We start from the raw sequence: 286,203 nt of genomic DNA on the forward strand, positions 1-286,203 counted from the left end.
TAATGTCAACACATAGGGCCTTTCCCACCCAGAATATTGATTTGGGTTTGATATTGTTTTGAATGTTAAGGTGTTCTTCCTTATTTTTGCTGTGTTCGCTGCTAGTAGCACCGGAGTCGGAGGCACAACAGTGGCCCATCATGTGGGTTCCATTTATCGCTACCCCTGCACCTTGCAGAAATACATTTCTCTGGGGACCTACTGCTTTCAAGGCTGCTGAAGTTTAGGGCTGCACACAGTATGTGCCTGAAGCCTTAGACTTACTGGGATTCCAAAACCTGAAGAGTTTTGGCTTCCTGGGCTTTAAAAAGGCAAAAGCTGGGCCGCATTAGTTAATGTAGAGTCCATATTGCTGTATCTTTCACTGGGAAGTATAACGGTTTGTGCAATGTCCTCACCCACCAGCTTTCCCTTTTTACCTTCTATTGCCTTTCAACTTAGGCAGTTGAATGTTGGAGGAGATTGGCATTTCTACAGATACTTACTTTGGAAAGTTACTGGGTGATCTGAAATTTTGAAATAGTATCTTGTGGCTTCTGTAGAGTTAAAATATTTTGAAGCTTGAATACATGCTTTTTACTTTTTTGCAGATCCAGTCTTGCTTATGGAATTGTTGAAGATCTGAGATCAATGAAGAAATATTTTTGCATGCAAAAATGGATCATTTTGTTTTATCTGTTTTAAAATCATCAAGTGTGGCACTTGATGACTCATCTACAAGATTTCATCACTGACGTCTGAAGAATAAAGTGCTTTTCCACCTGTACTTCTGTAGCACTATGACTAACTGTAAAGGCAGATCTACCATCTCCAAAACGAATAGCAAAGTTTATGACAGAGAAGGTTTTGTAAACTGGACCATAAATCTTAATACAATTCAGTCTGATAAATTTTTGAGACTACTTTTGAGTATGGTTCCTGTTGTTTACCAAATAAACCAGGATGAAAGACACAAAAAGGTGAATGGTGTCTGGCAAGATGGATTACAACCAGCAGGACACAATTTCAATGTTAGGTCTGAACAGCACACAGAGTACCATCACTTCTCAGAACCAAGTTTTCACGGTAGCAATGGACACAGCCCATCTAGCTGTAGCCCTAAATATGATGATTTTACCAGTTATAATTACTGTGATGGAATGGACACGTCAGAAACAGATGCAATGTTGCAGCAAGACAACCTATCTAGTGACAGTAATGAAGATGTCATTGTGGAAGGAAGTAGAAAACAACCCAAAGAATCTAGTAGTATTATGGCGTTGCAGATACTAGTACCTTTTCTGCTAGCAGGATTTGGAACTGTTTCTGCTGGCATGGTTTTGGATATTGTACAGGTTGGTATTTGCTTTGAAAGTTTTCTTTCAGCAGGTAGTCAGAATTACAGTCGGGGGTGGGAACAGGGCTGCAAAGTCACATCCACCTTGAAATATAATTGTATTACATCCAGAGAAGTCAGATTAACATGGTTTGTGGTAGCAGATTTAACTGATACTACTTATTCAGGAATAAGGTAAACAGAACTTTCTCTGAATGTTAAGACTTACATTTAGTAATATTTTTTAAAACCCATTTTGGAGTATTATATTGCTAGGAACCTACCAATACAGAACATTTTTAGGACTGGTTTCTAGCTTAACACAGTTGTAGATATCAGCAGTATTTCTGTGGAGTTAAAAGTAACAGCTGCCTATGAAATACTTCTTTGTATAGTGATATTTGAAGAAAATTCTGGAGAAAGTAACAGTTAAGAAAGGCTACTGGACTAGCTTATTTTCTTGCCTTCTCTTTGCATTTTGCAGGCTATATTGAGATTTATTTCCTGCCTAATGTACAGGGGGGGGTTGTTGTTGTTGTTGGTTGGTTGTTGATTTTTTTTAAAAAGGAAAATTCTTGTAAGTACAAAACTCATGGATTTGCTCTTCTTGTATGAGTAGACTCACAAAAAATATTCAAAAATATGAAATAACCACAATATTCAAACTGAAAGACAGTTGAGAAATTAATATGCTTGGGTTTGTTTTGGGGTTTTATTGTTGTTTTGTTTTTGTTTTGTTTCGTTCTGCTTTAGGGTTTTCGTTAGGTACACTTAAGGGTTTACAAAGTTAATTTAAAGAGGAGTAAGAGTTGACTATCTTTGTCACTCAAAATCTTGGGAGTGTAAATGAAGTTTGGACTTCAATCAATTGCAATGAAAAGACACTTTTATAAAGATAAAGGAAAATAAGAATTGACATGCAAACTGTACTGCTTCCTTGCACTGTTTTACACCAATCTTGTGCTTTGTTCAGTTGCATCTTACCAATTTATTCTTCACACAGATGCTTTGTTTATACACTGTTAATATATAATTTACTTAATGATACAGCATAATGATCAGATAAAAGAGGCAGTTGTGCCTCCTGCCACTACTGGCTTCCAGCCAAATGTTTCACCTTGCCTTCCTTTCCTAAAGGGAATGTAAGTGTTTGTATAGCTGGGTTTTGAGCTGGACTGAGATACATCTTGATTTTTCCTTCTATGTTACTTTTAATCTTGATGGGTTTCTCAGTCTATCTCACCGTGAATGAGATAGATGTGACACAAAGGCAAAAAAAAATAGCTAGTGCCAGTACTACCTTTTTTAACCTTAAACTAAGCATTAAATTGTGATATCAATAAAGCAAGATTTTGACATGTGGCAGAACATGTTTTGAAAATGAAAATTTTAAGACAACAAAGCATTCTGAGTTTGTTTTTTACAAACCATTTAATGGCTATTCTTTCCCAGTCGTATATACATATGTAACTTCACATGTAGGAAACTCTCATATCTTATTTATTTTTGAGAATTGAATCTTTTAATTAAAATAATAATTTTAATGATTACAAATCCATGAATGCAAACACAATTTACAGTTTTGTTAGTTTATCTAAAGTTGGTAAATGATTACAAATTAAATACATGGATTGACAAAGATATAAACTAGCATAGAATTTCTGTACTGAGAACTAAGCACACAAAAAATTAAAGGAGAGTTTGTCTTTGTTCGCTTTATAAAATCCAGGGTTTGGAAGACTGTACATTTTGAAAATTCACACTTAGAAGTAAAAGAATAAAGAGAAGCTTTTTTCACTTACAGGCTCTGGTCATTTCACAACTAGTTCTTTGCTGTTTTTATGTGGGGTTTTTACACAGCTGGAAGAGAAAAGATGAAAATATTATTATCAATTAAGAGCAGTCGTAGCACCTGGTACTATCTTAAAGTAATGAAAAAAAGACTTCAAATTAATGACATCTTTTTTTAACTAGGTTTGTTTTAAGGCCAAGTTTTGTAGCTTACTTTGGGTATTCTCATCTTTGAAGTAGTAACATGCCATCATAAATCTATTTTATCTAGATAGATATCAGTTCTGGTTTTAGACTTTTAGATCTAGTACAAAAAGAATGGGATTTTTTTTTTAGAGGCTTAATTTATTAGTTACAGATTTTTTTTTTTAATATCTATTTTGTGGATGGTCTAAAGATAATTTTTCAACTGAATGTTTCTCACTGTATCCTTTATATAGCACTGGGATGTGTTCAAGAATGTTACTGAAGTTTTTATCTTGGTTCCCGCACTTCTTGGTCTCAAAGGAAATTTGGAAATGACCTTGGCATCCCGTCTGTCAACCGCTGTAAGTAACTTTCTCTCCCCCTTTGCTCATCAGATATATGTTGTAAATATTTCAAAAGGAAACCAAATCTTTGGAACACAAGTGGTTTATGTTCACGGCTTAATGTGACGGTTACAGGGGCTCTTTAAATCTGTTATTAAATTGCCGAAGTTAAAAATATGACCCTCTTCTAATCTCTGCAGACCAAAATTTCATTTCTTTGGTCTCTTCTAAATCATCATTCAGAACAGATAAAGTAGATTTTTCAGATTACGTGTGTATTCCGTAAAGTCAACAGATCTCTTTGGCCTTGATGTGGTTTGAACAGGCTAACAAAATGTATACATTTTGAACATGTTTTTCTGAAGACCACTTGCTTGGCACAAAAACAAAGCATTGCTAACATTGCTACTCCACATCTTTGTTGATCAAACTGTTAGAAACTCTTTTGTAGCTTTCTGGGTAAATAATTTTATTCCCTTTCTGTTGTGGGGTTTTTTGGGGTGTCTGCTTGTTTTTGTGTGTGTGTCAACACTGTAACATGGCATAACTGTTTTTTCTGTGTCTTCTTTCTTACATGTTTGTCATAGCCCTTTTCTGTATCTGAGGGGATGTTCCATTCCTTCCTTATTCTAGGCAAAGCAAGCCAGATTGCCTTGCCATATAGCTTTTTTTTTGGTGTGTGTGTGAATAACTATAGCGAACAGAATGTTCCAATAATGTGATCAAACTATTTCTGGTACCTGAATTTGGTATCCCTGTAAGACACTGCCTAATGCAGTGTTTCTCCTTTGTAAGATAATTTTTCCATTTTCCAGCAAGACTCCCACTCTCTACCTGTTCCTACTGGAATGATTCTTCCTAGAAAATGTTTGGTCAAAGGTGTATATAACTCCAGATGAGACCTTCCTATGGCTTTGTAGAATAGCACTTCCCTATTTCTCTGAAATATTGGTATTGAAACTTTCTAGGTTTATATATATTTATTTTCCTAGCAGTGTCAGATTTAGACCTCACAGTCACTTTGTGATCAATGACTCTGCCCTAATATTTCTCCTTTTGTGTTATTTTCAGCTGTCACTCCCATCTTCTGGCAGAAATATTATTAGTCCATAAGTGCGTGACCATGCATTTCTATTGTTGATTTTTACCTGTTTTCATTATTGTAGTCCTCAAGGTCATCCAGTTTTTGTATGGTAGTACAATGCCTTGTACTGAAAAGGTCTCCCAGTTTTCTGTCATTAATAAATTCCATTGCCACTTTATATTGAGTTTTCGACCCAGTGCACGCTGTGCTGGACATAGCCTTAGCCATCCTATGAAGGTTTGCTTGTGTCATGCCCATTATAGAAATCAATTACTTTTGCCCCGTATCCGTTCTTTCATACATGAGAATTGACATGTTTTGTTTTCTCTATCAGTGGCAGCCTTAGCTATTCAGTCTGGTTTTCTGCTTGATCTTAATGCTCTTACTTTCCTGAGTATTCTTACTGTTTCTTAACACTATTTTGTGTTTAAACCTTACTGCCTTTACTGTCAGGCATGAATACTTTTGTCTTTTACCTTATTTTTTTTGTGTTCTCCTGTTGCTTAATGTGTTCCTAACTGATAGTTCATGGCCTGAGGACTGGAAGTGCTTATATTGCATAGTGAAAAATACACCAGGTCCAAGTCCTACCAAGTGCCTTACTGAAGGCTTAAAAAAAGTGTCAGAATCAGCTCCACCACTTCTACTTCAGTTAACGGGATCTTTAATTCTTTATCTCAATTGAACTTATGACCTTTATGAGATCATGAGTCCAGAACTTCTTCTCTAGGCCAGTCGATGGCTGATTTCCCCATCCTCACCAATGTTATCTTGTTTGTCAACCTTGCAGCTCACAGGAGACATTTGGAAAAGGGTCATTCAGACCCTTTTTCTGCTCTGGGAATCTTGACCTCTGTTCATATTTTCCATCAGTTGTCACCAAAAGTCAAGGAGTTGTTCTCTCTCTCACGCACATAGAAAAAGGGTGCTGGAATTTCCACAACACTAAAGTTGGCATCATGAGGTTCAGACCACTTCCCCTCAGCCCGAAATGGCATGCTTAAAAGTATCCCAAAAAAAAAAGTATTCCTAACCAACCAGAGAGTTTAATAAAATATCCTGCAACTAGACCTGCAATTTATGTGCCAGTTCTCTCAGACCTCTATAAAAGAGGTGATTCTGACCTTTGCACTCTTCACATTGATTTAATTCTCTCTTGAGCCATCCGATCTTTAGGCCTGTCATCCTCATCCGAAGTGAAAACTGAAGGTCATCATATCTAAACTGTTATTTGGGTTCGGTTGTGTGATTAATCTTCCTTTCTCTGGGCTAAATTTTCAGCAGTTGTCTTCCTACCATATACTGTCTTTACAGTAAATGCAAGACTGTGTCATGTGAATAGCTTTACCTTTACAGAGAAAATTTCTAACATGAGTTCAGCATTAGAGCTAATTCATACTCCTCTTGCTTTGTGAGCTTAAAATTGCATCTGAATTTGTAGATATCTGTGGTCTTGGGGCTGTAAAATAATCATCTTTACTCCATTGTAATTATGTAGACAGCCAAAAAGCAATGTCTTGGTTAGCAAGTTTCAGCTATCTGCAATATATCTGGTTTCAAGTTTTGCATGATCACCTTCATTTATCTTGTTGCCCAAATTCCTATTTTGGCTGTTTGTTTCTGGTCACTTCAGTCATTTCACTAAACCTGTCTTAAGACTGTATTTTTAATCTACCTCATGGCATAGCTTGTTCTTCTCTTTGGTCAGTGTTACTGGAAACCCTTCTCCCTCCCCCCACTGCTGTGCTGTGGGAACTGTGTCAGGTGTACTTAAGTCAGCTGCCTATTCATTGCCAATATTTATATTGTGTGATTTGTATTCTTGAGCTTTTTTCTGTTGAGTCACTCTCATTGTCTCGGTTACACTGTTGCCTTTTCACCCTATATTTTTTTTTAAGAGGAAGTAAAAGAGAAAGAAACAAACCAAAACAACAAAAAAACCCACAACACCAAAACAATACTCATTTAGTCATCCTTGTAAACTTATGCAGACTCTTGTTTTCACTGTGTTATCAGGGTTAGGCATTAGCAATGTGACTCTACAAACTTTTTGTTTAGGCCCATCTTTTCCACAGTATTACAATAAACTTCATCTTACTTTATGGAAATCTGCAGCTAAAGGGAGTCATCCTGCTCTTTTTCTCCCTTCCAAAGCTTAAGAGCATTTGTGCCTGGTTACATGGTTGCATGTGATGAATCAGATCATTTTGTAGAAGACAACCCCGTTTTGCTATCTGAAAAAAAGCATTTTCCATCAAACCAGCAAGTAAATTTGTTACCATGAAATCACTTGTGGAGTTGGTAGATCTGAAGAAAGAAAAGGTGAACATGTAGTTGATAGTAAGGAAGATAAGAACTATGCCATTTGGCAGCAGCTCACTTTTAGGCTGGATCAAGCATTTTTCAACATTACTGATTAAATAGGGATTTTCTGGATACTTTTCAAAAACTTCTCAAAGGAAAAAAAGAGTGAAGCTCTCCATAGCCTGCCATTTTGTTCATTGAGCCTATATATTTAAGAAGGATGCAAAGGAGATTCTTATCTGCACTTCCTTAAATATTGTTGTAATATCTAAACTTAATGCATGTGTTTGCGGAGCTTTGACTGCACTTCGAACACTATGAAATACTTATAGTGTAGATTGAGATAAAGTGTCTTATTGTATTTTTAAGTTTTAAAGTTAGCATTTCTTTTAATATTTGTTCCTTGCAAACTACTATCACAAAATGAAAAAAGTGGATAAGAAATGGAAGTAAAACCAATTGGAAAGACATTATCAAAAGAGGAAAAAATATATTAAGACTTTATCTGGTTTGAGAAGCATGTTGTCTTAAAGATTAGTACTCTATGGGAAAAAAATACAATAAAATTTATGCTCCACATTTTAGAAATTGTTCAGTTAGCTCAAAAGGGAAATTATTTTAAATATATACTGCAGTGGTATGTACTGTTATTCAGATCTTGTCCTCCAACTCAAAAAAATAAGTAGGAAATACATTACAGAAGAATATGTATGTACTTTTTAATTTCTTACAATAATTTATTTGCTGTCTTGCCAGATATTGCCTTAGGACTGGACTTAGATCATTTGCAGCATCATAAGTCTCTAGCTGTATTGTAGAAATGAGAAGTTAGACTACTAAACAGTATTAGATGTAGTTTCTGATCTTCGTTATGCACTTGGAGTTTCTCTATGCAAGTAGTGTCGTTGCAGTCAATGAACACACTTACAGGAGAGTGTGTGTGTGTCCACGTACACTTGCATCTACACATTTTTCTATTGGCTCATAGAATTTAAGGCCCATAGATACAAGTTCAGTCTAAAGTGACTGAACACTGAGAAGTTTCCCTTCCAGTCACTGATCTAATCACTGATGGTGCTTGGACATTCCTGGAATGGAACGTGGCTTGTATATCTTGCACAGTAAACTGCGCTACGTGCAGTAAACTGCATCACGTTTAACTACTTCGGGATTGCTGGTGTAAGTACAATCTAAAATGAACAGCAATACTTGACTTGAAAAGAAGTATAGTTTGGTTTTAACTTGCTTTCAAAATGTCTCTTTTTTTGTATGAGTTGTATTATTTGTGAGTTTCTGCCTTGTTAGTGTGTTTCCAAGTAACACAATTTTAATTACAAAATATGAAATGCCTGAAATTATTTTGTAATTTTGACAGGTAAATGTTGGAAAAATGGATTCTCCCATTGAGAAGTGGAATCTAATAATTGGCAATTTGGCCTTAAAACAGGTAAATATAATGGGCTTATTTGATTTACTCTTGGAAGTGAGTGAAGTTATTGAGAAAATCCACCAGAAGTATTGGTAGGTATGGAGATGGACAGTGTTATTGGGAAACTAGTTCTACTACACTGTCTTATACTTGACATAAAATATTTGCATGACTGATTTTTTTTTTTGAGCAGTGTAGTTCTTCTCTAAACCAATACGAGCTTATATTTATCAGAAAAAGAGGTAAAGTATTATTTGTGACTGTACCAAGTGTATTTGCATTTTAATTTTTCTGAGAGAGAATCTGAGGATGATTAGCAAAAAATTTCAGATTTGGCAAAACACTTTACATTTGACCTCTCAAATATTTTCAGTACTGTGTTTGCATTGGATTCAATGTTTAAAGGAAATATGTGATAGAGCTTTTGAATAATAATCAATATTTTAAATAGCTGGGTCATTTGAGGAAAGGAGTGTTTGTTCTCCAGTGCAACTCTTTCTTATGATTCATAACTATTTCATGTTCATATGTTATAATACAAGATGCTCAAATAATAGGGGAAATGTTTATGCTGTGACTTTGCTCTTTTAAGTGGCTTAGGAGCCTCTTTAGGCATTTCAGCTTTGGGTCCTGACAAATCCTCAGCTCTTTTCCCTGATTTTACATCTATTATTCTTGAGTCACTGAAATGCTGGTAAAGCCTTTTCTGCTGGCATAAGATTTTTGCTTGATCATCCAAGATTATCATCATGTCTACAAAATGGGTGAGCATGCTCTCTTTACTCCTTGAAAATAAATGTAGATAGGAGGAAGGAATAACAGAAAATGGTTTTGTAGTCCTCCTAAATCTATCTGGTTTAAGAATTGTTCGCCTTCTCTTTCTTTTCCAGGTTCAGGCAACAGTAGTTGGTTTTCTGGCAGCAGTGGCAGCAGTTATATTGGGCTGGATTCCAGAGGGCAAATACAGCTTTGACCATTCAATCCTTCTGTGCTCTAGTAGCGTAGCAACTGCCTTCATAGCTTCCCTTTTACAAGGTAAAAGGAATATGTTACTTTTAACAGTAATTTAGTTTTCTGTGAATGCTCAATATATGTCATGTTGCTATTCCTTAAAAATTTAAATCCAGCAAGGTATAGTACACATGAAACATAGCTGAGGATAGGATGCCCTTTGGCAGTTTCCATGTAGGCTTGCATATTGCATGACCCTCCTGAGCATATCTAAAACAAAAGGTATGGGGTTTTTTAGGTTTTACCTGATATGATGGAGAACTTTTCTCCACTGCTTTCTATATTCATTAATGTACAAAATATATTCTTAGTACTAAATGGGTAGAACTTATTTGTAATTAAGCTCGAGTGAGCCCGGACGATAGCTCAGCTGAATCCAAACTTCATGGAGGCCCATACTGCTTATTTGTTAGTTTGTGCTCTGCTTTGTATCTGAAGTGAACTAATTGGCTTGTTATGTGAAGGGTTTGGGCCAGGTTCAAGTCCCCCTCTACAAACAGTGCCAATGTCTGTCTGGAGCCATATAGCATGATGAATTTAATCTTCCCAATTGTCAGGAAACATTTAAGCATAAAAGGTGGTACTTAATTAACATGAGGGGGGAAAAAGATGCCTCTAATTGTGACTTATTCTTGATAAAAATACATAGTTGGTAGTCAGGTAAAATGTTTAACTTCCTTTTTTTTTTTTTTACTAATTTGATATGCTTACTTATGTGAAAATTACAAAATTGTTAAAAGTTTTGTATGAAATTAAGAGCACACTTATTTTTTAGTGACTACAGAGCCATTGAGTTTGATCATGCGTATAATAAAGAGCAGCAAGAGAACTGAGGAACATGAATGCATTTTTTCTGCTTCTCAAGTATAATTTGGACATGAAGAGAAACTTTTGTTTTTATCTGGTGATGGGCCAGCACAGGAAATTACTTTCTAAGCTTTATCCTCCTACACATGAAACAGGTGCTTATGAAATACTGTGATCCTACAGGATCATTTAATTTCTTTGTTTTGAAAATTTAATGGAGTGTAACTCTTTAGGCAGTTTCTCTGAAAGTGAAATCCTAATGTAGCCTAAAATACATGAAAGTTATAATAACCAATTTTTCAAAAATTCTTTAAAATAGTGGTATACACTGTGGTATACACAGTTGAAACACTTATGTATATTATATGATAAGAGGGAAATTACTTCAGTTATGCCAAAGGAGATTGTTAATAACATTGTGTATTTTAGTTTTAGTAGCTACTTACATTCTGCAGGGAAATGCCTCTTACAAAGTTAGTGTTGCTGTTTATGGGGAAAAAAAAAAAGTAGAAACCAACATCCTAAATTTAAAATGTTTTAACTCCATAGCAAGTAACATTCCTATATGTTGGTATAGTGTCTTGACTTTCGGTGGTAAGTCCATGACTGGAAATCTTGCGCAATATCCGATGTTGAAATATTTAATCTTATGTTGTTTTCAGCCTAGTGTAATTTAAATTTCAGTCAGCTAAACTTAATAGTGTGTAGAAATAATACACTGCGTATTTTTTTCTTCAGGAAATGGCTCATTTAAAATTTCACTAGTGCTAATTCTAATCAGAGATGAAATAGTTCATTGTACAGATGTTTCTTGATTTTGTGTGTGTGTGTTTTATTTTTATTAATATATAACCTAGTTTTAAAAGATGGCTAAAACTTAAAAATATAGACATCAGTCAGGTGGAAAGAAGAACCATCCTGGGGCAAAAGCACTTACTTCTTATTTACCACGTCTGAAAGTGTCATTAGCTTGGAATTTTCTGTGGAGTTACAACAGTAGATATGGTTACTGTACTGTCTTTATTGATTCTAGGAATAATAATGGTTGGAGTTATTGTTGGGTCAAAGAAGACTGGTATTAATCCTGACAATGTCGCCACTCCTATAGCAGCAAGTTTTGGAGATCTTATCACTCTTGCTATACTAGCATGGATAAGTCAGGGTCTTTATACTTGCCTTGGTAAGTATGTTTCTTAATGTATATGTCTCCATAGAAATCTCTTTTAGGTTAGGAGGGTGGGGAGATGGCAAGGAGGGAGAAGTTTAGAAAACCTTTTAGTCTGACTGACTTTTTTTGTCAACATTTATACTGTCGAATGATGAATCTTAGGTTACAACATTATGCCATGATCTTTTTTAGGATGATAGAAGTCACTAACCGTAATCTTGGCACAATTTACTAATATCTGAAAGACCCTTACAGTGTCACAGTCAGTCTAAATGTGAATTAGAAACTGGAGTTGCTGAATTTATTCTGCCTTCTGGGAGGGGAGGGAAGCTGTCTCCATCCAAGTTTCGAATGCCCACTCTAAATCAAATATTTGCTTCCCAGAGCCCTTTTGAATTGTTCTCCCCTTGCACTAAGGAGAAGGAGTTAAATTTGCTATCCTGATCAGCTACTCAGAGAGGAGCTCTGCTTTGAGAATTTTTTTGGTCAGGGTGTGGTTTTAGGCAACATTCAAATATATCTTGAGCTACAGCCATGCCCAGAAATCAAAATAACAGTAATTTAAGTACTTAAACTAACAAAAGCAAGTTTACAACTTGTATTCAAAGAAGTGAAGGCTTATTTTAGATTATTTGTGCTTTGTGATTGCTATGACTAAATGATTTATGCAAAGACTATTGTGAGCTTCCTTCTGATTCCTTCCAAGTGCCTTCCAGCTCCCATTGCAATACCTTGTTTCCTCATCTTCGCTACTCCAGCTTCCAGTGCCAGTTTCCTCAGCTATTTTCTATCTCTTCTTTCCCTCCCAGTGTGGGAATTCCATGTCTACCTACTGTTTCCTGTGCTTGATTTTACCAGCATTTCCTTCTGCTTTTTAGTAAATGAAATAACCATTTCCAGCTTCTCCAAATAATGGCCCTACTCTCTTCTGTTGCCTTTGTTTTGTTTTGTCTTATAAATATGGTGACTGTATTTCAAACATAAATCTGCTAATTTAGCTATAGCTTTCTTCAGAACAGCACTTTCTGCCACAAAAGATGAAAAAAGGTATAACCACTCTGAACAGCTGAACAGCAAAGGGGAGGCCTTCTGACTACTGACTGCAGAGGCCAAAGATCTAATCCTACTTCATGTGTGAATTCTGTCTGGCTTCTTGAGGACAGTTTTTGGCTGTTTGTTTATTTTCCCACTAATAGCTATGAACAGGTGAATTACACATAAACAGCTCCAAACTAATTTTCTTATGAATGACTTTATTTTTCAGTCTGCAGTCCGTCTCTTCTACTAGTTATTTGCATGTTTCTATCATCCCTTTGAAACTGTTTTTCTGATTTCTAGGATCCATACTGTCTAAATCCTATTCTCTTAAAGGAGCAGAGCACTGAACAAGGTTCATCATCACGATGTCTGCTAAAAATGAATATGCCTATGGTTATTATTATTGGAAGCGTGCTTAGATAGTAGCTGATGCAATGAAATGCTTGATTGTCACAAAGGAGATGTGAGCTTGGAAAATGGGAACGAGGAGCTCAAAAACCAATCTTTTTCTTCCTATTTCTTCATCTCTCTCATGAAGAAACAAAAAGTGTGAAAACATTTTCTCACAGGAGGGAATGTTGAGAACAATATTTAAATTTAAATTATTGGTGCAACCGACTCCCTCCAAAGAAACTGTTTAAAGTATGTTATGTTTTAAAAGACACAACTGTGGACAATTACAGCATAGTATACCACAGGCCAAATTTTGTATTGTCCATGATCATATTACCGAGCATGTAGATATCACCGCGTATATTCTTTACGTCTGTGCTCATTGTTCAAACCTTTTTATGTAAAAATTCGAGCTGTTCTGTGTAAGTATTATGATATCAGTCAGAAAAGGCTTCTAATAAGACTCAAGCTACCTTGGTGTCACTTGCTGTTTCGTTTCTTAGTTTTCAACTGATGATTTTATAATTTCAGTATTTGATTTTTCATATTAAGAAAGTTTTGATGTGATGTCAGCGTAAATGTGGCAGTGTGCAATACAGACTTCTAAAATATTTTCTATATTTTTGTTAAAACTTAAATGGTATTGCTTATTTCATAACTATAATTAAATACTTTATATTATATTTTAATAACTTATTTCTCAACACATCCTTTAGATACTTCTTTTAAGGAAGTTTATAGACTTACAGTGAAAAAGACATTAGTAAAGTTTTTTTTAACTTCTTTCTTTTCTCCTGATGAGAAGAACAGAGAGAAAGTGTCTGTTCTCATGGAATTTGATGTTTCTAGCTAATGCTAGGAATGGGATAATAATTAGAGTTTAGCTCATTAGAGACTGTTTATCTAGATTTATTGCTACACTCAGAAATCTTAAAAGACTAGAACACTGAGTTATTCTACTTACAATAGATTTCAGGTCCCAACAATTTATATGTTTGATTGGAATTCAGTTCAGAATTAGGGTTTATGCTAGTCTGGGTAGGTGTGCAGCTGGAAGAGGTTGCCCAATTTGGGTTAACACTGAGCTAGGGTTATGATTAAAATTTATTCTAGTCAGGACTGTGTCTGATTTAAAATAATTAATGCTAGACTTCAGGCTTTAAATGTTAACTAGTCAGTATTTTAAACGAAGTTTCTAAGGAACTTATGCCCTATAGTTCAAACTTCATTTTGGTTTTAAAAATTTTGCTTCGTAAACTACATTGTAATGAATACACAATTTTTTTTTTCATTTGTTTCCTAATGCTTTTCCCTACAAATAGTAGTTTCTTATGTATTTGCATTGTAATGTTCTCTATAGAATTGCCTGTGTTGAACCCATATGACTCAAACCCAGTAAATCATTAGTACTGAGTCTGACTGTTTTTCAACAGCACCCTCTACTCCTTTCCACTTTCTTTGAATTGTGGTCATGGGCAAAACTTATTTACATGTACTGGTATTTTAATAGTAGCTGGATTTTAATAGTAGCCACATTTGTCATTTGTAAGTAAACAATATATATTATTTTGTGAATATTTCTAGTGCTGCTTCCTATGCTGTATACAAATTAGAGATAATTTGTTTTTTTTAAAGGAGTAACTAATTACTGGTAATACTTCAGTTTCTACTCAAACATGCCTTTTTGTTTGTTTGTTTTTACTTTTAAAAAAATCATCTAAAACAAACCAAAAACAATTAAAAAAAACACTAAGCCCCAAAAAGAAGACAGGGGAGGAAACCTGGACTTATATCTTCCTTTCACACATTTCCAGAAATTTACGCATCTAGTTACAGGTGGCCTAATATATCTCAGAGGAAGAAAAAATGAAGCAGGGCCAGTTTGAACTGATTCTTTGTGACTTTCACAGCTGTCACAGCCACTCACATTTTACTCAGCCATTGCAGTTGAAAAGCAAATCCCGCACACATGTAGGGGGAGTGATTCGTGCGCTCGAGTTCACTTCCAAGCGTTACTTCCAGTTTTCTTTCTATGTGGTCTTCTGGAAATACTTATCTTTTGGTGATAAAATGGCTGCTTCTGCCTTTTATATTTTTTTCGACATCTTTGTATTTCTTTCTCTTAGGAAACAGAGAGTCTTTGCAAAGTAAGAACGTACCACCAAGCCCTTGGAAATGTGTGGTTTCCACGATGCACATATTTGAACTATGAAATTGTAAAAAGGAATAAAAGTATGGCGTAGCTTCAGCTCAGGAGAGGTGTACAAAACTGTGAATGGCAGAGGAGTAGCATTCATAGAACAATTAGGCAGCAGGTTACAAAAATAATTAAAGAAACCTTTTTACACAATATGTGATTGGGATGTGGAACTTCCTGCCATAATGTATTAAGAGGACCAAAGTGATTTTAGAAAATCTTTCAATAAGTTAATCAGTGAAGAATCCATTAAGGAGTATTGAGCAGACGGATGCAGACAGAAATTTGAGTGATGAAATCCCTGAGGCAAACAGCAGCAGAAACTGGCAGAGCACACAGGAAGCAGCGTCACTCTAAACTTGTCATTTTCTTCTTTCCACAAGCCTGAACTGCTGGCCATAGTCAGACACAGGATACTGGACTAGACGAGACCTTTGGCTTCACTCAGCACAGATGTCCTTATGTTCTTTCTGTCCTTTCTCAATGCTAGAATAACAAACACAATGGAAATGTTGCAAATAAACCCACAGTTTATGGGCTAGTAATGAAGCAGGTGGGATTCACCTCTGCACTGTATTCTGAATTAACTGTTTCCCGCTATGATTTATTAGCCTAACGGCTCAAATGTACTTAAACAGGAGTGTAAGTTTCCAGCTGCTCTCTACGGGGGAAGAGTTTTTTTTCAGATTACAAGACTGGAAGTGGGGAAATGATTTATGTACAAGCTTTATGCTTGTCTGTAACAGAGCTGTACAGCTGTGCTCAGCCTCTGGTTTGATATGGTGCTTTGTGGCACACCCAGAAGAGGCATGCAAAAAGGACTGTAGCGTTTTTACCTAGGCTAAGGCCAAATGAAACACCTTGTCTGGCCGCCATCATATATATCATTTCTTAAAAGTTCATCCGAGTGTTTAAAAAATAATGGCAAAGCCATCAAACACAGCAATTTGAATAGCAAAAGGTTAACAGTTCTTTCTGCGTTAACAACTTCAAAAGAACCATCTCTGTGGATGGTTGTTACACAGCTGAGGAAAGCACTAGAGGGCTCCCTGGGACCGTCACTGGGACTTGGCTGCGGTTCCTCCATCAGAAAACGGGGGATGATTGCGAATAGAAAGACCCAGTGTATTAAGTGTGGGGGTCCGTGTTGCTTGTCATTTGTCAGTAATGATCCAAAGACTTTGCTTAAAGCTTTCCTTTTTTTTTTTTCTTCTCATAGAATGTGGCTGAAATATATAAATTTGTCTCCCATGCATGTTAGATCTGGGTTGATAAGCCAAATTGTGTGATTCACATTATTATTTTCAGGTTCCTATCAGTTGCTTTGAAGTAGTAAGTTTCCAATTTACCTCTGATTCCTACTGGAGCTTGCATTGTTTTCAGTGGGACTGCACTGAACAGTATGTCACAATAGATAACCCCGTGCAAGGAGTAAAACTTTAAGCATCTGAGTTCTCTGAACTAGAAGATTAATTTATATCACTGTTTACTAAAAGGACAAGGGCTTAAACTATGATAAATGAAGATCGGTAAGGACTCAGTTGAGATCCTTGTCTCTTTCCTCTTCCCTCCTTTTTTTAATTTAAGGTCACAGTCAGAAGTTCATCGAAGAGTTGATTGCTCTTAGGAGTTGATCTTCCACTGTGGGATGGTACAAATTCTATAATACAGCCAGACTGAGAGAGATTCCTTTCACCGTGTAAGCTACCTGCTATAAATCTATCAAAAATGGAGTGAAGTGAGCCCTAAAAGACAAGTCATTTATTCCCTCTTCCCATTCTCCAGCTATTGCAGTATACATTTTCTTCTTCTGTGATTTGAATATGAAAAGGAAGATGGCCCACCCTTCCTTAAAAGATGCATCTCAAGTTTAACGTCTTTTTATATTCTTATAATGAGGTGTTCTGTAAGGAGAGTCACCCATAGCTAAACACAGTCCTGCACTCTGTTGCCAAGAGTTAGACTGGAGCTGAGTAGTTTCACTGGTCCTGTAGGTAGCTGGAATCTATCATTACTCACTTGTGACAGATTCTGTAATGTAATTGTAAACTATTAATTGCTGCTATGGTTCTGGTTTTAATTAAACTTAATTGACAGGCAGTAGAATTTGAAGTTCTGGTAGGGAGCAGCTGCCTTGCCTTAATTTTTACATCGTTTTTGCCTTAAAAAACCTGGACAGGATTAATTTCAGTTATCTGGTCTAAAATTTGTGAACAGATTAATACATATACCTGATTTCCTCCTCCTTTAGCAGTGTGGGAATGATTGGTGGCCTATTTATTTATAATTTTCTTTAGCACTTTAGAACAGAGAATCTCAATAAAGTGCTGGTATATTATCATAGGAGAAATTTTTAAAAAAATAAATTCTAAGCTCTAGCAGTGTTCTGTCCTTGGAGATTCCCCACTCCTAAGATCCATTCCTGGCTTTTGTTCTTGTCAAGAAGAAACTTAGGACAATACTGCAACGATGAAGTAGCTTTTATAATCCAGTTTGTTACCAACTCAATTTAAAGAACTCAGGAATTAAATGTATTTTGTAAATTTTCTCTGTACTTTTCTCCATGGTGAAATTAAGACATTTATACATACTAAAGTGTTGAACAATAAGGCCAAAAAAATTAACTCCTCTCAGTTGCTGTTGACTCAAAGGAACAAAGCTCAGCTATTGCTGAGCAGTCTTGGAAGTCCTGTCTTAGTGGGTAAAACAAAACAAAACAAACAAACCACAAAAAACTACCACATCGGTTGCATTTTGTTTCATGTCATTGTCTTTTATATCACTATTCACTTTGCTTTTATTGCTATAAAACACATATTTACCTTCTGGAAAGTTCATCTAACTTTTGCTTTGTTTGTTGCAAATATGACAGCTTATATTGTTTTATAGATGCATATTTGCTTTTTTTCCTGTAGCTGCTGTTAACTAACTTAAAATATGTTGAATTCAAGTAGTGAAAGGTTTGATAATCAGCCACGGGTGAGTCATGTTTTCTAAGGTTTGTAAAGCTACCCTTGCTTCTGGCTGCCTCCTGACCTCTCAAATGGTCCTGTTGCACTGCAGATATAAATTACATTTATTTTTGTTACAATTCATGAATCACTGTACACTAGCAAGATGTCTTCTTATTTTTTTTCATTTTTTTTTTAAACTTACAAAGCATTTCTGTGGCAGGATGACATGTGTATGTATATTCTATATTTTACATAGTTATTATTTATTTAAAAGTTACCTATTAAATAATTCTTGGATAGTATTCTTTGTTCATTTGCTGGACTGATTTCAGTTTCATCTATGTGTACTTTTTCTGTGTGTGTGTTCTTTGTAATTCTTGGACTACATTCCTGGACTAGGTCTCCAAGCTTGGTGCTGGTAGTTAAATACTCTTCCTTTTTTCATCAACACATTCTAACAAGTTCTTTGAGTTGTTGGGGGGGTTAAAAAAAGAAATTATTGTGAAAGGCATACTATTTTGAACTTTCCTGTGTTGGTAGAAGTCCTGTAATGAGTAGTACAGTGGGGTAATTGTTGATGTACAAGCGAAAGAATTTCAAAAATTAGTGATTAAGTAGGATAATGCTCACCATTGCGTCTGTATTTTGCTGTTCAATGTTAAGTTTGCAACAGAGGATCTTTGCTGACTAGCAGACTTTATATTTTAATAAAATTGGCGACCTCTTCAAAAATGTGGCAAAGAATTTATTTTGTGACCTTTTATCTTTTACTAAATATACTACATTAAAGCTCTTCTCTCATTCTAACCTTTAAATCAGTTATTTGGCATCTGGTAGATAGTAATGCCTCACCTTGTTTCCATGTGACAACAACAGACAGAGAAGGAGGAAAAAAAAGTAGCAGGAATACAGTATGAGTTATGTCTTGGGGAAAACAAAAAAAAGAGAGGAGAAAAGGAGGGAAGTTTCAAAATTTTAAATAAATAGATGTGGAATGAATTATGCCTTTCCATGTGACCAATTTTAGTGCATACAGGGATCTTTCTTCATTGCAAGTTTAGGGAAGATTGTCTTTACCCAGGCAGTAAGTAGCTAAAGAACTTTGTATCAGTACATTTTTGTCTTTTTTATTGAGTTTGATAAAACAAAGCTGTAATTATCAAATACAGGAATCACATATTTTGTGTAGTCTTTTGAGAAAGAACTCCTTACATTAGGCCCACCTTAGTTCACAGAAAGAGGAGAAAGGAGGAAAAAAGGCACTAAAGAGGAAGAAGGAGATAATATACTGTGAAATAGTTAAAAAAGAAGGGAAAAAATTACTTCTCTTTTGGGCTTTGTCTCGTTTTCATTCTAATAGCTTTCTACTTTAAGCTTACACAGTGCAAGTTATCTTACTATCTCTTCTGCTGGCTCTGCTGCAGAGGTTGTTATCAGTCAATGCAGAAGGATGGTAACTTCTAAAAACTCTACAGCAATTCTTCCAGGAGTAATTTTAGCTCCACCAAGATAACATCAAAGTAGTTATTGCTTGAATTTGCAGCCTTTGTAGTAAGCCATAATACAGGGGTGATAATACTTTTTTATATACTAAATATTAGACTTTGGTAAAGTGTTCATGTGTTCTGCATTAACTTCTTCAACCTGTTAATTTGAAATATATTTTGCATTAAGACTTGTCCTAATTTTGAAAGTTTAGGAAAACAAAGCGTTTAACATAAAATACATAATCACATTTCTCATAAAACTAAATATCTATAAAAGTGGAATGTTTGCCTAATTTATATACATATATTTGCTATTAGGATAAATTTTCCATTATTTACCTCACTGTTGAGTTAGGCAGTCTTAGATCACTGTAATAGCTTCTGTGTGGATGGGATTATAAAACCAAGTAATCAAAAAACAAAATAGTATTCTTTCTGTGGAGGCAGCCATTTGCCTTCGTAGCTCAGCTTTATGATGGTACTGACTGCTGTTGGCAGTTGTGTTCCTGTGAAACATGATGCAGCTCTGATGGGTAGGTGCAAGAAGCAGAATTGCGGCTGTGAATTTTCAGACTCAGATTGGTTATAGAACAACTGAACTACCGATATAAATGGCTCAATATCACATATTGTGCTCGTGTCACTTTAGGTATGCTATTTCTGGAAGGATTACCATATTATGTGTGCTTCAGAAAGAAGGAGGTGTACATATGCTGTGAATTTGTGTATAAACAAAATGCATTTTCAACATATTGTTTATTTTTTTTTGGTAGATGTGTTGCAAAATAATGTTTTATATTCCACATACTTATGGCATTTTTATCATAAAGCATAATATAACAGTCCTCTTCAAAATTCCTACTTTGAACAGATAGTTCTGTCCTTGAGACGATGGGAGACAGTGATCACAGATGGCAGAAATAAACCATGTTGTTTAGTGCAGTACTTGAATCTTTAGGTACAGTAGTGATAAAGACTTAGAATTCCTCAGCTGTGTGATGTTGATTGTAATTTAGAGTTCTAAATTAGGAAAAACTTATAGGAATGTCTTGAAAGTAAACCAGTTTTGTTTTGTTTTTCTATGTTATTATTTTAGAGACATATTACTATGTATCTCCTTTGGTTGGTGCCTTTTTTTTGGCTCTGACTCCGATGGGGATTGTCATAGCTGCCAAACACCCAGCTACCAGAACTGTTCTCCATTCAGGATGGGAGCCTGTTATAACTGCCATGGTTATAAGCAGGTGAGTCCATTTGTCTCGCTTCATCGTGATAGTCACCCTATGCCTCTATATATCTTATTTAACACCTGATTGTACTTAAAAGAAGCATTTAAGGAGCCTCTAGAGCGTCAATCAACTTTAATATTCTCAAAGCGAGGCAGTTACAAAGTTAAGTCCCAGGTGGGAATGAGGCAAGGGGGCAGCAGTAGCCTGTGGCAAGGACTGAGCAGAATCCTGCTGGATCAAATGAAAGAAATGCTGAGCTATTCATCTCCCACAGTTTCCAGTCAAGATTACACACAGATCTAAGAGATTATTTAGTCATATGAAAACCATGAATCTTAAAAAGTGGAGTGATTGGCTGAAATTCTATAGTCATTGTTACCCTGTTTCCCCAAATATAAGACAAGGTCTTATATTAATTTTTGCTCTAAAACGTATTACATTTTACATGTTTAGCTACATGGACACTATTTAAATTGACTTTTTAATTAACTGTAACTAGGGCTTATTTTTGGAGTAGGGCTTATATTTTGAGAATCCTCAAAAATAATGAAAAATCATGCTAGGGCTTATTTCCAGGGTAAGGCTTATTTTCAGGGAAACAGAATATATAATAAGTCATTTTTAATATATAAATAACTATAGCAATATTAGTCTGTAGCTGAGAACAAGGTAGCACTGGCGGGGAAGATGAATTGAGAAGGAAACTGTGGCTTGGAGGTGTTCTAAGACAGATTGCTAAAAAGGTTTTGAAATACTAATTAATGTAGCTGCCTTATTCTAAATATTGTACTTTGTTTTTCAGTATTGGTGGCCTTATTCTGGACACAACTGTATCTGATCCCAACTTAGTTGGAATTGTTGTTTATACCCCAGTAATTAATGGTAAGTCTGACAAGATTATGTGTTACTACATATCAATTGATACACTTTAGTTTGAGAAAAGTCTATTCCAGTAATTTTCTGTTATGCTGATTAGTATCTGGTTTATTACTTTCAAGTTTTGATGTTAACCATTGCTTATTTGAACACCTAAGGAGTGGTTTCTGATCTTATTTACTACAACCATTAAAACATGACAGGGAATGTGAGTAGGAACCTGAAGTGTGCATTAAGAAACTGAAAGTGTAAATATGAAAGTAGTATATTAAAATATTAAATGAACAAATATTATATTGAAATTATTATTGCTGAGGAAAATGTAGATAAAATTTTATTTCAAAGGATTTTCTTATGAGGATCCAAACCCAAATTTTCAAAACCTTAGTTTATTATTTACATGTAATGTACATAGATATAAGAACTAATAGGGATGCTACAGGCAAGTAAGTAGATTTCTCAAGAACAATGCGTGTTGTTTTCCATGACTGGTATGTACTTTCCAGGTGTGTAAGAATGTATTCTTGAAAATTTGGTCCTTAAGTGTTCCATCTTCTAACAATAACAAGGCAAATTTTGTAAGAACAGTTAATATCTAATTAGACTGATGCGCCTTGAAAATGCATTGTTTTCCCTATAGTATCACAGAGTTGATAAATATTTAGTTTACAATAATTATAACCACCAGATCTGTTTCCACTGTACTGCTGCCCAGCTTTTCTTTTCCCCTTCTGTATTTTTCCTTTTGATTTCTTACATTATTTTGCACTTTTATGTATTGTTGATTTTTAAACATTTCTCCATGTACCAAGATGATTCTGACTTATAATTTTGGGCTTACAAAGTGCTTGGCCTTTGCAAATTCCATATGGGCATATTCTATTCTGTTTTCTAAGCTGTCAGTTAGATGAATTGTGACCACTTGTTTTCCGCCTTGACAATAAAATGTTAATATGGACGCTGAGTTTTAGTTTTGAACAATATCAGCCTGATATAATTTATTTTCCAGAGGTTGCTAATGGAAATGTAGCATGAGATAGCACCCAAACATTTTGATGAGCTTTACTACAGTTGTGAGTTAGTGTATCTATTGCTGCAACCATTAAGCAAGCTGTTCAGTTAGAGGAGGAAATAATTTTGTTTCGCCAGAAGCATGGTCTTGGCAAATTTGTGTTAGCTCTTGTTTTACAGCTTTCATATCTTCTAGACCCTTATAAATTGCCTTTTTAATAGTTTGTTCTAACACAGATGTAGGAATATAAATTTCACTGATATATAGACTCCCTGTGTCATCCTTTTTGGCCCTTTTAAAGATGTATTTTCTGGTTTCCCCATTACAGCCCTATGCTATTCTCTAACCTCCAAGATAATCAGTTTGCAAAAATGATCACTGATAATTAATGGATTGTTCATCTAGCTCTCTAAGGATGCACTAAATTTAACTTACCCTCAGGCCCTACAGACTTAATACATATCAGTTTGTGATCAGATATCACCATTTTTATGAAGGCAGTAGACAAAAGGAACTCAGTATTTGAATCTTCCATAGAGCATGGTTTTTGTTCTTCTTTCCCACTAAGGTCCTACATTTCCTTTCTTCTTTTAACATGAAGCATTTCTGTGTTGTCACTTGTGTTCCTTGCTAACTGTAATTTTTACACTTCAGCATTTATGCTTCTTTGCCTGTGCCTTGCCTTTATTTCAATTTGAAATTGCAAGTACTTGCAACTACCTTTTGTGTGTTTCCATTTTGATTTCCAGACACCTGAAGAGAAGGGCAGACATGTTGATTGTCAGCTTTTTTCTGCTTTACATATGTAACTTTGCTTGTAATAGTCCTTTTTTTCTAACCCCCTAGACTTGCTGTCTAAGAAAAGAGGATTGTTTTTTTCTTTTTAGGCATGTGTACTCAAACCACTACTCTTACTAGTGATTCTGCTTTCCTAGATGACATCCCTGGATTACAAAAACCAACAGGTGTCTGGTGACTGTTTCTTACTGTTTCCCCATAGGCTTCTATTTCTACTCCAGTATAGTACCAAAATACTTCTGGATTTTCTATATAGACTCACTTCTTCTAGATTGCTACCTACAACAGATACAGGTCTCATGGATGCACACCTTTCTCAAGGCCTCTTGCTCCTTCCAGATGTTGCAATTATGACAGTCTTTTACCCAGTAGCAGTTAGGGGCTGCTCTTGTGAGTGGAACTGTGCATCCTATTCAAGGTCATTTTCTTTCACAGAAATTGACTGTGAAACCTGGATTGCCTGCATGTTGACATTTTACCTTTTTAATATTTTTACCTAATGGTTTGACTGAAGTAAATAATTTTAATTGCTAAGAATGACATCTTACTGTAAACATGCCTCTAGAGAAAAGGGTAAATATACCCTTTTGTTTCTTATTTTTTCATAAGTTTGTCAATGAAATTAAAGGAATGTGCATACATTCTTTTGAACTATCTTTAGAGAAAAAGAACTAGTCAAAAATTATACATAGCCCTGGATGATTAGCTGGCAGGTTAAAAGCTCCTTGAAGAATTAGGCAGGTGGAAGAGAGGGAAAGCTAGGGCTGTTGGAGCAGGCAAGGAAAGAGCCCTTCAAGAAGGCAAGTTCAGCAGGAGGCACACTTGTCACTTGTCACTGTGACAGTCCCACAGTGGTCCTGTGGTGATGACTCCTGTGATGATCCTACCATTCACATTCAGAATGTTGCTTTTTCATAAGAAGTTCATTATTTCTAGACTGTTCTTAGCCTTTGTCATCTGCCCCCTGGACTACTATTATTTTCCAAGACACAGCAAGTCCCTTACTCCATTGTTCATCTGGATTTTTCCTGCTGAGCTCCTTCTTTTCTTTTATGTGTAAAGCAGTCTTCTCCTAGCTCTCAAAGTTTAAACTTTTCCAGAGTCTAGTAGTGGACCATCAGCAAGTTGTTTATAGCCCTGTGTCTGTATTTTCAAGACTTTTGCTGTTATCTCAAATTTGAACTCTACATTGTGAGAAACCTCACACCAAGCTCCATTTTGGAGTCAACAACAAGCTTACAACAAGCCTAATAAGCCAAGACTAGAGTCTTGCAACATAAGGTGAAGTTAGCCTAAGGCCCGTGGCCTGTCGTTAGCAACAGCAATGCTGCTTTTGTGCCACCGCTGGGCCACAACAGCAGCACTAAGGAATTCTGGTTTTCTCTCATCCACAAAAGAGCAGAGTAATGTGGAAGTGCTGTATGGGTGTGTGCTAACCCCCCCAGCCCTAGCCCTCACAATTCTAAGAATAGAGGCATTTCTATTGGAAAATATAAAGAAAATATGTTCTGGGTAGAGGATGCAGAGTCTGCTTGGTTTATGGTACGCCTCCTGAAAAAGGAAATTGTAGGCTGGTGATTTTTTTGGTTGCTGTTAGATTAGCCTCTCCTGAGTTCCATAATTCTGCTGGCACCTTTTGATATTGCCTAGTCAGTGTAGTGTAGTAAACTGGAGTTTAGGAAATCTTTCAGTTAAAAAAGTTGGTCTGTTGACATTCATTTACTAACATAAAAGGTGTGCTAGGCCACTTGACAGATGCCTTTTTTAAATATTACCGTTGCAGAAAGCTTTCTCTTCAAGTGCTTTCCAGGCCTTGGAATACTCATTGTAAGCCTAAGTAGCAAAAGGAGTTGAGGGTTTTCCCCTCAAAACAATTTTGAGATGCTTTTTCCTTCCACTTACCTTAAAGTTTGTTGCTCCTATGACACAGGAAGTGCAAAAGAAACCAGTGAAACATGAAAGAAATATTGTAACCTATTGGGATTGTGTCCAGCCAAAATTTGAGGAGTGTGAATTTGTCCAGGATTTCAAGCTGTCACTGTTTTTCTTCAGTGCCAGTTGCCATATCATGAAATCCTGAACAGTATGCACTGCAATGTTGTCAGGTATCAGGCTTCTTGCGTACGCCACTAAGTGGCTTTCAACCTGGTCCTGTTGAGATGGTTTGCATGTTCTTAGATACGAGACAAGTTACTTGCATCATACATGTTACAGTGTGGAGCTGTAAATCTTTTGGTTTAAGAAACATTGGTCTGGAATTTAGGCAGCCTCAAAGGTTCCTACCCCTATTAACAATAACTGCAAATATTTGCCAAGAGCATTAAAACAGTTCTTAAGCAGACAGGCATTTATAGTCGGCTTTACTGCGGGTGGCCAGAAGTCTTTCACAACTGCTTTTCCATTTTTCCCCCGTTAAATACATGTCTTGAGATGAATAATTATTTTTAATTCTATGGTTGGTTTGGTTAAATTGTAACTATGATTTTGAAAATAAATAATTTTGTGGTTTCAGCCACCGTGGTACTTACAAACTACTTGAGATTTAGATGTTTGTGTTTGATGTTCTGAATAAAATAGCTAGGCCTAAGTGTGGCTGCGCTTCAGCCTAGATAATCAAGTTGATTGTTATGTTTTCTAATAGATGAGATGGTTAAAATTTGCAAATCTTCTTACAGCATCGCAGCGTGTTGAATTTGGCTCAGAAATTACAATTTGCAACTAACTGAGTTCCTTTTGTGCAGAAAAAAGATAATGCCTGAAACAATTACATGCTTCTGAATGTGCAGCTGAAATGAACTAAGGTGCGGTTACCAGATAGAGCCATTTTTGATGTATACTTAAACAAAATATTGTGAGATATCTTCTAAGTATTTGCATTTCGGCAATTACTGCATAATAACAAACACGTTGGTAGACCTTTCCCCATTTTTATGCATTTTGTAGAACGGAGGTTCTGCAAATCAGTTCTGAAAACATCTGAAAAATCAGAAATGCTTTGCAGGCTTAATGTAGAAAAATTTGCCTTTACAGATGGTTTGAAGCAATACTCTTTAAGGGTAACATAAAACTGTTGTAGTATTTTTTACTCTTTGGCTGTACATATTGTGAGATTATTTGAGATCTGGAGGGAATAAATGTAGATCAAGGAATATGAGAAACACATATGAGGAAACCTAACACAAAACTTACTGAATGTCTGTTGTCTGGGAGATGAAAGTTAAACTTACATAGTATATTCCCCAAACCATACCTTTTTTATCTATTAGTAGGATAAATTGAACGACAAACTTTCAGATTATTCAGAGAACTTTCACTGTAAATTGTGTGCTTTGGAGAATATGGAAAGAAAATACCCAGAAAACATTTGTCCTCAAAAAACAAAATGCGTTTTTGAGTAACTTCATATATTTTAATATTTTATAGCCTAGTTGTACTCTCAGCTTTCACACGACAGAGATGTGCAGGGTTGGAAGACAAACATTGTCTCGGACAGCTGAGCATCTGAAATTTGCCTCTGTAAATTACAAGGGAAAGCATTAATGTACCTGTGTGGTAGTAGAGCAATTCGGCTGGGTAGTAAATATTTTTTTCTGCATCCTGAATTGGAAAGAATGTGATAGTCTCAGAAGGCACCTATACTATGTGAGAACTTTATAACTGAGTCTTTATTTTGACATGAAAAAGGAGGGGGGTTTTGATTCTGGATATTTTATTCTGATGCATTGTTGGGTGATAGTTTTACTACTTTTTAGTTGCTAGACTGTACATGTAAATATGCATATTCTATGCTATTAGAAACGTGTTCTTTCTTTTATGTCTTACTTGCAAATTTTTTACAAGATTTCATTATTAGTTTTCATGTCAAAATTATATCCAGAATACTTTCATTCATTGACAATCAAGGAACAATTTTTAATTAGGCATGAGAAAGAAATTATTTAAAAGCCAAATGAGACATAAACTATGTAATAGTTTGCATATGTAATATTGTCTCAAAGACCTCTCTTAAAAGACATTCCTAGAGGAAAAGCTAATAATTTCCAACTGTTCCCCCCTACCCCCCCATTAGGATAAATGCTACAAAGTGCAAAATGAGATAGAAGAAATGTGGATGATAAAAACAACATTTAAAGTACCTAGATAAGCTAGGCTTGTATTCAAAGTATTTCACTTGCATAAAACCTGTTTTTTGAAATTAGTGATAGAGAGGTCAGAGCAAGATCCTGAATTTCTGAAAGATAATCTGATTATTCAAAACTTTAGAGTGTTTGGTCACTATTGTAACCAAGATTCCTTTCCTTCCTTTTCGTTTCATTTTTGTAATACGAATGATATCAAAGAACAAGTTGTTGTTCAGCTGCAGAAAGACTAATTGACACAACTATTTTGAATTATGGATTGTATGCAGGAGCGCACAAAAGTGAGAATGTTCTTGCCTTCCTGCTCTTGACAGATATACAAGAAAAATCAATCTGGGAATTTTGTTGGCCTGATTCTCCTCTTGTGTGGGTATTAATTGATTTTTGTCCCATTGCACAAGTTCTATTGTAGATAATTGGGAAACAACATGGTATTCTGTCGTTGGTTAATCTCTCTTCATAGAACTGGATTGCTGAAAATCTTTAATCTTAATGAATTCATTTGCATATAGTTTGCCATTTCTACACAGATATTTGTGTGCCCCATCATGCAACTGTTCTTTATTGGTCTTACCAACCGTTATGGCTCTGGTCATTAAAGCTGAGTATGTAGGCTTTATCTTGTCCCAGTGCTTTCACAGTAGGTGGTTTTCTTCAGGAACCTTCAAGAAAAAGAAAAAAAGAAGAATAAGATGAGAACCTTGAGGAGACAAAGGGACTTTATAAATAGGGTAGCTGAATACTGCTTTGGAAAATTGCTCTTACCTATCCTCTGGTTCCCCCGTGGTGCTGAACAAGTAATTTAAATCAGATTTTTTATTAATTAGTAATAACGTAATTATTTTTTTTCTGGAATTCATGATTGCAAATTCTGGAACTGACCCATAGAAATACTAAACATTTATTGGTACAAATGAAACATTTTAGAGTCTGCTTTAAATACTGAAACATTTTGGAAAAAAATGAAGGCCTTAAATATTTTACATGAGACATCCAAAACTGAAAAATGCTCTTTGCAGAGAGTACAAAAATATCACTTCACAGGTACATTTTTAAAATAAATGCAATAATGTTTGTAAAGGACTCAGATTTATAGTGACAAGCACCACTGAAAAGCAGAATGGAAACTAGTAAGTCTCTTCAGTCCAAGCTTTGAATAGTACATAGTAAATAAGACTATCAGGTATTCATTATATGCTAAGGATAAAGCAAATTATCAAAGTGATGTTTAGTTAGGCTATACTTAGTGGTGTTAAATTAGAGGTCTGAGAGGGAGAATAGTAGTTGTATTATTTGATTGCATCATAATTTATACCAATTCTACCCATGGAGCATTTACACACAGATCAGAGGGCTGCATCTACAATGAACTTTGGCTCTGGAACACTTTGATTCTGGGGGCCTGGCCTTCTACAGATAAACTAAAACCCTGAGCAAGGGGCTCACGGTGTTTTCTGAAAGTTGGTGAGCTACCTTGGACAAATCACAGGAGGACATTTTCCTTCTCTACTCAAGATTCAAAATTTAGAGTCCTTTTCTAAGGTTCGGTCAATAGATCTGTTCTTCAAAATCAGTAAGTAGTGCTTGCCCTGCTCATTTGAAATGTGACCGAAATAAAGTTGGGAGGAAAAGGTGGCTGTATTTATTTTTTTATGAAATCACAGAATCATTTAGGTTGGAAGAGACCTTTTGAGATCTAGTCCAACTCCCTGCTCAAGCAGCGTCCACTAGAGCAGATTATCCAATACTGTGTCCAGTAGAGTTTTGAATATCTCCATAGATGGAGACTTCACAATCTCTTTGGGCAACCTGTTCCAGTGTTTGACCACCCTCACTGTAAAAAAGAGTGTGGTTTTTGGTTTGGTTTTTTTTTTTTTGCATTCAGATGGAATATCTTGTGTATCAGCTTTTTGCTCATGGCCTCTTGTCCTGTCAGTGGGTACTAATGAGAAGAACCTGACTCCCTTTTCTTCATAACTCTCCTCAGGTATTTATATAACGTGATAAGATCTCCCTGAGCCTTCTCTTCTCCAGGCTGAACAGGTGCAGGACTTTGAGTTTCCTATTGTTGAACTTCATGAGATTCCTATCAATCCAATTCTCCAGCCTAACCAGTACCCTCTGAATCATAGTACAGTGGTTTATCAGTCACTCCCTCAGTTTTCCGTGGAAAATGTTACCCTGTTTATCAAAACATGCAGTACAAGATCTGAGGGGAAAAAAACCAGCCCAGTGTGTTACCCAGAGCACTGGATGGTCTCTGACTAGTCTGCGTCAGCAACACCCATTCAGCTTCCCTTAACTTCTGTTTTTATACCTGTAACGAGGGTTGAGACATGGATTTGCTTTGAAATATTCTTTATGATGCATTGATGTGAAGTACTTTTAATGTGATTTTCAGAATAGCGTGATTACTTCTATTATTAGAAAAAAGTCCTTTTTCCAGATAATGATTAATAGGATCACGCTCGTAGGCCTATTTGCAAATACGTGACATGGTTTTGGCTCTACTTTGGTTTTCTGTGCTTGTTATGCAAAAAAGAACTGTGATAACAATTTTCAGAAGTATTTATTCTTTCTTAGCCCTTAGCTGGCTCGATTAAATGATGAGGTTTTCAATTTTCTTTTCACGTTGTAAGTCAGCGTGACATCCGTCACAGTTTAGCGGACAGTGTCTCTCCTGCTTATTGACAAAGTAACACTCTCATACTGAAGTTAAACACATCTGCTGTTCTGAGAGGAATGCAGTAACAGTTGCAGGATTTTACTTTTGAAAGAAATAATTTCCCTTTGTGTTGTAGTTCTCATGAGAATGAAAAGAAGCTAACAACGTTAATCTTTATTATAAAGTATTTGCCATGATACCGCAATACTGTTTTCCAGGAAAAAAAAGATTCTGACTTAAATGTTCATGGAAATAGTCTTCATATCTGTCTATAGAGATTTTCATAATAGGAGCAGCTACTGAGCACGTGACCATTTTATGCATTCAGAAGCCGCTGAGAAGCTATCAATTTTGTGTATTGACATCTTGTCAACCTACGCAGTTTTATCTGTTTTCTGCTTCTTGCAGGGATCTGATTAATCTGATACTGCTGAGATAATGTCACAGGAACAGCAACTGCTGTTACCAAACAAACAGAATATCTCTGTACATATTGAAGTGATTCATTCAATGCAAGCACAGCTTTATATACAAGTCATTCTATAACCAGCAGAACAATGAAACCTGATTCCGTGCTGATTTGTTTTCATAGCAGTAGGTAGCCCTTTCAACCCCGAGTGTTCCCTGTGGCCTCGTGTCCCTGCAATACCTGCTGCTCACAACATCCTGTCCCTTCTCTCCCTGCTTTCCACATCATCGTTCCTCTTCTGTATCATTGAACTACTCGCTGAGCAAGCGGCATCATGCCTATTACTAAGCTAGGTGCTGACTGGCTGGATGGCGTGCTCATAGTGCTACCTACTCAGCTCATATTACTGCTTTTGTCTCTACTGAGGGCATGGGTTTGAATCTTTATTTCCCCAGCCACTGTTTCCTTTATGTTAGGTTGGTTAATCCTGCTTGGAGGTAGGTAGTATCTTTATCCTTGTGTCTGATGTGGTTGAAATTGGCCTAAACATTCAAAAATAAATAGAAGGAAGAATTGGTAGATGAATGGACAGAACTAAAAGTGTGACTGCTGCTGTCCATCACCACACATTGTCAGCTGGTCGAGGCTGAGCAGAATGTATGGATTCTAGAAGCTTTTTACACTTCTTATACCTGCTTATCTTCTATGAGTTAAAAATATGCCACTGAGATTATTGAGACTCAGACCAAATGAAAATTAAAATAATTTTGCTTAACATGAATATTGTGTTTCCAGCTAGCTAAAATAGATTGTAGCTGTGATTAAAATAGAAAAGAGAATATTACATCTCTCAAAATCATGCTCCACACTGATTGTTTCGGTTGGCATGTCAGCTTCCTTTGCAGAATAGGTATCACCTCCTTTTACCAGTGTCCCATGGCTGCCCAGTTTGTTTTAGAATCACTTTTAATATTTTTCAATAATTTTTCTTGTTATTTACACACACAACAGGCCTTGGGACATAGTTTCTCTAAACAATGGTTATAAAAGTTTTAAAAAAATATATGATTAATAGCTACCCATCAAAGGACTGACAACCAATCTCATACCTTCTTTCACAGACTTGTCCATGTCTCTGTTGCCCAGACGGGTTTTCTAATTGCCATTTCAAATGGGCTAATTTCTATCTTCCTTAATTGTTTTCTTGCACTCGGTTTCCCTTGTTATTAATTCGGGAAAGAGGTCCAGATCATCTATCATATTTCTGATTGCCTGAATTTGTTGAAGCAGATAATTATCAGTCACAAGAGGAAATTGCATGCATCCTAGGAAATACTTGAAATCTGTGCTTTTTTTGTGCCAACATGGTTTGTGGTTGCAGTCCTACAAACCTCAAAGCATACCTTGAAAAATAGCCCTATTTACTTCTATCTTTTATTTCTTATCGTAGTGCTATAATAGACATGGGTGGTGAGAGAAGAGCTTACTGATTTTTTCTTTTAATATTGTTTTGAATATATCAGTTATTGCCATGTTAGCCTACTTGTAGTTACCCAGGTTGCTTTTATCCCCTCTTTTTAAGCAGAAACTGTTTCATATTTTCTAGTCATATGGCACCATCGTCAGCTTTGTAGCTTTATTAAGAAGCATTTTTACATAACAGCTTTTTCATAATTCAGTCACAGAAATTATCTGATCCCCATCCAAATATAGTGCAGTGATCCTTAGTTTTATCTCTGCTTCCCTTTCCATACCTTATTCTCATCTTTCAGAAGTATCAAAATTATTGTTCTCAATCAAAAGACAGACATTAGACCCTACTTAGATTGGTTTTAGTTCTTTAAAGCCCTTTTGTAGGTTATATAAGTACCTTCTTGTATATCTGATCCTGTGGTTTGTCTGAAAAAGCTGCTGTTATTTTAATTTTCTTTCCAAAGAGTGACTCAACCTTTTGGTAGTTCATATTTTGTCCCTCTATCTCCTGACCGGCAAGATGCAGGTAAGGTTCATAAATAGTCCTTTCTGCCAACTCCATGATTTTTTCTACCTTATTTCATGATTTAGATTTAAAACCGTTTGCTTAGAAGTCCTCTTCCTTTGTTAGGCTCTGCCATTAATTGTCTAGGAAGTGGTGAGACAGGAAAACTTCAAGTTCTCCATAGTAAATGTTTGTCCTAACCACTCCGTTGTCCTCAAAAGAATTTGACAAATACTGTGTTGTGGTGACCACAGACATTTGTTCTGCAGCCAAACAAGACCCTAAGCATCAGGTAAACAAACCAGTTCAACGACAGTAAACAAGGGCTTTCTCCTTCTGAAGTGAGGGCAAGATCTGTGCTACTTCTGCCTAATCATATCTTCTCAGAGCAGCCCATTGATATGTAAAGCATCTGGGGGAAAAAGAAGCATATGCTTGATATGCAAGTAGACAACTCTAGAGTATAACAGCAGTAGGATGCCACTGCATTCTGTAATGTAGATATAACAAATTCATGTAGTTTTCTGTTCACTGAAGTAAAAATTCATAGAACAGCCCAGGTTGGAAGGGACCTCGAAAGATCATCTTGTCCCACCGTTTATGGGGAAGGGAGTCTAGATGAGATTATCTAGCACCCTGTCCAGTTGCATCTTGAAAGCCTCCAGTGGTGGGAACTCCACCACGTCCTTGAGGAGATTGTTCCAGTGAATGATTGTTCTCACTGTAAAAAATGTCTTTCTTACATTAAGATGAAACTTCTTTCTGGTGCAACTTGTACCCATTGCCCATTGTCCTCTCCATGTGTCTCCTTGTGAAGAGAGAACCTCAGTCCTCTTTGTAGCCACCCTTGAAGTATTGGAAAACTGTGATGAGATCTCCTATGAGCCTTAATTTCTCCAGGGAGAAAAAACCTTACTCCTTCAGTCTTTCCTTATACGGCATGTTCTCCAGACCTTTCGTCATCTTCATGGCGCTCCTTTTGACCTTCTCGAATCTGTCCATGTCCTTCTTGAATTGTGAGGACCAAGACTGGACACAGTACACCAGGTGTGGCCTGACAAGCACTGAGTAGAGTCAGGTGATCATGTCCCTATCTTTGCACGTAGAGACAGATGCAGCCCAGGACCTGATTTGCCTTCAGTGCTGCATGGCTGACTCATGTTCATCTCATCCACTGGGAGCACCATGTGCCTTTCAGCAAGGCTGCTCCCGAGCCAGTGTGGAGCCCGATACCAATCCCTGGGGGACCCCACTTGTGACAGGCTGCCAGACAAAGTAAAACCCACTGGTCGCCATCCTCTGATAGTGACCTGTTAGCCTATTTCCTACTCTCAGACTACCCACCCAGTTTGTCTAGGAGGAAGCTGTGGGAAGCTGTCAACTGCTTTGCTGAAGATGGGTGTGATACTTGTCTTCCTCCAGCCATCAGAGATATCCCCCGATCTCCACAACTTTTCAAAGATTATAGACAGTGGCCTTGTAACAATACCAGCTATTTCTCTTTGCATCCTAGGGTGTTTTTTTTTTTCATAGAAATCTTTTTTCTAATGGGAAGTATATCAGCAGTTGTCACAGAGAAGTTAGAAACTCCATCATTATCATTATTTTAAAAATCAGTTAGTCAGACATTTGTCTTGTCCTTTCAACCTGAATTATGAATGGCAGATTATACTTAATCCTGCCCTGTAGCAAAGGGGAATGGATAGATTAGCTCTTGAAATCTTTTCTAATGTGATTCTAGGTGTGAAATCTGCATTTATGCCTGTGGTAGTGAGGGCATCTGCTTTGGATTATTTATACTTCCCAGCAATACTGACCTAGGAAGGTAATCCAGTAGCGGCTACTACAACTACATAGTACTTCTATTGTTCCAAAAGGGATTTCCAAAGAAGAGAGAGCAATAAAAGGGAGCTTCCCATATGAGAAAGCATCACATTGAACCTTTTGGAGGAATCTTTTGCATTTATGAATTAAAATTGCTCTCCAAATATCCAGATTTTCAGTTTGGATATTCCAAATATCCAGATTTTCAGTTTGGATATTCCAAATATCCAGTGATAAACCAAATTGTAGCCTGAGTTTTTTGACTGATTTCAGTGCTTGATGCTAGCCTGCCTATAGCTAATGTACATTCTAAAGATGCTTCTCTTTTCGACTTTTGTGTATAAGGGACTGTGGAAAAAATAGAGGAAGTTGGTAAATTTACAAAAATATCGCCTACTAGAGGAAAAAAATAGGTGAAAAATTACTGCTTGTTTCCTTTTATATTTCAGGTATCGGTGGTAATCTAGTAGCTATTCAAGCTAGCAGAATTTCTACCTACCTCCATTTGCACAGCATTCCTGGAGAGCTGCCAGAAGAAGCCAAGGGTTGCTATTATCCATGCAGAACCTATTATGGTACAGGTATGTATTAGTCTAGTTAATTATTAAAACCGCTGTCTCACGTCTCGTCATTTTCCCCCTGTATGCCAGACTTTACCACCAGTGAGAAAATGGATCTTCTTGTGTGCAATTGAACCTTCATCTTTCCTTAGCTGGTTTACCTGCTTCTAACCTTTGTCATTTAGAAGTTCAAACCAATCTCCTGTTAGGACCAAACTTTATATCTAACGTTATTACTATGCCAAGTCCCTGCTTTCCACTTCCCATTTGCCATTTTCTCTCTAGATTCTTGCTTCACAGCTTATTCCTGCCCTGTATTGCCCACTTTCCTAATAAAGTAGAAACTGTGGTGAAATGTGATGATTCAACAGCATGTAATACACTTTCAGATTTATGAAATGAATTGGAACACATGAGGAAACGGTAAACGTGATTACTTTTTGGAAAAATAAGGTACTTTTGAGGCTGTCTTGGATATGGTGTCCATAACGTCCTCTTTCCTAGGAAGGCTTCAGGATGTCACTGCAGCTCCAAGAAAGCAGATGATTTAACATGAGTACAGAACAAAATAAGACAGTTTGCACTGTCTTATGGAGGGGCCCTGCTTAACTTTCCTGGCTTTCTTCACCCTGTGAAAACCCTTATGGAGTCTTTTAGAAAAGAATAATGCCTGCTGTTCCAAAATAGTCAATGCTGTAGAAGTCCAAAATTGCTTGTTATATTAAAATGAATAAAAATCTGATATAGTAATTGAAAAGCTTAACTGAATTTTTTATTTTTTTTATTGTAGGAGTAAATAACAAATCAGCTCAAGTTCTGCTTCTTTTGGTGATTCCTGGACACCTGATTTTCTTGTACACGATCCACTTAATGAAAAGTGGCCACACTTCCTTAACTCCTATCTTTATAGCAGTATATTTATTTGCAGCTCTACTACAGGTAAGAACCAAGTACAACTTGAAAATGCTTGTATAAAAGCAAGTTCTACAAGAAAATCATGTTTTATTTGACTTCTGAAAACTCATGAATAGTACAAGACGTTATGGGTTAACACAAGCTTTCAGCACCGTTTTGAAGTAAATTATTAGAGAAGGAAAAATAGCATTTATGAATAATGAATGTGTCAAGGAAGACTCAAAGAAATCTCCTAAAGAGATTCATATTACTATTCTAGTTAACATAGCAAAAATGCAGTAGATGAGAATGTTACGGCTTCCTTGGTGTATTCTTAGTATTTATTAAAGTTGAAATTAGTCTGACAGTGATCACTGTCCAAGAAATTGTAATTGCATTAATTGTCAAACATTATTACATTAGTTTGGCTGGTCTTGCCTAGTGGCCTGTTCACACCCAGCAATGGCAGTTAGTGAAAGATGTCTTTTGAAATAGCAATGTCTTAAGGTGAAATAATTTTACTTAGAGAAGTCAGCAAAACAAAATGAAAGGTTTTTATTAAATCCACAGAGAATTTTTAGCTAAAACTTGGCTCAATTAATTATAATGTTTCATTGTACCTTAAAAACAAAAACTGACTGTTCTTGTTACATAATAAAAGTAGTTGAAATATCCGTAAGTTAAATATACATACTGCTGCTAAAAATGTGACCAACTTAGTTTTAAAATATAAACAACACCAACAGTCAATCGTTAATAAAAATTAGAAATTTTAATGTTCTGAATTGTCTTTCTGTGTTTATCACACAGCTATTTCTATAAAGATGGGTTCTGAAAACGGTTAGGATTCTAATTTCATACCAGAATTCTGTGCTTTTTTGGTAGAATATAACTGGGAATGTTCCAACCTTTGCAAGTAAGAATGTCATACTAAAAGTTATCAATTACTTTTGATTTTCCTCTTACATAATATTCCTAGTTTCCAGCCTTATCACTTGTTTTATACTTTGTTCTCCTGAGGAAATGATGCTGTTCTGGCTGGCTGGCTGTCCTTTCTAGTAACTTTTGAATCCTTTCAGTTAAGTTTTTCTAAGTTTCTCTCAGTGATACCAAGTTCTTATGAGCTTAACAAAAACAGATTGGGGAAAGGGGCCCTGTTAATGCCTCTGCTGAAGGTAAGACACGGTGTGATTTCAGCCATTATTATACTGCAGAGATTTCACATGTGAATCAACTTGAATTCATAAATCTATATTAAATCTACGTGATACTCCTGCTCACAGAACTGCAATCACGACATGTTTAAGGATACAAACCTTTTCTTCAGCAGCAAGGATAGGTTAAGATGTGAGAAACGCAAAAGTTCAGCTGAAAACCAGGTTAAGGCATTAGGGCAGGCCTTTCAGATCACAAAGTAATTCAGATTCAAATCCAGCACATATACACGTGTAAAGTGGAGTTTTATAAATTCAAGGTCTGATTATTCAGTTTTGCAGTCATGCGTCTCTGTTGCGGTCCCTAAGGCCATACCTGATTTTCTTGATTTTTTACCTATAAAGCAGACATATAGCTTTTTTTTTCCCCCCACTCCCTTTTATAGATTGTTTTTTTCCTCTTTACCTTGTCTTAAGCCATAACAGGCAGTTTGAGATGTATTTACTTTGAATCTGAGTAACAGTATTGCACACTATAACTTCTTGTGGGTCTTGACAGATTTATCGTTTGGAACCCTGTGTTTTTTAGCACCTGAAAATATTTAATAGATTCTTTCCCCCATTTTAATTATTCTGGCATTTTTCTAGTAGTGATTATTGTAGTTTTGCATACCTCCAATTAGAGCAGATTTAAAATTTTCAGAGAGACAATTCTTGCTTTAACCCTTAAATCTTGAGCATGCTTCTGTGATAAGTTATATACCTGTCAGTCTGAAGTACTTCTGTCCTTCAGTTGTGTGCTTTTATGTTTCTCCTTGAGAAAGGAAAACAGTTAAATATTTGTATTCATTCCTCTTCGCTTTTTTCAGTGACATCATCTATGCACCTGGATATAGTAAAGAACAGTGTTCAAGCTGCCATTTCTTTGGGTATAAGCCAACATTCTTCCACAATTCTTTTATATTTTTGTCCTCCCAATGAGAGCTTTTCCAGTTCTGCTGTAAAACTGAAATACCTCACAGCTAATTACTGTAATTTCAATTATCAACAAAACAAATCCATCAACAGTCTTTTGAGCACTGAGTGAACTGCATTCTAGGCCTTTTTTGTAGTATATTGGACTTTGCATTAATTTTCACTTTGCATGGAAGGCATATGAAAATGGATATCAAAAATTCCAAGCCTGCTGCTTGCAGGCTGGATCTTTTATGTTAGAGGTGGTAGATGACAATTTAATCGAATACAGTGATTCCCAAAGGTAGGAGTTAATTATGGTTAGTCCTGTATTTGAAGAGGTTGGATATCACTACTGTGCCCTTTCCAGTTCCTTGCTTATATTGAGTGGGGTCAGAAAGAGTAGCTGAATAATGATTATGCCAATACACAACCTATTAACATTTTTTCTACTATTTTTTTTAATAAACCTAAATTAAAAAACAACAACAGCAACAAAGCAAATTTACTATCTTTAAAATCCAGGTGACTGTTGTAAATTGCTAAATTGTTTAATGACATTTTACAGTGGCCTGAAATAGATTTTTAATTGACTTCAAGATCTGTTTATTATCTCTGATGTTCTCGGTCTGTGTTCGTTTAAAATGGAGAGGAAGGGGTTCAGGAAATTACAAGAGTAGAACTGGAATGTTATAGTAAGCCGAAAAGAATCAAAGAAATGTTAACACAAAACCTTTAATTATTACTTTTTTATTTCTCTCTTCCTCTGTCAGTTAATGCCAGTCCACATTATCTCTACAGGAAATTTGTAACATATATGTGAATTCTATTTGGCATTTTAACAAGGCTTTTTCAGATTGCCTGTAAACTTTAATATTCCTCCTCCCAAAGTGATAAAATGGAATTTATTTGCATTGCAAGCTCTAGGCAGTATTACTGGAGTTCCAGTCAGGTATTTAATTTCAGTTTAATTCAATTCTGGTGCTTTAATTGTTTGATTTTTGGTTTTTTGCTACCCATGCCTACTAGCTCTTTCCTGTCTTCTCCCTACCTGTTCTTAGATACTCTCTACCCAGCATGTCATTTAATTGAAATATTATGGGAAAAAAAGTCATTAATATGGCATGATGTGCATTAGCAATAGTATGATTTACTTATTATTGACTAAAAACATACTATGTAGTGAAACAAAGTACGGTTTCGCTATGTAGCCGCTTCTAAGAATCATTCTATTAAGATATTTTAAATAATCAGAAGAGCCATTATTATGATCTGCATTCTGATTCTCTATGAACAAGACAGTTCTGGGTTTGTAGACTTAAGAAAACCCAGGAAGTGTTTTATTTTCTTTTATTTTAATTTTCCTACCTTTAATAGTACAGTTGTTTCTGTTCTTTAAATAAATACATATTCTTGAAATGTTCTTCAATTAAATTTATCAATTACTTGTCTTGAAATCCAAGATAATACTCCCTTTAACTTTAGAGGGGCTGGGATTTCACAATTATATTTTCATGAAGGTGGAGAAAACTGCACAAATATTTATATTAATCTGAATTCAACTAGAACTTTTAGGCTTGAGTTCAAAAGGTCTGAATCAGCTCTGTAGTGAAGAGTCTGTTCTGTGTTTATGAATGGCAGCATCAGAGGAAAATTAAAAATAAATATTATGCTCTCTAAGTATGGAGGGTACTTCACATAATTCAGTGTACAGTATCTGGGCAAGCCAATGTGCAGTAAGGAAAAGCAGTATATTGCTTTTCAATGTGTTTTGGATTTGATGAGTGGCCTCTATTTAAGAGGAAAATTTTACAAAAACGAGTCACACATGAGCACATACTAGTGTGCTACATACAGTTACAATCTGGCATTTGACCAGCAAAGAATATATTAATTGACAAACAGTCCTCCTCTTGTAGTTCACAAAGGCACGAGTATTTTTTAACTGTACGAGGCTGCACACTCAGTAAAGTTTCATCTTCTGTCTTGTCAACCTGCAGCAGAACACGAGCAGTGCTGGAATTGCCAAGCCATCGCTCCTGGCACAGGGCTCTCGGCATTCAAAGGCGGCCTCTGTTCTGTGGCTTCTCACTGAGCCAGTCAAATGCCCTCTGAGGAATTTTCACACCTCCTACCCAAATCTGAGCACACAGTTACGTTAAAGACTCAGGGAATAAACAAACAATAGGAGATTCCCAGAGCTATTACCAAGCAAATAAGTAGTTCCAAAATGCAGTCCTTCTTATCCGCTGAAGGTCAAATGGATACTGCTGTGAAGTAACTTTCTGCAGGACTTCAGGGCTCTTTGGGGCAATAGAAAACTAAAAATTCAGCAGTGCTCATAGTGACCTCCTGCTCACATCAAAAATGGCTCAGATTTCTCACTAGCGTGAGGGTTCTAATGATGTGGAGTAATAACTCATGGGGTATACTGTGCATTATACAGAAATAAAGTCGTGTTTATAGAGAAAATATTGATGCATTTTAAATACTGCTTTTCCTATTAGGAAAGGTTATTTCCAAAATGCAGAGCCTATAATTGCAAAAGACACTATACAATTCAAGGAAATATGGAAACCAAGGTCTGAACCTGGACAGTTCTGCCTGTTCAACGCTTTCTCACTGCAGCATGAGAAGCACACTTGCCAGATTCATTGTGATCAGAGTGTGGGGATCACCCACTCTTTCACCCCCAGGTACAGTGCTGTCTGGTCCATGCCCAGCTCCTGCTGAGGCATTAGCAGGGACAGATCATTTTTGCCACCACAAGGCTGAGCTCAAAGTGCTTATGTATAATATGTAGCACGATGTACTGAGCTATGCTAGTGCAGGTTGAGCATACCTGAAGACCGAAGGGTCTGGGTTGCATTCAGACATCTGACAAACAGCCTGAAATTAGGGCTGTCTTGGTCAAACCAGGGTGTCTGGCAAAACTGCGAAGAAATTAAGATGACAGTCTGAGGAATTTGGATTTAAACTGCGGAATAAAAAATAAAGTTCCTTCCCACAAAATTACATCAATATAATCAAATGGATTTAGAAACAACTTTAGTTAGGATGGTGTCCTCCTTTTCACCTGATGAAGTTTTAGTCTTTCATGAATGTATGTAATGCTGTCTGGGTGCTTAGATACCATAGCATAGCTAATACCACTGAGCTACAACATGAACAACAGCAGCCAGAAAGAACTTGCTGTACAGCGGTTCCTTTGCAGCCAGACATGGTGGAAATCTCTATAGGTTTGGAGGAAATAGTGACTTATTTCCCCTGGACGTGATTGATACACACCACATATGCTAACTGAGAACACAGTGGAGAAAAATTTATTTTGAAAAATATATGTTGACCCTACTCTGAGAGTTCACTGACTACAGAATTCTGGCTGTGGACAATGGAAATTCAGCAAGTAAGTTCAGTGTAAATCTATTATGAGTGCTTTACAGTTACTACTTATTTTCACATGAAGACATAAAAAGCCATTTAAAATCTGAGAAATGTAATATATAATTTAATGCTTAACTTAATGAAGAGTCACTAGAGGACCTAAACCATAAATCTGGTGAGAATGATGTAAAAGTCAGGACACAGTAGTTTTTAGAGAATTGGAGTTTTTCTCTCATAATTTAAAACAAAACACAACAACAACAACAACAACAACAAAAAACCCCACAAGAAACCTTACTTTTGAATTTTATGGATTTATAGGAGTTCTTATGCAGTAGTTACCAGATCTTGTCATGGTCACATTATAAGTGAATTTTGATTCAATAGAAGTTTGAGACCAAAGCAGAATTAAAATACTTTTGAAAGAGGTTACCACAGTTAATTTGCATCTGTGTTTCCTGTCTAAAGTAGGAGAATCAAACTATTTTATAACACACCTTCACATGGAAACTATTTAAGGTGAATCAGCAGTACCAGCAACATGCAGGATATCCTGTCCAATTAAGGCGTACTAAATAAACTGTTAAAAGGCCTTGGTGCTACATACTAAACTTATAGTAGAAATTCAGTAACACCTGTGTGAAAAAGCATTTAAAATATATAACCTAAACTTTCTCATTCCAGTCTGGTGTTGAGATTCACTAATCACAGCAACTAATCTATAAACTAATATAAACATGAAATATCCAAACCTGTTTTACAAATAATATGCATTGAAATATTCTACTTTTTATCACTGTAAATTTGGCATGCATTCACTGATGAAATATGGTCACCCCAGGTGAAGGAAACAATAACAATTTTACAGCATCCTACAAGATATTGATTAGGCTATAGGAAGCTTAGACAGTATTAAGGGTGTTTGGAGGGAGTTATATATTTCTAAGTAATGGAGTTTCATTCTTTTCCCAATTCAGAAGTCATGATAAATTAATTACATGAGAAAATGAAGGTAGCTTATAGGGGAAAAAAAAAGGAAAAAAACTGCTTTGTAGTGTATTGTAGTGTATAATGTTCCCATTTTCAGTCTTGCAATCCTAACTTTTAAGCTTTAAATAGTGAGGCTCACTTTTATTTAATCATTCCTATTCAATTTCGGTTTCGATCTGATATTCATAATTTGAATCAGAAAGTTCAATATCAAGAATTACTCTCTATTTCTGTCCTTTGTTGTACAAAATGATATGTGTGCTTATAAGCCTTATTTTCAGAATCTTCATTATTAGGGTTTCATAAAGACTTTGCTCTTTCCTTCTCTGCCTTCCCTCTCTCTCTCCCTCTCATTCTTATTGCTGTATTCTGCTGCTTTTATCTTCTGAGGACCTTTTGTGACAATGTGACTGATAAGTCTTTTTAGAAATACAGTCTAAAACTGATTATATCTTTACTTTCATTTTCCTCAATTTTGATTGTATTTTTTTTTCCGGAAGAGTAATAACTTAGCATGATCTTCCTTTTAAAAAATCAAAACAACTGCGATTTTGTCTGTATTTTTCCAGTCCTTGCTCTGGGCTGCTTTTATTTTTTCCTTTTGATCAGTGACTATAGCCTGTCTCCTTTTTCTTAGTACGTATATAGATATTTAGGTTCTTTTTATCTTTCTTAAAACTTGTAGTTATTTCATTCTCAGTCTAGGAGAATTCCTGGTGCTCTGTTTCATAATTCTTCTACTACTCATCACTTTTTTTGCAAAAAGTTCCCTTCCTCTCTGTATATTAAATAATTTAAAAATACTACCTCACATATTGAACAGCTCTGCATATATTTAGAAGCTTTTCTTATCACTTTTCTACAGCATTTCATGCTAAACAGATACTTTCTCTGCTGTCTTATTGGGCTTTTCTGGAAGGTCGATCCCTTTATTTTTCCCCTCAAAACCAGCTGGTTTTCAATGTGAAGCAGGAAGGTTTTCTTCTTCATAGCATGATTGCAGAGCAGAAGTACACAGTATGTGTAGTGCTGTGCCATCTGCGTGATTTTACTGAAATAAGTGTAGGTCACTGATAAATCCCAGAAAATCTGAGGTGTTGTGCTACTAAAATAACAAGTCTCGCAATGTCTTTTGTATTATTTTTCTCCTTTTTTTTTATATCTGTGAGAACTTTGTGAGTGACTTTTCTTATAACTTTAAATTCAAAAATTCAAGGACTTTCTTACTTTCAAAAATTCAGCAAACTCATAGGTAGGGCTTTTTTTTTTTTTTTTTAAATATCAGTTCATTGATGACCTCGATTGTCCCTTCTTAACATTGATAAGAAGAAAAATCTCATTAAAGATTTAACTCACATTGATGAACTTCTGTCTGGCATTACAAACTACTGTGGCCAAATAAGCAACCATTTCCAAACACTCATCTGTATAAACCTTCAATGTGAATTTCAAGCCATCCAGATGCATGATGGTAGCATTATTAATCAAAACAAAGGCTGCTGAACTGCGGCCTCGTAACTTATTCTGTAAGCACTGTGTCCAATTGCTATCATATACTGTTATAAGCATCAGTTAACATAATATGCTATAACTTTTTTCCTATTACTTGCAGAAGCCAGGTTTGTTATAATTTGCATTATGTGTTCTGCATCCTTAAGTTAATATAGCAAATTAATTATCTGGAAGGGTTCACAAAACTTCATTTCCAAACAACCCATTTTTCACAGTAATCCAAGTCAATTATTTTAGGGTGGAAAATATATAGACAAATTAAAGGTTTTCGTGGCATGATTTTTAAGAGCCAGAAGTCTACACTGTCATTGAAATAGGACTTTTTTATGTCTCATTGGTTGTGTTGTAGAAATGCATTATAAATTTCTTGAGGGTTTTGATTGCGGGGTGACAATAAAACCGTGGCAGACATATTGTTGACCTCCTCTCCTCCCCATTCCCCCTTTTTAGCCCCTCCCTCTCCCCCCTTCCTACTAAGGACAAGCAATCTGGAGGGAAAGAGGGACAGAGAGAAGAGAGCTAGAAAAGTTTTACTAATGCTACTAATAAGAATAGATAAAATAATACAAAATATACAAAACAAATCTTGAAAGTCTCAGCAACTGCAGAGCTGGCACCCGAAGTCCTGGATTGGACTCTGCAGCCAACCGGAGCTGGATTCAGTCTGTCACTAGGCCTCAGTTCGCAGGGACGACTAGCAAGGTCCTCTCCTAATGTCGGCCATAAGCAAAAGGGACGAAAAAGGACGAGATCCTAGTGATCTCCCACTTTTATATGAAGTATTCACGCGAATGGGATATTATACTTTGTTGGTCAGTTTCTTGGTCACCTGTTTCTGGTTGCCCCTCTCGCAAGATGTGAATCTGGCCGTATCAATAACTTCTCATTCTATTGCTCTGTTTACCAAAACATGTGTCTGGTTCTCCAGGAAAATGCAGTTAATATGAAAGCTTTAGCTGACAGGCAAATTCACTAAAAGAGAAACTTGTTTTTTAACAGAACCAGGACAAAATTATTCCTGAAACGAACGTTCTTCTAATAGAACATGCAGAACTATTGTTGGTGTGGGGCGCTACCGAGTCTTCTGTGTGCATCCTGTAGGAGATGTTAATGTACAGTATCTTTTATAAACAGGCCTCTTTTTGTCTCTGTCAGAAGAAGGAGCCGACTCAAAGAATCTGATAGTCTTCCAAAGAAAACATCTGTTTTAAATATATTTGTTTGGATTCCAGTCAGCACACCTAGGACTTGCATAATTAGCTTAGACTACACAGTTCTCTTTTCAGAAGATATGTTTATATAAATAAGCCATGCATTTTTCATTAAGCAAATACTCCTATCTTTTTTTTTTTTTTAATTAGAAGTTCCAGCTTGCATTTTAACATATACTTTTGCAAAGCAAAGGTTAATTGAAAAACTTTTTCAACACAGTTTTTAATATGACATTGATTTTACTGTATTTTTTATTGTGGAGAGGTGTGTTACAACCATCTTACCAGTATTTCAGTAAACGATTGCGTACATTTATAAGCATGCCTTTGATACCAGTAATTGATCATTTACTAAATAAAATGTGAATTTTGTACCTTTTACTCCTTTTGATACTGCATATTCCTTTAAATGTACATAGTAGACTTTTAAACAATGAATTATGGTAGGAACTGTCTGAAGTTTACCCTTCCTAAAGATCTGATTAACTAAAAATACATAAAATACAGTGTTTATTCCATCTTAAGCAGTTCCTTAGACGAGACAAGAAGAAATGGAAGCTCAGTTAGTGGTCCTTTCTCCATTCATCTCTTGCCATCTCCACATGATTCCACTGAACCAGAATCTCTTATCATACAGCTCTGCAACATTAAAAGAATTATTCTCTAAAATTGGTTTAATGATTATGCATAGCTTTGGTATGAAGATCAAACCTCTCAAATGTTCAGACGTTCACAGTTGGGAATGAAATCTTTTACTGCGGGACAAATTCAGCCTGGAGTGACAATTTCATAATATATATTGCAGGTGTGCCTTTTTACAGCAGGGCTGAAGTTGGCATTTCATGCATAAAACTAACTTCGAGGCTATTTTTTGCACTACATGCAAACCAGATGAAACTGTTCTTAATCTGACCTGGTGTTCTTTAAATCACGTCTGATTTCAACTCAATTCTAGACCCGCAAAAACAAGAGTCACACCTGAGTCAAGTGTTTTCATCTGTGGAAACATCAGTCGGTTCATGATGATTTTGAAGCCCCACGTATGCTCTCACTGTACAGAGTGATGTCTTGTGTGAGAAGCGCAGTTGTGCGTTTGGTTGGAGTTTTTGCTTTTTCTTGCCATTTTCAGGAGTCCTCAAGCACAGACTGAGTGAAAAATGCTGTCAATGATTCAGTGTGTTCCTTCTACCTGTGCGTGTGATTGACTGAGTGAGGTTGGCTAAAGACACGGTCTGTCTCTAATTGTGCGGAGTTTTAGTGTGAAATTAATTCATTTTAATTACTCGTACTTTTCCAAAAGCCGTTTTTTACAATAATTCAAAGTACTAAGGACTGTTGACTTCCTTTCAATATAACTTATGTGATAGTAATATGATTTTGGTTGGTTGTTGTTCTGTAGGTGTTTACTCTGCTGTGGATTGCTGACTGGATGGTGCACCACTTCTGGAAAAAAGGAAAAGATCCTGATAGTTTTTCTATCCCTTATCTTACTGCGCTGGGAGACCTGCTTGGAACTGCCTTACTAGCTGTAGGTTTCCATTTTCTGTGGCTCATAGGTGACAGAGATGGCGATGTCGGAGACTAATTATTCCAATGGATGCAATGACTCTTCCTGGAATACTGACAAGGCCGATCATTCCACTTGAAGGTCCTCAAAGTGATTGTTCCATTTGGTATAAGTAAATCAAGTTGACATGGATATAAAACAGCCTTAATGAGTTTTAGTTTGGTTTGATTTTTAAAAAATAGGATGGAAGTAGGAGTATACTTGAGACCTTTACTCTGAAAACAGTTGGATTGCTGCTAGTTGAAAACATCTGAGTAGACGCAATGAAGGGCAAATAGGTGCTTTATCAAGTTATACCTTTTTAAAAGATCTGGTCTTTTAAAAGAACAATTCCTTACGTGTGTTGCAAACCAGAACAATCTCTAATTGCTCATTCAGTGATGATAAAGAAGAGGGTAAGGCCCAATCAGTGGCTTGCCTTGTCTTTTCCTCCCTGGAACAAAGTGGGTATATATTTTCATCTTGCCACAGAAGTGGTTAATAGACCTCAGATGAATTCAGTTTCAAAGACATTACCTGATTAGCTGCTGATATGTTCTTATCTTGCAATATCAGTGCTGTAGCTCTCTGACTGTTGCAGACTTGATATCAAGAATAACTGTTATGGTGAGTTGAACCCTGATTGTCTAAACATTTTGTCACAGGCTTTATTTTCTGTAAACTGATACGACCATCAGCATTTCTAAACTTAGACACTTGAAAAGTGTCTGCAGGACCAAGCCCTTTTTCCTTGTGCTAAAAAGAGCAATCTCATTATTTTGCTGTCGTGATTTACTAGAACAAGAGCATAGCAAAGGCAAATAATATGACACAGACCTGTTCAATAATAATGGATGGATGATTAAAACTCCTTGTTTTGGAAAGTGCATTTTCATTTAGCAACTGAAAAGATGTTTAACTGACTGATATTAATGGTGGTGTGATGGCCACTATCCTGATTTTAATGAAGTATTTAGAGGTGTTGATTAAAATGTAAATACTGATCCCTGATTAAAACTTGGGGTATAAAAGATTATGTTTTCTTTTTAGGCACTTAGGAAGTTGGATAAACTTCTACAATTCCAGAGTTATCTATGTCATCCATTTCTAAGCAGAAACCTCTGCTAACAGGATTTCTGCTTTTAAACTGTGGAGGTAATACGGTCAATAAGGAAGATGACAGCTTCTGAATTATTTCTCTTATTTGAATACCTCAGTGTTTCAAATAATACTTCAAATATTCAAATAATATTTCAAATCATTTCAAATAAATAATTGATCATGAAGACTCTGGCTGCCACTTTGAAAAAATGTACTAATAGTTCTGTTTAAAAATCTGGTGAGGGTTCCTTACAGAATGTGTTTTTAAAGACTATAGCATACATTCTACATGCATAATTAGATAAACAACTCATATTTTAAATGTTGTGATTGAAAGTCTTAAATTTTGAGACTCACATTAGATAACTAAATCCATATATCAGCATATGTTGTAATCCTGTAAACATTAGTCATGTGATTTATGCATATAAATCCTCCTCTTAAATTCGAAGGACCTACTCAGATGTATTAAATTAATTATGTGGATAAGTGTTACTGGGAAATCTATAGGTGTCAGACACCTTAAACTCTGTGGAAGTTGAAAGTGTTTGCAATTCTGAAAATTAAACCAGCTATTCAGTGCCTACAATATGAATTTAGATGCCTGACTTTTAGCTCCCTTGTTTAAACACTTTTATTTAAGCTTTTTCTTACAGTTAAGATAATATAGTCGTTTGAATGAATCATATATATTATGTCTTTTATTATGTGAAAGATGAAATCTTTCTAACTTTAGGTTCACTGACTTTTCTTTGTTTGTATTAATGTTATTTAAAATAGTTTCTTGTATGTAGCATTGTGGTAAATACTCCTATTAAATTGTTTAAAATGGACTAGATGTAACCTTTTTTTTTTTTACAATAATGGTTATTTATTTTTGGTACAGATGCAGGTGCAATTTTTTTATTCTGATAGAACTGCCATCTCAATCAAGCAAGATGCCATTTCAAGCACTTTTCTCATGAGAGTTACTGGATTTTAAGGTTGTTCTTAAATGAATTGCAAGATTCTTAAAAATTAAAATTTCTTGAGATACTTGTGATCTGTGCTTATCTGATGCGTGAGGGTGTTGCAGCATTTAGCTGTGCCAGCATCCTTAGTATATGAAATATTTCTCCAGTAAATAAGCAGCAACTGTGGTACAGTGTGCTGGCAAATGGGTGTTTAGATTGCAGAACTGGAGAAGAAACGTTGCATGGGAGAAATGTGGTGAAATTTGAAAAGGGGAAATGTGTTGACAGACTGGAATAATCTCGGCATGGAAGCAATAAGTGATGGAGAATCGTAAGGGGGGAAATTTGGTACTTCAAGGGAAGGAAAGTTCAGTGCACGGTTGCGTGAGCAAAATCCGTATTGTGGGAAGGAAGGAGGCGCAGATTTTCACACAGCATTCGCTATGAGAGGCAGGAGCAAGCAGAAGGAAGTTATTTGGAGAAAAGAATAAAAAGGCACAGGCAAAGTTGTTCTTCAGGAAGGAAAGGAAAATGTAACTCATGTTGAAAGGAGCTGGAGGAGAGGTGGAAAAAGAGACACTTTGGGGAATGGCAGAAGTGAGAAAAAAAGAAGTGCTCGCAGTAAGATGCGGTTCGAGAGGAGTTTGAGAGTGGGAAGAAGTACGACATGGATAAAGCTGAGAAAACCTCGACACCTGGGAGAGCGAGGAATAAATAATCTACGATGTGGAAAGGGGTTTCACTCCTATGCAGAAGGGGAGCTTTAAAAACTTACAGAGTTTGCTAACTCTGCTACTTATTGTTACGAAGGTAAAAAGCTCTTACCACCAAGTTTTGGGAGCAATTTTATTCCACTATGCGAGGATAATACAGGGGAAGGCACAAAAGAGTTCTTGGACACTAGAGAATCCATCATCTGCTCAAAAGCTGCACTCCCTAAAACCAATTTTAACTCAAGTCAACCTCTCCACAGTATTCCACCAACTTGATTTTTTTAAACATATCCCAGTAACAGCCAATTACTTCACTGTGTGTGTCTGTAAGAAATGTTAGAAAAAATTCTATTAGAGACCAACTGTGTGGGTTTTGTACTGCTCAAAGCACACAATTGAAAGGGACATCCTGAGATGCTATTCCGTCTCTTGTTATCAAAGAAGCCACGTTTTATAATCTCGCAGATAAAATGATCATTCCTCATATTAAAACTAAGTGTTTTCCTCCCCTCCACCTGCTAAAAGATTCTTTCATAACTTCCTTTATCATTTCTAACCTAATTAGGGCTATGGCTGACTCACATCTATTTGCTTTTGTGTCAGCATGTAGCATTTTTTTGTGTGACTCTTGCTCATGCCGGCTCGTTCACCTCATCTTAACGCTCCTCCTGCAACTTCTTGGACTCTTTTCATTCTGCTGCTGAATGAGACCAGCCAGAAGCTCCGGTTGCTTTGCCTTTATGAGCTACTGTTACCTGGTGCTGAGTAACTCTCACTGTGCTCTTACTTGGCCATACTTACTGTCTACTCTTTTCGTATTCCTCTACTACAGATATGTCTCTCGGGTAAATGTAAGTAGGGGCGGGCTCTTTGAAATGTGTATCGTTTGCCATTCTGAAGGATCTTGTGACCATCTCAGTTATTTTACGAGCGTGCATGAAAGGGGACAATTTAATTTGTTACACTATAACTAAATGCAGCTTTAAAATTTGGAGTCAGAAGCATTTCATGCCATAGGTGTTTTATTTTCTTTATCTGTGTAATGTTTTGAAATGGTCTTTGCATTCTAGTGAGTTACTGAATTACTCCGGCTTATTTTTGGTGTGATTATATAGCCGGGATATTTCCACAGCTTTATTAAGCTGTTTGATATAGGGGAGTATTCTCTAAATGAATTTAGATCAATATTTGGAGTTTTATAGCATCACTGTACATCTTGCCTTCATCTGTGATGTTTAAGTTTGCAATATCCTCTTCTGCATTTAATATATTAATTTCATGGGGGCTCTTAGAATGCTGATGAGAAACTGGTGAGCAGCTAATTAATTTCACTTCTTTTTACTATTTGCCAGCTAAATTAGACTTTTCTTACACAAAGATTAAAACAGCACAAGGATTAAGGCTTTATAAATGCAGAATAGTTTGCAGAATCAGGACTTAAAATAAGACCTATCGTCTTTTTAATGGATTTCCTATTTCACTTCTGTTCTGAGCATCACGAAAAGCTCTCTTAAGTCCAAGAATAACCCAGAATACACACATGGGGAAACAGTAGTAAAAGCACTCTATGAAATGAAGTGTTTGAAATTCCTTATTATAATGGTAAAATTGCTACTGCAAAGGAGAAAGTCTCTTTAAAGGTGCAGAAAATGGCAACAAGATACGATAATTGAATTATAACCTGCTTTAAAAAGGGTAAGACGATGTTTGAAAACAGTACCGAAGAGACTGCAAGCAATGTGAAGTCTCTTGGTAGGGTTTTTCTTTCGACTAGGTTTTCTGTGATACAATACATTGTTTTAACTGTGTTCTCTAATCCATTCCTAATCAAGTCAGTCTGTTGTTCAGTTAAAATAACAGCTTTCTGTGCATAACAGTGGGAAGGAAGAACCGGTGAAGAGGGGTGTTTTGTCATTAAAGCCTCATTCCGATAGCCATAAAGGAGAGTCTTTCTGTTAAATTCAATGAAAACTTGATCATCATGCATGCTGTGCACGGATACTGTAGGGAATCTAATATTAACAAAACATGAATAATTCACAATTAAAGCTAAGAACCAATGTGTTTAGTAAATATACAAGACTGCCTTATTCCAGGAGCAGCATTGTACCCCTTAGTCATTCAGCACTGGCAGGGCTGGATGGGCTTTGCTTTCTCTGCAGCTGAAAGAATTTGACTTCAGGTCCTGCTAGTTGTTTATTTAATATGCAGGATAGTTCATCCTGTGCTCTGTGTATATTTTTATTTCTCTCTGCTCTATGTATATTTTTATTTCTCAGTTCAAACTATACTTGAAATTTGCTTCTTCCTTTACTTAGCATTCTTCAGCTTGCTCTTTTGGGAGATTGTTTCCTCTTCAAGAGTTGCTAGAAGTCTTGAGAGGTCAAGGAAATGCTTTCCTTGAATAATTTTAAATCTGCTTTTTGCGAGTGAAATAGGGCCCTGAATGAATTATATGGTGGACATCTTTGGGAATAATTGACTTCTGAATTGTTCCTCAAGATTTAATATTTGCAGGTTCTCAGCTTTACATTTGAAGTTTTGCTATGAGCAGGATCTAAAAGGATTTTGTCGGTTTACTATTTTTTTCTTTCATCTCCTGGTTTTCATTAATGAAGTTGTTGCCATGCCCTGTCTACGGTAGAACAGCATTTTAATAAAATTGGCATTCTAAATGGTTTTCCGAAAGCTAGGGGCAATAATACCTGTGTTACACTTGGGACACAGTCATCCATTACACTGCTTCCCTGTGAATCCTCATACTATGGTTAGATCATCCCAAACCCTTTTTTTCCTGTTTGCTTTTGAAGTAGCTGTTTCCCCCTGTGCTGACACAACCAATTATTTTATTCTCTTATAGTATCCAAGATTATGGAGTAATATTAGAACATGCATCATCTCAATTGTTTTGAAGACTGGACCAATTTTTACTCATTACCTAGGAAAATTTAGACATGTTTGGTAAAATCTAGTTCTAAGGAGATGAATAGTAGCTTTCACTTACAACAGAAGAGTATCTCTGGAGTTAGGAGCATTGTCACAAGAGAAGTTAGCTCGTTAAGTTTGGCCATGTTAGGAAGCTCATATCAGCTGGGGTACCAAGATCATCATGTGGAGATGATTTGAGATGTAAGCAAAATCTGTATTTATCTGATACATGAAGACTGGCTGGTCACTTCTCTCTGTTTCATTCATTTCAACTTAATGCTTTGAGACTGCTGTTGCTGCTTGATTAGAGCCAAACCATTTAGGGCACTAAGTACTATGGTAGTGCGAGTCTGTCACGTATGTATGGAAACTGTGGTCCCCTCTGTAAAAGAAGACATTAAGGCCTTTGAAAAAAGCCCTTAGAAAACCTGCATGACATTCATGCAAAATGAAGGATCTGAAATGCTGCAAATTCAGATACAAAGAGACAGGCTCATTCCTGGGTTTCGTTTCCCGCTGGCCTTGCCTCTGTTCCCACATTAGAAAGCGGATTGATTTTTGTAAAGACTTTTTGAAACCACTGTAAGGTTACCATGCCAAAGAGCATGAAACCCAGCTCTGTTAGACACCACGTCTGGTGACGTGCTCCGTGCATGAGGCTGACATGAGCTATGGCTACGTTCAGCCCTTGGAGAGAACTAAATCCCTTGCCGTGAGCAAAGCCTGACTATATAGTCTTGGCATTAAACAGAATATGGCACTATATAGGATTGGCACTGTGCCTAATACGCAGTACTGGCCCTGCAGGGTTCTTCACCTCAGGCAGCTCAACAGCTGGAACAGCTGGCACCAAGACGCCCATGGGGTTGCTGGTAGATAGGAAGGCTTGCTGAAAATTGGGAAAGAAAAACTGTTCATGCAACAATTCCTCTAACCCATCCAAAGGTATTTACTGAGCTCCCTGCCCTGCTCTGTGGGCCTTCCCTCTGCCCCATGAAGGTGTCCCAACCATGTGCTTAGGTTCTCCTTGACCTTGTTGACTTCATCTGGGACGGGAACTTGCAGAAGATACCTCTGCAATCCATGTGTTCCTTATTTTCGAGTCTTACTAGAAACACAGGAAGATGCAGAAATGTCCATCAGTTCAAAGGGAGTCCAGTCCTGCTATTTGCTACAAAAATTGCATTTTAAACATTTATTAAGATCTGTAAATATTTTAAAGTCCTTCCGTCTTGAGATTATTGCATTACATAAATGTTTAATAGATACAGAAGCTGCACTTAAAGCTCTGATTAATGCATACATACCTCTGGAATATGTAAAGATTTCGGGACTGGCACTTAGAGAAACAAACCTGAACATTTTTAGCACTCATTACAAGAAGCAGAAAAATGTCCTATTACCATAAGAAGCCTCTCACAACAGGTATTAGTGAGACAAAACCAATAACTGTTCATCTTTCTGATCGTTGGTTCTCATCCACCTCTAACAACGTTGCACCCAGTTTTCTGGTGTATTATGGAAGTGAGGTGTTCAGCATAAGCTCATTTTTAGTTATGTGATTTTTCTCAGAGCCTCAGCACACCTGCAGAGACCCTGCTGCCTTGGCCACGTCATGACTGTGTGTATCCCTCACATATGTTTGTAGTCAAGTCTCCTGCTAGATAAGGACCAAACCATGCAATCCCTTTAGTCTTGTTTATGCCTATATAGAAATCTCCGGCCACATGTAAGAGAAGGAGATACATGTTTTCCTGTTTCTCCTGTTTCCAGAAGGGTCTGGCTTAGAGCTCTGTGGACGAGGCGAGATCCATGTATCCTCTGTGAGTTCTGAGGGCAGCAGTCTCCTGTTTGCACGCAGCCTCCAAAAGCCCCTGGATCAGGGGTGTCAAACGCATTGTCACTGGGGGCCACGTCAGCCTCACAGTTGACTTCAAAGGGCCGAATGTAATTTCAGGACTGTATAAATGTAACTACTCTTAACATTACATTCGGCCCTTTGAAGGCAACCGTGAGGCTGATGTGGGCCCCAGTAAAAAAAGAGTTTGACACACCTACCCTAGATGATCTGGAGTCCCTTTTCCAAGCTGTGGTGTCCAGTGCATCTGTGTCAGGTCGGTAACCAGCCCTGTTTGTCCGTGAGGTGAGGAGGGGTCTGTGTCTGTCCCTCTCAGGGCTATGGGGGATGCTGTAGAGCAGATCGAGCTTTGTTAGAGCCTTGACATCAATTTAATTCCTCTTGTGAAATGGGTGATGTGGCCTGGAATCCTTAGTCAACCACCCACAACAGATTTAATTATCATCATATAAAAATTTTCAAAATACAGGGAGCCACCATTGCTCTGCATGGCAGACTCTGATGGCCACTTGTTAGAAATCATAGAATCACTGAATCATTTCAGTTGGAAGAGACCCTCAGGAGCATTAAATCCAACCATAACCTAACACTGGTACTAAACCACGCCCCTAAGAACCTCATCTATACGCCTTTTAAACACCTCTAGGGATGGTGACTCCACCACTGGCAGGCTGTTCTAATGCCTGACAACCCTTTCCATGAATAATTTTTTCCTAATATCCAATCTAAACCTCCCCTGGTGCAACTTGAGGCCATTTCCTCTCAGCCTGTCACTTGCTACTTGGGAGAAGAGACCAACCCCCTCCATGCTACAACCTCCTCTCAGGTAGTTGTAGACAGTGGTAAGGTCTCCCCTCAGCCTCCTTTTCTCCAGGCTGAACAGCCCCAGTTCCCTCAGCTGCTCCTCATCAGACTTGTGCTCCAGGCCCCTCACCAACCTCATCACCCTCCTCTGCACTCTCTCCAGCACCTCAATGTCCTTCTTATGATGAGGGGCCCAAAACTGAAGACAGGACTTAAGATACGGCCTCACCAGTGCCAACTACAGGGGGACAATCAGTGGTCTAGTTCTACTGGCCACACTATTCCTGATGGACCTTGTCAGTGACAGAGAAGGATGCTCAGGTTTAGGATGCTTCTTCACTCTCCAAAAAGGTTGCATCTGGCAATGCAGCAGCATTCAGTTCACTTCCATCATGATGTATATCCAGATCACATCAGCAAGATCTCTGATGCAGAAGGAACCAATTAGCTATCACCATCACCTCCTCAGCTAATTATCCCGAGGCTCTTTATTTAATCAAAGGAAAACTGTGTGTTATTTCACTCAGAAGCAGGAGCACACCTGGTTGAAAACATCTACTGAAATGCCCGGCTAGAGGAAAAGCTAATGTCTCTGTCTCCAGCTGGAAACCCCTGTGCACCTCAAAAGCTCACTTTGCCTGGTAATTTGATAATTAAGGAGGAATTAACAATGACACCCATCACAGGGCCTGTGACAGCACCCATGAGCAAAAGGCTGATTGCAGCCCTTCTCCACATTTAAGGTATGGAGGGCACACTGTTCCTAAAGGCTTTGGATGGAGCCTCTGCTGTTCAAAACCAAGCACGAAGTGTCTTAATCAGGAAACTGGTTTATTTTAGAAGTGTTCACCCAAATGCTTTTCATCTGACATCTTCACGCTTGTCAAAAATGCAACTGGAATGCAGGCACCGCAAACTACCTGTGTAACTCCTTGCCTAGAAATGGGGATGGAGCCCATGTCCTCCGACCGCATTTCCCAGCATGGAAATACTCATTAACATTACGCAAATCATTCAGGGTTTTTAATCAGCTTCCAATAGTTCTGGCAAAGACTTGCCAGGCAACCTGTGACATGCTACAATAAGCAAAGCAAGATTACTCGCCTCGCTGTGTTCTTAACCACTTCAATTTAATTCTCAGTATCTCACAAGGAGACTCCGCAAACCAAGGCTTCGCATCTTAAATTTCCTCCCGTCTTCCATTCCTTTTCTGCAGTTCACAAAGACTTAATTTCTCACCTGAATTGCACTCAGCTGTTCCTCCTTCTAATCGTTGCACGGTTGATTTCAAGGGCTTTTTTCTTAAAAAAAAAAAAAAAACAACTTTGGATTTAATTTTTGAAAATAGTGAAAAAATAAGGCTTAAAAGCATCTGCTATAGGAATGATGCAGATAGCATGTAAAATCATATTGCATACACAGCAGTAACAGTTTTATGATAAAATGGCAAAATACATTGTAAAATGAATACAAAATAGCTGAATTCTTATGTCTTTCCATAAAACTGAAGGCACATATAACTATAATAAGTTCCTTTATAAGTCACATATAGCTATAATTCCAGGAAGGAAAATGCTTTGGTTTTTCTTTCAATGGGTGTCTCAGCATTTACTTGTACACCTTTGCAAACAGTGCTTGCCTCTCCATAGCACAGCTGCTTGCTCTGATTTGGCCTTTTTTTACCACATCCGTGCATTTCAAGTTCAAAATTGGTTAAAAATATATGCATTGATTACATTAATGGAGCAAACAATCGTTTTAAAAAACCAAAATGGAACAAAACATAGCACCTCTACCCTAAACATAAAACTAGTTATCTGCTAAGATAAGTCTGACTAAATTGAGCCTAAGAAAGGCTCAGGTGATGCCCAAACCATGTCTTTGCAGAAGCTTTTGCAGGAAATTGAGGCCTGTTGTGGGTTGCAGGCTTTGACTTAATATACATCAGGAAATACCTACTGACAGCATGGAGATGTCTTGCTAGCTAAAATGTCATGAATTGCTACAGTATAATTCTGGTTTTTAGAATAAGACTAAGCCTAATAGCTTAACTGTTCTTATTCAGCTGTATGTTACCCTGACAGCTTTATGTATTCCTAAAAAAAAAAACAGAAATGAGGGCGTAAACTTTTGGATTGATTTTTCTCTTACTGAGGATAACAACTTTGCTGGTTGTTTGTGTTTTTTAATTAAAAACTCTGACTGAAATGAGATTTTTCAAACCCACGCAATTTTAGTCCTCATTTTCCAAAATAATCTGTACATTTGTCGCATACTGACAGGACGTACACTCCTAAACACCTAAAGAAATGTTCTCTCAGGTCTGTATTTACTCACAAAGTAGAGACAGAGGAATTGATTTCAGTGTCAAAGCCAGTAACATTCTTGAAATATTGGCAAAATGTGTATTTAACAACATATAAATGAATGACAATATTTTCTGTATATTTTTTCCTCCAGGAATAAGTCACTACTCTCAGTCCTAACTGCCTCTGACAGCCAACAGAAGCCACTTACTGACAGTGAGCTGAATCTCACAGTCGGGAGGCTTGAGCACTGCAGTACAGTGACATCCCAGGCAAACGGGGACAAGGTTGCTCTTCATCTTTTCAACTGGGGAAAATGAAGTTGACTTTTTTTGTTTTAACACGGATTTTTTTTTTAAAAAAACTGATTTGCATCCAATTTGGGGAGAGGCTTTTGGATGTGTTGTTCTTTAGTGCTCTGAAGAATTTTCAACCTTTGGCAAAGTTGGAAGTGCAACTAGGAAAGCAAGATCGGTTTTGTGGCATCAGGAATCTTGTAGGTGATGATGTGTAACACAGTTAGCAAGAAAATCATGGCATAGACTCTGTTTTTCCCCTCTGCTGCTGCCTGTAATGATAATCAATTTTTTTCCCCTTTCTTTCCACCTTCTCAGATTTATTTACCTTTTTGTAATTATGATAGAATTAAATGCAATGTATTTTTGTCCAAACGTTGGGAAGTGTTGACAGAGCTTGTGCCCCTATGGAGAGCATTACAACAACAAGGACAGGCTTTCTTCAAATTTTGCATCATCTCTGCTGGGCTTATTGTGCAATCTTTTCACTTGTCCAGATGAGAGGACACCTCAGCTGTCTAGTATCATAGAATCACAGAATAGTTTGGGTTGGAAGGGACCTTCAAAGGTCATCTAGTCCAACCCCCTGCAATGAGCAGGGACATCTTCAACTAGATCAGGTTGCTCAGAGCCCCGTCCAGCCCGGCCTTGAATGTCTCCAGGGATGGGGCATCTACCACCTCTCTGGGCAACCTGGGACAGGATTTCACCACCCTCATTCTAAAAAGTTTCTTCCTCACGTCTAGTGTGAATCTCTTCTAATTTGAAACCATTACTGCTTGTTCTGTCACAACAGGCCCTGCTAAAAATCTGCACCATCTTTCTCTTAAGTACTGATCTGACCATTTTGCCACATCCCCCAGTGCCCGGGGTGCCATGGTCCTGCAGTCACCAGCTCTCCTGTCGTGCAGCAGTAGCTGGTGGTCTGTACTGGTGAGCACACACGGGGCAGAGTCTGTATGCTGGGTACAAATGGGAAGAAATTTTGTAGTTATTTAACAGAAAAAGCAAGGATTGCCAAAAAGACAAATCTTCATGTTTCCTTTCAGCAAGGCAAATCCAATTTTGCCAGTCTCTGTGGCAACATCAGGAATTGGACTCTTCTCCACTCTTACAGGCAACAAAGAAATTTGCCCCCAAAAGCTGTGCAGAGAGACCATTTCTTACTCCCTTATCCCCAAAATGGAACTTTCCATTTTTTGTGTGCATGCAATATCAACTCTCTAAAGCCTCCCAGCTCACCCCATCCGTGACTGAACTCTGCAGCTGCTGCCCCCTCATTCCTGGGCCGGGTCCCCTGGCATGTCCTGCCCATCTGCCCGCATGCAGCCAGAGGATTTCTCCTGCCCTGCATTTCTGTGTGACACCACATTCATCCTTGCGAACGCAGATGCTGATGGTCTCTCTCAGGGCAGTGCAGAGGCTTCCTTAGACCCAGGTACTGACAGAACAGGCTAATCGCTCACTTAGATCGAGTCCTTCTCAAGACCTTCTTAATTATCTCCCTCTCTGATCAAGAGTGTAGAGGAAACAAATCACCGATGTTTTGAAATGTGAAGGTTGTTGTCTTAACGCCGCACAGCCAGGCTGTGATCTCAGGAAGCTGTGCTGCTGTTCTGCCTAATAATGAGGGAGCACAGGGTGGTGGAGCGCTTGAGGTGGGGATGTGCTTGGGCTCTAAAGATAGCCAGTGCCCCACCATGTGTTATGGCACTTCTCAGTGGATTTCCTACTTTCTGTTTGTCTCTGCTCTAGTTGTGAATAACGTTTGCCTTGTGAATAGTGGGGGTGGCGGGATAAAAGGTCTATTTATCACGGGCAGTGCTGCACCCAGAATATGGCAAACAGTTTTGGTGCCCTCCCCAATTCAAGAAGGATGTTGAGATGCTGGAGAGGATACAGTGACGGGCTACCAAGATATTCAGTGACCTAAAGCACATAACCGAAAAGGACACTTTGAGGGACCTGGCCTTATTTATTCTGGTGACAACAAAGCTAACTGGGAAACTAATAGGATTCTACAACTACTTTTATGTGACTTAAAAAGAACATGAATCCTAACTCTTCCTCCAGTAGTCACAGATGATGGACACACATTGAAGGCCAGGAGTCTCACAGTGGCCACTAGGGAAAACCATCTCTGTTGGGAGGGTTGTATGGAACTGGAACAGGTCACCCAGAGAGGCTCCATCCCCGGAGACATTGAAGCCTTGGCTACCCAAAACCATGGCTAACCTAGTCTTGGTGACCTTCAGCAGCAGGGTGGTCCCGCTTACCACCAGGGTCCCTTCTAGCAACACAGTCCCAATGGGAAGCAGTTATTGCCTAAATGTGTGCTTTTCCTAAGTGTAATTTATGGTGCTGATTTCCTTACTCAAATTTGTCTTCAAAGCCCAGTTGGAAGTTGCTGCTTTGGGGTTAGATGTGATCTCAGTGCAGACCATGGACAAGACCACGCATGTCTGGGGCCTGCTGGAAATGTTTAACTCAAAGCCAGTGTTTGCAAATTCCCACGAAGGTAGGCAAGTATGTGGCCTAAAGCTCATCTAGAGCTGTTCTAGAGTCTGACTGACTCTAGAACACCGTTGCTTGAAGTTTCTGGGCATGTGATGGATCTTAAATGGGCAGCCCTCATCCTTGCTGGCTGGGAACAAGTGGGATGTTGTTAGAGATGTCTTTAGGTTTCCTGCTTCATAGCAGTATTTTGATTCTTTGGCTTGTCCTGCCACAATAAACCTTGTGAGAAAGCAAAGCTATGCAGACAAAAATCCTACCCTGAAAAATTCACCCTGAAAGCATGAGCCAGAAATAAAGCACACAGAGAGGAACTTTCTTTCTCCAATTTAATTGAAGTTACTTAGAAAAATAATCAGGCTTGAATGGCTTTTTTAAGGAAAGATTCATGAGCAGTTCACACTTGTGTTGGCAATGTATAATTTAGCTTTTTTCTTTATTAACAGTATATTTAGGTATGAGGAGATACTTTTCTACAACAAGCCTTCTACTGCATACAAATAGGTTAAAAAAAAATCCAACCCCACATCGATGTTAAATTATTCGTACACATTGTATTGTGCATGCATGTAAGAAAATAACACTCTCTGTAACAAGAGTAATAGTAAGGACAGTCCCTTTTTGTACCTGAAAAGTGCAGCAGACTACAGTGAAACCCTAAAACATCTGGGGTCAATTTACTCCTAAAAGCACTTCTGCTTGTGGATTATTTATTTCGCTCGCTTTACGCAGCGCATGGTTCGGGCAGTTTGCACACTTCTGTGACAACAGACACGGTTTACGAAGAGGCTGAAGCACGAACCGAGTCAGGTCTGGGGGGACCTCTCGCCACCCAGGAGCCACCACCATGATGACCTTCCCCGCTGGGCCCTGTGCTCACCACGGCTCAGCTCATACACGTCCCTCTACAAGAGCAGCTGCCCAGCTGGCCCTCAAGGCCGCATCTGTATCTTGAATTCTGCTCTGGCCAAAGTTTTGCCTGTTTGTCTCCTGGGACCAGCTGTGGCCGCAGCAGAAATGAAGCTGGATGGGAAGCAGGGCTTAGGAGCACACCAGCCCTGTTCCTCTGGCTGGGAAACCTGGTGAAGAGATGGGGTAAAACCAACCCAGTTCTCTGGCTCCCCCAGCATTGTAGGTGGTGGCCACCAGCTCACTGAACCCTGAACATCTTCCTGTGTGGGGGCAGTGGAAAGAGATTTATTTTTTGGCCCAGTCAAAAAAAAAAAAACCACACCCAGTACACGAAAAAAAAGGAAAAAGAAAAGGCTATTCCTTAAACATTTGTGGTTCTCCTCTGATCTGGTGAGACCTTCATGCTCACTGTGAAGGACACCATCATACCCAGCATGTCAGCTGTTCTTTTAAGACACAAATAATTCCCAGCCCACTCACAGCACCCCCAAAATAGATACAACACGCTAAATGGACAGTTTGTAGTAGTCTGGGATGGAGGTTTTTAAAAAGCAAGTGACTTTTAAGTACCCGCTTAAGACCACATAAAAGCCATCTCAGTGCTGAGCACCCACCCAGAGGGCAGCCCGCTGTGGGGAGGCAGAATTCGGGTAATCAAACCCAAAGCTGCTGCGAAAAATCTCGGCTCGAGCAGCGCTCACCCCTCAGATCTCCTCAACATCTTTTTCACCTAAAGCTTTCCTATCATAGCTGTCAAATAAGGTTTTTGTGTCTCTAAAGCGGTGAAACTAAAGAGGGTATTTCAGAACAGATAAAAACGTGGTGATGACAGAAAAAAAAAAAGGACAAAAAGAAAGGGGGAAGCACATTCCATTTTAAAAAATATTTGCTTCTGAAGAAACTTTTTTCTTAAATGAAAAAATTCACATCACGATCTGTTGGAGGGATTGGCAACCAACTGAAGAGAAAACTGGACCGAGGTACGAGCACTGTTGGATACAAGACAACACAAGCACACCAATAGCTGGTGGGAAATACTGGAGGGAGAGGGGAAATCTACCCTCAGACTGATTTTATATCTTAACAAACCTTTAACTATTGAACTATGAACAAAAGGAAGGCAGGGCACACTGTGATAGGCACTTGCAACCGCGCTGTGTGCTCTAAGTGGGACAAAACTGCTTTCACATAAAACACTGGCCAGCGATCAGCAACCGCTCCAGAATTCGGAGCTGTGATGTGCAGCCAGTTCTGCGCCAGGTCAGCGCTCCGTGTTATAAATAGGACCTGGGCTATGAAAAATGTGGCTGTGCGAGAAGAGATGAGAGATTTATTTGTTGGGTATGATAAAAAAAACACTAATGACCTGAATCCTGGCTAAGAACAAATCCAGTTGTGAAAGGACTTTATCTGCTGTTTGTTATGTTAATTTGTTCTTCGCTGAGATTTATTCAGCAACTTATTTTTATAAAATAAGACGGAACCTATTTTTCTTCTTTAACCACTTATGTATCCTGGAGACTAACGTAATTTGGTGGATGTAATTCGGCTACTGTAAAATATTACGTTTTTGGCATCTGATACTGTGAAAAACAGCTCTGCCTTCAGCTGAGCTTATTTAAAATCTTCACTAATTTTTGGAAGGGTTTGGTTTGATCATAAGATTGACGTATAGGGAAGTCAAAACCTCATTTTAACTATCAATCAATGACTTTAAAATAGATTTTAGTTTCTCACAAGTGCCTCGACTTAAGCCTCTGCCTCCTTCTGCACATCAGCTGGCTGCCAGCTTGGGGTGGCTACAGACCACTCTGCTTGGCCGTGCACCCCACGTCCCACAAGCTAAAGCAAACATTTGGAGAAGCCTGTACTTCTGCTCACTGGGCCTGCTAACAGATCCCCACTGAAATCCCAGTTTTCATTATCTATTTGCCGCAAAGAGATTACCACTCGCTTGCCCAAAACAATGGCTTGGTGTGCTATGCCTGGTGCAATCTGCCATCCCAACCAGCTGTTATACACAAACCAAACACTACTGAGATGTTCATCTTAAATAAAAAGGTCATGGTTTTACACTAGAGCTGACTTAGGTGAAATACTAACCCACTGGAAATGAGAAACATCCCTGTCAACAGTATTTAGGCATCAACTAAAAAAAGACGACTTTCCATTCTCCCTAGCAAAAAGCCATGGAATGGGCATATAGGGAGATGAGAGACCTTTTTTATTGCCTTCCGTGCTCAGAGATCAACACCAAGATGACTTTCAGCCTTTTCAAATTACATGCCCACGTCCTTTATAGCAGCGTATTGTAACTGGTGTTTTTTGAGCCAGTTGTGGTTGCCGTTCTCAAGACCTGCAGAGGATGGAGCTCCCCCCAGCCCCATCCTGGATATGAATTAGGTCAATGCCAATTGCTTCGGGCATTCAAAAAATCACTACAGTCGCTTCCAAAATGCTCATTTTTTCTGATGGGCCATCTGCAAATCTGTATTCATTTGGGCTGGCAGGCTTTAAACTAAGTGACAGTGGGACCGGTCCTATCCTTGACAAAATCATTAAGTCCAGACTTATAAAAAGTTCACGGTTTCTTTTCCCAAGGAATACATTCACATTTCTTTCAGTCACGGGTTTTAGGTATCATCATGAATCTATCAATATCTGTCTTACTTCTCCCTTTCAGGGCTAGAAAGACAGATTTCTTTACTACGCTTAAGTGCAATATCACTTTCTGAAGAAATGATTTCCACCACTCTTCTCAAAGCATGTAGTACCAAGAACCATTCCCGTATTTACCTCCATCAATAGCTAATGGAAGATTATTACCCAGAGGCAAGCTCAACTGAGGAAAACACAAAACCAGAGACTCCTTTGGTCCAAATGTTCTCTTATTTCTGCTGCTGAAGTGACACCTACCAAGAGACCATGTTTTAAATAAGTATAAATAACATTAATTAGAATTGGAGGAATGCAAGATCAATGAAATTCACCAGAACACAATTAACATTTTTTTTAAACAGTGTAGCAGTATTACTCATTTCTACAGCTAGATCGTCACAATCCTGTTATCCTGCAAAGAGAGCTGTCCTTTCTTACAGTTGATTTAAATAATTTTGACTGTGCTGCTCGCAGCATCATTCAAAAAAAGAAAATATTAATTTACAAAATAACCCATTCTCCATATTTATTATGACAAATAAAAATCTTAAATAAAACAGGCTTTCTCTCCCCTCTGTCCCCCCGACCCATCCCTCATTCCAATTTCAGGTAGCTTGGCACTGAGTAATTGAACATTAAAAAATCAAGTTTGTAGACTTCATACAGCTGCGTTTGGTGCTCGGAGCTGATGTTCTGGAAGAACTCTGTGGTCATTTCATCAGTAGTTCTCGTAGACTTTGCATAGGTGGGGAACTTCAGGTAGCCGCCTACTCCCGCCAGCTGGAGAATGTAGTTTGAATCCTCTTCGAGCGTTTCGTATTTTCCTATGAGGTCGTAGTGGATGTGGCAAGGGTGGCAGAGGGAGTACACAGTCTGCCAGTGCTCGTTGAAGGGCTCTTCTCTTTGGGTGTGTGGGTCAATGAGATACGCCACGAACTCTTCGAATTTCACGTCATCGCCTTTACGCAGCGCTTCCTGGGTGGCGTTTTTCCTCTGGCGCCTCACGATTTTGGTGCCGTAGCGCTTGTGGAAGGAAGTGTTGTACTTCTGGGTGAACTTGTTCCTGTAGGCTGACACCAGTCTCTCGAAAGGCTCGCGAACGAAGAGGAACTTCATGTAGTTTTTCAAGCGGTGGTTGATCTCTGGGATGCTGTATTGGTTGAGGGTCTTCAGGTTCGAAGACACGTGGGCTTCATTGGCTGGGATTTCCATCGGATCGCTGTACTTGCCTCTTCCCGTCAAAACCATCATGACTCTCTTCCAGTTTGTGCAGGCCACCTTGGGAACATAGCAATAGATCATTTCATGATCTTCATCCACGACCAGGTGCTTGAGGTCGTTGGGTGTCAGCACGCGGCGCTTCCTGCTAGAGACACTGTTGGCTCGGCACGTGTCTGTCACTTGGTCTCGTCTAATCTGATGAAGAATTGCCGTGTTGGACAACTGCAAAGAAAGCACAGGCACCAGTAAGTCAAGCAGCCGGGGAACTCTTACGGCCTTTTTGCTTATTATAAAAATTCATAGAAAAGTAGATTACTGCCTGTACAGAGCAGTTCTTTATGTGGCTGAGTAAAATTGCTCCTATGCTAGAAGATTAAAATTTTGTCTCCGAACTTCTTCACATGTGCTGTTTAAATGCTGTTCACTAAGAAAGTGTCCAGGGCTTTGCTTTGAAGCCAACACAAAGGAGCACAAACGCTCACACAGCCTGAGGGAAAGAGTATTTACCGCACCCACATCCCGAGATGGGGTCACTGCTTTTCCTTGTCCTGGAAAATTGATCTCCCCACCACTCTGCAGCCCATCCCCAGGCTACAGGTGTGCTGGACCCTGTCTGACCTTCCGCTGCTGAGATGGGGTAGGAAGACATCAGATTTGGAAAATTTGTCAAAATAAAAACAATACATGCTCATGTTGCTGGTGTCTTTCATGCTAGAGAAGAAATAATCTTGGCTTGTTTCTTGGCTATGACCTTGGCAGAAGAAATGAAGCCCAGGAATTTCCATGGGCAGGGAGAATATTAGCTCTAAATTTGCCTCTCTGCTAAAGCCATATTGAGAAAGAAGAAAGGAGAGCATGGCATTCTAACACACACAGCACCACATTCACCCAGAGCCCTGTATTATTTTGTTAATAGCGCCCTAACATTCCACTATTATTGCTGGTGAATGCTTGGAGAGGCTGTAACCTGCCTCAAGGAGAAAGCACAGAGATGGACACAGTCTCACCACCAGCCACCTCCTGCCCAGATCGTGTTCAGCAACAACAGCAAGAGCTTCTGCTAAGGCAGGTAATGAGTTCCCCAGGGTAACGGGGAGAAACAGCCCAAGCAAAGGACCCCACTGACACAGGGCTCCCATGTTTGGTTACCAGTGAGGTGTCCCTGCACGGTACCATGTTCTGCTGTGCAGTCCTCCCCTCACTGCCACAAACGCCTTTTTACATATTCTGAATAAACTGCATCAAAGCAACAGGAGGAAGGTTGTGGTCATGTTATTTACACTTACTTAACATTGCTAACCTGTGCATTTCAAAGAACCTTACGCTCAATAATTATTTTATCTTTGAAGCCAAGTATTAAGGCAAGTATTGACCTTCCAATTTGATAGGCAAGGAGGTCTGAGATTCCTTCTTGAACACCTGAGTCTTTCAAAAGTGATGATCTGATGCCTTCTAATTAGGCTAACATGAATCACAGGACACTGCAATGAAGCAGCTGAGGCAATGTAGACGGCGTACATCTGCTTTGGGGGCGTACAGACTTCGGTTAGAGGGGTCTTCCCCCCCCAGTGGTATAATGCCCTTGGCAAATGGTTTTGCACCAGTCTGGGGGTTCATATTCAATTTCCAGTTCCTGCAGCCATGAGTCAAATCTCTGCTTTCAACACCAGTAGTTAGCCCTGATTCATATTAAAACAAACACAACTCAAAGAACAGGATCCAAATGCACTTTTTAGGCAAAACCCAACCCAACCCCCAAGTTGGGACCAAGCGAATTGCAGGATTTCTGAGCTTTGGAGGGAAAGGAGATAGATAGAAACCGTGTTGTTACAGACAAGCCCTAGGAGCCCAGGTTTCACCCACCCAAGGGGAAGCAAAAGCTTTTGCAACACACGAGCAGCAGAGACTGTCCCTCTCCCTGAGCTGCAGTGGGTTGCAGAGGAATGTTCCTGTGGGACGAGCAGCACTGAGCTGCTGCACCTCAGACACGGGCAAGAGGATGTTTTTTCTTCGGGACAGCATTTATGTGCCAAGCCTGGGACCTCTGTATTTTGTACAGTGCCACCCACCGCTTCCCTGAATTCCTTGATCCCTGAATTCCTCCTCTCTTTAGCCCCTTTGTTCAGCAAAATGCTGGCTAATGGTTACAACACGCAAGAGCCCAGTGCAGCAGCTTCAGACAGCCTGGCTCGTCTTTTGCACGTGTGTGGTATATCCCTGAATACCTCCCAGGTGCACTTCAAGGGCAGTTCTGTTTTATAGTCAGAGATGAGAAGCCAGGTGTGAAATGTACTTGGTGTTTCCCAGGAAAACTGCCTGACGGGGAGTTTCCAAAATAAGATGTTAGAAAGTAGTTGTCAAGGTCTGGAGAGATTTTTGAAGAAAATGACTTCTTCTGTTTAAAAAAATATAAAATCTGTATTTCAATTTATGCTGTTCTCAAAGCAAAATGGAACTAATGGTCAGCTCTACAACTAGTCAGAGTTACCAGTGAATAATTTTCAAAGAACTAAACAAACCCCCCATGCAAACATACAGACATACAAATTTCCCTCTGCAGACGGATAAAATGCTGAAATGTCTCCTCCTGTAGATTATCATCAATATCATCTAGCGCAGTACTGCTGTTTTCCTCTGGTTTTAGAGTATTAAAAAAAAAAAAAAGAAAATAAATGTCTGAATATACTGCTACATTTCAATATGTTAATACACTGTATTTGCTTTTTCTGGTGCTGTTCCTGGGATAAATACAGAATAAAGTGGATGAAATTCTATGGCCTGTATTAGATAGAAGGTCAGATTTGATAATTTAATGGTTGCTTCAGACCCCAATCTGCAGATGAGTCTTTGTAGAGCTGTGCTTTGCTCCTGATTTCATTCCAGCATCAATAGCCTAAGCACTTCATCCCCACACATTAATGAGATTTTTCAGGCATTCGGAGTAAGGGGTAAAATGCAGCCTTAGTATTTGCAATTGCAAATGAGACTGCACCAAATTAAATTCACTTAAAAGATGATACTTGTGCATTTTGAAGTGGTACTTGTGTCCTACCCTTTTTAATATGGAAGAAATATGAAGAAATGGCATAGAAGTCTGGTCAGCTGCATTTACTAAGCACAGACCAACAGCCCAGGGTCAGCTCTGCATGTGCTCTGGCCTGTCTGGTGGCACACAGAACAACACATAGGAAAATAACAATGTCCTATACTTATAAATTACAGTACCATTTGGTATGGCTAATGGATGAAGGACCATGTCGAAAATACAGTCGTGAGAACTCTACTGTCTCGCCTCAAAGCTGCTGTAGATGTGGGTACAGCAGAGTTGTGAGTGCACAGCTGCTGTCTGGTCACCAACTGCTGCACCTATGGTCATTACCAGAGGTCCCCGATGATCCCTCAGTTCAAGAAGCCGCAGTAACTAATGGCCTAAATCCACCCCGTTTTGGGAGAGGGCACTTTTAAGCACAATGTGCAGGTTACTCTGAAGGCAGCATGGGGATAGGGATAAAGCCAGTGCTCAGGTCTCTCCTCTGACAGTTCAACCTGGACTTCAGCTGGGCATTAAAGATTTCGGGAAGACATCTTATAAAAGCATCCATTCTTTCCTGAAAGGACTGCCAACACCATAGACGCATTTGATCATATGTTTTTTTCCTGCAGAAGCTGCAAAAGGGGACAGAGAAGAAGAGCAGGGCAAGATCAAAGTTGTTCTTCCTTTTCTCATGCAGCAACCGAGTTGAACAGGGAGGCAACATGAGCAGCAGGAGACTCCCGAGCTCAGCAGCATTTAGGAGAAGAAACAAAGTGATCTGGGGACACTCTGATCTCACAAGCTTCTCATCTCCATCAGTCCCCAACTAACGATGAGGGAGGAAAGCTAAGTCCAGCAGGCTCTGCTCATGTGGATGCCTGCTCTACAGCACAGGGTGGGGGCTTTGAGTGTAGTGCACTAGAGAATATACTGACCAGAAATATATATCTGTTGACCAACTAACAATCATCAACCCACAGCATACAAAGGTTATTCAAGGCAAATCACAGTAGTGAGATGGGAGGTATTTTCTTCCAGTTACTTAGGCACAGGAGGATAAAATAATCTTTGAGGGCCTTTTCAAGCTTGATGGCCAAGCAGCAAGTTCAGATTTAAACCCAGAACATTTTCAATTAATGTTTCTTTTTTGGAATATAGTAGTGTACTGCAGACTAGGAGCAGAGATCGACCCAATTCACAGGTACCTGCACCGAAAGCACTTTTTAATAGAAGGATAGAAATACCTACGTGTCACTCAAAAAAACCCATTAATTAAATTTTCTCTCACTACAAAAAATTAGTGTGCACTGAAGTATTCCTCACAGCTATAAGGCAGGGTTTTATTTATTTCTATTGCACTGCTTACAGCTGCTGCTAGTTCTGCATATTACCGTAACCAGACTCACAACCAGCCTATGTTAGCCAGTGCTAACACGACATTCAGGCATGGCAGACTTAATGGCAAAATTACCCAAATTAGTTTAGAGTGGAATAAGGAGGACAAATATTGTGAATGGGGTTTGCAGTTCTATGCCCTGCTAAATTGCTTTTTCTCTTCAGTTTTGCATTAAGCAAGACTTTCCATCTGCCTTTAATTCTTTGGTTACACTCGTGTTTGGAGGTTTGGTTTCTGCCCTATGCTAGAACTATGCAAGTTGCTGCGGCGTTCCCTTTATCTGTGGTCCAAGCAGCTGTCAATCAAAATCAGCTGCATCTCTGCTGAACACCCAGTTGGGTCTATCCAGTAGCACTGTTGAGCTTAGCATAAACCAGAGCTCATCTCCACCAAAATCTCTTCATGGTATTTGTTTAGAAGGTGTGCACAGCGGGCTCATAATCCATTGGAAAGAAGGTCTTAAAGTGTCAGACTATAGGTGGCACCAACAGTCCTACTTATTTGACATTGAGAGACACTGGTATTTCAGCTGACTAAAATCTCTCAGGTATTATCAGCTCTCCTTCCCCCAGCCCATCAGCCACACCATCCGAGTTCTAGGAGCTGTTTGTTATCTAATACATAAAATATTTTCTGGGTATTATTTATATTTTCCCTAATAATTAAAGGTGGGTTTTGTTTTGGTTTGGTTTGGTTTTCAGCGTGAGGTAACATGCAAGTGCATTTCCAATCCTGTTTTCACATTAAAAGTGTGAATAAGATTCTCACAACCTTGACGGACAGCCTTCAAGTTACAAGCATATTTTAGACTATTTTAATGCGTGGCTTTTACAATTTGGATCCATGACTACCCTACTTGGTGTAGATATATTCTATACACCAAATGCTAAATTGTATTCTTAAAAACATTCAGCATTAGACAATAAAGGGGAAACAGCAATTTTTCATACTTGACAGTCCAAGCATAAGTAGCTCTGAAATCATCACAAATAATTATTACTCTTTGTAGACTTCTATAGATGACAGGCAGACAATTTTAGCTATGCGAATCAAAACACTGAATCTATCAGAACAATTGCATTTCAGATAAAGGAATTTTATTAAACTGGCCTGGATTGCAATAATTTTTTTAAGTAGCAGTTTTACAATGTTTTGTACTTTGATTTACTTGACATTTCACAGCATATTCTTCTTAACTTTTTCAAAAAATTCCCAGCATTCAAATGAGAACCCCACCAAAACCTCCATCAATATTTGTTCAGAGTCTGATACAGCAGACTAGAAGGCACATCATGTGTACTGGAGACAGAAATGCTTATATCTTCCCTGACAACTTGCAGACAGACAAACTGGAATACAAATCTGCTGGGAAAACATCTCTACAGAGTGGCTGGATAATAGAAGATAATAAAACTAATACTAACTTTGGAACATTTTTACTGAGAGACAAATTATATCCTCTGAAGGAAACTCTTGAAATGTTATAAAGCTGCTTTCTTTCTCCATTTCATGCATTGAATTTATTGCCCCACAGAGAAGATAAGGCCGAATATGCATTTTTTTCCAAATAAATGTCTGTATTGCAACTTGAGATAACAATAGCATTTTCAGTTCCTACTGTACAGAATGCACTGGGGCTATGAAAAGAAAGATCAAAGCTTTTGAGAGTAAGGCAGTCATACACAGTAGCTACTAGCACTGTATTGTCAAAAATCCTAAATCACTTCACACCTTCTTCCTATGCACGTCGCCAACTCCGTCCCTGCATGTAGAAGGGAAAGGTGAAATAACTCAGCAGTTGCATTATATTGGGTCCAGAGGCTGCAATTAGAGACATGGTTTAGTGACAGTGTTAGGTTAACAGCTTGACTCAATGATCTTGACCGTCTTTTACAACCAAAACGATTCTTTGATTATTTGAATAACGACACAGCTGAAACCCGCATCAACTTTGGCATTCAGTCATCTTTGTCCAGGTACGTGATGTGGGTGCTAGAAAAGAAACAACACTAAACCAGTCAAAATTCGGCAGCAGACACATGCAGCCGCAGATGCTGATGCCTTCCTGAGAAAACTTCGTAACTAGGTCATTAAGTATTGGTCTTTTTGTCTTGAAGGGAAAGCAAAGTACCACAGTGAGCCTAAACGATGCAAAAACCTCCTTGAAAAATCACAGGCTGGCATCAAGTGACACCAGCTGTATGTTAAAACCAGCTTTTTAATCAGCCTAAGACTCTGTCACACAATAAGGTTTGGACTCAAGAGGAAAAGAGGGAGCTCCTTTCTAAACGCCACCTTGTCTCGTATAATCCCAAACATCTTTGGAAGCCTACCCATTCCCATTCTCCCTGCTTGAAACTATTTAGTGTCAGGACTCAAAGGGTTTGGGGGTGGTAAGATGAATTAAGATGTCTTGTAAAGCATTTCCTCTGAACAAGACAGAAAAGTTGCAAGTCCCCAGGTAGACCAAGGAAGAAGGACCTATGGCCTGGCCACTCAGGGGGTGAAGGACATGCCACCGTGCACATTGCTGTTCTGAAGCTCTGGGGGAGTTTTATGAACAAGCCAGGCAAAATGGAAGTGACTGAGTTAAGTGCAATACATCCGAGAGGTAAGAAAGCGTCAGGAAGCCCGGAGGAGCCTTGCGTTGCAAATAATTAAAGCAAAAAAAATGCTTAATGTTGGTGTGTTTCTTGGGGTTTAATTTATAGAAGACAAGTTTGGAGCCTCACATTGAGTGTACAAAGGGCATTTTACGTCGCATTTCCAGTATCCGACCCTGGCTGTCAGAAGGGAAGGGGAGAAGGGGAATTAGGCAGATGGCTAATCCCTTGTTTTTCTCACAGCAAAACGATGTGGGTGAGACCCTGGGCCGGGACCTCAGCTGACATGGTGAGGTGAAGGTGACAAAGCTGCGGTGCCTTCCCCCTCTGCTGCTGGGAGCCCAACCACCCCGTGCCGCTGCTGAAATGCCTCACCGCTGCTTTGACAGGAAAGGACGGCACGTGATGAATTTGCCCGCTCCTGGCTCATTCTTTCAGTGTAGCCATAAATCACCGTTTGCATTAAAAAGCTGAAAGGTCTGGCTATCCTATGAATTTAATTTTAAAATGAAAACTTTCTGACCTTTCCTCTCCAACACACACACAGATGCGCACAGATGCGATGGCTGGAGCTGCTCTCACGCTCCCTGAATCTGTGTGTGTGACCTGTAACACACCAGAACACAACCACGGTCTTTCTAACCCTTCTTGGTCCCCAGGCATAAATGTTCCACCTCTAGGCTACAATCACTGGCCACTCAGAGCTACTTCAAGTAGCCCTTTGGAGGCTCTACCTATCATCACCTTTGCAGGACTTAATTACGCTAATGGGTGATTGACAGACATAGAGCAGCAAGGAGTGAGTTTGCTGTCACATAGGCAGGGGACAGGGAGAGGGGACATGGCGATGGGACACAACAGCCTGCCACATCCAAGAGTGCGAGTCTGCACTTAGAATAATTTCACTTGGAAGAGACCATCAAGATCATCGAGTCCAACCATAACCTAACTCTAGCACTAAACCATGTCCCTAAGAACCATGTCTACATGTCTTTTAAACACCTCCAGGGATGGTGATTCCACCACTTCCCTGGGCAGCCTGTTCCAATGCCTCACAAGCCTTTCTGGGAATAATTTTTTCCTAATATCCAATCTAAACCTCCCCCGGTGCAACTGGAGGCCATTTCCTCTCTTTCTATCACTTGCTACTTGGGAACACCCTCCATGCTACAACCTCCTTTCAGGCAGTTGTAGACAGCGATAAGGTCTCCCCTCAGCCTCCTTTTCTCCAGGCTAAACAGCCCCAGTTCCCTCAGCCGCTCCTCATCAGACTTGTGCTCCAGGCCCCTCACCAGCTTTATCACCCTCCTCTGAACTCTCTCTAGTACTTCAATGTCCTTCTTATGATGAGGGGCCTTCTTGGTTGAGGAGGAGCTGATGGCATCTGTCCTCACCTGGGAAAGCCCATTCCCAAGGACACGCTACCACTGGCTGCTGCTGCTTGGAAAAGGCCTGCGCTTGCAGAACTGCCTCCAAGTCACCAGGGACCATAGATGGAATCAAAGGGACTTTAACTGTTTATCTCACAACTGCCAGGTTGCAATCAAGGCATAGATGCATCACAAACTGGGACAACCCAAGATCAGGGTCAAGCATATGTGTTGGGAAGCTTGAAGCCAAGGGACGGACCCGTAGCTGCTGTACTCTGCTATTACAGCTCTACTGTGGAAGCTGTAGATGTGGTTTTCAAGGAGAGGCTTGAGAACTGGCTAGGAAAAGGCATGCCATGGACATCTGCAAATGGTGCACCAGGAGGAGCACTGGGCTGGGGATGGATGGCGTCAGCCAGGGTGGAGCTGGGAGTAGCCCTTACAAAACAGAATAAGAAACTGCATTTTAACATAGCTGGCATCTAGGAGACAATGGAAAAGCTGACATTTATTTCTCTGTTGAACTGACATTTATTTCTCTTTTGCAAGAAGTTGTAGTAGTAGGGATGAGATAAACTGGGTGGAGGGAGGAAACAGGACGAAGTAGATACGTAAATACAAAAATACAGAAAAAAATTCCTCAAGAAGGAAAGGGATAATCCGCTCTCTGGACTCATTGTGGTTAGCACAAATAGCCATAAAGCTACACAAGAGATACTCAGTTTACATGTGGTAAAAATCCTCAAAGAAAGGATATGTTTGTGCTGAAACAGAGTGAGGAATCTCCAGCACCAGGAACCTCCCAAAACCTGCCTGAGAAGGTGACAGAGGGACACAAATGATACCACCGTGTGGGCAGGTCTCTCCTTGCTGGTCCTTCAAGCTTCACGAACCTGGGACGGTGACTTCTGGAAGCTAAGCTCACTGTTGCAAAGCTGGGTATTTTACACGCTTCAGGAGCAAGGCTTTCAGCAAAGGCTGCAGAGAGGCCAGTTAGTGCTTTGAATGAAGCCTCCCTCGGGAAAAGGCAACAACATTGAACTATGGGGCGGGCAGAGACCAGGCAGGTGCTCAGACACCCCCATGACTGACACTGTGTGAGACCCCGCATAGGACATGGTGGAGGAGATGCAGGAGCTGAGCACTTGGAGCTGCCTGGGACACAGTGTCCCGCTCACCCCGGCAGCTCTGTCCTGGCAGCCGATGTTAATGGATTTTTTGGTAACACAAATCCTCCTCCTGTACCTCTGGGTTTCAGCTTAGGTGTCACACAGCCGAGTAGAAATACTTATTTTCTTCTCAGCAGGATATCTGCTATTTTAACTGAATACAATTTACTCAGTCCCATGCTAAATCAGGGTAATATGTTTCCAATTTTTAACTCAGCATGTAACGCACCAATATTGCTCCAAAGCTTTTGAAACCCAAATAGGAAAACCAGGAGACAGCTGCTGCAGAGCTGGTTTCTTTACATATAATTCATGGGTTTAGCAACCCGCTGGAGGAGAGGGGAACCCCGTAATTACATGTTTAGCCGTGTTGAGTCCCAGTCCCCCATTACTGGGGCAGATGCTTTGCATGGGACGCTGCAGAATGCCCCTTTCTGACATCTCTGAGCAGTTTAGGTGAAGGATGCTATTGTGAACTATGGACACAGGCTCAGTCCCCCACCCAGGAATGTGCTGGCTTTTTAAGGTAAGACGCTGGAAGTAGGAGTGATCATACCCAACGGTGGGTGTATCACCCTGCTGTAAGCTCTCCCCATGAGGCTTGTTTGGTGTCTACACCAATGGTGCAAAGGCCCAGAGGAGATGGGGAAGAGAGAACTGATCTCACCACCCCAGGAGGTCAGTGGCAGAAACAAGAACAGATTTCATCTCTTATGTCAGTCTGCCTCTTTTTCTTTCATGTAATGACTTGAATGAATTCATCCAGACACACACTGGCAAAATAGCCCAGTCTTTTCAATAATGGATCTTCTTCTCCTCAAATAAACTATTAAAAATTAACATTGAATTTCTCTTACTTCTCTTTGGTGAGGTTATATTGTGCACAGACTAAACCTTGCTATTCCAGCATAGCTTTTCCTGGCACATTTGTCCAGACCATTCACTAATGTTCACAGAAGGCAACTAACCAGGGCTGCTCTTTCTCCACAGCCTTAATTACAGTTAACTGGAAGCTTTTCACCTTCATGCTGTGGTACAAAAAAAATAGATGACCCCCTGCTTGAAAAGACAATAGGCCTTCCTTTTCTTTTAAAATGCTAGCATCCATTTATAATCTTAATTACAACAGGCTTCCTAGGAACCCTTCCTGCCGTGGATGAAGTACTACAGAAATAAGATTCTGGGTTAACATGGAAAGCCTTGTTCATCAATAGCTTCCTAGGTCTGATTTCTTCGACCTTGAGATAAATACCAATGACCTGAAGGATGCTCAGGCCCCAAAACAAGCCAGCAGCAGTCCTTTAGTCCAACCCTAACACTGTCAGGATAAGACTCAAAGAACGACAAAGGCAAAAGGCTGAAGACATACCACAACACGGGAAAGGAATTTGTTTGCTTTTGCCATATTTTATGATTCTGTTAAAAAAACCCAGATGTTTCAGTCTTTGTGCACTGAGAGAACCTCACTGCCAGTAGCTGACCACAAATGACTCCACCACAGGCTTCTCTGGGAAGCAAAGAGCATCTGAATAAAGCTGCCCTCTCTGTTGGCCACCGACGCCTCTTCCCAAATGCCAGCGTGCTCCATCCACCGTGCCAGCTCCACACAGACGACAACATTCAGAGCTCTCCAGATCCAACCACCAGGCCCTCGCTGGAAACTTTCCGTCTCCCTTGGTCCCTCTGAGCTGCAGCAGGGGAGACCTCAGCACAGGAATGAAAGAACAGAAAACAGGCCTAGGTAATCTTTAAATCCTGACAAATGTAAAAATGTCTTGGTTGTATTTTTAAGCATCTGATTTGCTACATTAAACCTGCTTACGTCGGCGCATGAGGGCAATGTTAAAAGTTTCATCAATGATTTAAGACAACTGGAAGGTATAATTATTAGCATGATGCCTTGTTAATTTTCCTGATTTCTACAGCTGTGTTTACTGTGATTTCTAAGGGTTCTCTGTCTCATCTAATAACAGATCCATTTAGGGACTGCATACTAAATGTTAATTTATAATGAAAGAACAAATTCTTATTATTTCTTTAAATGGCAGCTATTATTTTGAAACGGTTCTCTCAACTACACCCTGAAAGAAACTGCAATTGCACATAATATTTTTTTCCTTTTTTTTAAATGCTAAATCTTTTTTTTTTTAAACTTCCCAAAGAAAACAAGCAGAAAAGGCCACTCTGAGCTCTTGCTTTCGGGATCCTTCCCCGGCTGCAGTCAAGCGCTGCCTCCTTGCTCTCTGCTCCTTTCATAGATGCTGAATGTGTGCCAGCCTCTCACCCATTCCCTCTTTATCTGGTGAAAGGGTTGGCTCCCTCTTCGCCGCTCTCGTGTCCTTTTTGTCCACCCTGTCCCACCTGCAGCTTGAGAAAGCCAGCAAAGATCAGAAGAAAAAAGGAGCTCCAGGATCGAGTTTTCAGCCAGCTCTTGCTCTGGTTGCAAAATCCCCCAAAGCAGGTGTTTGCTGTCCCTGAGCTGACTGCAGCACTAGGCAGGTGCTCCTGGCATGTGTGAGTGTGGAGGGCACTGAAAGATGGGGGGATACCCCTTCCCCCCAAGCAGCAGGGCAAGGTGAGCGGTGGAGAGGTGCCAACCCAGCATGAAGAGACACGGTCTGATGGGCAGGAGTGAGTTGAGGCATTCAGCTGTGCAGGTGAGGGGAATCGAGAGCGTGTGCTCCAGCGTGTGCTCCATGGGGACGTGCCCTCTCCTGCCCAGTGGGGAGAGGACAGCTCGGTCCCGTGGGCAGGGCCAGCACTGATCCACCTCCCCGTGGCTCCTGGTGCAGCAGAGGGGGCTGCGCTTTGCTTTACACTGCTCGCATGGACAGCTTGCCCTCTGCACAGGTAACATGCAGCTCCTGGAGGTTTACACCCAATGTGCCGCTTTTCAGTGTTATAGCCTTGGAAATGTACTTATGGGGGAACTGCCTGCTTGACTATCAACACCTCCAGCTACCACTGGCTTCTGCTTGCTTACCCATACCAGCTTGTCACTGTTCTCAGGGCTTTTTATTTTTATAAGCTACTTACATTCTCTTTGGTGAACAAATGATGCTAGTAAACTGGGTGGGAATACATACATCTCCCTATATACACACACACGTGTACGCATATGTATATCCCTGCTCACATCCGAGCAGTAAGCATCCACATGGCACACTGGTTTACGTGGGTCACAGACCAGGATGCACAGGTACTTCCAGGTTCCTCCTCCAGCTTGCAGCATTATCTGCTGCAGGTCCCATCTTCACAAGGCAGGGACAGCTGCCAAGTGCCATTGTGCCCATCACCTCAGTGGGGGTTTCCATGGCTCAAATGCCTCCCATAAACACGCTAATAATTAACATCAGATTTTGCTCTTTGAACGTATCATGCCTTTTATGAGATGCAACAGCACAGCTGACTTAGAGATTAACAGCGGCATCCAACTGTGCTCAACCCTTTTAGTTTTGCATTTCAAATATCAAACTGATTACATGAAAGTCTGCTTACCCTGTTGTTTCTAAATCCCTTCTGAAGGTTAATACTAGCTGGAGCAGGTCAGGATGTGAAGGTCCCATTTGCAAGGACCACACTTCAATGCTTTTGATCAGGTGTCTGCAAGCCTACATCCATTCCTGTAATCCACCCTCATGTGTATCTGCCAACTGCTGTGTACTCTAGCTAGCACGAGCAGGGAAGTCTCACAAAGCCTCTTCCCAACCCCTCCTACTGTTTTTCGAGATCTTTTTTTTCCTGCTCCAAGACCTAATTTTATTTCTGGCTTTGTTTGTTTAAAAATAAGTCTTGTTCACAGGGGAAAGCAGTACGTGGGATTCACTGCTTCCAGGAACAAACCATAATTTCATTCAACTTCTTCTGTCCTCCTGGGTGCTCTCTTCTTCCAGCTTGCCATCACTTGTCTTTATGCACATGCAAATGCAAGCCCCCACTGTCAGCTTCTCCCCCCTCAGTGCTCTTCAGAAGCGGTCAAGGCCCCCTAACTCATTAACACCACCATGTTCTCTCAGCCCATGGCTAATGTAATACAGAATCCAAGGTAATCTCAGTTATTATAAGATTAGCCTTAACTCTTTATTCTACCTGAACTTCTTTACGCTTGTGCCTCTTGCTGCTCTTTCCTCACTCTCCTTGGCTGCTCTTCACTTAAACCCCCAGCATCCTTTTGGCAAGTTGCACTCAATATCTCTAGAGCTGGAGTTGAACTTTCAAGCCCATGGAGGGTTGGGAGCAAAGGGATGAGATACAAACATTTCCAAAGGAAGACATGAATGTTAAAAAGGACGAGTAAGAGGCTGCTCCAAAACAACGCACACAGTACTTAGAAGACTGAGATAAAGCAGCTACCATACATTACTAGTTTAAGCCTGATGCAGAACATCTGGTCGTGTTTCGCTTTTAATGATTCATGTTCTCTTGTCAGCAGCTCTAGAGAGAGAAGGACCACCTGAGCAGAGATAAACCACAGCTTTGCTTTTCCCTTTTCCAGGAGGAGAAAACACTTGCCAAGATTACCTGAGAAATACTGAAGTGCTGAACAGCCAGCTAGGCTATGCAGAGCCTACCCATCAGCCTAATGACACTTTCTGTTCCTTCTTCACCCACCTCAACACTGCAGACAGGACTGGGCCCTTCTCATCCTCCCCTCCTCAGTTTTTGTGGATCAGCTGAGATCAGCAAATCTTAGGAGCTCAACTGTAGCCTAAAATTACAGCTTGTGGGATGTACTATGAGATCTCTCTGCTCCCTACATGGAGGTAGTAGAGCAATCCTGCATCCACTAAAATATGGGCATATTGCAGCTATGACCTGCCTCGCTAGGGACTGAAGGCAACAGATGTACATGCTCAATGAGAATAAACGCAGATTCCCAAATAAACCTCAGATGAACTGCAGAGGGATCTGCAGGTGCTGGCAGGATGGATAAATCCTCCTGAAGCTGCATCTGGAGACGCTCTTGCAGACCAAGGTCTGGGACAAAAATAGCACTCAGTACTTATCTGGTCTTTTTCCATCTGTAAACTTCAAAGCACAATGCATCATCCCCACTCTCCAGATGTGAGAAGCAAGTCACAGAGAACCAGTCTAGTGTTGCTGCATTTTTCTACCATCTTCACAAGCTGAACCTTGTCCTCTGGCAACATCTGTTCCCTGCCCAAGTGCAACTCTGCTGGGTTCAAGGCAAGGCAACACAATGCTACCAGCACTTTCCATTTTCTGTGATTCTGCACGTATTTTAAGATGGGGAATGGGGTTTATTTTTCAGCCCTGGTTTCCTGGCACTTGCCTGGGAGAATTTCAGAACAAAATATGTCTTTAAATATTTGTCCTCCCTGAAGCCTCTAGCCCTCCCATTTACATAAAGGTTAGGTAAACGGATTAAACTGGAGTCTCAAAATTCAGGTTAAGAAATTGTGGCAGTAAAGAATGCTGGTATCGACTGATTACAGATATCCAAAGTATTTAGCTTAGACTTACACCTTCCCTCATTTGTTATTTCTTTCCTAACCAACACTTGTGAGATGCACCATTGGGTGTAACTTCCATATCAGGTTGGTGTCTATGAGAAATTAATAACAGACGTTTGGCACTGCCTGTTGTGGAACTGTATAGTGTGTACTGCAGCAACACATATTGTTTTCCGTTCATCAAAACAACCATCTTATATGCCACTGAGATCTAATGGAAAGTCACCAAAGCTCAGTGCAGTCAGAGCACTGCCAAGATGTTGTACTGGGATTTAAAAAAATCATTTAAATTACAAACAAAGAAGGATTATACGTGTTGGCCCGTTTTTTAATTTGATAATATGAGTTTGCCACACCCCTGAAAATCAACCTGTATGTTACTGAAAAAAATCCCATAAAGTTCACGGATCTGTAAAGGTCATGGTGAGAAGTAAAACGCAGCATTTCATTTTTTCTGGAAAAGTACTGAGCTCACTGCAAGAAATGGGGACGTGAGAAGCATACGGTTTATCTGGAAAAGGTGGACAAGCCAAACCAGTCCAATTTGGAGAAGCAGCATTAAGAAGCTGCTTAGTTAGTGGGTCCAGCTTAAATGAAATACTGCAACTCTCCCTGCCTGCTTCAGCCTACCACATCTTACTCATCTGCATTAAAATCAACTAGAAACAGAGAAGAGAAGGTGAAGGAAAGCACGAAGAAAGACAAGTAGTGTGAGGCATCTAATGAAAAGAACCCATAACAAAACCACAGGCTGCCTGGGAACAGTTTTCTGGGTTTGAATGGCATGTGGTAGCGCAGTCTGGTACCTCAACGTTGGAACAAAGATGAATGAAAGGTCTAAAATGTCTGCCCACGGCAGACAGGAGAAAAAAGTCAGTGAACATGTTTTTAAAGCACTAAAGTCCCCTCCAAGGAAGTAGGTGAAATCAGAGCCTGGCTCTGGCATTAGAAAGTGAAGGGGAAGGAACACAGAGAAGAGAACAACAACAACACGTAGTAAAAATATTGCTCCTACATCTCTGGGCTGAAGAGCTTCCTTTGAGAAGCTCTTGCTTTTGATGGCAGAGGATGACATCTCTCTGGGACGAGAGAGGAAAGGAAAACTGAAAAGCCTGTGATAGATGAAAACTACTAAACAAAAGAGACTGTCTTGGGAATTAATATTTATGAAATGCAAAAAAGATTGTAGTAAAATAAGAGATAACACAAACCTAATAAAAGCAGAGTTGTTCTGAATTAAAAAAAACAAGATGCAGAGCGTGCAATCTGGTGCTGTACTAGCAAGAAAACAATTCCCCTCTGTATCAGGCAATGTCAAAAGGAAAAAAAAAAATACACACATTGGCCTGATCCAAAAACCAGTGAAGTAAATGGAAAAATTTCTCTTGATTTCCAAAAGGTTTTGTGGTTTCACTCTTTGGGAATTTCTGATGTTGTTAAGGGCTTGAAACTAGCATGATAACCCCCTAAGTACATCCTATTGCTCACCCAGCGGCACAGAGAAATGCTATAGGGCCGAAGGGTTACTGCTAGCAGTTGAACAGCTTCTCTGCTCAGCAGATGATGATGGTGTGTCCTAAATCCTGGCAGGGCATATTGGGGAGTGTTACCTGCAGTGTCCTGGACATGACTAGTTCTGAAACTGCTCATAGGAGTTGCTGCACCAGTGGGTCCTAAAGACTTCCAAAATCTTCCCTCATCACAGGTACAAGCTAGAAAAAGTATTTTCACTCAGAGATCCTCCTCCTGCCGTGGAGTGCCCTACTGTGCCATATTCAATGTTCCGTCTAGTCTTGTTTTGAAATCCAATTTGCTTTTGAGGTGGAAAATGTTTCATAACCCCAGTGTATCTCTCCATTGAGAAGCATTTCTTCTGATATTCTGCTAAAGATTATGTTTCCTTTTTTTTTTTTTTCATCAAAAGTACCCATAGCCAGAAGATCATGAATGTGGAAATGGGTCAGCTAAAAAAGGCTGAATGAAAACCACTGTGACAACCCCAATTCTGAGTTTGTTTCTCTGTGGGTTCATTTCTTGGATGGGGTGTCCATTTTAGGTAGGGTTGTTTTTCATTTCCAGGCATGGTTTACTCTGGTTTATGCCCAAGGACTTGCACTAACAAAGTCCTACGGTTCTGTGAAAGCAGTATAAACATAGATGCTAATCGTCTGAAAATCTTACCTTCTGCACTATTTCTCTTTTTTTTTAAATAGTGTTTCCCAGATAGAGGCCTTCAGATGGTGTCACTGCAGCCCAGGTCCCCAGGCTCCAAGTTACCAATGCCACATAAACTGTGGCATCCCTTCCTCACAAGGACCATGTTGGAAAGTGTTTGCTCCAGCAAGGAGTGAACACATCCTCACCCCAGGGTACTCACAGTGCACAGAGAGCCAAGCCACGTAGACCCTCTTCTCAAACCCTCCTCAGGGGAGCAGCCCTTGGCGCCCAGCACTGACGTGAAGAGGGATGCTTACCCTGAGCCAACACAACATTGGGTGAAGGCTGTGTGGGTGCCACAGGGTCCTTCCTACCCAGTGTGGTCACGGGAAAAGGCTTGGTATCCCACAGGGGTGGCAGAGCAAGGCTCATGCTAACCCACCTTTGTCCCTTCAGTGCAGCATGGATGTCACCTGGCCTGATCTCACCCCAAACCTGTGGCCGTCTGAGTGACAAATCTGAACAGGTAACTGCTCCTGGAAACACTGGTTTCATCCTGGGGAAGAAAGAGTGAGCCTCTAGAGGGAAATGCCAGGTCATAAGGCATTTCAGGCTTATTGATACAATTTAGAAAGGAAAAGAAAATTCACGCTGGGCTATTAGCAAAAATCAGGTGTGAGAGCGCAGGGAAGACACATAAAACACTGCATTAAACTACGGCAGTTTTGCTCTACCTCAGAACATAAAGTTTATTGAATGGCTCCCAGAAGAGGGGAAACTGGATTTGGCACTCGGCAATAAAGTCTATAATTAGTTTTTTATAGAAAATCCACAAACTGTGCTCAACTCCTGACAACTTTGGGTGGTGTTGTCTGGTGAACATTCTCATGCAGCGCTGCTGTCAGTAGGAATGACACGTACAGCTGGAGGAGGGCTGTCCCTTACCCCTTGTGAGGCACTGCACAGAGCAGGAGCCCATGGAGGAGCCCGATTCTCCCTCTTGTGCCATTGGAAAAGAGTAGTGATAAGTCCATTTACCTGCTCAAGGTCACCAGACAGCAGGCAGGCAGGACCAAAGCCGTGAGCCCCGAAGGTGGGTAGGCAGTGGTGGTGACCCCATTCCCTGAGTTCAGCCATGCTGAAAGAGCCAATCTCATTAATGTGTCTGTGGCAAACCAGGTCTAGTGTTCGGTGATTCATGGATCCTTGAACATTTCCAAGCATCTGGTTTACCAGAACTGGCCAATCTGATGGGTTTGCTGCCAAATTATCAAAATAAAAAAAAAAAAAAGGCATGGATATGTGAATTGTTGGGAACACAGCTAGGAGCATAACATATCTCTTCATGGAGATTTGAAAAGCTCCGTATCTAAGATAAGATGGGGTGGGTATACAGAGATGGGTTAATTTAAAAGATTCACCAGCACCATAAGAAAACACTTTCTGAAATTATTTACATAACAAAATTTTACGCTCAGGGACACTAGAGTCATTCAATAGGCAGCTCACAGCTATGTAGCTACTGAGAAGAATAACAAATACAATTTTGGATTGAAAATTTATAGATTTGTTTTTAAAATGCACACACTGATACCTTCACTTCGCTTTTCTTAATGGCCCTGCCTTCTGTGTGTTCATGGCCTTCCTGAACCTTATGTGACATTTGAGAGGACCTGTAAATCAGTTCCTCTCCTGGACTTTTAAATAGCAAGTGATTAAAACTAAAAGCAAGCTCTAATTATATCAAAGAAACCACTCAGCTCATTCTGGCTGTGGTCATCAGGCATGATGCAAGCTCACTCCCTCTGCGGCTCAACAAAGTCAGGAAACCACAGACTATTCCCAGACTCAATTCTTAAAAGTCTGAATCTAGACAAAGGGTAATTTACAGTACAGTTAGTCAGACTAACCTATCTTTTATATCTAACCTAGCAAGACCTGCAGATAGAGAAAACACATATTTTACTTAGAGATTAAAGAAGAGCACTCAGCAGTGCCCTCACTGCTGTGCACTGAATAGGTGAATGCCAACAAAAACATAACTGGACCCATCTGTCTTCCAGACATAAAGCAGCAGCCTTTCATTTGGGATATTTGTGAACAAGCAGACGGCTTATGTCTGTGTAGGAGCATACAGGGCCTGCAGAATTACAAACTCTCAGTCCCACTGTGAAGCACATCAACATTATCGCTGTTCAATAAATGTGAAACTTGGTCCTGCCGACATGGTGAGCCTGTGGCAGAGCCAAGCTTGACACCCAACAGTGTCCTGGTATCCTGTCACTAACACCAGCTTCTACAAGCAGTAAATCTACCCAAGTAACAAGACAATCAAGATAGAAGTTTCCCATTTTCTGGCCCAACATTTCCCTTTCTGTATCCACTTTTCAATTTTCTTACTGAGTTCAATGAAAAATGTGTTTGCCATTGACAAGGCTGGAATTAAGCACAGTACAATTTTTCACTGTGTCCACATTTCACTGCAAGAGGGCTGTGGTTTGGATCACTGGCCTTATGAAAATTAATGTCAAGCTTGCCAGTGACTTCAAGGAATTCAGAATTTCCTTCTTTGTGTTTGTGCAACATTCAGAGCTGTGAAGAGCTGATTGCTAGCTGAGACCAGTAAGTGCTGTTCCAACAACTGATAAAAGTAATGGAGGAACTGAACAGACCTAAATTAAAAGGCAAAGAAAATGAGCAACAGTGAGAATACAGACAAATAACCTTAACATGCTTTGCCTATTCATGGCTATGTTCTTTTTATTGCAAAACCAGGTATGAAATGTTTTCTTTCAAATGCCTTAGGGTTAGTGCATCAACAGAAGCTTCAGAGAAAAGCGATACTTTTTATAATGAGGGAATGCATGGCAGATTTTTGTATTAATTAAAAAAAAATCAAACAAAAAAATCTACAAATGTTTCCAACCTCTGTGCTTCTACAGGGCTTCTCTGTTTATCAGCCTCAAGTGATGGGAATTGTCCAGTAGCTATCATGAAAATATCCACCTGAGAAAGCTATGAGAATTTTTGCAGGATGCACCGCACCCTGCTGAGGGCTCAGCAGATGACCCGCTAACATGAGGGAGATTTATATTATTAGGAGATGTGCCCACAGGTTTTATTATTAAGTTTCACGCCAAAGTTTTCACGCAGAAGGAAATAAAAAATGACAAGGGCAACAATTTTGTTATCCTAACCATGAGTCCAGTCCTGAAAGTTTATGTGGGGATGTGACTGAGGACTGCAAACAGATGAGAAGAATTTGATGTCTAGATCAACTGACTGACAGTGCTCTGCAGGTGCCTCCTGCGGTGCTGGTGTTTGTTTTAACCCCTCTTGCTTTGAAAAACATAACAGAGACATTGAGGTTTGCTAAGTTCTGACTCAAAGACATTTTCCCAACCTTGCAGGTCACATTTTCTGCCTCTTCACTCACCAGGAACCAATGGGAAGTTGATGCCAAGGCAGTATTTCATGCTCTCGGTAACAATCCAATTTCTGCAACCAGATTGTTGGAACAGAAAGTTCTCATCTTGGGCAAATCCCATGTGAAGGACACGTCTCAGTAGACAGATGGATACTTCCAACTTACCAATATAGCTTATGGAATCTATTATTAGATATGTAATACAGCTACTGCCTTGTCAGACTTCACATATTAAAAACTATTTAGTGTAATGCAGAACCTTGTTAATGCAACCCAGGAATACACATATTTTAAGTGAAAGACAAATGTTCTTATTGCAATATTCTAATTTGGACCTTGATCAAAAAAATCAGCCACTTTGCGGTTCAGATGAGTTATTGGTACGTCTGTAAAATGGTGTGACTAGGGAAGCCTTATCAGAGGTAAGGGGAACAGGTGCCTCTGATGGAAACTTCCATATTACATAATTACATTAATTTCCATATTGTGGTACAAAATTGCTATAAGACAGAATATTGCCTGGTGCTGCATGCAAGGATGTGAGAACCTTCACACTGGTGCTTAAGGGCTGATCTATGGAGCCCAGAACAAAAACTCCACTGTTTTTACCAGAGATTTGTACAAGGTTGACATTTTTTTGTGTGTGTGTCTGCATAGAGTCTGGCAATCTGAGCGCAAAAATTCCACTTTCAGATCCATAATGCAGAGAGGATCAGTTAATGTCGATGGAAATGCCTCCTGGGGACCAAATACAACATGAGAAAGATGCATACAGAGATCTGAGAATGAAACTTTCACCCTGCAGTTGGAAAGGCTATTTTCTGGAAGGTGCTTAGGAAAATGCCTGGTCTGTGGTGCTGTCAGTCTTTCTGCAGAACACTGCATGGTCAAGTGGCACTGGTTTTCCACTACCTTGGACCCTTTTCCAGCCATATCTGCAAGGAGTGTTTGATCAAAATCGCCAGCCTTTTGGGCAGGCAGCTCTGGGCCTCGCACCAGAGACATGAACAGCAACTCCCATTACGGCAGGCTCTGCGGAGATCCTCAGTGTGCATCTCACAGACGTGACATATAGGTCGGGCCCACCAGATGGTGGATTCCATGTCACAAAATTTCTCTGCAATGCGATACCAGCTTCTCCTTTCAGTCAGGAACCACAGGATGGACGGGGGAAGCAGTGGGATTTGGAGGGTGCAAAGTAAGGTTTCCAGACCTCTGGGCAACCCGGAGTGTTACCCTGGCTTGACTGTGCATCAGCTGGAGAAGAGCCCATGGTTGGTAAACCCTCGTCAGCAGACGTGTCTGGGCATGCCAAGGTCAGTCTCAGCAAAACTGGGGACTATAAGAAAGATGGGGAGAGACTTTTTAGAAGGGCCTGTTGCAATAGAACAAGGGATAATAGTTTTAAACTAAAGGAGGGGAGATTCAGGCCAGACAGGAGGAAGAAATTTTTTACAAAGAGGGTGGTAAAACCATGTCCCAGGTTGCACAGAGAGATGGTAGATACCCCATCCCCGGAGACATTCAAGGCCGGGCTAAACGGGGCTCTGAGCAACCTGATCTGTTTGCAGATGTCCCTGCTCATGGCAGAGGGACTGGACTACGTGACCTTTGAAGGTCCCTTCCAACCAAACTATTCTATGGTTCTATGAAATTGGGTTTCTGCCTGGGACCTGTGCAAAGGGGCCAGCAAATGTCCTGGTTTGGGTTGACTCCCAGCTGCAACGCTGAGGGGATAGAAAGTGCCTGTGTTGCCCTAAATATGTATTCAAACCAAAAGAAGCCAAATTCACCAGGCTTTTTTTCCCAAGATAATTGAGTCTATGGAAGTTCTATGAGTGATTTTAGTTGAAAATAACAGGCCTGGTCCAAAGCCCCTTTAACATCCTACCCTGCTCGAATTCCTGGAGCCTGGTTGTACTGTCAAGCTGGGCAAACTTTCTAACACGTTGCTGCTTGGCACATTTAATGGTGCTGAGTATCGGCCTGAGCTCTGCTCCTACCAAAGTCAGGTCAATGAGATTAACTCCCCACTTCAGTGGGAAACTAAGTGCTTTTTTAAAAATCCCATCTCTCTTGTTTTACAGGTTTTTAGTTAATTATTACATTTCAACTGAGAAAGGCAATGCTGGTAGAAATACAGAAATAATAGCAAAGTAATACTGGAGTCATCCCATAATACCTGAGTAACTGGCATGGCTCATCTGACCACTTACTCCCCATTTAAATGGGGTCTGTAAATAAGCATTAAGCAGATATATAATCCATATTATTTTTTATATTTTTGTTATAATAATAAAAGCCACAGAGAGAGACTCATGATAACATGAATCTTCACTTGACTGTGCACAACCGGCAGCATTCATGACATTCTGATGATGCATTTAGCCCTCAGAGTGCAAAGAGAGTTTTACCTTCTTTTTTCTTTTTTTTTTGGCAATTTGCATGAGAAGTACAGAGCATTTAGTCTTTGAATTAATCAAAATATCTCTGCCTTCACTGAATAAATATATTTGAATACATGAATAAATAATATATTGAGCAAAATAATGAAACTCATTTAAAATAAGGCCGAGAATGAGGTCACAGTTTTTATTAAATGTGACATTTTCCACAGTGTTTACACTGCAAGAGATAATGGCCTATATATTTTAAAGTGGGTAACAAACCATCAAAAATCAACTTTAGATAAATTGAAGTAGTTTAATTTCCAGCAAGCACTGAGCTTTTAACCCAACTTTCTGAGAGTCAGGTTAAGATTATTCAAGATGAAACTTGAGCTTAAGTGCCTAAGATGAAAATCTTCATTTCAAACCAAAGCAGCCACTTAATTGACAGTCAATCCTAAGGACTAGGGGTCCAATTGAAAGGTCAATCTTCCTAAAGCTCTCAGGCGCCTAGCCTCAGAATTAGAAATAGAAATATTTCATCCAGTACTTGCATTTCAGCTGTAGGCATACAATATACTTATTATCTTAAACATGAATGTTAAGTTTGCACAAAATCCTGTTCTTGGAAGCAAGCAGAGAACTCCTATAGACATAAACAGGAACTAAGCTTGAAAAACTCATGAAAAACCACCAAGTCAGATACAAAATCTATTCACCAATAGTTGACTTGAGGACAACTCTATTTTACTTGGCTGCCTAAAACCACTGCTTGCCCAGACAAGTCAGCAAGCAAAAAAATGCAAGTGAAGCAGGTACTAGAAATTAACTCAAATTAATTTGCTAAAAGAAAGCAAAAAGATGAAACAGTGAAATCCATGGAACAGACCCTATAATACCACCAGCAACTCACTTCATCCTTGGTGTCCCACCAGGCTGCATTTGATGAGCAGTAAGGAAAGACCAGACACATTGATGCATGGTAGGAGTCGGTTGCCAGATTGTTTTCATTTGCTTCTGTCTGCTCAGGGCTCATGTTAATTAGCACAAGGTAATCAGTACTTCATTAAAAATGTAATGAAAAACCTAACTCTATGAGGGGTTTATATTGTTGTCCGTTGCCACCATATTTGAGTGCTGTAATTAAAACAGACCTTTGCTACGCTTCCCCTCTTGTAACGGTGGCTCCATGGCAGGTTTCACCCATTTAGCAGCTACGTTGAATGCCTCTTCGTGATCTGCTTGTTATCATCCCTATGCTCTCAGCTGGCTGCCAGGGTGAGCTTCTTAGATTAAAATGGTCCAACAGCACAGCAAGTATTGGGGTAATTGTAAAGGCTTATCCTGCTCTGCTCTTTCTTCCAAGGCACCGGTGGAAAGGTTACTCTGCCGCTAATGTGTCATATGCTGTGCAGTGATAGTAAAATGGGTTAAACGCCCAGACTATTTGATGAAGCTATTTAATTCAGTGCATTAGTTTGCCAGCCTTTCTCAGCTGAAAGAGATGTGAGTCCAAAATTAATCTCTATACTTATTGAGCTGGACAGACCCACCCCTGGGCCTGAGCACTGGTCTGCCTCATCCACACCGGGGGTCTGGCTAGTGCAGCCCTCTCCCAAAAAGTCCTTGGGCATGGCTCAAGTGTTCGTCCTAACCTGGGTCATCTGGATGGTTTGGATAGAGCTGTCCTGGGCTGGAGGTGAGGGGGATGAGCTGCAAGCAAGCAATCTGTGCCACGGCAGTTCAACCCTGGGCCAGAGAAGAGAGCCTGGCTCTGTCTGCTCGCTGCTACATCCCAAGCTTTGTGTTAACTCTGCTCTGAAAAGCAAAATGTTTGGGTTTTACTCTGATACACTTTTGAGTTTAAAAGCCTTCTCGCTCTTTGGTTTTCACTAAGGAAAATAGTTGATGTTGCCCATAATTTTAAGCTTTTCATCAAAGCTTTTATAAATCTCATGCATTCCAAAGCACTAAATTTTCTAGTATGGTGGAGTTATTTGCCCAAAGCAATATTCACAAAGCCTAATGCAAGCAGTGCTCTCAGCAAGTCATTAGGATTAGTGATGAAACGATCCGCAGCGTGGCTGGCCCATGGAACTGGCAGAGAAAGAGCTCAAAGACTTCAGCTGACTACACATAAACCTTCCTCACATACAAAAAAAAAAATATATATATTAATTTAGTCTCACAATAACTCAAGTTGAAGGCTGCCTTGAGGCTGTGATAACCTCCCTACATCTAGCAAGTTTCCCCAGATGTCCTGGGAGGAACTTTCTGCGGCAGGAATGCGTGAGTGGTTTCCACTGCTATGCCCAGGTATTTCAGCAGCTGAGGAAGTGGGTGGAGGAGGAGTTTGGGAGACATTCTTGGAAGACCGGTGAGGAATTGAGGATAGGAACAGCACGATTTATAGACCTACATAAGTAATCCAGGTTGTAAATCAGTGCCAATCACGCTGCTATGAATGATGTCAGGGGAGTTGCAGAAGCAGGATGGAGATACTCCCCCAGTTCCAGCCAGTTAGCCCTGACATACATACCATAGATTACAAATCCCAGGGATTTATTATCCAAAGTCAATTTACCAAGTCTTTGCCTTTAAGAGTACTTAAGTAAATGAAGTGAATGAAGCATAACTTCCAATGGAAAATCGATGCTTTTTGGATACAGCTCACATAGCTGGCATTCAATAATATTGCTTTATAGACATCACCACCCACCCGCCTTTCCTTTTCAGCCTGAAAAATTAGTACCCTTTGTCCCTTTTAGTTAACTCGCATTTAGCCAATAATGCCAGCAACTTGTAACTCTTGTTATGCAACTAGAAGCAACTTGATACAAGCACAGAAGTCCAAGATACATGTGTGAAAAACCCTTCCAACAAGCAGCCTGGCTCAGAGGGGTCCAGATAACTGAGACCCCCACTAATACCATTAGTATAATCAAATAACACCCACTTTTACAAGTGACGTTCTGTTACCTGACAGCCCCCTCCAATACTCTAAGCACAAACGAAGTATACTCATTCTGGGGGTACTTTCAACAATAATTCAAATATAATCCTGATTTTTTCTGAGAATGAAGCTGGGACAGCAAGGTCCCAGTCACGCCAGGGCCGGTGTGGAGAGCTGGTCTTAAAGCACTCTGCACTGTTTGACACGGTGAACTTCAGAAGTTCTCATCAAGCTTCATGAAACATTGCCTGGAAAGCAGGTTTCTTCTCTAGGCTGAAGGCACATGGAACATCTGAATTGGTGTCTGGTAAATATGGGCTGTGATAAGTTAAACAAGTGAAACCAGATTTGTGGGGTTTTTTTGCCTCCCCACAGGTTTTGGAGAATCTATGCAGGAAGAACTCCCAGGGTAACATTCCCCAGCAGATGCCACGTGGGATGGCGCAAAGGACTAGGTGGCAGAAGCCACCATAATATGGACAATTAAAGGCAAATAAAAAATAAATAAATAAATGGAATACAAGTAAGGGGAAACATGTGAGCACAAAGATAAAGAAATCAAATGAGTAGAAATGACAACCTAGAGGCACGCTACCCGTTTACATCCAGGCACTGGGATGGCATGCACCTCAATGCTCTTGGTAGAAAAGGAAAGTCTCCCATCCTGGCTGTTTCACACCAAAGTCAGAATGGGTACATGGTATGCACACTTCAGGAGAAAACCAGGATTTTAATTTAATAATGAAAAAATTAAAAAAAAATAAGTGAAAATAGTTCTTTGGAATAATGCTGCTTTGACTAACTCCTTCTGCAGCTCTGCGCAAGGAGCGTTAACCCTTCGCTACGGTTTTCCCTTCCTACAAAATGCAGTTGGCAATTGCTACTGCTGCTTGACACGTAGAATTATATGCATTTTCCCAGCATTTAGAAGATTAAATACTACATGCTGTTTGATTTATTTCTGTTACTCTTGATATAAACCACACAAACCCGTGATTCATGTTTTAATATCGATCCTGTAATTAGTTCAGTGCAGGTAAGCCTTCATGTTAGACACAGTCCTACATTTACTCACTTGGATGCCATTATAAGATTGGGCTTTAGATGCTAAACCTTTACAAGGAATCCTGTTTCATGGTAGTCAAGAGCCTGTTTCACACTGTGGTATCAGCCTGCTGTAATGATACCTTATCTGAACTAGACTTCTCATGCAATTTGCATGACCTTCCTTCACATACGCATCCAGATGGGACATCAACAGCACCATCCTTGTTACCCAGCCCCTGCTCCTGGGGAGGACTAAGGCTCCACTGGAACTACCTGTCCAGTTCATTTGTGCTCCTCTATCATCCCTTCTTACTTTAGCAACTGTCTGATATCTCAGTGGCTCATCTCTAGCGGTTCATGTGGCTCAGCATTATCACTGCTCACCTCAGTGCATCGTCCTTCATTGAGCTGGAGGAAATGCAGGGAGTTGGCATGATACGTTTGAAACACTGCAATGTACAGCATACAAAGCACAGCAAATTCAGTGAATACCACCAGAACCTGCAAAGCACTGGATCACAGCTTTAAAATCTCCTTATGGAAAGCTATAAAGGATCTGACCTGCTGCGTCTCTGTGCTTTACTGGAATGGCTTATTCATTGTGGGGCTGATGGGTACCCAGAGGATGGATCATTCATCCTTCCACTGAAGAGTGCCATGGGATTTGGGGAGGGTGGAACTCTGGATCCCATGACAAGCCATCTTACTGACACCTACCAAGGGGCCTCCACTGCCAGCTGTCGGGCTGGCATGGCTGATCCTGCAAGCCACAGCACCCTGGGTGGCTGGTGGGGCCATGGGGAGGGTGAGCAGTCCCTCTTGACATGCTCCTGAGCTGCTGATGATACAGCCAGTGAACACAGGAATGTTCCTTTACTCCTTCAAAACCTCCTGCCAGGAGCCTCAAGGAGCTGAGCTCTGTATCAGATGGTGCAAACCTCCTGCCCCGCCATCTGACCTTCCCTCGCCCACCACCACATTAAGCCTGCATGGGGCATGCCTCTCCCTACAGACATTTGCCCAGCACTAAAGCAGGTCTGCAGCTTCAGAGAAATTATTCTCATTTTAGTTAAGAATAAAACTAGAAATCCACTGGGAAAAGTTTAAAAAAAGATGCTTTGTGTATATTATCGTACTTTGAGTCTGGCATGGTGGTGTGTATAGAAAGTTCCCAATCAAACTGGACTTTTGGCAACAAAAACAATCTTGGAAATCCTGCTGAATTTTGCACGGCTATATTTTTTCCCTGCTGGGAAATTATCGCTCGGCAGATTATACCAAGTCTAAACATTTTACAAGCTCTTTCACTGCTACCAGCATATCCCCCTAAATTAAATGCTAAACTGTACCCATTTATCCAGACCATTATATGGAGAGATGCAGTCTTTGGCTATTTTGGGCTTCCTTTTCAATCTCACTCACAAAGCGCAACTGCAGATTTTCTTTTAGGCTTTCTCATAAAGGTAAATTCTTCTCATCACAACTGATGTAGAAGCAAATCAGAGACATAGCCACTAACACAGACCCATTTTAGGCATTCAGCACTCCAACTGGCATCACTCTGTAAGCTGAAATAAGCTTTTCCTTTCATTCGGGAGAGAGAAGGGAGCTGTTTGTATGGATGGACATTACAGGCACTGTCTACTTCAGAGCACACATCCAAGAAGCGGCATTCAGCTGATTTAGTTAGTGGTCTGAACAGATCACGTATTAAAGGTCTTCTTATTTACATGCATTTTTGAGAAAATATCAGACTCCAACTTAGCTCATTATCTTCATGCAGCCACGCACTTAAGTGTGCATTTAACATTAAGCCTGTGCTTAGTTGTTGTGAAAATCAAGCAGCTGTTCTGCCACTTCGCAGAACGGTGCCTTCTGCTTTTCAAGAAATAGCTACAAAAAGTAATAGACAAAGTTACTTAATATGCCGTGATGTGCCAAGAATCTTTGAGGCCCTTACAAAATCATCATCATCTGCAGCAGCAGCATCATCTATATGACTGCTACAGCTTCTCAACACACAAGAGTGCAATTTTCCACACACATTGAGGGCAAATACGTGACTCCAGAGAATCTTGCCACGTGGTATGTGCCACTGCATGTCACGTAAAAAGTGGCAGCTCCCAGACTACTATCTTCCTCTATTGCTACTCCCTTTAAGAGCTGAAGAAATGACTGAAGAAAACTGTGCTATCTAAAGTGTCACCACAAACTGGAGATGGAGATCAAGAAATAGTGCTTCACTAGATACAAATTCACAGCTTCTACCTTCCCAAACTAAGCAGCGGGCTTGGAGAATTAGAGGTTTGTGAAGAATGAACCTTACTTGAGGAGGCTTTGTTGAAACTGGTTGCTGATGTGTTTGAGAAGGACTTGCTTGAAGTGATAAAGTCAACAGAATTAATCACTTAAGTCACCAGAAGCAGTTCAGGACAACAACGTATTTTCTGGTTTGGTCAGGTTCATTGTGGCTTCAGCTCAACACTGTGGTGCAGGGGACCAGCTTCTCCTACACCGTGATGTGTGCAACCACATTCGCTCCCGTGAGCAAACAGAAAACACCATCCTGATACTGCAGCAATCACACACTTGGGCAGCAATCCATGTATTTTGCTGCTTCTTTATGGAGTGTTCTTTGACAGCCAGATGTGAGAATAAGGAGAGCCTGACCAGTCCTTCTCCTGTGCCAAATATCCTGATAGCCACCGACACTGCCCATCTCCTGCAGCGAAGGCTCGGATGAGAGCAGTCGCATTGCCCACTTCTTCCTCACACAAGCTCCGTTCTGCATCAGCAAGGTCTGACAGCAAAATCACATCTTCTCCTAGCTTGTGCAGACCAAGCTTTTGCAACCTTAATACACAAGAAATAGCCTCAAACAAAGAGACATTTCAGAGGGATTTAAGGCTAGCCATCTTCTCTCCTTAACTTCTGCTTCAGAGAAAGCCCTGAAAAATAATGCTAGGGATGGATAAGTATGGAGTTGCCCTGTAGTTACTCAGACATTTAGCTACAGCTTTCCCAAAATGTTAGGCTTGCACTGTGCTTTAATTATGAAAAAAAACCCAGCCCTATTGCCTACATGGTGGAAAAGAAAGGATTTATAATGCCAAATGCTGCTTTTATATTCAGTATTACACCTGTGAAAATGCATACTGGGAGGAAACCTCCCCTTACACCCTACTGGGAATGCCACAGGCACAGTAGCAAATGCTCCTGGGCGTAGAACAGTGGTGAAAAAGGATTCACATCTCTTGCCTGAAGAAAGGATGTTAAGAGCAACAAGGTAGGAAAGCTGAAGCACGTGCCGCACTGGCTGCCATCCTGAGCTACATGTTAGCTTGGCTCAAGTTAGAAAAGCCCTTGGGCCACATAGAGCTACACAATCAAAGTCTGCTTTATAACACGCAGAGGGACTGTGTTAAGGTTACCAAGCATCTTTAATCCTACTATTTTCTAAGTTCTAGGGATTGATCTTTTTTTCATGCATTCTTGCACGCATCTCTGTTAGTCATGACCATGACTTTCACAGCAATGGAACCAAGCGGAGTCAAGGGAGCATTTGTATCAAGGAAACAAACAAGAGAGGCTTCAAAGAGAAGTGCAGACTCCTCCTCAGATTTGCTAAGAAAATTGTTGTAAATTACATTAGTTTGGAAAAAAAAAAAAAAAAGAGAGAAGTGTCAGTATAATGAAAACGATAAAGATGAACGAGACAGAAATATTTCCTTCAGCCAGCTACTCCTGATAAAGGATTTTTTGCTAATCCTCTTAAGCGCTCTACCAACACAAAAACATGCAAACACATTACATTCTTACAGAACACGAAAAAGTTTGTTCTTTGCAAGAACAATAACATAGGCCACATAATGCATAATCTTCAGGATGCTGACTATTTTGGTCAATACCTGAGAAGGGACAGGAATACTAGTGTCACAAGCAACACTAGAGCTCTTATTCTTGGGACCAAACATAGTTATTTCTGAAGCTGAACTTGCAAAACTGACTCACAGACCTGTCAGTCAAATTGCAATCAACATATTCCCAAATATAGCTCAACTGTATGACATGAGTTACTGTCCAAGGGAGACTACCTTGAGATGAAGTTGACCTCTGGCGGGCCAATCCCAGGAACCTAATGGAGGGACATAAGACCAACCAATGTACTGACTGATCATGGATTATTCACTGTCAGTTCTGCTCAGTGATCAGGTACTTAACTGTATCACATATGCCATGGGGCTTTGAACTGTGGATCTGTGGTCTCCAAAAGCTTGAATAAGGTCAGTTTCATTGAGACAAACTGACAAAAAGTTGTCTCTGGAGAAAGCTGTTTTCTTATCTGTTTAGAAAAGCTGCCTTCAATGGAATAGCAAGGCTCAAAGCTAAGGGCAGTGATATGGGGATGACACCAAACTTGGAGATAAAGCCTAACCCAAGAGGGCAGATGGCCTCTGCTGGTGGTGCAATCAGCTAGAAAAAGACACACATACACCAAAGGAAGATTAGAGAAAAATCTATTCTGTCTTGTCCACAGGGGTCATTGCTTGTAGCCTTAACAAATTGTCAGGATCTCAGTCGGAGCATAAGATTTACAGAGATTTACATAGTATTACAAAGCTACAACTGAAAGCCAGAGCTATATCTATATTCCTATTCAGAGTCCTCATTAAGCAAAAGCCACATTCAAGACAGGGAAACAGCCTGCACTGGGTTTGATCACTAAAGATAAGCCTCTGATGCTGACTTAGCTCAGGTGCTTGGCTGCCTTGTTGAGCTGAAGCTGGTTTTAAGTGGGCATCCTGCACAACTTTACTTGAGACAGCACATCCTCGTGGGTACATCAAGCGGAGCATCGGACACAGCGGAGCCCTGTAGGGGAAAATCACCTCATCTCCTGGGCTTCCTGAAGTAACTTTTTAGCAGTTAACAGGGTGAGGTCCTGTTTGGCTTTCTGGGCCTACTATGAATAGCAGAAGATCTTGAGGCAATATGAGATGGTTATCATTCATTAAGAGGGGGATGGTCCTTGCAGAACCCTTGCTGCAAGGAGGGCCAGTGAGCACCTGGAATCAAAGGAATATCTGACTATATTGCAGGGTGGGCCTGCTGCCCCACCTCCTAAGGCACCACTACCTCCAGAAGGGCAGGTTTTATGTGTGGTCAAGGACTCAGAAGTCACCTGAGTGGATGCTGCAGAGAAGATAAAATCTCAGCCTGCAGCCCACTTGAAGCTCTCTGTTACACAAATTCAGTTGCAGAAACACAAGACACAAGGATGATATTTCACACACCTGGGAATTATCTAGTGCAGTGGCTGGAGCTGTTAAAAGACCAGCAATTAACGTAACCGTATCTCACTCTGTGAGAGGTCACTGTTTTTCAGGCCAAGGCTGAGATCACTCTCAAGGACATCTGTTTACACATTCCTCAACTTCCATTAACTGCGGCATAGTACATCACATTAATATACTGTAGACCAGTGCTTCATGGTCACTATTTTATAAGAGTGTACAGCAAGACTCAGAAACAAGTTCTAGACCTCTACTAAATGAGGTTAAAATGTATGAAAGGTTCCCTCTTACTTTCTGAGCTCTCAGAGTAACACAACAGATTAGTTTAATCCCAGGGGATATAAAATTCAATGATTGTGCGGCAGCAATTTATGCACTGTATATTACAGGCCCTTAACATCAGCCATGATAATTACTGTAGGAAGTAAGACAGAGAAACAGGGCCTGTGAGGGTCTTTGAAGTGAAGAAGCCCATCAGCCTCTGGGCAGGGGGACGGGACGTCATGCCCTTACTGTCCCTCACTTACCCTCAACCTGACGTTATTCGAAATAACTGAGGTAGAGAATAATGTAGATGCAGAAATGGAGGCAGGCATGTTCACTGAGGCTGAGATCCATCATTCCCAGTGAAAGTTGCGCAGCTTTCACCCATTTTGTCTCGGTGCCCAGGTGCTGATTTGCACTGGGTGGAAGAGCTCAGGTTGTCTTTTGGGCCAGACTGGGGAGGTGTTTCGGTGGAGCATGTACTGACATTAACCACCGCAGGCAACGGGGTCTCTGCTGTCCTAAAAACATGCCTGCACACTGGGACTTCTGAGGGAGCACACATCTCTCTGTCAGCCACAAGTTTTGTATGTGTGTGCTTTTCTAAGGGCTGCAATCACCGAATCTACAAAAGAGAGAAAAACTTTCAGACAAGGCAGCCTACTAGCTAAAAGGACTTCCTTCTTCTTAAAAGAGGACACAGATTACATGCTGGCCTTCCATGGAGAAATTAATTTCATGTGCCATTTCCTATCTTCCCTTCAAGTATCTGATCCTGTTTCTAACCTCTAGTTCTATTTAGAAAAATACTCTGTCTCTGCTCCTGTGCAAGTTCAGAGTTAACTCTTCAGTGGCTTGTACTCACAAAGGGTCGCTGTTGCCCATTTCCTGGAAGCAATCACAGATCACACCCTCTAGGAGTTACTTTTCCTTCAGATGTAGTCATCCAAGGATGGACAAACCTTTTCAAGCTTCGAGCTAACACCATAGTACCTTTTACAATTTTCCAAGCCAATGTTTAGTTTCAAAGCCCAGTAAGGAGAGCTAAGAGGCCATCATAGGACAGTCATTTGCTAAGCAAACTTACCTATCGTCAAAGCAGAAGGAAAGGCACGATATACACTGATAAAAGTCAAAAAGTCATTAAAGGAAGGAGAAGAAATATGTAGATGGTTGTTTAACATACTTAGAAGGGATCCCTGAGGGATCTAACATTACACAGTGTGTATTCAGACCAGCTGCTCAGCCAGAGGTAAAATAAGCAGATCCTAAATATCTATTCTTCCTTTAAGTATGCGCCTTCTCCAGAACAGAAATGTCAGATGATTTATTTGTAGAATCTTTCTTTTTCACACACGAGCAAATTATTCGGCAACTTGAACCTACATCAAGGCAATTCTAGGAGACTGTAACTGTGGCCTCTTTGTAAAATAACAGACCATCTTACATTACCTGTACACTGAAAAGACAGACCCTATAAAATTAACTGTAAATAATGAGCTGGATTGGTTAACCCCACCTGAAGCTGGTTCAGGAATCTGACTCCTCCAGCATCTACATGTTACCTCCCCTCAGCACAACCTCTAACAGGAACTAAGCTTCCAGTTAGGAAATTAAAGTTTCCACTGTGACTGTTCTTTTGATCTACTCACAATGGTCTGGAAACCTGCAATTTCATAATCTGTCCAGTTTTGACATGGAGGCTGTAGGTTGGTCCACCATGTCAGACACCTTTACATCTTTGTGTAGGTGCTCAGCTCTTCAAGAATTATCAGCCCTTTAAAATGCTATTTTTCAGTACTCAAAGCTATTGATCCATTTCCATTTCAGAGCTACAAAGAAGGCTGTCATCAAAGCGATCGCAGCACAGAAGAGTGATGCACATGCTTTCCACCTTCCCAAATTAGGGGCTGCACAGACCAACAGGGTCTCAGCGGTGGCTGTGAGAAGCTGCCTGGCAGTATCCTGCTTCTGTGCAAGGCTGCCACTGAATTCCCGACTCTGTCCGAAGAGGAAACCACCACTTCCTTGGACAAGACGCCACAACTCCCAGCTTCCTGGTGAGGGGCCTGGAGCACAAGTCTGATGAGGAGCGGCTGAGGGAACTGGGGCTGTTTAGCCTGGAGAAAAGGAGGCTGAGGGGAGACCTTATCGCTGTCTACAACTACCTGAAAGGAGGTTGTAGCATGGAGGGGGTTGGTCTCTTCTCCCAAGTAGCAAGTGAAAGGACAAGAGGAAATGGCCTCAAGTTGCACCAGGGGAGGTTTACATTGGATATTAGGAAAAAATTCTTCATGGAAAGGGCTGTCAGGCACTGGAACAGGCTGCCCAGGGAAGTGGTGGAGTCACCATCACTGGAGGGGTTTAAAAGGCATTCAGACGAGGTTCTTAGGGACATGGTTTAGTGCTAGAGTTAGGTTAGGCTAGATTATGGTTGCACTTGGTGATCCTGAGGGTCTCTTCCAACCAAAATGATTCTATGATTCTGCATCTCATCCTGGCAGCTGTGTCAAATTTTGCTGCCTCCTGGCGTATTGTTCCTCTCTGTGTATTCGCAGGCAGCAAAGCAGATCTGCATCAAATGACATTCAGAAGTGCAAATTTTGCTCTCTGTTACCAGCACTATTGGCTGGGGCAATCTGTGTCAGAGCATTAGGATGTATGAGGGAGGTCTTGTGTCTGAGCTTCCTGCCTTGTAAGCCTGATCTGAAGCTTGCCAAAGTCAGAGGAAGTCTTTCATTATTTTCAGCGAGCATGGACGAGCATCACTTTGAACCTTAATCACAATACCTTCTAAACACAGCCTTTCATACCCGAACACTGTGCAAAGCTGAACAAAAGCAATATGCTATATATAAACATGTGGAGGAAAGCATTATGAAATTCTTTACAAGTTTCCTGTAACACTCTTGTGAATTGAATCCTTTCACTCAGCACCTCATCATGATAAGAACCCATCATTATCTTCCTGCATACAGCACGAAAAACTAAACCTAGCCTCACTTTCCCGTACTTTTTTATTCTTCCTCACTGCTGGAACATCAGCTACAAGGAGAGCGCTAAACCTTCCAGCTAGCAAAGCTAGGGTTTGAATCACTCTTCAAAAAGATTATGTAACATGACAAAGTCTCAGATGTCTCCATCTCCTCCAAATTCAATGCCGTTTGACCCAATAATTGTCCTGGAGCAAAGACAGAGCAAGCCAGTGAATAAAACCATACTCCTTTGCCATCTAAAAAACACTCCATCTTCCCACACTGCTAGTCAAACACTCTTAAAATTACCCTTCCTAAAATTTAATTCCTAGCTTCAGAGGACTACAAATCTTCTGGAAGCCTAATTATATTATTTCTTGAACCTATGAGACAGACTTTGACACTGTATCTTTTTTAGGTGAGGGTAGGTGCCATATAGAAGGGATTTTTTTCATACTGATGGCTTTAGCCCAACATCAATATGGAAGAAGTCAGAGACTCAATATGCAACTAGAAATTAAACTTAATTTTAAGAACACATGGATATATTTTTCGTTCACATTCATACAACATTGTCTACAGTGTAACCGGCATACTCTGGGCTCTTCAAGGAAGGCACAAAATATAAAGTACCCGCTGTGTGTTTTAAAATTGCTTTGCTTGTCTAAGGAAAGCCCCACAAATTACAGACAGCATTTGATGGGGAAATTAAAATATCATCTACATTGCAACTAGTCTGCTGCCAGCTGTATGGATCGCATTTGAGATGCAGCTGCTGTATAAGCAGAGCCATTTACCAGTTTTACCTAAGGCAGACAGTTAAGTAGGTTTCAGCTGCTACACAAAAGATTGCAAAGCTTTACTTGCCTGCAAATATAGTCTCTGTAGAGCCACAAATATTTTGAAGCCCTGTTGCATTTCAAATCCCCCAAATCGGGCCTGAATTGGCTGAGTATATCAAAAGGGTATTACCCAGCTTTTCTGTTATTGGTATGTATGCTGAAAGAAAAGCTCTTTATAGCCAAACTTTTTTTTTCTTAAAAGAAATTTGGAGTTTCAGCTTTCTCATCTCTCATAATCCTCACAAAGCAGGATAGTGTGCACCTTGGGAGGTATTTAACTTGAAACTTGTTGAAACAAAAGGCTCCAGATTTCACTAGTGCTATGTCTTTTACTTGCTGTAGGCTAAAACACAAAGCAAGCTGCGAGCAGTCCCATCAAGCTACGATCTTTGGGTCTCATTCTGACCGCCAGCTCCCTGCTCTTGAAGCAAACTGCTCTGATAAAAAGAAATGGCATTGAGCTGCAATTGAGACAAAAGGTAGATAGATCACACCGAGACGACCAATAAACTCTGTTTCAATGCCTTTCACTGATGGTGTTTCATTTGTCTGTGGGATGTGCAAGAGAACAGAAAAGCATTCAGACAAGGAAAAAGAATTGAAATATAACACAAAATTTGTCTGTAATTTTAATACTAGCAGTTGATTCATGCCATGGGAGGGCGGGGGAGCAGTTCTGTGGCAGTCTAAGTATCAACGATCATTTTTTTCCAGCATCACCGTAGCAACACTGTAGTTATTGTCAATGAAGCACTTTCATTCTAAGGTGCTATTTTTAGATGATTTTACCTTTCCAGAAGAATTACCCTCTAGGCTACAATTTATCATGTTTGTTCCTTGGCCCATGGGTGAATTTTAGCAGGACCTTTATTTTATTTTTAAAGCAAAACCAACCAGCTCTGTTTTTCCCCCTGCAGACATTTCTGCACTCAGCTCAAAACGTCGCTGCCTTAACAGCTCAGACCTGGCAAGTATCAATGAGGACTGAGCTCCTGCAGGAATGAAAAACAAAATACCAGCCTCCCTCGCTCCCTCAACAACCACTGGTAAAACCAAAAGGAAGAATAAATACATTTTCAGTATGTGGAAGAACAGGCTGAGGATGAGAGAAGGGTCAGAAGTAGGATAGCTGGAGGGAGGCTGAAGACACAGCCTTCTCCAAGGCTGGAGCTGGTGGTTGCATCAGCTTTTGTCTGTGCCTCGTCCATTCTTGGCAGCTTCCTAAATCTCACACCATGCCAGCAGGGCAGCTGCTGCCCAGCGGCAGGTATCGCTCTCACTGGGATGCTCCTGCTCAGGTTGTCCCATCAGTGCAATCACACGATGACCAGCCTGTCCCAGGGGCTGCTCTGTGCCACTGGGGATGGAGAGGAGCATCGGGAAGGCCACCTGTGGAGCAAGTCCCACTAAGTGTCCCCAGCATATCATGTTCTGCACTTGGAGAGGTTAAATATATATTTATCCAGTAAACGTACAGGACTGAGATTGCTACATATATCCATAGAGTTTCAAGTCAGTAGAATTAAATGGACATAGTAATGACTCAAGGTCATGTCTAATCAGGCAGCCCACAAGCAGCCACGTGCAGATACAAGATCCAAATGAGCCCTCTGCTTCTACTGCTATGAAGTTAAATAGATCCTGCACCTACTGAGTGTAACCACGTTCACACAAGACCTTGAATTGGTACAACTATTTCAGTATAATCCTCCATTCCCACATAAAATGCAGATAAAAATCTCTATATTACAGCCAAGCCTCAGGTTTCTAAGGTCTGAGGGGTCAAGGAATGGTTTAGGGGGTATGTGATCACACAGCCAGGGTGACAACCCCCAAAGCAGTGCCACAAGACAAGCACGTGTGCAGCCAGGTCTGCTGAGGACAGTGTCCCCCGGCACAAGTGGTGTGCTTAGCACTGCTAAAACCTCTGAGAGGGCACCATGCAAACCCCATGCATCAGTGCCAGTCTGCTGGTGGCACCCTGAGGACCCTCCATGAGGTTTTTTTATATGGAATCACAGAATCATTTTGGTTGAAAGAGACCATCAGGATCATCAAGTCCAACCATAACCTAACTCTGGCACTAAACTGTGTCCCTAAGAACCTTATCTACACATCTTTTAAAGACTTCCAGGGATGGTCACTCAACCACTTCCCTGGGCAGCCTGTTCCAGTGCCTGACACCCAGACTAACTTCAGCCTCCGAATCATAGCATCTCTACAGCACCGAGGGGTTGTCATGAAATGAAACCAGCAGCAGACAGGTTAAGTACCTGGCCAAGCATCGCTTGTTCCACCATGAAGCACTGCCTGCCGTGGAGGCACGGGTCTGTACAACAGCAGGAACAATTTCCTACTCACATCACTGCACCAATATTAGTGTCTGAAACCACAGTCTGCTTTTGGGGTCTGAAAACAGCTCCCAACTCCCATGTTTTCCTTTACCCTCCTCCCCCTCTGCCCCTTGGCAAAGTCAAAGGCAAAGGCCTCCTCCTCCAGTACCAGCCATCCCCACAGCAGCTGTCCTCCGGTGGGATTTGGGGGCGCTCCCAAGCCTCTTGCTCCATCCATCCTAGCCCAGCAACTCCCGTCAAGACCTTCGCAATAACGTCATCCTTTACCCACAGTCACAGTCCCAAGATACCAGACGCCTAACTCATGGAAATCGGAGTTTGGAAAATACTAGTTTTGCTCTCAAATTTTAAACACCAGTGAATTATCCACCTATTACCCTGGCACAGGTTTTATATCAAATTGCATGAAGCTTGTTTTTCTTAAATAACCATAGTCACAAGTGAAGGAGAATAACTTAAACAGATTATGGAGTGCTATTAAGAAGTCAAAGTATAAAGTATCTGCTGCTTCTTGAAGAGCTAAAACATTTCTTTGAAATGTAGGCTATATAATGGCCCATGTTTTTAATACCAAAATTGCATTTTTTTACCAAGAAGCTAATGAAATAACCCAAGCCTCTGACTGATACATGACAATAGATCTATATTGAACCAATGCTGAAAACAGGACAACACTTCTCACAAAAAAATTGTCTTCCACTTTGGTTAGACATTTTATATTCTAGAAGAGGAAAAACAAGTGTTTTTCAACCTTAATTATGTCTAGGCAAGCTGTAGTAAAGCAAGAAGCTAGGATAATGCCGCTGCTCCAAAACAGGTCTTTTACTTGCCACACTTTCATACTTAGAGGACCTCTTGGTAGCTTTTATTTTCATATTAAATGGCATGCTCTCATTCTGCTCTCAAGTTGTGGAAGCAGTAACAAACAAGCATTTCTCAAAATTATCTTTTCTGAGAGCTGCTATTATGCACTTGCACAAACTTCCTTCTTCTTTACAGGCAGCCTGCACAGATAGAATGACTCACTTAAACAGCAGCTTATCAGAGTATCAGCTTTTTGTGTTGGTGATGGGGATATGCTGCCATGCCGAAGTTTCTAATCGGAAAAAATAAGTGCCTAAAGTATTGCAGGTTCATCATCTAGTGTCCAGGGAAGCAGAAAGGACTGTAAAAATGCTAGCGAGTAGGGCAATTTCCCACATCAATTCTTTTCCCTTAAAAATACACCTCAGGCCAAACAAATCTGTCCACAAATTCAAAAAAAACTATTTCAATCAAAAAGGATAAATTTTTAGTGGGTAAGAAGTTGAAATGTTTAATCAATAAAAACATTTTAAAGTCACTGGTGGGAAAAAGAAAACTAACATGCAAAATTTATTTTTCTGTTCCATCAGAAATCACTCAACTTGGGCTGAGGAACAAAAAAATAACTAAAACCCCTTCAGTTTGGATTTAATTTCTTTTGGGAAACCTCTTTCTGTTATTTGCCTCAGATACTTTTTCTGTTACTTTGCTGGAGTGGCCAACCAGCTGAAGAAATCAAGTATTCAGCTCAACTACTACCAAGCCAGTTATAATTCTAATTTAAGGTTCCTGTATGGCAATTGCTCGGTGATGACATGTGCTGGGTTTTGCAATAGAGCAGCCTACATCTACTACATACTTGCCAATATTTCAAAAACTGTAAATGGAAAATTCAGCAAGGAAAGTAGAGACATACGTAGGGTATGGCCCTTTTTAGATTAGAAAAGAAATAGGCTGCACCTTATTTAAAAAGACAAGGAGACATGCAAGTGGAGTCTTCTAAAGAAACGTAACTTGTACCTCATAATTATAAGGGTTGCTAATGACTTCTTTTGGGGCAAAATTTTATCCTGATTTTTACATATGCCTGTTGCATACTTCTGACTCCATTTTGGAGCAGAAAACTTTTAGCTTCTTTACTGCCACCAGACATATCCACCTTTGGGATCTCTTCTCTCTCTATCTGGATGACAAACCATTAAGCCCCGGTGTGAGCAGCTGTCATTGTGACAAGAGCTCAGCTGAAGTCAGCATTGCTATTTACATGCCTAAAATGAAGCTTAAATTCAGATTGCTGGATTGCACTCTATTTTGGTCTGCCATGCTATCCTCCAGCCTTCATGGAGTAATTTAGCTTTTTTTTTTTTTTAAGCATATGATTTTGATTAGACAAAGAAATTCTTTAAAAATACTTCAGTAAGAAGTCAAATGCCAGCTCAAATAATTCAGCATTAAACTTAGAATGTTTAACACATGAGTGCCAGAAAACACGTCTAGTGATCCAGAAGCCAGCTTAGCAAAAAAGCAAGACCCAAAGTGGTCACGTTCTCCTAGCATTTCTTCCTTGGCCCTCACATCTCTTCTTTGAACTACTACAGCTGGATGTTACTGTCCGTGTTTGAGGTGGAGGCTCTTTTTCTATGGTTACCACCATGCTTGTGGTTTCTGCTGTTCCCTTACAGATCTAAAGCCATGGTGTTGAGACATATTTTGTGGCTTGTGACAGTCAGGACAGAAGGAGAAGATGCCCTGTGCATCCTCCTGTGTTTGAACAGAAATTCCCACAGTGAACAGCTTGGCTCCTAAGGGCTAAGATTCCCAGTGCAGGGAATATTGCAGGATATTGTGCATATCCAAATCTAGTTTTAGAAAGGCCACATCCCCTAGCATGTCTCCATCTCCAGGATCTCTAGAGACATTATGGCCTCTCCATAATAAACCACAGTGCCATGCAGAAATGCCTATACTGGCAACCTGGTCAACTAGAAACAATGACATCTGTGCAAAAATCTTATCCCAGTTATCTTGCATGTCATAACATGACTCCTAGTCTTCACTCAGCCCTCTGAGAGCTAACTTGGATATCTCAAGAGATCCTGCACCCTGCTGCTTCGCAAAACCTTGAGAGAAGCTAAGCCACATGGTTTGGCTGTTCACTAACCCTCAGGCAGGGAAGGAGTCGATAGCAGGGATGGGTTCACAGGTGCTCCTCTCCTATGCATCACTCGGCACCGTCTGCTATCGTGCCGTCCCCAACAGAGAAGAACTTTTGGTTTAAAAGGCATTCGCCAACTCTAAAATCTATGAAATATTGAAGCCAGCGTGTCATTGACTTGATATGGGCAATGTAAACGACATTCTAATTCAAGAAAATTCATCCCATGTACTTTTGCTTCACATCATCCTTGAAAGTCTGCAGATAGGTTTTGCAAGAATTAAATCATTCACATCTTCAGAAAAATTGTTTTTCAGGTGCTTGCTTTTTTTTCCTGCATTTACAGGGGAGGGAACACCAAGACAGAAGGGCTGGGTTCTGTAAATCTTCAGCCTTCCCTGTGATCATTGCTTGGTTTTCTGGAAGTGTGGCTACAGGGGGTGCAGGAGTTAGCCAGCAGTGCATTGGTGCTCCAGGCCACGCCGGGAGCTGGGAAGAGCTCCTGTCCCTGTCCAGCATCTCCACCAGGTTGCTCCGAACATGGTGCCTTTGTTCAGACTCTGAACAGCCTCCAGCATATACAATACAGGGGACAGACAGCTCCTAATCCTGAATGTGCAGGGTGTCTGCCCTCATCTTCCTTTGGGCACACTGATACAAACTATGGAGTCATATTAATAACAGCATTGGTATGGTTTTCATTTAAACATTTAAAGTTGTCTTTTGAGCTTTATTACAGCCCTGTGTCCTGGGCTGCTGCATATTGGCACAGATCATACAGATCTGTGCGCAGATGGGGGTTTTGCCTTATCTCTATAAAGCAATAAGGCTGTTTATGTATCTTTTTAGTGCTCTGTTTTGAGCTACAAACATCCACAAAACTATTGTTTGTTACAAGTCTCTCCCTCCTCTGCCTTGTAAAACCAAAAAAAAGTTTTATGCTTAATTCCTAGCGGAAACATTACATTACCTGTGAAAACCTGATCAAACACTGCTGCTCTTTATGCCCTGTCGCTGCTGATAGGCACAGTAATACATTCTGCCTTTTTCAATATAAACTCCCTTCCACTGGACAGGCTTAAGCTGGGTTATTTAAAATGAAATGCTGTTCGACATAACTTCTTGCACCCCTTGTCCCCTCCATTTGCTTCTCTCACCTGATCAACTGAATAACTCCTTGTTTCCCGCTGTCTCGGGCTTTTTTTCTTTTTCTCCCTTTTCTAAAGAAGTTCTGTATGTTTTCTGCTCTGCTTTTTGTAACCACTATATTCACTGGTCCAGCTGAAGAACTGATCATTTGTTTAACCCAGCTCGGCTTGAAATAAAAGCTTCATTTGTTGTTCCTCGTTTCATTTGCTTTTTAATGGTGGCTAGTAAAGACTAAAACACATACAAGCTATATATTTAAAAAACAACAACAAGAAATCAACACAGAGGTGCAATTTTCAATCATTGCTCTGGAGGGGCACGGGCAAGGAATAGGGCTATTGTCAGGAAAGCCTGGGGTGCTTTGGCAGGGCGGGGGAAATGCCCGGCGCTTGCCAGCAGCGTTTCAGGCTGTTCTCAGTCCTGCTGGGTACTGGCTTTTCATGAGCACTGAAAAACCTTTCTCTTTTAAATACATGAATAAACAAATAAAAATAAAAGCAAGGCAGCCTAAAATCTTGCGGGAGCAGGGAGGGGTAATTTCAATGTGTCATTTGTTTCAAGCCAAATGACCGGCCAAACGCCGCTCTGAGGAGTTCAGCTCCAAGCCCTCATGCGGAGCGGTCATGCTCAACGTCCCACTGCAAAACGGTTTGCAGCCTATTTAGAGGTTGATAGCGCTATGTAACCTGCATAGTCTGCACATCCTACATCTGTGGAGCCTTCCATTTGCACTGGTCAAACTGTATGATCAAGGTCTGGATGAGCAAACCTGTTGTAGACTTCCCCGGCACATTGGGCACAACTTGTGCTGCTTCGTTGATTTAATCAATGTTTGCAAACTGGGTTTGGTATCCTAGGAATTACTCAGATTTTCATCAATTTTGAAATGGTCAGTCTTTGCTGTAGCCAATCCAGGCAAAAATAAGAATAGAAGAAAAAAACCCAAACCCTAACTAGCATTTATAAATGTACTGGTTTTGTCATGGTGGATTGTAGACAGGAGATGTACTGGTTATAATTCAGCCCTCAGAGCTATGTGAAACTCCAAGAATTCAATTTACAAAGGACCAATGGTTCCATCAGAGCTGGTTTACAAGTGCTCTTGAAAATCTTGTTTTGAATTAATTTCAGTTTTTCAGACATGAAAAACAGGCATTTTGAAGACCCAGTATCTGGGAATACTTTGCTGCCAGCTACTTTGATTATATTGCAAACTTCATAATACCAGTAGACTCTTACAGCCTTAGTGGCTGGGAGAAGGGATTAGACTACCTAGCTGACATATCTACCTAGCTGACATACCTAAATGAGACTCTCACCAGCCACCCAAGGTGGGGGAAAGCAGGCCACCTCCCTAATGTTTGCAGTCACATAGATAGGAAAAGCGTGTCCTCAGACTTAAAAACTAAACATGAAGCAACAGTAAACACATCTTTAGGTGTTTTTGTTTTAAATCATGCAAGTAATTTTTTAATTATTTGGGAGATAATGATGGTTGGGAAATGCAGCCCTTGGGGACTGCACTAAGAGTTTAAGAAAGCAAGTGACAAGATGCATATTTTCAATCATCTCAGCAGAGGCAAAATCACCTTCCTGTTACCATCCTTAGAATCACAGAATAGTTCGGGTTGAAAGTGATCTCCAAAGGTCATCCAGTCCAACCCCCTGCCATGAGCAGGGACATCTTCAACTAGATCAGGTTGCTCAGAGCCTCATCCAGCCCAGCCTTAAATGCCTTCAGAGATGGGGCATTTACCACCTCTCTGGGCAACGTGGGCCAGGGTTTCCCCACCCTCAGTGTAAAAAGTTACCTCCTCATGTCTGGCCTGAATTTCCCCTCTTTTAGTTTAAAACCATTACCCCTTGTCCTATCACAACAGGCCCTGCTAAAAAGTCTGTCCCCATCTTCTTTATAGACCTCTTTTAAGCACTGAAAGGCCGCAATAAGGTCTCCTTGGAGCCTTCTCTTCTCCAGGCTGAACACCCCCAACTCTCAGCCTGTCCTCACAGCAGAGCTGTTCCAGCCCTCTGATTATTTCTGTGGCTCCTCTGGCCCCTCTCCAACAGGTCCATGTCTCTCCTGTGCTGAGGCCTCCAGAGCTGGACACAGGACTCCAGGTGGGGCCTCACCAGAGTGGAGTAGAGGAACCCTTTGAAAGACTGTGCCCAGCACACAAGACATGGCACTGGATAAAGACAGAATCTGTCCCATCCTTCCTCATGCCAGGTGGCACCCGAGGATGGGGCTGGTCTGAGGATGAATTTTTGGGGAGATGGTCCCTGCCTCTTGACATGCCTCTGGATACCAGTAGAGGCAGAAGCCCCATCGATGAACAGTTCTCTCTGGAAAAACAGGGCACAGTCTCAACCTTCAGATTCCATCAATGGAGAAGAGATATGTCCCTTCAGCACACATGGGCAAAATGACCCTGTGCAGCAGCTGGCAGCAAAGAGGCTGCAGCAGCACAGGATGGGGAATGGGTGCAAGGACTTGTCGCAGTCCTGGCCTCCAGAGTGGTGCTTCTGGGATGTTTGGATAAATGGGGGCTGACCCTATAATACGAAAGAAGAACAAGGTTAATGTGTGTCTCAGACAGAAGGAAATAAAGTGCTTGCTTGTGCTAAGCTTGACTCAAGCCAGCTATTAATATAAAACTTGGCTCTAAGGAGTGATTCAGTGGTGCTGCAGCAGAGCCCTTTTCCAGACAGCAAGTGAGCATGGGAGCAAAATAAATCTTCCATTGGTTTCACCTCTGGATTTGCTCCCGAGATCTCTCCCCTGCTCCAGACACTTACAATCCCTATTGTATTACTACTGCAATACATCATAATGCCAGGGATGTGACAGCATCTCTCAAACAACATTTTATAGCAGACGTAAAGTTTAAGTTGGGGGAGAGGGAGGTAGTAAAGGAGAAATGATGCTTGTCACCATGCCAATCCACATGAAAACAGACGGACCAGATTGCTGCGCTTTTCCAAAGAGCAGTTTTAAGCATCATTTCTCTGAGGGTTCAATTTTCCCTGTTTAACACTGTAACCAGTTATCAAAAAGATCTTTTAGATCAGATAATTGCATCTGGAAACCCTTTGGCCCAACAAACCCCTAGGTGGAAAAGCAGTCCTCTTCACGCTGGGGCCTCTGCCTCTGAGGAAGCACTAGGGACAGGATCATTGCTGACACAGATAAAGCCCCAGATCTGTATTTTTGAAAAGCCCGTCAGTTTAGCAGCTTGCTTTTTGTCTTTTTCCATGTGAGCGATTGAATGGGATGTCTATTGCTGGAAATCAGGACAGGGTGCCAGAAGACAAGGGATTTAATAACCAGCTGTGGCACTGCATAGTCACCAAACCCTTCTGAATCTCCACTTCCCTGCCTGTACATTAGTATAATAATTACCATCTACCCCATGGGGTTTATTAAGTGCTATTAATTAATAGCAGGAGTGCTTTGTTCAGGTCCTTGCATTATGATGCCATATACAAGAAAAATCATGTTATTACTACTGACTGATTAAGAATCCAGTGGGTGCTTTTCTCAGTCCCTAGCTATTCCTGATGGGCAGCAATGACAAGAAAGCTGCCTTTGAAAGCTGAAAAGTTGAGGAATGCTACTTAGCAGCGTATCCAGTCTGACAGCATGCTGGAAAGTTCACTTTGAGGCGTACGTGGTTGCAGCATTTTGCACACACAGAGAATCGCTGTTTAGATCATTAGGGGTCATAAAAGTAACGTCTACCTAAATGGTCACATTATTCCCTGTGCTTCGCAAACCCATCATTCATTCTAACAAAACCTCTCTGATACGAGCAGATAATCCTGTCCACACTTAACAGGTGAGGGAACCGAGGTGCAGCGATGACCAAGGTGCTCCAGCAAGCAGCAAGAAGTGCCTGAATCTGCCCTGTTAGCAGGCTGCCAAACAGCAGTGGCCGGTGTGAGGTGAGACATGCCAGCCTGCCTCACCACACAGCCATCACGTTATAGGACCCTTCAGCCTAAACCCGCTGCCTGTCACAGGTGATGCTTTGTCTCTAACACAGAAGTCACATTTTAAGACCGCTTGGGAGGCAGCGTGCCTCCAGCCGTGCCGCTGACACATTGGGAAGGACGTGGAGCTTGGAGAATACAAATACTCGCTGGCTGGGGTCTGCTTAGTCAGCTGTAAGCATGCTGAAACCCAAAAGCAAAGGCAGCAGAGGACGTTTTCAAGCTGCAGCCTCCAGCGGACTCAGGCAGCTTGTCAGTGTTTCCTTTGCCAGCAGCAGCTAAAACTCCGATCCCCCTAGAGCAGCTGCCAGCAATAAGCGTTTGAACAAATCCTTGCAAAATCTAATGCCTTGCGGGCTCCGATGACATTTCCAGAATGCAAATGTGAGGTGGTTAACTTCTCAGTTTGCCAGTTTAAGTGGGGAAATGGGTAAGGGTAGAGAGCAGCTGAAGAGACACACTTGGTGCTGAAACAGAGGAGGAAAGTCCTTTCAAAAGAAAACCAGAAACTCAGCATCATTTTAGAAAGAAGAAAAAAGCAAACCAAAATAATCAAAAAAACAACAACAACAAACCCAAATTCTTACAAATACCAAGATCATTAAAAAAGATCCTCTTTTCTAGGCCAGAACACATATATACAGGTATAATTATGCATAGGATCCAGGACAATGGACCCAGATTTGTGGCACACAGACACTACTGCAGAGCAAATAAAGACCAGCATGCAAAAGGAAGAAGGGGTTGGCATCAAGAAAGCAACCCTTAGACCTCTTTACATTCTGGCTATTTGTAAAGCAACCTGATATTCAAGTGTGGCAATAGTACTCCAAGATTTGGGAAAGACATCAAGATTCATGACGCCCACAATGCCTCAAATCTTCATCAAGGTGTCACTGAGCCAGCAGCTGTAGAGGCACAGGGTAAGAGGCAATCTACACCTAATCAACTGACAGTGTATCTAAAAATACTGTGAAGGGACGAGCACTTATTTTTCTTCTTCTGTAGAGTGGGAATGGATTTTCCTTACAGAGGTCTGGCAACATTCCCGCTCAAGGAGGAGAGGGGTCAGACATCTCCACTGGGACCTGGGGGAAAAGACTCCTTGACCTGACCATAATTTTATGGAGTGTGTCAGCAATTCAGGATGAGACTATGCCAGAAAGGCCTGAAGCTATATCCCAGGGAATAGTCAAAGCGGGATAGCTAAAGCATGGTTTTCTGTAGGTAGAAGCTTTTCACCTCACAAATATCCATACAGCCTCAAATATCAACTTGCAGTCAGTAGAATAAAGCTTTTGTTAGCACCATTTAAGCTTAAGTTAACATGAAACTCAGGAAAAATTTAGCACTCACTGCATGCAGACCCCTGGAAGTCGAGTGGCATTTCCAAGGTCCAGTTAAATCAGGAAAAAAAAAGTAAAGTTAATCCTACCAGGTTCCAGTTCAGGTCTGTAATTTAACAACAGTATTTAGCAAAGAGAAATTCAAAGTAAAGTTATATTCCAGTTAGATCAGAGGCCTGATGCACAACTACAGTGCAAATTAAAAATGAGTAGAGGATTTGAAAACTACATTGAAGCTACGTGTAAAATAAGTGACTTTAAAATATACTATAATTAAACTGGTCAAGATAAGTACAGAGAAAGAAGTTGCACAATTTTTTCTTGGACAAATTACTTGTTGGAAGTAAAAGAGATTAAAGGGTGATTTAACAGATGCACCATGAACAAAATTTCAGATTGCAGTATTAACATGGTTTAGTGCTTTAACTGGAAAACGAATAGTAGACCACCTGTCACACTGGTAAATTGAAAGAGAGGTCATCTTTCTCTCTCTTGCGTACACACTCAAATACATATTCACTCGTCTGGACTTCATCACATGGCAGAGATTTGCCATATTAGACAATAAGGACTGGGGCAAAGAGAGAGAAGGTCACTAGAGTTTCTCCACTAAATGGTTAACTACAGAAATTGCAAAAATGAAAATCTGCTCCAAAGAACAGAAGTTGCTTTTCTGAAGGGCACAGAGGTGATTCCTTAGAGAAGAGCTGTGACTGAAGGTGCTGCTCCCCGATTAAGAGCTATCGAAGAGCAAATGACTCACTAAAAATAGTAACACAGTGTTTTCTGTTTGCAATATACTGAAAGCTATAGGACTTGCTTTATAAACTCCACCAAATCCATGGCAGTCCCCGTGATTCACTCAAACGGGCTTTGGACCACATCAACAGCAGGTTTCACATTATGAAGGGTCTCAGAAAATCATAAAATGATTACTCAGATCTAAGAGCACCAACTTCCTCTACTGGGTATTAAAAAGAAAGAAGAGTTATTCTGGTGAGGAGTAAAGCTTTGCTGTTGCAATACAGCCAGCCCCTCTCTCAACAGGGCACTTATTTTAACTCCTGCGTGTGTTTGGGGGCTGTGAGAGATGCCGGGGTCTGCTAGGAGGCAGGGACACAAAGCATGGCAGCTCCTCCCTGCTCTCCCCTGCCACCCTTGGAAGACATGAACTAACCCCAGCAGGCTCTGTGTTCACCGAGCCAGCAAAGGTGCCAGCCTGCTCCTAACGTGGTTGCGACAACAACTGGCATCCAGACTGACTTCATGCAGGTCCCCACATCTCTGCTGGTGACTGCTCCAGAGGAACATAGAATACATCATCAGAGAATGTCCTGAGTTGGAAGGGACCCACATGGATCATCGAGTCCAACTCCTGTCCCTGCACAGAACAGCCCGAAAATTCACACCATGTGTGTGAGGGCATTGCCCAATTGCTTCTTGAATACTAGCCAGGCTTGGCCAGCCTCAGTTGACTTCCTATTACTAAGTTAGGCCTGGAGAGCCCCTGGATGTCCTTACCCAGACCTGCATATGACAGTACTTTGGGGAATTATCCGCCCTTTTCACAGCTCCTGAAACACAGACATGAGAGGTTCACTGAGGTCCAGGCAGCAGCCTTGCATGCCTGGGATACACCAGGACATCTGCTCGACCCATTCCTGTCCAAGCACTGTGGGTCTGTTACACTTCAGTCCTCTTGTGATGTGACCAATCATTGATCAGTTAGTATGGGTTTGATAGTAAGTGGTACTGAGGTCCCCTCTCTGCCTGTTCTACCTCCACAGAGCCCACTATTGATGCTTTAATTTGGTATTGCCTGCTTTTCCCCCAGGAGCAACCTGCACCTTACAGCCACAGTGCCTTCCACCACTGAACACCTCTTTAATTCAGGAGAGTTTTCCTTCTATGCCGATTCCCCTTTCTGAAGAGGAAAAAAAGAAAGGAAAAAGAATCTAAATGCTATACAGGCAGTTTGGAGCCCCACCCTTGAGAGGCAGAGGCCTCTGTGTCTGCCTGGCACAGGCCATCAGTGTTTTTACTGCATATTTTTACACATCCTGAACTTTGGGAACCACGTGTTCAGCTGTGGCAAACACACCCATTTCATTTATACAGGCCTGTGTCTGTCCTTGTCCCACATCCCAAAAGTGAGGTTAGTCTGCGTGCCGGAACGAATGCATGAGAGCAAATAAACTCAGAAATTGGTTTACACTGCATTTAACTGATCTGCAAATAAACATAAAAAAACATATTTTCACACCTTATCAAACCATTTAATATTCCAGAAGTATGCAGTCAAGTTTTTCATACCTGCATTAATCCAAACTAGAAGCACCTCTTTCTGGGACCAAATAAGTGTTTGTCACATAAAAATAACCTCAAAGTCAAAAGGACTGTACTTGAATAACCAAAATAAGGGAAAAAGGGATTCATAAACAAACAAAATTCTGCAAATGATACTGGGGAGCTAAAATTACCCGGTTAATTTTAAAGATCACACACAGAACTTTTTCCAACATAATAACAAGCTCCTGATTGTCAAGGTTTAATACCAAGCCCATTAAAAAATGGAAAAGGCACCAGAGACACAGAAACTTTCAGCACAGCTGGCCTAATATAAAAACAAAGTATGTAATTGTTGGCGATTAACAAAATTGTGCCTTGAAGAGTTGCTAATTTATCCAAAGCTCAACTCTTGAGGAAGGATTGACTACTTAATGATTTTCCTTTTTCCAAAGACTGTCATAACACTAAGAAGTTGCTAAGAATTCGGTTTCTTAAGTAATTGCCCCAGGGCTGGATTTCTCACTGGGATGCAATAAAAGTGGGCTTCTACATCATCTTCTCCCACTTCTCTCCTCTGCTTCCTTTAAGGGCTGTCTGCACCTTTGGAAAAGCAGAGACAGGAGGGTGGCATGGAGATTTTGGTAAGCACTACAGCACAGACTTCAGTGGCATGTCCAGCCTCAGTGAAAGCTGTGGAGGAAACCAGAAGGGAAGCCCAACTGATTTGTTATGGGAGACCACCAGGGAGATCCCAGTCCCTCGGGAGGCAGGCACTGGTGAACACGCTCTGTAAAAAAGGGCAGGACCAAAAGAAATATTTAATGGGAAATGTCGAGCTCCCCGCAGAGGAGGAGAGGAGGGTGAAGCCTACTGAGCTTTCAAGTGGCACCAGCATTCACAGAAAGCCCTACGTACCTGTCAATCACACCGCACCAAGTGCAAGTGTGGTTGCCAACAGCAAATTACCACAACCTCTAATTTGTTGCTTTTTCGGTATCAAATTATTTTTCATTGCCAGAGCGTTGTATAAACCCATAATAAAATTGTTTTGATCTAACTCATCGCACGTTGCGTGCACCTCACTCCGTTTCTAAGGTGCCTACAGAGGACCTGTTTCCTATGGACTTCCTATGGCTGCATCCTCAGGTGGGGAGGGCTCACACACAACCCTTTTAATGACATTTATATTTATCAATGAAAATCAGAGTCCAAACCAGATGATTGCATGGGCCCACACGATTAACGTAGGGACAAAATTAATGGTTTTTTTCCTCCATCGAGTTTCATCAGAATGTGTGCCAAGAAAGATGCTGTTCAGAGCTAAGCCCTTCAGAAGACATCTGTGCCAAGCCTGGTGGAAGGGAAATCATTCCCTAAAGATTAAGAAAATGAAAATTCAACCAGAGCAAGTATCCTTCTCCCAGCTCCTGCAGATTCTTAAGATTAGGAAAGATTACCAGGATCATCGAGCCTGAGCTACTGCATCGGCCGGAGCACACGGTTTCACAGACAGGCTCCAGGCTGCGTAACTTGTCAATGTGAATTTTTAATGACTTTTTGATTGCGAACATATGCCATAGCTGGGCTTGCTCCAGCTCCCAGCTGAAGTCAGCTGGTGCCTGTCAGGGTGCAGGTCTGTGTCACGCTTCGCTCAGTTTAACAAGGGACTCCCGCCGAAGCAGGTAGTTCCAGTTTCCCTGCCTTGCCCGCATCGGATCTGCTCATCGATCGGTCAGAAGCACTGGTGGGGACAGCCTGTTCCCGGTTACCTGCTCATCTCCACAAAACGTTGCCATGAATGTGAAGCTGTCAGGGCTGGCTCTGCACCGCGCTGGGCGCTCAGCCCTGCAGGAGCACCCACCACCCAACCAGGAGCTATCGTCTGCCAAAATGTACGCTGGAGGGAAGGGTATTACGAGCTTTAAAATGGAGGGATTAAATAACAAGCCAAAGGCATGTGAAAAAATGCCAGGGGAGGTTTAGATTAAATATTAGGAAAAATTTCTTCATGGAAAGGGTTGTCAGGCATTGGAACAGGCTGCCCAGGGAAGTGCTTGAGTCACCATCTCTGGAGGTGTTTAAAAGGTCCTTTGGGACACGGTTTAGTGACAGTGTTAGGTTAACAGCTGGGCTTAATGATCTTGAGGGTCCTTTCCAACAAAAACGATTCTATGGTTCTGTAATTCTATGAAAACTGACAATCAAAGCTTGTTGTTCAGCATTTGCAGTGTTCGATCGTTCCCTCTCCAACACAGGCACCGTGGGCTTATCCCTGTGGGTTTGCTCCCAAAGCACCAACTTTTCAATATATTATAAGACATCAAGAAAGAGAAGCAACCTGAAGTGATTTAGCATGTACTGTCTTACACATGGAAAGTGCTACAAGCAGAAGCGTTTTGTTCAACAGTGTCATCTGCATCCACCCAGGAGTAAATACCCATTACTTCTTATTCTGATAAGTGTAAACTGTTACAAATTTGGGTTAAAAATATGAGTAATATAAAAACACGGGTTCTGACAGGCACCTGAGGTCAAAATTGGTCTGCAAGCAGAAAAGCAACCCATGGCAGAGGAAGCTGTGTGTGCTCAACAAGCCTGAAACAGAAACGCTTGCTTGCTATTTCAAAGGAGCGTAAGAGACAGAAATAACCAACTCCCATTGAAGCGTCACAGAAATTAGGTGCCTAACTGCTTTAGGCGCCTGTGAAAACCTGTCTGTAACCTTTTTTTTCTTTTTCTTCTTTTTTTTTTTTTTTTTGGTGGTTATGATATTCTAGAAATAAACACTCTGAGACACTGAAATGAAAAGCTGGACTCCAACAGAACAAACCACATTTCTGATTAGCAGGAAAAAAATCCCACTCTTATTGTTATTACATTTTCTCTCCCTTCCTAGGGAACAGTTGATATTTGTGGTAGCTTTGCCTATAGCTTACAGCAGCTGTGTAGTATGCATCACATTAAATATACTGGTGGGTTCTGCACGGTCATTCTGGCACCATTTCTATTTCATACAATGCCTTCAGTTTTTCTGTTTAACCTCAATCATTTATCAATCATTCACCAATGCCAATAAATCAAAGTGTCTGGGGACTCTTAAACGTAAAAATAAGGAGCTGTAAAAAAATATTACTACAGCAATTAAAGACTCAAATAGTAATAAACTCTACTTGCATTACACCTTTAGAAAGCCCTACTGAAATTAAACAAACATCCAATATCAACAATATGAAAGGGGCTTTTTCTTCTAGTTTATAATAGCTACTGGTTATTCCAGAGCAGAAGAGAATTAGGGTTATTTTTGCAGGTCACGAAGACTAAAGGTGAATGTAAAGAATGGGGGAGGTAGAAAGAAGTAGTGAAAATGTAAAATAAATTGCAATGTTTTGCGTTTTTTTTCTAGTGAACTAAAAGAACATGTACCAGTATTTACAAAATAAATGTGAATCTTTATACATGAAGTATAATCTTTTGGTTTGGATCAAGACTGTATGGTTAACAAATCTATTTTGAGTCAGCCTCACAACCAGGCATTTTACAGTAAGTAAAGTTTTCTATTTTAATACATAAACTCCTTTTTCTGTTGTTTTCCTCAAAAGGCATTTTTGTTTTCCAGAAAAGCTTTTTTTTAAATACTGACACCCAAGATGAGGGAAAAAAGTTTGCATCATTCAAGAAAAGACAATGTCAAATTTTCACCAGGCAAATGAAAACATAATACATAGAGATGAACAGACATACAGATCACCTACATTAAGATCAGTGTCTCGGCTGCTACAACCCCTGATAAACAGGGGTCACTTCTCTTCGGAAGGGGTGATATCCTGTAACTGTCTGGAATTGGGAAGGAGAGGACACATACCACTGCATTTACTGCAAGAGGCTGACAATTAAATTCCATTAAAAGCTAACAGATCAATGCTGTTGTGTCCCATGGAGAGTCCAGGCTTGATCTTTACCCATGCCAAAATCCTGAGGTTTCTTCAAGATATTCCCACCTCCCTTCACAAGGAGAAGGGTGTCTGTGACTTCACATGGTTTCTCCACCAAGAAGCTCTTGAAAAGTGCCATGAAGTGGGCACAGCCCATATTTTTGGCATGAGGTGGTTCTCCCTCAAGCTTCTTTGTTCCACTCATTAGTCAAGGGCCAACACCTATTGTGAAGAGGAACGTTTGTTTTTGGTTTTTGTTTTTTTTTTACAGTAAACATACAGCAGGGATCCCAAGTGCTTGGATTGCTGTCTTTAGTAAAAATTACCAGCTCAACAGTGCTGTTGGTTTGTGTTGGCTTTCATCACTAGCCTGACACAACTGCTGCCAATTGAAAAGGGCTAATGTGTTGAAGCAAACAATAAACACTGCTTTTTAATTTTCTTCTTTCCCCCTGCTCTTTTTTTGCTGGAGCTTTTTGATGGGACTGGGGCTACTCTAGTTATCAGTGGCCGATCCAACAGCTAGGCCTGAGGGGACATGGAGAATCCCATGTCCATTGGCCTCCTTGCAGGACCCCAGCTCGACACTCACCAGTAGCTGCAGATGAGCCTGTTAACATTTTTCAGACCCCAAACAACGTAAACTGTCCTTCTGGTTTCTTACATTTTTAAGACTCAGCTGGACAGGATGCTTGCTTTTACCAAGAAAGGTTGGACCAGATGATCCTTGTAGACCCTTCCAACCTGGTAGTCTATGATTCTGTGATTTATCAGTCACCTCCAAAGTGTCCTGATTGTAAAGAAAATTCATATATATTGACGTATTCTGAGAGAATAGCACTGGGGACTGCAGGAGGTACCGCTGGAGGCTGTACCTAGCTGGGCTTCTGTGACCAGTGGAAATTTCCTTCACACTTTTTTTGCAACAGTATTCTCTTTCAGTAGTTTCCTCTCTGCTTCCTCTTCACTTCATAAAGTGTGCTTTTATTATATCTGTGTTGAGCCGGTTCCAATGACGCACCTAAAATAGATGAAACTACCCCAGTGTGTTTTCCTACCGCGGAACAGCAAGCTGTGCTGTCTGCGGCAGCAGCGCCGGCATCAAGACCAGGCATTCAGCAAAGCGCTTACCTGTGCCAAGCACAGGTACTGCCAACATCGCCGCTGAGACGGGGCCAATAAATCCAAGCACACTGTGCATCTCTTGCCTGTATTCCCCGCGCACACTCAAAAGTTCAGGGACCTCTTTTCATAGACGAGTCATTACCCATCTCTGCGCACCCTCGCCAGTCAAAGCCCAGGCAAGCTTTGAATCTCCAAGAGGAAGACGAACGGACTCAGCACAAAGCCTTGGAAAATTAAAGGAGTCTTTGGGAAATAAGCTGTAGGCTTTGAGGACGGCTGCCGGGAGACCTGGCAGAAGCAGGGATGATGACCCATAACCCAGCCACTCCAGCTGGAGATCTGGCTGAGGAGCCTGCACTGAGCGTGCAGGGTGGCCGGGTGTCTGCTAGCCCTTTGTGTTTAATAAATTAGTGTGGATAAGGAAGCTAAGATTGGGCTTGTAGAGACAATATATACAGACCTCCATATGAAGGTGCAGAAATGGCACTGTTTGAGTCTGACTCATTGTGTCCTTGTTACGTTGCCGGTTGCTTGGAGACTGACTGAAGGCACACAGCAAAGATGCCGGCTTGGGAGTCACTACCCTGCCTTATTTTCTTTCTCTCTATGCACATAATTTTCCTTTAAAGGCTTGCCTTGCCTCTGCAGATTGCTCAACTCCCTCTGCCACTGTGGAAAACTACGGGAGGGGAGGCAGCCGGGTGTCCGGGAACACTGTCAGCGTTGTTCCACCCTCACCTCCCAGCCCTGGCTCCGTGTGCTGCACAGGGAAAGAAAGTACGCCTTTATTCCTCTGCAGGCTTGCCTGGATGCTAAATTTTACCTTAAGCCAAAGCAGTCACAGATTGCTTATTGAGAGAGGTTCCCACACATTTCCAACAGGCTACCCCTGAAGTCCTCAAACTTCCTTCGCTGGGAATAAATATCTACAAATCCCAAAAAGAGGTGGAAATGCAATGGGGGACCTGAGCACATTCCGCTACTCGACAGGCATGACACAACTGAGCTCTGATGGTTAATATGGAAATCTTGCTTGGCTCTTCCCTCACACAAAACTGAGCAGCGTGGAGACAATTATTCTTAATTTAAGAAGTGCTGAAATTTAATGCCCATTCTATCTCGAGTGCTAACAGTATCATGCTTCAAAGCAGGAGCCTGTAAAATACCGGCAGGACTTTTAGCACACTGTTAAGTTACATGGGCTAGAGTCTACGTTGGTATAAAACTAAGGATTGTGTGTCCACTTCCAACAGCCCTGTATCTCATGTATCCTTAATAGCTGGAACCCAAGCAGTGGTATAGGGTAATGAATGACCTCTTACTGCTCTGTTTTAACAGGTCTTTATTCCCCTAATCAATCTCATCATTCACACAAGGGAAATCAGCTAAAAGCTCTTTAAAAATACATAGGTGCGCTCGGGGCACATCCTGCAGATTTTTCTGAAAAGACAGTTTCTGTAAATAAATTATTACCATGGAAGCAGGAGCAAAGAGGCTTTTGTGGGGGTTGCAACATGCAAAGGTTCCCTCTCTGAGGGCCAGAGGGCAAGAGGGAGGTGAGCTGACCTCAAAGACAGGAATGAGGTGGCATGAACCACTGGGCGGCTCAGACCTCAGAGCTGCTCTTTCTCCACTCAAGGGGGTTGTCCCCTGACTTTTGCTGTAGAAAATGACTGAGGGAATAGAAAAGTGGCACTGAGTTACTCGTAATTTCAGGAAGGGGAAAAAAAAAAAAAGCACTATCGACAGTGAAGGAAGGAGCCCTGCAGAGTTCACTTACAGCCCACTCAAGTTGTATTAAATCCCCTGCAATAAGTCAAATGACCATCAGACTATAGGGGCACATCATAGTTGTATGCAGACGACGTGGCAGGTGGACAGGTTTTGGGAACACTGGCTCATCTGCTCCTTGGACCACACTTTGAAGGCACGGATTCAGCCCTAGCTTGGTGGCACATTGCTCTGCCACCTGAGACACCCCGTGCCCCACGGCACTGCCATGGCACAGCTGGGCACCATGCTGCACGGAGCAGCAAGAGGCAAGCAAATGAGACGTGACAAGTTTGTATGAACCCATGCAGACAAACTGCTCCCTAATTTTCGCTCTTTGCCCTATGGCTGCTCCCAGCAGTTCATCCCGGGAAGGCTGACACATGCTTGATCAGTAGTCGACTGATCTGAGAACAGCAGGATGCAAAGACAGCTTAAAGCCACGTGAGTCCTGCAGGGCTGGGGCTGCCGCACTTCAGTTGCAACAGGCAGCCTCGCCGCTGGATCCTAATGGTCTATCAGCGGTGCTGTGCCCAGCAGGATCTGCCCCTGCTTTCTCTGCAGATACATAATACCTCACAGTATGCTAAAACCCACTCCAGAAGTGGTTTTTAACTATCTGTCTTAATTGTTAGCAGCTAAGCCCGAAAACTTCTGCAAGACCAAATAGCTTTTAACAAAAAATTGGGGGAAAGCCCATAATCAAAACATGGCTTTTCCAGAGAAACTGTAAAAAGATATGCGACCTAGACATGGACTGTACAACAGGGTGGCCGCACAACCCTTGACAGAAAGATTTTGTCTCAAGTAAGCTGGGCTGCAAAGCAAAATGTGCAAAAGTCAAGCAAACTTAACACGGATGCTGCTTATGATCATTCAGGGTTTTTTCTTGAATGACTCAGATACAGTTTGGTTTAGGGACAAGACAAAGTGAAACACAAAGCAGCTCTTTAACACCCAGATTTGTCCTCAGTGTTCAGTCCTGGTGCACTGTGTCAGCAAACTTTTCAAACCTTGCTCTGAAGCAAAGGCAGTGCCTTGCAAGAAGAAAAGGAAACTAAAAAATTCAAACCAAAAGTCTATATAATTGTTCAAAATTACATTGAAGGTATATATTTAAAAAAAAATAGTACGGAAGGGTAATCTGGGCAACCTTCCCTTCTGTATTTTATTAAATCTGCAGGCTGCTGCCTGCAGCCTTGATCCACTGCTAATACTGGTTTTGAATGTGGTCTCTCACTGTGTTTCTCTGTGCTGGTAGAAGCCAAACAGCCAGCTAGTGTATCCTATAATAAATAAACAAACATCCCCTCTGCCCCCAAAGACATGTAAAAGATGGATTTAAATTAGGATTTACTGAGGTCTGAGAGAGAACAAATTTTCATCCAGATGCAGAAAACCCCACTGCAATGGAGGGACCAAGGCTGAGGTTTTCAGAAGAAACACAGGGAGTTCAAGTACCCTATTTCTATTGAATTTCAAGGTATTTGGCCATCAAACTCCCTTGTGCACCCTTCCCTGAGCCCTTGTTTTTACTGAAAGTCAGACTTTTACAAACTTGAAAAGAGGTAACAGAATAATTGTGAAAGTTTACAAGATATTTTAAACATAGTATAGGGCTTGCTTTTTCCTCCTCAGTCGCTGAAGCATTACCACCAGAATAACACAGCTCTCGGGACACAATCTAGGAAGGGGAATATCATGGTGAAATTCCTTATTCTACCACTAACTTTTTGTACCGACTTGGGCAGCCAGTTGAAAGTTTATTAAGTATTTCTGTGTCCAGCAAGACGTTTGCACAAATGCTGGAATACTTCCTTTCTTTGGATTTCAAACAAGGACAATGAGGTAGTTTTAAACTTCCCTAAATAAAAGTTTGACAGGATTTGCAAACACACTGTTGATAAGAGCAAGGATTGCTCTTTGCAGCTGGAACTTTCCATCCAAATAATATCAAAGCTCTTTATATACAAGAATGATTAAAGATGAGGAGCATGCCTGTGATACAGGTTCATTATTTGCTTATAGCTCAAATTTGGCAAAGCGCGTTAAGCACTCCAGGGTGGGGGCCAAGGTAATATTTCATTGTGGCAGAATTGAGAAGGCTCCCAAGGCTTCCTCAGGCGCCCTTTAGGCTCTCCAAGGGCTACATATAGGGTAGTCCCTCCTCAGGATACAGACTGCAAGTGCATTGTGCCAAGACCTTGTCTGAGTCCCAGACAAACGACGTCTCCTGCACTCGTGCAGGCGAGCGTGGGGCTTTTACTGTCCTTGCCCAGCGTGGCACTGAAGCCACATGCAGCATCTGTCTGGGCCAGGAAGGCTGATCTCATGAGCCGTCTCCTGCCTAAGTGGACCTTGATGAAATTATCCCTTAGGCCCCAGTGAAAAATTGAGTAGCCCATGTAAATTCAAAGAGGAAAGAGCTGAAGTAATTCCATCTTCATGCAAATTTCCTACCTCCCTTTCCTGCCTCAAGCCAAACGATCAAATGCAACAAAAGGAGATATTAAAGTCATCCAAGAAGCTTCAAATGGCCTTGACTTTCTTCACACAAGTATCTTCTCTTTCTTTCATTACTTCTGATCTCTGACATAAAGTTTATATAAATAAGGGGAGGAAAGGAAAAAAGAGAACACCATCAAGTATCCAGCAGCAGTCAGACTGGACTTAAAACAATCAGACTCACAAGATCACAACTCAGAAGACCCTCTACAAAGTATTTTATTGGTAATTGCTTATGTTGTGGGCATGCACACATGCACCATGGAGGGCACTAAAATTTCCATTATATTTTTGCAGAACCATATTATGTTAGGGAACCTATATATGTTGCGAACCTATTTACATTAATCCATATATAGGAGGTGCAAGATGCAGCGTGCAAAGCTGCCCTCCCACACCTTATGGCAGATCCCAGCTCCTGGAGGCTGCTTGACACGTCGGAGAGGCACCGCCACTCTCAGAGATGGTTTCACACAAACGGAGGACGAGATCAACAAGGTTTCTGCCAATGTGCACTAAATCAAAGGCAAATGCTTTTCAGCAGAACGAACCTCAGCTTCCACAAACCTGAGCAGCTCCTTCACTGAGCTGTGCTGCATTCTTAGTGAATCGGCCGCTGAGAAATTGATCCTAAATGTAGCGCAGCCTTTCAATCAAATCCCCCTTATGTGCTGAACCAGAAGCTTGCCAAGCAGTAGGAATGCTGAAGCATTAAATAAAGAACATTTTCAGCAGTCAAGGCCAAGGTTAAAAGCATAAGGAATGTGAAGAGTTGTTTTTGCAGTGAATTTATTGTACAGGCAAAGTAATAAACCATTTGCATATGAAAGATCTATAGCATAATGATGTAGATTAGTAGTGCTTCTGTTGATTTTTTTGTTGTTGTTAGCACAGGGAAACTTTTTGCTACCTTTTACAAGGGTCTGCTCATACTCTTTCAGCCTCTGTGGCACTCCAGTAAAGGCAGTACCCGTATGACTGCAGTGGTAGGCTTGGAGCATCATCTCACAGCTAAACCCTCAGAGCACCGAACCACCACCCAGAGGAAAGCCCTTTTTTCCCAAACTTCCAGCTTTCCTTAAGGAAGGAGGAGGGTGGACTGCCTTTTTACACTGTTATTTCTAAAGTATAATTTATTTAATAAACTCCTTATAAAAGAAAAACATTTGATTGTCAGACTGGGCTGAAGAGGGCTTTCTTTTTTTTTGGATACAATCATACACGGGCTCTTGTTCAGTCAGTCAGAGGCAGGAGTCCCCATCTGCAGATGTCTACATACCTGGGGTTCCACCAGCAACCACTCAGGCTCACAAATTAAAAACCTGTCTAAAAACCTGACACTATTCATGCCCTCAAATGCTTTCAAGAATATGGGTTTGATCCAAAAGTCCATTAAGGCAAATGGAAATATGAATTGATTTTCCACTGACTTTGTATTAGGGTCTAAACTTGCAGCGCTGGTCTAAAGATTATCTAATTCCCTCAGCTTTTAAACCAAACCTATTCAAAGCCTCAATTTACCAACACAAGCATTATAATGGGGCATTCAAATGCCACCAGCAGATTCCCAAACTAGCTCTTTGGCCTGTAAAATATGCATGAAGCTTACCTTGGTGTCAGTACAAACATCCAGCTGCAGAGATTTCTGAAAAAATCTCATTATGATTGGTCTCAATGAAAATACTTTCCCACTTGTGGCCACTGAAGTGTGAGGGAACCAGAGGAATGAATGAGAGGGCAAAGCCACTTAAATTCCTCTCAATCTACTACTTCTTGTTGCAAAGCCTGGCGAGGTGAAGATGGCTGATGGCTTTGCAGGACAAGACGACCCACAGTGAGATGGGAATTCACTGCCAGTGAAGGAAAACACGGTATGAAACAGGTGATCAAGAAACTGCCACTGTGGAAAGCAGGAAGGGATTGAAAGCCGTTTTGCAAGGTGAAAAATGGCACAGAGAGAGATGAAAGTGTGCGCATTTAAAATCAGAGTATTTCAGCAGAGTAGCTGTTATGGTAAAACAAAGGTTTTCCTTCCACACAAGAACTGACACAAAGGCCAAAGAATTAAAGATCTTTGTGGCCATTAAACTAAAACATTTATCTGTTCACCAAAACATCAGAGAGAGTTGGAGCCCACTGCCCATTTGCAATGGGCATGTTATGTCCTCTTTGAAGCAAAAACTGCTTCAATGGGAACAACCTTGACAGCCATCAGAAAGGACATGGCAACCAAAAGACTTAAAGGAGAAAAAGAGCTATTAAGTTTTCCTACCTTACAAAAAACATAAAGCACATATTAAAATTTACAGTTAATAATCAGCATGAAAACTCTGCCAAAACTGCTGCACCTCCTCCTGTAGCCTTTTCTAAATACACAAGAATCAAAATTTAATGAAAGCTTGAGGCTGCCAAGAAAACAATCCAGCCGTTTCCAAACTTGAGCAAACAATATCGGGTCAAGAGAGCATCCGATCCCAAACACTGCTCTTCCTCCTCTCCCCGAGAGGTCCAAGGTTACAAAAGAACTACTCTTTTATTTAAGAGTGCCAGCGATAGCTCTTCTCCAGCAGCACATCACTAAGGACCTTCATAAGATACCTCCTCATGAGCTCTGTCTGTACCACCAGCGGATGCCATCCCAAGGAGCCCGGCATGCACTGCAAGCTGTGGAAACAAAGCCATGCGGGAGCACTGGAAGGGCCTTTAAAAGGCTGTTCATAACAGCCTGAGATAGAGATGGACCCCACAATTGTGGAATTCCTCACCGGATAGTGCACAAAACACCTTCTGTGTCGGAAGCTGCGCCCCATGTTCGCTGATATGAACCCCCTCTCGCTAGGGGAAGACAGGGACACGGCTTCAGGCACTGTTTGGTGACACACCAGGATCTCACCTCTAGTTCTTCTGCAACAGGTTGTGAACCAAGCTCTGAGGCCATTGTTAAAAAAACCCTAAAAAAGTGGTTAGCGTTAAGACAGCAAAGCAAAGAAGCCAGCATCCCTCTGTGCTGAGATCATGGCCCTGGTAGGCAGATCTCTGAAGAAAAATGCTATAATGACATCTCCACTACCTATTTTATATAAAACTTTCCCCCAAACTGATGGTTTCTTTCAATTTTCTAACATAGAGGGGGAAAATAGCCTAAATGCTCCAAATAAAATAGGAATCTCGGTCTCTTTCCCTCTCTCACAACCTCTATATTCCCCTCAGAACAAATTGTATGGAAATATTCAAATACTTGTATTGATACGGGGACGTAAGAAGATATGATACTGAGGACCTTTGCCAGGCTGAAATCCCAAAAGACAGATGACTAGCAAATGCTTATATCCTGCTGACATATTCCTCTGATAATTTTTACAGCGTGTTGCTGAATGTATGATGAGAATACAATGCCTGCTTTTATGCTCAGCTTTCACTGTTAACACATTTATACTAGCGTTTCACTTTGTCGTGTGCCGGGTGACTGAAAATTGCCAAGGATACTAGGACCTGAATGTACTAATGCTAATAAATTCCACAGTATCCAGCTGCTTAACTAAACACTATCTCCATAGTCTTTTCCATTTCATTTAAAAGATCCATTCTCGCATGTCAAGGGGGCAAGTTTCAGGGCTTAGCATGAGGAATCTGGATACTCAGCGCCCATTTAGGAGGTACCTGGTATACTCTGTTGAAATTAGTTATGTTGGTATATAGCTTTCTCTTCCCCACATACATTACAGTTGTTCTGATAGGTCTCAGTTATGGGTATATCTACAACAGATCCACTGCTGCTGGGCAGAATAAACTGACCTGCTCCGAGATTGACATTGTCATCATTAGATTGTTACTATCACCCAAATGTGAAGCTGCTGCACAGATTGTGGTGCTGGGCTTTACTTGCTGTACATATTTTCCCTTCTAGGGCTGAAAACATAAAGGCTTGCAAACACAGAGCTCTGCCTTTCACTGACTGATGTGTTTGGTGGAGGATTTTTAACTGGCTATTTGTTTTTTTTTTAAATATCCTAAATATGACTAATGAAAAATTAAACACTTCTGCAAAACTTTACTTTTAGTCAATAAGCCATTTTTTACCTAATTTAGTGGCAGCCTGGGTGATAACATTATAATAAAAAAACAGGTAGGGATCTAAATGCCAAACCTGTTTCAGTGCACAAATCACCATTAAATTGTCCTGGTTCTGTGGAAATTAGTCCTAACAGCATATTTCACCACAGATGTAATAAAAAATAAGGTTTTCTTGCCCATGTTGAGCTGTTCAGGATGAAATGAGATTTGGGGGTTCATTCAGGAGAATTTGCTTTCTCCTTTTTTAGGCCGTGGGATGAACAAACAACAACCCATTTCGGCGCAGCCACTCCTGGCAGTGGCTGGTCCTGCAATGATCATACAAACCCTAACTTTGGCTTTGCTGAGTCCCACTGTACTTTAGGCAATTCCCCAAGATACAGCAGAAGGAGAATGACTTAATCAATCCAAATGTAGACTTAGGACAGAGGTCTGAACTTCCCAGTTGCTTTGTATGCTGGTATCCACCCTGCAGTTACACAAGCCAGACAAGAGATATGGTTACAAGGCACACAATCGAACATATGCTCATTTGCAGACACTCTTGTCCTTTCCCTTTTATCCAGACTAGGGCTACATCGCTTCCTGAGGCATCCCACAGAGGATGAGATCATGAGAGCTGTCCCTGTGCCTTGCAGAGTTCTCATTAGATGTAGGAGGAAATAAAACAATTAAGATATATTAGTTGAAATTCATTGTAAAGTTCATTTTTGCCCACTTAGGAGAGAGATTCCTAACTACCACACACTACATCAGATTTTTTTTAAAAAATAAAATAATAAATAGAATCAACTATGTAAGCATTTGAATAAACTGGATTTTTTAAATCCAATTTGTGATTTTTCATGGAGATTTAATGACATGAAAGATTCTTGTAAGCCTATTGGAGTGTGGTCTCCTAAGCTTCTTGAACACGTTATCAATAACTTCCTCTAGGATTGGGAAGGAAAAATACATCGCAACATCATATCTGAGAAATTTCCCAATATTATTTTCTCCAAAACACAGTCCAGGAAGTTAGACACTATAAACTGGAGAGACAGTTTTGAAGACTTTCAGAGCTTTTATTCAGCTTGTATCCATCACTCACCTGAGCAACAGAGAAATTCTCCAAGTGATGCTCCATCAGTTTTGCTGTGAGCAGCAGACAACCCACGTGTAGGACTGTCTGGTTATTTCACATACACACACACACACTCTTGCGATAGGAGCATATAGCTGGATATAAAGTCCACCCCTGAAGTCAACAAGAATGATTTCTGTAAACATTAATGGGGATTTAAATCAAGTACTGCTTCTTATCATCAGCTGTATACTAGCTGTTTAATCCTTTAATTATCTGACCTTGCAAAATGCCAACTAGAGAGGCATGGGGCAGCTTGGAGCTTGTCTCTAGTTTTCTGGTTTTCCTGGTTATTCTTCTAAAATACTTTTATTCTTCAGCAACTGCATCACATAGAAAAGAAAGTTTTAGAAGAAATAAATCAATAACAGAACTCATGTGCCTTATCAGCCTCCCAAGCTTTTATGTGCCAAGAAAGTCTCAACTAAACCCAGTGGGCTTAATACTGAAGCCTTTAAACAAGCCAAACTCCCTCTCGAATCCAAGGCTAAGTAGCAACCCAGCCCACTGTGAACAGATCATGAATTAATGATTGTTTTTCAGTAAGGCAACAGATGAGTCAACCTTCCTAGTAATTTAGGTTGTTCCTTCAGAAAAGGCCACTGTCGCACATGGAAATTACATTGAATGGGAAAATGGCTTTTAGAGAACTCTCGGGAAGTTTCTATCAAAAATTCTCAATACACTGCCCCAAAGTCAAGTTCTCCCTGCAGCTTCAAGCAGGCTCAGCTCTGTGTAGAGGTCCTGCAAGGCTGTTTTTCAAGTTTCACTGAGCAGAGCTACAAAACAGTCCTGCTAAAGGACGCGAGATGAAGGACAGCTGTGGTGCGTCCTGAGCTCAGCATCGTTACTGCAGAATGGTCCTTGTGGCCAGATTTACCAGGGGCATAGCAAGGGACAGATCAAGCAGAGCAGCTCCAACCCATCCACGCTTCAGTAAGTCCTTCAGATCACCTGGACAGGACTGTCACTGCCATCACAACTTCAGCCTGCATTAGTAAAGAAACTATTAAGGCAGCCATTTAATCTACCAAAATCATTATGGTTAGCCATATAGACACATCAAAAACCCATCAGCTGGTCTCCCTCACATTTTATGGGATCATCTTTACAAAATACAGTGCTAAATATTGCTGCTAATTCAGAGAGTTCCAGTCAGACAATCCCTTCCAGAGGGTTAATAGAAATAAAGTCTATTCAGGTACCTGAGACACCAGGAGGACTAAATATCAGTCCAAGATTTTATCAATCTCCTTACCAGAAGGTGTAGGACCTCTAAGGTTTATTTGCCTTTTCTTTTTTGCCTCAAAAGGGTGAGATGAGCACATCCCCAAAGACAGACACTGCCTACCACTCTGCACATCACTGTGCAGCAAAGCCACGTGCAGCCAGCTCCACGTCTGCTTGGACGCAGTAATAAGAGGTACGACATTCTTCTCCACTGCCAGATGTGGCATTTGTTGCCAGCAACATAATTATGTTTCCAGACATAGAAAACCACTAAAAGGCTTGTTAATAAATTAGTAGGGATGTTCATACTGTAATTTAATAAAATGATAACTACTGCATTTTCTCACTGTACAGAGTATGCCTTGCGTCCCTGCACCAACGTCTATCTACTAAGCTACCTTAAAATAAATTTCATTTATTATGCCTTCATACAAATCCCATTACTTACTCAACAAACAGTTTTGTTTTCCTGTCTGGGCATCCCTCCAAAGACAGGCTGCTGTGTATGCTTTTGTAATTACAGATACACTATATAAGAAACTATGGCATGTGTCTGACAGACTAATTAAAGACAAAGAACGGTCTTCCTGAGACCTTGACTCAATTGTTATTCTCCCCTTGGCTTCCTCTGTGATCTCTACCATGCGATGTGATCTCTCTACACTTCATTGCCCCACCTGTAAAACAGGGATAGGAACCTTTCATCCACCTCATCTACCAACAATATGAGATCCTCGTACAATGGGCCACAGTTTCAGCTGACTCCTGAGCGCTCCTGCAATATACATGTGGTTTAACATAGGTACGGGACAAACTCAAGCCTTCAGGTCAATGTAGGTCTCCTTGCAGGCACCTCCAGCAGCACAGCAAAGTACCAAGCACTTTGCAAATCCATTTCTGTCACAGAGGGAGCAGCAAACAATAAATGTGGCCACAGGACAGATCGCAGGAAAACAGCCCATCCACCCATTCCCTGAGCTGCAGCCCAGGTTGTCCCACAGCTCCAAGTGTTCTTTCCTGTCAGCACACACGCAATTGAAAGCTTGCTGTCAGCTGCAACACGCCTGCCCCACCACTCCTCCATGCGGGGCTTTCTCAGACTCCCACATCATGTCCCTTCCAGGATGCAACACCAGGATGCCTGCAGGGCTTAATTGTTGCTCTTCTCCTCCCTCCTGGAAGAGAAAGCTCACACTCATTTATGTCTTCCACTCCTTCAACTCCTCCCTGCCACAGGAAATGGCCTCTGTTATTTTTCTCCTTCCAATTTATTTCATTATGGAGTGGCAAAGCTATCCACAGTTACTCATGCTGATCATATTCTTTTTATTCTAGGACATGATTTAATCTCTGCTCTTCATTTACTGTGTTTAAATCTGGGTTTGTTGTGAGAAAGAAGATGGGTGGAGGAGCAAGGGTGGGGGTTAGTGGTTTTTTGTTGTTTTTGAGGGGTTTTTTGGGTCTTGCTTTTGTTTTGTTTGGGTGGGGTTTTTTTGTTTAGTTTGTGGGGATTTTTGTTGTTTGTTTGGTGTTTTGTTGTTGTTTGTTTGTTTTGGGGGGTGCTTGTTTGCTTGTTTTCATGGCTTTGCCTGCGTGCATTCTTGCCTTTTCTGTAGTTCCCAGTCAACAACTCTTTGGCTGCTAACAATCACAGCCTGCCTGATGACCAGAGCCCCATTCTAGTCCCACCAAAATCCCTATGAGGACCTCCCCCCAACTGGGGGCTGCTGTCAGTCCCCCAACCAGGAGGGCATCAGCATCCAGCAACCTGCCTCCAGCCAGGGAACGGCTGCAGAACTCAGATCTGGAGCCTCTTAAACAAGTGTTTAAATGCATGAGTGGAGACCTAAAAGCAAAAGCAACCTTTTCTTCAAGTGTGTGTTTCAGACTAAATCATAAATTTTCTACAGCTGGATCTGGGTCACGTTGTCATCTGGTTTTCTTACATAGTAACACTGAAGGGCAATAACTGTTATTCTCACTAGGAGATCAGGGGAAAAAAGAGGGGAGACTTTAAAAGTTCATTACAAAAATTCCTGTGGCTTTTGCAATATCTTTGTGCACATTAAAAGGAAACAGCTGTCCTTTTAAATCAGAAGTCATGTGTTTGGATTAAATATTTCATGCAAATACAAAGTTTGGAGGAACAGTTCAAGTTGAAATGTCAAAGCAGCCTCCAACACTGCTTGTCTCAGTTGACTGTGGAACTTTATCTCCGATCCATTAGAGCAACACAGAGTTTTTGTTGACGAAGCACAATTTTTACCCAATTTGCACCTTTCATGCACTACTGTTAAGTGCACAATATTAACAATAATAACTATAATTGGGTAGACAGATAATGCTAAGACTCCGATTACAGGGCTGGAAGAAAGTAATTTGTCTTCTTAGAAGCATCAGGAGATAGGAAACTATTAACATAAAAGCAGAGGTCAAATTTGAGATCAACTATCATGTGTAGAAGCATTCAGTACTATTATGTCTATTTATGTGAGCTAAGTATATGACTTTTCATTCTTAATACTTTTATCATCCAATTGGAATAAGCTGGCAATGTTTCCCTAATATAATTTTCTTTACTTTACTGGAAATTATCATGCTAGAGAAGGGTTAAAACATACAGGCGAGGCTGGGAGGTCATAATTTCTCTATCCTCTCTTCAGGTGAAGAAGAGATGAAGATTGCTGTTGATAAGAAGTATAAATTGAAGTAGGATGAGGCAGAAGAGAACAGTGACAGTACAGGCAAAATGCTGACTAGAGATTTATATATTGCTCTAAGCTTTATTAAGAGGTAGACGAAGTCAAGCCCCATAAAGCTGGGTCCTGATTTTAAAGTATGATTTTCTTCTGAAATAGATTAGGATACAAGAAAGAAAAAAAATAAATACCAGCACCACATTGATATTTTTCTCATTTTAATACCAATTCGGCAAATGTAACCATGGAGTATGTTATCTGAACAGCACAAAGACCAAACAAGACTGAGACTACATGGGGAGCATGTTTGGAAGAGCTTTTGCAGCTCCTAAAAAGCCAAAGGGGGAAGTGCACTCAGCAATGTTGTTTCCAAACAGGACATCCAAAATCCTCACAAATAGTGAATTTGGAGTCCCCTGGAGCAAGGGGCTGTTACATGTAAAGCACTCTGGCCATAATGAGCTGCTACATTCAACCTAGATTAATAAGCTATTTTTTTGTGGGCTTTTTCCCCTCAAGCTTCCTTTTTTTTCCCTTCTATGCTTAAATCCTGAATAATATCAACGTATTCTGCCTGTGTCCAACCAGGAGCAGCCTCACTGCCTTCAGCCTGAACATCCCTTCCACTCAACCTGTCTGCTCCAAGGCTATGCCCAGGGTAGTAACTAGAAACATTACCATAGAATCATAGAATCATTTCAGTTGGAAGAGACCCTCAGGATCATCAGGTCTAACCATAACCTAACTTTAACACCAAACCATGTCACTAAGAACCTCATCTAAACACCTTTTAGACACCTCCAGAGCTGGTGGCTCCACCAGTTCCCTGGGCAGCCTGTTCCAATGCCTGACAACCATTTCCATGAAGAATTTTTTCCTAATATCCAATCTAAACTGCATGTAAACTCAGTCTGACAACATATTTCTGGATTCTTTCCTAGAAAGCAGGGCTTTTTTCCCTTTCCAACCTAAAGCACCAGGAAAACACAGCAGGTTGTAAAGGATGCCGAAGGGGAGTGTGGAAGGAGTCCCTGTGCCTTCCCAGCTTGACACCTCTGTCTCTGCTCTTTGCTCTCTGATCTGCTGGAGGTATTAACAGGGTAAAAACAACACAAAAAACAATTAGCAAGAAATTAACTTCATAGTCAAAGGTTTTCACACCCTTAAACTTCCAGGTTGCCATGTACTAATGACACATGAAACAACATTAAACTTCGCAGGTGTCACCAACATACATTCAACTACAGCAGCACACTATTCTCCCATTTCTGGAAGAATCGGTGCCTTTAATACTTACCTTTGGACAAACACATGTTAGTCTAGTTGCTGCAGAGGCAGGAAACACAAGGGGTGTGGTTCTGCTCTCCCATAAATGCTTCCACTGACTTTAAGGAGGCTTTAAAGCCCATGCAAAGGCAGGACTGGCTCTGCTTCCACTAGAATATAAACTCAAGGCTTTAATGAGAAACAATGTATATGTACAAAAGGAAGAATTATATTCCTCCAGGCACTGCCTGCTTTTGCTGTAAAAATCCCCCCTCTACCTTTGGAGCTTTTATTAATAGTAATTTTATTCAACCTGCATTTTTTCTCTTAGTAACAGATTTATGCAAAGCTGATGATTTGAAAGGAGGACTCTGGTGAACAGTATATTTTACATTAAGTTTTGTAACCAAATGTTATTGCTGTTTCCTTCAAAATGCTATGTAGGTTACAAATACGTTTTGTTTCAGTTGTTATGCTGATGAATGTATTTTCCTTTTACACTAAGAGCTGCTTAGGAGATGGTGAACCACAATGTGCAGATTCTACAGCACCCGTGTTCTGTGCTGGAAATGCTGCAATAGTTGATTCTTGCTGGTAAACACTGTGGTCTTGAGGCAGAGGGTGTCAGCTGAGCCACTCGGCAGATTTCAGCAAGAACGTTTTAGTACAGAAAAGATTTTGACCTCAACAGCGTCATTCTTCCACCTCTTTATATACAAAATGCTACTGACCCAATAGCATCAAGCTTTAAGCTGCACTGAGAGAAGGAGAGAGAGAGAGAGAAAGGAAAAGAGCAAAGCTCTGGTGAGACCCCACCTGCAGTCCTGTGTCCAGCTCTGGAGACCTCAGCACAGGAAAGACATGGACCTGTTGGAGAGGGGCCAGAGGAGCCACAGAAACGATCAGAGGGCTGGAACAGCTCTGCTGTGAGGACAGGCTGAGAGTTGGGGTTGTTCAGCCTGGAGAAGAGAAGATTCCAGGGAGACCTTATTGCAGCCTTTCAGTACTTGGAAGAGGCCTGTAAGAAAGATGGGGACAGACTTTTTGGCAGGGCCTGTTGCAATACAACAAGGGGAAACGGTTTTAAATTAAAAGAGGGGAGACTCTGGCTAGACACAAGGAAGTAATTTTTTACACTGAGGGTGGTGAAACCCTGGCCCACATTGCCCAGGGAGGTGGTAGATGCCCCATCCCTGGAGACACTCAGTGCCAGGCTGGATGGGGCTCTGAGCAACCTGATCTGGTTGAAGATGTCCCTGCTTATTGCAGGGGGTTGGACTGGATGACCCTTGAAGATGCCTTTGAACCTGAACTGTTCTGTGATTCTATGAAAGCAGGAGCAAACAAGGAGGTGAGAGAGAAAAGATTCCATGACGCTGTAATTTCCAGACATACCTCCAGCTACCGCTGCAACTTTTTTATGTCATGAAAGCCGAGCAGGAAGAAAGTGAAAAAACTGAAATACAAAAGATCTACAGAAGCATGCTGATAAGACAATGACTGGCATTTAAGGGGAAGATTACTGACATTTTCACCATGCTTATTTTGTCAATCTTGAAAAGGCCTAGCATGTATCAGGCATTTAATGAATCACGCAACACATCACCCTGCGAACTGAGTGCAATCAAGATCAGGCAAATGGGGATAGATTTCAATGAAGGTGACACCAGGAACACCTTACTTGATGAAGGCAAGCATAGATTCATGTTAGAGCAGCATTTAAATGATCCCACTGAAGGGCACCAAGCAAGGGCCGATGAAGAAATCAAAGGTGAGGTAGAAGCTGGAAATTAAACTTTTGTATAGACAGACAAAACCACATCACAGCACCTAAGCAATGGCTAAACTGACCATCCTTTGAAAACTACAATTTTCAGTGTTTAATTCTCTGACTACTTCAAATCCTGCCAACTGTGAGTCTGCTCTATGCTACAGAAAACAAGCAATTTGTTGGAGAGATGAGTAATGGTTAGAGTTTTCTCCTCTTTGTTGCAAATGTTACCTTAAAATTTAGGCAATGCCTAATAAGCCTAGAAAGCTCATTAGATAAGACATGACATCATTAGGAAGGCTGCTGGGTTACTGATCAAATCAGGAGACTGGAGACAAATCTACAACGAAGGTTTCTAGCATTTAAGCATACTCAGTTGGCCTAATTTGTTCATTCTCTCTCAAGCAATATTTCATTTATCTCAGTCTCTAAGGCTAAAACTTTTCTGTTATATTTGTTAAAAACATCCTTTGCTTTATTTGTAACACTACATTAATAACAAACACCCAAAGATGTTGAAACAAGTGTATAAATATACATATTTTTTTCAGATACCAGCAATTCTCCTGCCAGTGTCGCAAATCTAAACTTGAAAAACAAGAACAAAAAGTTGCTGAGTTCAAGTTCCAAAGCACAGATACGACACACAGCACCCTTCAACCCTTCACTTGCTTCCATCTGCACCAGCCAGGAGCTCTGGCAGCTCTGGTGGCACAAAGCATCACACGAGTCTCTCTAAGCCACTTCAGTCAAGGTGAGAAGGCATTCGCCTCCTACCTTCATCACCACGTTAACCTAAACCTCATCTAACGATGCCTGCAGCAGGTTAGCAAGCATTCATGTAATCCCTTCTGCTGGCTGGACTGGGAAGATGCAGGGGACAACAACAGGCAGAGTCCCTACGAGTCTCACATGGCATCCTAGAAAACAGAGTATCTCTTCTAATAAATCATCTCCAATGGCCTCTGCTGGACCGTGCGGCCCAAAGAGGATTCAAATTGCTCTAACGGAGTGGGAGAGAGATAGAGACAGGGCGTGCACAAAAGATGTAACTCAAAATGTCTTTTTTTGGTTTTGCAGTTATTAAAAACTTGAGAGCTAATAACTTTCCTTTATTCTTCCTTTTGAATCTTCAGCCTGTAAAATACATACACATACATTCCCTTGGATGTGATTACTAAATGGGCCCATAAAGTAATATGAAATAAGCCTAAATTATACGCTTGCTCGTGAGTTTGACTGTAAGGTTAGATGCTTGCTTTTAGTATATAGGAGTAACGACCTTCAAAAATAAAAGCTGAGTGCTCCAAGGTCAGCACAGAGCACACTTGCACACCGGGCAAGACATCGCACCAGGATTAAAACTGCCCTCAGCAAAGTGAGAGGATGCTGGTTCATTGGTGTTCACACAGGACTAGACATCCTCTGATTGAAGACTGTACAGAAGCATAGAGAATTATTAACTACAGAGACACTAACTGTGAATTTATGAATAATGAAGAAAGCAAAGGAAGAACAACCACTCAGTTCAGTTTCCCTAATCACTGCCTCTTCAGTATTCACCCACACAATCAGACTGGCAACTGCAGCTAATATCTTATGTAAAAAGGACAGAGATTTAGTAACACAGCATTCCCCATACAAGCCTCAATTTGGCAGTTTATTCAAGTTCGCTCTTGAAGCTCGGCACTTGCCTAAGAATGCCACTGAATGAAGGTCTTTGGCATCCAGCAGCACATGAAGCCAGGGCATTGCAGAAGCCAGCAGAGCCCAGAAATTACGGTGAGGGGTGCAATAAAAACCCTTAAAACACTGACCGACAGCCTCACTCAATACAGCATGAAGAGCTTCACAGGTGAAAAGCACCCTGGTGATGAGTCCAGCCTTTTCATGTGTTGAAGAATATACTGAAACATGCTCTGTATTGCTAGGAGGTAGCGGTGGCTTCTCTGCTGGTTTTCACTTGAGCTTTCCTAATATCACAATATTTATTTAATGAGGGCACCTAATCAACTCATGGTACACCACCAAGGCTGCTAACCTGTTAAGATGAGCCCAGGCTCTTTAAAGAGCAGTAATTGCCAGGTGTCTCACAAGCAGTCAACTCACCAAAAATGAGTCAGAAGAGAGATTTCAGGAAGTAAACAGCAGAAACAACACCTGGCAAATCCAATTCCATCTTTATGATGCGAAGGAACAAGACTTAAAGCTACTACATTGCAGTACCAGAGGTTCCTTGACATTTGGTGGTGAGACATAACTATAAAGCTTATTTATTACTGCAGCGGCCCTATTAGGTTTTTCTTTTTTTAGGTTTTATTAATCCCTTTCCAGACCCAAGTTAACCGTCAGGAATCACATCTTTGTTCCTTTTTAAACTGATGTAGGATATATGACTTACTGCATGCTGCTCAAATTTAGGGGTATAGCTTAGAAGTCATTACTTCCAGTAGCAGCTGCCAATGATTAAACAACTATTGTACTCTCATGACAGGGCTTGACAGCATAATGCAATTTTTAGGACTTCAATTTTGGGTTTGCTAGGACATCTGTGATACCAGGGAAAAATAACTGAGAAAGAGAAACTGTATTCTTCCAGTGTTTTTCAAGGCTTTTATCAAAAGACAGAGAATTATCTGTGAAGGACATGTTTTCCACATGAGCTTAAATATTAATTTATATGGCTATCTACAAAGATCATTATTTATCAGATCACAGTGTCTCAACTGAAAGAAGCGTTATGTATTCCAAACTCAGGGAAACCCTGCATTGTTCCAGGTTTAGCCTTACGTTGGTAGTAAATGTTGAACTTTTTAATGGTGGTCACTATATATTCACTCAAAATGCAAAACCACCTTGAGGTGTTTACAGAAACCAAAATCAAGGAGAATTTCCCTCCCTTGAAACATGCCTTAGCTCTGAAAAGCATTAATGTAAAAATAGCACCACCACACTACTCCATAAACCTGCTTGTTTATACACAATCCTAAGTGATTAAAAACAAAGCCCAAGCCCTGCCACCCAATTTTCTGCAGGATTTTACTGCTTTCAACCCTCCAGAATCAGTGCTGATTAAAAAAAAAGCCCAGCTTACATCCTGTTTCTCCTTTTCCACCATCAAACAATTATGTTGAGAGTATTTCAGACTCGGACAATGATCACTGCACCAAAGGCAAGGAGTTCAGCAAAGCTACTGATTGATTTGTCCTCTGAGACACTGGCCATGGGGGCAAAAAGAGGCCAAACTGGAAACTACAGTGTCTGCAGCAGCCAGGTGCAGGCCAAGTAACACCCACAGGGTGTTACTACACCATGTATTCAGAAGAAGAGATAAAAATTTGTCCAATTTTCAGAACTCAAACCCAGCTTCAAAAGGAGAAGCTTGAGTAGCATTTCCTGGCGTTAGCTGAGAACACATGACCCATGTGTTTAGCATTTTTATACAGCAGCTATTGTATGCCAGAGTTGCCCTTTCAAATTCTCCACAGTGCTGGCTGCCTGGAGCACCACTTACAGCAATCCTAGAATACACACCTCCACCTCTGTCCTGGGACCACGGCTTCAGAAATGAGCACACAAGGGAATCATGGGCTCCTCTCACCACCTCCACAGCATGACACTCCCATCCAAACATCAATATACTCAGCGTCCCTCTCACCTTATCAGAGTCAAGAGGAGGGCGGGTTTGGCTGCACGAATACAGTGAATAACATCAGCACCACAGAAAGATGGAGCTGAATGAGGATGTATGCTGGCCTTCAACTTTAAGGTGTTGAGATGCTAAAGTGGTCTTTGAGTGCAAAGGGGTCCATTCAAGCCTTAAGCTCAAAATCTAAGCTCTAGTGTAAATCCCTGCAGCTCTCTATAAAAGATCTGAAGAAGTACAGATGATATATAGATGATGTATAAATACGATATACAAGGGACCTTGTGCTAGAAATACTCTAGTAAAACACTTGGTGCCAAGTGGCTGCTGAGTGAGGCAAAGGACACAGAAAGCGGATCAAGACTCAGCTGGATGATTCAATCTCACTACAGGATCAATAAACTCAGTAGAAACAAAAACACATTAGCATTTCTTCACCAACCCTGACTGTTCAAAACCTGCAGAGGCCACAAAAAGCCATCGCAATGGGCTACCAGAAGCTTCTGATGAGTCCCCAGCTGCCTGCAGCCAGCATATTGGGAGTCACTGAATAACAAATGCAAAACCAAGAAACATCACTTTATAAAACACAATTAGAAGAATTTAAACATTGTTCGATGGAATGATGCACTGTGCGGTGTAACTGCTTGTTTGATAAATAGCAGGCAGTTACAGCTCACATTTTTAGCCTTGAATTATTGCCAAACTCAGTTATTTTGTGAAGTAGAACTGAATCAGCAGTTCACTTACAAAAATTAAGCCCTGGAGAATGTGAAAGAGTGAAATATTTCTACTCATTAAAGAAACTATTGGTGCTAGATAATCAGCATACAGACACAGCCCAGAAAGGTGGAATATTTATGTGGCCCATTCACTTTTCCTGAGATTCATCTGGTATGCAAATTGTCTACAGCTTGATAGCATCCCTTAAATTTATTTTCCCCACAGATTTACAGTCATGTCCGTGCCCTTCTGCATCACAGGGCCACGATGCTCATACGACATCCCAGTAGCTGACTGGGGCTCTCTAGGTCACCTCCATGAACCTTACTCTAAAATCAAGTGGTAAATACAAAGGCTATTTCTGCATCAGCTATACTGTTAAAAATTATGAATCATTTAGTGGCGCTTGGAAACAAACATAGTGGTTGCAACCACACTCACGACAGACACACATCCTGACCCTCAAGGCACAGCATCACTTGCCAGTCACAGAAAATGCTGCAGGGAACTGATGGCTAGATACTGTTCCTTTTGCCTGGGAGACTGTCCCCAGAGAACAGCAGTGGAAGCTGTAATGTATCTGATTTATGCTTAAACCCACATCTGACAGTTCATCATCCTTCAGAAAACAAAAAATTCATGTCCATACTTCTGCACAAATTGCTTTTGGAATATATATAATAAAATAATTTGGGATACTTCACATAGATAACAGTAGCACGGGTAATTTGCTTCACAAAGAAAAAAAAATAATTGTATATATTTTCCCCTACAGTGTGAGTTCATTTCCCATGGGATAATATTAGCCTGAGTTGGAATATGTGCAAATTTCAGTTCCAAGACAATTACATGTTTTGGAGCTGGTATTTCACAATCCGTCGAAAGTAGAGACTGAAGCTTTTGATGCTTTAAAAGGCAATGTCTCATTTTTCCAAAGAGAAATGTCCCTTTTTAGCTTTCAGAGATACTGAACCACCAAACTATATTTTCAATTTTGTCACAGTTGGGAAAAAACTGTGTAAAGTAATTTGCAAGAGTTCCTAAAATTTTGTTTTAATTTCTTCCCTCTCTCCTCAGAGCCTCTGTGGTTACTGGAGAGTAGTTTTACAAGCAGAACAGTATTGGTATAAGTCAAAAAAGTTGAGAGTAATCCTAAATCCATGCTGACAAGCCTTTATATCATACAAAGTGTACCACTTACTCTCTCTGTTAACTGCTCAGCATCTTAGGAAGGCTACATCTTCACATATATGCCCAACCATGTCATTATTTTTGGATACATAATTCATAATATGGAAGTTTATAACAGAAAGCAATGACAAATAATAGATTAAAAGGAAAAAGTGTAAGCTGGCAGAGGTACACCATCCTGGGGAAAAAATTATATGTGTAAATAAGATCAAATATATTTATTCTTGTAATTCTTCCATCATAACAAACCATCAAAAACCCATCTTCACCCAGTCCTCAAGCAAGTGAATTGTCAGAAGAGGGAGTCCTGCCAAATGGCAACTCAAGAACAGAGCGGGACCTGCAGAGTCATGGCCAATTCATAGAATCACAGAATCATTTGAGTTGGAAGACACCCTCAGGATCATCGAGTCCAACCATAACCTAACCTAACCTAACTCTATCACTAAACTATGTCCCTAAGAACTTACCTTTCAAACACCTCCAGGAATGGTGACTCAACCACTTCCCTGGGCAGCCTGTTTCAATGCCTGACAGCTCTTTCCATGAAGAAATTTTTCCTAAAATCCAACCTGAACCTCCCCTGGTACAACTTGAGGCCATTTCCTCTCATCCTATCACTTGTTACCTGGGAGAAGAGACCAACACCCTCCATGCTACAACCTCCTCTGAGGTAGTTGCAGACAGCGATCAGGTCTCCCCTCAGCCTGCTTCCCTGGCATTCTCCCACCTCCACCCCAGCTGGTCCCAGTTTGGTTGTGCTTCAAAGGTTACGGTTTCATGGGATCACAGCAGCAGATGCATATACCAAAATAGGACACACCAGATTGAAATAACGCATTTGATATTGTGGAAATTCCTTTCTAGATGCTATTTTTAATACCCAGTATTAAACATGCTTATGGATATTCCATTTACAGCACAGTTATTATTATTCAATCGCCATTAATGTAAATTATGGGTGCTGGTTAATGCCAAGCCATGTGACTAAATTATTTCCTTTCTCATCTGGGTTTCTGCAGTCTTAAATAAAAAAAGGACAATGGCAAGATCAGAACTGAAGTTCTGATCCTCATTACCACCACCACATATTTTGGAAGAAACCTTTGTTTACAGGGTAAAGCACATCACAAGCATTATCCCCTCTATCCTACCTAATGCGTAGTGGATAATACTATGGTTAAAAATATTAATGAAAAATGACTAATGGTACCTAAATGATTCACTTAACGTGGCTCTCTCTGTAATCTATTCTTCATGTGACAGGCATTTATTAGCTCTCACTGATGACTTCACAGACAACCCACTATGCACAGAGTGCCTGTCTACATATTAAAACTTAATGCACAAAGCAAGAATTATTGATGCTAGCTCTGTTCTAAAAGGGCATATCAGAGAGACTCTTTTTTCTGCCATGGCTTTATTTTCCTTAGGTACCAACTAATCCTGGATTTTAAATTTTCCAGAAGTTAGTGATCCAAAGCACCTATTAATTTCCCCACAATATTACTTTCCACACAACCGTTGTCCACTTCCGTGATTTTTTTTTTTACAGACACATTAAAATAACCAGAGGTGTGATGTCTCAAGACTAAAAGAGCAGCTTGGAAATCCTAGCACTTGCACATTGTGTGCTATCTGTATGCTTTGGGAAGCAGAGAGTCTCAATGGACCTTGTGTCTTCCTCGGGATTTCAGCACTTATAAGAACAGCCAGATGCTGATAATTACTGTAGTCAAATACTGCATGAAGATGAATACCGCCTTGAATATGCACATACAAATTACCTCCACTTTACTGGAAGTATATATGCTACGAATGAGCTGGAGCCAAGCGCTTTGCTTCTGCACAGATCTGACGAAGCATCTCAGATGAAGCAGCTTTGCTACTTGGGGGCCTTTTCCACCTGGGGAGATGCTGATCGCACTCAACTCCAGGCCTCACTTTAGACATTGCTGGGTGCCCACCAAGCCTGATGGTAATGCATGATTTAACTGCCTTCTGGAGTCCCTAAGGGTGATTTTTGAAGTGTCTACATCCTAGATGCTTGGGAACCTCAGAAAATCCATGGTGTCTCGATCTTTTGGGAAAACCACCATGGAGCTACTATCTCCAATTACAGTTCTTAAAACCAATACATTTTTTCCCCTTTTCCCAAGTTAAACAGGCCTCGGGCATTATACACAGCTCTTCACTGGTGCTTGGGCACCACCGAAGGAGATCCACTGGTCCAGTTGGTCTGTTCAGCTCCCTTTGGTGTAACACACCAGCACTGCCCCAGCATCAGCTCACCCAGCAACAGGACGGGGCACTGGGGAGCCTGTGTTTTGCTACTGGACAAGTTGGGTGGTCACCGTTTCTTGTCACATCTTAGAAAGCACAAAGTGTCGTTCCCTGGTAGCGGGACAGATCCTGCATGGAAAGATATGGCTGGAATCTGCCCAAAGGCAAACCTGCCTCTGATACATGTCTAGATACTGCTGCTGCTTTGAGAGGACCTCCAAGAAGGTACCAGGCTGTCCTGGTTTTGTTAAAAACAAGTTTCTCTTTTAGTGAATTTGCCTGTCAGCTAAAGCCTTAATATTAACTGCATTTTCCTGGAGAACCAGACACATGTTTTGGCAAACATAGCAATGGAATGCAAACTTATTGATAAGCACGGATGGACATCTCCTGAGAGGGGCGACGAGAAACAAGTGACCAAGAAACTGACCAACTGTGTATAACATCCCATTCACGTGAATACTTCATATAAAAGTGGGAGATCACTAGGATCTCGTCCCTTTTTGCCTTTTCCCTTCTGCTTATGGCCGACATTAGGAGAGGACCTTGCTAGTCGTCCCTGCGAACTGAGGCCTAGTGACAGACTGAATCCAGCTCCGGTTGGCTGCAGAGTCCAATCCAGGACTTTGGGTGCTGGCTCTGCAGTTGCTGAGACTTTCAAGATTGGCTTTGTATATTTTGTATTATTTTCTCTATTCTTATTAGTAGCATGAGTGAAACATCTTTAATTTTTTCCAGCTCTCTTTTCTCTGTCCTTCTTTCCCTCCCGATCACCTGTCCTGAGTGGGAAGCGGGGAGAGGGAGGGGCAAAAGGGGGAAGTGGTGGGGAGAGGAGGTTAACAATACATCTGCCAGGGTTTTATTGTCACCCCGCAATCTTAACCCTCGACACAGGCCATGGCTGTTTCAGGCCAACCTTCCACTGCCCCAAACCTGGTGCAACCCTTACGCCTGTGAAAAGTGAGCAAAGAGCGGACGCAGAATGACACTGTCTGCATTCAGCATTCTGCATCCATTTGCCAAGTCGAAGAACTTCATAAAGCCTCGACAACAATGGGAAAAAAAGCCTCCAAGTTGAGCAGTTGGAGTGCTCCCTCCATTTCATTTCCTCTGAAGAGAAACAGAAAAGGAAGCACTTTCAAAAGTGCTTGAGTGCCTGTCCCTGAGACTGAACCACTAGAAGCCTGAGCCTTTTCTAATTGCCAGAGCCAGGCTGGAAATAGACTCCAACCTAAGACACACAAGCTTTTACCCTATACCTAAATATAATTTCCACTAACAGCTTCTGCTATGCTGCTTTAATGTAAATGGCGACTTAGACCAGATATAGTAAGGGCCTGTAATATTTTAGCTATGTTTAAACAAAGAGAGGTCAACAGGCTATTTACCATAATGTATTCTTAGGTTTCATGAAATTATAGCATAAGAAACACATCAAGCCTGGCCTTTATGATCAGGAAAGAATGGCTCCCTGTGCCTTTTTTTTAAGGCTGAAGATGGAAAGAAATGGAATGATTTGTTAAATGGCTATATTTGATAAGGGAACATTAATGCATTTTTCAATAATAAAAGTGAAGAATGCTGTTCCAGCCAGACATTTCTTTTCATTTTTATTACACAGACAGTGCTTGATTACAGTTTAGGGAAATGAACTGAAAGAACAGATGTACTATTTTTTTGATAGGTAGTCAGAAGGGTATTTTACGGAGTCTGGGAAGAGTTGGAAGGTAGATGATTCAAAGGATAATTGAAGAATGATATTTAAACAGGTTACATTTGTGCCCTCAGGCATTAAGCATAGGAGACTGTTTTTAATTCTCAACACGGGAGTTCACATTGCTGCAAAGCAAATGAATACAATGAATAATTTTGTTTCAGAGACATGCAGTAGCTGCTGGTTAGCAAGTAGGGAAACATTTTACCTGAAGTTACCTAGAATAAGCCAGGTACTATTCAGGTTAATTTCATCACCATTCATTATGCTATAGTATATTTTCAGTAGTTTCAGAACAGAGATCAAAAAGATTTCAGGGTGACACAAGTGGTAGCAAGAATGTGCAGAGACAGTTGCCGGAGCAGGATGGGCTCTGTGGCCTGGGACTACTCTGCAAAGGTCCAGCCCATCCTGGTGAGATACTGGTCCATGACGCTGGGATCTGAGGGGGCTGGTGACATTTGTTGAGCAGGTGGCAATGTCCCCCCAGTTCCACAGTGGAACAGATCTGCCCCAAGCATGAGCATCTCTGTACCCTGCTTGAGATGCCCCAGCTCCCTGCAACCCAGTCACACTCCTCGTGCAAGCTGGGACTCCCTTGTCGTGGCAAAAGGGACATTCAGGGCACGTACACTACTTTGTTCAAGCTACGTCTTCATTGTCAACTTTAGTATCAGAATTCAGGGGAAAAAGGTACCTTTCTAAGGGTTTCAGCCCTCACTAATGTGTGCTCTGAATAGCAGGGCAGTCTCTTTAAAACCCCTTGGTTCTTGGGGTCTGACACTCCCACATCCTGCTTAACAACAGAGCACACGTTTACCCCTTCCAATAAAACCAGCATACATTAATTAGCGCATTTCAGTGGAGTACATGCTACATCCACATCAATGATACGTTAGTGTATCATGATTAATGTTGTGCACTTCATGCCAATTGAATTCCTAATGATTAGCCACTTAATTCTGAGCTGAAACAATTACTCTTCCCATTGAGAATTACTTGTTCCAGCTCAAAGCTTGGCAGCTAGAGTACAAAAAGCCAAACATACCCAGTCATGCAAATACCTCTTGTGGAATCAAAATTCAGGTTTACTAATACATATTTTGTATGCTTAATAAAGCACTGGGCATACAAAAGTGTCACTTTTCAAGACCGGTACAAAATCTGTTGGCAGGACTGAGCACATCCCCAATTCATAATTTCAGAGGCAGCTGGGGTATTCACACACGCATGTTCATATTTGTGCATCAGAAAGCAGTTTGCCCTTAGCCTATAAAGGCCTCCACACAAACATTAGCTCTGCCTGATGTCATTTAGATGAACATTTCAGACTCAGTATATATTAGTGGATGCTGTAGGGACACTGTTACACAGCAGAAAATCAAATGGGTACATCTTGATTTAGATTAATTATAGTTAGGTGCAAATGCTTGGCTTGCCTTCAAGGAAGTGAGGAATTTAAGAAATACATCTCATGGCAGCTGTGTAGGTTTGGTAGATGCACAATTTAACTTGTAACTGGTAATTATACTTGTAGTTTCCTACAATCAAAACACTATGCAGACAATAATTATACCACCAATATGCCACTGAGAAATAGATAAAGAGGCATAACTCATTTTACAAGTGTGGAATCAGAGACATAATGATCTGATGACAAAAAATCCTAATGGCAAAACCAGTATTAAAAATGTAGGATGTGCTCACTGTGCAAACTAGCTCAGACAAGGGCATTGGCTGGACATGGCTGCAGCTCAGCAGGATGCAAGAACTACGCCTTGCCAGGCCACTACTGCTGCTGCTTTGACATGGTGATGATTACTCTATTATCATTATGGTGATTCAACGAAAGCGTTAATGTTCCCAAACTTAGAAACACAGACTGGAGTATGTGAGACTGAGTATCACTGAGCAGACGTTAGTTCTCTGGAACTAGTTTCTCCATGTAGTATTTATAAACAGAGCTGCTAACAACCTGAATTTCCTTCAGCCTGTGCAACTAAGAGACTGACAACCAGGAAAAACAAGCAACAGAGGAGTCTTTCTGCTGACTCCAGTAGCTGCTGGATGAGACTCCTCTTACGTGTGATGCAAGGGGCTGCTCCAACATCTGCAAGAAGGTCTCCATTGACTTTCAGAAGACATCGAACCATTTAATGACCTACACACTGACCCACCAAACAGCACAGTATTTAGAATTCCTATTCCATGTGGATTTGTAGCTTTGCAGAGAAATGTACTCTAGCACTTCACTGCATGAGGAACCCAAGGCTGATGTGGGTGGCAGTGAGGATGCCCAAGGAACCGTGTTATTCCAAAAGACCCTCGCGGTATCCAGGAGCTACCACTTAGAAAAAAGTGTCAGAAGCCGCTTCTCAGAATTAATGTTGCAGAATAAAGCAACAGTAGCTGTTAATTGTAATAAATTTGTAACTCTAATTTCTAAATGAGTGGTTTATTTACAGCACCTGCAGGCTGAGGTCTCCCCTTTAGTTTTATCTTTGCTCAGCCTCTGCAATCACCCTCCATGCCCTGTTTCTCCAAAACAGAACCCACGAAACAACAGTCCCATGTAAGTAAGTTGTCTAAAGACACACAAGCTGGCCAAGCCCAGTTGCATTCAGACTGCTTTCCTATCCCATATTCTTATCTCTCAGACCTCTCTAATTTTTCAACATACTTCTTAAAAGAGCAAAAGGAATTGCAATAGCAACCATCTTTTGGGGCTTGGTGAGTGACACAAGTCAGTGACCACCAATAGTTCTGTGCTAGATCCATTGGAAACACACGGCAATACCCACATATGCTGTGCTAAGCCAGTCTGCACAAAGCAAGAACCATTTTCAATGTACAGCTTCCGAAGACAGGAGCAGGTTTGGCAGGGAAGGAAGCTCATTGCGGTTATTTTTGGATGCAGATAACTGACTGAATACATGGATTTTTATCATCTTGGTACTTACCAAGTGACAAGACAGATCTTAAACCTGTATGACTGCAGGATAACCTTTAATAACAGGTGGCAGTACCTTGCCAATGGTCCGATAGGGAGGTTTGGTGTCTTGGCAGATGACACCTTCTGTCTTACGTTTTTAGCCACCGATTTAATTACATTGATAATGTCATGAGAAGCAGAAATTAATTATTCATTAAACCTGCCTAAGAAATCATTCATTTATCCCATGTATATTGTTTCAAGATCATTTACACTTGGGTAAAAAGGCAGTTTTCTTCCTTCAGCGTCAATATTTTATACAGTAACTCACTTAAAAGCCCAAGTGAAAACTGAAGTAGGTCTGTCAAAGAGGACCAGGACTTGATACTCTGTGCAAGGCATGAAGGTGATGCTTGAAAACTCCACCAGTCATCTGCTACGGATCAGCAGCTGTGTAATTCAGGGATCATAAGCAGGATGCATTGAGTGATCTGTTACATCCTTTTGAAAACAAAGCCCTTCAATGCATTTACATCTCAGCCTCCCATGACTTCTTTAGAGGTTGTTGGAGGTGAAACCACAGATCTTGCACTTTGTGTTTTCTAGTTCCCTCCATTTTTAATAAACACGAGACCTGGCCTGCTGTAACTTTATTGACACAAAAGATTTTTTTCCACATCCCCATTAAAAACAATACTGCTTTTTATAAACTCAAAGGGAGACATTGAGTTCTCTTTACCCGAAGAGAGATAAAAATATTTTCTTTTATCTGGTTTTGTTTTGCATTAGTTGGCTAAAAATAAACAAATAAATGCATCATTTTCAGCGGGACAAGTTTCTCAGTCTGCTTTGCCATCAACTGTCCACCCTCATTCTCTTGCTGGTTGGCTCTACCACTTTTGGATAAAGCCATGGCCATAAACATGTACAGTAACTCATGTGAAAACATTCTCATCTCTGTGAGACAAAAGGTAGGAATGGGAAAGGGACACTGAGAAGAGCTGAAGACATCAAGCTGAGAAGGAGACTTCAGGGTTGAAGGAAATGGGGAGGAAGAATGGCAAGACCAGAGAAGCAGGTCCTGGCAAGGAGACAACCTTACTCCCCTGCACACAGCTGCAAATTCAGCAACAGTTTATTAAACCAAGTCTACACGAAATAAAGAAGATAACAGCTGCAGAGAAAGCAGCAGAATCACTCATATCCCTACAGCGAGATACCCTGCATGTGGCGTAACTCACACTCCATCATCATCCTGTCAACGCACAGCTTTCTATGGTGTAAAATTTACTCTCAAACATACACAGCCACGTATTTGGTTATGCACATTGCATTAGATCTAAGTGTTACTCCAGAGCCCCTGAGTCCTTGCTAGAGGCCAAGCCCTACCTGGGCTAGAAACTGCACAGAAACAGATGTGAAAGCATCTCTGCAGACTCACATCTGTGCATCGGGCAGAGAGCGGAACAGAGCACCTGCATTCTTCAGATGGAGACTCGGATGAGCAGCAAACCACACACAAACGAGAGTGTGCATTGAGGGGGTGAGAGAAGATAACAGATACAGCACTTACCCACTTAATGTGTCCATGTCTGGAAAGAGCACTGTGGAAGGATTTAATTCCAGGCTGTAAATATGTAACATTTAAGTGTTAAGAAAGTCCATACATGAGCTTTTGTAAGTCCAAAGCTATGGATAAAAAGATGGGAAAAACCTCTGCTGTGCCTACACAAACTGCTCGGAATAGTCTTTTTTGGCTATAACTTTACAGAGAGATGTCACTGGCACAACAATCTCTTACAGAAAGAAAGCAGCAATTTTGGAAGTACCTAATACTGTATCTCACCTTCACCACTGGAACTTTCATTCAATTTACATTAATTAAGACATTACGCTTTGGAAAAGTACCAACGATTTCAGCTTTTCCTTACTCGTTCAATGAAACATCTCTTTTCTCCTTCAGCTGAGCTCATTATGAATATTTAATGTATCAAAATGAACTGAAAGCTACTACTGTGCATCTGCTCTCCAGCTCTCCATCCATCTACTGACATCAAAGCTTAGTTCCCAAAATATGACATTAACTATATTGCTATGTAAATACAACTCCTTCAACTACCATTTCATAAGTAAAATGTATGCATGGCAAAAGCCAAGCCTGACTTGAATAGATGAAACTGTCCTCTCCCAGCTAGAGACGTCTTTGTTACTTCAGCTCCTGATGTCAATTCCCCATGCCAGCTTGTACGTTCTATCTTCTGTTTCCTACTTGAATTAATATTCACTTCCCCTTGCTAATCCCCAGATGCTTGTCTGAAATGATCTAAAACGCAGCCCACGTTTACGGGGAGAAGAAAAAAGATTTATATTAGGTCATCAATTTGATAGCTACAGAGGTTTGCTAATTTGCTGTGCAGCCAGGCAATGTGACTGCGGGAACACTGTGATTTTTTACTGCTCCTCTAAAGCCTGGATATAATGTTTTGCTTTTAGCCCTGTGCTGGAAACTCAGAAACTGTTCGGATGTGATTTAAGATTGAAAAGAAAGGAACTCTCCTTCCTGGATTTTCCAGGCACCAGAAATACATATAAACTTTAGTGCATTGTAAGTTTGCCAACTGTCTTTGGTTTGGAAATAGTTATTATGTCATTACCATCAGACTTAAGCTCTTCAGCATTTTCGAGTGCAACAGAATGTGTGGAACAGTGAAAAGTGACATAAAACAACAGTTGTAATTATAGCTCTTTTCTGATCCCCTGGATCAGATCTTTTAGTTAAAAGTTTAGCCTCTTTAGAGCTTAGGAGTTTTGCCACCAATTTTCAGAAGATCAGGTTTCACTTTTCTCCCAAGGTTATGAATGGACAGAAATATCTATGCTGTAAGCATGCTGGAAATCCTAGAATACCAAGCCACTGTCCCCCTCCAATGCAACCACACAATAGCCTCAGTGTGAAGGAAATAAAATACTGTTTTTATTCTGGCCCTCACAAATGTAGGAATGAGACCCTATCCACACCAGGATATACAACTGCTACAGGCTGGTCAGGCAACACCGATTTGCTTGAGTGCTCCCAATATGATTGCTACTGTGTTATTTTTATAGAGGAAAAAAAGATGTACACAATATAAACGCTGCTTTTGCTGTGTTGAAATGCTGAGTGACTATTACCTTGTGAAAAGACTTTTTCCCCTTTTCTTTCCACACCTCTTCCATAGGAGTAAGAAGAAAGGTCTGAAAATTAGTGGATAAAACTAGTTTTAGGTGTGGCTGGCCCAGGTGATGATTACTGAAACAACCCATCTTTCAGTCTAATGATTAAACAGGCAAACATAAGAACAACCATCAGCAATGAGGGTGTTTCCCGTGCTTGGGACAGGTGTCCTTTGCTTGCCGGGATTCGGCTCCCAGTTCTCGGGTTCTGGGAGAGCACCCAGGCCACCAGCAGCCACAGCCCAGGTCCCCCCACTTCATACTTCAGCTTCAGTGAGCTGTTAATTACTGCCATCACAAGGGTCTGGGCACATCAGACAAACATGATTGACAGAGCGAGGCATAATTTGCTCCTTGTTTGACTAGACTGACAGGCGAGCACACAAGGTCTTCAAACCACCATGGCTCTTACTCTATTATCATCTCAGATCATGACAAGAGACTTAATGAAGAGCCTGTTAGTCTGAAAGCTTACACAATTCCTCCATTTAGTTAAAGAATACAAGACAGCATCAACGGGAGAGACTGAAGGCACTCGCTGCACCATGTCACTGGTGTACAAGCTTTGAGCACCCCGCTGCAAAGTGTGGGATGCGCAGTCAAATCGCCTCAAGCCCATCATTAGCCCCTGCACCCCTGTGACATTAACCCCAAGTCAACTCAAGCGTCTCCCAGCTACTACTACCGGCAGAACTCAGCCCAAATTCGCAGCTAGGTTCATTCATCCCTGGACAGCATCTTTTCCAGCTGACTTTTTTGCCCAGCCCTGTCCATACCCATGCGGTGCAGCCCAGCCAGAGGGAAGCGTGTTTCTCCTGTGCACCAAACCAGCGGTACGGATTGGACCGCAGCTCCTGTCACCTTACACCCACACCTCCCCCACCCCCAAAAACTTTGGCAAAGAGAAAACTTATTTGGAAAGCATCCTTAAATAATCCGTGATCGATTTAACGATTTACACACCTGTACAAAAACTCTACAGGTGGAATTTCCCTGAATTTCCTTAGTATCCTAGCCCCAAAAGGCACACTGGCTTCTGCAGCCAGGTCTTCCAAGGGACAGTATTTTAACCTTGCTTTCTCTGTGGTATTTACAGAGAAGCAACCCTGAATCTCTCTGCATAAAATGACAAGCAGATTATTGTACTTTTACTGAAGAAAGCTTCGGTATGGTGCAGCTAGTTACATTATTGAGGTTAATTTATATTGTACAGAGCCAAAAATTGAATGAATTATACATATCAATATTAGAGACAATATAAATGAATATTAGAGGTCAGTTTGTAGGACTTGAGGTGCTACATCAGATAAAATAAGTGTGTAAAAATAAGACTTGGAGAATCTAATATCTTGAAAATAATTGCAAATTTAACAATGCCTTCTGTCTCTCCTTAATATTGAAGTTAGATAGTAAATGAGAATTACAAGTATCAATAGATAGGTTTTGTGCCTGTATTCTTTCATTTTCATATTGGGATACACTACAGTCCTTCAGGGAAAGACAGTTTGCAGCTGGGCTCTCTAGACTAAAAGAGATCGCCTGGCCCTGTTGCAAGTGGGCCACGAGTTCTGCTGCACATAGTCAAGAAACCTCTTTGATAACAAAAACTACAGGGGGGTAAAACAAGGCAAATCTTTAAACAAACACAGTTGCTACCCCCCACGCAATGGAGAAAGCTGCCCAAAAGCTACTTGTCACACAAATAAGCAAGAGGCTACAGTTTACAAGGGCTAGGCTGAGATTATTGGGGTACAGCTATTTAGCCGGTGATGCCAGAGTGCTTGTTAAAGCATAGACAGAAAAGATGCAATTGGCCTTTGCAGAAGGCGGCGTCAGAAATCCTTCCTCATAACACCTGTTTGCAAAGCCACATATTCTTTCACTGCCCTTTGCTTCCTCATCCTCCAAACCACCCCATCCACCTGCATTTTGAGGCACGATTATCCGAAGTTTTCTGGTATATGACTTTAAAGTGAGGAGAAAGGAAAAAAACAAAAGGAACTCAATGGAGAGAAAGAGAGGCAGGAGCCTCATTTAAACATTACTCAGTTCTGAGCAAGCATTTGACTGAACCAACATGGTTCAGGTCACCAGAGGCCCGATTTGGAGACAATTAAACACAAAAAGCCTCGTTGATGCTGAAGAGCACCGGGTCAGAGTGCAGGTCTTCTCTCCACTCAGCTGCCCAAGTGCTTGTCTAACAGGGAGTCCACACATTGCATACAAATATCCAGTTTTGAAAGCTGTGTTACCCTCTTTCCCCTCCAACACATACAACCCTTTGTTTTTGGCCACGTCTCCTATATTATTCAATCTTTCACACTTTTACGCTTCCTGAAAGCCTTTACATTGAAACTTATATGCTTTCGAAATAATAAAATATGAGTCAAGGACTAGGGAAATTAAAAAGAGATGTCTAGGCTGCTTCTTTTTCTATCAGGGAAATCTGAGCTATTTTGACTGATGACTGTGGTTTTTTTCATTTCATGCAGGTAAGAAGTCTTTATTAAACACAGGTGCCCAAAAATTCATCCTAATGCACTGCAGTAACTTGATGAGCATGTCCTGGGGATAATTCTGGCTTTGAGTGCTACTAGTTCCTGTATATACTTGTCTGAGTAATTCCTCTTGACTTACAAACGCATCCATCATGTCTCAACAAATGATCTATGAGGCACACTGTACCTGAAACCCCTCTCTCCCCAAGTCATTTCCCCAGCATCTAAAACAGGCTCTTATCATTAGTAATCAGTAATTAATACCAAAGCATTCTCACTAGTGCAATTTTTCTGCTAAGGTTAATGTAATATTTCATCCCAGGCCAGCTGCTGTTTTACAACTTCTAAGCACGACAGTAAGTAATGTCTTTGCATAAGAAGTCATCCATGGAGTAAATCAATTAGCTCCTCTTTCTCCTCTTTCATCAGCAGGCACTTTGCTGCAGCAAGAGAGGCTATTTACTTATAAAGTTCTTGTTAACCAACAGGAGTATGTACCCAAAGTTTGGCATTGTACATTGACATTTCTTCTCTATGTCTCCATTCTGCATCTTGTCCATTAAGGAGTTTTTAATCTATGATCAGTCAAATACTGTGATTGTGACCTGCACCACACTCTTATTATCTGCATAGATTTGCCTATAAACATCAGCATTAATAACACAACATCTGTTTTTAGTATTGGTAAATCTTTTAGGCCACTTCTCGCCCTCAACTAGGGCACATATGTATTTATGACTATTCATCTGAGTTGCAAAGCACCAATAAGTTCTAATGTATTGTTCTTTAGATAAATCGCAGTATTTCTCACACTCTAAATTCCACATCGGGACATCTGCATTGGTGTCTCAAGGAGGAAATTCAGCACCCAGAACATATATAAAAAATAAAAATAAAAATCCGTGTATAGCACTGGTGTATATTGCTGATGTAATCTTCTCGTCTCACTGAAAATGGTAAGTAACTTTGGAGACCTATGTTTTTTCCCTCCTTTTGATGGATATAGTAATTGTCTGATATCTCAGGCTCTTGTTGCATGATGTAGCTGATGACACATGTAGACACATGTCTGGCTCAGGAAGCTCATGACCAATGGGTTGTTGTGCACTTGCAGAATATCATGAGTTGCTTATCCTTTCTGTAGTCTGTCCTGGTCACTTGCTGCAGGAGACAAAACACCAGGTGAGCTGGAACTTTCATCCTACTCAATGGCCTGTCCTTTGGTTCTTGTGTTTCTAAGAACGAGAAGCTGTAGCATACAGAAGCAAACTGCACAGTGCCCGGTGCCTCAGGATCACCAAGGGTAGAAATACCAGGTTTCAGGCGTTTGAACCTTTGATTCAAAGTGTTGTAGACAACGCATACATAGAGCTCAGACCACAAACCTCTGCCCAGGAACCAGTACAGTTGCCCAGAGTCATCCTAGTGAGTGGAAATCAACTGAAGATAGGAAATCACTAATGCAGATGAGAAGTAAATGATGTGGGGTGAACTAGGTGATGTTCACTGATGTTATCCAGGCACCCTGAGCCACAGATAATCACATAGCAGCTCCTAAAAAGGAGCATTTGTGGCCTGAGGTGACTGAGGATGTATGAACACTGTCTGCAAGGCAACAGATCACTTTCTTCCCTTCACCTGGTGGGAAGGAGGGGAGAAAAAAAGCAGAAGCAATAAAAGGGTCGTTTTGGAATGACTGCTCCAAACCAGCCCAATACAATTTCACAAGACAAATGTAATGAGAGGTCCACAGCTCTGACTCACGAGGTTTAGCAAATCGCCAGACATTCTGGCTCCAGCTACACCAAAAGCAGCCACCTGGAAATATATCTCAACATAAAGAAATGTGTTTGAAAGGCCAAGTAAGAAAAGGCAAACAGCATGACCTTTAGTGAAATAGTCATGTGGAATCATGAATTAAAGTCAGGCAGTGTCAAAGTAGAAACTGAAACAAACTCATCCATGGGTTTGGATCCTAATGGATACAGGACTGGATCTCTGCTGTGTTCCTCTCAGCAGTCTAGATAGTTAGATCAAACAATGATGCAGCCTGTATTTAATGAGAAATAAATGTTAATCTTGCCAACTAGAAGACCAATTCTAACTTTAAAGATGCAATTTCCCATTCCTCTAACATTTGGTCTATTTTGGTTTGCAATTCCTTGTAATTCAGTAGCACATTTATTGCACCAAACAGATCAATGTTAACCATTAAAGTGTGCAAGCCTCAAGGATGATGTTGCCCAGTTCTGAACAACTGGTGACTCCAGCTCATTGGCTGATCCATAATTATCTGTTATTTTGGGAGCAGTGGGCCTGTACACAGTCATGCAAATTACAAGACACAATCGTAGACATTGCCTTCTAAGAATATGTCTTGCAAATATTTGTTTACCCATATTCTTAAATTCCTGGGCTTTTGTATACAAAATAAAAACCCACCCAAGATAAAATGCAAGCTTATGCCACATTCCTGGAAGGCTCTTCATCTGTGTTCAGTTACATCTAGTTTTTCTCCTTTTCTACTTGCTATGTGTTGAATCCTCTTTCTCCTTTCATTTACAACTGTGTGTGAAGGAAAACAGTTCTGCTTAACAGAGATCCAAATTGGCTTTTTAATAAACTCATTAAAGAAATGGTCTGTTTCAGCCCTCAACATTTGCTGCAGGTACCTCTGCACTTTATTACTAAATCTCTACCTGAAAATGAAAGGAAAAAAAACATAATAGGGTCTCAAAGACCTGCTGCACACTGCTTGCCATGTATGCAGAGACTATAGCCTGGAAATCCACTTATTCAGTGTAAATCCAGTTTAGTTATATTGACTTTTCAATCCCTCATGGTATATTAGTGCTCATGAAATATCTTGCACTGAAAGCCCTAGAGAAGAAATCTTCTGTGCACAGACAAATGCACTTCCGATATTCTGCTCTATTACAACAGGCAAAAGAGCAAAAGCATTGTTCCAGACATTCAACTGAGACATAGGCTTTGTCATGGAGACTTTCCTAATTCAGTGCTATCTCTGCCCATTTATCCCCTCCATCTCCATCAAACATAAGAACAATTATGATCAGTCCACTACAAATTTGACTGCAATTCTAACATTCAGCTCCTACAAGCCACCAGAACACCCTTTCAGTCACTTCCATATCATTGCAACATCTGAATTTACTCAAGCCAAATCTTCCTTTCTGTTCGGGGGGTTTTTTCTTTTTCCTTTTTCTTTTTTTTTCTTCTTCTCTTTTTTCCCTTCCCCCTTTCCCTTTTCCTTTTCACAATCATTTTGCAAGCCAAAAAGAGATTCAAGAGACAAATGATGGCATCTGCAAACAACTCAAACAACTCCATAGAAGGAAACAAACCAGCCCAGGATCAGCGAGGCTGTTATATGTCAACAGAGTAAATATCCACAGTCAAATTCTCAGCTGGTATAAATCAACCTGTCTCCATCTGCTTTTACAAGGGCTGTGCAACCTGATGCTGAATACACACTAGAAAGAAACCATATTCATGTTAAACTACAGTATTTTAAATCTGAAAGAGTATGGACCCTATCTGACACCTATTTCAATCAATGACCAAAATCTCATCTCCCCTGACAGCGAACAGCCACAAAATCATGCACATGGACACATTAAATATTTAAAGCGTCCTACTCTTAAAAAAATCAAAACTGCACCTAGCTTGTAGTAATCCACAGCCACAGCTGCAGGGCAGCCATGGCCAAAGTCTGGTGTTTGAATTATACAGATTCCTTTGAACTACAAGGAGAAGTACAAATATCTGCTTGATCAGCTCTGCTGTTCCTCTGAGTCAGCTAATCTGAGTGGCAAAGAGCTCCTGTGGCAGCACACACAGCCATCAGTACCCAGGAGAAAAACATGAGTCCACAGCACCAGGAGTCCAACAGGTTCTAATGGCCAAGGGTTAAACATCTAACCAGTGTTTCCATTATCTCTATCAGTAAGAGAGACTTTGGCCAAAAATGTCTTCTTGCATATTTACTGTATGTTGAGTTCTGAGCTGACTTTACAAATGGCTGATCACAAGTGCTTCAGCAAGGAACCATGGAGAAAGATGGGGGGACCAGTCTCTGTCCTTCCACCCTCACAACTGCTAGTGAATTCTTGAGGAGCAAGCACCCTACTTTCAAAATATAGACCAGTGCCTTATCTGCCACCTTAAGAAAGGTGAAATGGACATATCTTTGGGCAAAAATGGAAAAAGAAAGATGACCCACATACTTGAAGCGATATTCTAGGAGTCATCTCCAGTCGTCTTCTATGGCAGCCTCTACTCACTGCCTTTTCTTGTTACTGTTTTCCAAAAATGCACGCACTTGCTTGCCTGACAATGCCAGTCCCTCTGGGACTGAGTGCGGCATGCAAAGCCCCATCCAAAAAGCAAACAATTATCAATAACAACAAAAAACAAGAAAAACTAAAAACTTGGTAAGAACGGCTGTCACCAAGCTGTTAGAAACACTTCGGCGTAAAAAGTGTCATCTGCTTAGTACAACGTTGGCTGCAAGAACTGCCGCGCTTCCTCAAACATTGACTTTTCTTGCTGATTCGTCGGTGAGCCCAGAAAGGGACACTAATGGTTTGCTTGGTCAGGACACGCAGAAGGGAAGAAGCAGCAGTGGAGGAGATGCCAGCTGCATCCCTTGCTTCAGAGAGCTCAGGAAACCTTTTCAGTTGTCAAAGCTTGCAAGGGCTCTGGTACTACAGTCCTTCCATGGATAGGTATGTTCCTTTTCTATGGGGTAGCCTTTAATGATGTTAAAGGGTGAAGAGGCTTTGGCTGACACATGGCAGAGCCCAGAGAGAATAATTAGCCAGCCCCTTTTCCCTTACCCACCCTTCTTGAGCATCTGCAGAGAGTCTTCAAATTTAACCTCCAAAGGCTAATACTTTTCCTCTGTAGCACTGGATTGTTCCTCTTCAGGGCTTTTACATGAACTTTCCATTTACACAATGCTAACTCCCATAATGGCCAATAAAGACCAGTATATTAGTATGATAAACTCATGTTCCCAGCCATGCACAGAATTCAAATTGAATTAGAAAGTCAGCCTATATTCATAAAAACAACACTATTGAGCAAATGGAGCTTTACTGCACTTACATAACAGATATCCCATATCTTTGGGTTGTTGTCAATTCTTCATATAAATACTTTAAATCACTTAGACTTCATTTTGCACACTATATAGTGAGTCTCTTCACAATCAAATAGTATTTAAACATTCACTGCCTTGTTAAATCTAACAAGTTAGATTTATTGGGATAGTCACTTCCCTTAATAGCCAATTTAGTAAACTCAATGTATTCATTGATGGATAAATATATAATAGGCAGTTGTTAAACCTTAATAAATATGTTTAATAGTCAGCTGGCATTTTCTCTCAATGGCAGCACTTCCCCTCTGCTGCCAACAGGAAATGCAGCTCCTGAATGTGCCAATTCAGATTCAGCACATGCGTAGGGAATAAATTGATCCTGAGGAGTGAATGGGAGCACGAATTTCAGGTAGCTTACCTGCACAGCTTATCACAAAAAGAATTATGGCTGAGATTATCCTAAACTCCCATCAAGACTGTCAGGTGCTAAATAGCACACAGTGCAAGGAAGAGTACAAGCTATTGTGTTTGGCTAGACAAGTCATGAAACAGGACAGGAAGGGCAGTTGGCTACCTCAAAAGCATATAAATGATATTCAGGTATTATTACTGCAGTTTACAGTCTTACTGCGCTCCTTGTTTCATGTACATCATGTCGCATTCCCTCATCTCACCTTGCCACTGTGTGTTCATCCATTGACACTTAAATTATGATGCCTTGGCTCCTAGCTAGGTCTAAAAGGCACCCTTTTAAGGCTTTTAGGCACCTAAGAAAAAATTTTAGAGGAGTCCACATCATTAGATGACTGAAAACCTTTAAAAATCTGGCCCTCAGCTCAAACTATAGAACTTTATGGCTAAACTCTACAGGTCCCAGGATCAGTTCTCCAAGTTCAAGGCAGCTACTGCATATAAATGAGGAAAACCAGACCAAAATACCTTCAGGACAGACTGTATTTGTACACTGGACTGGGAAATTTGATCATTGCCACAAGACACTCACCTGGGTGGGATTATACAGTTCCTGGAGCGGGCTTCTGGATCCTTTCCGGCAGCAAATGTCCATCCCAAATGGATTTCTACGCATTACTGCAAGGGGAAATTGAAATAATTAATACAGGTTAGTAACATTGGCTAGCGGTAACATATTGCAATATCTACAGCAATAAAAGATTTTCTGACAGATCAGGGGATTCTAGACAGTGTTGTGTCTTAATTCATAGTTTTATTTTTCCTAGAAATTTTCCAAGACCTAAATGCTTTATCTATTGTGGAAGTTAAAAACAAAACAAAACAAAACAAACAAACAAACAAAAAAAACCAAACCAAACCAACCAACAAACAAAAAAAACACCAAACCAAACCCAACCAACCAACCAAAAACAAAAAACAAAACAAAACAAACAAAAAACCCCTCTCTGGTTCCTTAAAAAAGCTGTTATCCAACTTCCAGCTTGGGTGCACAAAGATTCAAGTACAGGGACCAAAGTGACCCAGTTATCAGCAGTACGAGGTACCTGCTTCTCTGAGCATGAGGGAGGAGTTGGATGGATTCTTATAAGCAGCATCTCTGAGAGGCACCACTTGGGCCTCTCTCCACCTAAACACAAAAGTACACAGGAACCTAATATTAAAACATCTTATTCCAAAGCTTTTCGCCTAACTCTCTGGTTTCTCCTAAAACAAACACTCAGCAGTACACAATGCACATGCAATCACTGCTGCACTTCTTGCTGCAAACTGTATTTTGCTCTAAATGTTGCAGCTGAATATTTGCCTGATCTGAAAACCAACATACACTATGTTGTGCCAGTCGGAGAGCAGCAGGTTTTCAAACCAAAGGCTTTGTCAAAGATCTCACTGAGGAGCATTTTGGATGATAAAGCATTTCCAGGCAAGACCTTGATCTCAGCGCCAGCAGGCACAGAGATCATCAGTTTCAAGTTAGACCTTTGCTGTCTTAAATGTCTACACAAGAAGCCATTTGGCTCTGATCACAATCTATAGTTGTGAGGAAAACAAGATCATGCCTGTGCTTCTAATATCACATGGCCCACACCCCCCTCTGCAAACACTCCTCTGCCCCAGCTTGCTCCACTTGTTATCAGACAATCATAGAATCACTTCGGTTGTAACAGACCCTCAGGATCATCAAGTCCAACCATAACCTAACTCTAGCACTAAACCATGTCCCTAAGAACCTCATCTAAATGCCTTTTAAACACCTCCACGAATGGTGACTCCACCTCTTCCCTGGGCAGCTTGTTCCAGTGCTTTACAACCATTTCTGTGAAGAATTTTTTCCTAATATCCAATCTAAACCTCCCCTGGTGCAACTTGAGGCCATTTCCTCTCATCCTATCACTTGCAACTTGGGAGAAGAGACCAACACCCTCCATGCTACAACCTCCTCTCAGGTAGCTGCAGACAGTGATAAGGTCTCCCCTCAGCCTCCTTTTCTCCAGGCTAAACAGCCCCAGTTCCCTCAGCTGCTCCTCATCAGACTTGTGCGCCAGACCCCTCACCAGCCTTGTCACCCCCCTCTGCACTCTCTCCAGCACCCCAATGTCTTTCTTGTAGTGAGGGGCCCAAAACTGAACGCAGGATTTAAGGCATGGCGGGACCATCAGATGCCCACATCAGGCATTGCAGAGAGGGGAGGTTTGTCTTGTCAAGGTTTAATTAAGACACAACAAAAAGGGAAGAAGAGATGTTCCTGCTGGGAATCCAAAGGCATTATGCAGAGTCAGGCACGCTTTTACCACGATTTGTAATCAGAAACCATTGAAGTGTCCTATAGCAGCAGTTCTGAGCTGTACCACTTGCAGACACGATATTGCTGGCTTCAAGCCACGAGTCAGAGAATACAGTCAAGTAATGTTTTAATAGACACGCAATCATAATTGATGCATCAAATAGTATGAACCACAGAAAACTGTATACAGTTCCAATCTGGAAACATAACAGATTCCTCCAGTCACTTCATATATATATACGGGTCACTTCACACTCATGCTTAGTAGACAAACTGGCTAAGTGTTTTGATTTTCTTCACAACTAGGATAGTAATGTTATTAGAGGCTATAATTTTAATTTAGATGTTTAAAAACCTGACTGATTAACTTCCAAGTATTTTAGCCATGCAGTCAAGTATTGAGATTTCTTTGGTTTTGTGCTAATGTACCTTTTGAAAAGTTAACTTAGCAAGTGTTTAAAACATTTAAAATTTTAAAAAGGTTTTGCATAAGTAATGTCAGCTTCCAGTGTCTGGAAGTGGTTTTAGGAAGAAAACACAAAAGTGAGGGTGTGAGGCATCCAGCTGTTGTTCTAACTACAAAGCTCCTGGTCGCCCTGTCCCCATCTGGCATCCCCCTCCATACTCTTGTACCAGGAACTGGGTACAGGGATGCTTCGAAAATCATTTTGTAGGGCACTCACCCTTACGAGAAATCTTTCCAAAATGGAGCCTTCCAAGTCAACAGCAAACCACATTGTTTCCATTTAAAACACCAGAGCAGGGGGAAAGGGAGACGGGAACATTTCAGTGTGCCCAGGTCGTTAGACTGCGATTAACCAGGATCCTGAAACACTGATGCTTTGTTCCAAAATCAAGAGAATAATTCTAGTGTGGTGTTCCCTCGTTTATTACTTCACTTTTCATTTCCATTAAATACAGTAAACAGTAACATGCATAAATGTATCCCTTCCTGCTTCACTTAGCTAGCAGGTATCAACACAGCAACACTTTATATGCAGCACTAACAGCCATAAAGATTAAATTATTTGCACAACGTGCAAGGCTTGATTCCCAAATGTAAACAAACAAGAAAAAGCAACTGTCTCCCCAGCAAATGCTAAATGCTAATGTAGAACCTCAGTCACAGAAAGCATTAAATCTTTTTTTATGATTCCCAGTATTACTTAATTGGTTTGTTTTTTTCAATAAAGCCTTTAGAAGAAGACTGTGGAGTTAGCATAGCAACACAGCACGTGGTTCGCTGTTTATCGGTGTCAGGAATAGCACGCCCTGACGCAGCTGTAGCAGCACCTCTCTGCACACCTGGAAAATACTTGTGCCTGGAATTTAACTGCAGCATCGAAATAAACGGGAATATTCCCCTTCCCTCAGCAGAAACCCTACTCGCACCTTTGCAAAATTGTCCTTAGGTAGATAACCATAAGGAATGTTTATATATAGTTCAAAACACTTGCTGGCATGTCTGTGGACAAACTCACCTCTCAGGGCTTCTGCAACCTGTTTTCTACCGTCTCATTCATTATGTGAATGACACGACCTTTGGGGCCTGAACCTCATCTACAGCAATCTGCAGTAAGAAAACCGTAATATGGACGTTAACTGCAGCTATACTAATTTTAACACTTCTTTCACCAAGACGCTGTCACACTATTGTGATAGTGAAAATTTAAAAAAAATCAAGGCCTTTATCATCACCAAATCTTCTTATTAACAGAGTAAATTTACATTTTATGGCTTGAGCTGATCTCCATACATAATTACAGTTAATTATAATCTAATGATAAGTATTGCATATGCATGGCTCCAAGAACTGATTAAAAGATCACATTCATGCACACTGTGTGAAGCAGCTGACAGCAGCATTTAATGCCTTTAATGACAAAAGAGTAGTATTATAATTGCAACTTCAGCAGTCCCCTGAATTTAACTGTGAGCAACTGAACGAATTGCTAGTTAGTTACTTAAATACAAGAGCTGTAAGGACAAGAACTTTCTTCCAACTCTAGGAATGATTTGTCCAAAATGCAGTCTTAGCCCATCTTGCTAAAATCTGTGGAATCACTTTTCATTAATTTAATAGCAATTCTGGAGAGCATGTTACTAGGCACCAAATTTCCGTTTCTCAAGAGAGATAAACAGCCCTACTGAATGGAAGCTTATCAACGTAACACTGTGTATATATACACAGGGAGAACGAGACTACATGGGCAGTCCTTAAATTAGTTCAGAACAGGAGCATCCATGCACAACTTCTAGAAAACCTTATTTACATCTGCTAGCACCAAGAGCAGGAATTTGACCTGTGAATTAAAGTGCACTGAGCATGAGAACACAACACTCATCAATCAAACCTTCTTCCAGTGTCTGTGCAGAAAAAAAAAAGAGTCCAGAGGTTTTGCCACAGTCTTGATCCATTAGATGGCTATGAATTAAAATGTAGATCCCACAAATTAAAAACACGGTTTGGAAAGGTATGCTTTGGGAGCCTACCAAGTGCTTGCAGGTCATCATCCAGGCTAGATATGGTCCAAACATCGATGTGTTTACAAGCATCTCCACCCAGGTCACCTGGGTGCTGAACCCATGATGGCAAAGGCAGGGTTACAAGTGACACAGTAAATGCAAATGGCAAAGCACCTACTAGATCTTGGCACTTGCAAGAGGGGGTGTCACCTCCACCTTGCATCCAGCTAAAAATGCAAGACAACAGCACCTAGAATAACAGGCACAGGTGGGGAGGGGGAACATGCAGGCAGGTAGGTATGGTATAAAGCCTTCATTTTTATGTGTGACATTTCTGAGAATGAAGGTCATTCACATGGAAACATGTGAACCAGGTTTAAGTTGTCACCTCTGTTTAGCAGAAGACGTTTATAATATACTTGTTAATCTAAAAAGACCCTGTCCCAGAATGGGAAACCTCTGATATTCCCACAGGATGAACAACGTCAGGAGAAAATACTAAAAAGCCACATCAATACAATTTCTGCCTTTTTCTATCAGGGGACGTAGTGGCACTTCTCTAGGGAGATCACTGGCCTGAAAAGGTATGTGAACACTGGGACTATTGAAAGTGAAGAAAAAGCAGGGAGAAAATCATAGGAACCAAGTCTCCTGAAGACTTAAAATAAAAAATGTGACCTTCTCACAAAGTGTCAGAAAGGCACACAAAATAATTTCTCGCAAACCTCCATAGGATCAAGTCACAGAGAAGACTCTGCTGGAAGAGACATAATTGCCATTTCCTCCGCTGGACTTACAGAGACAAACAAAGTGACATTTCAAATGTCAGGTGTGTGCATTCGGCAGCCGCCTATATTCACTACCACCCTACAATTCTATGAATGCCAGAGGCTCCCATTTCCAAGACTTCTGTAGAATAAAAGTTCCCCAGCTGCTATCTGGCAAGTATTTCCTACTCAGTAATATTCAATTTACATTGCTTGGGCTATTCTAATTACTTGCAAGATAACAAAAAACAAATGTAAAAACTTTACCTCTGTTCACTGCCTCTTAAATTAACTGTCTCATATTACAAATATTTGAGAAGAGTTCTGAGGACATATTAATATTTAATTTTTCATTACATTGGTCCTAAAGTACAAAGACAAAATTCCCTAATACAGCATTGCTTAAAGCTGATATACATAATTCATTCCACCTATTTGGGATACAAGTCATCCCGCTGAGGAAAAACTATGCATTGGCAGCAGTATGTTGAGACTCCCATTGAAGATGGGATCCCATTCTTGTTTTAAAGAAAAAAGCTAGAGACAAGTTAAATATATTTCTTTTTCAGTCTGATTTATCTTCCTTTCTGAACTGACTTCTGAAAAACGACAGCACTCTGCCTGCTTCTTTTGGTTAAAGTACATTGCTTTCCAGCTAACACTGCTGTTCAATTGCCCCTAATTTCAGGCCAGGGTTAATACTTTCCAGCAAAGAACAGGTACATAACCCAGTACCTTTCTCCTAGAGCAACCTTAAACAACCAGGTTTGGGCTGAACATTCACCTAAACATCCCCTATATCCAACCTAGACAGAAAAATCAGTACCGCTTGGCCCAGGTGAGATAGCAGTATCAGAACAATTACATCTTCGGCTTGTTTAAACAAGCTACTGCCCTCAAACATCCTGAATTTTTAAAGCAAAGTAAGAATAATTAATTATGCCCATACTGAAAGTTTAGAGATTCTCTTCAGCTAAAGATTTGGACATGGTTCGTCCTCCAAGCTCTCACATAGACTTCTGCTATGACCCCACAGCAGCACAGAAAACTACTGCTATTGGATACATACCATGAAACATCGAAATACACATTCAAATACTATGCTAAACACCTTTTCAGAGACACTAAGACATCCATAGCTCAATCATAAGCATATACTTGCAAATGATATTATAAAACTACTGCTCCATCTGTATTGGCAACAATTACGCTCAGGGCAAAAAAAAAGCAAGGCTCAATTTGACAGTATTTTGCACATACAGCGCTTTCTGGGAGTTATTGAAAAACATCTGAACGACAATGCAATCGCTGGTCCCAGACAGCACAGGTTCATGAGGGTAAAGTCCAGCTTAACAAACTTAATTTCTTTCTATGACAAGCTTACCCACTTAGTTGACCAAGGCAAGCCTGTCGGTGTGATCTTTTTGGATTTCAGTAAAGCCTTTGATACTGCCTCTCACAGTATCCTCCTGGACAAGATGTCCATCATACAGCTGGTAAACACACAATCCAGTGGGTAAGCAATTGGCTGACGGGCTGGGCTCAAAGGGTCTGGTAAATGAGTCTATGTTGGGCTGGCGATCAGTCACCAGTGGGGTTCCAAAGAGATCCATCTCAGGGCCAGTGCTCTTCAATGTCTTCATAAACAACTTAGCCTCAGGATTTGAGGGAATGATAAGTAAGTTTGCCAATGACAGTAAACTGGGAGGAGCTGTCGACACTCTCGAGGACAGAGGTGATCTGGACAAATTGGAGACCTGGGCAATCAATCACCAACCGCATGAAGTTTAACAAGGGCAAGTGCTGAATTTTGCACCTGGGACACGACAACCCTGGCTGTACATACAGACTGGGGGATGAGATGCTGGAGAGCAGCTCTGCAGAGAGGGATCTGGAGGTTCTGGTCAATGGCAAGTTGAACATGAGCCAACAGTGTCCTGGGTGCATCCAGCAGAGCATTGCCAGCCGGGCGAGGGAGGCGATTGTCCCGCTCTGCTCTGCACTGGTGCGGCCTCACCTGGAGCACTGTGTGCAGGTCTGGGCAACACAAGATAAAAAGGATATAAAGGTATTGGAGAGTGTCCAGAAGAGGGCAACAAAGTTGGTGAATGGTTTGGAGAGGAAACTATATGAGGAGCAGTTAAAGTCACTTGGTTTGTTCAGCTGAGGGAAGAGGAGATAGAAGGGAGACCTCATGGCGGCTACAGCTTCCTCACAAGAGGAGGAGGAGGGGCAGGTGCTGATCTCTTCTCTCTAGTGACCAGTGACAGAACCTGAGGGAATGGCAGGAAGATGTGCCAGGGGAGGTTTAGGCTGGAAATTAGGAAAAGGTTCTTCCCCCAGAGGGTGGTGGAGCACGGGAACAGGCTCCCCAGGGAGGTGTCACAGCCCCAAGCCTGACAGTGTTCAAGAAGAGACTGGACAAGCCCTCAGACACATGGTGTGAACTGTGGGGTTGTCATATGCAAGGACAGGAGTTGGACTTGATGATCCTTGCGGGTCCCTTCCAACTCAGGACATTCTGTGATTCTATGATTCTTGAAGCATGAAAATACTCAGGGCAAAGTTGAAGTAAGTGACCCTCAGAAGCAGCCCTTTTCTAGAGCACGTCAGAGACTCTCGGACTGATTTTTTTGCAATTTGGAACACCCTGTCCACATAACTTTCAGACTCTTGGTTAAAATAATGCTGAAGAAGCTTGCCATTAGTAACAAGCCTGTTCTGCTTCAGGAAAACAAGCCTTCCATAATAATTGACAACAAGCTGCTCTGCAAGAGTTCAGTCAACTCCAAACTGCAGACAAAATCCGAAACTCAGTGACAAAGAGACTACCTCATTTCAAACTTCATTAAAATTCCTGTGCTCCCTTCTACAGTCTAATCAGGCTAAGGACACTGAATGGTATGAAAGGGTTAATTTTTAATCAGCAACTGGGAGCATGAGGAGTGAATGCAAATGCTGTCACCCAGCAGTGGCTCCAGAGCCTGAGTATGGAGACTTTTACATAGCTCTCCCGGCAATGATTTATGAACACTAATCCTTCAGCAGCGGTTCACAAAGATCCACGGATTGATAACATCTTGTGACATCTGGGGCCTTGTGCTTTGCTGCTTTCAGCTCAGGATTTTAGACTAATTTATCAGTCCTTCATCTGGAGACCACAGGTACAAGGATTTATGACTAAACTCTTGTCTGGCCTCTTTTGTTTTCTTAAGGCAAAACTGCAGGTTTCTTTGATGGAGCTTGTGAGATCTATTTTTAGAAGTAAAAATCAGATTAGGTATTGTATATGACCATGCCAAAGTCTTAAATGCAGAGAAGTAAGTAATTCTTATTCCCTACATTAACGAAGAGCCAGATTTTTTGCCTTACACTAGATACTGACTAGAAACACAGGGTTTTACTCAGCATGAGAAACAACCAAAACCTGTGGCGAGAGCACCTTACCCTGCGTCACACCTCTCTGCATCACAGACAAACCAGAGACCCTACTGAGGAGGGTGCCGTACATACATAGTAAAGAAACAATCCCAAAATCTGGATGTTTTAGAGCCCCACCTAAGGAACGGGGATGCTAGATTTTAGTTAGCAATACTGATTCATTGATTCAACCTGTCCATCCTACCCTCCCCTGATGTTCCCACTCCTACTCATGTACCAGAGGGACATACTAAAATAAGACTGTAGATGGATACCAAAAAAGTGAAGGATGAAAAACAAAGAAGAGGTCACATCTTAGTGAAATAATTGTAGCTGAGATAAGCAGCAAAGTCACTAGTTGTGGGACTAAGGACCAGCAAAGTAACAGTCCTCAGTTCACGGATCAGAAAAACAGAGGCAAAGAGGTTAAAAACTTCCACAAAGTAAAGTAGCTGCTACAGATCAAAATAATTTTCGGAAGTGAGATGTCTATTCTAAGTGACTCATTTAAGCTTCTACAATTAACAGAGCTGCAGCTGCAGACACGGGTCACCCCACGTGCCTCTGGAGGTGTCTCACCTCCTCTCACCAACCAGCTAGCCTAGGTGGGTCGATGGTTGAAGTTACATGAAATAAATCCTGGCACGGCAAGGAAATGAATCTTAACATTTGTTTCTAAGCTCTAATCACTAATTATGAAGGTTGTAAATGCCTTGCAAAGAATAGAGGGATGTTTAATTACTTTTTGCTTTAGACAGATTTCTAGAAATAAATTTGTATTTTATCCTGTTTGTTCTCAGATTAGCATGGGGATGGGTTTAATTGGGCACAGTGGGGAAGTTAATATCCTTGGGTGAAATTATGCAGAGACTTAGATCCTTGGCCACCCTACGGACATTGCATGTGGCATAAATTAGCACAACATCTTTCCTGTTAATGAACAATGAGCAACTTTTTTCCAGTAATTTTTTTTTCTTTTTTTTAATGTTAATCCATATGGAATTTCTTCAGAAGTCTCAAGAAATTACCCACAGGCCTAAATCAAGAGACTTTTCCACAGGCTTTACTTCTCACAGGAGGAGAGCTCTGTTTTGTTTATCACACACAGGCATACACTGCTTTTGATGCAGTAAGTTTTTGTGGGTGCAAACTACAAACTGTATTAGACTTGGTCAAAACTTTTCTGAGACAACCTTGTTTTCTCTGGCACAAAATGCAGATTTGAAGGTACCAAAGTATTTCACAGGTCAGTTCTGGATGGATTGCTGACCACCTCACGCTGCCTGCTAATCTCTGTGCATGTCCTGGTTTATACCATCCATCAGCAAAGCCAGATGTCCCAAAATGTTGATCAAAATGGTTTACTTCTTTCCCAGAACTATTTCTAAGTCTTTGTAAATAAAAAACTCTTAAAAAAATTTACCATTCACATCAACTTAACAAATTCTTTGTTCCCTTTTTTCTTGTATTTTTTTCCTCTCAAACACATCTTTCTACAAAGGAGGTAAGAAAATAAGGAATTGTGACCAACTTTAACTATATGTATTTGACAAACAAACATTCGTATTATGAATCTGCATGAAGGAACACTGTGGATTCAGTCTATCAAAATACAAAGAAAAGCTCTCTTTCTGGACATTACACTTTTTCCTACTTTTTGAATAGAAGTTAGCCATGCGTTCTGCAAAACGAGACTGCACTAATCTCTGAAGTTTGGAAAAATTCTAGTGAAGCTTACGGGTTTCCAAACATGACTCCCTCCAGTTTCTAGATATTCACTGTAACCACATCAGCAGGCACATCTGCTGCTGGGTTTTCTTTACAGCAAAGAGCTGAATGCTCTACTCTGTTCCTCTTATCAGCCTAGTCCTCAAGCCTGTAGATAGTTGGCTATATCCCATCTCTCTGATGCAAGTTCAAATGAAAACTGTGTAGATGTAGGTCCAGGGGAAAAAAAAAATCTACATTTGCATTGTCATAAAATAGTGAGAAACTAAATTTCTTTTTCTGTATTTCCGACTACTTTCATTACACTGTCAGTACCAGTCTACTTAACAAACATGATGCATGAGCTTGCTCAAAGAGAAAGACAAAAAGAAAAAAAAGAAGGAATGAGAGAAAAACCTTTAAAGGATGAAGGTTTCTTTAGAAAGCTGTAATTTTAAAAGCATTTATCTTGAATCATGGTCAAAATGAGAATGACAGCTGCTGCAGCTGCAGTCTATTTGAGCTACTGTTTCTTTGCTGTTCTTCAACAGATGTGCATTGAAGATGAAACACAAAATCATATTTGCTATGGATATACTCAAACATACAGTAAGTCTTCTCACAAGCCAAGCAGAAAGGAAAATAGAGCTGCAGCAGTCATTTTAACCCAGAGCAATGAAAGGCTCAAACTTTTGGTCTCCGTTTGAACTTCAGGCAGAAGTATTGCACAGACACAGATGCACACCTGACCTGACACAAACAGAAATCAACTGCCGCAAGGGATTTCTGTCGTAGAGACAAGTCCAGATGGATCAAGATTTACCACCTCTGAAGCAGTGCCCCTGGTATTTTTAGTGTGATCACATCCTTCTGATACCTTACTGTGATTTCTGAACAATAATTTTCTTTACAAAAGAGAATCACTAAACAATTTGATAAGCAGGAAAGAAAGTATGAAATCCTGCAGTAATCACTTCCAGAGCAGTCACTCATTATGGCAAAGAGGATTATGACTGCAGCTTGTTGGATAAGCAGATGAGCCCTTACAAATTAAGGATGCTACTTCCTTGGCAATGCAAAGGCCAAATGCTGATATTAAACGGAAAAAAAGTACCACAGACAGTAAAGGCCCCGTTCTGAGAGTTGCAAAACGTCCGGACTAATAATTAATACACAGCTGGGCTTTGCCGTCTTATTCCCAGAGTTTACTCTGTTTAATACTTCTGAACTCCAAGTAATCCCAAGTTACAGAGACCCAATCTGCTGCTTTGCAATATCTTTTCCAACAGCTGGTTATCACCTCAGCTGACCGGGATCGGGGCAGGTTTAGGGTCTGCAGAGCACGGCATCGGACCATGGAAGCTCTCCAGTGCTCCCGCCTTCTCCCAGCAGGATCTGTACATCCGTACGCGGAGGCTGGGAAGCTGCTTTCACACACTCTTCTCTGGCTGTTAGCAAAGAGCTGTACACAGATAATATTGCTTTCAGATGTAAGTATCTCCTCATGCGGCAGATTTGAAACATTCCAAACCACAGATCCTTCAAAACATTTTACATATGAATAGGACATTGTCAGCTCCCTCAGACCCAGGCTGTACTTCACCACACAGAAGAGTAAAATACACATTAGCACTATAAAACTTGATCTCAATTAGCATAATCTGTATTTCCATTATAGAGCCCAGCTTTACAGCCAACCTCGGGTGATGTACTGAGCACTCTGGGTCTGTCTTTCTCTAAGAAGAAATTCCCCAAACACAAGAAAACCATTCAGAGTGGTGAATGCATGAGCTTTCAGTGCCTGCTTATCTTTCAGTGGTTCTACTCCCTTTCTCTATCTCCTGCCATTGCTCCCATCGTTTCAATGAGTTAAGTTAAAACCTTCTGATGCACTTTATCTACAGCGAGGAAACACAGTCATGCCTCACACATACCCGAGTGGATGGGCCAAGCATGCCAATGCCATATCCAAGAGGAAAAAGGAGTCAATGAGGAAAGATCTTTCTGTGATTTTACTTCCAATGAGTACATTTAAAGGAGAACCAAACCAGGTGGCAGTTGCAAAAGACACATTTTCTGGAGTTGCTACCAAATAGGATGCTGTATCGACTAAAAATTTTAAATTGACTGAGACTCTTCCTCCAAATATTATGGACATGCTATACAGCATGTGATAGTAATATATGAGGCCACCTTTCCTTAGCTTTCTTCTGCATTAAACAGGAATGAAGGAATCTCACAGTATTTCAAGGCTTAGTTTCTGAGCCTCCAGAATCCTGGATATGTATCGGGCCTTTATTGATAATAATAACATCATAATTAGCATGCAAAATAATAAAATCTGGGTTCAGCCACTGACAGCCTGCCAAACACACTGTGAAATTTCTAGTAATGCTGCAGCTGGTGAAAAATAAGTATCTAAAATACAGGATCACTCTGACAGTACAACTCTGAAGGAGATAGATAACAAAACAACTAGACAGAATCAGGAACTTAAATTTCTTTCCATAGGAAACAAATTCTGTTCTCACACTTCTAAGGTCCCAAAAAAGAGAGGGATAGAAAGAGCAGGAGAGAGAAAAAAAAGGAAAGTATCCTTTCCAGAAGACTTCTCTAAAACAAAGCCCAATTAAGCTGTAGTTCATCTTTCAAAGAGACAGCTCATCTTCTTTCTAAATTTGCCATGAGCAAAAAGTCCACCTTGGGAAACTGATTTGATGTCAAATTCTCCTCCCTAGATATACTCTTTTGCTAATCTGAATTGAACTATCCTCAGCTTCCAGACACTGAATCTTGTGGTGCATTTGCAGCACCTTATGGCCATAGCTCTCTTTTCCCTGCAGGAACCTACATGTTGTCATCAAGGCATCCCTTAACTTTCCACCATTCTGTGGCAAGCTTTCTAGGAAATTCTTCACTTCGCTTGCTTTCTTCTGAACACATTTCAAAGATGACACCACAACTGGCTGAAACCAGGGTGCCCTTCTGTGACACAGCACCACAGCAAAGGCTGTGGCAGGATCCATATGATGACCAAGTACAACCTCCCTTCTAGAATAACAGAATGTCCTGAGTTGGAAGGGACCCATAAGGATCATCAAGTCCAACTCCTGCACCTGCACAGGACAACCCCACAGTTCACACCATGTGTCTGAGGGCTTGTCCAGTCTCTTCTTGAACACTGTCAGGCTTGGGGCTGTGACACCTCCCTGGGGAGCCTGTTCCAGTGCTCCACCACCCTCTGGGGGAAGAACCTTTTCCTAATGTCCAGACTAACCCTCCCTTGGAACATCTTCCTGTCATTCCCTCAGGTTCTGTCATTGGTGGCCAGAGAGACAAGATCAGCGTCTGCCCCTCCTCCTCCTCTTGTGAGGAAGCTGTAGCCCCATGAGGTATCCTCCCAGTCTCCTCCAGGCTGAACAAACCAAGTGACTTTAGCCGCTTCTCATACACCTTCCCCTGCAAACGCTTCACCAACTTTGTGTCCCTCTTCTGGACACTCTCCAATAGCTTTCTGGCTCTATGTTCCACCTTACCTGTGCTTGGGTGGCATTAGCGCTACGGAGGCCCAGGGAGCAGCCAGGTCAGCTGGGGAACCGATCATACCTTTTTCGGACCTCCTCTCAACAGAAGAGGGTCCCCTACTTGGTAAGCGTCACCTAGAATTTATTCCTCAATACACACACCCTTACTAAAATTACTGAAATTAGGCTGCCACCCAAGTCACACAGAATCACAAGTCACTAGGTAATCACAATTCTGTGTTAAAAGACTTGCTGTCTTCCTCCTCTCCATTTACCATTGCCCTAATTTCTGCACTCTCTGTAAACCTGATCAATAACTGTTTTGTTCTGGATGATAAATTAGAACATTTAACTAGTGTCAGCCCAGAATGTGGTCCCCCAAGGATCCCATGGGAAATGTATCAGCTTACTGGTGATTTCCCAGTTACAACTATTTCTACAAACTGTCAAACATTTTTAAATTATGTCTGCCAGATTGATATGCATTCACTTGCCAATTTAACTTTTGGTTTATTCAGTCCCAAATGCACCTGTGTAGGAGAAATACCGACATTCAAATATTGCATCTTTAAAACAACAAGGGTCATCAGCTTATAGAATTCATCCTGAAACATTTATTTGTGAAAAAAATTTTAGGCTAGTTCTCTATCTTTAACATTCCAAGGCTGCAGAGAAGGCTTCTGTGGTATGTTACAGTCTTGCTTTGCTCTCAGCTCCACATGGGTTAATTTTATCACAAGTTCTTGAAAGCTGAAACAGCAAAACTGCATCTTAATTGAAAATATTTTACACTTTCAGCTTAAAAATATAAATCAGGAAAAAATTACATGTTAAGTGATGCTTTCTCAAGCCACAGAGTTGAGTGGCAGATAGGACTGACCTGGAGGAAGCAATTTCAGAAGACTGATGCTTTTGGGGTAATTCTTATGTTTTATGCTGAAAACTCCATTTGTCATCATTAAATATTAATTGGCCATTACCAAGGAGGCATATATAATAGCTGTGTTAAATAATAAAACCCAACAAGCGAAAAAAAACTTATCTGATCTCACGTTTACAATAAGGAGTTGCCATGTATTACTCCTTTCCAAGTTGAGATAAATCATCTCAGCTCCACGAACTCGAAACACATCTCTGTCCTTCTACATGCCTGGGAATTGCACCCGAGCTGTTTACAGTGAAAGAAAGATTTACTGAGATTGACTGGTTGAGTCCTCAGCAGGCAAAGCAGTCAAAGTATTTTATTCAGCTGGGAAGGATACCATTTGCGTGCATAGGTGCAGCCATTCATGCAGGTATGATATGAGTGGCTATATTACATCCATACATGAGTGAATATAAACATGCATTATTGATGTTGACATAGCACACCAGTGTTTTACCCACCACCAGATGCTGGTATTTCTCTATTTTGTAATTACGTCAAGAGTTGCAACATGCTGCATCATGTTTTACTGTTCAAATGCAACAATTAAATGGCAGTTTATTTTGGTTTCTCCTTTCCATTCTCTGTATTTTACTCCTATCTATTTCATTACAGGGTTTCTAGGCTGAAAGCTTAAGTAATACTCAGAGAAAATGACAATGCAAATTTATCATCTAATAGTAGTCTCTAATTTAATAACCTTTTTTTCCAGAACACACCGCTTTTCAACTCTTCTATTTAATCCAGCTCTTGACATAATATTTTTCTGTCAAAATCTATTCTGTTTTTCTGAAGTCTTTATCCTCCCTGCCCTTTTCTTCCCCCACCCCAACTATTCCCTTTGGCGCTCTGCTGCTGCCCCCACACACCCTTACCAGTCTTTTAGGCTCATTCCCTGCTAACCATTTCTCTTCCCTCACCTTTTCTAAGTCTACCACCACCATCCGGCTTCCTCCCGCTGCTCTCCCAAATCAATGAGCCAATAAAGACCTCAGCTTGCACCCTGACCCAGCCACCATGCCACGAACCCAGGTCTCACTCAACTCAGAGCAAGGGGTGGCAAAGGGGCAGAGGTGGCAAGGGGTGGCAGGGAGAGGAGGTGCTGAAGGCATGGGGACTTGGACCAGAAGAAAGCTCTCTCCCATGTGCTCCCTCAGGTTTCTGGGGCTTTAATCCATTCCCTGAGCTCAGCACCCATTTTCCACCATCTCAATGCCCAGCTCTGTGCAATCCCCTCCTCCGTTCCTAGGAGACCCCATCCAGCCAGAGGTCCTGCATAAGCTAAAATACATGAAACGCAAAAGAATGAACAAAAGGCTTGAGAGGCGGGCAATTTACAAGGCCAAGAGGCCTGGTTTTATTAATAGTTTTTACTCGGCACTCTGTTTTTCCTGCAGTTGAAGCAGTTGAGAAACATGACAGAGTTTGAGGTCAGGAGCATCGTCACAGATGCACAAAGCATGAGCACATGAGAGGTTCAGCAGCGATGCTGCTGAGTGCTCTCATGTTTCTCAACAAATAGTGGTTTTCCTTTCCATTCCATACACTCGCTTTCAATTCTCTATCCTAAATGTTTAAACAAAGAGCAATCATCCCCTCACACAATTAAAGGCTGTGAGTACGGAAAAGAGTCCAAGACTTTATATGATACTTTTTGACAGGATACACAAGAAATTTATTCTTCCCACCAGGGCTGCACTCTGGCTACAACCAGTGTCAGAAAAACAAAGATTTCAGACAAATACAAACAATGAAGATCACCTTTACCTCTACCTCAGTTACGAATGTTTTCTTGAAATGGGAATCCTTAATAGAAAAGAAAATGAGAAGACCTCAGGATGATAAACCCACTGTCATTAACCTTAAAGAAACCACATTTGTTATATTGTGTTTGTGGCTTCCACCAAGTGTGTGCTAATTTAAAATGAAAGCTGAACATGCATATTAAAAAAAAAGAACAAATTCAAACCACTAATACTGACTAATTTTGCTGCTCAAGACCTTAGCTATATTTTGTTGTTGTTGTCTTACATTGTCCACAAAATAATTAGGGATACAAAGCTCGTATATGAGTATGTGAGTGAACCTGAAAAATCAGAGCTTCTTATCACCCTGACGTAATTGCAATATAAAAAAAAGACTTCAGAGTGAAGGTAACCAGTGATTTTATTTAGATCCTCCCACATGAGCAGGATTAATTCCATGCTCTGCAGATGCTCATTTGTGTCCTCCTTATCCTATGGGGAAATTAAAATGCAGGGTGGTTTGCTGTATACTCTGCTTACAATGTCAAGGTAATTTAACTGTTTCTGTTGTGGCTGTGCTAATTCCTTTCAAAGAGAGGACAACAGCCTAAATGCCTATGTCTTCCATCAGCCCACCCCAGCCCCAGCACTCAGAGGACTTAATTTCATTCCTGCCTCACTGAGAAAGGTCCTTTTAAGTAGAAGGCTCTCTTTGCCACCCTCTTGTCATACTAGTAATGCTACTAAGTACTGGAATTCAAGTAAACTGTCTTAGGCTGAAGTTCAAGCTCTTTGGAATAATATGTGCTTGGGGATTTGGTGTGAGCTCCTCCATAAGCTTCCACTTGCAACTTTCTGCAAAACACCCTGATGGCATCATCCAACTCCCCACATATCACCCTCACAACAGCTACTGCTAAACGGTGGTCTCCAGATGAACAAGGCAACATCAACCATCTCTTTCCAGACCTGATTTGCTTCAAAAAGTCCCTGCTGGAGCTGGCTGTCTGCTTTGACGCTTCTTTGCCTCAGAGAGGCCTCCTCATGGCCAAGTAAGAGCTCAATCTTCTGGTCTCCCTCTAGAAGGTGCAGGTTGGGGCACATCTCAGCCTCCTCGCCCCAAAAATCAGCTAGCAGTCAAGTCATCCCTGTCCTCAAGTCAACCCCAAATAAAACACACAGGGCAGGGAGAGAAAAGGGGAAACAAACAGAAGCACAGTGAGTCCCAACCAAACATACAGGTTTCTCTCCTTCATCTGTTAGCTCTTCTTACAGCCAAAACACAAGAGTTAAGCTATGTACATGACTAAGGGTTTCCAGTACCAGGGGTTTCCCAACGCTATTTGTCTTATCAAAAAGTCAGTAAGCTACATCTTGGCTTTCTTATTGCAAGGACAACACTAAAGGAAGAAAGCGTGATACTTCATTTCCTTTCTCCTGTGTTTTTCAAACAGCATCTGCTCATTCACCGCAGACAAAACAGAACACAAGCTTCTTCCCTCCCTTTAAACTAGAGATTAAGATACTCAGATTGACTTTAATATTGAGAAGCGAGTGACCAAAATGGTTCTTCCAAACCCAAACAGCACATTTTCTTCCTCACCATGCAGACACAACATGGTCGCACCAGTCACTCAGGCTCTGCAACCTCCCTCCACAGCAGCAGCTCCCTCCCAGCAAGGCCATTTCTCCCCCCCACAGCAAAGCTTAGGCCAGGATTAAAGAGGCAGGGAAACGTCTGAAACACGAAATGTATTTCAGTGGCCACATCAAGTACACTACGAGAGACAGGTACGACAAAATCCAAAGGAAGACTTTCAGCCTCCCAGCAAAAAGTAGCCATTAAAAGCAGTCATCAAGGCCAGGCGCCGAGCTAACCAGGGACAGGGTGACAGCCAGTCCTACCACTTGTCACTTGGTGAAATCACTGTCTGTGCACTAGCGCCTCAAACAAGCACTTAAATACATCTCGCTCCCTCAGTCACCCTGAGAGGAAATGAGTGGGATGAACTGCAGGCCACCTTCCATGGTCACTAATGATGCAATTTATTTCTAACAGATATGACATGGCAGCAACCAGCTTTACTGTTTGACTCCAGAAGTATAGAACACAGCAAGAACAAACACTTCTTCCTCCCTGATCACCTTTTTCCCCCTTCCCAGGCCTTTCTCCTCTGCAATGGAGTAAAAGTTAGTTTTAAAAGATGGAAGAAAATGGGGAGAAAATGACAAAGTAAAAAATAAGACTTATAAGAAGCTGCATCTATTTGGTACAAAAGAAAAAATGTAAAAAGCTTAAAAAAAAAAAAAAAGAGAAAGTTTCATAAAAAAAGCCTAACCAAATTCTACTACCTTTCTTTTTTCAATGACAGTCTTTACAAGAAAGATTTGCCCACTTTCTTACTCAATTCTCTAATTCACTGTTGTCACTACACAGGCACCAGTGTTACTGAATTTACACAGAGTCACACCCAGGAGTTTATTCAAAACACAAATTACACAATCCAGCACTAAACACAACAGCTTTCCCGAATTATGTCTGTTTTCTAAAATACGGGCTGGTACTGCATTGCTAATTGTAGTCAAACGCACAACCAACCCATCTCTATCCAAACCACTTCAAAAGAGGGAGCAGCAGCAAGAAGAGACTGCCAAGCCTGGACACTCAGCCCAGATTTTGAATGGAAGCACGGGTTTATTATTAGGTTGTTTTTTCGAGTTATACCACCAATACCTTGGCTATGCTGGAGGAAAATAAAGGCAAGGCACTTTGCAAGCCCATCGCCTCTCCTGATGCGAGATGCTGCCCATGCTTCGCAGCAATGAAGAGCCCTCAGCTCTTTCCAGGGAGGTACATGGGGAACCTACGCTGCTCGGTGGATGGGGTCCCATGCAGACAGACACAGCTTGAAAAACCCAGCCCTGGGCAAGAGGGAACAGTGACACAGGTGGCACAGTCACCCAGCTGCTCCCCACCACCCTACACACCCCAAAGCCCTTCCAGAGGAAAGCAGAGAGTGACAGAGGGGTCTGAGGCAAGGAGAGCGTGGCCACAAGCCAAATTCACTGTCACTTTCCATGCAGTGATGACAGCTCTGAGTCGGCGGGCGTCAGGCCAAACTGGACTTTACAGACGATGCAGCAGGGCTTGGAGAAGCTGCCAAGCGAGCATGGAGTGTCGGGAGGCAAGAGCAAGGAGCGCAGGGTGCTCTGCCAGATGGGACCAGGCAAGCCAAGTCCGCTGGTAGCACTGCCACACCACTGCGTCATCTTCTCTGCAAACACTGACCCGTCTGCTCTCAGCAATGGAGAGAAAAACACCCCCTTTCAGAGCAAAGGCCTGGGGCTGGGCCAAAAACCCACAGGGGAAGAACCAGAATAGAGTTAACAATGTCACTAGAGTAAGAGATGCTATTGAGGATTATATCCATACGGAAGACAGAAGTGAACTAGTCACTGATAGACAGGATTAATTTTCCATGTGTAAAATGTGAAATTCACTTGGAAGCAAAGAGAAAACCTACAGATTTTTTTTTCACGTAGCAACAAAAGCAGCAACATCTATTGTCTTTCTCAAATTTACACACCAAATAACCACTCATGTTACTTAGCGCTACCTACCTCTCACCTTCCTCTCCTCCACTACAAGAGACTTCAACAGCTGTTACTCTTGGCCTGAAGTTTTTTGGTTACTAAACTGTAAAAGAGTCAGTATTTAAAAACAAAAGAATACAGCTGATGATAAAACATACCATGTCTGAAACTGAGCATTCAAGAACAGCTTCGGCAAAAAGCATTCAGACTTTACGTTCCTTACTGAAAAAAATCTCAACATTATTATTTGTCTGCATTTAAAATTCCTATAGAACAGCTCTTATCTATTTAGCAAGAGCTAACCAATCCAGTTTGAGAAGTGCCTAATCCCATTACAGTTTTCCTCCACATCGCCATCATATAAACTGTCCCTTGTTCTTAAATCTGAACATGCACTTCTCAAAGTCAATGGGCTTGAGCTTTGCTCCAAAATTCTTACCCAAGAAGTGAAGGTGCCCCACAGTTTATACCTTCCACAGGAGTTTACTTCTGGACTCTGCTTTTGGTTCCTTCACAGTCTTTGTGGTACCTTGGGGGTACCACTTCAGCCCAAATTCAGTGGTATAGTGAAGTACTCACTTCACATCACGCATATGAGCTGAAAATCATGCAAGTGTATGTACCCAGCCACGACTTGTTGAAGGTCAGAAAGCAAACTGATGACAGAGCTGGAAACAAAACAGAGACCTCCTGATCTCAAGATCAATTCCTTTAACCTCCAGGCCATGTTTGCATGAATTAACAAGGGAAACAATTCATCTGCAAGTGGTCTGAATCATTTTAGTGATCAGGTAATGTGTCCCAGTTCTGTCATCATTACATTTGTTGGCTCAGAGCTCCAATTTCCACCCCCATGCCACTTGCCCAACAATTTCTGTCCTTGGGAAAAAGTGATCAAGTACGATAAGGATGACAATCATAATTAGCTTAAAATGCAGGCCTGCTGGCATATATTGAGAACACATTTTAACATAAAGAGCTAACATGGAGGGAGCAAGACTAAAGCAATAGAAATTTTAGATTAATTGAATATGGATATCCAAACCCAAATTATGAGAAATTATCATTTTAGGAGGCAGTAGGAATTTCCTTTACATAAATTACTCCTTTAAATATTTAAAATTCCACTTCAACCTCAGTAGAAATGAATGTTTAATATCTGCTCTTCTGTAACCTGACAAAAGCATTTGTAAAATGCATTTAGCCTTGTCAGCCCCATCCTGCTCTTAAAATATGGGCAAGAGAAGGTGGACAAAGACCAAACAAGGGAAAAAAACCATCTGATTTCAGTCAGATAGCTTTGCTGAGCTACCTGTCAACAAGTAAATCACTTGCCAGAAAAGAAAGGAGAATATACCTGAATGCTTGAAGATGACTCCTTGTAACAGCAACCAGTTATGAATTATATCACATTAGCACCACTGCTGTATTTTTCAGGTTTTCTTTTCCAATACATTTGTCTATCTTCTGCCATTTTTCACAGTTAAGCAATTACTGGTCTGTTGGAAGGACGCCAGCTGTCAGTACTTCTGTCAAACTGACACTTCACAAATATGTAAGAGTCCTCATTTCTGATGATGAATTCCTCACCGCATGTGTGACAGGATAAATTACTGCCAGCAATACCTACACAGCGACTCCATGGGTCAGTTGTACAGAGAGACAGGCAAGGTGAAAGGCACTGTTACAGCACAACTGCCACATCGTGGGATTTAAGAAGAAAGTTTTTAAACTAAACTTCATTAAAATCCCAGCTACCAAAATCCTGCAAGCACTACAACTATGTCCATTACATCAGTAACATGTGTGACGGGAGTCAAGCAGAGCTATGGGACAGGTATTCACAAGCACGCATGAATAACAATGTTGACCCGTCTCTTCAATACAAGGGGCTACCCACTATTTGGGTCGTCCTGAACCATTTCAGTCTGGGTGAGAAACAGATGAGAAGGAGCCAGATGCAGCCTTCCCTGTGCATCCATGGAACACATGCAGTGAGCACGTGTGCTCCCCTGCCCCGGTCCTGCTCTCCTCAACCCTGCAGGCAATCCCCTCCACTGGGTCCTCATGACTTCTCCAGGTGCCTTTCCCCATCCCTGTTGCCCACAAGGCAATGTCCACCAATTTGCAGGGAGATAAACCCTTCTGCTACGTTGATCGAACCTCTCAAAGGACTGGTTGCAAGCTAACAGGACTGGATAAAATAACTCTTGAAAAGAGTTTTAACCTTTTACTTAAACATGCAGTAATTTTTAATCCTCTTGCCCATCCTACAAGCTCACAACACAGATACCAAAGCCATAGTATCATAGAATCATTTCGGTTGGAAGAGACCCTCAGGATCACCTAGTCTAACCATAACCTAACCTAACTCTAACATATACCACAATGAGCCGTATTTTACATTTATTATAGTAGTGTTGGTTATCTGTGTCTACGGCATAAGCTCACCATGGAAATAACCTCTCAACATACCCCTTTCAATCCAAGAAGATGGCACAAGTAGTGAATCCTGGTGGGTTTCCACTCCTTTGCCCTTCTCACTGAGTGTCTTTGTAAGTCATGCATTGTCCCAGTGGGTGAGGAGCACAAGATGGTGTGGGGTCAGCAAGCTGGTGAATAACAAAGGTTTATTTAATCAACCTCTTACTGAGCAGAGCTTGACCAACTAACCCACGGGTGTCAAACTCATTTTCGCCGGGATCACATGTAACTACTCCTACATTTATACAGTCCTAAAATTACATTCAGCCCTTTGAAGGCAACTGCTAGGCTGACGTGGCCGCAGTGAAAATGAGTTTGACACCACTGGACTACCCTATGCAACTCTTCTACCCGCTCTTTTGCTCTCTCCTGACCAACTCATTAAACAGAACAACAAAGTACCACCCCAGGAAAGCAATTAAACTCTTTGTTGGAGGAAGCAAGGAACAGCCTGAGATGGCTCAATGTGCACACATGCTGCCACTCAGAGCCAACAAGCACAGGCTTTCCTTCCACTTGAGAAAAGAGAAGTGCCGATACCCATGAGGAAAAAAGACAAGGCTTTCTCCTTGTTCTTTTTAATGATTTCCAGCACTATCAAAAGACACAGAGCCACATCTGCAGCTGGTACAAATCCCAGCAAATCCACTGACTTTGACACCACCATATGAATCTAAAGCAATGGAGATTTTGATTCCAAAGCCTTAACCATTATAAATAAAAAGTAACACCCTAAATTTTGGTTCCTACTTAAAAGCCTACTGACTGCCCTCGATAAAACTGAAAATACTGAGTTGCTTTCTACTCACCCACACAAAAACAAAAACATGTTTTCTCAAATCTAACAGAAAGAACTGCTTAAAATAACAGTAACTATTGAATGCTGTCTCCACTCCTGCCCCTACCTTCCATTACTGTGAGCAAGAAGTCATTGTGCTTAAGTTTTCTGGACAAACCCATAGAAGATGAAACGAAACAGTGGGCATATAAGAGCAAAACTTTTGAAACAAAAAAATATTGAACTATTTCAGTTAAATATTAGTCATGTTGATTCCCTCAAAACTGTGAGCTGACTCATTATTACTAATATAGGATAGCAATGTCTCATAGACTGTAGCCAAAATGTATAACTTTTCTAAAAACAAAACTTATATAAAGTATATATATAATTAATTTGGAAGACTATGAAACCACAATTGCAGGAAAGACGTATGATACAAAAAATGATAATACAATTTGTCTTGGAAATCCCACAAACTGCTGAAACATCTAGTTAGTTCCAAAACAGGATTCCCACAGTAAATGAAAAGCTGCTGAAAATAGCACGAAGACCCCAAAATAGCACTAAAAATCTGACAGAAGCCTCCCAGGGATGTCTTGCAAAGTGTCTAACTACAGCTTCTCCAGATAACTCAGACACACAGAGACAATATAAAACTTATTTTTAACAGGACAGAGCATACCAAAAAAAGAAACACCCTGACCTGGGTATTTGGGGGGAAGACGGAAGGATGTGGGTCACAGCCTGGAGCCAGCACTCCACATTGCAGCCTGCTCCTGACAACAAGCTGGAGACGGAGCCACAACGTAGGGTCTGGGCTTGTTCCCACATAGGGTCTCTCAATGCAAGACTCAAAGAAACTGAGAGCTAGGTCACTGTGGCTGTATTTATTAATAATATGAGCCATAACAATCACAGATACTGCCGAAAGCAAGGTGAATAGGGGCCATACACAATCAGATTTACGTAGATGTGATTAAAGGGATCCTTACAATTCAAAATCATATATACAAAATCTGAATCTTGGACTAATTCCTCCCAACTTATGCCAAAAAAAGGTGAAAAATATTAATTTCATTTTTTAGCAGCACACTCTCCTGCAGTCTATGCAACTGAGCCAGAGACAGGCACAAGATCTGTAATGGAACTGACTACAGCTTTAAACTAGGATTCATTTAAAAACGTACAATGGGTTGCGCTCTGTCTCCTCTCTTGATTCGAGGCATAACTAGAAAAATACTGACATTGCTTTCACACCATGTGTCTGAGGGCTTGTCCAGTCTCTTCTTGAACACTGTCAGGCTTGGGACCGTGACACCTCCCTGGGGAGCCTGTTCCAGTGCTCCACCGCCCTCTGGGGGAAGAACCTTTTCCTAATGTCCAACCTAAACCTCTCCTGGCACATCTTCCTGACATTCCCTTGGGTTCTGCCATTGGTCACCACAGAGAAGAGATCAGCGCCTGCCCCTCCTCCCCTTGTGAGGATGCACCCAGGACACTGTGGGCTCATGTTCAATTTGCCGTAGACCAGAACCCCCAGATCCCTCTCTGTGGAGCTGCTCTCCAGCATCTCATCCCCCAATCTGTACGTACAGCCAGGGTTCCTGTGTCCCAGGTGCAAAATCCGGCACTTGCCCTTGTTAATGTGGTTGGTGATTGATTGCCCAGGTCTCCAATTCACACGGTTGAGGGCAGGCAGGGAAAACCAGAGAGAGGACAACCAGGCAGCTACTGTGAGCCCAGATTCCTGTAACAGGTGAACAAGACTTTCAGCAGTGAAACCAAGGATATGCACTGAGATGCCATGCAGCAAAGGTAGCTAAGGACACTTCCAGGGAACATACTGAGATCAATGAAAGGGCAAGTGCTTTCACGCTGGCTGGATTACAAGCACTGAATGGAGCCAGAAGTAAACAGAAATATGGAAAAAAAAAAAGCTGCTGTCATTATGGAGGAATGACAAAACGTGTTGGGACAGAACACTGGAGGAAGCGCAGGCTGGATTCACTGATGAAAAGGTGACAGACGGCGGATACACATGGAGTGACGCTGTCCAAGTACAAAGCCAGAGTGGTCTGGGAAACCTAATAGCATATGTCAAGGCAGACGCTCAAAAGGAGAAATAAAGGGTCTGGAAATCAAAAAGCCTTTGAAAGAAAGCTTTCTGAGAAGGTAAAAAAAAAATCAAGTGGAAGATGTGGACTCACGTCATCGCTGTACCATAATCTTGGCAGGGGACCTACATAAGAATATATAAAACATGCAAAACGTTGGATAGGAATGTAAAATTTGCTGTAGAAGATAATTGGTCCATCTAATCAGGTGTCTTGCAATTCACTGTGGCCCCATATATGTTTCTACAGAAAGCAAAGGTATCTAATTAAACATCTGGTGCTGGGCTGAACACAAAAGAGAAAATTATTTCCTAACATCCACCACGGTCTTTCAAGTCACAAGCTTCAGCTTGGGTTATCATCTCAGTCTGCACCAATGCAGCACTAGCGGTGATCACATCATTACCATAACTAAACTAAGGTTTAGGTATTTGACCGGGGAACTCGCTGTGAGGAAGAACACCAGACCAGAACACTTTCAACTTCAAACAACTTCTTTTATACAGTATTTTAATTTCACTTTGGCAGAAGGAATCTGACTAGTCAGATTGAAGAATGGATTATTTTTTTTCCTCTTTTAATCAAGACATCTCTGCTTCTCTACTTTCAGGATAAAAATACCCTGCACACCACGCACATGCTAATTCATATGCACTCTTCTCAGCCATATATTCAAGGCTCTTTCAAAGAGATCTTTTCAGATCACTCTCAGATCAGCGTGTATCAGCCCTGGCCCTGTATTATCCACCTGCAATAATGTATTTAACATCTCAAAAACTTACTCTGCTCACACTGGCTCTCTACTCTGCTTATCACAAAAGTAATTTCTAGTTTCTAGCAAAATTACCTCCTTCCCCTGTGGTTATTTATTTTCCAGAACAGATTATTTTAAGAGAGGCTTCAATTTTGAATACCCAAATTAGTTACAGCCTCCAGGTCAGCTTTATTTACCATTTTATTAAGTTTTTCAGATCATTCTTTGCAGATTAAAGGAACCCTTGCAGAACCTGGCTGCACAGCATTGCTCACACCCTTCAGGCATTAGCACACGGCAGGGCTGCAGCTTGGCTCTGATGAGCATGTTCAAAGAAACATAATTTAAAAAATACTACAATATTTTATCCATGAGAAATAATACGGCAAGTAAGGGAACAGTTTCAGCATTTCACGCTTGGACTCTCATCAAAATTGAACTTGTTTTACCAGCCTGGATGACTGAACTAGGGTGAAAACTTTGGGGTTTTTTCCACAAATTGACAGTGATTATAGATATAGATTCTTAGTAAAAAATATCATCTAGCCATACCAAGAATTATGGCTAATTTCTGATATACTTTTTGAAAGAAGAGAAAAGCAAAACCAGGTGATCAAGTTCTCCTGCCCCACTGGACAGGGAACATACCACCTCCCTCATCACACCAGAAGCTCAACCACCTTCCCTTTACAGTTCCTGTAGATGTCACATTATTTCAGTTCTCCCCATCTTCCTCCAACACTTACATCAAGCTCTTTTGTACTTCTCACCTCTCCAACATGGGACTTCTTCATTATCCAATAGGAATAACGTGAGGAGACAAAGGGCTTCTGTAAGAAATAAAACGATCTGCAACTGACATGCTTCAGTATCTCTCCATTGCCCACTGGTTTTCAGGAACCCTCTTTGCACATTCAGGGGGACTTGTTGGCTGAACAGCAGAAACCTCCAGCATAGATTTTGAGGCCTTGCAGCCCTCAGGGGACCTGCACCTACAATGGGACCCCTTTATCCCCTCACAGCCTCTGGCTGGTCAGTGGGGAGGATGGGGGGCACCAGCCAATCCCCACTGGGAGACAGTGGCTGCTGCACCTGGCACAATCCCCACAGGTGGTCAGCAGGACGCTCCCATCCCGACACGGCAAGACCAACATGGAGGGGCAGCTCACCTGCTGGAATTATGGCAAGGGGAATTACATGGAGTCTGTTAACGGATTAAGCCTTGTCCTGAAGCTCACCAAGGCTTAGCTTCCCTGTTCTGCTCACGTTAATGAGTGACATTGTTATGCATTTGGGTGGACCTGTTTGAAATACCCATCAATCATGTTCAGCTAGAGAAGCTGAGTTCAGCCTGTGGAGACCTTATTGTGGCTTTTCAGTACTTAAAAGGGGCCCATAAGAAAGATGGGGACAGACTTTTTTTACCAGGGCCAGTTGCAATAGGACAAAGGGTAATGGTTTTAAACTAAAGGAGGGGAGATTCAGAATGGACACGAGGAAGAAATTTTTTACAATGCGGGTGGTGAAACACTGGCCCAGGTTGCCCAGAGAGGTGGTAGATGCTCCATCCCTGGAGACATTCAAGGCCGGGCTGGACGGGGCTCTGAGCAACCTGATCTAGCTGAAGATCTAGCTCACTGCAGGTGGGTTGGACTGGATGAGCTTTGAAGGTCCCTTCCAACTCAAACTTATTCTGATTCTCTGATTTCCATGCAGAGGGGGAAGAGGCGGGGAGGCAGCATTCATCTGGAAGAATCGCCATTTTCAGAAGAACATACATTGCATCTCTTTCAAAAACTTTTATCTTATGATGATAAACAATGACAAGTGTAAACTTCCATTAGATTTCTTCTACTTATTTATTTAAAGGACCATAAACCATGTCCCTCAATCTTAAAGAGCTGATTAAACTGCAGCAAATTATTAGAAACTAATCAGGTCTACAAGATACTAATTCATTACACTGGCTAAAATACAAGCAGTAATCCCTGACGGCTATCTGGCAAGAATGTAAACTTCATTACCTTCATGTTTTGCTTAGGGCTTGCATAAAATTAAATATTGATTGTCTTGCTGCTTAATACAATGTAAAGATGATACATGCGTATTGAAGTAGCATATAAATATTTATTACAGAAGTAATCAAATGCCAAGCAAAGCCAGACTAATCACATTTTAGGTTGCTTTTGTTTTGGCTTGTGGTTTGTTTTGGTTTTTTTTCCCCCTCAAAGAAACAAGCAGCACTCGCTAAATGGGAGGAATAACACAGGTGTTAGGTGCACACACTCAATTACCCTTATTTCACATTTGTTTTGGTTCAGAACTGAGGGATAATCCTTAGTTTTTCAGGAAATGGTTAACAACAGACTATGGTTCTGTGCTGAAAGTACAATTGCAGGACACCAGCTACTGTTTGCTTAGGGAATGGGAAGACATTGCATGGGGAAAGGTTTAATTTCTCAAAATAAGATTTTCTCATCGCACTGTAAATGCTTCTGCAATTCAACCTTCACCATCCAGTTCAAGCAATTTCCCAAGCTTTTTTAACCTTACCATTAGGGTGAAAGGAAGCAAGAGTGGTTATTGCTTGCTGCATTCACTACATTTCTGCAGTAGTAATTGCGGGGCGGGGAGCCTAAGGAAAAGACTAAGCAAATACACTGCTGTTTCATTCATGAAACAGAATCAGTTTTAGCAATCTTGACCAACGAAACCCCAAAGCCAACTTTATCCTCTGGGTGACATTAAAATTTACTTTATTCCACTGTGCCTGCCAATTTGGATACTGCACTTGCTGACACAAAAGCATATAAAGAATATGCTAGTTAATTAGATGAATTATAATGATTTTGAAAACATCACTTCGAAAGGAGGTTGAACACACTTTCACCTAAGGGATTTGCTACTTCTCTGCAAAAATCTGCAATTTCCAAACTTTCCAAACACAGCTCTTTACAGCTGCAATATAGGCTTGGGGGATATGAGGACATCAAACAAATAACTAGAATTCTCTCCTTCCTATGACTTTGATATTTTTTGCTACAACATGAGGGCTGGAATACTAAAGTCACTTTGTTCTGGCTTTTTCCTGTGGTTTGATACTGGATGAATAAAATTCTAAGTGTCAATAGCTCAGAATAGTTCAAATAAAAGAAAAAGAGGATTTTCTTTTCCCTTGGCTAAACTAGTTGTCTGAGGTGAAAGACAGGACAAAAAAAGAAGATTTCCTAAAAGGCAGAAGAGGCACTGTGGGTTTTCTACAACTAAACTCCTTTGCTTTACTGAACAATGTGCATATTTCAAAGTTACAGTCTCCATTTGCAGTAAAATGTGAGGGTACCTTTGTCAAAGTGCCTGGTGCTTTTTTCTGAATGTCCCCATGGACACACTGTCCCTCAAAGAAGGCACTCCCGGGGTGAGGAAGAGATGGTGTTATGAAGAGAAGGAAATCTTAAGACATACTGACCAAACCAGGGAATTTACAATGCCTTTGCAATTACTCTCTTAAGCATGTTTCTGGGGACAGGCTTGGGCACTCTCAAAGCAAGTGAATGTCTTTGGAGCTTCTGCATTTCAGATGCTGCTGATCTGAGAAAAATTATTGACGTTGTGCCTTGTAACAGACAGCTGAAGGCAATTTGCTTTCTGCCTATTGCAGACATATCAAATGAATACATCTAGCATGCTGGCCAGCTGTTTACTCCTACTGCTTCTTTTGGGGGAGAGGGTTGTCTTATGACAGTTCAGGGCAGTTATAGGAACTTCAATCTGTGAAGCTGGTAATCCTTATCTGATTATTATTTTTTTTCAAAAGAATGAAGTTATGCTTCACCTGGGCTTTTGGATGCCTTCTCCAGAAGTTGTCAGAAGATGTGGTTAACAAACTGGGGATGCAACTTCCCCTAAGGCAGGAAAGCCTCCTTCAACAACATCTACTGCATACGGCGTCCTGCTATGATGCTGAATGATAGCACACTTGCACTCTATGTCCGACAGATTTATAACACACTTATCCTCAAATATAAATAACACATCTATGCTCCTTTCTCACCAGTCTATTGCTCCCCTGGCAAAGCAGCGTCAGGATAACAAAGCATCCCTGTACATGCACACCTGACTCCTTCAGTGCTGTCTCTCAGACAATGGATGGCATTGCTCAGGCTTTTATTTCATCGTTCATCTGTCACCCGTTTTGTGGCTTGGCAACTATGACCAGACTCTCAGGTAGCTTCAGAGCCATGCTTTCATAAAACACAGTTTAACATGACAAAGTTAGCAAATCTTTCCATCAACATTAAATTTTTGTCACACAATGCTATATCAAATTTAAAAAAAAACTTGTTAGGAAGAGGTGGCACTTCCTAATATTTATAACAAATCTGTACCCTTGAAAGAAGTCTGTTCTGCTCTTGCCTTTGTCGGGCAGTAAAGATACTCAGCAGTTGCCTGACAAACAACAAAGAGGCTTCCTAGAGCTCCTAACCAGGGCACAGAACAGGGGTTGTTACAGCTGGAAAGGACAGGTAAAGCTACACAGAACATTTCCATTGGACATTACTGAATTAGCTGCATAAATCAAAAAGTATATTTCCTCAACACCACAAAAACAAGGAAATTGATAAATGTCCATAAGATGCACTTAAGATAATTGAGCATTTATCAAACATATTCCAGTAGCATTTTATTGTGTGTTTTCTTCTTTATTTTCAAATTGTAAATGTTATATGGTCTAACATATGCCCATGCTTTGACATTAAGAGTGCTATAGAAACAAACACGTAATAATAAAGAAAATTGTGAGAAGATTTTTCTCTTTCTTCTTCCAATATGGTAAAACTGTAAGTATCTTCATAATCACATTCATTTCCCTGGGACTAGTCTTTCTAGTTTCTCTGTGTTTCTTCAGAAGTTTTCCATACATCTTTGCAGAAATGCAGGAATTATTAACAAAGGAAAAGCAACATTCACATTGCTTCTCCTTTTCTGTGTTTCCTAAAAGCCGATCCCATCTCCTACAGCTCTTCCAAATCTTGACTCCTTGAAGGAAATGTCATAGTATCACAGAATGTCTTGAGTTGAAAGGGACTCTGCTGGTTTGACAAAAAATGGGTTAATTTTCTTCATGCAGTTAGAAACCTTTCTTTACCATAGCTAGCATAGTGTTTGTTTGAATGCAGTTTGAGAACAAGAAGATAACACCACAGCACAGAGTTAATGTTTTTAATTGCTCTGGTCTGAGAGTCAAGGACATTCTGAGAACTCTGCCCACAGGTGTGAGGCATCAAGGAAGGGGGGCAGAGATGGGGCAGAGCTTGACTGACATCCAGACTGATCAATAAGAATGTTTCATCCCATTAGCGTCATGCTTCATATTTAAGGAGAGTCAGGATCTTCTGGTCTCCGTATTCTTCTCTTTGTCGGAGCCACGACAGAGACCTGTTCAAGGGAGTTCTGCTCAGGACTTTCTTTAGTTCGGCCATTTGCCATCCTGTCATTTTGCAGAGGCCTCTGGGCTTTTCTGCCTTTTTCTCTCCTCTCTCTCTGGGACTGGCTGTTCAGGATCAGGTGCTGCTGACGGGGACTGGCTGCTCAGTGTGGACAAAGTGCATGAGGAATTACATTTAGTATCTTTTAATTTATATTCTATTTGTTTTTAATATATGTATTTACTAGTAGTATTAGTATTTTGTTATTTCATTAAACTGTGTTTATATCAATTCAAGTTGCTCCCTTCCCTTTCAATTCTCTCCCCTATTCGGGGCAGGCAGAGGGGAGGCAGTGGGAGTGAGCAAGCAGCTATCATGATTATATTGCTATCTCAGGTTAAACCACAACAGATGGCAATGAAGATGGAGGTTTTCAGTAGTTAAGCCAGAAAGAAATTATTTTCTTCTCAATGCAATGACTGAATGGTCCTGTCATTAAATGCACTGTCTACATTCACTTGTATCACTGTAATCAAGCCATCCAGACTGATTTTCCTCCATGCTTTTGTCTCCTGCACTTCTGTTATTAGTAGTTTTGAATCTTATATCTGGGTTACATCTTCCCTTAGCTACTGCTGCTCCTAGTACCTTGGGGGAAAAGGCAGAGTGGCAATGGATAAATGTCCAATACAAGGGTGACAGAGCACACCCTAAGCACCATGGCACTTCTAATGTGTTGCTGAAGGGTTTGACAGGAAAGAAAGGACCATAAAGTAGCACTAAGAAGAAAAACGAAAATTTGAAGAAAAATACTTGTTTCCAAGAGACTAATAAGAGGTAAAGGAAAGACTCATATCAGTGAGGAGTCCCAAGTCCTCCCTGCTCTTAAGACCACAGTGAGTTAATAAGCTATAAAGGAGCACCCCAAACTGACATCTAAAGTGATCAGGTGGTCACTTTAGTTTACTCTGTTAGGCGGACATGAACTATACACACAGGAAAAAGTTTTTAGTAGATACACTTTGGCTCAATTTATCCTCAGTGGCTTTCTGGAACCATTCTCTCTTCTATACCACCCTAAACAGCTTCTTCATTTCCATCAGTATCTCTCCAGAATGTGTGAAAGAAAAATTGTAACTATGAGCTCCAGAAAAAGCAGCTGAAAGGCAATAAACCCTGCACCTATCTTTGCTCTCACCAGGCACAACGATGCTCGTACTTGTTTACCCAGACAAGCAGCAAAACACGGAGCATTAAGCTCCTCAGTGGCTGTCAAAGATGATTCCTCCCCAGCACTTGTTTAAATTTAGGCTGTGGTGTTGCACAAGCCCTACAGCTACTGAAGTGTTTCTGTGTAAAAAGGCCTCAATAACATTAGTGTTCAGAAAAAGAGGAAAAATTCTACAAGTGTCAGTGCATCTATATTTGCACCCAATGGTACATCAAGAAAAAAGTTGAAAGGATCTTAGAGGAACCACCTGATTGCCAGCAATGCTTCATAGATGGTCCTTTCTGAATTGTCTACATCTGGAGTAAAAGCACAAATCTGTCTCTAAAAGGTGAGGCTGAGCCCTGAGCAGCTCCCAAGGAGGCAGAGTGCAGCTGCCCTGAGGCAGGTGGCACAGGGATCAAGCACCTTCTGAATAGGCCACGTCCTCCACACTCATGCCAGGCTCAGACTTCATCCCCTGGCCTGCTGTGCTGGTTTTGGCTGGAATAGAGTTAATTTTCTTCAGCATAGCTAGCATGGGGCTATGTTTTGGATTTGTGCTGGAAACAGTGTTGATAATAGAGGAATGTTTTCAGTATTATTGAGCAGTGCTCACACAAAGTCAAGGCCTTTTTCTGCTTCTCACACTACCCCACCAGCGAGTAGGCTGGGGGTGTGCAAGGAGTTGGGAGGAGACACAGCTTGGACAGCTGATCCCAACTGACCAAAGGGATATTCCGTACCATATGATGCCATGCTCAGCAATAAAAGCTTAGTGAAGAAGAAGTAAAGGGGGACATTTGGAGTGATGGCATTTGTCTTCCCAAATCACCATCACACATGATGGATCTCTGCTTTCCTGGAGATGGCTGAACAACTGCCTGATGATAGGAAGCAGTGAATGGAATTCCTTGTTTTGCTTTGCTGGCATGTACAGCTTTTGCTTTACCTATCAAACTGTCTTTATCTCAACCCAAAAGCTTTCTCACTTTTACTCTTCCGATTCTCTCTCCCATCCCACCACGGGGGAGTTGAGCGAGCAGTGGTGCTTAGTTGTCAGCTGGGGTTAAACCATGACACAAGCCAGCATTGTTTTGGGGTTCTCCTACAGCTGCCTTTGTGCAACATAGGGCCTGTTTCTAGTATCATCTGGGGAGCACCTTGGTGTCTTCCCACACACATCCCTCAAAGGCAGCGGCTCAAGGGAACGGCACTTCCTTGAGCCTCCAAACAAGTCCCACAAGCTGGACCCTCTAGCACCACACACAAGATGTCAATCCACTGTCTGAGGCTGTTGGTGCATTCACCTCCTTCTGCACACATACGGGTTTTGTCTAGAGTATACCTGCAAATGATACAAATTAATCTTTAGAAGAGGAAATAATGCCAAAAAAAAAGAGCAAAGGAAAGCCTTCTTTTGCAACAGTTTCATTAACAGCCACTGAAGAGCTAGGCAATCCACTGGCAACACTGAAAAACTAGTATATAGGCAATGTAAGCACTGGTAACAGTCAAAAACTGCCTCCTCATTAGAGCCACGTTAAAATTTTGCATTTATTTACGTCACAGCAAAAATAAGTTTTTTAGCATAATGTGAATTCTTCCATTGATTGGTATCTGGTTTTCATGGAAAAAGTAAACCCCAAAATATTGAGTACTTTAAACTGCCCTATCACATTCTTACAAGAGAGTACAAATGCATTACAACTATGTTATCTTCTACTGATGGAAATACTTCCCTAGCTGGGCTTTAAATCCAACATGCTCTATGGCCCCATGACTCTATAACACACGGGGTGAGATCCTTGAACACTTGTAAGAGGTATAATCTGAACAGGGATTCAGTTTACAAAAGACAATAGGATTACGAAGTATCAGATCTTCAACATCCACATAATCTGAACCCTTAAAAAACAACAATATCTTGGATTTGTTTTTAAAATCATAAAACTTATTATAGAAAAAAAATACCATTTTAATTGCAAAGAAAACTCTTAACATGGACAGATACCACTCAGATGCTCTCTGCTTCAGTCTGGGCCTTATATTTTCTCCCCATAAAGATTTGGTATCCATCCTCACCTCTAAATTGTTATAAATTAGGTTCTCCAATATCAGAGAATCATGAAACTGTAGAAACAAAGAGAGATATTGGTGCTGAACATCATCAAATATCATCCAGCACCAGCTCCCACATGGTGTCTCTCCCATGCGAGTCCTGGTAGGCTGATGAGAAGGGATGGCCACAACGAGAGATGCCTGTGGCAAGTGTGTCACCCTCCCTGCCTGCTCCAGCCTGGATGCAGCGCCCCACCGCAGATCTGGGGTGTGCAGACCCAGCTCGGGCTTCAGCAGTGCAGGGACCTCCCTTCCCTGGTTTTGGCCCACATTCCCTCTGTGCATCTGTAACTGGTCAGCAAAGGTGCCAGCAGACAGCACTCAAGAATGTGTCACACAGTTCCCGGGACCTCCAGATCCAACAAAACCCACAGCAGATTGCACAGGACTTGGCCAGAGAAGCTCTACCTTGCCTGCTAATGAGGAACATATGTACAACTCTACATGCAATCTTTGGTAATGTAAGACTCAGAAACCACCCCGTCAAGATAAGGTTGAAGGGAAACAAAATCACTGTTGTTATAATCCTGTCTTCATCTCGGCCAATTTACCCTCTAAGCCTCCTGTTCTCCAGGCAGTATTTTCTTTATTATACAGTGCATAAAGGGGAGGAAAAAAAAATGTAAACAAACAAAAAAATAAATGAGAGACCTCTTAAGTTGCCAGTTTGTTCCACATTTCCCTTACTCTGCAACATACGACCGTTTTGTGTGTGTGTCCCTCAGCCTGAATTCCACGGACCCATCGTCCCAAAGAGCTGCAGGGCAGGAGGGAAAAAGGGAGATATTTTCTATCCCAGCTGCTTCTGCCAAAAATTCAGCTGTGAACTCACCAGAAAAACAAAAGGACAGAGAAAAGCAGGGCGCAGTGCATTCCATATATTCCGGCTTTCTGTTCAGTGGCCCAGTAATGCCTCCTGCACATATTAACAATCAAACTTGTATTTCTGGACTGAAACGAGTAAGTAAATGCACCAACAAAACAAACAATTTTTGCTTAAAACCATGGAGAAACTCTTTGTAGGGAGAACTCAATTTACAAATTATTGTCCCTAAGATCTGGCTGCTGCACCAGAAAAAATATTCTCAATGTCCTCAAGTGGATGCTTTCTTCTGAGCAGCTCTCCAACCTCTACGACTGAGGGAGGTATTTGAATGCATCATGTCTGTCTAGGAAATATTGACACATTTGGGACTCAGGAGAGAATTTCCAATTATTTTTCAAGAGGGCTCACATGCTGAAGTCACTAAAGAGCCACCTTTATGAAAAAGCTAAACAGATACATTATGAGCAGGTGTTTGAGGTTAAACATTTTAAATAAAGTGGATGTAATAGGGGCTATAGGTCAGTTGCATGAGCTTAGATTAATTAAAAGCTAAAACATCAACACAAGAAAGAAATTCAAAATACACAGTGGAACAAAATGAATAAAACTCTCTGAACTTCAAGTTCACTTGGAAGTACACTGTAGATCCTGCACATCAACAAGCCTGGGATGCTTTAAAATTAAATACATCCAGTGAATGGACCATCAGGAATATGTACCTTTGTTAGGAAAAGAACATATTAAAAGGCTGCGATTTTTTTATTTCTTCCCCCATCTTTATGGCACCATTATCCAAAAAACCAAATCCATTTAAACAATTAAATTCAAAATTTCAGGCACATTATTTTCTGTATTTTTTTAAATAGTAGATTCAAAAGGTGAGATAGAAGTTCCACGAAATGTCAAGACAGACACAGGGTAACCATAGCACATGATTACCATGAGAAAGGTTACTCAAAAGTGTTAGCACTGGAACAGTTTTTGCTGATGTTAAAGGTCACAGACATTGTTTCTAATACTTTCCACTGGAATAAGATAGGGACATTTTGGTAACTGCCCTGCAATATCAAACCAGATAGAACTGTTGACTGAATAAATACTAAAAGCATAAGAATCGTTGGGTATTTTTTATCTAAATAGGTTAACATTTTGTGTATACACTTATATATTTACACAGCAAGCAAATTACATCTGTAATGGTTACAAAGCTACAAGGATTAGTCATCAAAATCAATTCTATTGCTACCAATCTCTATAAATATTAATGTTCCACACTAAACTACTTAATCTGCCACAGGGAATCAAAATAATTTCATCTTCACAGAACACTTTAGTTTACTCCTAAAATTTCCATGATGATTACCTTGCCTGGTTTATAAAAGGAATTAGCGCAGTTCCACAAAATTAATAGTGTAAATCATCCAAGTGTGATCAAAAGACACCATGCTTTCCCTCTCTTGATTTTACAGTGTCCTGGTTTATATGGGAAGCAGAATATAAGAGTTTCACCTTGCAGAAGCAAATTCTGCATCAATTGTGGCAGGGCCCAGGAGACTGATTATCATGTAGTCATTGATACGGTAACTTCAACCATGAGCCGCAGTGCAGACCCATAGACCTGCTATGCTGGAGAATCATATGTCAATGTACCACAATGAGACAGGACCTCTCAGGAAGGCATCCTGGTGAACCACCCATCCACCCTCTGTGTCCTACAAGGATGTTTTGAAGCACTTCTCAGCTGCCATTCCACAGAAAGCAGCCCATGCAGGGAGAGATGAAAGTTGAGCCCTTCAAAGGCAGAGCAGCAGCTCTCACTCATTGATTTTAAGGAGAAGCAGGTGCACAACTTTGAGGACCTGGGCAACCCAGGTCCCACCAGGAGCACACTGCAGAGCTGGAGTTAAAATTCACATCAAAGCCACAATGACAGGGTTCCTTCTCCTCTGGCCTTATGATGCAAAACTCCCAAGACACTTGCTAATTAATACTGAGCCTCCTGGAAATGGAGAATAAATTAAAAAGATGTGGTACAAATGTATTCTCCATCTGTGACACTCACCACAAGTCACTCCACAGAAGCTGGAAGATTTTCCCATGTGATTTCAAGCAATAATAATCTGGTTGCTCTCAGCTTTACAGTGATCTCATTGCTAAAAACATTTCAAACGGACAACCCAGAGTGTCTGTCAAACGTAACAGAAGCAGCCAAGAACCCGCAAGCTTTGCAAACCCATAAAATCACATTTGGCTTTCAGCTACGGAACAAAAATAGAACCAAATCACAGAGGTCTCATATAGTCCATGGGAGCTTCAACCGAGGCACGAACACGGGCTGCAGCCTTTGCCCAGTTTTTGACAGATCTCGGTTTGCAGCAAAAGTAAAAAGCGCTGATGGTTATCAGATTTGATCTTCTACATAAAATATGCCTCCATCTCCACTGCAACTTTCTTTGTTTGACAACTTTCGTCTAACATGGAGCATATTATTTAGAATCCCATCCAATTTAAATAAACACTCCAAGCAACTGAGGATTTATCACATCGCTGATAATCAGTTCCACTGCTGCACAGCGCTTGCTGTTAAAATATGTTCTTTCCCCCCTTGATAGAGTTTTGCTGACTAACATGGAACCACAGGAAGCAAAGAAGCCCCCAGGATCAGAGATGTTCTCCTTGTGGAGGCAGTTATACCCTACAATCAAATGTTTTCTTTTTTATGAAGGGGCCAATCTGTTTAGTTTAACTTCTCATTATAAAAACATGTTTTCCTAAATTCTGTGGAGTTAATTCCCTATATAGAATGGTCTACGAATCTTGTTCTTAATTAAACAATGCTTCTCTTCTACTTTGCATGCTTTCCTAATTATCTTTTTCCTTTTTTTTTCCCTGAGATGAATTGCTTTGATGTGCGAAGCAAAGTCAGTGATACAGTCAGAACATTTCATATAAGCTCTCCACTTTCCCAAGCTCTGAGCATCAATATTAGTATCTGGTTCTGAAACTTTTATTCCAGATAAGAAAGAAAATTATTTAAAAAAAAAAAAGCCCCAGGATGAAAGAAACACTGTTAATTAGATATGAAAGAGTAAATCATTTTTTTGCAACAAGTCTTCTCACAATGACAGTTACAACAAAGCAATCCTTTCATCATTAGCAGTTATTTACTATTGGTAGGAAGCAACAGGTGAACCTGCTCCCCTTCAGAGACATGCGGCTCCCAAAATAAAATCAGCATAAACTTCACCCAGTGCTGCAGATGGCAGCTGGGGACACACCAAGGTCCTTCTGACCAGCCTGTACATGCACTTGAGAAGCCTTGGTAGGAGCTGTCAGTCTGACTACTCACTCCACAAAACTGCAAAGAGAAATTTAGGGGGAAGGGGCAATTGACAGAGGACAGACAGCCCACACACCCAGCTCTGCAGCTACACCAGGGCATGCAGCAGGAGGGAGAAAACTCAACCAGCTAAAGTCACAGGGGCAGTTCCTATGAATAAGACACAACCTGGGACATGGACCACGATGACTTTCTAACCTGCCTGCCCACACGGCACTCAGGATCCCCACCTGGAGTTCATTAACTCAGGCCCAAGCTCTGTCAGACAGCAAACACTTTGAAATCACCAAAAGATGGCAAGTTTCACCCATCATGTGCATTTCTTCCCCACTCCCTCCTTAAAAGGATCTTCTGATGGCCTGATGTCTTTTAAGGGAAGCTTGCCCGTTCCCTGATGTATAAGACATGGGGACAGCACAATCTGTGTGCAATCTGCAGAGCAGCAAGCGTTCCCAAGTGGGTTTTTCCCTCTTTGCTTCATTCTTCATCCACAAGTGCTCTTTTCACTTCCCATTCAAGTATTTAGTTTCCTTCTGGTGGCCGAATTTGAACATGTCTGTACCCATTCTTTGACCAGTGCCTGTGAAATGCCCCCCAGCTGGGGACCTGGCTGATGCCTGCCACAATGCCCACAAAACTTGTGAAAGAAAAACAAATGCTTGCACAGGAACTTAAGTATTTCATCAGTACTGAAATAGAAGCAAAGGCCTAAATGGCAGATATGAGTGAGCCCCAGGCACCAGTCCTCACCCTCTTTCACAGACCACGGCTCAGCTGAAGATCCAGTGAATAGAATGTAGAAATACAAGCGTAACTGCAGCAGGAACAAATCCTCCCCAGCTTTGCTTTGCATGGAGAAAGCAACAACAACAGAAATCTGTGAATGCTTTAAAAACCTGTCAAATCATCGCAGCACAACACATACAAATATCCACTGCAGACTCCAGGACTTGAATACCTACTAACACTTCCAGCATATATTTTTTACTTTATAAAGTAAAAGTAGACTGATTCTGCATAGCACCAAGTACCTGCTGCTCCGACTGATAATGGCAGCAGAGGGGGAAGCCCAGTCCCTGGCACACAACTGTACTGGTGTGCCAGCAGGTGCTTAACTTGATGTGTCCAGACCTGAACACTCTGGCACAGCTTTCTGGAGATAACCCAGAAAAAAAAAAAAGCAGTGTGTTTCTTTTTCAAGAATGGTTTTTTATAATATTCCTGGAAACTGAATGAATGCAAAAATATTTTAAAAACCTATATAGAGTAATCCTTCAACTTGAAATTACCTTGGAACCCCAGTTCTATGTATACCAGGCAGGATGGGGCAGAGTTTGGGCTTTGTTTTTTTTTGGTGGTGTTTGGTTTTTTATTTCCTCTTTTCTTTTTTCTATTTTTTTTTCAATGTTCAGGGCAAAGACAGGGTCAATCTTGCAGTCCTTGCTGCAAATTCCACTATTAGGATCAGAGGCTGGCAAAACAAGGAGCCAAATTGAACTTAATAGTCTTTTTTTTTTTCTGAGGGCTGTACCTCTTTTCTAGGCTCCAATTCTGCAATCCATTCAAGTGATGCTTCTTTTCAGTCACACCAGCCATTGCACTACAAGCAACAGAAACTACATAAGGCTAACTGCCAGTTTTTTTGGTTTGGTTTTGGGTCTTTTTCTTTTGTTTAATCTTCTACTTTTTTTTTATATATATTTACTAAGGATTGAGACAAACAATTACTAAAATGGAGACTGGCAATTTTTATCCCTGTCCTGCTCTGTGGGAGCCACTTCTAAACCAGTATCAGTGTTGAGGCAATTGGAAATACTAGAGATTTATACAGAAACTCAGGAGGGCAGATTCTGCCCCAAAGCAGAGAGAGCTGTAACCTGAACCCCCGCAGCTTGCTGCTGAGTGGAGAATTAATAAAGGAGCAGCTATCAAAAAGAAAATACCTCCTCCCATTCCCCCACATCTAGTCCACAGGACAATTCTTCTCTTCCTTGGCAGCCAGATCACCAGGGAGAAAAAGAACCTTTTAGTTTTAGTCCTGTGGCTGAAGCAAGGGTGAGTAGTCAATGAAAAGCCATTTGTTCAAATATGGCTGGAACATTTTTTTTAATGATCTCAAAAGAATGTTAAAATTTTGTGGCTAAACTGTCTAGACCAGATTTGAGCTGTAAAATGTTCCATTTAGTAGAGAAAATGCACTCAAAAGCGACTACACTCCCAAACGGGATAGTGTTCCAAACTGTGGGCACAAGAAAATACTTATTCTTCTATTTGTCCATTCCCTTAGACCATATGTACAACATCTTGCCTGTTTCACTCCAGACTTGCTATGGAAAGCCTGATCACAAGTGACATAAGCTCATAACAACGGGGGTTTCACCCAGATTTCTGGTTCTGTCCCCCCAATTCCTTGCCCATGAAAAGAATATACACAGCCGTGGTGCCTTCCAGGAACCTTACAGGTCTCTGGAAGAGCCTCCAGCCATGGTGTTTCTCTTGCCTCTCAGTGTTGGGGCTGTTATTTCTTCTCAGAAAACCTAACTAAATCAGGGGTGCAAGGAATGAGAATATTACAAATATTAGTTTCCAAACAGCACGTAGTTCTTTTCTCTCTGTGCACACCCAGCCTGGTCTTGAAGCTCTGGGCCTCAGAGCCTCCAGGCATCAGGAAGATACTTGCAGAGAGATCGGCAGCATCAGGGAAACCAATGCAATGCTCAAAGTCTCTGGCTTCTAGTTTGCATTGGAGCAGTCTCAGGTTTTTCCACCCAAAGGTCAATGTTTCCAATGGAACAGAAATTGTCAGTTCTTGCCAACTCTGAAGATAGGCACTGGAAAAAATACCTTGTATGCTATAAGCTTCTTTTGCTCCAGCCATAAGACATTATTTCTGTGCAGACATAGCCCTTGCTATGCATTTCTCTTTCCATTAAGTTTAGGGCCACTTTGAACCAAACCTGACATAGGACCTTCCAAGTCATCTAGTTCCTGGAAGTCTTGGGAACATAAGCAGCAGAGGAGAGAGGCTATCAATGTTCCCCATAAGGAAAAAGTTGCTGCATGTCTTAGCCCTCATTATACACCAGAGACGCAACATTGCATGGAGGGGATCCTGAGAGATAAAATGAAAGAAAGATGCTAAGAGACAGTGCTCCTAATACAAAATCTGTAGCTGCATCAGCAAGTTTCCCCTTGATCTTGCTGTAGCAGGCAAGTGGATTCTGCTGTTCCAAGTGGCTTTTCATCCATCTGAATATAGGGACATAGAAGTTATTTCTACAATGGTGTACCAGCATCTCACTATGAACACTGTAGTGCTGAGGTAGAAACTGTACCACCTAAGGTCTTAGACTCCATGACAAAGAATTAAAATACGCACCTGCTCACACACATCAACATCAACTGCTATTGAGTGGAGATCTTCCATATGTTATTCTTAGATGCTGGTGACTATGGAGGCCTGCCAAAGAACAGGCCTATTGTTCGGTGCCTTGCAGGGCTGCTCAGATAACAGATGTCTTGCTGTAAGCAGCAGCGATCTCTTTGAAACAGAGAATACCCTCATGGAGATCTGCAGCTTTCCAAGTCCCCTAAATTACTTCTAAATGTATCTATACATAGTACAGCAGATTTTTTTTTCCTCTATTAAGATATTCATCTGAACCTTACAGGGGATCTCAGCCCTGTATGCTAGTAGTACAAAAACAGAAGTGTGACAAATAATTGTCATTAAAGCATAAGGACTGAGAAAAACATCAGTACCCTCTAGTTTACATCCAAGGACATCCAGGCAGAAGCTCACATGAGATGATCTGGCAGTGACACTGCTCACTGCAGCAAACATTCAATACAATTATTTGGCTCTGCCAGGGTCTTCTTTTGCAATGCACAAGCAACACGAGGCAGGTGGGTGGCTGCAGGGCTGGTTTGCAGCTGATGAGCCACCTCCTTGGCAGGACTTCTCTGACCTCCAAGTGCTGCACGCAGGATGCTGGAGCTGCCATCCAGCTCTGCCCTTCTCTCCCACTCCTGCTTGTCAGGCACATCCATCAACAGCCAGCAGATCTGCCAGTGCTGGGCAACTCACTGTGCGCTCATGGGCCACCAGCCCTTGAGAGGAGATAGAAGAACGGGAGAGCATGGTCAACACTGCCACAGGGAGTCTAAGGAGACACGCTGCAAAGGCAGCAGAGACCTTGAATTTTCACTTGCAGTTGTGGGCTAGTCAACAGAATAAATAGCCTGCGTGATAACTTATTCCTGTCACTTTCCCTATAACAGTGATGACAGAGTTAACTTTCCCAAGCTAAGTAGAGCACTAAAAAAATATGCCTACCTGTGCTTTCATCTGGTCCTGTGAAATAAACTGGGTTAAAATCCAAACCCAAATCATTCACAGAACACAATGAGATAAATCATAGCTGAATAGACATGGGCAGCTGCTCAACAGAGGAGGCAGAGCAGGGCAGCAGAAATCATCAAGCAGAAACAGCAAGCATACAGCCCTGAGCTGGTGCCAGTTCCACAGCTGATGAACCGTGCCCTTACTCGCACCACTTGGTGCCTTTCAGTAAAAGTAGTTTCACTGAAGCTGATGGGACTACCCGCAGAGCAAGGTCCTACCCACCACGCATAGCAGTCTTGTATCTTGGTTGCGTAGGACACTCAGTCATTTATATAGTCAAGAAACAGCTGCACTGGGGGTAGGATGTAATAACAGACTGCTGAGTCAAGGAGAGGAGCTGAACCTGCCTTCCAACTCCATGCCAATCATGCATGGATCCAGAATACACTTGTCATTTCCCCTCCTCCACACTCTTCTGTCCTCAGTTCAAGAGAAGTTTTTTGTGAGTCTGGGCCAAAATTCTGACAAGATCTCTACTTGAGCATGATCTTCTACAGATCAAAAGTGCACTGGAACAAACTATGCTCTGTATTTGGCTTTTTAAAAGAAAGTCAGTTAAGGTTAGTGTCCCACACAGGTATTTCCTTTACAGCCATTACAATTAAAACACCAATGCATTAAACATACGGAAAGTCACAATGAAGCTTCCTGCAAGTTCTTATGAGAAAGCCTGTAACACATCAAATAATTCAACAGTAACCTCCACATGGCATTCAAAACTAGCATTAGCTCTTTAAATAGCCAACCCCAATGAGAGGCTTAGAAAATAACAGCAAAACCTAATTAATAAGTTTTTGAGGGAGAGCCCAGAAACTTAGGAGCTGTTATGGCTGGCTGCACTCCCTGGTGTGTTGATGCTGCCTCTCCTACCTTTTTCTTTCTCATCATTTTGAGTAAAGCCCTTAGGACAGGGATGAGATGTCTTTGCTGCAATTAAGTGCTGCCACAGGCAAGCCCCAGCGGTTAAGCAGAGATGTGCCCTGCCTCATTTCAAAGCCTCCACAGATGTGAAGGCCCTCAGCAGGCTGGAGGCTGAGCAAAGGTCCTCTTTGAGATGGCCTGCATGGTATGCAATGCCTTCTGCTTACAGATCCTGGGGAAAGTCACACAAAGGTTTTCTACCTTGTTAGCAGTCTGGTGGACATTAACCACCTGCATATTATCACAGAGAAGACTATAAAGAGAGCGCATACATGTATAGGCAGCACAAGAAACAAGCAAGAGCTGGACTCTGGGGAGTGAAGAGACTGGGAAGATGCATTTTATTTGTGGGGATGTACTCTCTACTTGTCACGACATCTCTCCAACAGTCTGAATGACTAAGTATCTGTCTCTGTAGACCAAGACCCAACACAGAGACACATCCAGCCCCAAGGGCAGCACAGGATCCATTTGTCTAAAGCAACAGCCAGGGCCAGAATCTGTCCTATAATTTGTTTTCTCTCCAGCTTCCTCTTGTTACACACCTGTGGCCAGTTAAACTAATTACAGTCCTTCCCCCTCCCAGTGTCTGGGGATTCGGACCATAATGGCATCACATAAATCTTTCCTCAGCAGCAGATGGCTGGATGCTGCTCCACCTCCTGAGGCAGCTGCTCTCAGCCACAGACCTGCTGCCACCAGCCTGGGGCTGCACATGAGCCCACGCAGGGTGGCAGGAGCCCCTGCACGGCCCAGGTTCTCCTCATGCCACATCTGCCAGAGAAGCCAGCTGTGCAGAGACAGGGATTTGGAAGGCAGCTTCCCAGGCTTTCCACCCCACACATCACAAGGAAGCGCTGCAAGTCTCACACTTGTTTGCAGGCAAGCCTTGCAGAACTTCTAGCCCCATTTTGGGACAGTCACAAATATTTCACCTATGGTGTTTCCCAGCAGAGCTGCCAGGGGGTCAGAAAAGGGGACAGTAGATGGGAGAAACAGGAGCGCTGAGGCAAATACAAGCAAACCTCCAGGGTCCCCCTGCTGCTGCCTGTCTGAAGCCACTTTTTTTCCTAGCAGTCTGGGACAGTTTAGCTTGGTCACCACTAACATCGAATGACAGCGCAGTAAAGTGGTAGATGCCCCATTCCTGGAAACATTCAAGGCCAGGCTGGATGGGGCTCTGAGCAACCTGATCTGGTAGAAGGTGTCCCTGCTCATGGCAGGGGGTTGGACTTGATGACCTTTGAAAGTCCCTTCCAACCCAAACTGTTCTATGATTCTATGATTATGCCCAGCCTTCCTTTCTGAGAAGGTGGGAGAGGGGAGCAGAGAGGTGGCCAAGCAGGATGCTTGTTTGGAGAGCCCATCTGCCCTGGAACTGGACAGGTGAGCAGAATAGAAAGACGGCCCTGAGCAGATACTGCTCAGCAAGGCTCACTGAACTCCACATGTCACCTTGCCTCCATCTCTTCGCCCAAGTCCAGATTCCAGCACACCAGGGTGCACCTCACACATCTCAGCACCCACTGAGAGTTACAGGCTGGTACAAGACCCTGCTCTCCCCAGTTCTCCTCGCCCTTCCCAATATACAGTGGGTTTTGTCCAGGACCAGCCTGCAGAATTGCTTAACACCACAAAGACCTCAGCTCTTGTATGAAGAGGGAGGGGGCATCAATGGGGCTCTGGAGGGTAAAGTTGAAAATGGAGCTTCAGAAAAGCCTGAAGACTTCAGAGCCAAATATGAATTTAGGCCCACTGAAAAAATTAAAAAATTCAGGTATGCAGATGTCTTCAGGAACCAGAAAGGAAAAAAACAAAACAAAACAAAACACAAACAACTATTAGCAGTAGCTACTGTTCAAAATTACGTAAGCAGTGCAGAGGTGAAGATGATCCATTGGAAACCATGAGACTGGTTCAGCCAGCCCCAAGCACAGCAGCCTGTCTGCAGGGAAACTGCTGCCCCTGTCCTGCCAGCAGCCATGTGGCCCGAGCATCAAGGGGGGAAATAGGGGAAAATTAGGAAAAAATAGGGGGGAAAAAATTATAAGACACAGCTCGGTCTTGAATGTAATGGCGTTTTTCTTCTTCTTCCATCTACGCTCAGCAGCAGACACTGCCAAATGAAAATGAAATTGCCAGTCAGCACCTCAAGGCCTCTCTGTCAGTTGCCATCACAGGGCTGTTCGCACTGGAGGCAGAACAAGGGACACAACACGGCAGACACGCACTTTGGTCTCCCTCTGGGGTAAGTGGCACTGAAGAACAAAACCCAAAAGGCACACTCAAAAACCAGATAACATGCAAATGCTGTATTTATCATTATCTAGGATTTTTATCTCCTACTGTGACAGGCTCAAAAACAAGAACAAAAAAGCTCTGTTACTTCCGCTCTGACTATGCTACTAGTTCATGTAGCATCTGCACCATGGAGCTTGTTGGAAAGGGCTGCCCAAAGCAAAGCTAATACTCTGTCACCCTGGCGGTCTGCAGGACAGATGCAGTGATTAGAAAAAAAAAAATAATAGAAACTTCCCATTTCAACAAATGTTTTTCCTTAACAGTTAGAATATACACCCACGAGTCAGAACATCTAGTGATTATCCTCAATTTTTCACTGCTAATGCTGCCTGAAAGCAGCAAGCTGCTTTGCTGTTCCGCAACTCCCCTGGTTCATTGCATGATGACAGGAAATGCTACTTAGCAAGATCAGAACATGTTAACGTGTTCTGAAATCCCCTAAGGCCGTTTAAAAGAAAGTATTGAGAACCAGCAGTTGGGGCAGTTTATGTAGCCACCACTAGCCAAATTTATAAAAGAACCTCAATAAATTGTATAATAGAGTTTTTCAAGGATCTAGTCCCCTTTTAGCCACCTACACCAAATCTGAGCATTTGGAAAAGAGAGGGAAGAGAGAACAAGAGAATCTCAAATCCTGGTGCCAGAATCCTGAAATAAAGAACCAATGCCCAAACCCTTCTTAAAAAAAAAAAAATATGTTTCCTTCATATGTCACATTTCCATACTTGCTACTTGGGAAAGGTTCCTTAGATGAACCCTAAGCAATACCTGTCAATCATTCATTAGATGAAATATGAGTGTCTTGAATCATCTTTTTACAAGTTGAAGACAGTCTGTCTCCTGTTTCTGAACAACATTTTAAACTAAATTTACAGAACTGTCTCAGAAACAAGTAACAACTCACACTAATGTAGGTTTAACAAATTCAGAGTCGACAAAAAATTCTTTATATAAATTTTGTGGGCTGAAGGCTGTTAATGACTTTCTAAAACGTTCTGGAAAAGAAAGGAAGTTTTAATGCAAGCAAATGCAAAACTTAAGCCACCAAATTTTGTGTGGACTACTCTAATGTTTTATAAACTGTGCACTCAGAAAAGTATCATGAAGTCAACGACACAGTGTGAACCTCAAATAAATCAGCTATTGATTTCAAGACAATTCAATTTAGGCAAAGCAAACAAAAAAAAAAAAAGCTATCAGAACTGGAAGTCATTTATCTTTATTCCACAGACAGTTTGACTTTTGAAGGTCATGTATGTGTGGGGGAGAAGTGCTGTTCATATCACAAAGAAGCTGGAGAATAGTTTGAAGCACTTCAGTCTAAACACTGGAGCCCTGCAAGGCAGTGTCAGGCATGTGAAGTGCCATCTTTGCAAATTACTGTTGTGGTTCAGACAGACTTTTGTTTCAGTTCCTGATCAGAACACATCATCCGTCACAAACTGAATCCGGCTGCCTTTCAGTGCTTTACCACAGCCTTTTTGATGAAAAAGTCTGAATCTGCTATCTTGACTAGCCAAAGAGAACATGGACAGCATCTGTATTATTCAATCCTGTTTAAAAGACTCTGTTCTTCAGTAAAATCTTTAGGGTATGTTGTTCTGTCTCACTAAATGCTTCCCCAGAGAGATGCAAGACAAGGTTTCCCTCACACTGCTCATGTTCAGATGCAGAACTAGCCTAAAGACTTCACTACTGGCATGGAAAACAAGATTCAGGATAAAACACTCTGACCAGCAGAGCTGCCCACATCGTTATTCCTGCCCTAAGATACAAGTGTCCAAGCTTAAAGTGGGGAAACCAGATGTGGCTGCATCTTCCCTGAGCCCCAGCCAGACCCACCCCACAGCGCTGTGGTGTCAACCGTGGTGATGCCAGTATGAAACAGCAGTTTAAAATGAAGATTAGCAATGCTGTTTCAGGGTAGCTACAAAAAACATGAATTACAGCAACAGAAAGAAAGCAGAAGCCTCAGAAATTATGTTTAAATCCATGATCGCACACACCCTGCAACCCCCAGTGATGCACACAGAGGCTGAAGCACAGACCTACCAAACTGCTATCGATGTGCCAGGTGCCAGTCAATGTGACTTGTTCACATTTAAGCATTCTACTGGAAGTCTAAGTATGTACATAACTTTCCATCATTCACTATTGCCTCAATGTAAGTACTACATAAAAAAGAATTCAATAAGCTGTAAGCAGCGGGAGTTAATACATGAGATCTTACTGCACAGTCTTAGAAAGCAGGACTAGTAGAAGATTTTATTTGAGAGCTATCTGAAAGAAACAGAATTACTGTGAAGTAATTCCTTCCACAAAATCATTCATCTATTTTTGCTCAAAAACTAAACTACCTCAGCTGGGCTGTGGAATTACAACGGCCCACATCAGCCACCCGCTCCCATCCCACCACCTTGGCTCCCCAGATAGGCTTTGGATCCAGCATCCGCAAGGGACTCCTATGAGAGGGTGCTTGCAGATGTATGCGCTGCCTTACCAGGGAGTTTACATTAGAAGGTAACGTAAAAGCACGGCAGCTTTTACGCAGCAGCTCTTCCAAACAGAGACGGTTGTGGCGTGGTTTGGAAAGTTTCATCTAACAGACAATAGCATACATGAAAAGGGAATTTAAAATCAGAAGAGAAAAATTCTTTTAATATATAGCACAGCATGATTTTGTTTAACACAAAATTCAACTTCATTAACCCTAAATTAAGAGACCCCTCTGTAAATGCACCGTGGAACACTGCTAAATCAGGTCCTCTATTTACATATTACATGAAAATATAACATGTGAGCATGGAGGGGGGCAGGGTTGTGACCACAATGTCACACAGCAAAACAAGTGGAGGCAGATCTTCTGGTTAAATGAGGGAGTAGCAAAAAGCCCCTATCAGAAAATTCTTGTCCATTAACTCAAACAAGTGAGTAATAGAAGAAACTGGCACAGGAGGAGCTCTTGGAACCATCAGAGATTAAAACCAAGCAAAACTGTCAAATACAGGTAGGTAACGCAGAAAAGGAAATCCACTTATGCTGAAATACTAAATAAGAGAAAAGACAATAGCTGTTGAAAAACTCGAGAGAGGTGTAGTGGCTACAGGAACAGAGATTAATCAGGGGAGACGTATTCACTGCCTGACTCCACACTGAACCTGGACGTAACCCGGAGCAAACTGCTTCATTTCTGTGCGAGAGCATCCTTCCCCAGCCCTGACAGCTGCAACAATACACATTTTGACTCAGTTCTTGCCTCGAACCACATGAGCGTGCATTTCCCAGGATACCAGGACTCCTGTAATAAAAGTACTTCTAAATATGTATTTGCCTTTTATTGATTTAAACTGGTATCTATGGTCTGGCTCTCACTTTGCATTCCCATTAGAAATATAGGAATTATTTTTCCATCCAGGAAAAAGAAAACATATAGTGAGTCACTGGGAAGGGGATGAGTCAGTCTGCTTCAGATGCTCTAGCCTTGTGATGACAAGTGACAAAACCCCTCTGCAGTCTGAACCCTGGAGTCTCCTTCTCACGCCCGCACAGCCCGCAGCGAAGGAGGCCAGATCCTGCATCTCCATCACCTCCCACCCCAGCCTGGGGACCAGGACCGGCTCTCGCCTTCCAAGAAGCTGCCTCGGCGCTTGGGGGGGGTGGAGTCTACAAGTCAGACTATGCAGAGATCAAGTTACATGTGAAAAGCAACAGGAAATTTGAAATCTCGATGGAAGAAATCTAAATTTCCATGGGAAGGACGGAAATACCTGGGATGGAGTTACCAAGTTAGGAAAAGACATCTTGCTAGTTTTTAAACAAGAAAATTGGCATGTGTTGCTGCATCCTAACAAAGTCTGATAAACAACATGGAGAAACAATTAGATTAGATGTGTTTGCCTTATACAGAGCCACTCTGTGCCTCAGGTTTTTCAAATTAATTTCACTTTGTTGAAGAGCTTCAAAGCTATGCACTCCCATGACCAAAAGTAACTAACAATGCTTTGTTTAAAACCCAAGGATGGGTAATTTGCAGTACGATGCTCAAAACAGCTGAGCCTAAATTACCAGTGAAAATGAAAGAGACGAACAGCAATTAGAAAACAAACAAACAAACAACACAAAAAACAAGCTTTATCTACTATTTGCCATGGTACTCCAGACACCTGACCTTTTCCAAGTTATATCATGTTAACCAGTCCATCTTTTAGCATGACAGTGACAACAGGCAGTCTTCTGTCACAGCTACTGAAAAAGGAGAACTGCCACCAACTTTAAATAACAAGTTTTTGTCCCACTGTACAGTCTATGATCAAAGGGACAGCTGCAAGGTCAAGGGGATGCAGAGATATGGGCTTGCAAGGTGATTATTTGCTTAAAAGAGCCCCAGTTACAGGGCAGAGGAGCATTGCCCTAAGTGACCTCTGGACAGAACAAGAGGTGGTCCCTACTCCAAACCACTTCAGGAGAAGCAGAATCTATCAGAAAGTAGTATCTTCTTTTAGATTAGGTCATTTTAACAAGGTTGAACAAAAATATTGAGTTAAACTGACTTGCTTAGATTTTCCCTACTTCTGAATAAAAGGGGTTAACATTACAGCTTGTTCTACCTTGTTCAAATCAACAACCAGTTTTAAGAGTACAATTGCTTGGTGCAGCAGCTAATGCCTCATGGGCACATCCTAGTGGGAAGAACAATGAGCTGTTATTATGGCAATGGCCCTTGGATCAGGCTGCTGGACAAGGAGAGAATTCTGACCGACTTTAATTGGAACAGGCTGCAAGGAAAGACTCAGCACAGCATCTGAATGCTTGACCACATCCAGTAGCTCAAACTGGTTTTAGCCACAGATGCAGCCCAGTGCTTATTAAGATAACTTTATTAGGGAATGGCAGTAGTTCATTATCCCAGGATTTAGAGTGAAAACCTACTGTGAGAAACCTAACAAGATATTTGAGATTTTTCCACATTTTCAGGATGTGCTTTAGTCTATGCCCACCTCCTGCCTTACATCTGAAGGATTCCCACAAGAATCTGTGATTTGTCTGAAGCCCTTAGCAACATCACCACAGACTTGTACCATTGTCTTGTGGTATTTTTGACTCTTGGAATGAGCAAAATGGATAAAGTTCTTAAAAAAACAAAACAAAAAAAACCCACCACCACACAACAAAACAAAACCACCACCACAACACCGTGTGAAAGGCTGAAGAAATGAACAGCTATCACTTATTTACATGGTAGAGTGTTATAGATTTTATGGCATACAGATCTAAGGTATGGTTTCCATCAGCCTTGAGGGTATGAAACAGAACTGTCTAATTGTGTTTCCTCTTCAGGCAAATAGGCAGTGAAACAGAAAAACAGAAATACAAAATTCAGTGTTATCTTTCAAGGTACAATCCATACATTTGCCAGGTGGAATAAAGTGATCATGAAGTTCTTACTTGGGTGTTTGGTTTTTTTATTTCTTGAAGGCATGACTCACAGGTTAGTTACTCTAGGGAGTTTAGTTCAGGACAGATCATTGTTTGTCACAACTGCAAATAACCATATTGTTTATTTTACAGAACACGTCACACAAGCGCCAAACTTTAAAATTTCCTTCCTTCTTTGATAAAGCTTCTCTGGTGGTTGTAAGTTTATTCATAGACAATTTACATGTATTTGTCCACCCTTTAATTGTAATCAGTCTCCCTTGTCTTGCACCATTCTCATCTGTGCACTTACAGATAGTCATGCCCTCTCACTGTAGTAAAGCACTTAGAGATAACACTGAAGGAAAGACCTGGACACTTAGTAACAAGGAGCTCTATGCTTTTCCAACAAGGACACAAGTGTAATCAGCTGTCATCAGTCTTCTCATGATGCTCAAAGCTTGGGGATCCATAAAGCAGTCCTAGTGCAGCAGCTTTATCTATTGCTTTTGACCTGAGAAAGATGGTGCAGAAGGTCAGATGCCAAGCTTTAGAAACCACCCTCCCTTCTCTACACTGAGGAAAACCTGAAATTTTATTATATAGATAAAGGCTGGTATTTTGGGACTCCGCTCCCACACGAGGCACACTCTCAGTGCAAACAACACATGAAAGTTTCAAACAAAGTGCAAAACCCACTTTGTTTGAGTCACAGCTTAGTACTTGGTTTCTGCAAACAGTTCTCTGCCACAAGCTGGAAACAAAGCCAGTCGACCCCCCGCCCCACTGAATATACTCAGCAACTTGCAGGTATGTGACTCAAAATCCGTCTTTGTTTTCTACCATCCAACAGTTGGGAACTGTTGGGGCAGCCATTAATAATTAGCTAAGGCGGAGAGGGGGGAATATAACCCTTTTTGTTATGCTCCACTACATTTTGGTCTTTATTCAAATACTGGTCAATGAATTATTTTTTTAAAAAAGCAGAACTAAAATCTTTTTAATATATTACTATCAGGACATTGATTCACTTACCCATCTATTATCTATTTACCAGGAGATACACAGCAGAACTGAAAGAATGAACCTTTGACAAACAGGTCTCTGTTAGCCATTCCCTCAAGCTTTCATTCATTTTAACAGCGTATGCATCACATTGAAATTTATCCTTGAAGACGTTACTTATTATTAGTGTTTCATTGCCCTTCAGGTGTTTTCCAGCAAACCCTGACAAAATATGTCATGTGCTTTACTAAAGACTGCAAAGCCTACCACAAGTAGGGTTGGTTTGGAGTGGGTTTTTAACTATTCAGTGCTCTCAGGGTGCATACCTGGTTTACACACCTTTTAGTTCACCTCGCTCTTCCACCTACACAGCTTTATCTTAGCCACTTCAATTTGCTCAGACTCATGCAGCCAAAGATTGTACCTATCATCACAAGTCTCCAAAGGTTCCTTGGTGAATCAGCTTTTACCATGTGGCTTTTCCCTGTGATAGGAGACATTACAGGCTCCACATCTGGGTCCAACATTTGCCGCTGCTGGTCTGAGCAGAACTGCAAGCAAGTACGTCTGGCTGGCTGAGTTCACTCCTTGTCATAAAGCCTTTCTTCATTTACTCCTGACAAGCTCTCTGGCCAGTATAAATTCACCAATCTGTAAAACACTTCAGCATCTCTTCCAGCAACCGCTCTGTTTGGGGATATTGCTATCATATTTCCCTTCTCCCCTCCTCTCACACCATTTACTGCTTCTTTGTGCTTTATTCAGATTTTCTACTGCCTCTTTTTCTGGGACTGGTAGAGGAGGTTCTGTTTAGTTTGGCTCATTCCCCTTCTTTCACCCCACATCCACAGAGTCATCGCTTATCTGTACTTATGATTTGCACATCTGAAAACTGCCTACTATAACTATTACTCCTACAATACTGGTTTAAAAAAGGATGCCAGCAACCTTTCCTGGTTTGTAGCATTTGAAAACTCCTCTTAATTTCAGCATTAAATTGTCACCCTGAAAAAAATTACTATTAGCCTTCTGCTCTTGGTTTCCTCAATATCTTTCAGGATTTCGTTTTTCATTAAGTTTTTACCTTCACCATTTTCACTTTCTGCAATCCCTTTCTACGAAAGGGTTAACAAATATGTCCAGTGTCCTGGAGAGATGGTCTAAATTTCTGAAAGTGGCCAAGTCTGGTTCCTGCTTCTGTTTTTTTTGTGGAAAGCATAAAGGTACTCTGTCTGCACAGCAGCCACCTCATTTCTCCAAATATATAAGATGAAATAATTTTTTTTTAATTTATATTACTTTATCAGGTCCTAGCCATCAACACTTAATTTCTCCAAGAATTATGCTTACTTTTTTCTTCCTAAGTCACCTGCACAACTCTTTAGTGCAGCTCCATCTTATTGCTCTAAAATCCACCTTTGTGTTTTTCCTTTAGAGAGCATTTTCTAGGACCTTGGTATCCATTTGGATTCACCAGTTCTGCTAAGATAGACTCAACCACTTTGGCCCTCTATCTGGGAGAAGGGTGACACTTGTTTCTGAGCAAGAAAGGCCACATGGTACCTCCCACAAGGTGACCATGGACAAAGTTCTATTAAATTTAAGGCTCAAAACACAACCACAGTTCTAAGGAGCATAAAGCTTTACACGAAGTGATTGCCTTCAAAATTTCCTTCTCCCATTCACCTTCCCCACTCATATCCATAACACTATGAGAAATCTGTAAAGGAAAAAATATTTGTGGAAAACTGAAGATCTTTGCTTCAGTACCATGTGGCTCCTGCAATGTAGAGGAAAGGACAAAGTGTTCCAACATCAGTGAATTTCAGGTTTTTCCACATGCAGCCTCTTAAGAAGTTTCAGACTTAGTCTGACAGCACATGCAAACTTGCTCACTTTAAATCACTTTTTAGGCCCTTTCGAAGTTGCTTAGAGTTCCAGGGAACTACGAATACAACGCTGGAAACCACTGTGCATGAGCAGCTATTACCAGACGCTGCTGTAGATCCCACATGGTGTTGATACATTCGTCAATTGAATGAACTCAGATACTGTCAAATTACATCAAAACCAAAAATCACACAACATAAAATTAAGGAATAAAAAGGATGACTTAGAACTGGTTGCTGTGATCACACACCCAGGGAGAGGGGTGGGGAAAGAACAGAAGAGGGAATTGCTAAATACAACAGGGACAACATGAATTAAGCTTCCAGCTCGTTACATTAGCACTAACATATATTCAGACAATCTCCTAAACTTCATTGTAAGCACTAGATGCAGCAGGAAAAGCATGGCACGTTGAAACAAAATATTTATAAAGAGAGCACCCTGATTCGCCAAACAATACTTCATACTCATTGTCACAAATTACCATTAATGGCCTGTATCCTCTCAGCCAACATAAAGCACATGCTGAATGTATTTTAGAGTTGTTCACTTATATCAGACGCAGAAGTTGCATGCACAATTCACCAATAAAATTAAGATGGATTAATTTCTTAATCTCAACACCATTCAGTGTCATTTATTTTACATCAATTTACAAGAGGTTTCAGGGTTCCTACTATCAAAATAAACAAAAAATACATCATGGCTCTGCACCTAAGTGCAAAATGTACCAATGCAGGCAAATGTTTCTACTGTGAGGCTCTCACCCAGTAATCCTGGGAGTATTCAGCTGTTTAAACTACTATTTTTACAGCCTCCTGAGCCTACGGTCAGACAGTGCTGAGGAGGTTCAGACACTAATGATTCAAACCCAACGTCTTCTCTGTCTGCAACAAAACATGCAAGGTGGCACCTCGCACCTGACTGGTTGGCTCACAGAGGCGGCCTGAATTCAGGTTTCCACACTTTCTTCAGAGATCAGGTTTGAGTAAGGTCCCACTCTGCACACAGGTCACCCACTGCATAGAGATCCCACTATAAAACCACAGCTCTACCCAGCACATCAGCAGCAGAGGATGCAGATAAGTGGGTGGATCAAGAAGTGCTCAGCATGGACCAGGATGACTCAGTGGATGATCTTTAAGATTCATTTAGCCAGATGAGTAAACAGGGGTGGCCTGGGGAGGAGGACTGGTTGTCACCCCGGAAGGGCAGATTTTGTATTAAGTAAATAACATCTATGACTACCATTTGCTTAGAGGTCTAAGAACTCATTAGCATTTTGTAAATATTTTACAAATGACTTTTTCCGGTTTCTCGGATGATAGGCCACATTCCAACCTCAATATCTCCGTCACGGAGTCTGAAAAGTGTAATCAAGCCAGACTAATGACAGTAAACAGGGAAGTGAAAGGCAGAGCCCAGAACTGAGCTGCCAAGCACCCTGAAACTTTCCCATGGAGAACTGGCAATTCCAGATACCGCAGGTCAGCCAGCCAATAATGATCCTATAAAGCCAAGCTATAAAAAAAAGGATTGTTGTAGCAAAACCACGAGACAATTTCATTTTTATTTGTTCTTAAAGATGTTATCAGAATTTAAAAAAAAGTTTTCAGTCTTCTTGCCTCTTTCACTTGGCTGACACAAAGTAGATACAAATGCAAGAAACTATTAAGCTGTTGATTGAAGAGAGTTATTAAAGGTGCTGGTGGGAAGTGACATAAGCAGAGTATAAACTCACTTTGGCTGATCCTCTTGGCCAAGTAGATCAGCTGTGCAAGATGGAGAGGACATCAGTCCCAAGCAACCCCGCAGCTCAGTCTCCCTTCTGAAAAATGGGGAGTCAGGGTTTTAATTCCTCTGCCTCACTGGGGGACACCTGAGGAACGCTCATTCCTTATCTCAATGGAGCAAGACCAGACAGGACTCACAGTTTCAATTTCCTTAACCAAGCAAAGTAGTTTGTGGCTTGTCAGAAAGCATAAAGCTTGCAAATGCAACCCAGTGAGAAGGGAGGAAGATGTTTCTAAAACCTGCCCTATGTATGCTGTTCTGGTGTTTTTATGTATTCAGATAAAACTACTAACTGAATTTGGAAACAGTTTATAGGGACTCTAAAGCTGCCTTCGACGGTGCAACTTTTCACTCTTCAAAGAAGTTTTACCCACACCTACTCCTGTGATAAAACCACCTGGTGGGTGGCTGAGCAATAGCTGACTTTATGCAAAGCAAGGCCAGAGAGAGCGAAGGGAATGCAAATAAGGGTTGAGGAAAAGGGGCAAAGAACAGAAAATCAACACGTGCTTTGAAAACAGTCTAGTTTGCAGCAGGAGATAGCAGTAAAAAAGATCCAGAAAGGAACAGGTCACTAAGAATGAAAAGTTGAATAAAGACAGAAGGTCAGTTAAAATAATTTTTAATGGAAGCTCTTTTAACACCAACAGAGGAAGCTGAATGGGAATGCTGAAGTGTGTTAGATAGATAAATAGTATAGTGATTAAATAAAACAAAACACTAAAGGCAAAGGATTTGACTCGCTCTGGAGTCACACCTGATCAAAAATGTTTAATTAAGACTCCGGGGCTAGTTCAAAGCCAACAGGGACAGTTTTAAACAAAACTCTGAGTTTTCCTAGAACCACCAAAAATGACATGTTGTTAGGGGTGTGTTGGAGGTGCAGAGGGCTTACATTGAGCTTGGAATAAAAAATTAAACAAAAATAAGAGAAAACCCTTAGCATGTCATCTGTGTCCACATCACAAAGCATCCCCTGGAAGCCTCTGCTTGACAGCAGAAACTAAAGCAGCTCAGACCGACACAGAACCTCTTGGCTTTTCGCACACTCTGAGCCCAAGGGAGATTTAAAGGTGACCTAAAGCCAGGACAGCTTCAGCACAAAGTCCATATGCAAAGCTTCTGTCCTTCATAAAAAAAGAGGAAAACTTGGATTTATGCAATTACATCATCTCATCCTCATTGAGAGAGCTTCCAAAACACAGGAGCAGTGATAAAATTTGAGTCACTAATGAAGAAAAAACACTTTCTGAGCTCTTTGGATCCTGCCAAAAGAGACACATCCGTTACTGCCAAATGTTTCATTCTTTGCAGTTTCTAAACAGACATGCCTCTTCACTGTACCGATCTTTAACCGGCTGTTACAGTCTACTCGAGACTGACTTACTGGAAAGGGAAACTAGAAGGAAGAAACTTATTAAAAGCAGACAGTAAATGTGCTTCTTGCTGAAGTTCATCATCAGCTCTGCTGGAGTCAGGGTGGGACCACACTGAGAGCTCATCGAAAGGTCCATCCAGCTGCAAACGTGCACGGTGTCAGCAGCTCCAACCAAACCCTGTTTGCACCCACGTCTCCCCAGCAGCACCCCCACACCGCACCGACCTACCAGCCCAAGGCATTAAATTCACTAACAACTATTTGGGATGCACATGCACGCCCTAAAAATAAAAGCTTTCTGATGAAATGCCTCATAAAACAGGCAAGTGCCAGAACAAGCGGAGTGGTGGAACAGGAGCAGATAGGAGCAGGACAAAGTCAATTGTAGGCAGACAGCACACAATGGGTGATATACAGATAACTAATGTAAGAAACACAGAAGGAGTTAAAGAGAATGAACTGATTACCTCTTCATATGCACATTTAACTTTTTTTACCCGCAATTCTTTCTGCAGCATTACTGTACAGCCCGCAACTTGTGACCTCTTGACAGTCCTGTTCTGTTCATCCTCACCTCCTGGCTGTCATGCTATACACCCACACTGCGGTACATCATACAGGTGAGGAAAGGCAAGAATATGATGATATCTGATGGGTGTCTTTCCCCATATCCAAGAAAGGACAGAAAGCTCCCATCTCCCCTTTAAGCTCTGCCAATCACTTGGTTTTGAAAGGTGGGTCTGTAAGGGTGGTTTAAAAGCATAACTCACCATTACGGCCGTGTCTGTAAGCATGTTTCTTTGCATTGGCTTTTCCTCACCATATTAGCCATAAGCATTGATGCAGCAGCAGCTAAAAATTACTATATCCCACCAAAGCTGTGATCCTCTTGAGGCAAACAAATCCTGCCCAGCCTCTCTCCCTGGGAGAGGGCAGCACATCCTCACTCACAAATGCTACAACTTCAAGCACAGGCGAAGCTGTCGCCTTCAAGCATTCATCTTTTCACTCCATTGCAATGCTGCCTCTTTTGCCAGAGTTCTCCATGCCACTTGCACTGTTTTATTCTTACTGAGGTGTCTTCTTATAATGCTTACAAGTACACAAACAGTTTCACCTTCATCTTCAATGAGTCTTTTAAGGCCCAAAGACTGGAGATTTTCAGTACAATGGCGTATTTTGCACTTGAAGTCACAGTAGGCAACAAAAGCCCATTTTAAAACAAGACCCTTCAGTCTAACCCTCAAGCTTGAAATGAAGTGACGTTTAGGCTTTGATCCTCAATCCCAACTCACAAGTCAGCTTTGGAACTGGATCTAAAATCATCAAGGACCAGCCTCTGAATCAATTTCAAACATGACCCAAATTGTCAGTCTTGCATTAAGATCTGCTCTGCAGAGATTAACACTGTATAAATTGACATCGATTTAAATTCTCTTTCCCGAGATCTAACTTTTTACAGCCAGATCACTTCACAATTTTCCACTTAAACCCCAGTTAAAGTTTGGCTTCAGTAGCACTCCAAACTCCAGACTAAGCTCTTCGATGCCATAAAATCTGTCTCTTCAGTTTAACAGAAATCAGGGGAACGTTTTTGTTACTATATGAAGATAAAACAAGAAGCATTTGTTTTTCACATCAGTAATATATCCATTTTCTCTTCTTGCTTGCCTTCAAGACAAGAAAACTAGCAACCCTGGTAGCCTGCAGCTTCTAGTGTTGTAATAGTCACTGGTTAAGCCACACAGCATGCCTCCCTATGCTATTGCTGTTCTACAGCAATACTGTAAAATATCAAAATAAAAATATTAAACAAATCTCAATTTCCAGTCTTTCTAGAAGAGTCCTAAGAAACTCTCTTATGGCTTCCAAGTCTTTCTGGCCATTTTGCCTTCAGATAGAAAACTGACTTATTTAACATTTTTGTTCACATGGGACAGTTTTATGGAGTCATTGGTTGTCTCACTACAGCTGGTGCATGAGCACAGCCCAGAAAAGGAGGACATGCTTTTTGCAGGTGCAGCACCAGTTCCAGTGCTCGTCCAACAGCTGCAAATTCAAGGTAGAATGCAAGTAATTACATTTCCCAGTCCTGAGCACAGGTGGGAGTGTCTTACTTAAGACTGCCGCTGAATAACATATTTCAGTAAAAGGAAAAGACAGTCAAGCACAAGATTGAAATTACAAGACTAACTCGTGGTAAAACACAAACCATAATATTAATCAATAACGTATCATAAAAATACAATCTTTAGCAGTAGAAAGTGGCATACTAAACTGCTCATAAGACAAGGTAAGTAAATCCCTGTCATAATGGAACTGAGCGACACATAATTGAGAATTAGGAAGACTTGCTATTACAACCATAGATAATCTGCTCTCACTTGTGCCTGTTACCTCCCAAGTTAATTTGAAGTATCTGTTAGCACTGATAACCCAGCCCTAAGGTGGAGTCTGGCAGAGTGAAATGCACTCAGTTGTCAGGCAACACTGCAAAAGAATATTTATTTGCAAATTAACTAGGACACATGGTAAAAGGATAAAAACGTAAAATAACAATTATCATTTTACTTCTCTATTTATCATTCCAATGCAGACTGTGGAATCTGTTGCTAGTTAGATTGACACTTCCCAGCTGAACACACAAACATTTCTTCTGCTCACTCCCTTGGAATTACAATCCCCTCCCTCCAAATGCACCTTCTGAACAGCCAAGGGTAAGGAGGTCCCAGTGAGCATCAGCTCCCTTTGACCATACATGCAAAAACGCTTCTCTTGCCTTAGTGTAAAGCTGTAGGCAACGGGTCAGCACACTTCCCACATGGATCTACAGGTTCCAGTGGTGTTCTTTATTTAATGAAAGCATTTATTTTAATAATATTAAGTTCAATAATTTCTTTTTAATTATACTTAAATTCTGACTCAAAAAAAAAGCTTGGTGACACACTTCTCCTCAGTACTAATACTCACTAATGGCCGTATTTGAAAATCCAGCATTTTTAAAGCATGAACTAAATATCCAATTAGGCAAATGCTTTGATCAGGTTTTGCCTGCTTCACCACCAGTTCCAGCTCAAGAGATGTACCAACGTTAACTGTGAGGAATGGCCCAGCACAGAGCCACACGCTGGTGTAGTTTGCATGCCAGCACCACCAGAGCCAACAAACCAGACCAAGAGGGCAGCAGGTTCATGGCAGAAAAAGGGGAAGCAACAAAAGCCATGACATTCAACGCACTTGCATTTCTCCAGCTAACACTGCCAGGGACTGCACGCTCAGAAGGTCAGTCCTGCCCTCTACGAACATGTGCCAGGCCACGAGTACCCATTTAGCTGAAAGTAAAATATTCCTGATGAAACAGATTCCCCCAGTAGGGACACTCCTCCCTCAACAGAACAAGATCAAACAACATACACATTCGCATCCCACCAACCTTTTATCCTCTTATACCCATCCATTTAAACCCAAACCACAGGCTTAAGTACCGTAACAATCCTGCAAATCCCAGGATTACACCACATGTTGTTCTGGTCATCTGAAGGATAACTAACTTTACCAGGTCTGAAGAAGTAGCTACTCAGCAGGCAGGGGATGTTCCCGGCTGTAACCGCTACATGTTTCAATATTGTTTTGAGATTATTTTTTTCTCCTAAAGCATCTTCACATTTACTATCCAAAACTGGGAAAGTCTAAAAGGAATGATCAAGCACAACCCATTATCCCTGCACAAAACATGGTGGTGGAACAACTGGCACAGCAAAATTCTTCTCGCTGCCTGCCACTTGTCTCTGGGCTCCACCACACCACAAGACCATCAGACCATGCTTGTCAGAAAAGGTTGGTAAGTCAGGAGATCCCAAAAATGACCTAACAACCCTACTGCCTGGGCCCTGAGGGCACCAACAGGCCTTAGTTGCCCTGAACAACCTCCCTAGGGTCTCTCATTCACACACCCAGTCCACAAACCTACAGGCCTACTTAAGCTCAGGCCTGGGCACCCAGTCCTGACCTAAATTATATCATGGGTGGCCCTATGCCCAGCCTTTTCTCCTGATGTCCAGATTTACTGGCTGGCCTTCCTGGATGGATGTCATACCTTTCTTATGGTTAAGCCTTGTCTTCCGGGTGGACATATTCCCAAATTGTTACCTTACCCTACTTGGGACCATGGCCAGAACTTGTCACAACCCTACCTGGGTACCCATCATTGAAGGTGCTCCCCATCCTGGGCTCACCCTTGACTCCCAACTCATTGCCCCTCATGGTGAGCCGTGTTCGTACTGCTCCCTGACACCTGTATTCCCCCATGTTACAAGAAAAAGGGATTAAAGAGAAGTTGCACTAAAAATAACTCATTAAAAATTTGCAAGGAACACACTGACTTTCTGATTAGGAAGCAAAAATCTGCTGGACCCAAACAATACAAGAGGTGGAAATTACCAGACACTGCAAATTACTTCTGCCTCTGGTTTAATCATACATCAGAGTACAAGGCAATCCACCTGGGGTCTGTTCAACCTACTAAGCTCCAGGTTTACTACTGAATTACGACGTCCTTAGGCAATGTCAACAAAACAATGACATGTAAGCTACGACAGCAGAGATGGTCCTGGTGACAAAGGGTCAACTCCGATCTCCTCCACCAGCTTCCTGGATGTTTGTGGGCAGTTGCTAGGAAGGACGTTAATTTTACCAATTTGGCCACTTTACTGCAACCTAAGTCTCCTAACGAAGCAGATAACTGGGGCAAAGCACAGGCTCACACCTGAGTTTGAATAATTCTGTCAGAATTACTAGCTTTGGTAGCCAGCAACTGTTTTCAGTAATAACTTGCTGTTCTGTTGTGCCAGGGCTACCCCCTGCCTCTAGATTGAACTACACAAGTTCGGAGCAGCTCCATCACACATGTTGGTGTTGTCACTGCATATCAGGCCAGAGGACTCTGCTTCAGCAGGGCCATGAAGGTACAGAGTGCCCCAGTGCTGCAGAAGAAGACAAACAGACAGAAAACCAAGGCAGGAATCAACAACTCCTTCCTGCCAACTAATTGCTATGGTCCACTTGAACATGAACTCTGATCTTTGCACCCTCCGTTTTGGTATGAAAGTACTTAATAAGGTGTCCCAGTCATACCTTAACCATGGATACAGAAACACAAACACGGGGGTTTCGGATCATGTTTATTCACAGCATGACCCCCTTGCAGCTGCCTCACTTGCATATAGGAAAGTGAAATACATTTGGGTCAAAAGCGCTTAACTCACAGTTTTGACCTCTGAACCTTGTATTGTTGTGATAGATTATTGGCAGCCCAGGAAGACAAAGCTTCCCTCCTTCCTGGGGTCAATCTCTTTTCCCTAAGGATCACCTTATAAACAGAGATGAAGAAAGCAGCAAGTAAAATAAAATCCAAGCCTTATTCCCTGAACTTGACAATGTCTTCACTTGTTAAAAAATGGCAAACCCGCTTGCCAAAGGGCATAGGAACGGATGAGAAGTGAAAAGGCTACTACATAAATTAAACACGTAAACACTGGTTGTCTGCTCAAAAATCAGCTCCTTTAATTTCCATGTGCATGGTATTTGATGCGCCCATATCGTTGTTCCTACATGCCTTCACTTGAGCACGAGGGGTGCACGTTTTTCCAGTTTGCTACATAACTACATCGTGCTTAAAACTGCCTACAGTTAGAAAATATGACAAACATGACACAACCCTGCTATTTCCAGCAAGGAAGTTAAATGTGAAAAAAAAGACACCACATGTATTTTTAAGCTATAACTTAAATTCTTTAGTAGCTCCTCTCCTGAACATTCAAACACAGATGTAGCACGCTGGCAACCTAGTACCAGCCACTTGTGACAGAGAAACATTTTTCATAATTCAATGTAAAATTAACCTCTGACAGATGAGCAAGAAGCAAACGAAACGCAGAATTTCACAGACACTTACACACTTTTGGCTATGCATCCTAGATGCCTTGCAGTGTTGACAAAAGCTCTATCTCTCCAAAAGGCCTCACTGCAGTTCATAGACCACAGCTGTTTGTCCTGTGCATTTGTGGGAAACACAGTCACACATGTTCAGCAAGGCAGATGGGAAGGTTTTTTTGTTTACATTTGCAAGACTGAGGTAGAAAATATCCTTTCAAACATGTCAAGTAGCAAGTATTACAAATAATCAGTTTCCCCACCTTGAACAGCATTTCAGAAAGCATTACTTCTGATGCCCCAGACCTCCACAGGAAATGAAGATTATGCTAGATATAAATCTGAGGCCTTTTGGAGCAGTAGCAAACACGTTCATAAAATGCTGTATCAGAGATGTCCATTTCGAGAAACTACTACCAGCAGTGTCCCACAGCCACCACAGAGAACATGGAGGTCTGAAAAGGAAGGATCTGAGAGAGCATCAGTCAACAGCTGCAGCACCTCATATAGTGTCTTGGTTTCAGCTGGCACAGAGTTAATTTTCTTCCTAGTAGCTGTTGTGGTGCTGTATTTTGGCTTTAGAATGAAAAGAATGTTGACAATACACCGTGTTTTGACATTTGACAATGTTTTACTTATTGCCAAGTCATCAAGGATTTTTCAGGTTCTCACACCATGCCACATCTCCAAGAAGCTGGGAGGGGGCTCAGCTGGACAGCTGACCCAAACTGGCCAAAGGGATATTCAATAGCGTATCACATCATGCTCAATATATATTTTGGGGGAAGCTGGCTGGGGGAACTGCTGCTCAGGAACTGGCTGGGTATTGTTTGACAGGTGGTGAGCAATTGCAATCTGCATCACTTGTTTTATATATTTTTCTATTATTATTATTGCTATCGTTGTTACTATTTTCCCTTTCTGTCCTATCAAACTGTTTATCTTAACCCACAAGGTTAATGTGGGTTTTTTTTCCTTTTCTGATTCTCTTCCCCCATCCCACTGAACTAGGGGTGGTGAGCAAATGGCGCTGTGTGGTGTTCAGCTGCCTGCCAGGTTAAACCACAACACATAGGAACTTAGACTTTAAAACTGTAATAAAATAAAAATTATTAAAGCGCAGGGATGATATCTTATTTTACAGAGAGGCGATATTTTAATTTACAGATAAGTTAATCATGAGCATCTCGGCAAAAACCGAGGATTGATCACACACACCAGCCTTGATCAACACCTAAGAGCTTTGTCTCTCGTAGACCTGGGCACAAAGGCAAAATAAAACAACAAGGGAAGAGGCAGGCCTTTTTGTCACCTATATTGATCATCAGTACAGTGAGTCTTTTACTGGCAAAAGCTGTCCAAGCACAATGCTATCTTGAATTACACAGGCTTGCTATTCAAAAAAAAAAAAAACAAAACAAAAAAAAAACCACCCAGATTTCTAAGCACAGGCTTGACCTCCACCTCAGTTTGTCTACATCCAAACCATAACGTGATATCTCTATAGACATATGTATCATGGCATTGCTATGACACTTTTACCTAGACAACCACTCTTCTGTGTTGAACACTACATAGAAGGTAATCCATCCAGGTGAAGAAAAGGCTGCCTGTTGCTTAGATAGTGCAAGGGAGAGCATAGATGAGGAATAAAGGAGCTGAAATGCTCTCTGCATGAGGCAGGAAAGAAAGAACTGGTAGCAGAACCCTAGTCTACTGAGCTGCAGTGTCCCTCTCCCACTAGGCAATACTATGCTCTTAGTCATGACTACATCTCTCAAGCAATGGAGGCACCAAAGACATCAGATGTCTCCTATGCAGCAAGCTTTGCTGTACTCCACTTGAAAAGGCACATATTTTGCCAATTACTTCCATTACTTCTATTTATGCAACCTGACTTCAAGCTGGGCGCACAATGCTTAAGTATTAGAAGCCACTAACTAGTATCACTTCTCAAGAGCTAGTGAGGGCCTTTGATGTTTTTCCTCCAAGTATGCCTCCAACTTCTGATCCAGAAAAGAAAGGCCATTCAGCATTTGTCAGGGCATACACAGGGAAGATTTACACTTTAAAAACCTAAACATAAAGGCAAAACACAGTGAAAAGTTAAAAGCAAGAACTGTTTATGCCTTTGCTCTGTAGTACAGCCAAGCAGAGGAGATCTGTAGCTTAGCATCAGGACTCAGATGACCTGGGACACAATTCATGGTCCCACGGAGGCAACACCTTGTACAAGAGAGCTCAAAAGGAGCTCTCAAAGCCTCGTGTATCTGCAACAGCAGGATCTTCCTGGCAGGAGCACCACGAAGGACACACAAGACTGCCCACAACCAGCATCCTCACAAGCCTAGAGCATATCTGGATGGGGCTGCACTGGTGTCCCTTCAGCTCAGTGCAGAGACTTTCGTTGTACCTGACATCTAGTTCACACTATGAGCTATTCCAATCCTAAAATGGATTGCAGCCCTTACATCACGCAAGTGTCAAGCTCCACAAAACCATCTTACTCTCAAGTTTCATTCCTGAGTGTGTCACTGACATGGTGGGAAACCATTTACCAAATCCCTGCATACATACCCTTCCTGTCTATGCCTCAGTTGCCCTAGCTGTACAGTGAAAATGTATGGACCCACTTTGTGGAACAAGGCCAGGTTGGATGGGGCTTTAAGCAACCTGGTCTAGTGGAAGATATCCCTGCCCATGGCAGGTGAGGTTGGAACTAAATGATCTTTAAGGTCCCTTCCAAACAAACCATTCTATAATTCTATGAACATTTTTAAGCCTTCTGATGAAAGCACAGTATTACAACCACAGAAATAGACTGAGGCCCAAACTCTCAAAATATTTCCAGAAATATTCCTCCTCCTAACTTGCTGCTAGTGAAAGCTTTCAACTGCAGTAGACAGCAGGAAAGCACAGACTTGCCATTAACTAATATACAACACACATCACTTGACATTCAGCAGTGTTTCTGAGCTCCCACAATGCTGGAGAAGTATACTAGGCATAACCATTCTGGCAAGGTAAGAGCAGTTGAGGTACGATCCGATGACGAGAGATCCCTTCACAGCTGGAAAGGGAGCATGAAATAAATCCCTCTTGGTCACATCACATCCCAATGAATGTAGAAACAAGTAAAAGGTCTAAAAAATGAAAAGAAAACTAAAAGAAAGGGGAAAAAAATTCTATGTAAAGATTGGCAACTGGAAACAAGCCAAGCTAGTTTGGACATGAAAGAATTACAGCCTGTTTCCCTTGCTGTCCAGCCACATGGAGGGAATGGGACACATTTCTAGTTGCACAAACAGTTCTCACAGTAACATGTTACGATGCTAGTTAGAGCATTCTTGAGATGGATGAGGCTGTAAGTCACTAACATTATACTGATGTATAGGCTTTGTGCATTACTCACCATTCAGACACAACAGCCCGATGTATATTTTTGTCTTGCAAACTGTCCTGGCACTCTCTGCAAAAATTCTCCTTTCTCTACTCCGGAAGATTTTAAGAAAAGCATTCAGGAAACAGGCAACACAATGGAGAAGGACTCACCAGAAACACACTGATGTGTTCTGGGGAAGAAAAAAAAAATGATGAATCAAGACAGCCAAATTTGAAGATGATTTTAATCCAATCATGTCTGTCTTATACTATCCATTTCAGCTCATTAAGTATCTCAAAAGAGTTAGTCTCAAAATAGTTAACAGCTCCAGAAGCCCTAACTTTTTTCCCAGTTTTTTCTTTAATGCAATTATGCTTTTGCTGTCACACCAGAAACATTAATAGCTTATTCTGCGTGGGATGGAGAAGCTCCACAGTAGGACCAGAAGACTTCAATCATATTGATGGCCTGCATGCTAATGGTTACATATAGCTTATCTGTCAATGTCATTTCCACTGAAACTAATGAAAATAGACAGCACCTCCTTCAATTCTTCAAACATATATCTCTGTGGGAAAAAAGCTACCATTCACTTGAATGCAGAACTACTCTGTGAAGGGCAAAAAAGAAAGCAGAAAAGCAAAGCTGTTATTCTATTGTATTTTGCTCTGTAGGAAAACACAGAGGGACAAATTCTGCTTTTCGTTACAGTAGCTTTGATCCAGAATTGATATAACCAAGTCAATGGAGCTGACCCAGATTTACAGGGGAGAAACAGTTCAGAGCTCCCCCCAAGCCTGCAATCCTATATCTCTGCCACCATGGGGGATGTGTGCCCTTTATGCAATTCAAAAAGCCTCTGCTCTGGCACAGTAGACCTGACCCAGTGCTCGCTAAAATCAACTGAAAAGAGACCATTGACTCCTCCAGTCAATCATGCAGACCTCATGCAGTCAATGCACCAGCCAATTCAAACCACTGGTCATTGTACTCCTTTCAGAAAACGTCATAAAATCTTGTGGCTTGCCCAAAACAAAACTCCAAACCAGAAGCCTAGGAGGCAGCTGTGTTCACCCTATTTGAGCTTCCCTAAACTTGCCACAAAGGACCACCAAGTCTGCTTCAAGAAAAGAAGGAAGGTGGAGAGGCAGAGACCAACCAGCATGGTCCACAGGATCACTAGTGCAACGGTGTCGGGAGCTTTGCACAACATCCAGCTGACTGACCCTACAATTCCTCAACCAAGACAGTGGGACACAGCAGTGCTTGGCAGGCAGAACATGTGTGTCAATAGCCACCGTGATTCCCTGGTGTATTCATTCCACTTGATTAGCAGTTATGTCGACTTCGTAATTATGGACACAGATACACACACTTAAATCTAAAGATAAAGCGCTCATCCCCATCTGGAAACTCAAATATATTTTAGAAGTTAATCATGACCAAAATACATAATCAAGACAGGCTTTATCAGGTTTATATTTATGACCCCAACTGACACATTTTCTTAATCATGAAGTGTTTAAAAAGTGTTAATTCCCTCCCCCTTAGTTACTATAAATTCTCTCCTCTCACTTCCAACACAGGCTGTAAAAATACGGATTACTAGAAGGTCATATTTCTGATACGCACCAGTGCGGGTCACTTCAGCTAATACAGACATTTTTGTTTTGCCTGCATACCAATCAACTTTAAAGCACAACAATGCAAATAGTCTTTAAAAGGATTTGTACTACCTAAAGCTCTTTGTTTTAAGACAAGGTATTATGGTAGCAATCATCAGTGGGATCCAATTATAACCAACTTATTAATTAGATGTCTACCTTCCCTAATCCAAAAATCCCTACAAGTTATCCATTTTAAACTTCTTGACACCCTTATATAATCATTTATCAGCAAAAAAAAATGATGAGAATGGCTATATACATAATTTGTTACATGAATTCAGAAGGGATCCCTCTCTGATGGTCCTGAAACCCACCTTTTCACCATTTACAAAACTCACCTTGAATTGTCACAGTATCTTAAAAATGAACAGAAAGTGGTGGCTTTTAAAATAAAACGAACTAGGAAAAAAACCCCACAGTTCTCTGTTTTTTTCCAGAGCACAATGTGTTTGAGGAGTGAATTGAAACCCAGCAAAGCCTTTTATTCCTCCCGGATTATTATGTGTGGACTCTGCAGTTAAAACCCATAATCTCCCACCACTCAGCCAAGTGACACAGAAAGATGTGATCTTTTCCTGTTACTAAGGATGGCATCTTTTAGCCTGAGACAAGGTCCAAAGCAGCAGCAATTTTGCAGATCAAGCACAGCTGAGAAGGATCAGATACCCCTCTTTCACCTACTAGAGGAGAGAAAAGGGGGGGCAGACCCTGCAAAACCACACACAGATGACCGTACCCACACCCTTGAAATCAAGGCTACTTATCACAAAACAAGAAGCAGACAACACTTATAGGACATGAGCATTTCACACCTGTTTTCCCATGGCATGGTCCACCTACCTTCATACCACTTGTTGGATAGAGCTACCACCTCCCAAACCCCTGGAATCACAGTACCGTGAGAAATTCTGCTTAATTGCATTGCCTGTATTTTCCATTTCCCCCAGCACCTTTTTTTAAGTTTTTTCATAGGAGTGTGAAGCCATTGCAGCAGTGATTGATAGAAACAGATGCAAAGTGATCCTTCAGTGTCTCCAGCCTGGCACAAACAAGATGAAGGCTACCTCGAAGAGGCACTCTTACTGTTTAAGCTGACATACCCTCATAAAAATTCCTGCTCTTCTTCAGCCTAGAAAGAATTCATAAAATCATTACTTCTCTCAAGCTGGATGTTCCCAAACACACGTAAGTTGAAAAAAGAAAATAACAGAACTGAGAAACCACACTGACTATATGTTTAAATTAGTAAAATAACACAGGCAGGCACCTACAAGGAGCCCTTTGCACTTCTGGGATTTCTTTTAATAACAAAAAACTTCATATTCCTCACAGCAGCCTCGTTAGGAGAAAAGGGTTTGCCCTTCGGAAATCAATGCATTTGGATTACCTGGGCTGTCAACTACAGATTTTGTAGGGAGCGAGAAGATGGGGGGGGTGTGTGCGCAGCCTTTTGATAAGTCAGCATGTTGTAAGAGCTCATACTCAGCTTTTTTAACCCAGAGATTCAAATTTGTCAGGAGGAAAAAAACGGAAATATTAAGTTACCCAATCTAGCCTCAACATCAGTCAGTATGCTCTAATGACATTTTACTCCAAAGTTTCCAGGGGCAGACATATAATTTTATTTCTTTGAAATAACATCCCCTTCTGATGCTTACAAGCTAAATGTTAATGCCTCATTTATGACCTCACTAATGTGTAAAAATTAATAAGGCCAAAAGCAAAGCTGTCATTTACTTTCACTGCCAACATTGGCCAAGGTGTAAAAAGCAACCAAAAAAGACCTTATTGGTTTAAAATAAAAGCAAACTGGATATCTAAACCTGAAACACACAAGAGAGGGAAATTTCTTTAATACAGGGAAGCCTCCCTGACATGCATGGACACAAAGTTTGCTTGCTGCCAATTAACAAATGCTTGTGCTGCACCCATTTATGCTGTTTAGTCTAAGTCCTGTTAGTGTCACAGAAACAATAGTCCTGTCATCCACCCTGGCTCTCAAAGACTTGCCAGCACAGAGATTTTTAACTCTCTTTAAGGTCACAGAGGGGAACAGGCAAAACAAGCCAAGTCCCAGATGGACCTGCAGGTCCCATGTCCCCTGTGAGGGGCTCCCCACCAGCCCCCAGGGACCAAACTGGGCAGAGAAGGGACAGAGCAGAGCACGCACACTGCCAGGGGATGGTCACCACGCTCTCCGCACTTATTCCTTATACATAAATGCACACTATCTGTGCTGCCTTTCATTAGGTACTTCCTAGTGATGCTACAGCTGCTGTGACAACCCAAGAGGAGAGTGGGGATGGAGCTGAAATCTAACAGGGGCCATTAACTTGAAAATCTACTACTTCAGTTTGACAGGATGGAATGGACCTATTTCAGACAATTTCACCAACAACTAACTCCTTACTAAGGAGTACGTGGAGAGGGCAAGCCAACAAACCACATTTATTGATCTGGCATTAAATGAAAAATGGGGGATAATGACATTATGCAAGAGAAGTGACACAGAATCCAAGTGTATGTGCAGTAGAATTTTGATTTATTCATGAAACCTTAGTTTCAGATGCCAAACAATTACATGAAAGGGGAACACTCTGTATCCTCCCACTGATTACATTCACAAAATTGGAATCCAAGAAAATCCCTCTGTCTGGTGACATGAGCCAGAGATAATTAGGAACTGAATTCTCTTGTTGGTTCGTTGTCATCTCTGCTGGTCTCATCTTCTAGTTAGAGCATGAAGCGTGTGCCAGAAACACCACTTTGTCACATGCAAGCATTCTGCCCACAAAAGGATGCCCTCTATACCTTGGCTACTGAAACACCAGTAAGGAGGAATTAACCAAATTCTACAGTTTCAATTGCAACTGTAAGGACAAATACCTACCTCATCCACAAAGATCTTACATGAATGGGCTCCACTGGGAGCAGGAACATCTAACAAAACACAAACATGCTTTGAAACATTATCCTTGTACTATAGTAGGTGGCTGCTCAATTTAAATGACCCACCACAGACATCTCTTTGTCTTTATCCCAGACATGCCAGGTCCACACAAATCCAAAATCCCTGAACTTAATTTTATTTCCATAATGTGAAGGTCAAAACTGCTTTTTTCGTTGATTAGAAGTGGGTCCTTCACTCACACATCCACACTTCTTTTTATAAACATTGACGCTTGGACAAGTCACACACAGAACTCAAATATTTGCCTTGAACACCAGGAACAATCTGCAATAAAAAACATCAGATTCGAACCCTTGCATCCCCCAACCCTGTCCTTAACTCCCTCGGGATCACCTTAGATTTGACACGTAATACATATGCATCAGCCCAAAAGGCTTCAGAGGGAAAAACTGTGCTGGAGTGACATTCACACAAGGACAAGTGCAGCAGCTTTGTCAGGCAGGATTTGATACAGTACGTCTGGCAATGAGAATCAAACAAAATATAGCAGTGCTGGCTTCAGGAAAAGTAACATGGATATAATTCCTTCCAATTCTCTGAAATACTTTTAGAGTTAGTTACATGGTGCAGTACAAGATAAACTACCTGTCACTTCTAAAAAGTAATGGAAACAATTTAAGAATTCAGAAATATGCTCTCCCTATACAGAGATAAAATCGACATAATAGTTGCACTCAATCAAGTGTATACATTCATTCATTAAAAAAAAAAAAAGCATCAGGCATTTCTGTTCTATATGTTTATTTCTAAAGGAAAAAGAAAGTTTCCATTCATATTGACTTTATCTCTGAAAAAGTTAGACTTCAGCCAAGTAATGACAGTTCTACATCTGTGAATACAGAGTGTTAATGCTATGGAACTCAGCACAAAGTTTCCCAATATTGATTCACAGGAACAACTACAAAAAAAAAGCTTATAAAAGTCTACATTGTAGAAATGGTAACTGTGGAGCAATAAGCATTCTGATAAATTAAACTTTATTAAGACTTTACTGCTGACAGTGCCAGGTAACTTTACCTTGAACCCATTCAGAAACAAAGGTTTTTATTTCTTAAGGTCAGCAAGCGGTTGTTGCAAAAAGCTACGCTCATATGTACTGAAACAGAAAAAGAAGCCCTACCAATAAGTTTAATATTCACTAATCATGAAGACTTTCAGAAGATTCAAAAAGCAGTTTAACTCTCAACTTCAAGTAGTTCCAGACTAGCAGTACCTTTGAGAAGAGGGACCAGAGTAAGTTTGCTCACACTGATGGTGTAGTCCCATAGAAACTGATGAAAAGCTTACAGAGACACCAACAAAAGGACTCAGCACCGACCCCTCGCAGGCGCACGGCAGGGTTTCTGCCTGCGACTGGGGGGTGGTTTTCATTGCATGCAATTAAATGAGGGCCAGGTTCTTGTGGCTGTCAAACGAACTCAATTTCTCAGTATCCCAAACAGAATAATTTAAAACCAGTATACAGAGTCCGTCAAAGGGATGCCACACACCCACTGCTTTGCAGATCTCGTTCCCCTTTGTAAGCAGGGGAGAAAGCAAGGATCAATTGCAAGATGGCAGACTGCTGCATTGATTTTCAAACAGAATCTTCTATCAAAACCAATGGTGAGCTTGTCTTCAGACATAAGGAAAAAAAAAAAATCTCATGTGATTCAAGTTGTTCTGACATCTGAGCAAAGGTAGACATCAGCCTTCTGTAAGGAACAAGCAGCTATCAGTCATACAGTGCTGCAAGCGTAACTGAGAAGATCATAGACGGGAGGCAAGTCTGAGGATCTATCCTTCGCTAGCACCCACAGGAGAACACTAGAAGTCTAAGACAGGAGATGAAAAACGGAGCAAAAACATCCTAGTCTGCACTGGGGAAAACAAATATCACCAGGTGTAGATAAGTAAGTTTCATAAACTTGTCTCGGGTAAGGTAAAGACAGCATTAATTATTCTATCTTTATGTGGAATTTTTCACCTGGAAGGATGCCAGCACATTGGCAGCCTGACCCCAGCCTAGCAGAGCAGCTCTTGCCTGCGCACACAGCCCCACCGCTCACTGCAGCTGGGACTCTACAGAAGAAACCAGACACACCTGGGAAAGCGTAGGCAGGCTAAGGACTAGTGAGCAAACCAATCTCAGGGGAAAGGCAGCAGATAAAGCTATGACAGGTTGCCACCTAAAACCACAAAGCTGACCCATGGTACGTAGAAACAAGTTGCAGGAGCATGGAGCAATGATCAGGTTGCGCTCAGTTATGCAGGTAGCACACAGCAGGAGAGCGAAGGGGGGAAGTATTCTGAGCAAAGGGCTGGGGGAAATCCCCATCCAGCTACAGCAAACACTGCAGCATGATGTTGGTTTGGTTTGGTTTTTTCTTTTCAGAAAAAGCTAGACAGGCAACAGGAAAACACAACGAAGTCTCTGCTGCCATTTTCTCCCTCAGGAACAAATAGTTCCCCAAACCCACAGATAAGCCACAGAAGCCAAGATCATCTCCGGCGTTTTCTTCACAGTGTTCATGAGCAGCAGTGAGCAGCCCCCTTCACCTTCCTCCACCAACAACTGGTCAGGGAACCTAATTTGAGAGGGGCGGGTTCTCCAGCACATAGGCAAATCTCTGCTAAAATTCAGAGAACGCAAAGGTGCATTAATCAGACAGCAGCCTCCCACAAAGAACGGGTATGGAACCAAAAAGAATAAGGAATAAAAAGCACCTGATCTGCTTCCAATATGCTGGCATTTGAGAGGCTGCGCAAGGGGACACAACACCAAGTTCTTCCACGATGATAAGTGCAAGCTCACCTCTCACACTTCAGGCTTTGGGTATGTTTCTGTTGTTAGGGGTTGGTTTGTTTTTAAGAAAGGTTTCTGTTATCTATGTCATTTTCTTATTTACTTATTCCAAAGGAAAAAAAAAAAGCAAAAATTTGTCTGCAAGAGATCCACATTCAGACTTTCTGAAATGGAAGAAGATGAAAAGTTGTCTTGTCCCCAAAGAGGGCAGGACTCATTATTTCATGCCCTTCTAGCATCTTCCACCTTCTCTGTGTCACACCTAAAATTGTTTGGAAAGCTCTGTAGGCAGAAAACAAGTCTCCTAAACTTCACCAAGAGAACTTGGAGGGTGAAGAAACTGCCAGGTTATTAATATGGAGCTGACACTTCTTGCAGATAACCTCACTGATAATCTTTATTTTTCACCCAAAAGGCTTGAGATGGGTATTTCTCAGCTAATTCTGATTGCAACGTGCCTATCTTAGAGAGCACTGCAAGCTCCCAACAACAGTGACAGGTGGTAAGCCAGGGTACACCAGGCAGCTCCCTGCAGGAGCCATCCAAAGACACACTCTAGTGCAGACTGGCTAAAATGTAAAACACGCTCCACAACAGAAGCAGTACTGGCCAAGATTTGGAAAGCTCTTTATACCTCCAGCCCCATCCCACCTGACATGCACTCTGCCTCGGGGTCCAGCTCCATTGAATTGAGACATACCTCAAGAAAGGTCACCAACCTACCTTCAAATAAGGACACAACACCACAAAATTATCTGCTACCTGATGTATATCACATTGGCAGGTCTACTACCTCCCTCTCTCCTGACCCTTCAAGAACTCTACACTGATCTACCCCTTACACCACCAAGACAGTAACACATACAATCACATAACAGGGTGGGGGGGAAAGGCAGCTGTTTAAACCTTGCAAACCAAATGGCCACACTCTATTTGGGTCTAGATTAGAGTTTGATAGATTTCTGGCAGTTTCCACTATAGAAACAGCCCCCCCCCCACAAACACACACACACAAAAAAAGGCTGAATCAGTGATGATCAAAAAGGTACAATACAATAAAGATGGACAGGTTGTGATCCCATTTATATCCAGATCTACTCTACTGACGCTAACACCCTAAACATGCGTTAAATGGAAAATGGGTGAGGATTATCCTCCCACTGATTTCACAGCATCACATTCTCAGAGTTTATGGTAAATCCTTTGAATTGTATTAAAATCTCAACCTATTTATAGTTTCACAATAGCACAAATATAAGGCCATAATCTTCAGCAGTTAGCTATATTGAGAACTCTTGAAAGGCAATTTTTCTACATTCAAAAATTCACAGAAGAATATTTAATTTAATCTCTCACCTACTGAATGCTGAGTTTGTGTTCCAGTGATATAATTCATCTGGAAGAAGGGGAATTAATAACTCTCAGCCAAGTTTTCTGAATGTGTGTGCAAACTATGTTACCTGTGCCATGCAACCAATGGAAATATCATACTTCTATCAAATTGCTGAAGCTGTGTTACAACAAACAATTCTGCATGGTGCCCTGAAGCCCTGAATTAAAGCCTTCATAAGATCTGCTAAGGGCTGAGCACTCCTTGTGAAACCAGTAAGCATAGAGCAAACACAGCAGGAAAGAAAAAATATGCTAATTTTTCCAAGGAGTTGGCAGGTATTAACACAGATGGACACCATACAAGAACACATTCATCAAGCAAGCGGTACCAACTTTGGAGGAGTGGACAGCTGACAGAAAAACGCCAAACAAGGCTTGGCTTCACCACAGAACAGCAGATCTACCAATTCCTAATCCTATCAGCACACTAAGCCTCTACCATTTGACTCCAAAAACTTTAAGGGAATAGCATTTTTAATCAGATATGATTTGGTGGCTACACGCAGGGAAGGAAAGAGTCAAACTGAACACATCCTTTTGCTTTTTACCAAACAGCTACTTCCCCACTTGCTACAGCTATGCCTGTAGCCACGACACTCCAGAGCTGGCAGGAGAGATTTACAGGTACGGCTGAGGAGACTCGCCTGCTGAGCAGCGTGGCCACTCTGCCAGCTACAGCTGTTGGTCTGCTAAGAGGTATCGCTCCCTCTTACAAGCCTCGCTCCTCTGCTTAGCTGTCAGATCCCTCCAAAAACACACTGCAAGTGCAATTTCCACTTAACTTCTCAGGCAGGAAGGGGAAAAACAGAGAGAGGGACAATTTTTTTTTCTTTTTTTTTTTTTCTTTTTTTTGCCATGCTGGATAAACGTCACAGCCAAGCTGCACAAAGCTGTCTCACTGCAATCCATGACGGATCTGTGTGCGCAGTCAGAGATCCCATGAAGTTTCCATGGCCCGATCCCACCTTTGTGTGAATCAGCAGCCGACCTCTGAGTGACTTCCATGGGAGTCAGCACCCTCCACCCCCAATACAGCTCTACCTCCGGTGTCCACCGCACTAGTAAACTGGAAAATTAAACTTCCATTAGGTAGCTGGGAGTTTGAAACCGAGGTGATGATTACACTTCTGTATGCCACTCGCAGCGTGGGGCTGTACGGACACCCGTGCCCAGCCAGGAGCACCACCAGGAGCTGCGCACCCACCCGAACGCCCAGGACTAAGGCAGGGCCGGCCAGAAGCGCCCCCATTGCGGGCGTCAGGCTCCCCCTTGCCGCGGGCAGGGACGGCCCGGCCCGGGCAGCCGCCTCCGCCGCTACGGCCAACTTCGGCGAGCCAGAGCGAAGTTGCCCGTCGGCAGCAGCGGGTGGCCCTGCCCGGTCGCGTTGTCCCTGACATGCCCAAAAACAAAAAGAAGCGAAGCCGAGGGACTCGCAATCCCGGCGGCGGGTGCAGGGAACCGGGCTGGGAGTCCCATCTCTAGGTGTGGAAGGACCCGCCGGGGATGGGCAGCTCCCGGAGCCGCTCTCCGTCGCGGCGGGTTCGCCAGCTGGTGCCAACCCCGTCCCACCAAACGCAAGATACAACGCGGAAAATAATAACAACTGTAAAAAGAAACAACTTTGCTCCCTCCCGTGGGAAGTTTCCTGCGGGGAGCGAGGCGACCTTCCCGCGGCTGCCCCGGGCGGTGGCCGGGAAGGGGCTGCCGGCCGGGCTGCAGGGCGCTGCGCCCGCCGCCGAGCCCCGCGCCTGCCGCAGCGGCGCCGGGAGGCGAGAGCCGGGACCGGTGGCAGCCGCTGAGAGCTCCCGGGGTGCCCCCCACTTGCGTCGGCGGGGAGCGGGGCTGGCGCGGAGCCGGGCGCTGCCCTCCGCGCGGCCGGTGCCGGTGCGGTCGCGGTGCGGTTGCGGCGGTGCCGGTGCCCTACCTGGGTGCAACATACTTTGGAAATAGAAGATGACGAGGATGAAGGAGCCCACGGAAGTGACCAGGACCATCCTGCACACCCGGTTCATCCTCATTACTTCCAGCACCGCCGGCTTCATGGCGTTGCCCGGCGGCGCAGAGAGGCGAGGCGCGGCGCGCACGGCTGGCACTACGAGCCGCTCCGCGCCCGCGGCGCTCCGAGGTACCAGGGATGAGCCGCCGCCGCCGCGCCTGAGGATGCCCGGGCGCCCGCGCCCCGCACCGGCGGGCGCTAATGCCTGCGCTGGGCGTGACCACGCCGCGCGCCAGGCGGAGGGGCGCTCTGCGCGGCGCGGGGGGGAGGCGGGCCAGGCGGGGAGCCGGGGCGGAGCGCGCCCCCCCTTCGCCAAGGGGAGAGATGGTCCCGCCCGGCGGCGGCGGCGGCGGCGGCGGCGGGCGGGGACGCGCTCGGCTGCCTCGAGGGGCTACGGCTGCCGCGGGGCGCGCCGGTCGCGTGCGGGTGCCGTCGCGGCCGCCGGCGGCGCTGAGGGGGGAGCGGCGGCTGCGGGGGCTCCCGCGGGCCCCTCCCGGCGCCGCCAGGGCCCGCTCGTCCTCGCAGGCGGCGGCCGGGAGCTGCTGTCGTTGCGGCTCCTCCCGGTTCTGAACTTGACCGGCTCGGAGTAACTCTCGCCCTCCTTGAGGGGCTTTGGGTGCTCCAGCCCGCCGGTGGGCCGGCGAGGAGCGAGCCGCCGCCGCCCCTTGGGCCGCCGTCTCCCCGCGCTAAGGAGCCTCTTCCCCACGCCCCGTTTGTGGAGAGAAATTCTCCCACTTTTCCTTTTTTTGGGGTGTGTGGTGCCTGTGTCACTCTGTTAATCCTAAATGCTAGCTTCCAGGTGTTCTCTCGCTTTAGTACTATGGAAGGCATCGTTTTATAGCCGGTCCTTGTCGTTTCTTCCTCAGTGTTCCACTGTCCCAACCGGTGCCTGTTAATATTTATAATCTGTGTAAACAGTGACTTCCAGTAGCACTGAATCATCCCTAGCAAAAATAGTGCCACCTGGCATGCCAGCAATGAAGGGGAGTTTATTGTGTGTGTGTGTGTATTTGGGTTTTTTTCTCTTTTTTATTTTTGTTTTTTGTTTTTTATTTAAGTGCAAGACTTAAGTTTTCTGAATTAAGGAACTGATTGCTCATTTTTCTGTGGAAAATAAAAAGCTGCTTCCCCCAAGGTTACTCCACCGAAGTCTACCTCTTGGTGGTCGGAGAGCAACAACAGGCAATGAGATACAACACGTACGTGGGAGGAATGCAGAAGAGCTTACTGCAACAGAACAAAAGGCATCTGCCTTGCCACACGTGCATCGGGGTTTGGGACATCTGGGGCTTCTGGTGGGCCAGGGGTCTGTGAGCAGCTGCAGGTCAGCTAAGTCCTGAACTAGGTTTCTAGCATTAACCACACAGCAGAACTCCCAAACTGAGACTGTCCACTTCCTCAGAAAGACAGGTGCTGGAAAGTACATCACTGAATGAAATCGGCTTCTTAGCAACGTAACATTTATCCTTGCACTGTGTTAAAACTGTTCTATTTGTTCCTCTGGTGCACCCAGATACTGTTTTACTATTGCTTTTCTTTTTGCTAAAGTGAAAGTCATTTTGCTGATGCTGATACTATCTTCATGTGTAAAAGGATTTTTTTCCCTTCAGATTTCTGTCCTCATGTAGCTGGGAGGAGGGGTCTTTAAAATGAAAATATCCCTAAACGGACCCAGCCCAAAGCTGGGAAGCAAGTGTGGTAAAACAGATTTTAAGCTAAACCACACCCCCCACCCCCCCAAAAAAAACAACACCCAACAAACAAAACCAAAAGGTACAAGTATTCCTTCCTGGCTAATTGTGACAGAAACATGCACAATCATCAGTCTTCCACTGAGGCTTCCCAAAAGCCAATTAAAAGGATTTTACCTAAAGGAGAAACCAATAATAGGTAGACATTTGTAAGAGAGTAGATTATTTAGGCTTGGCCTAGAGTTCCTTTTATTAGAAATAATTTTGATTGTTCGTTAGGGTTTTATGCAATATTAATTTTGGTAACTTTCTGTAGATGTTTTTTTCAGCTGTTTTGATATGCACTGACCATTTTCTAGTCTTCCTAATGTAAAGGAAGCTTTACATTGATTTTTCTCTTTTAAATCCAAAGCTCAAATGTAACACAAAAGCATTCTATCAAAAACACTAGATAAAGAGAAGCACTAATGTGTAATACATCAAAGTAGTGAATCTTTAAGTCAGTCAACAAAAGTCAACCAGAAGCACAGACTGGCATTTCAGTGTCCATCCATCAATACATACGCTGCAGCACAATAGCAACTGCGGTATTTTATCAGAAAGAACTGGACTGTGTCCAGGAATGTGGATAAGAGACCAAGGGATGAGGGCAAAAGCCTAGAGCTCAATACTTCATCAAGTAACACAAGAGAAACGCTTTAGGCTGCTAGAGAGGGCAGTCAGTTGCTCAGTTAACAATAGTTACTCTTTTTTTTCTGAGCATCGTCCTCTGATGGAAGGATGGAGCGTTTTAAAGCAGCAGGAAGAAAATCACCAGCTGTGTTGCCATATACTATCAAAAGAGCATTATAATGCAATACCTTCATTACAGACACTGACAGTCACAAATCCAAAATCCACACGCATGCTTGCAGCACCTCCTCAAACTTCAAACTCTGACATCCTTTCTGATTCTGGTGAGTTAGGACAATGAAATGCAGCAGCCTGTTTTTTTAGAGACTGAGACAACTGTGCTTAGTTTTCCTACAGAAAAGAGCATAATCAAGGGAACGCAAGGAAGCGCAGTTTTCTTTCCAGACAGGTGCCAAGTTTTAGAATAGGTACACGCACAGCTCAGGCAGTTCTTCTAAAGCACAACTCCGAGTGGAAGCTTCAGCAGCTGTCGAGCAGTAGGGAGTCCGGATAGTACTGTAGGTGTGATCACCTACCATTCCCGTGATAATAACCAGCCTTCAGTATCTCTGAATAAAAATAGTCTCGTCATCCAAGAGGCTTCTGGAAAGAAAGACTTAAGAGATTAAGTACCAGATGCCAGTGACATCAAAAGAAGTCCAGACAGTGTTTTGTAGATTATTTTGTATAACAAAAAAGCTTTACATAAACACACACCCAAATCAGTATTTATTGATAAAGCTCTAAAAATAACAAAACCACAGTTGGAAAACAAAACAGCACAGAAATACAGTGTGTGGTAAGCTCAGGGTGCAACTTATCAAAAAATGGCAAGCAGGCTAATATTGAAGACCATGTTGAAATGTGAGTCAGAAAATCATTAGAAAATAGAGGTATCTGTGAGAGACATGTAGGTGCTTATGCAACTTTTCATCTGTAATAAAAGAATCTCAGAAAAAAAAGTTACTTTGTTTTATACTGATCAGCTTCATCCTCTTCAAAACAGAAGGTGAAATTTTTAGGGAATGTCTTCAAGGGGTTGCAACTGGTATCATTGAGGGAATACACACAAGCTTTTAGGCGTGTAAGCCTTCTTCAGATCTGAAACAGAAACAGCAAATTTCAGACTCTGTCTATCTTTAGACCGTTATGACTCCACTCTCATCATGACTCTTACCACCAAAGGGTGAAGCAGTCTAGTTAAGTGGATCAGCAAATCTGCTGGACTTGTCTCTCTGGTTATATTCTGTGGGAATAGCTTTTACCTTCCTCTGCATAAAACAGTCATACTGTAAAGAAACCATGTGGGTTTTGTCCCCCAAAGAAAAAAATATTTCTTTAATGATTCAAGCCAGTCAGCAGACCTTTCATTTAACCAGTTGCCCTAAACTGCACTCTCTGAAGGTAGGAAGTCAAAGAAAAAAGACCCATGTTAATTGTCAGGCACCCCCCTACCACAGACCTTGTAGGGCTCTGTAGTGCAACCTGAGATTGTCAGATTGTGTTGAGGAATGTTATTCTATTAATGTATGATAACAGTCTTTCAAGATACAGATTCTGAACCCATTTTAAAAAGTCACTGAGAACTTCCCTACCCCAGCTGATTTCAGTGGAAGTAGGGCAAAGCTCATTTACCTACACAGATTTCTCAGTCAGCAGTTCACCACATGCATGTGTAAAAGGCCACCCATCTCCAGGAAGTTACCACCATAGAAAACTGAAAGACAATCATTTCTGGTGCTAGGCAGATGTCTTGTCCTCTTCCCTCCATATAAGAAATCCCACACACCTAACATGTTCCCAAAGCTGAAAAATCTGCTGCGTTTCTGAAATACCTTGTCCTGCATCTTGCATTTTCTGTGGTGATGCCTTAGCTAATGCCTGAATGTCTGCTTTGGCCAGGAATTTGTGTTGGCCTTTATACCCTCTGCAACTTGAGTACTGAATTAGAAGGAGAGCTCATGTTCTTGGAGTGTCTAACTCTTGGTTCTAGGTAAATCTCTAGTGTCCTTTTCCAGGAATATAAGGCTGTTGGTGGTTTGTGTTTGGCTTTTTTTTCCCCAAAAAATTTTTTGAATACTTTCTACTAGATGTCATTCTGCTACCCAGTTGGCTTCCTCCTATATTTCAGAGAGGATTTCATCTGTCTTCATTCTAGACAGAACAAATTTATGGCTTCTTGGACTGCTTGCCTCGTAGGTAATGCAAACCAGACTGATGAGAGGCAGTATTTCTAAGAATGCAACGTGTATTATCTCAATGGTCATATCTGAAAGGCACTGTTGTCTCCACCTCCCCTGAACTGTTAGACCACAGGTTAGTTTTGTGTTTTCTTTGTCCCTTAAGGAATTGCAGCTTCCTCCTTCACTAGTAGTTTTGTCCTGTGATGGGAATAGATTCTTCCCTTCTCTGAGGAGAGTCTGAGAAACTGGAGAGCAAGACAGTGTTTCCAGGGCTAAATACAGAGACACTCCCATTTTTGAAACGCATGTGGTACCTTTATTATCTACTAGTAATCTTTATCATTACCTTTATTATTTACTATTTGTTATTAATATCAATAGAAAAACATCCAGGCAAGCTTTAGGAAGCTCCTGTCTGATGCAGGCCCTTGCAAGACACATTTTTGCCAGAATGGTACATACCTGTCTGCAAGCACGCTAAATTGTGCTGCTAATGTCAGTTTGCTGACAGGACTAGATAAAAATGCTTGTGTCTCTTAAAACCAAGAATGCTGTACATTTAAATGACCTCACAAGGCCGACAAAAGTTTCTGTTGTAGAACTGACTTGATTTAAATATGGCAGAATACAGGACCATGGTTAAGTTAAACAAGGTACGTGAAAGGACAAGCACGCATTTGGCTTAACCAAATTCATAAGGAGAAGCAATATATGATGTATTTCAAGATTAAAGTAGGACGTACAAGCAAAATCTCTGGTTGATGCAAGACCACTGTGATATTAATTGCAATGCTCTTAGTTAAAAGGCTTGGAGGAGACAGGCACAGAAGCAACTTTTTAAGCTTTGCTTTGAAGGATGCAGTTTCTAGAGGTGGTGGATGCTTACACCTCTGCCTACTGTGCCCAACAGCTGTAGTGGATCAACCCCAGCAATCCAGCACTGTCCAGGACAATGTCACTGGCTTTAGAGGAAACATCAGTAAGCCCTGCAACAGGTAGCAGTGGTCAAGTCTGCCAAAAGACTGATGTTTGCTTGTGATGTTTATTAGCTAGAGCTTGGCCTTGTCCTGCAATACAAATGACTGCACTTGAGGAACACCCCCCCAGAAATCCAAGAAAAATTCCAATGCATCCCATCACCACAGCTACAATCAGAGCAGCCAACACAAATCCCCAGCCAAAGCAGACACTAAAATATTTGCCAAGTTCCACTGAAGTTCAGCTCTCTTTTTTTCACCTTATGTGCACTTCCTTTGCAGTTTTCCCTATTGCTAGTTAAGGACACTTTTTATGAAGTGAAATTATTGGAGTAAAACTTATATGCAAGGGCCAAGGCAGCTGCAAGGCAAGCTTTTCTGTCCATGCAAATTTCCCTTGTATTGAGCTAGTTGCATTTGTTAAAAAGACTTTTAAATGGACAAGTATTTTCCCCAGCGATGGCAGTGCACCCTTAAGCCGCACTGAAATTCAGATCTCTTTTTCAACTGACCTTAGGGGCATCATCTGAAGTGTGACTCAGAGCACAGAGAGGCTGAAATAAGGAGGAATTACTGTTTTTTCATAGGGTTGCTCATCCTAATTCTATTCTCAGACACCAGGGATTACTCATGCTCTTCAGAACATATTGCTGGCATCCTGCTATGCCCCTCATTAAACACAAGGGTCTCAGAATAAAACCTTGCAGCCAGGAAGGCAGGATGCGGTAGCTGTCAGCGAGCAGAAGTAGCACACCACCAGGATAGTACAAACTGCATGTGCTTTAGAAAACATAAGCAGGCTTGCTCCATTCACCCTGCAGCACTTTCTTGCCTAAAATCCAAGCAAGCTACTTTCAACAGTAAATTGATTTGTCTCCAAGAGTTGGAATGGTTTATATGTTACTCTGAGGAAAAAAAAATCCAGCTGAATAGGAACAAACACACATACTTCAAAAAAGAAAAACCATCTTTGCGGAAGTGAAGAAATTCATAGAAGAAATTATTGGGGGGGGGGTCGGTAGAAGGTAATAAGGAAAATATCTACTCCAATCAAAAAAAACAGAAAAAGAAAACTGAAAAACCAGTTACTTGGATTGCTGCCATTCTACTCTGCTAAATTAAAGACAAAATAATCTCCTGTGTTTAACGTTTTTTAAAGTGCCTTAGCACGACTGTTTGGCTTTTCTGAAACAGTCTCTAATTATTTCTGATTATGTAAATAACTTGCTGGTATTTTCTGTAAAGTGTTTCTTTCAAAACCATTTTTACTACTGTCACTTGTGGGGTAGATCCAGCTCACTAACTCTTATATTCCATCAAGCTGGTCTCCAACTGGTCAAGTGTTGATACACAGGTAGTCAACAGAAAAAAATACACATTTACATGACACAATTTATTTGCCCTGTTTTGGGCATCTAAAGTGCAATGAGACAAATCACGCCCTAAAAGTGCCCACTGACCAAAAAGCTCCTGGATGTCCAGCTCTGTGACAGACACCTATATTGGACTCAGGCAAGGTTAGGTAAAACAAATCCCAACACAGGTTTCTAAATCTCTTTTTGATTTGAAGGAAATGCTGCCCAATCTCATATTTTCTGTACTCTAATGTTCAGCATTATACCCTGTTTTCCTGTCACCTACCTTACAAAATACCTTGCAGTCAGAAATGGGAGCCACATTCTTCATTGTTACTTAAGCATATAGTTTCAGTAGAGGTTGTTTTAGGTCGATAATATGCACTATCTTTTCCTATATTTTTTCCACATGAAAAATCCAACTAGAGACAAATAAAGTGTTTCCCATTTAAATTTTTAACACCATCTGAAAATAAATTACTTTCATACAGGATTTTAATTCATTATAATCACCAGAAAATCCTCTTTTTTTTTGTTTCTACTAAACCTGAAGGTAAACACATCTCTTCTTTACCTGGAACTTGTTCAGAAGACCATTTTAAGTCAACAGATGCTGGGAAAATCCTTTGTTATTTTTCAGTGGTGAAACAAGTTCTGTACAATTTTTCATTCTGGTTTTACATGTATAACCACTACATGTTCAATACACACATATTTGATTTAAACATATGCTTAAAGTCTTTAAGACTTACGTGTGTTGAAGATTTTCCAAAATCAACAGCAAGTCAACATGGTCTTAAGTGGAAAGTCACATACCTCTTATATTGTTACAATTTTCCTATGCCTCATTCCTCTAACGTTTGCATTAGGAGAAAAAATCCACTTGAAGCCAGTAGAAATGCAGGTGTAAAAAACAGATCCAAGGCTGAAAACAAGTTTTTTTTGTGCCCAAAGGAAAATTGCATTACTGAAAATCATCAGACTGAACAGGCGAGGCAGCAATTCGTACTTACAAGTATGACTTTTCTCACTGTCTACACTGCAGTGACCTTAGGCTTGAGAAGTGCTAGGAGTGCTTAACTGAAAAGCACTGTGGGATTGTAAGGAGCAGCTTAGGAACACATCTAAAAGAGATGCATTTTCTAGAGCTAATTAAATGCTAGTTTTTTTTCCTCTTTCACCATCCCTCCTCAATTAAAAGGTGTGACTTCAGGGACTCTTTCTATTTAAAGGATGTCTAGGTGATATTCCAGGAGAGGGAACAGAGATAATAAATCACACAGCGGCTGTTGAAATAATATTATCCAACCTGTAAAGACCTTTTTCAAATCACTTCACACATCTGTCACTCCACCAGTATTGCATCTATATAATGAGTTACTGCTTACCTTTCCCTGCTGGTATGGCTCGCCATTCTTACGAACCACCTACACTGGAGTTATGATTCCAAATGCACTATGAAGTCTCTGCAAATGAGAACACAATTCTAGCAAAGAGAATCTATAAACTCTATTGATAGCTGACTATGGAAAACCACGGTTTACGTGGTGAACCATATCTTGACCTAAAGAAGAGACAAGGTTTGAGTTCACCGCTAGTTTAACCGTATTAAGAAAAATTAGCACACTTGAAAAGGTTACCCAGTTTTAGTAATTTGATAAGCCTTTCTTCAGCAGTCTAGAAGGAAAAAAAGGGATATTTATGTCACCTTTCTCTGAACAACAACTTAACTTCTTACAGAGCAACAGCAGCAACTATAGCACATTTTCTTGATGCATTCCAGTATGGTTTCAGATCTGGTTTATGAAACATGAGCCATAATTCTATCAAAGCTTATCTTTTCCTGGAGATGGGCTAGGATAACATATCCATTTTGACTCTACAACATCTATCAAAGGCTGATGAGGAATGAATACCATTAAGCTGTCTGTCTGACCCTGCACAGGAAGAAGAATGGCCTTTTGCTGTATATGATTCATTGTAAAATAAAAATAAATAAAAAAAATCAGAAATGCTTTCTGGAGGCTCCATGCTGCTTTATTACTTTCTTGTAGTCAATATTAAATAAAAGCAATAGAGAATGTATATATGTAGTTTGGACTGCGAAATTTTACAACCTTATTATCTTTCAAATCTTTGTTAATTCTCTTTTCATTGGTCTCAAAAATCAAATAATGTTGCAAATGCATCCTGAAAGACACCTTTGTTTTTTAACCCAAAATATACATATATATATAAATTTACCTAACCCTGGGAACAAAGTTTTCTGCCAATGCAACTGCAAACTGTCCTTTCCAATGACACAAAAGGGACTTCAAATCACTTCATAAATAATAGCTACTGGTACAGTGTCTATTTGAGTGAGAGAATTTAAAACTCAGACTATTGAAAAGTAAACGGATCTGCTTGTACTGACAGAGTGCCACACTTTCAGTAAATCACTCCATACAATTGAGCCACTATTTGGCACAGCTAGAGAGAGTGAGATTTTCCTGGAGAAAATCAGCCACTGGTGGGCCAAGAGATCATTGTGTTGTCAGGAGATCAGTTCAAGGAAGTTTGCATCTCCAAATGGTGCAAGCTGTTCATTCTCACCAAGACGGGAGATTTTTATTCCCTTTGTGTGTGTCATTTATCAAATCAACTTTCTGTATGGCCATACCGTAACTGAGTGCGGTGGGTTAAGCTTGGGCAGCTGCTAGACCCCCAGCCAGCTGCTCCCTCACTCCCCCTCCTCAACAGGACAGCAGAAAATCAGGTGGAAAATTCATGAGCTGAGATAAAGACAGGGAGATCACTTATTATACCAATTATCATCATGGGCAAAATAGACTCTGCTTGGGGAAAATTAATTCAATTTATTGCCAGTTAGAATGGTGAGAAACAGACAGAACTAAAAAAACTTCATAATTCCCCCAAACCTTCTTCTTCCCAGCTAAGTCTCAGTCCTTCACTCTTCTACTGCCTCCTGCCCCGAGCAGCACAGGGAGATGGGGAATGAGGATTGTGGTCAGTCCATAACAGTTCCTCTCTGCCCCTCCTTCCTTCTCACATGGTTCCCCTGCTCCAGCATAGGATCATCCACAGTCTGCAGTATGGATATCTGCTCTGACATGGTCCTCCATGGGCTGCAGGGGACAACTGGCCTTACCATGGTCTGCACCACAGGCTGGCAGGGAACCCCTGCTCTGTCACTTGGAGCACCTCCTCCCACTCCTCCTTCACTGACCTGGGTGTCTTCAGGACAGTTTCCTTCCCTTTTTTTCTCACTCGTCTCTCTCACAACTGCTACACAGTATGTTTTACCCTTTCCTAAATACAATTCCACAGAGGTACGACCAGTTTCACTGATGAGCTCAGCTTTGGGTCTATTTTGGAGCCAACTGTGTCTGGTGTGGGGGCAGCCTTTGACCTCTTTTTACAGAGGGCACCCCAGCAGCCTTCTGGCTACCAAAACCTGGATACATAGGTCCAATATGCTGGAGACGTAGATATGATCATCCTTTGGGTATTTGGACTGTAAACCTTTCATCTCTTCCCTTTTCCTCATTACCACCAGTTTGTTTGTGAAGTAAAAAATTAACCAGACCTAGTTCAAACCGCAGCCTGCTAGCCCACCATGTAACTGATGGGATTAAGGGCGGGGGGAAGGAAACAAGACCCCATCTGTGATTCATTCTAAGGAGAACATAAACCATGACCAGAAAGCACTTTAGGGAAGTGGATTTTAGCAGTGTGTGCACAGCTTTGGATACGCATTAACACAACCTTTACTGAAATGAGATTTGAGGCTTTACAGAACTAAACGAGCAGCAATCCGTGCCAGTGGCACAAATCCCTCATGAGGCTGGGGAACCACACCACCACTTATTGCAGAACAGCTCAGCAATAGCAACCAGCACTCTGGTCCCCTTCAGGCTAGCTGCTTCCCTTTGAAGGCCAACCACAGGTTTCTTCAATCACTGCAGGCAGAGAGTCCTCTTTGAGGCGTACAAGCAGTTCTTGTTACTCACCCACAAGTACTGATGTGCAGGCAGCCACCGCTGTGCTTCTGAGGGCAGGTGGTCTCATGGGCTTTGGTCCTCAGTAGGGAGGCGACATGCTGCAGCATGCCAGGAGGTCACCTTTCCTTTTCTGGTAGCATGCAGGAGGGAAGCGACAAGTCAAGGCTTGTGACGGCACTTCTCTTTACTGCACTTCCAGGGACAGTTAGAAAAGCTCCCATAGAAGAGGGTCTCCGTTCCATAGGGAAGATTTCTCTGAAACACCAGAAACTTCGTTGCTCCAGTTCAATGTTATACTCTGTAGCTTCAAACTCACCATAAGGTAGAAGGCTGAGGGAAGAAAGGAAAACTAGGTCATTTCTTCAATAACTAAGTCCAGTAGCAGGCCCTGCCTTTAGTCTAACCTTTGCAGTCATGCTTTTCATGACGTTATTTATTAATATATGTTAATTTTTGTGGCTACCAGTATCTGTCACAATGCTAGCAGCAGGTGCCAAAAGCATGTATACTAAGCCAAATATCAAGTAGCTTTGCATTTAGGGCAGAAAAAAAAAATAAAATGAACTTCTCTCTCCAGGGACCCAATCATCTTGCTAGTTTAAGTTGCCACACACACCTGATAAAATGATTGTGCCTCAAATTAAGCCTTCTAATTTGTGTATAAAACTGGGTCACAAAGCTTATTTCTTCTTCCTCTCACCCCGCTTCACAGCTCCTGTACATATTAGTGCACTATATTACACACAGAAAAAAATATGCTGAAGGGCAGACCTTTGTAGATGACACTTCAGCATATCTACACTGTGTTACAAGCACAGCTGGCAGCCAGCTTGAAATCTGAACCAAAATAAAGAGTATTTTGCAGAGGTGCTCTCTGAATCTGTTACTGTTATGCTGCTCCCCAACCCTAATGCTATCAATATAGTAATCTTACTACCTCCTTTTGGGTTTGTTTTCAGGTTTTTTTTCCCCTGTTTGTGTCACTTGTATCACCAAAATCCTGTGGGGTTTTTTTTAGGTGTTTCTCAGTCCCTTGAGTTGTGCTGGCAGTTTCCAGACCAGAGTTTGTAAGGTAACTTAACCATTGTTATTGTTCATTTGCAAAATGTTCATTATGATATACAATACAGTAGTCACACAAGATTTGTTTCCTTCTTCTCCAGATGCAAGGGTTAAAAAACCCAAAAACATAAAGAAATCTGTACTTATTTAGAAGAATTATCATTATACTGTAAACTGGGAGATAAAACATTTGTCACACATACTGACAAAGCCCTCCAGCCAAAGCCTCAACCATCCAGACAAACAACTGATAGTTTTATCCCCTCACCAGATGTTCCAGCTGCTCAGGTTTGTGGAATACCCACTTCCATCTCTGCTCAACAGCAGCAGACTCACGCTCTTGAAAGTCACCCTCTGACACCACGAACAAAAGGTCAAACCGTAGTCTAGACAGAAGCTGTAAACTGGGATGCTCAAAAGCCATCAGTCTGACAGGATGAAAGAGGAGCCTAGCAGGACTTTTGCAACTGGTTATGTGCAAAATATGTATTTTATCAAACATACCTCCTTCCCCCTTAACTTAACAAACTACAAACACAGGTCAGATTTCTGGCCCACACTACATTCTGTATAATTTCATAGGTTTTTGTGCATTTTTGTTTATAAAAAAAATAATAGCACTGTTTTCTCTCTTTTTCAGTAAGGTACTCAGTCACCTTACGTTAGGAAACCAAATCCAAAAGCACGAGTCAAACACATTGAAGAGACACCTTGATATAGGCAGAATGAACTCAACAGAAGTTACCAGAGATTCATTTAACCGCAGGATTAAATTCAGTCTTCTGGCTGGAAACACCAAATTGAAAAGCCATGGCAAAAGAGAGAACTAAACTATACAGCCTTTATACTTCCATTCTTTTTCTTTGCAAACTCATCACAACACTGCCAGTATCATCCCAATATCAAGCAGTAGAGGCATCCCAGTCAGATCTCTAACACACACTTATCCTGCCCAGGCCTCAGATTTCACCCCACCTGTTTTATTGTGCTCAAGTAGTGTAGCAATCCGAAGGTGATGAATGAAAAATGCAGCAAAACACTCACGATTTACACTCAGCTAATGCCTTGTCATGTTCCTACTTGCTAAACTCTGCTGTGGCATCATGGAGCAGAGTTGAACACCACCTGCATTTTGCTACATAGCTCTAATATGCATGCAGCTCCTGTGCCCCCTGCCTGCTTTGATTACTCCTGCTTTTGGCAATTAACATCAGGAGATTAACAATTGGCTCCAAGACAATTGACTCTGGGGGCAATTAGCCTCTTACAGGCACCTCACTAGTTGCCAATTTCATAGAGGTGAGAGGTGCAGGGGCTATTAATGAAATGCATCAGGAAGAAATAACTGAGCTGTCAGTTAGTCTTGGGTCTCATCCATAATTCTGCGTAAGAACAAATGCTGTAATTCTACGTCCCATGTGAATCACAGAAGCCAAACTGAAGTCACCCTAGAAGGTGACTGCTTTCCTTTGCCACAAATAAGGGATTCATTGGATGCTCTCGTTATGGTAACATCCATTTAAAACTTTCCCTGTTTTACACAAATGAGGTGGTAGTAAAGTGAAATGACAAGGCTGTGCCAATTTCGAGTCATACCATTCCTTTCTGACTTCTAAAACATAGCTCTCTTGCCAGTCTCATGTTGTCTATAAAAACAGATATCTTTGCAAGATGAGTGCAGTTTGCAATGCTGTGGTCAGTTCATAACCAAATCCAAAAATACATGAGCTGTTTCAGAAGCAGATGGTTTAATTGAGTCATTTAAACAGCAACAAAAAATGCAAGGTTGATGTGGGGTTTTTTTACTATTTGTAGTACACCATGAGCTCAGTTCAGCAATCCTTAACTATTTAAAACCTTATTTATATTGGCAAGAGTTGTGCGGGTATACATCCTTTGAGAATAAAGATGGCTTGCAGGTTTTTACTGTTCAAAGAGCACAAGTAACACAATGGTACCACAGTTGTATACCAGGAGCTTCTGCGGAGTAAATCTGTGAAAGGAATTAGGTGTTTTATCACCACAGAGGGATCCTCATGCTCCAAGAGGAGAAAGAGATGCTCAAGACTGACAAGGAATAGAGTGCTGAGCCATCATTAGCAGGTGCTGCCAGGTAGGCTGAATGTTACATCTTGTCCCCTTCCATGACTTCATTTTGTGGGTATGTCCACCTGGGAGCCCACAGTTAAATATATTATCCAATAACAATGTAGATATTAACAACCACTGCAGCCAGGACTGGAGTTCAGGACACCCGCCAGCTCTAAACACCAGAATTGGAAGTCTCAGCTCTTCATCAATTTTTCTGTGAGGATAGACGGTGGGAAACAGTGTCATCAACCTTATTAAGGTCAAGATAAACAGCATCCACTGCTCTCTGCTTGTTCACCGTGCCAGTCAACTCATCATAGAAGGCCACCAGATTGGTTAAGCATGTTTTTACCTTCATAAATCCATGCTGACTACTCCCAATCACCCTCTTATGCTTCATTTGTTTGCAAATGGTTTCCAGAATTAGCTGCTCCATTACTGCCCCAAGTATCGAGGTAAGATTGACAAGCCTGTAGTTCCCCAGATCTTCTTTCTTGCCCCTCTTGCAGATAGGAGTGACATTTGCTTTCTTCTAGTCTTCAGAAATCTCTACTGATCAGTGTGACCTTTCAAAGATGATCAAGAGTGGCTTTGGAGAGACATCACCCAGCTCCCTCACCACTCATGTATGCATTCCATCAGGTCCTGTAGACTTCTGCATGCCTGGTGTGTGTCCATATTCCCTAACCTTCTCTACTGAGGGTAAATCTTTGTTGTTCCAGCCTCTGTCTCAGGGGACTGCGATTCCTGAAGGCAACTCCTACCAGTAGAGACCAAGGCAAAGTCTTTGAGTACATACCTCAGCCTTTTCCATGTCCTTTGTCCCATTCAGCAGCAGGCCCACATTTTGCCTACTTTTCTTTTTGCTACAGATGATGTACTAGTAGAATCCCCTCATGGCCTTCACCACAAATCCAGGTGGGCTTTTGCACACTCAGACAGTGTCTTTATATTCCTCTTAGGTCACCTGTCCCTGCTCCCACCTCTTGTATTTCTTCCTTTTTCTATTTGAGGCTTGTCTGGAGCTTATTCTCATTCATCCATGCAGGCTTCCTGACACCTTTTATTGCCTTCATGCGTGGTACAGATTCGGTCACCATCAGTAAGGGAGGGCTCCTGGAGCAGAGTGGGTCCCCTTTGCTGGGCTCAGAGAACATCTTCCACATCTGCACTTCCAGATATATGAATGCACAACATCCTGGACACGCTGACGAACAAAATGGGAGAGAAAGGCCACGGTGGGCTGAATGAAAAGCAAGGTAATACAGTCTGCCAGAGAGATTCCTTTGAGCAGGACCAAATGGTTTAAAGAAGCTGAAACTCTTTTTTAAGGAGCAGTAGCAATTCTGCTTTTCCTGCTAGCTGCAACATCAGGGACAGGGGGACGATGCAGCTGGAGGACTTCCTCTGTGCAGCAAGCCAAAGGGGCAGAATTTAAACAGTTTGAACACATATTGCAGAAGAAGATGCACAGTTAAGGCTGCATCCATTTTTCCTGTTCTTGAGTCTGTTTCCTGGAATTCATTGCCTGCTGTCTCACTTTCCCATGCTAAAAATGTCTCTTAGCTTGTATAATCCTCCTTCAATAGATTTTTTTCCTGTTAGCAAATTAAAACTAGTGCTCTAGAGGCCAACAAAAAGCAGTCTCTTAACGCAGGTTGGCTTTTTAAAAGGTGCTGAGCACTTTATTTGAGAATTGGAGAGGGAGAAACAGTCACATAAAAATTAAATTACACCTATTTGATACCAGTCATCATTTTATTGCACATAAAACCTGAAAAGCAAAACATTTAAATTCTTCAATATTTTCAAGTCAGTTATCTTGTAAAACAGTGTATTTAGCATAAGATATATTCTCAACCAAAATATTTATCTACCAGTTACCCTAGACAGAAGTCAAATAAGTGCCAGTTTAATGGTGTCTGGCATCTCAGTTTAAAACCTTTCAGTCACAAAGAGAAGGAAGTGAATTCAGAATCCCCATACACACGCTGGGCTGGATATCCTCCAGGCCAGAAGCAAAGGGTGTACCTGGGCCTGGTAGCTGATGTGTGCAGAGGGCAAGAAATGAAAGCACACTGCCAGTGTCCTCAGATGAAACCTGGTTGTCTGAACCAGGGAGGCTCTTCATAGCTTCATTTCTCATCCATGATATTGCCTATGAAGTGGACATGGAGGAGCACAGCATAGGGCAGGGTTGCACACAGGTTTAGCTTGGGTGGAGGAAAGGGACTGTGGGGCTGTTGCTGCAAACCACCTTGTTAAACACTTGCTAAGGTTTTCATCTACATAAAAAAGCCAGCCATTACCACTGTTTAGTCTCTAGCAGAATTCATCCCCTCAAGGATGGTGTTTGGGCCTTCCCCATTTATGACAGATAGTTCACCCAGGAACTTATGGACAATTCAAACTCCTCAGTGACCAGTACTAAACAGCCTTTCACTACACAGCCTAGGCTGGAATTTCAAGGCACGATGCGGAGCTGGAAGGAAGCAAGGCAGCATAGAGAATGGCAAACATTCTCCTGGAGACTATATAGTCTGTGCTGGTTTGACTGAAAAATGAATTAATTTTCTTCATGCAGTTAGACACCTTTCTTTTTCATAGCTAGCACAGTCAGTACTTGCACTTAGTTTGAGAACAAGAGGTAGCGCCCCAGAAGAGAGTTAATGTTTTTAATTGCTCTGGTCTGAGAGCCAAGGACACTCTGAGCGCTCTGCCCACAGGTGTGAGGCAGCCAGGAAGGAGGGCAGAGAGGGGGCAGAGCTCGACTGACATCCAGACTGATCAATACAAGTATTCTAGCCTGTATTTAAGGAGAGTTGGGATCTTCCAGTCTCTCCTTCTCACATGTTCATTTTTGTTTTTTTTTCGTTGGAGCTGGGGGAGTTCTATTTGGGAAATTTAGTTCAGCCTTTTGCCATTTTGCAGAGGTCTCTGGGCTTTTTTGCCTTTTTTGCTTTTTCCTCTTTTCCAGATGAGCTGTTCAGTTTGTGAGGAATTACATTGAGTATCTTTTATATTCTATTTCTATTTTTATCTCTATATATTTACTAATAGTGTATTATTATTTTGTTATTTTATTAAACTGTCTTTATCTCAATCCAAGTTTCTCCCTTGTCTTTCAATTCTCGCCTCTATTTGGGGTGGTGGGAGGCGGGTGAGTGAACTAGCAGCTATTGTGGTTGTATTGCTAGCTCAGATTAAGCCACAACATAGACTCATAATCCAGCAGTGTCTGAAGGCAGGATCTACACAGATCAGAGAGGAACTCAGAGCGAAAAGTCCGCTGAAAACCTGTATACCTACAGAAACAAATGCAGGTACCCATTATCTGATAGAAGGCATAATACACCACACTAACTCCAACTGATCCAAGCTGGCGCCCTCTGTAGAAGACCACCTAGAAGAAGAGGATGGGCATGTCCTCTTCTGGCAAGGCAAGGAAGCTACTAAAGAACGACAGCTATGCTTCTGTGTGTGCTGGTACTCCAGCACATTTGTGACATGCAATTTCAGAATAGGAGCAAAAAAGCAGTGACTGAGAAACAGAAAAAAAAAAAATCATTTGGATAGTTTCAAAGCTTTTTAGTCCAACCAAAAGTTAAAAACCTGTCTACAGAGTGGTTATATATGTGTAAACAGAGCAGGATGCTTCTCATAATAAAAAAATGTAGGTGTGCATTTTTATACCCAGGAATCAGCAGAATGCCTGACTGCATCATGATAAAAGTCGTATCAGAAGCTTAAGTGGATGGGGCAGGGAAAAGCCTTTGAATTTGACCCAAGTCAGAATAGGATTAGGACTTCAAGACCACATACACAGCTAAAAAGCGTGATACGCATGCACAGAGCACTGGTAAAACAAATAGTCAGAAGAGCTTTGAAGAGATGCTGCTGCCAGTAGAGACCAACTTCTGTTTTCTGACAAGCTTTTTAACCTTTTCAAGCTCTAATCCAGGTGCCTCATCAGTTCTGTGATAATTCTCTTTCTCACCATCAGCGTGCACATTAAGCTGATGCTATTCCATTTACCATCCAGGTCACAGGGTGCCACGGCCCCAAGCTCATTCATGGTTTGATTTCACACACCCCTCCTCCAGTTTTTTCAGTCTTAAGAAAGCTCGGATCCTGTAAAGAAGCTGGATTTTTTTCAAAAGTGCTTAAGCTCCCAGAGTCTCTTCCTGTTCTCAATAGGAGATGAACTCTTTAGAAAATGCCAAATCACCATTTAGAGTGTGCAACTCTGATGGAAATGCGATCCTTAGCATTTTGGATGGCATTACATACCCACATGCTATGCCCATTGCAATTTGTTTTGCAGTTAAAAATAAGTCAAACAATACACAACTGCATTCTTAATGAGTGGTCTGGACAAAGCACACTCCCTGTTATCAGCAAAAAGAATGCAAACCAGCTACCTTTCAAGATAGCAATTGTATTAGTGCCTGCTTAACCTTCATCTTTAGATAAGAAATCTTAGGTATTTTGTGGATTTTAGTACAATAATACCTGCACAATCTCTTGATTACATTTATCCCCATGTCACCCTTATGGGGTAATGCTATCACCTCCATCTTGCCGATAAGGAGTTGAGCCGTGGAGATGGATTAAGTTAAAAGTCACCTGAGAGGCGTAGGAAGTCTGCACTAAAACTGACAGCTAACCCAGGATTCTGCTCAGCACTTGCCAAGGGATGTGGACTCCACACAGAGGAACTAAAAAATGCTGAAATTATGAATTTACATTCCAGAATTAAAAACCAACACATTGACCTCGTTTGATTATTTTAAGGAATATATTGGTAGCTAGTGCCAAGAATGACTACTGCATTCTAGAGTCCTAATACCAGACATAAATACTGAAACCAGCAGGCAGATGGAGAACTGCAACATGCGTCTCTAAGAAAACAGCAACAACCTTTAGTTTAATACCACACAGCTGCTGTATTCCTTTATACAGCAGAAAACTCCATTGGAAAAATGGTTTCGTAGAGTTGTTGAGGTTTTGTTGTTGTTTATCCTTAATGCCTTTTAGGCTCGTGGTTGTGGTCAATGGGGCAGAGTCCAGCTAGAGGCCTGTATCTAGTAGAGTGCCTCAGGGGTCGGTGCTGGGGCCAGTACTGTTCAATGTATTCATCAATGACTTGGATGAGGGACTAGAGTGTACTATCAGCAAGTCTGCTGATGACACCAAGCTGGGAGGAGTGGCTGACATGCCAGAAGGCTGTGCTGCCATCCAGAGACCTGGACAGGCTGGAGAGTTGGGCAGGGAAAAATTTAATGAAATATAACAAGGGCAAATGTAGAGTCTTGCATCTGGGTAGGAACAACCCCAGGTTACAGGGCTTCCTGATCCACCAGAGGTGCTGTCACTTCAAGAGTCTCTGTAACTGAGGCCTGACCCTGGAAATGCTTTTGCACACAAGAAATCACTCAAAAGCATTAGCTCATTCTCACTGCTCCATTCCAAAGAGCATTTCTTTCCTCCTCCTTCATGCGCTGGAAAGATACCACACACGGTTGCGAGTGTGACTGTAGCCCTCTGGGGCTGCAGTTTGTTCACAGCAGATTACTTGTCTACAAAGGATTTTCTCACTTGGGTCACATCTTTAAAGGGAATTTCTCCAGCCTAGGTTTGTTATGTTTGTGTAGAACATTTATTACATTGCTATTCACCAGCAGGAAATCCATGCCCCTATGAGTTCATCAGCTATAGCACAGTGACTTCCTAGACATCCTACTATGCCCAAGGTCCAATTCTTAAATCCAATTTTCTCCACTTTAAGGCTGGCTGTCACAGTTTCTATTTGAGACTAATTCAGTAGCTCAATTTTAAAATCTGTTACTCCCAGCAATTTTAGCAAGACTGGTCTAATAAAGGCAATTTTTCAAAGGTGAGGTGCAATTCTTTGTTTCTCTGTCAGACTCGCAGGAAAATTATTTATGTTCAGTACACACCAAGAGGATCTCCAGTTCTGGGCTAGCACTTTCCTTCACAGAGAGCGAGATGTTACCATCATGCCCTCCAGGTATTGTCTTTTCTTCCCTACAGAAGTAGCATTACTAGGCTAATATTGCTAGTATTGTCATCAGCAGACTTTTATTCTGCTTCTGCCTCTACTACTAAGATGCTATGTAAAGCTTCACCTTCTGTGCCACAGCTTCCTTACCTCCAAAGTACAGATAACATGGGTATTGCCATACGGGGCCACCAACACTTCAGGAAAGAGTGAAGATTTCTGGGCTAACTAGAAGTGGGAGAGCAAGCCAGAATACAGCATTTAAAAGTTTCCATCCCAATGCACTTGTTTGCATTAACCTTAGCTATTCCTCCTCCAGCAGCAGTCACCTGTCTCCTTGCAGTGTTTCGGTGTCACCCACAATCAGTAACAGCTTAAAAGCTCTTTGTGGTCTGTCTTACCTACTCTCCAAGTGATGCCGAACAGAAGAAATTTCTTGGCTGTTTTCTGCGCTCTCTGCTTTTGCAATTGATGTTCATCATTGCTGATTACCCATGGTGTCATTGCAGGTCTCTAATCAGTGAAAAAGGCCACCTCAGTATCTTGTACTGGATACAGCTTGGATGAAAAGACAGCCCTTCTCCCAGCGGGTTTACAATCTGCGGATGACCACGGGTCAATATGTGGCTGCACAGAGTTCCAGGTAAGAGTAAAAGATGATGATTAGGTAACTGGCTCTTCCCACCACCTCTTACAGACATCACACGTGACTGGTTAATCTCCTTTCTTCTCCTGAATACAAACCGTAGACTGACGCATACAACACTCCAGTTTTAGTGCTGGTTTCCTCATTAGGGACCATCTCAGTGTGTTCCTGACACCAACACAGCCTGCTCAGCTCAGAGGGGATGGGCTGCGGCAGCTCCAGGACCAGCAGACCAGGACAGAAGGGACTGACCTCTCCCCACCAGAGAGGAAACCCCATGCAGCTTGAGGGGTTGCTGTGTTAGATCTAGCTTAGGTAAGGAGAGCTGTGCTGCCCCTTCCTTTCAGTCTTGGTGACCAAACAAGCAGCTTCTATCTTCTACCTCCCAGCAGATACACATTGACAAATGGGAGGTGGGAGTGGGGAGTTATCAGTGCTGCTTCTGGGTCTGAGGCAGAAATCAGTGCTGAGTTTCAGCTGCAAAATCTGGTTTAGTAAAGAGATCCCCACAAAAGAAGGAGAGCCTGGTGTTTCTGTATCCTTAAGGCACTTGGGATTCTTGTAGGCTCCCAGGGCCTGTCCCACATGTAGTGAAAACCATAATGAAAAACAGAGACCCTTAGGGGGAAAGAATAGAGAATAAGGACTCAGGCCTGAAAATTAATTTATTTTTGCCCTCTTACCTATGCAGAGCCTGATCCGCTGTGACAGGGACAGGAATTCCCCTACACTGAGCTGCTCTCAGCAGGGAGGCCCAGGATCACAGCTAACTGGGTGGCCTTTTACTAAACTGCAATTTCCCCTTTCTTTGCAACTACAGTGCAGCAGGGTCAGATCAAGGCACAGACAAAACTGAGCTTTGCAGCCCTGAGGAGCAGGAGGCGGATCAAACCCAAGCTGTTCCTGCTGCAGAACCCCAGAGGGGACAGTGAGGTTTCCTGCCCTCGGAGGTGCTGTGGGGCACAGAGGAGGTAGCACACGGCCTGAGGGAGGGGGAGACCCCCATTCCTTGTGCCCCACGCACCCTTACTGCTGCATCTGCCCATTTGGCTCCCTGGGACCCAGGCACATGCTGGGGGCAGGGGGTGCAAACCAGAGTAGGGAAGTTTTGCTTCCTCCAGCAGCTGGTCCAGCTGCCCTTGGCAGCTGCTGGCATCAGAGTTAACAATAATTTTATAAGAAACCTGTCTTTTTTCTCCCCTTCATTTCCCATCTTATGGCTTGCTTTTGGTCAGGAGTTGCCTGAGTTGGCAGCACAAAAAGCTCTGGCAGAGCCAGACTTCCCACTGGAATAAGCTAACAGGCTGGGCATTTTGGTAGCAGGAGGAGAAATTCCCAAATCTCCTGCTTTATTTATTTACGTTTGTTTCCTTTACCTCAAGCACAATGAGAGGAGAAAGAGCAGCGAGTGAGCCCTGTGGCAAGGGTGCTTTTGACTATTTGCTTCCCTCCCTTTTCTGTTCTCCCTTGGGTGCAGCGTCACTTTGGTTTCCTTGCCCTTAAGCAAGTAAAAGAGCCCCCGCAGGCTTTTCCTTCCCAAGTGACAAATGAGCTTTCGGGAAGAGTTGTTCAAGATACACTGTTCCCCTCTAGATCCCCTCTGACCTCATTAATGTTTATAAATACGTAAAGAATGAGTGTCAGGAGGATGGAGCCAGGCTCTTCTCAGTGACAACCAATGATAGGACAAGGGGGAATGGGTATAAACTTGAACACAAGAGGTTCCACTGAAATTTGAGAAGAAACTTCTTCACGGTGAGGGTGCAAGAGCACTGGAACAGGCTGCCCAGGGGGGTTGTGGAGTCTCCTTCTCTGGAGACATTCAAAACCCGCCTGAACGCCTTCCTGTGTAACTTCATCTAGGTGTTCCTGCTCTGGTGGGGGGATTGGACTAGATGATCTTTCGAGGTCCTTTCCAATCCCAAACATACTGTGATTCTGTGATTCTACGATTTATAGCAGCTTCGTTATCACCTCTAATAAAATAAAAGCGCCGCCCGGCTGCGCGGGATCCCGGCGATGCCCTGAACGCGGGTGGTGAACAACTCAAATACCTCTGCGGTGGGGAACAAACCCACAGCCTCCGTTCTACCTTCCAACCGGAGAGGTGGGAGGGGGAAGCCCGGTGGGTGCGGGCTCCCCGGCCGGGCTGCAAACCCCCGGAGCCGGGGGGGCCGGTGCTGTGGGGGAGCGACGGGGGGACAGCCGGGGCGGCGGCGCCACCTGGCGGCTTGGCGGGACAGTGTTGGCGCCCGCCGGCCCCGGGTCTGAGCGGGGCATCCGGGCACCGGTGGGCCCCGGCGGGAGGTGCGTGAGCGATCCCCGACGATTTAACAGTGGCGATAATGTTGCATGTGCCTATCGGGGGGGAATGAGGTCCCGGAGGGGTGCCGGGGACCCTCAGGGCCAACTGCTGCCACACAGTGCTGTCACCCGCATCACAACCTGTCACTGAAACAGACCCGCCGCCACCCCGGTCCTCATCCGGAGCTTGGAAGTCACCCCAAAACTGCCAGCTGGGTTTCGAGTCCCATTGCTAGCCCTGGCCATGTGCTGTGGCAGCAGGTTACAGACATAGAATCAGAATCATTTCAGTTGGAAGAGACCTTCAAGAGCATCGGGTCCAACTATAACCTAACTCTAGCCCTAAGCCATGTCCCTAAGAACCTTGTCTAAGCATCTTTTAAACACCTCCAGGAACGGTGACTCCACCACTTCCCTGGGCAGCCTGTTCCAATGCTTGGCAACCCTTTCTATGAAGAAATTTTTCCTAATATCCAATCTGAACCTCCCCTGGCACAACTTGAGGCCATTTCCTCTCATCCTATCACTTGCTACCTGGGAGAAGAGACCAACCCCCTCCATGCTACAACGTCCTTTCAGGTAGTTGCAGACAGCAATAAGGTCTCCCCTCAGCCTCCTTTTCTCCAGGCTAAACAGCCCCAGTTCTCTCAGCTGCTCCTCATCAGACTTGTGCTCTAAGCCCCTCACCAACCTCATCACCCTTCTCTGCACTCTCTCCAGCACCGCAATGTCTTTGTTGTAGTGAGGGGCCCAAAACTGAACACAGGATTCGAGATGCGGCCCCACCAGCCGGGGATGATGACTTCATTACTCCTGCTGGCCACACTATTCTTGACACAAGCCAGGATACTGGTGGCCTTTTTGGCCACCTGCGCACATTGCTGGCTCATATCATCATCAGGTCTAGGAGGTGCTCCACACCAAAGGCACAGAGGTACTTACCAAACCCCTCAACAGGTCCTGTGACATTGCTTTAGAAGTAAGTGGCTTCCTACCATGTGTACATCTTCAGCTTGTAAAAGGAATTAGTGGGTATTCCCTGTACTTTCAGAGTAAATGTTCTCTTGCATTACTAATATAAAGATGATCACCCACATGGCCTTTGTTTCACAGTTTTGGCAGTGGGTGGGATGACGGAGTTTGGAAATTCTCTCCCCAGACATTACAAATACTTTGAAAATGAACAGGAAGAGAAGCTTAAGATAAGGAATGTCTCCGGGCTTTGCTGGGGCTGTTTGCTCTGCTGCAGTCAACTTCAGCTCAGAGTGGATGAGTGAGCTTTGTCCATGAGCGAGCACAGGGAAACGGACAATGCTGAGAACTGAGATTTAGTGGCTTCAGGATATGGAAAGAGGTGAGGGAGAAGCCCACACCAGAGTATTTTAGTCTTCTTGGCAGATAGTCACCTTTGTGAAAAAGCCTTCTTCATAGACAGAATATTCTCCAAACCATGTCGTCATACAGAGGAACACACTTTTAACAAAAGGCCTTTCTTAACCAGTTTGTTGATCTCACCTTTACCATTTGGCAGGGGGGAAGATAGTATTTATAATGTAGACTTCTTCCACTGAGAATTACAGATGAGGCCTGTCTCAGCAGAAACAGCAAAACACCATTGAGAGGGATGTGTGAAAAGTTACAAAGAAGGTTATTCTGAAGGCCAGGAGGTTTTTCCAGGATTGCTGTTTCTTGCGAGAGAAGATTTTATTTGCAGTGAGGCTGCAAGGCAAATGTCCACACTGCAGTGGGCATCCCCACGTTTCTCTAGGAACATTTTTTACATGGAGTTAATGAATGCAGACCTGATCCTTGCAGGGGTGAATTAGGTATATGCCGTGCTTGATGGACAGTTTCCTAGCTGTTTCTTAAAGACCTTTTCCAGCACTGAAGATCCTACAGTCTGTCTGGATAATCTGTTCCAGTGTCTCACTATCATTTCAGGTACAGGTATTTCCAGATACCTTAGCACAATCCCTGGGAGAGAAATAAGTGCACATGCATGGTGTGGCCAGTAGTGTTGCATGGTCCTGTATGCAGCAAGCCTGCTGGCCAGCTTGAAACTCCAAACAAATATTAAAAATTTTCAAATTCCACTTTACAAAATTTCTGGGCACAAAAACTGTAAATACATCAAATGTGTGCCATACCTATTCCTGCACTCTTCCGTAGGCACTGCAGAACACCATAATGCTGAATCAAAAAGATTGCTGTTTTACCTAGTATTATCCACTTTAAGGAAGAAGTGATGCAATCTTCACAAAAACTGTGCATTTGCAGTGTAGGCTGAACGCCTGCAGTCTACAAACACGGTAGCTCACCTTACCTGCACAGCACATCTCCCATGCAGAGAACTCCTCAAGGCTGCTGCAAGGTCACTGGGTTACCCTGGTCTCCAGCTTCATGCTCTGCCTCATTTCACCTCATTTTAGAGCCATAGAACTGGTGTCCTGCCAGTGACCTGTGTCTGAAGTACCTTCTCCCCTCAGGACTTGCAGCTGCCTGGCTTCGCCATCCTGTCACCAAGACATTTTGGGTGATTGTAGGTCCCAAACATACATCACATAAAATTAAGGGATGTCGTGTAATATATAAAAAAAAAAATCTCTGTTGTATCACCAGGAAATCAAAGTAGCTGTTTATAATCTCCCCCACAAAACTGATATGTTTTGCTATGTTTATACAGACATACAGTTTTGCTTGTTTAGGAAACACATGTGGGAGTGAATTCAGTTACAATGTGTGAAATTCTCTACAGTTTCTCCATTTAAACTCTAAACTGATTATTCTCTGAGGCTACATTGTTAACTGGAACAGCAGCCATGCAGGAAAGGTAAACTGTTTGGCTGGCCAGCGCTTGCATGATCAAATAATTAATCATCCTCGAAGGCAAAATTAGATTTCCAGGAACCCTGCTTCTTTGGGATTAGATTTTGGAGTGGAAAAGGTCAGACAGCTACTAGCTCTAATAACTCACTATACTTTCTTCTGTCATTTTTATTTTATTTGTAACAAGAAAAATAAGCTTCCATCTAGAGCAAGATACAGGAGTTTTCTCTTTCTTGTTAAGGTCCATAGTGCAAAATCCTGACATACTTTCTTAAGCCTCCAGTAATTATTTTTGGCTTGGTCCCAGTTTAGTTTCTAGCAGATACTTGCCTGCAATACAGAAGACCCCCTTGCCAACAGCAAATTTATTTGCTCTCTGGACAGAATCACCAGACTGGAAGGTCAGGACCCACTAACTTGCCATTTGCCACAGATCGGACCAAAATTCTGCTTCTGCCGAGACTGGATTGTGGAGCTCCTGGTGCTACAGAAAGATGTCAGGATCTGTCTCACATGAAAGAGGAATTAATCCTCTTGTGATACTTAGGATCTGGAGGATGGATACAGCGGGGAACAGTGAGCCCGAAAGCACTTGACCCATCCCTATGGAGATCACAAGCTGTGCTGGTTCACAGAGCATGATCACTTGATTAATATCTCTGAATTTCCTTGGGATGCCAATTTCTGATGACGACTTACACAGTTGTAGAATGCGAGCTTGTTAAATGCAAAAGTTAGGCTCAGCTTCAGATGTTGTCAGCTACTTGTGCACGCAAACTCATTAGGGCTTTTCTTTCTGCTCAGGAGCCACCTTCCACCTCTTCTCAGCAGACCTTTAACACCATCACCTGCGAGTGGTTGAGTCCATTCCTGACACTGACATACAACTGTAATAAGCTTGTTTCAAAGACAGAATCCCTCATGAGCCTTGTTACTAACAATTTGATTTTTTTTTCTGCATAATTATGTGACAAAAAATATTTATTATTCCTTGCTGCACTTAAAAGCTAAATAGACAAGACAGACAAAGGCAAGGCAAGGTGTGGAGTCAGAGTGAGATGATACTCCACAGTCACCTAGCAGGTCAGTGACCAGGCTGAGAGAAAAGGCCAAATCACCCACTACAGTTTGTATTATTGTAGTACCCACAACCTTCAGCTATGCAGCAGAATTCCAGAATATTCCTGACAAGCACATGCTGGGAACAGGCACTTTCTGCCCTCACAGGGGATGTCCATATTACCTTCAGAAGACCCTCAAAGAAGAATGTTGTGTGCAGCAAGCAAGACAGCAAGTTAGAGTGCACAGTATATTAACCCCCAACATGCTTATACTTATACTGCATGAGGAGTGAAACATAGACTCATAGAATCATTTTGGTTGGAAACACAGAATCACAGAATGGTTGGGGTTGGAATGGACCTCTGGAGATCATCTAATCCAACTAACCTGCTAAAGTAGGTTCACCCATTGTAGATCACACAGAAATGTGTCCAGGCGAGTCTTGATTGTCTCCAGAGGAGACTCCACAACCTCTCTGGGCAGCCTGTTCCAGTGCTCTGGCACCCTCAAAGTAAAGAAGTTTCTCCTCATATTCAAATGGAACCTCTTATGTTTCAGTCTTTGCCCATTGTTCTTCATCCTAATGTTGAGCACCACTGAAAGGAGCCTGGTCGCATCCTCTTGACACCCACCCTTGAGATACTTATAAGCATTGATAAGATCCCCTCTTAGCTTCTCTTCTCCAGGCTGAATAGACCCAGTTCTCTCAGCCTTTCTTCATAAGAAAGATGCTCCAGACCACTAATCATCCTTGTAGCCCTTCACTGGACTCTCTCTGGTAATTCCTTGTCATTCTTAAACTGGGGACCCAAGAACTGAACACAGCATTCCAGATGTGGCCTCACCAGGGTGGAGTAGAGGGGAAGGAGAACCTCCCTTGACCTGCTGGTCACTCTCTTCCTAATGCACCCCAGAATACCATTGGCCTTGGCCACAAGGGCACTTTGCTGACTCATGGTCAACCCATTGTCCACCAGGACTCCAGGTCTTTCTCTGCAGTGCTGCTTTCCAGCAGGTCTGCCCCTAACCTGTACTTGTGCCTGTGCTTATTCCTCCCCAGATGCAGGATCCTACACTTGCCTTTGTGGAATTTCATTAGGAGGAGACCCTCAAGATCATCGAGTCCAGCCATTAACTTAACACTGGCACTAAACCATGTCCCTAAGAACCTCATCTAAAGGCCTTTTAAACACCTCCAGTGATGGTGACTCCACCACTTCCCTGGGCAGCCTGTTCCAATGCCTGACAACCCTTTCCCTGAAGAAATTTTTCCTAATATCCAAACTAAACTTCCCCTCATCCTATCACTTGTGACTTGGGAGAAGAGACCAACCCCCTCCATGCTACAATCTCCTTTCAGGTAGCTGTAGACAGTGATAAGGTCTCCCCTGAGCCTCCTTTTCTCCAGGCTGAACAGCCCCAGTTCTCTCAGCTGCTCCTCATCAGACTTGTGCTCCAGACCCCTCACCAGGCACTGAAGTCACCTGCCTCCCAGGCTCATGGAGCCTGCGCAGTGCCTGCAGAGGAAAAAAATGCAGGACAAAGCAGGTGCTGCAAGTTCATGGCTGAGCTTTCCTGTGCGATGCCTCCCACAAAAGAGACAAGACCCAAACGGCACTGGTGCAGGCACATGGGTCCAGCATTACCCTGAATGCAACACTGTGAGCTCGTGAGGATGCTTAGGTGGATCTGTGGCCCAGTATGTCCTCCCTTCTGTTTACTGACAGGCACAGCCTCATAAGATTCTTTCTTTAATATGTAAGTCCCTTAGGACGCATATGTCAGTGGTTAAAGAGGGCAAGCTGGGCGTGCACAGAAAATACTTTTATCCTACAGCTTAGGAGTGGTCCAGCTAAATAACAGGCTTCTGTACATTAGGTACACAAGGCATCAGTACAACTGAATGTAATTCACATGTTTCCTACCAGCCCTAAGCTCAGCTCTCACAAGCACTTTCAGTCCTCCCTTCCCTGAGCAAAGAAATCTTTCCAGTTAGTTTGTTTTCTAAACAAAAAATAAAGGCTAGGAAGAGGGGTATTTCTAAGCTCTCTATTCACTCCCAGTTGTTTACAGGTATGCTGCTGGGACAGCAAAGTCTGGTTTTAGTGACTGGTTGCACTATGAAACTTCTCAAAGACAGATCTCTGTTTTGCCAAGAATAACTTTTCTGTACCAAATTAATTTCCACAGCGAATGTACAAGGGGGAATGGAAATTTTAGGAGTATGCTTGAGAAATAGGACTTTCAAGTACAGGCTCTCAACAGACCATGGAAATTTTTTATTTTAACCCACTCTCTTATGTATTTTAAAAGTACATAAGGCCACAGCATCACCAGAGTATTGTTGCCATCATTTTTAAACTTTGAGAATGGCAAGCAGATTGCATCTTATCAGGAAACACCTCAGAGGTTCCATGTAAATGACACATGCACACAGCTCAACAAGATGTTTGTTGAGAGTCAGCTCTCAGCTACCGCTTTTCACTCTTCACAGTTCCAGCCAATGTTACTGTATTTGAAAAATAGGCAGAAAACAACAAAGTCTATTGCTTAAGAAGGTACTCAGCTGCATAAAAACCAGGAGTCCTCCTCTCTTTTGCCACTGATGAGAATATTTTCCACTTCTTGCTGTGACTTGCAAATTCCTCTTTATCAAACCTAAGTCCATTGTATTTAGGAGCAAATGAGAACCAGGTTGCTAGCTGTGACCTTCTAGTCCCTTTCAAAGACTTTTGCAGTTGGCATTTATATAAAAGGGAAGGAAATATAGGGTTATATTCAACAGAATTCATAGCCAAACAATTTTAGGTGCATTTCTGCAACTGCGCTGCTGAAATGAGTTGAACACACCTGAGAAGTGGGATGCTGTGAAGTGAATTTTTTTTCATTGATGTCTTCCACTTGAAAAACACTGTCACTCAAAACCAACAAACAATCAAACTAACTGACAAAGCCTTGCAGAAAAGTTTATCAGTTCATAATGAACAGCAGATCTTGATGACTGGTTAGGGAAAATTGGTCTAAGTGCCCTCATTTATTATCAGCTTAATCTATAGTTTATATAATGCAACAATTATAAAATTTGTTCAATCTAAACAAAACTATGGACAAAGGAACAACTATTGCATGCTCTCTCTTCACAGGTGGAGAAATAGAGCATCAAGACAGTGATGGCAGCGAGTTCCTAGAGGAACGGGTCTGTCCTGAACTGGGAAATCCACATGGACCAACTCTTCCTGACTTGGGCAGAGCACCTGGTCCTTCTGGACATATATGTGTGGGCTTACTGCTGTGGGTGAAAACATTGCATCACAGTTTACATTAAATGTGATGCAGGGACAACATTCCCAAAGCTGTGTAGGATGTCCCCCACTGTCTGTTCCCATGTCAAGTGATGTGACCTCACATGAGGCTCGGGACACACACACTGATTCAGGTCACATCATGAGTATAACTCACAATAAGTTATTTGACTGAGATGGTCAGGTTGGCAAATGCCTTCTGTGAGGGCTGAGAATATCAGGCAGAAAATGCCATGCCCAAATTGAAAACCTGGGACAAAATAGCATCTCAGAAACATGTGAGGATGAGGTACAATATTTTCCAGGGTGACCAGGTCCAGACAAGATGTTTGGTGACCAAAGCTTGACAGGCTGGGTGGTTCATGCCTGGGATCCCAGCTATTCACTCTGCTGAGCCTGACAGATTGCTTGCACCTAGCTCTGGGCGGCTGTGCGTGGTGATGATCAGATGTCCATATGACGTCTGGCATCACTTCAGAGATCCCAAAGTCACCTACCTGCCTAAGGAAGTGCAAAAAGGTCTCTCTTCTGTCCTAGTCCACTAACATGGCCACAGAGAACCATCATCCTTCCTCTGAAAGGAACTACAGAGGCAGCGAGGTCTGGCACGGCAGTATGTCAAAGGCAGTGTTTTCGCTGTGGTTTTTATGAGTCTCCACAAGAAGGAAATTAGAAACTGAAGTCTACACTCTCTCCCATTTATAAATGTGTCCGTAATGTGTACGTTGTGCTGTAGGTTAATGATGCAGTTCTCAAGCATGATTAACTGCTGCTTCAGACAGCCATCAATTTTTTATGATTGCAAAGACCATTTCCCTACTAAAAATGAATGTTACGTTCCCTGAGGGATGGGCAGTATTCAGCATCAGTCGTGTGTGTAGGGTGGGAAGATGAGAATAAAACAACAACAACAACAAAAAGAAAGCAAAATACACAAGTTAGTTCCCCAGCTCCCACACCAGGGAACAGGTACGTGACCTTCCTCACTGTCACTTCTGAGCATCCTGAACAAGGTTAAATATGCAGACATGTGAATATGCTACTGACCCTTGGTGATCGGGCCAGCTCCCTCTGAAGGGGTGCTGTGAGCATTCAGTGTCCAATACCAGGAAACAGTGACTTTGCACAAGATCAGCACAAGTGCCATCCTGCCTCAAGAGCCTGGGACATTGTTCATACCTGAGAAAGACAGTCCAGAGATTGTTTAATGCTGTAGTTGAGCTTTTAATGAAACTTAGCCTATATTTGGGGCAGACTCCAAGAGGCTTCCTATAGCTGCATCAGCAGAACAAGGGGACTCACCTCATCTACTAGTCCGTTTAAGACATCTAAGAAAAGTGGGAAGAACTGTCCTTTGTTGGTGGCCCCTCTCTCTCATCCTTTCTCTCTCTACATCAACTGTAGAAGGGAGCCTCATGCTTAACCTAGTACAGAATCACAGTTTTAAACGTCTGAAGCAAGGGGAGATGAGTCCTCAGCTAAAGTACAAGTTTTTGACCCAGTAACAACTACTGGGGCTGAAAGGATGCCAGCTAGCTTCATTAACAATAATCCACATTTTAACCTGATTGGTAAAACCATTATCATTCAGTCTGAACCTTTTCAGAAGACTGAGCCAAAAGACCACAGTGTCTTTGCAGCTGTGTCCTTTGATTTAGCTTTGGACTGGCTTGTCCTCACATATCTTATTTTGACTGTATGTAGAGAAATTAGTTACATCTAGGCAAAGAACCTTGTATCCTAATAACCACATCTTTGTTTTGTTTCTGACTAATGAAATGAGGCAAGTTGAGAAAAATAAATAACAATCAGGCCTCATATCACTGACTAACGAGATGTTTATAGTGCCATTACCGTAAGCGCAGCTGAGATCTTTATTAAAAATCAGGGCTGGAAAAAGTTCACTCTGAACTTTGCAACACTAAATAGGCTCCTAATTAACAAGCAATCCAGCTGCTTTAAAAACTGTTCTGGTGTTGGTTCACTGACAACAGCTGAATGACGCTCTGAGAAAGCCCATGCTTAGGTTCATGCTTAAATTCATTTCTTTCACCCAACTCCTACTCATGCGTCAAACTCACAGCTGAAAATACTGGGCCTCAACAACACTAATATTTTCTAGGCATTTCCCATTGTTCCACAGTCACAACTGCAGCTATGGTTGGGTTTTGTCATTTGCAACTTCATTGAAGAGAGCATTTCTGGGGTTGCTATATTTCAAGGATGTAGGATTGGAGGGCCCAGATGTGAACCCTTAAACACATAGCTGCCTTTTGCTACAAACCACAACAACCACTATTGAGTTTACCTCTCTGCTTCAGTATCTGCATGGTGAGATACAGCTGGATTATCTTCCAGTCCTGTAAAGCAAATTGGACGTGTTTCTTGATAAAGCAAAGATGGGCCTTGAATTACTTTGCATAGAAAATGTTGTTTTCCAGACGGAAGTCAATGAGGACCTTTGCCGTTAAGCTTGAGTTAACAGAATATAGATAAAAGTAAGCTGATGCATCTACTAATACTGCATCCATTAAGCAAACAATTTAAATATTTATGAGGAAGAAAAATATTACAGACTTTACTACAAATATGCTAGGCATCCAAACCTTCTGTAGAGAAATACCATAAATCTAATGAGCATCCATATGTAACTAACCTGACTTCCTACAGGACAGTTATTTATAGGGCAGAATATCACTCAAATATGTCAGATTTGGCACATCAAAAGTATTTCCAGTTAACTGTGTATAGGACAAGGACCAGTTGTATAGGTTATTTCCCTTTCAATAAAACCCATGGACCAAATATTATCAGTTTACTATGGGTGACAATATTGGTAGTGTCGGTACCTTACGTTTTTTGAAAGAACCAGCTCACATATTGGATGGTTGGTAGAAGCCATTCATAGGAGACATGATGGTCTTCAGGGCTGGCGAGCATCCACCGCACCACTGGACTCCTGAATCCTCATAACATGGAGGTGGCCAGGCCAGGTCCTAACCACAGAGGCCAGAGACCACCAGGGAGGAGCAGGGTGATTCACTGACTCCTTCTTGAACACCCCAGCAGGGGGAAGGGCAAGTCCATAACCAGCCAGACCACTTTGGAAAGAGCAAATATTTATCAGTGCTTATGCCAGCACAGCCTCGAAACACTGACACAAGAACTGGTTGAAAGAGGCATTTCTCTTCCCCTGTATTCCTTACCCATTTGGAGAACAGCAATCACTATTATTTTAAAAAGCTGAAAGGCTTGACAAAGTAATATTTAAATGCAGGAAAGGTGCCAAAATGGTAAGTGCAGGGACTCAAGCTTTCCATTCATATGCAGAACAGGTATAGTACAAGCTGTAGCAACACAAACTGCAATTTATCTATTTCTGTGGTCCTGCCATCTCCAGAGCACGGCAGCTCCCCTCAAGTGCTCTGACACAGAAGCTCTTGCAGCACAGTGGAAATAAAATTTGATTAATTCCAAGCTTGTTTGCCTGCTTTTGCTCTGTATGTGTATGCATGCGTATATAGAAAATTCGGCACCTTTGCCTCTCTGTTTTTGTATAAAGTGCTGTTCAGAAGAACATTGGACATCCACAAGCTCTTATGAAAAAACAGACCTAATGTAAAATAGAGTTTAAAAGTCCACCACTTGTGAACTGGCTCATGTCCATCAACCTGGAAGGAAGGAAAAACATCCATGTGCACAGATGATAAGAGTTAGCTACTTTCTTGTTGTCTACTAAAAACAGGTGAATGCACAATACAGGGAACTAAGACTGTAAAACTGTTTTGAACAAGCTAAATACATTAAACTGCAAATGTCACAAGAGAGCCACGGCAATTGCACTAGTAATTATTTTCTTGTTTCCTAATTCTACCACAAGATACTCATTTCACTAGCTGTTACACTCAAAAATTGTCACAGTGCAGGAGGAGGCAGGGAAGATGTTTTACACCCATTATGTGATCACTGCCAATACATCAGTGTATGAAAACAAATGAATGCATTTTCCCTCAAGTATGAGAGTGAGAGTTTACATATCAAAATCATTTGACTCAGCCTTCTGAAGACAAAAGCTATTTTTGAAGAAATAGCATTAGCAGGCAGAAAAGCAGAACAGACTAACTTTATGGTCGTTTCAAAAGAAAAGCAGAAGGCTCAGATGAGGATACATCTCATACCACGCTGGCTGGTCCTTGCACCAGCAAAGAAAGGAACAGGAGAAATGTTTCTGATTTCTCCTTTGTTGTGTTTTTAATCAAATAATTTCCCCTATACTTTTATTAAGGCTAAAAGTATTGGCTGCTTAACCTTCACTGTAGGATCCTGGCAAGCTCATTTTGACACTGCATAAGCTTGCAACTTGGATGGCAGATCCTTTCCTCCCTTTTGAGTAGCAGATCTGTTCCTCTCCCAGTTCAAGTTACAGGGAGGGCATTCTGAAATTTGGGACCAAAGTTTGTCCCTTTCAAATGAGCCCCTGCTTTGCTTCCCAGCTTGCTTGAAGCTTAAGAGGTCTACCCAAGGAAAGGCAGGGAACTATAAGGTTAAAGGGGAATAGAGAGAACAGCTTGATTGACTGGTCCTTCAAACACTTTCACTGTTCTGAATTCTAAATATAGCGAGAATTAATGAGGCAGAACTGTCTTTCAAAATTAAAATTGCCCTAAAATTGTTAATGCTCTATCACTGAACACCACAGAGGAAACACAAGGCAAACACCTGCACCCACCTAACCAGTCTCGTGTTCAAACAGGTATGTTTAAACCTATTTGTGATGGAGCACATCGATGTATCACCATGAGGGACAGGCAAGTAGAAGCCAAAGAGAATGCAACCAAGTCAGCGGGGGATGACAGTACCAGGAAGGAGAGCAGAAGAATACTTTTGAGGCATAATCATGTACCTGGTTCTTCCAGATCAAGTAGGAAAGACCACAACGATGATTTTTACCACCAGCCCATAACTTCTCCTTGACACGTAGGTTTTCAATAAGTATGAATCACTTTGCAACGGACATTGATGCTTCTGATCTAGACAGTTTCTGGACAAAACCAAAACAGAGTGCAGAGTGGTAGCTTTGTGGCTGGTCTCATGTGCCTGAATCTGAGTACTCCTGAGTCTGGAGGGCTGGCTTAAGGCTTCTGCTAACCAAGTAGCAAACAGAAGATTAACCTAACTTTTTCTAACTGAGGAAAGAAATTTATGTATCTGTCTTTAAAACAATCTATAAAATACATTTTGATAAACAAAACAACAACAAAACAAACTAAAAAACCCCCACCAAGTGTCATAATTTTAATTTCTGTACAACTGTATGTAATGTATCCTGATTGATGCCAACTTAATGCACATGCGCACATGAAGGCCACCTTCTTCTGCATGATTTGGATAAGCAACTGAAGAATTTCCTTGCAAGGGAAGAAAGATGGTAATCTTTATTTGTTTTTTTCTTCCTGCATCTCTCTCTGCTTAGCAAATTCATCCAAAGCTCTCCTTGCTAGGATTCAATGTGGCAGCTTTCAGCACCAGTGAAAACTGGAATTGCTGTAAGTAACTTTCACATTGAGTTCAATCTTCTGACAATTGCCTCGTTACCGTGTGTTACATACTGAGCAGGTCCATAAGAGGCAGGACCAGAAAGCAGTTCCTGGGTCACTGAGTCCAGGCCTGTACAGCTGCAGACTAACAGCTCATACACCACTGAGAAAATGTCTATTCTGGTCCCCTGCTCGGGACAAGATCCAGTATCTAAGCATGGATGTGCATTTTGTACCTGTGGAGTCGATAACTACAGTATTCAGATCCAGACCCCATTGAGTTCAGTGGAAAATGACATTTGACTTAGAGATGGCCCAACTCGATTTCTAGTTACACTTGCCCCACTCATTTACTTTCAGCTGGACTGGAGCAATTTGTAGCTGTTTGCTTGTTTCATCACTGAACACCATAATCCTGACAATCATGAGATGAACAAACACAGTCACAAAGAACTAAGGACAGAAGACATCAGTCATAATCTACAGCAGTATCAATAATAAAGTCTGTCCCAAGATACATATTAGGTGACTTTTTTAATGTTGAATTAATTTGGATCCCTTTTTTTCTAGAAGTGTGAAGGCAAGAGAGGCAGAGAGAAGTTGAGGAGGAGGACAGGCTCTCACCATGGGTGGTTCATGACCCTGATTTGCAAAGTAAGCCATAACTCTCCACCTTTGCAATGCAGTTGAGGTAGTGTTCAGCATCAACTATGGTTTTTGTACTTGTCACCATTCTGCATTTATCACTGCAGAGGAAATGAAAATACAATAATGAGCAACATACTCTGTAGCCTTGGAGGTAATTACACATCTTTCTTCACAAAGTAAGAGGAAAACACATGAAACATCTGAAAAGATGGAAGATATCCATGGAGCAATTAAACACACACTTGTCAACGTGTCACAAATACTGTGTTTTTACAGCTGAAATGAAAACACAAAATGCCATCTGATTGAACTTCAGAATAATTAGCACATCACAGCACATAACCATGACAAGTACCTGTCAACAGCTATCAGCACAGCAACGACATTTTCCACTGCGAATAATAATGTAATTTTCCACTTTTGAATAGTAATGCTATTTTTTGTCTTTTGAAAAAGCAGCATTGTTTGAAACAGATACAAATATATCCTCCATAAAACAAGATTTCGTTCTGCTAAGTTAACACACAGAATTATTTCATAGATTTCGTAACTAAAGCTCTAATTCCACATGCAAAAGCAAATGAAGCTCTAATTCCATGTAGCTTCTGGAGGGAGAAGAGGATGATGCTGCCTGAGGGACATCGCCTTTGGCAGCCAATGCCCATGTATTCCCATAATGCTTTGTCTGTATGCCAAGCTGCATAACCAGGAACACTCTGGACTTGTACTAAACTGGTTATTTCTTGTAGGCAACACACCAATTTAAAAATACACCAGAGGGTCAGGTACCATGGGTGATCTTCAGCAATTTTGGGGCAAATTAATAATTACAGGTCTGCTGTGCTCCTACAGTAGCTTGTTCAGAGAAAGGTAAGGAAAAGCCAAAAATAAAGTTTCTGTAAAGTTTTATTAAAATTATAAAGTTCTTACTGGTCTGTTTTCTGTAAACAAGTTAGTTACTAATCGATGTGATTTAAAATGCATGTTGAGCTGCACAGACTGGCAAGTACAGTCTCCCCCTTTTTGGGTGGTTGTGTACAATTTTATGCTTGTTGACTACGATTTTAATTAACAAGTCATATGAGCTTAGATTATTTGGTCTTTAGAGTCCCCTAAATGAGAAGAATGTTTCTTACTAGCAATAACAAACCAACAATCCTACAAAAACAAGTTTTGAAAGAAAGGCTGGAAGAAATCAAGGTAGGTTCAGTATTGGGAAGCGAACACAGGACTGGGCAGGAATCAGATCTCTTATATGATGATTTGCCTCATTGAGGATGTGGTTTTCCTATTTGCAGCAAACCGCAGCCACCCCCTCTTCCAGCTCTGCCTGTGCTCTGAAAAGATGAACACAGCACAGGGAAGCACCAAGCAGAGATACCGAATTTGGCTTTGAGGGCCCCAGGCTTGGGTGGTAGCGGTGGTATAGCTGCGTTGGCTGAGTATGCTGCCCAGCCTGAGGAGCAGGGGTAATTCATAGAATCATAGGGCTGTAGAATAGTTCGGGTTGGAAGGGACCTTCAAAGGTCATCCAGTCCAACCCTTGCAATGAGCAGGGACATCTTCAACCAGATCAGGTTGCTGAGAGCCCCGTCCAGCCCGGTCTTGAATGTCTCCAGGGATGGGGCATCTACCACCTCTCTGGGCAACCTGGGACAGTGTTTCACCACCATCAATATAAAATTTTCTTCCATCCCCATCTTTCTTACAGGCCCCTTTTAAGCACTGAAAGGCCGCAATAAGGTCTCCCCAGAGCCTTCTCTTCTCCAGGCTGAACAACCTCAACTCTCCCAGCCTGCCCTCACAGCAGAGCTGTTCCAGCCCTCTGATCATTTCTGTGGCCTCCTCTGGCCCCTCTCCAACAGGTCCATGTCCCTCCTGTGCTGAGGCCTCCAGAGCTGGACACAGGACTCCAGGTGGGGTCTCACCAGAGCGGAGCAGAGGGGCAGAATCACCTCCCTCGACCTGCTGGCCATGCTGCTTTTGATGCAGCCCGAGGTATGATTTACCTTCTGGGCTGCAAGCGCACATTGCTGGGTCACATCCAGTCTTTCATCCACCAGCACCCCTACATCCTTCTCCACAGGGCTGTTCTCAGTCCCTTCATCCTAACAGGGTGTTTCTGCATGATGCGTTGTTGTGACATATCATTTTGCCTTACGTGAGAGGTAAATAAATTCCTGTAGCTGTTCCTAACTTGGCTTGTCTGCCCACCAGAGTGACAGCTTTTAATGCCAGCTGGAATGAGGTTGGTGCCATCCCCCCCATCCAGATTCTCTATTTATATTAGCAGGATTAAGTAACTGAACCATGGAGACGGCTCATCCTCACTCAGAGCACAGAAACCCACCTCCACTGAAAAAATGTGTCACACAATCACAGTCAGTTCTGCCAAGGCTTCACAGCCCTTGGGGTGGGATCTGTCTTGTCTGCAGCCATTTAAACGGTAGGTGCTTATCTTAAGTGGTAGCTTCTGCAACAACCTATAGAAAGATACCAGTATTTCCAAGACAGCAAGACATTTCACCTATTTTAGACACTTGCATCTGCAGCTTCCAAATTGTGCAGAGAGTACAGGATGACCTAGAAATCTGGACTGCTACTGGTGCCGTTGTATGCCAAGCCCAATTTGGGTCTTGGCTGACACTGAAACTGTAACAAAAATAATACAAAAATCTGCATCATGTTTAAATGGCTTCCACTTCTGACTCACCTCAGTGTGAGAGAAGCCTTCCCCCAACTGCATAAGTTTTATACTACTGGTGCCATTGACAGAAAAACCAGCTTTGTGGTAGAAAATTTGAGAGTCTCTGTATGATGTTCTACTAAATGACATCGTCCTTTGAGTATTTGCTGTCAAGTTTGGTGATTAGGAAAGGGCGTGGGTCAGATGGGTATAGCTGGTTCTCTGTGCCAAACTCCCACATCATGTAAAATTCAGGTAAAATTTTACTTAATATGTAACAACAAAATCTTCAAGGGCAAGATATGTCTCTCTCTGTCTCTATCCCCTTGAGCACTAATCCGCAAATCTCTACACCTCCACCCACCACAAAGAAAGGGCCAAATGCTACCAAAAGACTGTATCTGCGGGATTTTAGGCTCAACAGCGAGTATGGGAACATGGAAACAAGCTGCTGACATTTTTGACAATTCTGCACAAATCCGTGATGTCCATGGAATTTTTGCAGTGAGTGAATTGCTGTTGTGGTTGCCTGCTCTGCAGCCTGGTATCCCAGAGGAGATGTCCCAGGCCCATCTGTGAACGCCGCCACCATCTCTTTGAAGCTGTGGGACAGGGCCACCATCTCCTTAACTCCAAGACAGCAAGAAAACTACCACCTATCGCTTGGACGAGTGGTAGGAATGAGAACCTCTGCTCTACAGTAGATGTGCTGATTATGAATGGGGCCTTAATTGCATGCAGTAGAGATTTCCTATTTGGTTTTAATTTTAGAGCAGCGCAGATTTAGAGCCTGATACCTTATGGAGTCAAGAAGCTTGTGTGGAAGAGCTTTCAAAAAAAAGCAACTACTGAGCCATCAGGCCATGGAAATACAGTCATTCTGGCTGTAGATATCACACTCATGCTATCCTGGAACTGCAAAGAACTTCGTAATAGTGTTCAGGTTAAATAGTTCGCTTCCAAACCACTATGAACTGGAAGACAGTAAATCTCCCTTAAAAGTAAAATTACAAGGGGATACACAGGGGAATTCAAGATGAAAGTTCCCACTCCACTAGGTGTTAGGCACTGAATTTTGCCCTCTCTGAAAGTGAAATGGGCTGAGCTGATCTATTAGATTAGTTTTGTCACCAAAAGGGTTGATCCTACTCTTCTCCCATCACATCACTCCCTCTGCTCCTCATCTGGCTGCTTGATGAGCCATTTCAGTACTCAGTCAACCTTGGGGAGGAAAAAAGAAAACAGAACCCAGCTCCCCATTAACAATTTGTGTTTTTCATGGTTTTGATTCTTACTCTGTTTATCTTTTTCATCTTGGTAAGGTTACCTTAGGCAGGATAATGCCAGTTTTGCACGCCACAACCATTGATTCAGCTCACAGCACTGCTGGAGAAGAACTGAATGCTCTGTAGTGGCAGTACAAATGCACCTTGCCACATCTGTGCCATACCAGAACAACTCCAAAATGGAAACATAATACCTTGCACATTAATTACCAGGCTAACAGTAACTCTCATAGGAAGCAAATATTCTGTAAACTCAAACACTTCACTAGAAACTGCTTCATTTTATACTTAAAAGAAAAAGCAAGATACGCCTTGTCAGTATTGCGCATTGCAGAGATTGAATGAAAGATGCCATTTAAACTAACTTAGTTCAACTATTAAAAATATCCTGGGAGGATGTTGAATTAAATTTCAATATGATTTTCACAGATTAAGTTCAACTCTTGTTACTTTGGGCTGCTTGTTGTTAATTTAAAAGACATGCTCTTGGCTTGGTCGAGAAAGGCTGAAAGGTGGGCTCTCCCACCTTTGAGCCCTTTGGCAATACCCCAGCTTGGGAAGGTCAATGCTGACCCTGGGAACTGCCAAGTGAAGTTGCCTTCAAAGGGACAGAAGGCTCTGATCCAACTGGAGGTGTTTCTGGGGAACAGGCCCAAGTAGAAACCTTTGTGGTTCAGCCTTCACATTGTCCTCCCTCCAACTCATCCCCAGGGCAGAGAGCATGGCAGAACTTGGGAGCGGAAAACTTTGAGACATGAAAAGTACGAGCCTCAAAAAGATCAAGGAATTATAGATCCATTTTGAAAGGCTTGAACAAACCAGACCCCCAGAAGGGCAATACTAAGCGTGAGGAGCTTATGCCATAAGGACCTTTGATATCCTGTTTCCCAGGGTGAGACGATTAGTTAAAGGTTATATTAAAAAACCACATTGAATATACAGAGTGATGCTTCCTGTAGGTTCTCCTCCCACCCAAGCTTCCAGCACCCAGTGGCTTAAGGGCATCCTGCACCATAAGCTACAGCCAGATCATTATCTAACTAACTTCCCACCCTGCGTGCATCTGATTAACCTCTTTTTCAACATAGGTGTATTTTTAGACTATGACATCCTGTGGTGGCAGTTAGTTATGAATAATGCAGAATAAAACCCCAGTCTTCCTTGACTGCTTTAGCAGTAGTGCTCGTATGGGGAGAAATGGTGAATCGTTGCTCCTTGTTTTCCTTTCCCATAAGTTTTATGTTTTCAGGACTCCTTAAAACATGTCCCAGGAGAACTCCACAAGACGAATCTGAAACAGCAAAAACTTGGTAAAGAAACAAAGGAAGAAGCAGATTAAAGCAAAACTAAATACACACCAACACAGAGTTTTAAAGCTCTGCAAGATTTAAATAGGAGTCAGTGCCATTCCTCTTGTTCTAAGAAAATCAGTAGCATCTCACTTTTCCTGAGTGCATCTCTTTTCTTCTGTCTAATTTGCAGGAGGCAGCATGTCTAAAACAGAGACACCACTTTAAGGTACCTTATGGCAACTTCTCTACCAGCTTGCTTTTCAGGTTGCTTTGATTTCCACCATGACTTTACCTTCAAAGGTACTTCAGAGCATACCCAGCTGATGGTTCATGTACATGTCCCCAGCCTAGTCAAGAGTCTAGCTCTTGGTTTGACACGCACTTTTCATCTTCCTAAATTGAAAGGCGTGCATGAACACACCCTGATATATTTCCAATCTAGTGTCTCAGCCTAACGACTGTGCTTTCATTGGCCCAAGGCTTTAAACCGAGCCCAACAGCTGTCTGAGCACAGAGCTGCAGCTTACGTATGTTTTCCATTGTTTTATTTTAACGTTGTACCTCAGACAGCAGAGGATTCAATATAGGTTGATACCCATCTGTCAGCCTCATAAAAATAACACATTTAAGGGGGTTAGCAGCACTTCTGCTTTGTTTCCTCCTCTGGCCCTGCAGTAAGAGCTGCACAGAGTGGTCCTGAGGTGAGGTTATCTGCAGAGGCAGCCCCAAGAGGATGCCTTTACCCATGCCAGCCCTGGGACAGGTTCTGCCCTTTGAGTGCCCTCGAAAAATAAACCACAAGTCCAGTGTTGAAGCCCTCATAGAGCAACGCTCATCTCATACATGGGCACCTTTCTATTCTGCTCCATCATGTTCTTCCAAGAGGAGCTTCCCACCATGCACAGGAGACCTGATACAGTCTGCGGACCAGGTGATGAAGAGGTAGAGCCAAGCAAGACCAGCGCGTTGGCCAAGGCCACTGCACAATCCTGGTCCAGCCTCCACAAATGCTCCACTGCATTGGGTTGAGCAGGCGGGACATGACAGGTAGTTGAGATAGAACTATGATGGCCATTACTCACCCTGTCTAAATGACATACTGACGATGAAGTGGGAGAAAAGGCAGCTCCAGGGCAGGAGAGAATTACAGCCTGCTGCAGGAAGAAATGTTTAGAACCAAACCCCACATTTCCTCCCTCTAGTTTGACACATGCGCAATGTGGTACCACTTGGGAGCACAGGAACAAGCTGTAGAAAGGGGGACTTTCAGCCTACCTGCTCAACAGGCATCTCTTGCTCCTTGCAAAGCACTGACCCCCTCGTGTCCCTGGGAGTCTAGAGGAGCCAGGCTGGGAATGGATCAAGCCCCTGACACACAGGTGCCCAGGGCCGGGACCCAATTGAGGGACAGGCGCCAGCGTGACTTTAGGGCATCCGGACCTGTGACTCCTGTCAGAGCTCTGGGAGACACAAAACACTCGCAATTCACAAGCTGTAAAATCCAGCTCAGCTAAGCTGAGGTTCTTTTTAATTCAAGAAAATGCTGTCCTGTTAAAAAACAAACGCTTGTGCAATCAGTATTGCCCATCTGACTTCAGCTACTGAAAAGAAACCTTGAGAAACCTCATTTAAGCTATAAATGTGCAATGAACGGCAGTTTTGGTGTGTGGTGTTGGAGTGACCAATGCAAGTTTAAGAGTTTAATGCAAACATAAGCCATTAATTTAAGGCAGTTATATTTAGCAGCCGTGGAGCTAAGGGAGAAACAACCCTGGTGGGGCCAAGAAAAACACAAAGTCGGTGTGAGTCTCTCAGCATCCCCACTGCCACTGCCACCGCAGCGCTGACCTCCTGTGCCCTCTGCCACACACGGCTCCATCACGGTCTCCTGGCACCACAGGGGAAGTTACTGCAAGTTGTGAGGTTTTATTTTCAGATACGTTGGTCGTGTTGGGACAACCAGACTCCTCACAAGAGGCAGTTAAACTATAACACTAAACAGTGTTCATTTATGTCATGCAGCTTCTTTCTCTGAGGTCTCACTTAATTCTGTGATGTAGCAAGGCCAAAGTGACACCAAAGGAAAATTTGCCTGCAGAAACCTTGAGTCGCCTCACCCCACAGTTCACATGCACATATATATACACACACATATACTTATATATATGGAAACAGAGGCCCTAGCGTGAGAAGACCAACTCAAGGCCAAACCCAAATGCAAATCCCTGTTCTTGTTTGCCTCACATCACACTGCCATGGCACATGCACTTGCCATTGCGGGTGGTATTGCCTATCAATTTACACTGCCATTAAAAGGGAAATCAGATCTTTAGGCTAAATGTGTTACCATTTGTTTTTGACAGCCAGGAACAATCAGAGCTTGATTTACCCTGCCCCTAACCTAGAATAAAACCCAGAAAAGAAGTGCTCGCTGAGACACGTATATATTCAAGAAAGAAGCAGTTGGTTTTAAGCAGATTTGTCACTGTGTGCCCAGGTCAGCTCCTGTTAAAGTCTAAAAATGGGGATGGACGTTTGTCTGGGCCCGCGGTGGCTGGCTACGGCAGGTGATGGGTTCAGCAGCAGAAGATGCTCCACAGTGTAACCTGCCCAGCAAAAAGCAATCACTTGCAGGCATCTGATGGTCAACCAACACAGTGGGGCAGGTCAGGAATCATGGATGGTCCCAAGCAAAGCCAGTCACGCAGCACTGCTAGGGGAAGGAAAGCCTTCCCTCTCCATCCTGATATATATTACCCTGTGTGTCAGCTTACCTTGTAATTTTAAGGGGTGAAAATGCTGTGGGAGAACTCCCTCAGAGAAGTCTGTGACTAGGAAGATTTTGTGGGAAAAAAAGATAGAAAAGGCGATTGAATGATAAAGAAATTTTCTGTCTGAAGTAAAATTCTGCCCAACAGAACATGGGTCAGTAGCATTTGGCAAATAAAAGGAAAGCCAACATAAAAACCACAACAATCAACAATCCAGCAGAGCTCTGGCTGGATCATGGGAGCAGAGCGAGAGGGATGGAAACAGGGACCATGTGCGGGGGAAGTGCGTCCCCAAAACCTGGCGACTCCCCAGGTCCCTGCAGCAGGTGCAGCTGCTCCCCACCCAGGTGTCACTCACCCATCAGCAGCATCCTGCATCCCTGGGCAGGCAGTTCCTGTGGCGGGGTGACCCTTACGGGCCAGCTGGACCCTCAAGATGTGGGGCTGAGCGAGGCCTGGGAGTCCATGAGCCGTGCCTTCCACTGGGACAAGGTGGTAGATCATAATTCATGGGCATCCTGCAAACCCCACAAAGGCAGCACATCATTGCAGACACCCTCCTGCACATCTCAAGCCGAGTGGTCCCTGGGGAGCCCTCTCAGCTGCCTCCCCCCAAGTCCTCTGCTACCCCTGACGGACAACACGGCAGCTGCTGCCCCGTGCTCTGCCTTCCCCTTTCCCCATCTACAACCCTTCCCACCTCACACCATGGCCCCCACACACCACCTTCCCCTCCCCTCTGATACATGCCCAAGCCTGCACTCTGCTCCCACATCCCTGACAGCAGCCTCCAAACCAAAACCCCACGCTGAAACAAATGGTGAATCAAGGGTGGAAACCTTTGAGGACCATCCTCCCAATTTGTGCATGCAGAAGGGAGGTGAGTGGTGTGGCAGATCCTTTGAAAGCAGTCTCGCACCATCCCACGCAGAGGACAGCTGAGCAATCAGAACAGCCAGCCTTCAGAGAGAAAGGGCCCCCGAAACTTCGGTCTCAGCAAAGCTGCCATTTTACCGCAAACATTTATACCATATTTTGACCTGAAAGGAGTCTGTCAAGTCTTACATGGAAGACTCAGCCATCTGGCCCCTTCTTCACACTCCTGCATTGGCACGGCGTGCACCAGCAGCACACAGCCATGGCTTTTCTCCTATCGTCATCCACCAGCTGCTATGTGGCAGCACAGACCAAGGGACAGCCAGAGAGAAGATCATTACCAGCTTTATGAGCACAAGGCACAGCAAGACACCTACGCTACCATGAAGCCCCCAGCACCCATGGCATTTTTTCAGGAGATCCACCTGGTCTGAAACTGGTCTTACCCCATCCTATGGCTCTGCAACTGGAGGGTCTCCTGCGCTGGGACTTGGGGCTGGACAGGCGGCTGTGAAGGAGGGAAGGCAGGATCCAAGTTGGAATAGGAGACTTTGGGCAAGTGAGGATTGCTCCAGCTCCTCACACCAGTGGGAGAGGGATAAAAGGGGAATGATCAGCTGCGCTGAGGGAACTTGAAAAAAAAAGCAATTCTTGGAGTTGTCAGTGAAACTCTATTAACTCCTTGCTGAAGTTAGTGAAATTTGCTATCTGCATTTTTATCTGTAACACCTTAACACGATTCTCACTCTCTGATAAGAGTGCCAAAAAAATAGTGAATAACTCATAAATATGAACCAAATATAAATACCATACAATGTATTACATTTTCTGATATATACTTCCAAAGGATGCCATACCAAACGTGTGTTTAATTTGATATAAACATTAAATATTTTGCTTTGGCATTTCATACATCCTTAAGCAATGTTATTGTATATTATATATATCTCTATCATCATACACAGATGACACAGGAACACACACCAGAAAATGTTTTCCTTCTGGAAAGGAGAGGAAGAAAGGAGCATTAAAGACCCTGCAAAAAAGAAAAAGCCTCATAGTTTTAAATTTAAGTAAATATAAAAGTAATTAAACCCAACAACTACTGAATTTTAAGTGTAAAACCACACATTATTAATGATCACACAACCCAGTGGAATAGACACGTGTGGATCTGGTCTTGCAAAGCCAAGTTCATACACACCTTTAGTCCCTACACTCCAGGATCTCGCTTTCCTAAGGATTTGTTTGAAAATAAGGCTGCTGTCCATGTGCTTAACCATGAACAGCTGCACTGCCCAATGGCTCAGGAACTCCTGGGGTTTCAGAAGTCACGCAGATGGTGGCCAGTGCAAACACTGGAAGGTTGGTTTCCTAATTAATTTTTAAGTATGTCCTTCTCATATGGTTAACATGCAAAAAATGCACATAAAATAGCCCTCAACACCGTTTCTCAGAAAAATATCTACCTTTGAAATCATCCTGGTTTTGTTAAAAACCAAGTTTCTCTTTTAG

General features: G+C 41.8%; 2 protein-coding genes across 3 annotated transcripts; one reads left to right on the plus strand and one right to left on the minus strand.

Moving 5' to 3' along the window:
* Positions 1-779: 779 nt before the first annotated feature.
* Positions 780-46,682, plus strand: SLC41A2 (solute carrier family 41 member 2; the record flags this gene model as incomplete). Its single annotated transcript, XM_080363838.1, has 10 exons — positions 780-1,334; positions 3,547-3,654; positions 8,400-8,471; positions 9,344-9,488; positions 11,305-11,451; positions 20,605-20,752; positions 21,540-21,619; positions 34,888-35,019; positions 35,789-35,937; positions 46,497-46,682. The coding sequence occupies 10 exons, from the start codon at positions 780-782 to the stop codon at positions 46,680-46,682; spliced, it is 1,722 nt and encodes a 573-aa protein (XP_080219964.1).
* Positions 46,683-64,280: 17,598 nt separating this feature from the next.
* Positions 64,281-239,441, minus strand: CHST11 (carbohydrate sulfotransferase 11; the record flags this gene model as incomplete). Of its 2 annotated transcripts, none has more annotated exons than XM_080342695.1 (3): positions 64,281-65,129; positions 161,204-161,295; positions 239,339-239,441. In XM_080342695.1, 3 exons carry the CDS (start codon positions 239,439-239,441, stop codon positions 64,281-64,283), a joined length of 1,044 nt encoding a protein of 347 aa, XP_080198821.1. The 2 variants fall into 2 exon arrangements, with proteins under 2 accessions (XP_080198821.1, XP_080198820.1); XM_080342694.1 differs by having other exon boundaries at positions 239,324-239,441.
* Between the last annotated feature and the right edge of the window lie 46,762 nt (positions 239,442-286,203).

This window comes from Nesoenas mayeri, assembly GCF_963082525.1.
Source record: "Nesoenas mayeri genome assembly, chromosome: 1".
Classification (NCBI taxonomy): domain Eukaryota; kingdom Metazoa; phylum Chordata; class Aves; order Columbiformes; family Columbidae; genus Nesoenas; species Nesoenas mayeri.